This window comes from Lygodium microphyllum, chromosome 3, assembly GCF_053477565.2.
Source record: "Lygodium microphyllum isolate KBCC chromosome 3, Lygodium_microphyllum_v1.1.10, whole genome shotgun sequence".
Taxonomy (NCBI): Eukaryota; Viridiplantae; Streptophyta; class Polypodiopsida; order Schizaeales; family Lygodiaceae; genus Lygodium; species Lygodium microphyllum.
Genome location: NC_141137.1, coordinates 99,443,276 through 99,731,633, shown reverse-complemented (window position 1 = coordinate 99,731,633; position 288,358 = coordinate 99,443,276). Strand labels below are relative to the sequence as shown.

Genomic DNA, 288,358 nt, shown 5'->3' with positions numbered 1-288,358 from the left:
TCCCTGGGCCTCTTATTGCCCCATCCCAGCTTGCCGTGACCTTAGAAGTTAGTCTCTCATATTCTTCCAGCCACAAATTTGAATCTGCGTTCCTATTTCCCTGTTTCAGTCTGTTATACAGCAATAGAAAACCCTACTGTTTGCTCCAATATTTTGCTCCTATCCTTCCTAAATGTAAGAAAAATTATAAGAAAAATACCTACACTACTCCATCATGCTTTCGCAAGTCCAAAACAACAAAAACCTACTTGCTAAGGAGATTGAATATCTCTTCAAACTCCCTCACTTCCTACCTATCTACCTCAAGCACCGGTTCGGGGAAAACCCTACTTCAATGCTTGATTCGAAGTGCGCAAGCACTAAAGGCTTGAATCTGTTTGTCTTAGCAACGGAACCAAAATGTGGAAACTTTCGCTCAATTGCCAAGACCCTCGGACCGCTTATTGTTTCAAGCGTTCCAAGCCGAGCACTAATGACTACCTCTCACATAGCCGACACGCCATCCATATCTACGGGTGTAGTGAGCTTACCTCCATGCCGATCGACTTACCTCCTCTCCCACGCACTCCAGTAGCTCCACGATCCAAGTGCAAGCTTCAAGAAAGCTCCATGCTCCAAGCTCCATCGCCGTGAGCAAGACAAGAGAAGAGAAGAGAAGAGAAGAAGAGAGGAGAAGATGGAGAGCTTCTCCTCCCCGGTCCCTCACTCTCACACACTCACTCCCTCACACTCTCACACTCCCTCTCTCAAGCACAAGCTCAAGCAAGAAAGAAGAAGAAGAAGAAGAAGAGGAGGAGAGCCACTTTTGGCCACACACAAGAATGAGCTTCTCATTCACTTTTCAACTTTATATACAAAACCCTAAATCCCTTTTGGGTGGTCATCCCCTTATCCCCTTTTTTATATAGCTGGCCATGGCATAGGCCCTTTTTCCCATTGCCCTCCTATCTTCCTAGCTTCCTTCCTACCTCCCATCTACCTTTACAAATTGCACGGGTGAGAGCTCGACGCTCCTTAAATTAAATGATGATGCGTTTGCGCTCTTTTACAAGAGTATTGACTTGCGCTTTTTCTTGTGCGCCTTTCTCTCTTATTTAGGACTTTTCTGCGCTTCTTGTGTTTTTAGATTTTCCTTGTGCGCCTTTGCCTTTCGCTTCACTTTGCCTTGGCCTTTGTCTTTTGCTTTAGCTTTTCCAGATTTTCCACCTTGTTCGTCTACCGGTTAACACATTTATAAACCTATTTATCATGTATAGAAAGTACCCAAATGCCACAGAAAGGCATAATGGGACTATCAAATTTGATACTTGAAAATACCAAGACTACTAATAATGGTACTCAAAAGTATCAAGACTACCAATAATGGTATAATGAGACAAACAGTTAATGGTACTAAGAAAGTACAAAAAACTACTAATTTTGGTACCTTGGGATAGGAAAATGACCAATAAAGATAGTCTTGGATAGAAGTATGAAATGATTCCACATACAAAATAAGTGTTGAGAGCTAGGGAATGTGCTATCCAAATGCAGATTATGATGCTTAACTTAAGCCTATTCTACTTTATGTTTGTACAAATTCTATTCTATTTTTGTGTTCTCACTCTTTGCCTCTCTGTCTATCTCTATCACTATCATTGCAGCAGGTGTATCTCTTTATAGTAAGGCTAGCTTTATTTTGTGATTGCTAAGTGTAGATGGCCTTCTTAGGTGATGATGAAACATATCTTTCTTTTATAGTCCAAGCCTTGATGTTAGGTGCATCTCCTTGAATCTTGCAAGTAGGCATATCTTGTTTTGTAATTGTGCAATCCTCAAAGGTAGCTCTATTAGGTTGCAAATGACAACATAGATGCGTACCACTATTTTCTATCTCTTTAAATGCGAAACTCTTTTCTTTTCTTATTGAGACTTGGCAGACATTGAGAGAGTAGTTAGAGATAAAGTGATGCAAACAATTTCTTTGATAATGTGAATGTAAAGAAAGATAAACGATGCAAATAACAATGCAGCTTTTTATCATCGACATAGCAGTTAAGTGAAGTAGAAAGTTGGATGTCTTCATTGTGCAAGTCCATCCTCAATTGTCATAAAAATGTGCACATTGACTCTACCTTCGTAATGATCAAAAGTTCACCATCGAGTCAAACATAAATTATCTTGTAATGAATTTCTAGAAAACTCCCTCATGTCTTGGTCTAGTGGCACTAGTTTCCCATAAACGTGGTGCCATCTTCTATACAAAAATATGATGATGAAGTTTTGAGTGGCAATCATATACTTGTAGACAACAGAATCTAGCTGCACCTTGCAAGTGATTCCATCTTGTACCTTTGTATCCCAATTTTCATCCACAAACTTTAGGATACTATCTGCATCTAGGTGCTTCACTAAGAACATGGTTTTTGAGGTACAAACTTCAATGCTGGAGAAGAAGTCCATGAAAATGGCTACATGTATAAAAGTGGATAGTTTGCTTTGACTACTTGAAATGTTGAGCTTTATGAATTTTTGCGCCTCGTGAAATATTTTGCACCTATAACTCTCACTTATTCTAGAATTTGGTAATGGCCACTTTCTGCCCTTGAAACCTGGAAGGGGAAGGCTAGACAAGGCTCCCCATCGCCCACCACTAGAGGGAGGTGGTATGTAAAAATGGTCGTAAAAGAATATGCGCCTCTCAGCCAATGCTACTTTGGTCCTCCCCTTGTGAAGCTTTTTGCCAAATAGAGATGTGGATAACATCTAAAACATCTACCACACATTCCATTGTGGCTCTCACTCCTGGACGCTTGATGGATACAAGTTTGTTAACATCAAATGTTCTTGTTAGTTAGAAGGTGAATAAGAAACACCAATCTTCATTCATACTAGGAAGTATATGCAACCCAAATGCACCAACGATTGGGTCTATTGAGGGGGAGATTAGAGGTAGTGGGATCAAGGTGAAGCTCCTTATGCATGAAAACATGCTGTATATGCACTTCTTTGATTGTCTTCTTGGAGCCACCAAGCCTAAACTCCATTACCCTCCCCTTCCAACATGATAAAAAAGGGTTGGCTCTCAAAGATCTCTTTCACTTTCTTTGCTACATGATTATCCAACTTCCAGGCTTCATTATGGTCAAGGGAACCCACTTGTCTTGGTCATTGAGCATATTGAAAGTGACTATGGACTCAATGGAAGCACTAGGCCTTCTACACCAAGAAGACACCTCCATGGAGTAGGAAGATAGTTGGCAAAAACGTGCAGCTGAGTGGAGAAAAAACATTAAAAAAACTCCAAAGGGTACAGAATGGAGGTAAGAGAGAGGGAATGAGCATTGAGCACTTAAATATTTCAAATGAGAAGAGGCTTTTGCCACTTGTTTTCCCTTAGTAAGAGAAATGGTTGAAATATGACAACAAAAAATTACTATTAGAAAATGATAGTACTCTATTGTTGGAAAGCAAAAATTACTCTACTCATTTCTATAAAAGTGAAAATATAAAAAAGGCCAAATTTATTTTTTTAAAATACGAAAATGATGTTTTTTTTTTTTTTGGTCACGAAAGCCTTCTCCTCATTGATGGAGTGCACACTCTTTGTCTACATGCTAAAAGGCCAAAAAGTAACCTTAAACTCCCGCTAATGAAATATGCTTTCAAACCCTATTGCGAAGCACTTGAAGAACACTAGTGAAAATTGGCGAGAGAATCTAGATTTGAAAGTGCCCAATGAGACACTATAGAGGCATTTGAGAGTATAGAACATTGTTGTATTGTCATATCACATCTGAGTGAGCTCCTTAATGTCTTTTTTTTTTTTTGGATTAGTTCATCACTTGCACTTAGTAGCTGTAGCTACTCTTAATGTTAGTTCTTTTCTGGGGATCAACTTATCACTTGTACTTGGTAGCTATAGCTACCAAGTATGTGAGTGATGGTTCTTTTCTGGGGATCAACTTATCACTTGTACTATCACTTGTACTTGATAGTACTATTGTTTCCTGTACATAGTTTAATGATCACTATACATTGCCAAAAGTACTATCAATACCATTATCGTTGTATTGTTGATTACAATTGTATCTCATTTTCTCTTCCTCAACAAAATTTCCCAACAAATAGATACAAGCAATGCATGCACTCATATTGGGCCTCATAAGCATTTGATAACTACCCCCATGAATACTTATATCCACCCTGTTTGTTTTTACTAGGGTTAGGTGAGGGATAGGCATGCCCACTATACGCAAATCTCCTTTAAGCGTTAGAATATCACTTTTAGAATAAGTATTAGCACCTCACCATCAACACATATTATACACTACTAGAAGGTTTAGACACCCTACTATTAGGCACAAATCTATACACATTAGGATCATATCATTCACTAAGTTAAATAAAATATTCACATTGGTAAGCTAGGGTATTTTGACCTAGGATACTCCACTTAGGACATCCTTATATTCAAATCATTGGCTGCTCTTAGGCAACTAACTATAAGCTTAAATCTAGAAGGTCATAAACAATGACACTTTGGGATCCCATTTGATTACATTACACTTGGGCTAAAGTATACTCCCTTACCAAAGCTACTATCCAACTTGAGTTATCACAAAGTATTGATCCATCCCCGTAGGCACAACTATAGACTTGATCACACTAGAATTGTTAATTTAATTTGGTCACACCAGACCTAGATGTAGTGTACTATTTCCACACAATAAAAGTTAGTTGGTTAGTTTGAAAGTTAGTAAATTAATAAGTTAGTAAGATTACTAACTAAAGACTAATTAAAGTAAAAAACTAACTATGTTAATAATTAAGGATTTTTATTTAATTAAAAATATTTTATTTAGAAAAATCAAGGGTCGTAAATCCGATATTTTTCTTGAATTGACAAGGACTGTAGCCACCCTTCACGTAAGTTACAACGTGAACGAGACTTATGAGCTATATTAATCACTAGTATTAATGTGTATAGTTTGGATGGTTCAAAAATATTAGATTTTGGACAAAACTAGTATATTTTAGATATTTTAGATATTATCTTAAAAAAAGATATGGAGATTTCTAGAACTCGATGTCATTTAAAAGAAAAAACAAGTGATGTTTTAGTTAGTTTTGGAGATTTTATAAAAAGAAAAATAAAAAAAATGACTGGTGAAATCGCGGCGTTGCGATCAGTCATGTAGTAGACAACACCTCGAACAGAGAAAAAAAGGAGTGAACTGAGAGCTTTCTAACCAAGTTTCTTGGAGTTTTTACCCCCCTTTCAGAGCCAATGGAACCATCAGATTTATTATATGAGCATCAAATCACTGATATTTCCAAGATCCCCCTCCACAAAGAGCTCCTTTTCTCAGCCACAAGCCCTCTTCTCTAATTCACTATAAATATCAGGCATGGGGAGGCACAAGGAAGCATAAGGAGACCCTGAGAAGCTGCAAGAGAGAGGTAGAGAGAAGGATACCCCTCCAAGAGATTGTGAGAGAGATCTTGAGAGAGAGAGAGAGAGAGGAGTTACCCCGAGTGGGTACACAATTCTATATTGATCCTCAACTTAGCTATATTCTCTTACACTCTCCCATCTTGAATCTATTCTGCCTTCCTAATCTCTTGAGTCTACTTGCGGACGATGGCCCCCAAGTGAAGAATGTCACGTGCAGATGGCAATCCCATGACTAACAACGAAGCTTCAGATGAAGGCATCACCGTCAATCCAACTGCAGTTCCGATCGTAAGTAATGTATTTCCAAATTGATAGATGCTTGTTTTGATTCCCGTATGAGATACATTAGGCCCCATACTATGATGCACGAGTATAGGTCATCAAAAGGGATAAATTTTATCTCACGTATTCAAAAGATCGAGCTTGCAAAGTGCATGTATTAAGGAAAGTTAATTGCACCTAGTTGCATATGGCTTGTTTGTTGATAGAGCAATTACAAGGAGGAATCGATGAAGGGTTATGAATGGCATAATCATGACACTAAAAATTATGCATACAAGTGTTAAGTAAATTTTACATAGAATCACTCTTTGATCCCAAGGGGAAGAACATATATACGATGGTAATGCTATCGTGACTATTCTTGCATTGTTTGGCAAGAATACAATTGGTTTTTTGTTGGTTGATCAAATAACATCCTAAATGCTTTTACATTCAACTGGTTGTTAGTTGTTGTTTGGATGATTATTCCAAGTGCTTGTGATTTATGGTAAATGTATGGCAAGGGTCCGTGATGACAAGTTGCCATGGGAATAAAGGAATGTTTTCCTAGAAAATGATATTAGGGTTGAATGCCTTGTTTGTGCTTGATTCTTAAAGTATTTAATTAAGGAAGGATATTTTGCATGGGTGGATCACCTCCATGATTGCACATGGATTAACCCAAAGAGGGCACTGCTCGATTCATGGGCCGAAGGTTGAGTGGTGAAAAGGCCAACCGCGGGAATGATGTTTTGCTCCTAGACAACTTGTGGATCAATTGGAGCTTTGGACACCCCTTGCTAGGTTTAGAATGGAGTTGAAGACCTCTGTGGCCCCCAACGTCTGGGCATGTTGGGAGATCCTATTCTAGATAAAGGATTGAATTTGTGATGCCATGTGATTTGGACCAGTTACTTCTGCAGGGCAGAATAGATACTTGCGATGGACATAAGGGATACATAATTTCTCCTGTATGGGCGGGAGACAAAGATTAACTTGAAGATAAGTTAAGAAACTTGTTTGAACTTGTTTGTCAAAAGATTGCTTGCTCTATTTTCGTGTCTGTGGCTGTAAGTTATGCAAATGAACCCTGTTTCCTAAAAGGCTTAATTAATGAAGTCGATTTAAGTGTCACACATAAATGTGGTAGGACCTAATTAGAAAACTAAAGCTATTAAGGGACACGGGTGGGTGAAACCCTCGACGGGTCCATCTTACGGTAGGGTGGTCCTAGAGAACTAAGAGGCTTCTTACAAGATTTTACAGTCGTTCGACCTTTAGGTATTGTTAGGTTAGAACCCGATTCATGCCATTTTAGGGGACCGGAATGGGACTATGCCCTACAGGCAGAGAGGTTGAGCGACACATCCCTCTCGTTTCCCATTCTCTTTGAACCAAGTGTGACATGAGTCTGCTTTCGCTTGGGTATCTCTGCATAAAGTAGGATACCCAGGATCTGACGCTAGAATGCTGTTAGGAGACCTTGGCCACTAGGAGCCCAAATTTCAGGTCAATCCTAGTGGGTTCGGCCGTGAAGATTCTGTTGCGAGGCGGATTCGGGAAACCCTAGGCGATAAGACTCAAAACATTCCATGGGAGTGCCGGGCAATGACACTTAGATTCGTTTCTTAATAGACCACTAAAAGCGTGCCTAGATAGCCAATGGGCGGGCACCTTACATGTAGAGTCATATACATGTCAATCTATGGTTCTTAGGTACAATAAACCTAGAACTTCCCACATACCTAAACTTGGGCCTTAGATTGCAATATATTTACCTAATTTCACCCACTTAGATTATTAAGGCTTCGTACTAGATTGCATTCTCAATTCACACACACCCGAGTGTTGTTATGGATAGTAAATTTATTTTATTGATTATTCACTACAACATATAGGGCTTATATACTAATATTTCTAGTGGCGTTTTTAGTCTCTAGATAAATTATTCTTGTCTTCAGGCTAAAAACGTAGTTATTAGGATCACCATAGAACCATTGCTATTTGTGTTACTCTTAATAATGGTTATAGTAAAATAGCAATGCAAATAGCAATGGAAATAGAAATGGTTACAATAAAATTGGTGGTGCTAATAGTGATGACTTTAAGCAAAAAAGAAAAGGTGGCAAGGATGCATACAAGTGGCCTTGCTACCCTTCTAGGCACATGGGTTGAGAATAATACTCTTCCACATTGCATTTACAATCAATCATATAAGTAACTCTAAAAGACAGTATATCATGCTTTGATAGATTGTAAATACATTGCCAAAAACAAGTAATCCATTGATTGAATGTCCAAAAAAGTACAAGGATAACATGATTAACACAGAACTGTAGTGAGTGATAGGGTAGAATGACAATAGGGAAAAGTACCTATAAATAATACTCAATGTGAGTCTCTTACAATGAAGGAAAAAGGTATGTATCGAATGGTAGAGCCCAAATGGAAGCACACAAGCAAAAGCAAGGGTGAAGCAAGAGCTATAGTAGGCAGAGGAAAAGAGCAAGAGAGAGACAACATATGTGGGAACTCCAAGAGTTGTTGGGGTAAAGGCGCCTTCGCCGTGCCACCCCGTGTATTACTACACTGACAGTACCCACCACTACACACTGCAGGTGGCAGGCGGTCGTCACTGTCACACTTATTCTTTATTCTTTCAATGACTAGTGAATAAAGGAAGGCCCGGTCACACATTGTGTCTGTTGGAGTTCCCATTTGTCTCTCTCTCTCTTTTCTTGCTCTTGCTCTCCGCCATAGCTCGTGCGTGGTCTTTCGATCCTCTCATCCCTTTCAACTGGTATCAGAGCTTGGCTTCCGATTGCTCGAGCTCTTCTCAGTGCTTGCTTAGCTTCGCATCGACTCCCTTCTTGCATTGGATCTCCATCCCGGCAGCCATATCCGATCTCCCTGAGCTCCCATCACTCCCCGGCTTCTCGAGCACCTTCTTGGCCTATTGAGGCACCTTCAAGGGATTGGTACTGAGGTATTTGATCATTCTTTCAAGTTTTATTACAGTCTATAGGTTGCAAACAACAAGGGCAGCCATGGCTTCAAACCCTTGAAGCTTATTCCCCTCATATTGTGCCTTATACCTATCAAGGCTCAAAGAGGCTTGTCATAGGCCTTTGATAGGCCCTTCTTGAGCCCCCCATTACCCCCTTTCAGCCCACGTGGAGTAGCAGCAAGTTCAGCACCAACAGGGTAGATTGCACCATTTTTCCAGGCTGTTAGCACTCGTCTACTTCAGCTCCACACTTGGCCATTGCTTCTTGCTCTCTACCTTGATCAAGAAGGCTATTAGACTTCATGTTTGATGTCATTCAAGCTTTGGGCATTGGTCTTGATCATTCGGGGCTGATTTCTTTAGATTTGGGACTGTCATAAACTGTCATAACAGGTTAAAAACAGGGCAGCAACATTGGCATTAGCATTTGTTGCTTACACTCCATTCCGGTTGTGCTATTTGATGCCCGTATGCGGCCTACTTGATGCCCGAATGTCTTGGGAATGTATGCATTTGATTTGCCCATGATTTGGCATTGTTGTTGGGCTAGAAATTGACAGTTTTGGACTATTTAGAGCTGCTGTACATGAGTGGGCTGAAGCTCATTTGTCACATGTATTGCTTCTTTATCGATACCGGATGTATGCTATGTTTGGGGATTGACTTTGAACTCATGATCGTGATTCTGGAATGCTTTTGAGCATCACATTTGCTCCATTGTTATTGGTTTGTCATTGGCAGTTTGGTGGACTTGACTGGCATTTGGGCCGCTTATGCCTATTGTCTATACTTGAGGGATAAGCTCTATGCATTACATGCTTTGGTCCATGGTTGATGCCTCTTAGTTCGTCCATGCTTGACAGATATTTTGGAGCTCCGATTTGAATGTTTTGAGCACTTTCGACTCACAGGGGTATTGACTTTGGGTTGCTATTGGATGTATTGACTTGACAGAGATCTTGCCATTGGGATTATGTCTTGCTCAGTGGTTGCTACGACAGTTGCTTCATGTATGTCATGCTCTCTTGGATGCGTCTGATGCATTGAATTGGTCACTTGTCACTGGTACTTTGTCTTGGGTTGTTTGAGCTCTTTAGCTCGCCTGTATGTCGTTTGTGCCATGGGAGCATAGTGTATGCATGACTGACTTTGAGCAGTTCATGTCTTGGAGCAGCTTACGACTTTGAGCAGATGTTTTTTGAAACTTTGGGATTACCCTCCGACCTTTGGATGTTGCATTGATGTATGTCTTGGTCTCCAGATTGCTTATGAGCTAAGTCTCTTGCTTTGGATCCGCTTTCATTTTGGGCAGACACCTATTTGTGTCAGGTTTTGGTAGTTGCAGGTACATCTTACCTAGATTGTCTGGGGGTGTGCCTCTTATTGGCAGATACTATTTGACATGTCTCAGTGTTAAGCTCATGTATTTTCAATGTCATTTGGCTTTGCTTTGTCCTTTTCATGCCGGCTTTGGACCTAGCACTGTCTAGTTGACTTTGGATCCAATTTTGGGATAGTTTGCTCTCATTATTGCAGGTCTGCAATTTATTACAGCAAGCATTTATTGGTGGACTGAGCTATATTTTTCATGTTGAAATGTCCTGATTTGGTGTACTGTACCTCGTACTTGGGGGGCAGCAGCTTCTTAGTCAGTTTCCCAGTCATTTTGCCTTGGATTTAGTGGTTTTTTGGCTGTTTACAGCAGAAAACAACGAGCAGTTTTGAACTGTCTCTGCATTTACAACCTGCAATATGGCTTCGTCTTCGACTGATAATGCCATATTTAATATCACGAAGTTGGATGTTACCAACTATGGTTATTGGAAGAGCCAGATTTGGCAGGTCTTGGTGCAGAAGAACCATGTAAAGCCACTTCGATTGAGTGGGCAACAGCTTGCAGGTATGAGCAATGATGACTAGTTTGACTTGGATGCATACTGTAAGTCCACAATCATACTCTCTCTGACTAAGCAGGTTCATTACAATGTAGTGGATGCGGCACAGACCGCATGGCAGTTATGGGAAAAGATCAAGAATCTTTATGATAAGAAGAGCCCGGCTAGTCATATGTATTGGCTCAAGTAGCTCATGGATCTGCGCATGAAGGAGAATGCAACGATGTCTGCTCATTTGAGCCAGTTCCATGTGATCTTGAAGAATCTGACATCGCAGGGTATCACATTTTCCGATGAGGTGACCCCACTCTTTTTGCTTGGGACTCTTGGAGAGTCATGGGATATCTTTCGTACTGCCTTGTGTGCTCCTGCTATTGAGCCGAAATTGTCTGATGTAGAGAGTGCTCTTCTGCAGGAAGAGATCAACAGGAAGAACTTGGATGCCTCTCGTGTTTCTCATGCTTTGACAGTTAGAGGCAGGAATGACAGGAATGACCGTGGGAATGGCCGTGGCCATGACTCTTAGAAGGGTCGGTCCAAATCTCGTGGAAAGTCGCGTAGTAAGTAGCGTGGGCGCAACGCTAATGTCACTTGCCATCATTGTGGGAAAAAGAGCCATATTAGACCACAGTGTCATGAGTTGCGCAATGAGAAGCGCAAGGACAAGGGGAAGGATAAAGTGCAGGAAAAGTCTTCTGATCGTAGTATTGTATCTGCGAAGTCTAGTGTGAAGATCGAAGAGATCAATGTTACGCAGACTGAGGAGCCATCTGATGGTGATGAGTTTATCTTGGCAGCTAGTTCATCTGATAGATCACAGTTGACTGAGACTCCTAGCATATATGCACAGTGTTGGCTTTTGGATTCAGGCGTGTCTTTTCATGTGACGCCTTATTGTGAGTGGTTCCACTCCTACCGCACTGTATTAGGATCAGTCATGCTTGGAGATGACAGGTCTTTGGCTATTGTGGACAGTGGTGACATACAGTAGCAGTTTTCCACTGGCAGTTCTTTTGTGCTCAGGGATGTACGTCATGTACCTGCGCTTACGCACAGCCTTATGTCTGCAGGTCAGCTGGATGATGTAGGGTTTCACATTGGTTTTGGAGACTCTGCCTGGAAGATTACCAGAGGCAGACTTGTACTGGCCAAAGGTGCCAAGGCTGGCAGCCTCTATCCTCTTGTAGTGGATGGTCCTACAGTTGATCATGTTTTTTCAGTGGGTTCTATCCCACATGTATCACTTTGGCATGCCTGTTTGGGGCATATGTCTTTGAAGGGAATGAAAATGCTTTCTGGTTTGGAGTATCTTCCGCCTTTAGACTATGCATGTTTTGACTCGTGTGATCATTGTCTTGATGGTAAGCAGAATAGGTCTATGCATAAGAAATCGGGTAGGCCACTCATGAGTGAGCCCTTGGCTTTGGTGCATTCCGATGTTTGTGGGCCCATACCTTGTATGTCTATGGGTGGCGCGAAGTACTTTGTTACCTTCATTGACGATTTTTCTAGGAAAGTGTGGGCTTATCCCATAAAGCAGAAGTCTGATGTCTTGGCAGTCTTTCAGCGTTGGCTTGCTCTTGTTGAGAACCAGAATGGGTATAGGCTGAAATGCCTTAGGATTGACAATGGGGGAGAATATGTCTCATGTGCTTTTGAGCAGTTGTGTGATGACAGGGGTATTAAGCGTTAGTTGACCACCCCTTACACCCCACCCCAGAATGGTTTGGCCAAGCGCATGAACAAGACTATTCAGGAGCGTGTGTGCTCTATGCTTAGCCATGTAGGCCTACCACAGAGCTTTTGGGCTGAGGCAGTTAGTACGGCAGTGCATGTCATAAATCGATCGCCTTTTAGTGGTTTGGATTTCCAGGTTGCAGAGGAAGTTTGGGCTGGTAAGCCACCCTCTTATGCGCATCTCCGTGTCTTTGGATGTGAGGCATTCTGCCATGTGCCCAAGGACAAGAGGAGTAAGTTAGATCCAAAGAGCATTAAATGCATCTTTCTTAGCTATGGTGATTTAGGAGAGATGGGCTATCGCCTATGGGATCCGTAGGCGCAGAAAATAGTACGTAGCCATGATGTAGTTTTCCATGAACACAAAATGCATAAGAAGCCTAAGAAGGTGGTTGAGATCCGCAGAGTGATCTTTTAGGAGGAGCCTCGGGCTCCAGCACAACCAATAGTACAACCTGCATAGCAGTTCCTACACAGGGCTAGGGTGTTGGACAGGCAGTAGAGCCTGCGGTGAGACGGTCTACTAGAGATAGACGTCCACCTGATCGCTATGAGCCCTCTATGCAGTATGTCTTGTTGACGGATGTAGGAGAGCCTCTCACCTATGATGAGGCTATGTGCAGGGATGACAGTCACTCCTGGGAGAGGGCTATGCAGTCTGAGATGGGCTCCTTGCATAGGAATATGACTTGGGATCTTGTTGCCTTGCCTAAGGGAAAAAAGGCTTTGCCATGCAAATGGGTGTACAAGCTGAAAAGTATCCCTGGGCACCCCAAGCCGGCCTATAAGGCTAGACTTGTAGCTAAGGGTTTTAAGCAGGAGCATGGAGTTGACTTTGATGAGGTCTTCTCTCCTATCATCAAGATGACTACCCTATGCTTGGTCTTGTCCTTGGTCGCATAACTTGACTTGGATCTTTATCAGATGGATGTTAAGACTGCATTCTTGCATGGGGATTTGCATGATGAGATCTATATGGAGCAGCCTAAGGGCTTTGCAGAACATGGCAGGGAGCACCTAGTGTGCAAATTGAAGAAGAGTCTTTATGACTTGAAGCAGGCACCTAGGGAATGGTATCATAAGTTTGATGCCTTTATGCAGTCACAAGGCTACAACAGGAGTGCTATGGATCCGTGACTGTACACGAAGAAAGCCCGTGATGGCAGTTTACTGATTTTGGTTCTCTATGTTGATGACATGCTGATAGCAGGGAAAGCTCATGCAGAGCTTGATGCTCTAAAAGCTCAGCTCAAGAAGAGCTTTGAGATGAAGGATCTGGGACAGGCTTCACATATTCTTGGGATGCGCATTAAGCGTGATAGGCATCAGGGGCTTTTGTATCTCTCACAGCAGGAGTGCATCCATAAATTCCTTGAGCGCTTCCACATGCAGGATGTAAAGCCTGCGGGCTGTCCTTTGCCTTCTCATGTGAGGGTTTCACAGGCCGATTGTCCGTAGACAGATGAGCAGAGGGCCGAGATGGCCAAGATCCCTTATGCATCAGCAGTGGGCAGTCTCATGTATGCCATGATAGCCACTCGTCCAGATATTGCGCATGCAGTTGGTGTTGTGGCGCGTTATATGGCTACACCTAGCAAGAAGCATTGGGATGCCGTGAAAGGTATCATGAGGTACCTGAAGGGCACTGCAGATATGTCTATATGCTATGGTAGCCAGGATACAGGGGTCATGGGTTACACTGACTCCGACTATGTAGGACATGCAGATAGTAAGAAGTCCACTTTTGGCTATGTGTTCACTTATGCTGGAGGGGCTGTTTCTTGGATGTCCAAGGTGCAGAAGTGTACGGCTTTGTCTACCACTGAGACCGAGTATGTTGCAGCCCATTGAGGCTTGCAAGGAGGCTATCTGGCTAGCCGTCTTGTTTCTGACCTTGGGATTGATGCTGTTCCTACACTGCATTCGGATTCTATGAGTGCCATTCAGTTGGCTAAGAATCCGGTCTTCCATGAGAAGACGAAACATATTGAGGTGAGATATCACTTTATTCGGGGTATCATGGAAGACAGGTCTGTTGACCTTGTCAAGATTTCCACTGACATCAATCCTGCAGATCTGCTCACGAAAAGCCTCACTACTGAGCGCTTTGCCTTCCTTAGGAGATTGATGGGCATTGGATGAGATGTTGCCTTTCCTCATCCCTTATACCTATGTACATTTGTACTGTCTTTTCTTTTCTTTTCTCTCTCACTGGGACAGATTTGCCTTTAAGTGGGAGGTTCTTGGGGTAAAGGCGCCTCCGCCGTGCCACCCCATGTATTACTACACTAACAGTACCCGCCATTGCACACTGCAGGTGGCGGGTGCCCGTCACGTCACACTTATTCTTTATTCTTTCAGTGACTAGTGAATAAAGGAAGACCCGGTCACACATTGTGACTCTTGGAGTTCCCATTTGTCTCTCTCTCTCTTTTCTTGCTCTTGCTCTTCGCCATAGCTTGTGCATGGTCTTTCGATCCTCTCATCCCTTTCAAGAGTCACAATGTGTGATCAACCTTCCCTTATTCAATAGTCACTGGAAGAATAAAGAATAAAGAGCAAGAGCTATGGAAGATGGAGAAAAAGAGCAAGTAAGAGGCACCATATGTGGAAACTCCAATAGTCACAATGTGTGGCTAACCTTCCCTTATTCAATAGTCACTGAAAGAATAAAGAATAAAGTAATAGTGATGGGCACACACCACATGTAGTATATAGGTGTGTGGGTACAGTGTACAAAGAGTAAATATGGGTGGCTAGGCACAAGCACCTTTTCCTCCAACAACCTCCCACTTAAATTAAAATATGCCTTAGTAAGAAGCATAATAAAAAAAAGAAAAAATATATATACATAGAGTACAATAGAATGAGGAAAGACATCATCTCATCCTACGCCCATCAACCTCATAAGAAAGACATATCATTTCATTAGGAGACTTTTACTAAGTAGATCTACATGATTCCTATCTATCGACATCTTGATAAGATCAATGGACTTGTCCTTTACCACCTTTTTGATGAAGTAATTGTATACCTAAATATGCTTTGTCTTTGCATGGAAGATCACGGGCTAACTCAATGGCACTCATCAAATCTGAATGCAATGTAGGAGTCATACATATACCAAAATCTACAACCAAATGGCCTAACCATATTGCCTCCTTACAAGCCTCATTGGTTGCATCATGGCTATCCATGCATTTCTACACCTTGGATATCCAAGATATAGCATCTCCAGCATAGGTAAACACATATCCAAAGATAGACTTCCTATTGTCTATATGTCCTACATAATCGGAGCTAGTGTAGCATCTCCAGCATAGGTAAACCCATATCCAAAGATAGACATCCTATTGTCTATATGTTCTACATAGTTAGAGCTAGTGTAGCTTAGTGTAACCCATAACTCCTATATCCTAGATACCATAGTAAATATACATATCTATTGCACCTTTCATGTATCACATGATGCCCTTCATAGTGTCCCAATATTTCATGTCAAGTTAGCCATATATTATATCACAATTTCTACTGCAAATGCTATGGCAGGATAAGTGGCTATCATGGCATACATAAAATTGTTCACTATGGATATATATAAAATCTTGGACATCTCGGATCACTCATTATCTAACTATTAATAATTGGCTTGATTAACATTCACATAAGAAGGTAGAGATAGTCGATAGGCTTATCATTCTACATATGAAACTACTCAAATACTCTATGCTTGGCCATCTCGGCCCTCTCATCATCTGACTATAGATAATTGCCTTGACTAACCTTCACATAAGAAGGTAGAGATAGCCAATAGGCTTATCATTCTACATATGAATTTGCTCAAGTACTCTATGCATGTAATTCTTTTAAGACGAGTAAATAAGTCCCTTAGAGCAATTGTTGTAATGCATATACCAAGTATGTGTGAGATATGTCCCATGTTCTTCATTAGAAATCTCGTCTTGAGCTAAGTTTTTAAAGCATCCAACTCAACATGAGCACTCCCAACTATAAGCACATCATTAACATAAAGCATTAAGATAATAGGGCTACTATCATGGCCTTCTTTGTATATAAACATGAATCCATATCACTATTGGAATACCTTGCTCTACAAATGCATGAAAGCACAAACTTATAATGCCACCCCCTAGGTACTTGCTTAAGCCTATAAAGACTCTTCTTCAATTTTCACACTAGATATTCCCTTTCTTTCTCTACAAATCCCTTAGGTTACTACATATAAATGTCATCATGCAAGTCCCCATGTAAGAAAGCCATCTTAATATCCATTTGATAAAGATCCAAATCCAATCGAGTAACCAAGGCCAAGATTAAGCATAGGATATTCATATTGACTACAAGAGAAAAGACTTCATCGAAGTCAACACCATGCTTCTACTGAAAACACTTTGCAACCAATCGAGCCTGATATGTTGGCTTAGGATAATTAGAGGTACACTTCAACTTGTATATCCACTTGCATAACAATGCACAATTTTCATCACGTCAAGAAACTAAGTCCCATGTATAATTCTTTTATAGCAAATCAAACTTAGACTACATAGCCCTCTCCCAAGAATGAGAATCACCTTTGCACATAGCCTTCCCATAGGTAAGTGGCTCAAAAGAGCCTATTACCATGACATAATCCATAGAGGACCCATAGCAACTAGGAGAATGTGAAGTTCTAGAAGAGCACCTTAAAGCTAGTTGTGGAGTTGATTCTGGGATGTCTTATCTATCTAACAACATGATCTTGCACAATTATCGGCCATTATATCATTAATAAATATAATATATTGTCTCATTGGGGATGGTTGTATGGTAAAAGGAGGCTCCTCCTAAATAGTCACCTTGCATACCTCAACTACATGCTCATGTTGTTGATGCATCTTCTCCTCATGGGAAATCACATCATGGTTAGGAATAACCCTTTGAGCTTACATATCCCAAATGCAAAGCTTATCTCACACATCTGCATCCCCATATCCAAGAAAATGCATTTGACAAATTTTGGATCCAACTTGTTGCACTTGTCTTTGAAAATATGGCACAAAGCCTCATATCCAAAGATCCTCAAATGAGCATATGATAGAGGTTTCCTTGACCATACCTCCTTTGCAACTTAACAAGCAAGAGTAGTGCATGGGAATCTATTAATGAGATGCATAGTAGTAGTAACTATCTCAACCTAAACTATTGTGGTAAACCTACCTAACTAAGTATGCTATGGACTCTTTCTTGAATAGTCATGTTCATGCATTCTCCAATACTGTTCTAGGACAGGCTGTACAAGGTGGTCAATTGATGCTTAATACCTCATTCATTATTCATCCCCATTCTCCAATGTTACACATTTTAGTCTATACCTAGTCTGGTTCTCAACAAGAGAGAAAAAGCTATGAACTGTACCCAAAATATTTGATTTTTGTGTACTAGGATAAGCCTAGACCTTACGCGAATAATTATACATAAGTATCACAAAGTACTTCACACCACCAAATAATTGATAGCACATGGGACCACACACATTGGAATGCACAAGAGCCAAAGGCTCTCACCCATGTGCATAATGTCAGAGAGCATTACTGTCTACTTGCCATAAAGACAATGATCACCTGAGTCAAAATGCAAGTAATCAAGAGATGGACGAAATTCCAAATGAGTAAGTACTTTCATTCCTTTCAAAGACATGTGCCCAAGGCAATGATACCATAAAGATACATGTGGTAAACCAATCATAGCCAAGACATGATCAACAAACCTAGATACAAACAAAGGATAGAGGCTTCCAATCTTATCACCTTGAGCAAAAACAAGGTGACCTTTGGGTAATCTTTCATGTGGAATCACCAAAAGAGAAATGATATCCTACATCTGTTGAGTGTTGAAATGACTTGTTTTTTGGCTGATTTTTGTTGTTTTTGAGAGCTGAATGGTTGATTTTATGAGATGATTGATTGGTTTAGAAGTGGTTTGAGAGTGTTTTGGATGATATTAATTGTGTTTTGGAAGTTCATGATGTTTATTAGTGGTTCTGTGATGTTCTGATAGGTTCTGATTGGTTCTGTATACCTTCTGTATAGCTTCTGTTTTGTTCTGTTTTGTTCTGATTGTCTTCTGTAAGGAGGGATGGAGTATTGATTGATGAAGATTGAGATCTTGTGAAAGTTTATTGAATGGTTTGTGAGATTTTGGAATGGTTTGAGTATGAGTTATGTGGTTTTTTTGACCTTCTGTAGGTCTTCTGTAGAGCCTCTGTCTCTGTCTTTGTCTCTGTTCTGTTCTGTTCTGTTCTGTACTGTAGCTGTTCTGGTACTCTTCTGTGACTGTTCTGTATGCTTCTATATGTGTTCTGATGGATGAGAGTGTAGCTTGGGAAAGTTTTCTAGCCTTGGAAAGAGGTGAATATAAGTGCAAAAGAGCTGAAAGAAGTAGCTGCTGAAGACTCAAGTGAAGACTAGAGTGAAGTGACAGTAGTGAGCTATGAAAAGACACTGTAGTGGCTCTGGTGACTCTTCATATCAGACATACCTCTTGGGAGGGGTATCCACGACCTAAGAAGGATTATTGAGAGTGATTTTGAGAGATTGTAGTGAGGATATGATGTATTATTGATGGAGAGAGAGAGAGAGAGAGAGAGTCAGAGATAGCCAATTCTACTGAACAGAGTGATTGTATATGAGAGATTGAGAGAGAAGACTATGAAGATATTGAAGATGAATACTATGTGATGTATTTCCATTCAAAGATGGCGTATTCCTTTGCTTTCTTTGTTCTATTGATGGATTTTGTGAAGATATTGAAGAATATGGTTGATTCTATCAAATCCGTGGGAGATCTACATGATGATGCATGAAGATTTGTTGTGCCTAGTGTTCTTTTCTTCATTGTGATCATATGAAAACTAATAAACAAGCTTGTTGATGTTACAAGTAGATTTTCTTGCAAGAGAATTCCCTTTTCCTTGGTGTTCCTCTTGGGGCTCCATGTTTTTGGTGCGCAACTGGGGAAACTTGCCATCAACAAGCACCAGAAGAGGCTGAAAATGAAGGAAATGGTGTTGCCAAGAAGAGAAGAATTCAATGGATGTTTGTAAAGTTCCTTCTTCCACTGAAGAGTTGGAATTTCTCATAATTAAAGCCACTTTCCACAAGAATTTCATCCCACAATGGCGGAAACACATCACCATCATGATGCATGCTCTATGTGGTGGACAGTTTCCTCTTCCTGTTGAAGTAGCAGAAACTTGCATCTTGGTGGCAAACTGTTTGGGAACAAACTGAAGAGCAGAAACAGAGAGAATGACCATCAATGGAAGATTTGGCATTCATTGAGAAGTTTCCATACCTCATCAAGTGGGAGATTGTGAAGAAGCTTCAGGAGTCTTGGTCTATGGAGGTTCACAAAGACAAGAAGAAAAAGAGTTGGAATTTGTTCATGGATGCTCAATAGCAAGATACATGGGATGCTTGGTGCACTGATAACCTTCTGTTTGTTCAATTAGCAACCCACTGGAAGTTGGTAGAGAGAGTGTTTTTCACAACCTACACTGTTGAAACCATCAGAAGTTGGCATTATTATGATGATGGCACCACCACAATGCTTAGACGTATGCATTTTGACACCTTCAGAATCGAATACCTTCCTTTGTGTAGTGGCATGAAAGCAGAATTCAGAAACGTGGAAAAGGAAGAAGTAGAAGAAATGTTGGCAAGACAGTCCTCCAGAAACTGAAGCCTTCTGTTAACCCTCTGTGGAGCACTAACAACATAGTGGAGCCAACCCCCTGATGAATGACGCAATAAAGAGGCAAGCGTTAGAACGAGTCCAGAGGTACGTGAGAAGAGAAAAAGCAAAAATCAAGGCTGAGAACGAGCTCGCATTAGAAGCCGCCTTTGACGCCCTTGCGGAACTCTTTACAGAAGTCCCAATGGCACATCAAGCCCTTCCTCCTCCTACTAGAGGTCCACTTCCAAGCCAGATCCGTCCTGGAAATATTGATGACGGGCCAGCGAATGTAGTTCCATTGCCAGTTTTTAAGGGAGAGTACAATGAAGACCCCGATCTTCATGTAGTAGAGTTCATGGTAGCATGTGTGGCTAACAATGCCAGAACCCCTGAGCATTGGTTGGCAATATTTCCCGCCCCTTTCAAGGGCGTGGCGTTTCAGTGGTATGAGAGACAAGCAGCAGGAACTTTTGGCACATGGGACAAGCTGAAGTTGGCCTTCCTCACTAAATTCAGGCATGAAGGTTTTAAAGATCGGATGCGAGAGGAATTTATCAACCTTAGTTAGTCCTCTGGAGAAAGAGTGGAAGATTATGTCTCACGAATGGAATCCATCCTGAAGAGATGGACTAACCATAATCTAGATGATGGCATTCAGAAGGGGGTGTTTCTTAGAGGATTACAACCAGAAGTCCGTAAGTTTGTGGAGCTGCAAAGACCAGCCACACTACAAGCTGCAACAAAAGGTGCACGACTGTACGATGAAGTGGAAGCTAGATTGGCAATGAATCCAGGAAGAGGAGTCCTACCTCCTCTGATGCCAGGAATGATGTACTCACCAAATGCAGTCCCAGGGACTGTCCCCTACCCTTACCAAGAGATGCCCCTAGTATCACAGTACAGTGCACCAAATCCATAGTGGCCACAATCCATGCCTCAAATGATGGTTCAACCACAACAACAATGGTCCCAACCAATTTCCTCAATGCTAAATCAGCAGCAACAGTGGAATCCTACCAACTGGAGCCAACAGCCAACAGTTCAAACAGGAGCTCTGAATCAGAATCAGAACAGAGATCCCTCTGCACCAGCCCAACCTGTTTATGCAGTGATTACAGAGACTCCTCAAAACTCTCCTGCTAGTACCTTTGGAGGAGAAAGCTTGAAGGATTACTTATCCAACTCAGTTGCAAATATCAAAAAGGAGTTGATGGATGTGATTACAGAGCAGCTACAGACGCTGAAAGTGAATACCGCTAGCATATCCAATGTTGCAGGAGCAGGAAGAGATGTGATGCGGTCAAATACTTGGTGTGGTAAGTGTCATCAAGTAGGCCATTTAGCCACTGAATGTACACGAAAACCAACCATTCCTGGAGCCTTCTGTTCCTACTGTTTATGGAAGAACCATACAGAGGATATTTGCTCTCTGAAGGAGATGCATGATAGGAGAAGGAAGGAAGAAGACGCAAGATTTAACTTGTTGGAATCCAAAATGACAACACAGGATATTGGACCCAAGCCTAGAGAGTTTGGTCCTAATTTCGGTCCAAGAAGGTTTCCATCCCAAAGTTACAGAGGAAGACAGTCTGGCGGTGGTCAAAGATCAGAAGTGGAGTGTTACAGATGCGGAGAAAAGGGACACATCTCACCAAATTGTCCAAATCCCAGAAGGTTAGTGGATTACAAGTCCTTATGCAGTCGATGCAAAGGAGAAGGCCACACTGCAAAAGACCTATCCAAGCCCAGCCCCAGTGAAAAGCAGTGCTACTGATAGTCCGGCCAAGGCCCAAGAGCCTACCTCCAATTTGGTGGAATTGGAAGTTACTACTATCACACGTGCAAAGAAGAAGGAACCACCTATCCAGAAAGAAAATAATCCTCGTGCCAGAACAGTGAAGTTCAATCTTCCACCAGAAGAACAGCACAGAACAGAGCCTGACAGTGCCGTACAGATCCCTACAGTGCCACAGAGAGTTACAGAGACAGTTCCAGAGACAGGACCAGAGGTCCAGGAGATAGAAGAGGAGGAAGTGCCACAAGTGACAGAAGAAGTTCCCATGATGCCTCTGTTGGAAGAAAGAGGGAAAATGAAAATGGGTGTTGCCCCATTCCCTAACCGATTGGAGAAGCCAGTGGATCCTATTAATGAATACGATCTAGTTAGAGATCTAGATACCTTTAAACCAAACCTTACATTCCGACAATTATTGATGTTGTCTCCCAGTTGCCAAAAAAGGTTCAAAAGTATACTGACAAGAAGATGTGGCTTAAGGATTGCTCCTTCAACAGCAACAAAGTCCAATAAAGCTCCGGAGCGTGTAAAAGAAGTGGATGTGGCTAATGCCTTCCTAGATCCGGGTACTCCAGAGACTGGCGTGTGGATAGAAGGCTGCTTTATTGCAAATGCACTGATTGATGGAGGCTCATCAATAAACATTATGACGGATGTAACAATGAAGGATCTAGGCCTACAAGGTGTGCAACCAACCCAATGGCTCATCAGACTGGCAGATCAGAGCAGAATCAAGCCTTTGGGCATTCTCCCATATGTGAAGACTACAGTGGCTGGGAAAGATTATTGGCTAATCTATCTGGTGGTAAAGCCAAACTCTTATGGTACATCCTACCCTTTGTTACTGGGCAGACCATGGCTTTTTGAAGCCAGAGCAAGGACGGATTGGTTCAAAGGAACCTTGACCTTGGGTAGAGGACCCAATAAAGTGGTGCTGAAGCTATATGGTTCTCAAAAAGGACATGGATCCACCTCCTTGGAATTATCTTCTGACTCCCCTAATGAGGCTACAGATGGAACATCAGCAGACGAAGTTGCTGTCAAACAGATCCTTCCCAAGAAAACAGTGGCACGTTCCTTAAAAGTGGATACTGTAAGCCAACTTCCAAAAGATGCAAAGTCATTATTAATGGGAGAATACTTCCTGCCTGAACCAAGAACTATTTCCGAAATCACTTCTGACAGTGAGATAGAAGCATGGATGTGCTGCTCTCCCTATTACATGGCCATAGCAGAGCCAGAGACAGAGGCAGAAGATGAAACAAAGAACCTGTTCTTCTCTTACAGAGCTCCTACAGAGACAGAGACAGAGACAAAAGCAGAGACAGAGACAGAGACAGAAGCAGAAGCAAAGACAAAAGAGGATGGAGATGATATGGAAGAAGAAGGTTATGAAAGTGAACCAGAAGAATCTATCCCATCCGAAGCGAATATATATGAAGAAGAAGTTTCAGAAGCATCAGAAGCAGACAAGCTCATGCTATGGGACAGAATGGCAATGGTACCATTTGGTCTGGTAAATGGATCTTCTCATATGCAAAATCTTTATAAGACATGGGTTAAGAGGAACAAGCCGTCTTTCAGTAGTGGCTCATGCTGTCCTAACCCATCTTTGCCAAGAAAAGATGATGATGATGCACCGTGCCAACAAGCACCAGTCCCACAAACCTAACAGAAATCAGAGGGTCCCTGTTATGTGATGTTCTTGGATGTGTCATCAGAAGATGAGTCTTCAAGCCAAGAGGTAACTACTCTTGAAACCAAAATCGACACGACTCTAATCCCATTTCAACATCTCAAGGAGCATCCTAAGTCTCCACCAAGAGAAGAAGTTGGGTCTAGTGGGACATCAGAAGAGGACATCACTCCCTTGAAGGAGTCAGATCAGTATCCAGAAGCAGTCCGCGGGACCTTCATCCGTGAAGTAGAAGGTGAAAGGCAGTTAACTTTTGTGGATGCTGATGGCACTGAACGCCACTTGAAGGTGGGTAGTAGTCTCCCAGAAGAGGAGTTGTCAACCTTGTACAACTTATTGAAAGAAAATTTGGACGTGTTTGCATGGTCTTACAAAGACCTAAAGGGGATTGATCCCACAATATGTCAGCATCATATTGACTTGGAGCCTGATGCCAAGCCAGTATGGCAACGACATAGGCGAATGAACCTGAATTATTCCACATTGGTGAAAGCAGAGCTGTTGAAGCTTCTGGAAGCCGAGTTCATCTATCCAGTGGCAAATAATGAATGGGTTTCACCCATCGTGGTGGTACCCAAGAAGAATGGCAAATTGTGAATGTGTGTGGATTTCCGAAAGCTCAATTCCAAGACGAAGAAGGATCACTTTCCTATCCCTTTCACAGACCAACTGTTGGACATAGTGGCATGACATGAGCTTTATTCCCTTCTGGATGGATTCAGTGGATACAACCAAGTCCAAATCGCAGAAGAAGACCAATCCAAAACAACCTTCACCACAGAATGGGGGACCTACGCTTACCGAGTGATGCCATTTGGACTCTGCAATGCCCCTGCTACTTTCCAACAAGTCATGATGGCTGCATTCCAAAATCATCTGCACGACTTTATTGAGGTATATTTGGATGACTTCTGTGTCTATAGTTTGATCCGTGAACACTAGGGACATTTGGAACAATGCTTTGACCGATGCCGAGAGTATGGGATTTCCCTCAACCCCGACAAATGCATTTTTGGGGTCTCTTCTGGAGTTTTGCTGGGCCACATTGTCTCTGCACAAGGGATATCAACAGACCCTGCAAAGATCGAAAAGACCGCAGCTCTGACAGCACCCACCAACCTCAAACAGTTGAGGGGATTCCTAGGCCATGTGGGTTACTACAGAAGGTTCATAGCTCATTTTGCAACAAAGGCAATCTCCTTGCACAAACTTCTGAGGAAAGAGGCAGAGTTTACTTGGATGGAAGAATGTGACAAAGCCTTCCACACTCTGAAGCAGTGTCTGATTGAGGCACCCATTCTTCAACCTCCTGATTGGATGAAGGAGTTCCATGTACACACTGATGCATCTATTGAAGGCTTAGGCGCAGTCCTCTGCTAGAAGGGTTCCTCAAAGTTGGATCAACCGATCTATTACACAAGCCAAAAAGTCACTGATAGGGAACGGAACTATACAGTGACAGAGCTTGAGTGCTTGGCAATGGTGTTTGCCCTAGAGAAGTTCCGCCACTATCTCCTATCCATCCACTTTAAATTTTATGTGGATCATGAGGCCCTATCCTTCCTGATAAACAAAGCAGATGTGAAAGGACGAATGATGAGATGGCTCCTTTTATTCCAGGAGTTTGACTTTGAGGTAATTACCAAGCCTGATCGTTCCCATGTTTTGGCTGATCATCTGTCGCGTATCCCACAAACTGCAGACGAGGAGCAGGATGATCCAGACCTCCTTGATGCTTCCCTATTCTTGGTAGAAACTGTAACTCCCTGGTATGCATACATTGCCAATCTGCTAGCAACCCAACAGTACCCCTCCTGGTATCTCTAGTCGGGAAAGGAAGAAGCTTATGCTAGAATCAGCCCCCTACACCCTGTTAGGCGGTGCACTGTACAAGAAAGGCAAAGATGAAGTGCTCCGAAGATGTGTTGTAGGAGATGAGATTGGGATTGTTTTGAAGGCTTGCCATGATGAGCCATGTGGAGGTCACTTTGCAGGAGAAGCTACAGCCAGGAAGACTTTGCTAGCAGGTTACTGGTGGCCTACCATTCATAAAGATGCCTATGATTACTGTAAAAGATGTGATGCTTGTCAGAGAATGGGGAAACTGACAAAGACAAGTGCCATGCCACTGCAGCCTATTCTTCCCTTAAAGCCGTTTGAGAAGTGGGGCATCGACTTCGTAGGTCCAATCGATCCTCCCACCAGAAGGAAATAGAACCGATACGTCCTGGTATGTACGGATTATGTCACAAAGTGGTGTGAAGCTAAAGCCCTAAAGCGGGTGGAAGCCACGCAAGCTCGACGTAAGGCTTACCATGACAGCTTCATCAAGCACAAGGAGTTCAAAGAAGGTGATTTGGTCCTAGCCTATGATTCACGATTTGGCAAGTTTCCTGGCAAGCTCCAACAGCGGTGGATGGGCCCCTATAAGGTACTTGCCGTCAACCCTAATGGCTCTGTCCAAGTGCAGGACCGTTGATGCCTCTAATGATAATGATCCCTTTCTGATCAATGGATATCGCCTGAAGAAGTACTTCCCTCCTTGGGGATCTTGACAATTACGGTCACTTGATCCTTTCCCTCGTTGGCGCGGCACTGTACTTCTTATGATGCTACTTCTGATAGCCGTTCTTCAGTCACTCCTGATGAGATGGACGCAACCCTCTGTCCCCTCAACTCCACCTTCCAGCCTTGATCTCTTATCCTCTATTTTCCACCAGCGACAGTGGTGAGGTTGGTCTTGATATATGGTCTTTCTACCATTCCCTTGCTTATTTCGAAGAGAAAGAAAAGAAAAGAAAAGAAAAAAAAAAGAAAAAAAAAATATACATATCGGTCATGGGAGAAAAGGACTTAGGTCCCTGTCATGCCGACCTATTCTTCGAGAAAAGGTGGAAACACCCTCGGGAATAGGGGGAAAAAAAAGAAAAAAGAGAAAAAAAAGAAAAAAAAAGGAAAAACAAAACTGTTATGGGAGAAAAGGAAGCAATTCCCTGTCATAGCAGGCCTCGTTCCAAGAAAAGGTGGCACACACCCTTGGGCGCGAAGCTGGCTGTGGAAAAGGTGGCAATACCCAGCAGTCCAGAAGGTGGATTTATCAATTGATATTTCCAGGATCCAGTTCCGAAGCTACCTCTCTTGGTACGATGTGTCCTGGGTCTCTCTGCAACGCGTCTACCTGTCCTCTAGCAGATGACATGTCCTATCCAACACAACATTCGATTTGATGGCTACCTCCCTGGGTACGCCTCTTCAACAACTGACGACGCAATCTTCATCGACAAACAATCGAGTGATGTGAGCTTTCATCCTAACCGGATGGGGACGTGAGTATGGGTTACCCTCTGTAACTATCAACAGAGAGTGAGACAGAGGGTGGGCCGAGTGACCAGTCTTTTCCCTTCAAATCAAATGAGAGGTGAGAAGTGTGAATGAAGTGTTGCACGCACGGGATGGGCCTCTCAATGCACAAAGCACAATTTGTTTCTGTGCACTGCACTATAAGGCTCCTTGGCCTTCCTTCTCGCACTGTATGCTAGCACAGGGCGGGATGCACAGTTGCACCATTAAATGCGCACAAGGCATACAACATTTGCACAAGTAACTGTGAGGATTACATCAATGGATTTCAGGAAAAGGCTGCCCTTCTGTATCTATCAACCGAGCGTGAGACAGAGGGTGGGTTGAGTGTGACTGGAGTTTCTTCAATCAATTACCGAGATTTGAGATTGAGGGACGTTACGATACTTGGAGTAAGGTATGTTTCCGTTTCCTTATGCACCCATGGGACGGGTCTCTACTGTCATCACAGGACACATCACCCTGTTCTGTACACTGCACTGTAAGGCTCCCTTGCCTTCCTCCTTGCACTTATGCCATATGGGTTGGACGCACTAATGCACCATCAACTGTGCACCCTGGCATACTCCCTCTGCACCATTCCCCTGTTGATTCCTAAACCGGGTACGAGATATGGGTTTTAATCATTTTTCCTCGAGTGATATTAGTCATGGGGCGAGTGACAGTTCTTTCATTTCATTTGAGTGACTGTGAGTTGAGTGTAGTATCCCTCATCATCGACAACGAATTTCCTGCGATTCCTTCCATCAGCCACCTCCCTGGGTGCTGCCGCGTGGTCCCTGCTATGAAGGACGTGTGCTGTAAAGATGCCTTGGTACCTCCAGCAGCCGACAACGACACCGGATGTGCCATCGACAATCAACCGTGATCCTCAACAACATGGGCCAAGTTTCCTAACCCTACATCCTGTTTCTCAGTGATGATCATGCTTTAAGTGTGGGGACATTAGCGGATGGTTTGTTACGTGGTCCTAGGTCCCTGTTGCTCGGTTAATCCTATCCGTTAAGGTCTTAAGTGTGGGGACGTGTCCCTGCGCGTCTACATTGCATGCCCCTCTGCATATGCCTTAACTTGCTAATGCATCTATGCCATGCCTTGCTGTTACCCTGATGGGGTCCCTTCCCACCCGACCGTTCATGTTCCATCCACCTTTGGGGATGTTCCCTTGCAGTTCTCATTCATTCCTTGATTTTGAGGTCCTGCCATGTGAACGCATCCTACATTCACCAAAGTCCAAATCCAACCTTATAGCCATGTTCCTCCTTTTGAACTAACCATTTTTCCTTTTTACCTACCCTTGTTCCGGTGCACGGTTTTTGAGTTATTAATTTTTGAAGCATTTTACGCAAATTAGTCGGTTTTCCATATGAACGCGCTTTGCTTGCTTCGGAACCGTGCTCTGACATCATAGCCCTAAAAACCAATTTTCCTTTGACATTTTTCCTTTTTACTTCGAGTCATTCCGATACACGGTTTGTCCCATATTAATTTTTCGGTTTTTGAAGACTTTTTCGTGCATCTTTTTGATATTTTTCCATGTGAACCTTCCCTGTTTGCATTGGAATTCCAATTTGATTTGACAACCGTGTCCCCTGTGTCTTCCCCTACCTTTTTCCTTTTCCCTCCACCCTCTTTCGCCTTCTGGATTTTTTATTATTAATTTTTCAATGAGTTTTCGGGTGTATTTTTGGTGTCTTTTGCATGTGAACCCCTCCTACTTCCACCGAAACTGCGGTTTAACATGACAAACTTGTGCCGTTCCTTCCTGGGGACATTTTTCCTTCTTACTACATGTCATTCCGACGAACAGTTCATCCGATATTAATTTCTAATCCCATTTTTAGGTTTGTTTTTTGGGTTTTTTCCACGTGAACGCGTCTTATCTCTACCGAAACTATGTTTTGATGTGATAGGATTGTCGGGCACGTCTTTTTGCACATTTTTCCTTTTTCCTGCACCTCGTTCTGATGCAAGGATCTTCTGATATTAATTTTTAATTGCGTTTTTTGGTTCGTTTTTTGTGTTTTTTGCACGTGACTGCCCTTTACCCCTCCCGGAACCTCCATCGCATATTTTTCCTGTCTTCCTCCTGTCGTCCTGCCCACTTTTTATTTTTATGTCATTTTTTTTTGACATCCGGATTGGGAGTTATTAATTTTTCTTTATTTTTTTGAGTTTTTGCGCGCCCTGTCCTGCGCGTGAACGCGCCCATTTTTGATTTTACGCGTCTTAACGTGCCCGGGTTGCATCCCCGTGTCTCGTCCTTGTATCCGGTCACCTTTTCACTCTCGTCACGACAAATTTTTTTACCCCCGCCCCGCGCACACGCGCGAGACGGGGGGGGTACGCCTCTCCTTTATGGGACCCCCCGCCCATTTTCCCCCTTTGGGCCCCTGCCCATCTTCCTCCCCTACCCCCCTTCCCACCCCCTGGGCACCAGGCCCATGGACCCTTCATTAAATTAATCCCCCCTCACTGCACTTAAATTCCCCTTTTTAACGAACCGGTTTCATGGGATGGGTATGCGCCGTCGTTGGAATTATTTCCATGGTCCAACACTGGTTTATCAATGATGTAGTCTTGATATGTGTCGGATGTGGTATTGTTTTGGTTCCGCTTCTTTGTTAAGGTTAAGGGTACAGTGTGTAGTTTTTTCTTTTATTGCCTGATATGGGGTTCTGGGTGTTTGTCTGATGCATAGCATGAAGCTTTCTGTCGCATATGTCTAGAGGTCATGTCGAATTTTTTCTAGGCTGTGGTTTGCTTGGGGTTAGTTGGTCGCGTCACGTTTTATTGTTTTGGTTGTTCTCTTATCCTTGGATTTTTGTCTGTTGCTTTGCAGGCATTCTCCTTGATTGTCTGTGTTTGTGGTGTGTGTGTAACCATCTGAATGGCGCCTTCTCACGCTCCTCCCCCTATCAAGTACGTCCCATTAGTTAGTAGGGATTACTCTTCCCTCCTCACTTTTGAGCCTCTCACGAAGGCGGGACTTGCTGCTTTTGTGGCTACTTCCTTTCCATTGCTTCCCGAGGATCCGTCGTTATGTGATGAGTTTCTGGCCTCCTACAGCAAGAAGACAGGACTAATCCAGGGAATTTCTATGACTTTGACACCTCGAGGCCTAGGGAAGGCTCTGTCTCTTCCCTCCAAAGGTGAACCTTTTGTTACCACTCGTCAGCTTTTCTCTAATGAAGAGATTCTGAAGCTGTTGCAAAAGCAGACAAGGGAAATGCTGGATGTTAAGAAGGTGATCAACTCTTCAGGAGTTTCCTTTTCTATGATCACTGATCCTGTATGGAAGATGGTCTGTCAGGTTCTCCAGGACAGGTTTATGCCTGCCAAAATGCCATCCCAGTACTTGTCCAAAGAGCTTTTTACAGCTTCAAGGATGGTGTTGAAAGGAGTTGCTATTGATTGGAGCACTTACCTCCTCACTAAAATGGATCAACATTTCGTCAAAGTCACCAGGGGTGATGTTACCAATGTCACATATGGATCATATTTGTTTGCCTTCTTAACCTATTCAGGTTTACAGAAGAGTGTACCTCCACCTCCTCCATCAGATCCAGTACCTCCTCCTCCACCTTCAGATGAGTCAGAACCTATTGACATAGAGGATGATGATTCTCCGCCTCCCCTGGTCATCCAGCGGAAACGCTTGAAGCGGGTAGCGGATAAAGCTCCTTCCGTACTTCCTTCAGTGCCCATCCCTGCTACCTCTGGCAGTGAACTCCCTGGGTATCTCACTTGTAATAACTTGTTCAGAGCACATCGAGAAGGATCATTGGACATATCAGTTCCCTCACTGAACAATCTCGTCTCAGGAGATGCAATTCCTTTCCTCTGTAAAGACATTCAGAGTTCCATTGAATTGTTAGTGACAGCCTGTGTTCAACAGCTGTACGCGTCCTTTTATGAAGAACTCATGCAGTCTAAAGACCAGTTGCATAAGGCAACATCTAAGTTAGCTTCTGCTAAAGATACCCTAGCCGATTTGTTTAAGCAAATGGAACAACAAACCCAACTGGTTGCCACCCAAAGCGATGAGATCTCTTCTTTGAAGATCGAGTTACTAGAGGCTCAATCCCAGGTTACTAGCCTTTCAGAGGAGAAGGAGAGGATGTCCAGAGAAGCGCAGGAGTTCCAAACTCTCTTAGATGACAAACTTTCACCTTTACATACTACTAATGACACAGTGGCATCCCAAGCCTCCCAAATCCAGCAGTTGCAAGATCAACTGGCAAAGTCACGCTCTATTCCTCCAAGCCCTAATGTTCCCTTGATTCCTTCTCTTTCACAGCAAGACTTGGCTGCTCTTCAGAGATAGGCTACCTTGTGTCCTCTATTCCAAGATAAAGTGGAAAGATTGCAATCCAGAATGGACTTGTTATGGTCTACATTTGAGCAGTTTCAGGAATATGTTCCACCAGACCATTCTTTCTTTGTCCACTACCACTTACAGAAGTTGGTCTTCTACATGAAGCTTTCCACGATGGATTTACCTCTTCCAGAGGATGGATGGAGTGGGGCTTGGTCTGCTGAGTTGTTGACAGAGGTGGTCAGGATGGTGTTTGAAGATTCTGTCACGCCAGATACCATGTTGATGTCATACATGTATCTACGAGGAGACTTGTTAATTCCAGATGAGGTGGATATGGCATGGTATGTGGGGGATGTGGTCCTACAGGCTGTTTTGTATGTCAACCATTTGGAGTTGCACATAGTTGACATGTTCCAGAGTTACTCCTCCAAAGTGGCTGATTGTCATGATAATTCGTGGCATCCCATGATTGATTCTGTGGTCCTGAATCAAAGACAAAACATAGCTCCTACTTATGCCCAGAGTACTAATCAATTGAGGATGAATCTCTTAGCCTATCTTTCAAAACATAATCCGTTTGATGCTACCTTCTTTGCTGCCTATCATAGACGATCTCTCTTAGGACCTTCTATTCCTACCCTCCTATATTACCAACAAATGGCTCACCGATATGATCTATATCTTTCCCTTTCTCAATCTAATTCCACCACTATTTTACCCCTTCTTTTCCACCCTTCATCTTTCCCTCAAATTCCCATTTTTACATACTGTTCCTTTATTGAGGATAGGGTATTTTCCCCTTCTCCACCATATCCTTCTCCATCCATTCATGTACCCTCCACATTTCCTATTTATCAGTTAACACCCTTCCTTAGTGATTCCCTACCAATTTCTGCCACTCCTTCTTTAAACTTTTCTTCATTTTATGATTTTTCCTATCCCTCACTTCATCCACTTTTCCTTATTCCACTTCCCTCACCTAACACTTCTATATTTCAACCACCTTAGTTGGTTAGTGACTATGATGGGTTTGATAATCAGATTTCCAGAAGAAGGGGATGGAGCTCGAATGATTCTCTTACAGGACCTCAGATCAATTGGCCAGTAATTCCAGGAGAATGGACAGCTGCCAGTCAAGCTTATTAGAACTATGTTCATTTTGCTCAGCAGTATTCATAGTCTGCAGATCCTTCAGTGCGATTAATTGCTCACTTTGCTTGGTACTTGGCGTATATGCATAGGCACTCTCATAATGATTCCAAGCCTATTCCAAAGTTGTGCATGAATGTCAATGTGAGCATTGATTCCCAGCAGCTGGATATATTGTATTTTCATGCCCTTTGTTTGCCTAGCAGATACCTGGTCCTGTTGGAAAGGATGTGCTGTCTTCAGTTTTTTCAAAATCCTCCCAAAACCTTTGTAGATGAATCCTCCCAAAACCTTTGTAGATGAATCCTCCCAAAACCTTATGTAAAACGAACGTGGTGGTTTCATATTGGATTGGATTTTGTGTGCAAGCTACATTTTGGATAATTGTGGTGTTGAGGTCGTGGTTGGAGAGTTGAAGCTGATACAGAAGAAGAAGAAGAAACCTCTTATATCCTTTACAAATTTGTTGTGATTTTTAGTTTGATACGAAGTGTTAATGTATAAAGGGTTTTCCTTTCTTTGTATTTTTATATCAGAAACAGGTTATAAGTTGGGGTCGTGGTGAATGGATTCTTTTTGAAGAGATATTGCAGATCAAAGTTGAGCTTTTCCCTGAACTTGTATTCCCTTTTTCCTGGGTCGCGAGGACGCTTCCTTATTAAGTGTGGGGATATGTTGAGTGTTGAAATGACTTGTTTTTTGGCTGATTTTTGTTGTTTTTGAGAGCTGAATGGTTGATTTTATGAGATGATTGATTGGTTTAGAAGTGGTTTGAGAGTGTTTTGGATGATATTGATTGTGTTTTGGAAGTTCATGATGTTTATTAGTGGTTCTGTGATGTTCTGATAGATTCTGATTGGTTCTGTATACCTTCCATATAGCTTCTGTTTTGTTCTGTTTTGTTCTGATTGTCTTCTGTAAGGAGGGATGGAGTATTGATTGATGAAGATTGAGATCTTATGAAAGTTTATTGAATGGTTTGTGAGATTTTGGAATGGTTTGAGTATGAGTTATGTGGTTTTGTTGACCTTCTGTAACCTTCTGTAGGTCTTCTGTAGAGCCTCTGTCTCTGTCTCTGTTCTGTTCTATACTGTAGCTGTTCTGTATGCTTCTATATGTGTTCTGATGGATGAGAGTGTAGCTTGGGAAATTTTTCTAGCCTTGGAAAGAGGTGAATACAAGTGCAAAAGAGCTGAAAGAAGTAGCTGCTGAAGACTCAAGTGAAGACTAGAGTGAAGTGACAGTAGTGAGCTATGAAAAGACACTGTAGTGGCTCTGGTGACTCTTCATATCAGACATACCTCTTGGGAGGGGTATCCACGACCTAAGAAGGATTATTGAGAGTGATTTTGAGAGATTGTAGTGAGGATATGATATATTATTGATGGAGAGAGAGAGAGAGAGAGAGAGTCAGAGATAGCCAATTCTACTGAACAGAGTGATTGTATATGAGAGATTGAGAGAGAAGACAATGAAGATATTGAAGATGAATATTATGTGATGTATTTCCATTCAAAGATGGTGTATTCCTTTTCTTTCTTTGTTCTATTGATGGATTTTGTGAAGATATTGAAGAATATGGTTGATTCTATCAAATCCGTGGGAGATCTACATGATGATGCATGAAGATTTGTTGTGCTTGGTGTTCTTTTCTTCATTGTGATCATATGAAAACTAATAAACAAGCTTGTTGATGTTACAAGATAGATTTTCTTGCAAGAGAATTCCCTTTTCCTTGGTGTTCCTCTTGGGGCTCCAACATCATCCAATTATCTAGCAGAGAATAGGATTTTGGTCAAAGCTACTACATGATGTACATCATGCAAAACAAAAGAGCTGCTAGAAGTAAACTATATTCTAACATCCCCAATACTAATAATTTCCAATATAGTGTCATTTCCAAGTCTTATAGAACCACTAATGATGTGATAGGTATGAAACTAATCCTGATACAAGGTAACATGGAAAAAAGTCCATGAATCAAGTAGTCAATACTAAGAGTAAGTAGACAAAGCATCAATCAATTGAGTAGCATCAAGAGAAAAAGTAGCTAAGATATAGTCATAATCAGACTTAGTCTAAAAATACTCAATCTCGACTACATTTATCTCTTCAATCTTCATGTTGTACTTACTAGGGATAGTGCTACAATCATCAAACTTTGCATTATCCTACACTTACCCCTTGCCTTTCTCATTGCTCATATCATTGCACATTTTACGACACTATGGCCTAATATGATCCTATTGCCTACAATAATGACATGTCAAAGAGGACTTACATCCATCGGACTTACTATGAGATTACCCACAATACGTAGACTTTCCCCTATTAGTCGAGGGGTCTCCATCAAGGTCATTATTACCATTATCACCATTTGTTTCTCTAATAGTCAATGTATGAGAAATGCAGGCTACATCAATGTTCTTTTTGCTTACCTCTTCTATCAATAGAGCACTCTCTACATCATTATATTCAAAACCACCCTAAGGGAGATGAGCACACATAGCAATAAAAAAGGTGTGCCATGATTCATGCAATGTAACAAGCAAGAACAAAGGCTTGATATCATTTTCAAACAGAATATTCTACAATACAAGCTAGCTAAAAATGGCATGAAACTCATTCAAATAAGTAGACATAGCCATATCCTCCATACAATGGCCCACAAGCTTCTTCAGCCCCAATACAACTATGATGCATGACTTTGCTTATCATAAAGATCACAAATCTTTTTCCATAATGCATAAGCACTACCCTTAGTATCAATGAAATTGAAATACACCTGCTTTGAAAATGAAAAAATAATAGTGGATTTGCATATCTCATCAAGCTTTGCCCAATCCTTTGCATCATAAAGCTTGGGGTTTATGCCCTCTAACTTCAATGGTTTAGCCTACCTCTTCTACACTAAGACTTGCCATATCTGAATCTTCCAACATTGGAAGGAATTATGTGGGAGCTTTCGCTCAACCGCCAAGACCCACGGACCGCTTATTGTTTCAAGCGTTCCAAGCCGAGCACTAATGGCTACCTCTCACATAATCGACATGCCATCCATCCTACGAGTGTAGTGAGCTTACCCCCATGCCGTTCGAGTTACCTCCTCTCCCGCGCACTCCGGTAGCTCCACGATCCAAGTGCAAGCTTCAAGCAAGCTCCATCCTCAAGCTCCACGCTCCAAGCTCCATTGCCGTGAGCAAGACACGAGAAGAGAAGAGAAGAGAAGAAGAGAGGAGAAGATGGAGAGCTTCTCCTCCTCGGTCCCTCACCCTCACACACTCACTCCCTCATACTCTCATACTCCCTCTCTCAAGCAAAAGCTCAAGTAAGCAAGAAGAAGAAGAAGAAGAAGAAGAAGAAGAGAGCTACTTTTGGCCACACACAAGAATGAGCTTCTCATTCACTTTTCAACTTTATATACAAAACCCTAAATCCCTTTTGGGCGGTCATCCCCTTTTCCCCTTTTTTACATGGTCGGTCATAGCCTAGGCCCTTTTTCTCATTGTCCTTCTATCTTCCTAGCTTCCTTTCCACTGCCCGTCTACATTTACAAATTGCACGGGCGCTCCTTGAATTAAACCATGATGCGCTTGCGCTCTTTTACAAAAGTTTTGACTTGCGCTTTTCCTTGTGCGCTTTTCTCCCTTATTTAGGACTCTTCCCCTTGTGTGTCTTTGTCTTCCGTTTCTCTTTGCCTTGGCCTTTGTCTTTGTCTTCTGCTTTAGCTTTTCCGGATTTTCCACCTTTGTTTGTTTGAGGGTTAACATTACCCCCCTCCTAGACGAGTGCTAGTCCCATGGCACTCACCGTCGTAGGTAGCAGGCTGTAGCATGCACCGAAGACGTGGGTTACAAGGACGCCGATGGTTTGTGTGGAGAAGTATTGGTGGTGGTGTGGAAGAAGGTCCTGGGGGCCTGTTGGTGGCCAAGGTGGCTGGTGGAAGGTTGTTGGAGTTGATGGTAGGGCTATTCTGTGTTGGGGATTGCATTGATGGCCAGCACAAGTGTTGGTTTGTTGGGGATTCTGCACATGACGATTCTTTGCGGGCTTGTCGGATGGTAAGGGATAAGCATTCAAAGTTGGGTGTTGATGAAGAGCGAACGACACGTTCGTTGGAGTCTTCAACACCTGCAATTGAAAACCTCTCATGTGGTCTCTCCCTAAGGATAGTGGTAGTCTTCTCTATTGTGCACAAGACATAGTGCAATTAGTTTGGGAGACAGGTCGAACTCTAAGCAAGCCGAGAGTATTGTCCTGCACTTGAGGACCCAAACTGTGTATATACTTCGGTGCATGTATTATGTGAGTGCTTGTGCATACTTAGATATTACTTAGCTAGAAGACTGTCGGCCTGGTTCCTTGTATAGCAATGGGTCAATAAAGCAAGGGGCTAAGTTGATGGAAAAAATTTTCAATGAAGATGGGGAGTACACTTGAAGATTGCTTGAGACATCATTATGGTCTTGTCAAGGCAATGTAGCATAATTAAGCTTCTTGATGTCTTAGCTGTTGGTAGCTAGTGGCTACTTGTAGTGCTTGGAACGTATGGTGTACTTTTCCATTGTCTTTCAAGCCTTGCTTACCATTGTTGATTGTAATGGCATTGAGATGGAGTGTAAAAGAATTGTGCAAGTGGTTCAGGGTGACATGTCTAACCATAGGCGAGGTGAGCTCCCTAGGTATGTCCTGCCCTTAATGTGCCCTGAACAATTGTGGGGGACATACAAAGGGCTAGGGGATTAGGGATGGAGCCAGCCGACCAGGGTCACTGGACGTACCTAATTTGAGGACCCCTAGGTGCGGTGCTGTGATCGTGTGTGCTTTTTTTCTTTTTTTCTTTTTCTTTTTCTTTTTCTTTCTTTCTTTCATTTCATTTCATTTCATTTCTTTTTTTCTTTTTTTTAATGTGGGAAAAGTGAATACAATCAATGCCATACATTGAGATTGTTAGCCTTTCATTTGGATTGAGAAATGTTGGGATTCAAAGGCTATGAAGAATTGATATTACAGAGATGATTATGTTACCAGCCTTGATGCTAGAGGAACTTTTGTTGAGATAAAGAGATACACTTGAGATTTTGCAAACCTCTTTGTAACATGTGAGACATCTAACAATTGAGGTAGCACTTAGAGTGAGCTGTGCATGGACAAGGGCAGAGCATCGTGCGAATTGAATCCTGGATGATGAAGAGACGTTCGCCCTTGTTGAGAGCGTGGCTCTTGTCCGAACATAGAGTTTGGCCAAGAAGGAGGAGGTAATCTTTGGCCATGCTCAGTTGGCGATATGTGCTTTTTCTGCAGAGGTGTCCTTGGGTTCTCATCCAGTGGCGTTTTTGTAATGGCTTTTGTTTCTTGGTATTCCTGTCACTTCCTCCATAATGGTTCTTTGTGGGGTTGGTGGTCTTGTGGTGACTTGGATATAAAACGCTTCTAGACATTGACCTGTGTCATTCTGCATCAACTTGTCACTTCGTGAGAGTACATGCTCGCTTGCATTAAGTACATCGGACCAATGCAATCATGTTAAGACATAATTTTTCAGAATGCTATGATGCCTATCCCATTACTTGTTAAGGTCGCATACATTAACGATAGGTGAAGGAAGTGTATACAAGTGGGGATCTTGCCCCTTTACTCATCAAAAACAAAAAGTTATGGCATGATGACTTGCCAAGCTACTTGTACAACATAGGGGCTTAGTCGATAGGTACCAGGCGGGGTGAGTCCGATTGGCTAGGCGAACGGGGCGGTGCTAGTGCGGGGCTCCCGTGAGGCTGGGCAGGGAACATGTCGGCCGGGACATGAATGGTGTAGTCCCGGGCCGCTACCATTTCCAGAATGTCTTTAAACAATTCATTAAATTCTGCCCTATCCCTGGCCGCCTTGTCACTTCGTGGGCACCTGGTGCCCGAGCGTGCATTGGGGGACTGTGCAACTGGCGTTGCCACATTTTGTGTGCCTCCCAGAGCGTCCGCTCCCATGGCCCGCGGATTCGTTGGCCTTTGTCCAGGGAGGTGTCGCTTGGGGCCGCGTTTCTTGGCGTACCTTTGAAGAGTGGGCACGTAGCGCACTGGCGGAGAGGCGTGTGCGGCATGTTCCCATCGGCTGTCTGTAGAGAGCATCCTTGCAAGCTAGCTGCCCTTGGTGCTCCATGCTTTCCTTGTAGGGGGACCTGTAAGATGCGAATCAAGGATTAGGATTTGTTACATGATAAGGCCATTCATATGTAAGGGATTATAGTGCAGGTTATCAAGCGCATAGGACGAGAAGGGGAGGGGTGGGGCATACAGTGTTGTTGTAGAGGGATGGCCCCGTGATGTATGTTTAGCCTCCTGCCATTAGCAGATCTTGGTTCACGCCGAGTTACATCGACTGGCGGTCATGGATTTAGGCAGGGCTCCTCCTCGGAAGGATAGACCAGAAAAGGGGGAAAGGTGTATAGAAAGGGACGATACCCCATCTACACCATCATAGTCATTGGTCAAGGCTTCCTATGGCGGTAATGAGGGTTGCATGCCCTTCACTTAGAGGTGGGAATGGTCACAAGACTTTTAAAAGTGTGATGAGAGGAGGACCTGAGGAGCTCAGCCTGTCACACCCAACTCTTCTCCCTGCGCTTGACTATCATTGCTTGTGTGTGTTGATAGTATCTATACAAGGTGACACAAAAATCATTGCTTATATATACATCTATATATATACATATACGAATCCATGTCACCTCACGAGGATAGAAACCAATTGTAGAACTCAAGATTGTACTGGAGCGTGGCACACGCATCTAGTATTCGTGGCAGCTTACTCAATACCGATAGATATTTTGCCACATCGAGTAGCATGGAACCTTGTTCGAGTCTACTGGCAATATGTAACTCCTCCTCAGTGAGAACCTTATCAAACAGAGCGTTCTCTTGGCTAGTTCGAGCTAAGTCCATACCTCGAATGGCAGTCAGCAAGACTGTCATGATCTGAGCCCCTAGTTCGGCCACTACAACGCGGCATTCGCACCAATGCTGCTCAAATTGACTCTGGCCTGCTAACAGTTACTTTAGTTGCTCTATGTCTACGAGATTCGGTCGGCAGAGCACTTCATTGAACGTGATGGTTAAGCGCAGTTCGTCAGCCTCCTCGTCAGAGATGAGTCGCATGCGTTGATGTAGGAGCCTGTCGTAGTGCTCGTTAAGATGTTCTTGCTCTTCCCAGGATAGAGGAAAGGGCAAGTAATCTCCTAGCTGCTCCTTGGGGATTGTGCCCATGTCCGCAAGGACGTAGACGCGTGCGACCACTTTGAGCTTAGCATCGATCTCAGCTAGGCATTCTGCAATACTTCTATGCTCAATGAGGGCTTGCTCGGTTGCCATCTCATGCAAGGTTCTAGGAGTTTCCTTAGGCTTTAGCATAGCTAGGGGCTCAGGCCTAGATGAGCAAGATTGGTCAACGCTAGGATTGCTTATGCTCTTAGGGATTGTGTGTTTTTCCTGAGGTTTTGCTGCTATTTTGTCATGGTTCTTCTCGGATGTGACTAGTATAGATTTGTCACCCTGTTGTGACAGCGTTGTATCCACTCTTGATTGATCAATGTGAGTTCTATTGTCAGTGGATAGAGTGTTGCAAGCAACTGTTGGATGGCAACTGTTGCTTTGGTTTTTTAGAGCACACGGATATGTCTGAGGGTTCACCGCTATTAGGAGAGACATCAATGCCTTCATTGGTGGATGGACTTGATGCTTTATTCCCCAGCTCTCCCTCGTTCTTGGTCTCAACATTCTTGGGGTCTATAACCACCTGCAATTGCTGTTGTTTTTGTTGTTTTCTCCTTTGTTTCCTGCTCCGTGAAGGTGCATCTCTCGTCAATTCAGGATTCTGGACTGGGCCAACCGGTGATGTGCTCGGTTGGGCCTCAGCATTTCCCTTCTCTAGTGTGTCCTCATGGGACATAGCCGTGGCCTGCTGAATAGCCTTGCTAGGTTGTGAGAGCACAACTGCCTCCCTTTTTGGAGAGTCTAGCCCTTCAACAGACTCCCTTGTGTTTAACTCCTCTAGCCTAGGGTTTAGGCACTTTGGAAGCGCTGGAGTTGTCGAGGAAGTTGGTTGTGACACCTCCTCCACAGGTAAACTTCTAAGGACATGTTCCACAAGGGGCATTGTCACGGCCAAGGGCTGTGATTGTTGTGATCCCTGATTGGAAGTAGTAGCAACTGGTTTAGTGGCTGGCTACCCTTGATGGATTGCGGTGTCAAGTCCCTAGGGCGATCAGAAGTGGTTGTGTCTTTTGTTGGCCTTTGAGCACTCATCTGCGTAGATAGAACATGAGTTGATCTAGTCACATTAGGTGGCTCAGGCATATCCTTGGGTCGAGAGCTATAGATGGTGTCATGTCCCACCTCTTGGATGGTTGGAAGCTTAGATGGAGATAGAGATTGGAATTGAGCAGTCGCCCTTGACAACTGCTGTAGTGCTTCCTGTGTCTGTTTGGGAGAAAAGGGTGTAGGAGATCTAGGACTCATAGGTGGACGTGGCACTAGCTGAATGATTTTCTCAAGGCTATTAGACGATCGTGCCATTTGCTTTGTTGAGCAATTAGCCATCTCACAAGCAGCCTCTGGTGCCCCTTATCCTCTTGGGGAATCAAAGGCTCTTTGGGCACTAATGGCTTTTGTGCACGCTCAATGGCTACATATGACATCTGCTTATTAAGCATGCTAGGTTGAGGCTCTTTCTTTTGAACACTCATGTCTGCTTTCTTGCCTCGAGACCTAGAGTTTCTCTTAGATTTCCTCCTGTGCTTCGTTGCTTTTGATGCATTCTGGCCTTCAGTTGATGGAGGTGGTTTAGCAATGGATTTTGGTACCCAAATCCATCGATTACCTGCGTAGTACCCTTGAGCACGTAGCAACGCTTTGGATATCCATCGCGGCGTTGTGCTGACCCTCCATCGATGCTTGCGTCTATAAGGCTTGGGCTTCTTTTGGGGTCTTCTACGATATTTGTAAGTCCAAAGCCCATCCTTGGCATTGTCTCTTGACCTTCTTTTTTCAGGCCTGGTCTCACTCACTAGTTCTTGTTGTTCGACCTGTGATTGTGTCAGTTTTTCTAACAAGTCCTTGCTCTCGTTAGTAGGCTTGATTGTTATGTCAGCACCTTCCTTGCCTTTCCCTCGAGGCTTGATGAGGTCACCCTTGCTAAAGGTTGTGACTATCCTCACACCCGGTAGTGTCAGGTGTATTCTCTATGCTACATAGTCAGCCTCACATTTGGTCACTCTTTTGAAGGGTCTCCCTAGGAGGGTTTCTTTCCCGCAGCTAGCACTATTTGGAGGAACATGAAATAGGATAGGCACGCTTTCTGTCTCAATTGTTGCAAGGATTTTGTACTTCCCTATGAGTGCTTGTGGGTGTCCCCCATAAGCACTGAGAGTTGCACGAGTCAGTGTGAGCTCTGGTTGGCCTAGTAGGGTCCATGATTCATAGGTCAAGATGTTAAAATCTGCTCCTTCATCAATCAGAGCATCAATAGTATGCTCTCTTTTCGCGGTGAGTTTGACCCTGAGATAAGCAGGTGGTACTGTGTCTTCATCTTCCGGGTCTTAGCTTGTAAATTTAAGCATTCTGACAAATGCCCTTGAGTCCCCAACTGTACGACCAGATATGGATTCTCCACTGGTGCCTTGGATCGTCAGTGTAGTGCTATTTAAGGAGCATCTATCGTCAGGACTGTCATATCTAGTCATTCTCGCTATTGTAGCTTGATGTTGTTACTTTCCACTTTGACTAGATGCAGTCCGAATGCAACACATATGTGTTTTGGTAGTGTGGCCTTTTTGCCCTTATTGGCTAGATGGGCCCATTGAGGTTCTAGGGTCTCTGTTTGTCTCTATTCAGGTATGGGCTTTTGGCTGCTCTTTTGCAAGTGAGAATCCATGCTCATGTAGAGCCATTACTTCACTAGGGTCCAATTTGGAAGACCTATCACGGCGCGCGTTTTCTCTCCAACCTACTTGAGGGAGGTGCCCCCCTCTGCGGGGGTCCGGGGGGGCAGTCCCCCCAGCCCGCAGGGCCGTTACGGTAAACGCCATATGCAATTTGCAGGACCGTTTATAGCCAAATTTTGAACCACTTACTCTAAGTTTTAGCCTGGTAATGGATCCATGATAGGGTTTTGGCTCTATATGGTTTCTCGGTTAATTTCGCTGTCTTCACGTTAAAATTTGAGAAAATCTAAATTCGGCCCAACAGGTCCGAATAACAAGGGCCGAATGCCCGATTTGGACCGTCCGAGGGCCGAGTAGGAAGGGCCGAATGTCAAATTCGGCCAGTCCGAATCTGGATGTCCGAGGGCCGAGTGGGTCGAGCCAAGTGGGTCACTCGGACGGGCAGAATGAGTTTTTTGGCCGAGTCGGTCGGGCCGAGTGGGTCGCTCAAACGGGCCGAATGAGTTTTTTGGCCGAGTCGACCGGGCCGAGTGGGTCGCTCGGACGGGCCGAGTCAAGTGGTCCGAGTGGTAGTGGGCCGAGGGCCGATTCTGGGACTCGGCCCAGAATCGCCGTCACTTGGACACGCCGAGCGCGGCGCGTTTTTTTGCCGGCGTGATGATAAATCGCTCGAATCACATGATTCAGGTCACGGTTTGTCACACATATCTCCAGATCAAAGCTATGGATGGAGGGGAAGAGTTGTATATACCTGGAATAGCCAATAAACTCAACAATGCAAATCGACAAGCAAATCAAACCCTCTTTCCCTGTTTTGACAACAGAAACCCTAATGCTAATTTTCTTTGTTTTTCTTTATTTTCTCCTACTCTAATGCATCCAAATCACAAAGTAAATACCTATACTACTCCATCTCACAACATAAATCTCAAGAAAAACAACAAATCTACTTGCCAAGGAGATCGAATACCATCTTCGACCCCCTCACTTCCTACCTATCTCAAGCACCGGTTCGGGGAAACCCTTACTTTGATGCTCGATTCGAAGCGCGCAAGCGCTCAAGGCTTGAATCCGTTGATCCCGGCAACAGAACCAAAATGTGGGAGCTTTCGCTCAACTGCCGAGACCCTCGGACCGTTTATTGTTTCAAGCGTTCCAAGCCGAGCACTAATGGCTACCTCTCACATAGCCGACGCGCCATCCATATCTACGGGTGTAGTGAGCTTACCTCCATGCCGTTCGAGTTACCTCCTCTCCCGCGCACTCCGGTAGCTCCACGATCCAAGTGCAAGCTTCAAGCAAGCTCCATCCTCAAGCTCCACGCTCCAAGCTCCATTGCCGCAAACAAGAGAAGAGAAGAGAAGAGAAGAGAAGAAGAGAGGAGAAGATGGAGAGCTTCTCCTCCTCGGTTCCTCACCCTCACACACTCACTCCCTCACACTCTCACACTCCCTCTCTCAAGCACAAGCTCAAGCAAGCAAGAACAAGAAGAAGAAGAAGAAAAGGAGAGCTACTTTTGGCCACACACAAGAATGAGCTTCTCATTCACTTTTCAACTTTATATACAAAACCCTAAATCCCTTTTGGGCGGTCATCCCCATTTCCCCTTTTTTACATGGCCGGCCGTAGCCTAGGCCCTTTTTCCCATTGTCCTTCTATCTTCCTAGCTTCCTTTCCACCGCTCGTCTACATTTACAAATTGCACGGGTGAGAGCCCGGCGCTCCTTGAATTAAACCATGATGCGCTTGCGCTCTTTTACAAAAGTTTTGACTTGCGCTTTTCCTTGTGCGCTTTTCTCCCTTATTTAGGACTTTTCTCCTTGTGCGTCTTTGTCTTCCGTTTCTCTTTGCCTTGGCCTTTGTCTTTGTCTTCTGCTTTAGCTTTTCTGGATTTTCCACCTTCGTTCGTTTGAGGGTTAACAAATTACCATCAAGATTTTTAATATTATAAATAGATGCCCCAAAATAGATGCAAAAGGGTGGAAAAAAGAGCAAGAACAAATGTGGGTATAGTTGTCCACAAACTGTAATCAAAAGAGTCCAGAAACAAATTGTCTACTCTCCAAAAGAATGTTGAAAATCGTAATTACAACAATGCTAAATTAAATACAATAGTATATGTGAATCTAACTATGGGAAAATAGTGAAGGAAGGAAGCTCCCACTGCCAAGGATATCATGGTAGTAATTAAAATAGAAAGAATGCAATGGGAGTAAGTGAGCATAGACCACCGATACAAAGACTATAGAAGAACCCAATAGTAATGGTAGAGATCTTCCAAATGCATAACTGATTGAGCAAAAAGTAATGATGCTCAGTACAGAACCAATATTCATGTATACATCTACTGATAGAGGTAAGTGCTAGTGTCCAAAAGCATAGAGAATAAAATGAGCCCCACAAGTGGAGGTAACTATGTCCACTAGTATATACAAGAGAGCATATGCATGAACCAAGAGTCTTATTGTCTCAAAGATCCAGGCCAAGAGCAACTATAGAGATTTGCCAAATGCACAACTCATTGAGCAAAAAACAATGATGTTGAGTACATAACCTGGATATGCATGTATACATCACTAACAAACTGTTGACATAGGTAAGTGCCAATGTCCAAAGCATATTGAATCAAGTCATTCTAGAAGTGGAGGTAATTGTATCCACTAGCATATAGAAGAGAGCATATGCACGAACCAAGATTCCCATTGTCTCAAAGATCCAAGATCTGCCAAGTAAGTACAAGTATCTCCCATGTGAAGCAGATCCAAAATGCAAATTGAGCAAACAATGCTCAAGTTATATATATCAAAGCATCTGTGAATCTCAAGTGCATCACAAATATATTTGAGAGCATATCTATCCATGGAAGCTTTAATACCCATTAGCAAATAAGCATGGTAGCTCAAAGAAATCGACCAAAGATCCCAAGTACATCAAATATAGCTTAAATCTAAGTGCTAAAACATGTCATAATCATATCCGAGCTCATACACCAATGCTAGACATCACTGTAACATGTAGCATACCCAAAATACCATATAGACACAAGAGGTATTTAAAGCATGAAGCTTAATGTTGTATGCTTGCTACTCAAACTATTATTGCAGCAATGAACCCCTTCAAAACTGATCTAAATGAGCTCTATCCAAGATAAATAACCTATCAAACCATTGTCATACCATCCAAGCACCAAAAATAGCAACATCAAAGCATTAAACATGCACTCTGAAGCTTATTATTTGTTGTCCACAGGGCATATAGCAAATCTATGCCAAACAGTGAAGTAATGGCTGATCAAGAACATCTCAAAACAATTCTTGGGAGCATGCCAAAAATGTCCAAGTGGTAGCCAAGGTGTTTGCCAAGTGCCAGAAGCTCGAGGAGTTATAGAAGATATACATATTGCTAAAGATAGGGGTTGGACAGCCATGCAAAAATCATATTGTTGTTGATGGAACCTTTGTTGCTACTTCTTATCAACCATGGTTCAATGGTGCACTTCTCAAAGCTTAAATGATCCCTAGAAGGGCTTGAACAAGTCTACAGCAAGTTGGAAGAAGAATGAGCTCAACGCATACCTTGAAGGGCTAAAGTAATGGCTACCATAAAACAATGAATGAAGCTTTTTCATGGGCTGATCGGCAAAGCTCCTCATGCACAAGCTTTTTAATGGGTTGAAGCAATTCTCAATGAAGCTCCTCAAGTTCAAGCTTTAATACCAATTGAAAGGTAGAGCTTGAGCAAAAGCACACAAGCAAAAGCAAGAATGAATCAAGAGCTATGGTGGATAGAGCAAAAGAGAGAGAGAGACACCATATGTGGATTTAATAGTCATAATGTAAGACCGACCTTGCCTTATTTCAATAGTCACTAAAAGAACAAAGAATAAAGTGACAGTGCATCGCCATCTGTAATGTACAAGTGTGCGTGTATAGTGTATAGTCAGTAAATGTGGGCAGCTAAACACATACACCTTTAGCCCCAACAATGCATTATAACACCTAAAAATTTTCAACACTATCAAAAGAGACATGACATACCGAACCATTGCACACCTAGAACTTTTTAATAATTGCAATTAGACCATTCTTTCTATATATCTTATTTGGAGGCTTGTAGGATTGTGATTTATGATGGAATGTTATCGTAAAAAAGATAAATTTATATTGTTAGAATTAGGTTAGTACTAGAGCAACATAGAAAATAAGAAAGCCATCATAATAAATAGAGAACTTACAAAATCCTCCATATAGGTCCTATGGCCGCCACTCCCAAGCTAAAGCATGATTTGTATCCCTAGTCATGCCCTCCCCGCCTCCCATTGCTTTCACTAACCATTGCGGAGGGAAAGTGGCCTCTTCTTTGAGCTTTCTCCAGTCCTCTTGATCTAGAGATTTGGGATTCCATGCATTATCCTTTTTTGCCACGTACATCTAATTGTCTGTGGGATATGTAGGCATGCATACGCTCCATCACCTATCCTATAGAGAGATGATTAGTGGGCAGAAGATATTAGTAACTCCTAATGCAAGGATGCTATTTCATAGTCCTTGCTACTCTCTAGCATGTTTTTCCAAATATCTAATAAATAGTGTGGAAAGACCTACTGGCATAACACACACATACACACTATATGTCTCTTCCCCTCATCATTCATATACAAAATACCAATGGATATCTCCCCCAAGTATCCATAACCTGGTAGAGGGGAACATTGCATTTATATCTCCACAAGAACCACCAAAGCTATCCTTCCCAAAACCTTAATAAGAGCGAGGAGTACTAACGAGTTGCTATGAGGTCATAGCATTTGTATCTCCATAGCATCTTGTGAACCAATCCTGGTATGACAAGGAGAGAAAGTATCCACCTCTCCACAACATCCACCAAAGCTGCCATCTCTACCAATTGAGTGAGGCATACCTAAGCCGCCTCCCTCTACAATCAACCTAGAGTGTCAACTATGGCTATTGGAGATCAACCTAGAGTGTCAACTATGGCTATTGGAGATCAACATATCAAAGTATATCAAGGTAGAATGCAAGGATGTCAACCGAGACAACTCTACATCTACTCTATCTCTGAAACACACCATCTAATTTAGAGACATATATGTAAGAATCCCCTATAGCTCCTCATTTGTGAACAGTTAGCTCAAAATGCTTTGTAAACAAAATGTGGTAACTTGTACAATCAAAAAGAGACATTTTGGATTATCATTACATTTTTAACTTCACTAATACTAAAAGATACCCCACACACACACACACACACACACACACACACACACACACACACACACACACACACACACACACACACACACACACACACACACACACACACACACACACACACACACACACACACACACACACACACACACACACACACACATATTGGACAACTTCTATTGTTTCAAAAGTTGCAACTCGCTTCAATAACAATCTCTTACCTTGTTTCTCAATACTCCACTCTAACTAACCATGCATCCTCCTCTCTAACCCAAGAGAGCAAGAATGCAAGACTAGCTTCAAGCTATAGTGAAGCACGAATCTTACTTTGCCACATTGTAGTTTGAAAGCTTGAAGGCTTGAAGATGGTTCTAAGACCTAAATACCACAATTTGATGCTGTCACTTCTTTTGTATCCACCACTAAGCACACCAATAATTCAAAAAGCTAATAAGAAGAAAAAGAAAAGGAATAACAAAACGTAAAGCTTCACTCTCCCTCAATGCCTCATTCAGTACAACACTCACTTACTCACTCTCACTCACTCTCAACAATGAAAGCAAGATGATAGAACAAAATAAAAGAATAGAAAGCTTCAATAGTTGCACTAATAGAGTTTCCATAGAATGGATACACCAAAAGGGTAAATACAACTGAGGCCTTCTACCCTTATAGAGACAAAGATTAGGATTAGAGTTCGATCACTTCTTTGGGATGGCATGCCATTTACATTTTAGGGTTTGCACCCCTTATGCATTATTGCATTTTTGTGTTTTCTTTAGTTTTATTATCTTTTTGAGTTTGAGTTTTATGTTCCATTCTAGATTAACAAATCCAATATTTCAAATCTCAATCCAACAAATAAGTTCCTTCTAATTCAGCCTTCCTAAACTAGATGTATGGGTTTCAGAGTATGCAAGTCATGAGTATGAAAGTCGATATCCCATTGATCCCATCCATACTCATGGACAACCTCCTATTCTACGAATGGTAAGAGAGCAATAACCTCAATAGTTGCACCATCCTTGGTCCCGGAAATGGAATCAAAATGTTAGGCTAAATGCATAATAGTCAAGACATTGGACAAACTTCTATTATTTAGAAGTTGCAACTCGCTTTAATGACAATCTCTGACCTTGTCTCTCAACACTCTACTCTAACTAGGCATACATCCCTCTCTCTATCCCAAGCAAGCAATAACACAAGACTAGCTTTGAGGTGTAGTGAACTCACCAACTTACCTTCCCACATTATATTTGAAAGCTTGAAGGGTTGAAGATGGTTCCGCGATCCAAATAACATGATCTAATACTGTCACTCCTTTGTGTCCACCACTAAGCACACCAACAAGTCAAGAAGTTGATAGACAAGAAGAAGAAAATAAAAAAGACAATAAAGAGCTTCACCTTCCCTCAACTTCTCCCTCAACACACCCCTCACTCTGTCTCTCTCACTCACTCTCAACAATGGAGGCAAGATGATAGAATTGAAGAAGAATAGAAAGTTTCAATAGTTATACTGATAGAGCTTCCATAGCATGGATGCACCAAAAGAGTAAATACAACTAAGACCTCCAATCCTTATATAGACCAAGATTAGGGTTACAATTAGGTCATTTCTCTAGGATAGTGCTCTGTTCACATTTTATGATTTGCACTCCTTTTGCATTTTTGTGTTTCCATAACTATAATTTAGGGTTTGTACCCTCTTTTAGGCATCGTATCCACTTTGTGCGACTTAAAAATGTCAAAAGAGTATTTAACCACTTCTAGAGATACTCATTGCAATTATATGGGATATTGGAAGGCCGGTCATTTCTTGAAGAATGCTTTGTCTTTAACCTAAATAGATCTAGCCTATATCATTCTAGCCACAAATCCATGTGTGCAACCCTCATAATAGTTGTAAATGCAACAAATACAACTACTGGTAATAAATACAATGTGTATGGGACTGAGCTTGCCAATTCTTACAAAACAATATAGCCATGAATATAATATGTCAATGCAATATAAAAACAACACAAGTGCCCAAAAATAATACATTGAAGTACTCCAAATATACTAATCCACCATCAAATAAATCTTGCACTTTAGCTTTCACATTTGTTGTTAATGCCATCTCTTTCCCTTTTACCATCTCTCTCTCTCTCTCTCTCTCTCTCTCTCTCTCTCTCTCTCTCTCTCTCTCTCTCTCTCTCTCTCTCTCTCTCTCTCTCTCTCGACAGCTACGCGATTTGGAGGCCAGAGGAGAGATCACACATAGACAGGCGCAGAGACGCATGCACCGCTTGACCCGCCGTAAAAAGCGGGAATGGGAGGAGGAGAGATATTGGGATATATACCACCTTCTTATGAGCAAAGATTGTGCAAAGGCATGGAGGCAGATCAGAGAACCACGCTCACCCACACCGATACATGACCCTGCAGTATGGCATGGATACGCACAGAGTTTATATCATGTACCCGCACAACCGTTGATACCCACACCATGTACACCGAGACCAGGTATTTCATCCTTTTTCACCACTAGTATGGTGAAACATTCTATCTCACGGTTACAGCATGGCCGCGCTCGAGACCAGTTTGATCTTCAGGCAGAGCATATTATATATGGCAGAGACACATTGGCTCCACTCATTGCTCACCTCTTCAACCGTGCATTGTCTGAGGGGTTCCCTGACTCGTGGATAGAGCACACCATTGTACCTATCCACAAGTCAAGGGATCCTATGGATCCTAACACATATAGGACCATCATGATTGGGCCAGTTTTGTCCAAATTTTATGGCACGATGATGGAGGAGGAGCTCAGCATGCTGGCAGAGAGAGAGTGCATGCGCACACCCAGATAGGCAGGGTTTAGACGGGCATTTTCTACCATAGACCACATCTTCACTCTCCGTTGTCTGATCGACCAGACACGAGTGAAGAAACAGAGATTGTACTGTTGCTTTGTGGATTTCCGCAAAGCCTTTGACATGGTTCCGAGAGAGAGGCTTTTCAGACGCCTACTTGATCTGGGGGTGGATGATGACATGATGTGGGGTATTTATGCACTATATGAGCATGTTATTGGCAGAGTCAGATGTTTGGGAGGTATATCAGATCCCCTTGTGAGCACCATTGGTGTGAAGCAAGGATGCCCACTCTCACCGACTCTATTTGGGCTATACATTGATGAGATAGCATAGTTTATTCAACAGCGAGCCGATGGAGGTATAGATCTCAGTGGAGCCACAGTTCATATCTTACTATATGCAGATGACATTGTGTTGGTCTCAGACTCAGCTCAGGGATTACAGCAGCATTTATTAGCATTGGATGATTTTTGCATACAGAGAGGCATGACAGTGAACCTTGGTAAAACCAAGGTTCTTATATTCCATACATCAGCTCAGATACGCAGACAGAGTATTTTCATGGCAGCAGGAGGGAGTATTGAGGTCATTGGATCATATGTATATTTGGGAGTCACCTTTACAACAGCTTCAGGGACTTTCTCAATGACACAGGTAGCTCGTGACCACCTCACTAGAGGATACTTAGCATTGGCTCTTATGGAGCGATAGTGTCATCAGGCACATTTCCAGGAGCCCCGCACCAAGGGGTGGCTCTTTGATACTCTAGTCACTCCAGCACTAATGTATGGAGCAGCTATATGGGGGCCAGGCCTTGCCGATTATGTATGGACATTGATGGAGAGACCTCAGGTGATCATGATATCTAGATTGATTTGCAGCAAGGCCTCAGTCCCACATGACATTGTGCGAGCACAGCTTGCCACACCGCCCATGCTAGTCGAGGCATTATTTTAGACAGTCTGCTTCCTACACAGATTTCAGGATATGGACAGAGATCGCATTACATATAGAGCATATATGGCATCTCAGGAGATGGCTCGAGCGGGGGATACCACATCATGGTATGCACAGACTAGAGCTTGGTTTGACAGACATGGGCTGGACATTGATAGACTCCCACCTCTTCTATATGATACTCAGGCTCCCACTTACACCCTCTCTCTCTCTGAGAGGAACAGAGTCATCAGACAGGAGATATGGTATATTTATATACAGAGGACATGGGTCAGCCCTGCACAGCCACTGCCATCGAAGATGGCACATTATTATACACAGTTCTTGAGGATATCAAAGCAGGGATTCATAGAGATTCCGAGATATATGCATATCTATATACCACATCGATTGAGAGTTCTTATTGGATAGCTCAGGGTATCATCACATCAGCTTATGGTTGAGAGTGGCAGAGCCAGTGGCATCCCGCGGGAGGAGAGGATATGCCCCCTTTGCAGATCAGAGGTGGAGAGTGAGGATCATTTTGTTCTCAGATGCCCGGCATACTCAGAGTTGAGATCTAGATACACATTGAGCAGCTCACTTCAGGGATGTATGACTGATATGGATCAGAGATCATTTGGCCATTTTCTGGGAGAGGCAAGGCATATCAGAGAGCAGAGCACACAGCGGGTCCCAGTCAGAGAGGGGCCCACCCAAATGACTATTACACAGTTCTTTCAGACAGACAGAGTGAGAGCTACTGTACCAGCCTCCAGCCAGACCTCCGGGCTCACACTACAGTAGGCTGAGGACCAGCGTACTCGACGCCGCACGAGGATCCATGGGTTTCGGACCCCACAGCCACACCGACAGGAGATCCGGAGGATTCTTGATCTACATCGACAGCAAACTGAGATCCGACGACACTTGACACATTGGATCTCAGATCTCCAGTTTGCTCTTTCTCCACCGCCGATGTACCACATCCTGCATCTAGGAGGGATCACCTGCTATTAGCGACTTCGACGACTGCTACTACATCCCAGGATAGTATATCTCCCTGCATCTGTTACATATACACATCACACCACTTTATCACAGCCGACAGTTGTTCCCCTATCACAGCCGACATTTGTTCCCCTTTTGTAGCCATTATCTGGAGTACCAGAGCTACATACGCACATACACATACACGACACTTATCACACTCACAGCACCGTATTTTCAGTTTCCAGTTTTTAGCTTTTCATTCAGCACTTTTATTTTGGATAGCTGGACCTCATCAGTTGTATCACAGTTTGTCTCATAGGCCAGTTTTGGTCTTTAGAAGACGTTAATATAACTTTCTTTCTTTCTTTCTCTCTCTCTCTCTCTCTCTCTCTCTCTCTCTCTCTATCTCTTCCTCTCTTACCCTCTCTCTTAATCTTTCTCCCTCTCTTTCCCTCCCTCTTAATCTCTCTCATGTACTCTCTCCCTCTTTTACCCTCCATATCTGCCTCTTTAATCTCCTCTCCCCCCCCCTCTCTCTCTCTCCTTTCCTCCCTCCCTCTCCCTTATTACCCTCTCTCTTAATCTCTCTATTGCTCTTTCCCTCTCTTTTAATCTCTCTCTCTCTTACTCTCTTTCTCTTTTACCCTCTCTTACCCTCTCTTTTAATCTCCCTCCTATTTTCCTCCCTCTTAATCTCCCACTCTTTCCCTCTCTCTTAATCTCTCTCTTACCCTCTTCCTCTTTTACCCTATCTTCCTTTATCTCAACCTCTCACTTAATCTCCCTACCTCTCTTTCCCTCCCTCTTATCTCTATCTCTCAATTTCTCTCTCTTTTTTACCCTCTCTCCCTCTCTCTTACCCTCCCCCTTAATCTCCCTCCCTCTTAATGTCCCTCTCCCTGCCTCTCTCTCTCTCTCTATATATATATATATATGTATATATATATGTATATATATATATATATGTATATATATATATGTATATGTATATATATATATATATGTATATATATATATATATGTATATGTATATATATATATATATGTATATGTATATATATATATATGTATGTATATATATATATATATATATCTTAATATCCCTCCCTTCCTCCCCTCTCTCTCTCTGAATAACATCATACATATGCACAACATAATACACTTTGTAAGTATTTTCATCTCTCCCTTATCTCTCACTAATAATTATTGAACAAAGACACATATCTCTTCTCTCTATCAAATACTATTTTGTTTTTCTCTCTCCTTTTTCTCATGATAAGAAATACTTTTATCAAAGAATCTCTCTCTCTCTCTCTCTCTCTCTCCCTCTCTCCCTCTCTCTCTCTCTCTCTCTCTCTCTCTCTCTCTCTCTCTCTCTCTCTCTCTCATATCAAAAAACTATTTTTGTGTTTCTCTCTTTTTCTCTATGATTCTTAATGCTCCTCAAATGAAATTCCTAACACACATCCACACACACACATGAGCTCATGCACACGTGTACACATATTTTATTCAAGGAGTAAAATTACATCTATTGGCTTTCAAGACTTATATAACAACAATATGATATTGAATATGCATATAACTTTATTAACTCAATAATTATTGCAGGAGGTAAAAATGGCATTAGATGAAGGCTGAGAAACTTAATTAGCAAGGTTGAGAATAGAGACCATTCATGCACACACACATACAAAGAGAAAGCTTATTCACACATATGTACATATATAGAGAGAGAGAGAGAGACACACACACAGAGTGTGTGTATGCACACACCTCTGCGTCTGTGTGTGTGTGTACATGTATGAATGTGTATGAAACATAAAATGAGAGAGAGAGAGAGAGAGAGAGAGAGAGAGAGAGAGAGAGAGAGAGAGAGAGAGAGAGAGAGAGAGAGAGAGAGAGAGAGAGAGAGAGAGAGAGAGAGAGAGAGAGAGAGAGAGAGAGAGAGAGAGAGAGAGAAGGGGTGATGGCGATGACAATGGTGGGGGTGGTATTAGTGGTTGTGGTGGTGATAGTGGCAGTAACGGTAGTACTGACAATAGTGAAAAATGATGAATAAGTAGACTATGTGGAACAAAAGTAGGGGGTTTCCAAAAAAAGCTCAATCAAGAGATCGCTCCAAAAGCTCGCTTCTTGCCCTTCCCCACATACAACAACATTTCCTGGATTCATATAAACATTGTTTTACGTACAGGACTATCCTCCACAATTGCCACCCCTTAGAGGAAACTTGGAGACTTAGATCATAAGATAAAATTATTTATTGGAGTTCCCTATCCCTCCTACACAAGGTAGCTTATAGAAATACACTACATTATCTTATGGGGTCCGAAGTTCTTATCAACACTTATCAATAAGCTATTAAACACTCGATGACTCAGTTGTAATCTCTCATAGGTATATTTAATGGCTTCTTTTATGTAAAATTTCATACTGTAGTCCAATATCAACATGGGCATGTTAGTATTGTTATTGATGCAATTAGTCATAAACCACATGATAATTTTTCACTACATGATACACTTGGCTTTGATAAGATTAAGAATGCCTACTTAAATCACATTTCTATTATCAAAATGTAGACATTTGCCCCTCTCCGTGCCCCCCCCCCCCCCCCCCCCACACACACACACACACACACACACGATAATTACTTTGAACATGTATGGTAGCAATTTTAGAATGCAAATACCATTACTTTTAAGTTACATATATGTAAATGGGTTTTTGTATTACCAAAAGAAATTGTGTGTAACAACATCTTATAGAGCCATTGCTATGGAAGACATGCATGCAACTCCATACATGAGACATCAATAAATCTATTCTACATTAGTTACATCTAAAGGACATTTTTATTGTCTTGATTTGAAGCATGATGTTGCTAAGTATGTATCTAAATGCATTGTTTGTCAATCTATTGAATGTTGTCATGAAAAATCTCATGGTTTGCTTATGCCTTTATCTATTTCTAATGGATTATGGGAGTAAATTTCAATGGATTTCATAAACTGGTTACTTACTATATCATTCCATAATGAGATGGTTTGGATGATTGTTGATTGCTTTAGCAAACAAGCATATTCCATACCCTATAAAAAAACCCTATCTACACCTTAGGCTTTTAAACTACTAACATGCACGATCTTTCTTCATCACAGTTTTCCTAATGCTATCTTTATTGATCGAGATTGTCATCTTTACAATCTTTTTTGGGTTGCTCTCTTAAAAAAATTAAGCACAAAAATGAATTTTACATCTTCTTTCCACCCTAGGAGCAACAGCCAAACCAAAGTAACCAATAGCAGTAGGCTTGATCTTCTTAGGTTTTACACTATTAGCCATCCAACGTCTATCCTTTTAAGATTGAAATCCAAAACAACATTGAAATCTGTTTGAACAACATTCCAAAATTAAACTTGCTCCAATATATTATGGAACTTTTAAGATTGTTCACAAGATCAATGACAATGATTTTCATTTAGGACGCCCACCTCATTAGCAAATCCGTAATTTTATTCATATTAGTCTACTAAAACCCTTTAAAGGCAATTTCTCTATTCCTCCAATGGTGGTGGATGATCCACCACCGTTCGAGAGGAAGATACTAAAGTTTTAACTTGTGAGATCATTTTTGACCATAATAAACTACTGCTCATGCTAGTTATCATTTTTACTAATAAAGTATAAAAAAGTTAAAATTGGAACCAAATATCGATATTCCACATGACGCAGAATTTGAAATACATGTCACTTATATTATTGTGTTGATTTACTAGCTAAGATAGCATACGTTTTCATTGAAGTTATTATTAATTGTTATTTATTTATTTATTATTATTTTGTTGATTACTTGTCGAGTCACTTGAGGTAACACTTGCATGCGGTGGTTGGTTGATCACCCACACTATTGCTTTATCTTGTCAATTGAGGACAATTGTTTTTCTACCCCTGCAATGTTATGAATATTAATTTACTTGATTGATTATTGATTTAAAGTTACTTAATTTTATATCTTACATGGATTTTTATGTTCAACCAATTCATTACACAATCATGACTTACTGCGCATGTGAATGTATAGCATCAATCGCATTGTGTAAGGTGGATGTTGGGAAGATTAACGTGTTTTGTGTTGTTGGTGGACAAATACTTAGATTTGGAAGCTGAAGAAAGTCATGGAATTTATGAAGCACCAGATGGAGCACGAATAATTAGGCTCAATATAATAATATATTTGTTTCCTTAAAGCGCTAGATATTTTTATTGTATACTTCTAAGATTGGGCTTTTTAAAAAAACCCCAAGATATTGTATAGATTATTAGATATTGATTAGACCTTAGAGAGAGGGGAATCATTCATAAAAAGAAAATAAGGCATAGATGCAATATGTTGCTTTAGGTAGAAGATTAAAAAATTATAAATTATCAAAATTCTAGGTTTTTCAATGAACAAATTCTAGGTGAGTTAACCTTAACAACACCTCGGGGAAGTTATTCTCTGCATATCCTCTGCATCACATGCGTTCAAGGTCTATTTATAAATATCCTTATCTATGATTTTTTTTTGAATAAAACATAACCCTTTTCTATTCAATTTGTAAATAACCCTTTTATATTACATCCTTTTGTATGTAAAAAATGTAAAAAATTGATATTTTTAAAATACATTGTCTTGAACCCACGTGATGCACATATATAATCATGAGCAACTTACCCGAGAACAACACTTGCACTAAACTAGCCATGGGAAACCCACCAAGAAAATCTTGCTACTCATAAGTTTAAAAAAAATCAAAAATTGATAATGAGTCCACCTAAAGGAAGAGCCACACCACAAGCTATAAAATATAAAACTTCGAAGATTGGTAAAAACACAAAGCGCACACAAGCTTAATCAAACGACAAGGAGGTCAATGGCGACTAGCCTTCAATAGTCATATTCTAGTGGGAGAATCAAAATGAATTTTGTAGCAAATGAAAATATTTTACATCACATATTTCGAATCAAAGATTTTGAAGATGAGGACCTGTCTTTGATGGTGATCACATCACATATGGCTTTGTTTCCCATTGAGCCTTTATTCATTTCTATAAGCATACTACAACAATTGATCTATGTGACAAACATATTGTTTTCTACTAGTAGTATAAATCTATTCATAAACATTCCATGGATTTTTATGGACTTCTATAAAATCTATGTACATTCTTTCAAGATTTTACATATTTGTAAGATTATCTAGCCCAAATCATAAACATTAAATGCCTTTGAAAACACATTTTTTCATGTAGGATCCAAGATTTCATGTGCAAGCCTTGTTTCATATTTTTTCTTGAACAACACTCTATCTCTATTTGGTTTTATTTTCTTTTAAAACATGACATATGGTTACCTTTCTTCTCCCGCTTGTATGGATTGATCCTAATAAATTATACTAGCATAAATATCTTATGCCTACATAAGGTCTAATACTAGATTGGCGTAGTATAAGTCACAGTGTATGAAATGTATGAGCTACAATCACAACATCTATGAATGTAATATCATGATATTTGTAAGTACCTTCAAAGTAAGGTAATGGCAAGCATACATTTGATGTATAAGACTAGATTATATGAAGGGTATACTAACAAAGTCTCTTATAACAATACACACAAAAATATTTTAAAATGCCAGGTCTCACCATCACAATGCATATTGAAATAATTGTCGACATGGCTCCATTGGTGTAGGTGCCAAAAAAGTGTTGGAATGCGCACCATTATAAGCATCGATGTATGCCAAAGGTTGTACCGATGTGTATTTTGTCTCGTGCAAAAAATCATTTTGATGCATATATCAATGAGATGGGTGAAAAGAAATTTTTTCTCTAGCATGGAATTGGCCTAAGAAAGGCTAAATATTTTTTCTTTATGTCTTTTATCTTGTAAAGCATGGATTGCTATTCAAACCTATATAAACCCTAAAAGTAATACATATTGTAAAAGTTCAAATGAGGTACTGAGACTTTGTATAAAACAACAACAAATATTGTACTAAGCATTGAATGAAACCCGTATGAGAATATAAGTGATACAACAATAACAAATATAAATTTATAAATGAAAAAGAGTATGTCTATATACAAAGTATAAACTAAAGAGATCCCTAATCAGAGATCTCATCCTCTCATAATGCCTCCTCTACCCAATTTCCAACATGAAATAGACTTGAATTTATGATTTCTTAGATTTCCTCTTTATTTCTCTATCTCTATCTCTTGCTCCCTCTCTCCCTCTCCTCAAGCTCATTAGTAGCATCTTCCCCCATGTCTATGTTAGAATCTAATTCCATGAGGTTGTCTAATTATCCTCTCTAGGATAGCTCTTCACTTTGTCTTAGTCTATCTCAAATAGTCTCTTCACCTCTAACAATCTAGTACACTAATATGATATTCTCTTGCAAGAGAAAAAACATGAAAATTTATGCATACACTAAGAGAAGATCATCTTGCAAGAGAGGACCAACATCAACCATACCTACAGCGTAAGCTCAACAAGCTCTCTCAACAAGTAGACCGTGGTGTTGAGTCCTGTCTCACATGTAGTAGTCTTATCGAGTATCAAGCAAGGACTTGGAGGATGGAATTAATGCTAAAGTCAACTTCTTGGGTGAGCATGTCAAGCTTAGGCTTGAGTATATTGGGGTACATCTGATGCTTGGTATCATAGGTTTGCTTCTCAAACAAGAGGATTTTGTCTTAATGTATGCATATAGTATTGGGTTTTCTTCTCTTGAATGTGTACCTCCACTTGTAGCCTATCTTAACTCTTAAAAGAATAAGAGCTTTATCAATATCCCATTGTTGTGTTAGATGGATGGTGGCAATAGTATCCTCATGTTCTTTGGTGTGTGAGACTTCTATTCACCAAATCCTCTTTTTTGACTTTTTTGTTGCTACACGAATCGAGTAGGTGTGTTTAGGTGATCCTTGTGTTTAGGTGGATTAAAGGTATATATCCCAAAGATATGTGTACTTATGGGGGTTAATTAGGGTGCTATACTAGACAAGCCAAGTGCAGTCATGTCATTTATTATCTCTTGATTTTGCACATTGGCTTGTGCTTCTTGTGTTCACTTTTTTAGCTTGTCAATCATCTCAAGTTGCTACTCAAGGTTACTCTCCTACTTTAGTCCTATTTGTCTTATGTGTACTTACGGGGATTGATTAGGGTGCTATACTAGACAAGCCAAGTAATGTCATGTCATTTATTGTCTCTTGATTTTGCACATTGGCTTGTGCTTCTTGTGCTCACTTTTTCACCAGCTCTAGCTCCTATGGATGTTATGCAAATACATGCCCTGTATGTGATGTATGGGATGATGCATTCTTCTTCTTTTATGGGTTCTTCAATGTAATGTACAAGAGCATCATTGGGTGGTTGAGTAACGATAGGGCCTCATGGTGTTGGTATTCCCAAAAGATTGACTTTTGCTCTTTGAGCTACCAACTTTTTCTTGGATGAAGTAGACAACACCAATTGCTATGATCTTTGGTAATATGGACCCCAAGTTTTGTTGTTAATATCCAATATTTGCAAATGGAATTTGGTCGGGGAGAATTCTTGGAGCTTGATAGTGCACAGCCCCATGCCCTAAGCATCTATTAATTAGTGCACATTTAGGAAGGCCTATAGCATTCTGGTGGTGATTGCCACCTCCATAATGCACACATTGCACATTTTAGTGGTAGGGTTGTGGTTGCTTCATGACTTTTGCAAGCTTGGAGAGCTCGAGCTATTGCTTATTAGTTAGGAGATTTTGTGTCATGTTGAAATCAACATCACTCCCCATTGATATGGAATCTTAATGGATTGTCCTTTCTTATCTCTATTATCGCTTTGTTGTGGAGATTGTAGATTCCTATTGCCTCATCAAGGACACTATTAATGTTGGATTTGTTCAACATTAAGTTAGCAGCTAGTTCCATGTAAATTCTTTTATTTGATAGAAGATTTTCTAATGGTCTTGACATTGGGTCTTTCATCCATAGGGATCATTTTGTATAGGGGACCTTCGAATCATAATCTCTCATGCTATCTTCCTCTTGTTGCTCAAGATTCATTAGCTATACAATGAGGTTTTTCCACACCCAGCTTCTATGAAGAGGTCTTTCAAAGTGGATATTGAAAACTTTTCATTAGTATCCAACCTTGTGGACCGCATGTGCCCCTTTTCACCTGGGTAAGACGTGAAGACTTGTGTTTTCCTTGAGTCAAGAGTAAGGTTCTTTACTTGCTACTTTCGATTTGAAAAGTTAAGCACAATCAACTCTTGTTTCCAATGCCCTATGTATGTGTTCTTGTGCATAATCAAGGCTTTCTACTTTTAGAAATTCAAGTAGTTATTTGCACAACCAATGCCTTTTGGTGATATGTAAGTTGGCTCTAGGGAGTTTTGGTTAGTTCAAGTCACCACCACTTGTTTGTTCACTTGTATGGGTCTTGTGGTTTAGTCTCATGGAATTGTGTCCTAATGAGCCCTACTGATGTCAAATTTATGTGCGCCCTTGCTTCTACAACTAATGGAGTATGTAGACCTAAATGGAAGTGGATCAAATAGGTTGCAACCTTATTGCCTATAGCACGCACCTACAGTGTGACTTAGGTTATGTCAAGTGAGTTTGGATTAGGGGATTAGATGGGTGGAAGGGCTAATGATGATCCTACTACAACTTTAGTGGATGGTCGTATCCTAACTTGAGGCTACCTATGAGTGGTAGATAAGTAACCTGAAGGTGAGATGAAAGCCTACAAGGTGAACTTATGTTGTAAATGTTTAAGAGTGTGATTTACTACAATGACCATGAAGATGTTTTCTTAGCAAATGTGCAATCAATCCCAAGTATGGGCTTTCATAAGGAAATTCTACATGAATATAATGCATTTGAGAGTGCAGATGGAGCCAAGAAAGTGCTCTTATTAATGAGCAAGATGATGCATATGCTAATTGATACTAGTGCAAGTAGTCACATGACTAGCCATAAGGAGTTCTTTCAACAAATGGCTCCACATGAGGGCTCAAATAATATGATATATACAACAAATGAAAATTTTTGTGCCATCAAAGGAGTTGGCATAAGTTTGTTTACTATGCATAATGGTATTAGTTCATTATGCTAAAATGAAGGATCTTTCGTATACACCACCTCTAAAATAGAGTCTGTTAATTGTTGAAGAGATAATATGGAATGGATATATGCTTTATCAAAGACAAGGACAATAACTATAATGTTTCTATAAAGGATTCCGGAATCTATACAAGCTTGATGTTGCTTATGTACCTTCCCTTAGACAAGCTATGAATATAGAGGGAGAAAGTATACATTTAGTTTGCACATGCATATTGGATTCAACTCATTTTTAGAAATGTAAAGGAAAGGTATGGCTCAAGGACTATATCAAAACCTTCAAAAGGTTTAGAAAGTATGGAATCATGTGTTATGGTGAAGTCTCTTAGGTTGCTCTTTCAAAGATTTACTCAAGAACTACAAGAATCTATCCAACTCATTCATTTCTTCATACAACAAAATCAATATGTAGTCGTTTTGTGACATTCCTTGATGACTATAGTAGATATTTTTGTGTCTACTCATAAAAAATAGCCATTTTGTGAGATTTGTTGATGACTATAGTAGATAATTTTGGGACTAATCAAAGGCATTGACATACATAACCATTTTGTGATATTTTTTGATGACTATAGTAGACATTTTTTGGTTTAATTCATCAAAAGTAAAGCTAAAGTATTAAACAAGTTCAAGGATTTCAAGACTATGATTAAGAATGGTAAGAGGATCAGAACTCTTAGATCAGACAATGGGGGGAGAATATTTAAAATTCTTTTGGAAAATTTGTTATAATTTAGCCTTTTAAAATTGGCTTAAAAGTCCAAGCAATCAAGTATGTGCTTTGTAAATGGGGTGGTGGTGAACTAATAGTAGCAATGAGTGGTAAATTTATTCTGTTATCCATTCCATTGAAGTAGTTCATTCCTACTTTAAGGTCAATGCACATTTTAGGTTGCCTTGCCTAACTTACCTATTACATTTTGCTTCTAATACATGGTGATATGGGACATGAATTAAATGTACAAGGGAAAAGGCCAAATGGAGCAACTTTTAACTATGTGCCGTCTTTCTCACTAGTCCTCTCCTTTTTGTTTGTCTTAACGTTCTATTTCTTATATATATATATATATATATATATATATAGAGAGAGAGAGAGAGAGAGAGATCATGGTGACTGATGGTGCTACTATTATCTCATCATTAGTGTATTATTAATCATCCTCTCATCATAATTATTAGTGATGATTAATCATTCATGAATTTTCATACCCCCTTGGCTACTAGAAAAAGAAGTTGCTAGAGGGGTTAACAAGCTCTAAGCAACAACTCTAGAGTTTCCTTATGTGTATGAAAGAAAGAAAGTTCTAGATAAATAGATCTCTAATTTTACATTTTTTTAAAAATGACTCATTAGCACCTATCATACAAAAATGTTAGAGACTTTGATTCTAAGTTATGGGCTCATGCATATGTGTTGTCATGTTGGGAGGCAAGTAAATACTTTCCTACGTGGCACTAATGTGTCAACAAAGATTACTTTACCTTAGTTCAAAGGTGGTAGGCCCATAGATGAACTTATAGACCTTGATTTAACTTGTCGGCTTGTGCACATGTTAATGTGGTGAAAGGAAAGTTACCTTTTTCCTATGTGGCCTCTATCTATCCTAAGTAACTAGTTGAATTTAGGACACTTAGAACTTGATTGAAGAGAAGAAGAGATACATTTAAAATCGTGGCCATGTGCACGTGTTAATGTGGTGAAAGGCAACTTAATGTGGTGAAGTACTTACCATTGTAAGAGGAGTTATAAGTCTTGGGAAGATATTTGAGGTCAAAATTTCTCTATTTGTCCTAAGAAACTGGTAGAATAGAGGTAGCTAGCCTCTTCTCTTCAACTAGTTACTTAGGGCAGATAGAGGCCACACCAACAACAAAAGATCATGCTTATCTTTGAGGAGGTTCTCTCTTTGTGGTTTTCTCCTACAATGGAGGAGTGATTTTTTAATTGTTTATACAATAAGGGAGTGTTTTTCCTATCTACAACTACTAGCTCAATAATAGAGACTAAGGCTCACTGGCATGAGAAGGCAGCAACACAGAGCATTAGGAGGTAGCTCAAATTCTCAATCTAATGAAATGCAATCAAGAAAAAAAAAGGATGATAAGGGATGTAAAAGATCAACAGTAAAGACGATTGAATATAAAAGAAGAGCAAAAACTGATCCAAAAGTTAGTGGCTCTATGCTCTATGATGGAGGGGGGCTTTCTTAATCAACTTAGTTGTTTTTGAGTGGCATGCTCAAATAAAGGGCTTTTGTATGCTTCTTTTTCTTTAGATTTTGTATGCAAAGTCTGAGAAGAGCAAGAAAAGAATGTAACAACTATCTTGTTGTGAGTGAGTCACTTACAAACACTGTGTGATCGGTTAAGGAAGGCCTCCTCTATCATGGAGCACGGAGCCATCTAATTTTCAATAATTAAAAAATAATAATAGTCTTAATAGTGATGCACTTACACATCCATTAGTATCATTTCTTTACCTTTCCATCATCTCTTTCTATGCATTTGATTTTAGAATCAAAGAAGAAAAAATGTAAGCAAGAAATGACTAGTAGAATCAATTGCAACTTGATATAAAAGAGGAGTATCCGAAAAACCACCTAGAGTTAAGAGCTTTACTTACTTTTCAACACTCTAGTTATCTAATCTCCTTTGACATTTCAAAAAAGGACCATCGATTCCAACTTGACATCAAAGAGATCTCATAGGTCAATTAAATGTATATCCTTACGAAATCCCTAGTATTAGGGATGAACCAATCTCTTTTAATTCTCATAACAAGGTTACTAGTCCCCACTTAACATCAATTTAAGAGAAGTATCTTGACATCAAATAAAGAGAAGTATCTGATACCAACTAAATATATTCTTCTATGAAAGCCCTAGTTATGACTCTTTCATATTATAACAATTGATATGGAAAATTTCATTAATTGCAAGCAAGTGAAGAAATTAAAACTCTATAATTGTAAGCAAAGATATACTTGAATATTCACACAATTTATTCTTCAATAGGTATATGTACTAGATCATCCACTTCCTAAATGGCTTGTTCAATATCAACTTTTACTTTATCCTCATTCTCACTTCCAATTCCCTCTACTATGACCTCATGGGTTTGTTGTAAATTTTTCTTCATGGTGGACATATGTCATAGCATGATACACAATAATGAAATGATTGTTCCTGTTGGGGGTTAAAAGGTTGCTTGTACCTAACTGGCCACATTTACTTGTACTTACCGCTTGCACACCTTTATACTATAGGTGGTAGTTTCCCATCACTATCACTTTATTCTCTATTCATTGTGTCACAATAGAATAAGGGAAGGTAGGTCACACATAGTGTGATTGTTAGAGTTCCCACATACCATCTTGCTCTCTTTTTCTTGAACCTCTATAGCCCTTTCTTCTTTCTTGCTTCTACTTCTACTTTCACTCTTGCTCCACCTTTTAATTGGTATCAGATCGTGCATTCGAGGAGCTTCATCGACATTGGATTCAGTCCAAGAAGAGAGCTTGATGTACAACTTTCATGGCAATCCCATTTTAGTCCATTTTTAGGTATGCATTGGCTTTTCTACCTTTAAGACTTGTTTGAGGTTGGTTGAGGAGTTTCCCAAGGCTTAGTTGAGTCTTATTGAGTGCTTACTAAGCTTTGACGTAGCCATTCTATCCATTTTGAGTTGATATAGAGTATGTTGCAGAAGTTGTAAACAACTATGGTGGCATCTTGATAACACTTTTTCATTTTGACTATAACTTCTGTATATGATATCGGATTGAGGTATTCTATAGCTAAAAACAATGATAAGAAGGCCAAGATGGCTAGGATCCCGTATGCATTTGTACTAATTAGTCGCAAACCTATACACTTCATTAGACAGCTGCCCATCACTATCAATTTATTGCTGTAGATGTAGATGCACTTTGGTGTAGATAGTCTAAGGATACAGAGACTAATGCTCATGGACGTGCTTTGATAGATATGGTTAATGGTTTGCACATGCCAATATTGAATGGTATGAATTGTTTCCTCGATACTAAAGGATACACGTGCTACTCAGCTAGTGGAGGTTCCAGTGTGGTAGACTATGCAATGGTACACATGAATGATTTATGCATGATTAGAGAGTTTTGGTTAGGTGAAAAAAATCAAGAATCGGATCATATAGCTTTGGGCTTGACACTTGATATTTGCTAACATGTAGGACATGCTGGGGACATAGTAGGTACTGGTGCATTGCGTATTGATGTAGACAAGAAACAAGCATATGTTGGTCGCCTGGATAGTCTTATGAGCAATCTTACTAGGAGCACATGGGCTGATCTGAGAGATGCAATGTTAAATACAACTATAGAGGTTTTTGGGAAACCAAAGAGCAGCCACAAAAATGTCAAAGGATTGCCATGCAAGAAATGGTTTGATGATGAATGTAAGGCTGCACGTAGAAAGATGAAAATCCTCCCTAAGGGACAAGAACGAAGTGAGGCGGAAAAATGATATAATGCTCTCACACGTAAAAAGCGATGATGATATGTAGTGGCCAAAGAAAGTGAAGATGATAGGGAGTTCGAGAAATGTCCAAGGCAAGCATGGAGGAAATTGCAAACCAAACGGCCAAATGTTATGGTGGATTTTACGAATGCTGATATGCTATCATATGTTACAGAACTTTACATGCATAAAGGGGTACATCCCATCAAATGTGATGTATATACACAACCATTTAGTGCTCTATTTACTTTAAAAACATTGGATGCATCCCTCAACGAGATGGCTAATGGAAAAACATGTGATACTTTGTAGTTGAATGCAGAGATGTTGAAATGGACAACAAAGGAGACAAGACTGTTTATGTTGCATGTGATACATCATGCTTTTGCATATGGCTTTCCCCAAGAATGGTAGGAGAATTGGATACAACCATCGTATAAGGGAGGAGATTGCAATTTGCTCACTAAACTACCGCACGATTATGGCCAGTTCAGCCATGGCAAAGCTATTTAGCACTATCCTAGAAATGCAATTGAGTAAATGGGCAGAAAGTAATAGCGAATGAGCTTATGGACAAGTAGGTTTTTGCCCTGGTCATAACACCATAGACCATTTGGTTACTTTACGTGTGCTTATGAATGAGAGTCGACTTGAGGGAGCAACCTTGTATTGCTATTTTGTGGATTTTAAAGAGGCTTTTGACACCGTACCAAGAGTTGGCTTATGGCAACAAATGCAAGAATTAGGGGTCCCAAATGATCTATGCATGGGAATTTACAAGATATATCAGCGAGTGGTGTGCCGCCCCAGAGGTTGCAATGGGTTGTCGCAAGTATTTGAGAGTAATATGGGAGTCAAACAAGGTTGCCCGCTCTCCCCTACATTATTTGGTTTATGCATTGATAAGCTAGAGGAAATACTTCTCATGGCTATGAATGAAGAGGAAGCCAAAAGCCCGCACATTGGTATGTTTTCCATCTTACTCCTACTTTATGTAGATGATGTGGTTTTCTTTACGTATATTGGGGAACATATGCAGCAATTCATGGGGTTTCTTGAATAGTTTTGTCAAGATAGTGGTTTGACGATGAATGTATAAAAAACAAATCTAATGGCTGTGCGCGCCAAGCAATCAAAAACCCCACCAACAATACATTATGCAGGACAGTCTATAGAGGTAGTATCTACTTTCAAATACTTGGGGATTGAGATACCTGTAGACCACAGATGGCATACATGTGTGAAGCGGCGATTAGCAATAGGAAAAAGCAAGTATTATCACTTTGAAAACAATTGCAACCATACAGATACTAAATGTTGGAAAATTTGATGCATATGTTCTATAGATGGTATTATATGGAGTGGAAGTGTGTGGGGGGGGGGGGGGGGGGGGAGAGAGCATCATCTCATCTGCAGGGAATGACATTGAGAAGCTACAAAAAGCTTTTATTCGTAGACATTTGGGCATCAAAAGCACCACACCATATGTACTTATACTTTTGGAAACTAGCCGTCGATCGATTGAGGTACATGCTATGATCCGAGTACTAAGATATGCCACTCGAGTACGTCAAATGGATGACAGTAGACTCCCCAAACGGGCATGGGATGCTAGCACACACCTACGAAAAATGTGAAAAAGTAAAGAACTTTCAATAGGATGGGTGCTGGATATGCGAAAATGGTTTAAAGGGTGGGGAGTGGATAGATATCTAGATATGGCATTCGAAGATATGTGCATGGACACATTTCAATCAGACCTCTTATAAGCGTATCAAGAAAAACATTAGAAAAGGGAGCAAATGGCAAACTTGCTTATTACAGTATGCATATCTATCCTTCATGTTGGAAATCCTTCATGCAGGTAGAGGCACACACACAGCCATACATAGCCAACCCGCTCTCAGTGGTATTTAGATGGAGTATTGCACGACTTCGAACTCGATCACACACTTTATTGATCAAAACAGGTGCATGGAGTGGACAGGCAAGAGAGACGAGGTTATGCAAGTTGTGCGGATTACAAAGTGTAGAATCAGAGGAGCACATCATTATGACATGCCCAGTATATACACACATACGGGTTGACTTTGATATCCCTTTACAAGGGCCAATTCACCAGTTTTTGACCACTACTCCTATATTAAAGTTAGGGGCTCTCATCACTCACATGTTACGCTTTCGGGAGAACCACGTTGCATAGATTGTTCTTTCACTGTAGTTACCCCTTTCCTACCATGGGGGAGGAGAATCATTGTATATCCGGAAAGGTCCCATGGATCATAATTTGGCCTTCTGTGGACAATAATAAACTACTCTACTCTAATTTATTCTTTACATGACAATAGAATAAGGGAATGCAGGTCACACATAGTGGCTATTGGAGTTTCCACATACCATCTTACTCTCTCTTGCTTAAAACTTAATATATCTTACTTCTTTCTTGCTTCTGCTCATGCTTCCACTCTTGCTCCACCTTTCATTTCCAAGGTGCACAAGTTTAAAAAGTGATACACTAGGCTATTATCCTTGGACACCATTAATCTATTTATGCACTTTAACTAAAATCAAGCATACCAATTTTTCTCATAGTTAGCAGTCAATGTGGAAATAGGTAATACATGTATAGCTATATATTGAAGCTTAGGAGTTGTGCACTTTCCACCAAGTAGGGGCCAATGAACTCTTGTCACATCGTTCTATGAAGAATCCCCAACATCTCTACCCTATGTATTCATTGCAAGTATGCCTCCTTGCCTCGATCCCCTAACAAAAATTGGCTAGAGAGTTTTTTGAAATCTACCATAACCTCTTTGGTTTATGATTGTTGAAAGACGTGAACTTTGGATCTAGTTCAAACCTTACACCATGCAATGAAATATGCTTGTTTACCCAATGGAACTTTGCAATTTTTGTAATGGTTTCCTTCTTATGAGGTGTAAAATAAGTAAGCTTCCTTGTTTTTCTTAGTGCCTCATAAAAGTGATAGACTTAACATGTGGCAAAGTTTTCTTCGTCATTCATGTGTAGCAAGAGCACACATGGCTTCAACAAGTCAATTATCTTTTGAAATTTTTGCCAAAATGTATTGCTTTGTCAGCGATCCATTTTCTTGCACCTTCAACGTATTGAGGATTCTTGGTGAGCCAATTAAATCACAATCTTCTTGCAATGATCTCTTGAAGTGTGTTTTTCACCTTCTTCAATCTATCAAGGATGAGGTAAGTGTAGCAAATCGTACAGCACAAAAGGCCCTTAAAAATATGCTATTGTTTTTGAAACAATGCATATGTATTACTATTCTCTAATAAACTTCATGATATAATTAGCATTCTACAAGAAAAGTTGAATGGATGCCAACTTTTTCACATATTTTAATAATAAGCTAAGAATGTGAGTCCCAAAAGGAACCCAAGTAACCTCAAGATACTTGGCTATTGATGTGTTCATGTGCACTCTTATGGTTGGGAGAATTATTTGGCCTAATGACAATAACATCATTTTGAACCTCTCGATTATATAATGGACTTGTCAAACATATTTTTTGTGAAGTGAATAGTCTTTTCTTGAAGAGATGTATCAACGACCTCTAGAAAAATTGTGCATCTTGGACATTTAACGACTACATTAATTAATGGCTTGCATTGGTTATTTGTCCAAATATTCAATGTAATTCTATATCCATAAGAAGGCTTAGAATCAAATACTTCGCATTTTAGATGCATCTCTAGCTTTGTTTTGATTCTAAGTATGTAATGCACATTTTGTTATTGCCTAGGTAAAGTGAATCAAAATTTAACGGTGGATATGAAAGCATCTTGAAATATTGGGCTTCAAATGGCATTGATGAGAATATCACATATCACAAAAGCTTGTGTCCACTTTTGATATGATATCAAGTTATTTTCTTTTCACAAGTTGTTGCCAACCCTTCTTATAGTGAGCTCTATCCTATATAAGAGGAACTTGCACCACCTATATCTACCAAAGATGGGATAGATTGGGCTACTTCATGAGACAAAATTGTGCACTACCAACTTGAATGTGTAAAGCATCCATTGCCTCATCAATCTCCTCAACTTTAGAACTTGCTAACTTTGCTCTTTTGAGGTTGCTAGTGTTATCTTTTGGCATATAACTAAGCATCTTTATCCATTGGACAAATCCATTGCAAAGACCCTAGATTCAAATAGATATATTATTGATGCTCTATGAGGGAGATGAGAGAGGATATAGGATGGTTCAAAGACTATGAGGATACATGCTTTTCTTAAGAACAACTGGGATTTTGGCAGGTTCACTGTTAAGCCACATATGGGCACTAAAGACCTCCTAGATTATTTTGTTGTATATTCATTATTCTAAAAGTTCCTTACCAAGGTAATCTCTGGACTTGCCTTGGATACTTCATACCATAGGATTTACTAATAGACTTTTTGTTTCTTTGAGCACATAACTAAGCATCTTTATCCATTGGACAAATCCATTTCAAATAGATATATTATTGATGCTCTATGAGGGAGATGAGAGAGGATATAGGATGGTTCAAAGACAATGAGGAGACATGCTTTTCTTAGGAACTAGGATTTTGATAGGCTCACTGTTAAGCCACATATGGGCACTAAAGACCTCCTAGATTATTTTGTTGTATATTCATTGTTTTAAAAGTTCCTTACCAAGGTAATCTTTGTACTTGCCTTGGATACTTCATACCACAGTATTTACTAATAGACTTTTTGTTTCTTTGAGCACATAACTAAGCATATTTATCCATTGGACAAATCCAATGCAAAGACCCAAGATTCAAATAGATATATTATTGATGCTCTGTGAGGGAGATGAGAGAGGATATAGGATGGTTCAAAGACTATGAGGAGACATGCTTTTCTTAGGACTAGGATTTTGGTAGGTTCACTGTTAAGCCACATATGGGCACTAAAGACCTCCTATATTATTTTGTTGTATATTCATTGTTTTGAAAGTTCCTTACCAAGGTAATCTCTTCTTAGGAAGTAGGATTTTGGTAGGTTCACTATTAAGCCACATATGGGCACTAAAGACCTAGATTATTTTGTTGTATATTCATTGTTTTGAAAGTTCCTTACCAAGGTAATCTCTATACTTGCCTTGGATACTTCATACCACAAGATTTACTAAAAGACTTTTTGTTCCTTTGAGCACATAACTAAGCATCTTTATTCATTGGACAAATCCATTGCAAAGACCCTAGATTCAAATAGATATATTATTGATGCTTTGTGAGGGAGATGAGAGAGGATATAAGATGGTTCAAAGACTATGAGGAGACATGCTTTTCTTAAGAACTAGGATTTTGGTAGGTTCATTGCTAAGCCACATACGGGCACTAAAGACCTAGATTATTTTGTTGTATATTCATTGTTCTGAAAGTTCCTAACCAAGGTAATCTCTGTACTCGCCTTGGATACTTCATACCACAGGATTTACTAATAGACTTTGTGTTTCTTTGGGTAAAACAATAAAAAAGCACCCTGAACATCATGGATTTGTTGGACGTAAACTTGATTGTGAAACATATGAATGCTATCTACTAATAAACGGAAGCAGGAAACGTTAGTGTTGGAAAATGTGGTGCTCTGCTTTAATTCTATTTTTCATAACCGTAGCGTGTGTTTCAGTAGGTTTACATATACAATTATCAACAAATCCTATCTGGCAAAAGGATAGAATACACTACTGTCTTTTAAAAACACTTTGGATAAGGGGTTTCCTATTTCGAACATGCAGGGGCCTAAACTCGTGCGCTCCCGTGCCTAATTGCCTTGAAATTTTGCCTGCGGCTCTCTGCTGACATCACTGATTCGCTTTGAAGGATGTAAAACAAATATGCGTAACAATCGCTGCCATTCACCATGCTACCTAGGGCTGCCAAACATGGGTCGCATGTAAGCATTATCAAATCTCCTCCAAAAGTTGTGAACAGGTGAAGTGGGGGCATTTAGAAGGAGCTGCAGACTGCTTGGTCTTTCTGGGATACATCTATGGTGTTGACCACCATTACCCAAGAGTGGAACATTTGACAATGTATTATCAGATAAGTTCTCTGGTAGTACTGCTGTAGCTCTTAGATGATGAGGTAGTGCCCATTCCACTAGAGGCTTTGTTAACGATCCAAAGAACTGCGCAAATAGACACTTTTAGTAAAGCAGCATTTGGAAGATGACAGTTCCAACACTGTTCAACATTCTGTAGCTCCCACTTTGGAGGATTAAAAATCGCACCACTGTGCTGAATACCACAACAATGATGGTGCTTGTAATCGTAGTTGCATGGGCTTGGCTCCTAGTTGTTCCAGACACAGTAAACTGCACATGGAGACGTAGATTGTTTAATGCCAGGACATTAGGTTTTGGTGTATAGCTTGCAAAACAAGCTCTGTTGCGAAAAATAACATTGACAGTCTTACCCGGCTATAAGCAAGTGCAACAGACACTGAACCCCTCATCAACCCAGCCCACCACATAATTACCTGCACTTGCAAGCAGGCATCGTTACATTTACTTCCAAGAGTGCCAGTTCACATTCAAGTCTGTGCACCATTCGGCATTTGGATTTGGACATGATTAAATAATCAAAGACTTGAGGTTGTGCAAGGCTTACAAGCATGCATATTATAATCAGACTGACTTCCATTCCTTTGTTACAACCTATCTGGCAGCCCATTCGATTGCTTTATTTCTTAGCAGGACATCAGAGTACGTTTGTAGTGCCTGTGCATGCTGATGATTATACACTGCAGATGTGTATTTACAGCCAATAACGCTTAAGATAGTGCTGATATTTTCCGATGTATATAAACATGTATGTGGTGCCTGTACTCTGCATATGTCCAATTTTTAGCATACAGAAGGGTATCATTTTAATGAGAATCTCACAGGTTGAATAAACAAGGTGTGTCTTATGCAAAGACAAAATTTATTACAATGACAACTTACAAGATTGATCATAAGAGGAAGCCGAACACTGAAAGCTGCAAATAGTACTTCAGAAAGGGTGGTACCTGATGACGAAAGCTGATTCTTGTACTATGGGTACACTGAAACGCATTTGACAAGGCAGACAAGGGAAACACAAATGCTGCTCTTCCTAAAATAACTGAAAGAAGGAGAGCTGCTGAGAGTGAAATTGACACGGAAGCACTGCAAAAATCATTGCAGTCAGAGTTGATGTACACCAAGCATGAACATTTCTACCAGACATTAGAAACAGGTGTCGATAAACAGACAACTTGGGGCTAGTAATGTGAACAAAAATAGAAGATGCTCAGAATCTTGCTTAGGTGTCACTCATTGATTTGCTAAAACGTGTTACATTACTGGCTCTCAAGTGTACCACTACCTCCCAAAAATTTATTTTTTAAATTGCATAAAAGACACAAAATAAAAAATTAAATATTGGACTTATTCAATTCCTCTCGATTCCCCTACATGCTCACACATTCAAATTTCAAAAAAATTGCAAATTTGAAATCCCCTCGCAATATCTTTTCCTTAGGTGTTCTATAGTTGGTCCCCTTACCCTAACTAAATTTAGTCCCACACATTTCTTAATATTTCAACTCCGTAGCCTAGAATCCCCAAGATACGTAGAGAGAGCAACAATTGATCCCACATTGGCCTTTTAGAGATCCCAAATTTTAAGATCCCACATTGGCCTTTTAGAGACGTTAATATACTTTCTTTCTTTCTTTCTTTGTGTGTGTGTTTGTGCAAGTTGTCAATAGTTGTCAGGTTGTCAAAGTCCGTAGTACGTCGTCAGACAAGTCATTGGGCAATTCGGCTTAGGCGGTGTAGGATCTGCAGTCGTTCGTAGTCACGCTTGTCAAGAGCAAGTGTCCGGGCCTGAGTCCTGAGTGCACATCAACAATCGCTCACATCAATCGTTTATCACAACATTCGTCAGCAAGCATTCGTGTCGGGCCATTGGGTGTTCGTCAGCCTTCGCTTCTCTTTGACGTGGCAGCAGCTCGTTAGCCTTCTACCCTGCTCCCACCCTACAGAGCCTCGCTTGAATCCTGTCCTGCCCTACCCTGACTTCTGAACAACCTTTGCCCTACAATCTTGCCCTCGCCTCAACCCTGCCTTGTACGCCCATCCTTTGCTGGGATCCACTGCTCATGCCCTGACGCCATCATGCACTGCCTATTCCATTGTACAACCCCCAGAATAATAATACAAGCTTACAGCCAACTGGGCACTTGAAAACAACCTAAACTTGTTTGAAAAAGCCCAGCTCAACCATCATGGCATTCTGGTGATTGCTCTTAAATAGGTAGCAATGGAATCTCAAAGATACAATAGGGTTCCCCAAGAAAAGCGGGGCATCCCCAACATCTAGTAGCTGCACAAGAGGGGAGAAGAGCAAGAAATACTCGGTTATTTGGAGCAACATCAACAAGGTAATGGATTCTCACATGAAGGAAGGCCTAAAGGAGATCCAAGACGTGTGCAAAATACAGGATCATGATGTGGGAAATATCAATAGATGATGGCAGCAATGTGTAATGAGGCCATACAACAAATCAAGGAGGAGACGACTAAGGTGTAAGAATGGAAGAACGAAATATAGGAGGAGATTATAGCTTTTTTTTTTTGCAAGTAAAATGTGGCTGATTATATTACTCCAAAAAACTGATTACAACGGAGTGCTCATGTTCAACAAACTAGCTGGAGCTGATGCAAAGTCACAAAATGTATACAAGCCTCTCAAGGCAGTCTTGGGGGGATGGGGGCAAGAAGCCATGGAGGAGGGGTGTATCGCCATCTAGGGCTACTTGCGTGCATCATGAAGAACTGGTCTTGGCCGCCCCTAGTGCGCAGGAAGTGAAAACGGAGCTCCTGACGAGCTCGAGACTCATCTTGTACCTAGTCCCATCGGTCGCGGAGGGAGTGGATAATGGATGTCCAGAGCTCTGCCAAAGTCGCCTGTACTAAAAGGATCTCCCCGCCAAAAACCTCTTGATAGCATGCCTTCCAAATGTGCCATCCAGTAAGACTCCCTATGATCTCCCATACCTCAGAGCGGTTTGTTGTGGGCTCCAGTACTTGGCGGCTAGGTAAAGCCTCCAAGCCGACCATTGTGGAAGACCCAGCCTCAATGATGAAAATTGTGTCCTGCATCCCGGTCTCATACAAAAGGTGACGGCCTTGGCTGACTCTCTGTCAACAAAAAGCTCCCCACGAGATACAACCAAGGCTAGGTGCCAGACGGCGGAGAATGCGGCATGCTCCTCTCTACATGAGCTGTGCCACCTCACACGACCAAAGGCAGTGCTTTGGAGTTTCCAAAAGCTGTTATGGGTGGCGTTTACACCCTCCATCCTGCTGTATCTAGGCTAGCCAACTCTCCACTGCCAAATCTCTGTGTGCCAAAAGCCATAGGAAATACCATACCCTCCTCGGCCTCTAGCTGTTCCATAGGCGACGCCAGAAAGTCCGACGGAAGGCATCCGTGATGCTGTGCTCCGCCCAGTATTTGATACTTGAAGGTGCCCAGTCCATGTCCTCTTGCATCACTACATGTCTGCCAATCCTGGCTGTGTACTCCAAGAACCTCAGTGACTTCTTGGCAACTGCAGTGGCTGGCCATAGCCACTCTCTAGGGTCCCACTCCAACTCATCAAGTGACCTGCTCTCCCATATCCCGAGGTGCCACTCCCGAAACAGGAGGAGATTATATACTTCGCCCCTTGGAAGGTAGACATTGAGACCTCTCTCTAAGAGAAATAGGGTGATTGAAGAACTCTGGCAAGGTCACCGAATATTGAAACATGCTTGATCTCCTTAAGGAGGAGGACGAGGAAATCATTGAAGCGATGCCTAACAATGACTGAAATAGATGAGCTAAATGCACATATGACGAAGGAGATTAATACATGGGCAACTGTAAGCGGAAGTGGTTGAAAACTCCAAATGGATTGAAGTGGCAAAGAAGACGTCAATAAAGAAGGAAGATCTCATGAATGCACCACTTGAAGATGAGAAGAGAAGAAAAATTAGAGCTTGCACGTCTGGGTGGTTAGATGGAAAGAGGGAGACAATTCTCTAGACTTCATTGTGGAAAACACATGGCATGTAGGAAAGGATCTAGGAAAGGGCTGGCCCCTTATCATTAAATTTGCTGATTTGGAGTCACGACGAGCCTCTCTCTCAAAATTTGCTGATTTGGAGTCACAACAAGCCTTTCTCTCCAAAAGGAAGGCTCTCAAAGAAGAAAAAGTATACCTTGAGAATGATCTCACGACCAAGTAGCCCATTCTAGGGAGTGCATGCCGCAGATTATGGAGGCCCGCAAAGTAGGAAAATGGGCAGTATACAGAGACAAATACATCATTTTCACATATAAGTGTCAATGATTGGGCATAGCCTATGGAACACACTTCAAGTTTGACAGTGTGGAACTGTAATGGAGCCATGAGATAGACCTCACCAGAATGGTCCTATTTGCTAAACTTGCATTCCATCATTCCGTGTAGGTGTCTATCACAATGCTCTGCCAAGATCTATCTAGAATAGACAAGGGCTGCAATAAGCTTGTCATCTTTTGCCTATCATGTTTTACCTTCTGACATATAATGCACATTGTGACAAATTGCTACATATCATGCCTCAAAGCTTGCCAATTAAAAAAATGCTCCACTGCCTTGATTGTGGCATCAATACCTCTCTGACTTGCATACGAAGGAGCGTGACTTTCAATGATAACTCTAGGCCTCAACTGCTTTGTGACACAGTCATCTATGCATCATAAAAAACCCATCTCTAAGCACAAAGTGCTCATGCCTCTAGCCATTGGGAAGTTGATCATAAACATTAGCAAAGTTTGAATTAGTAGCATATTGCTCTTTCATGGCATCCAACTCAATGTGATAAACCTTGATGACGGCTGAAATTTATGGCTTATGTAATAGTGTAGAAATTATATGTCACAGTGGATAGAATCTGAGCAAGGAATAGAAAATACATAGAAAATATGAGAAGAGAAAAAATTGCTTTAATCTCAAATGAATTGATACAAAATGGCTTTGCCACCCTTGCATTTTCATTGTGAAGTTGAAAAAACTCTGACTGGGTGAAAGATGGATTAATGATGTCTTTGGAGAGGTCTTCCTTTTATAGCAGGAAGGTAATTTAGTCGGCATATCTAACCATATTATGAACCTTCCCTAATTGGCCAAGGAATATTCCCTTTATCGTCAACTTTTTACCATCTGGTCACATAGACTTCATCTGCCATACAAGTTAGGACCCAACCAATATCCATGCTCACATATGGCTTCTTCTCATAACGGGGGCCTTACAACTTAAAGCACTATGGATCATTGGTGGCACCTTATAAGGGTGGGCATTGAACATATCTAACAACCCCTCAATGTCCACTCCAGGTGAACTATATCCTTGAATCTTTAAAGATGAACTTGAAGTAGATTCTTTGTAAGAGCTTTGGTGAAGATATCTATAATATTCTCCTCCGTTGGACAGTAGAGTAGCTCTACAATTCCATTCTCAATCAAGTCACGCACATAGTAATATTGGATCTCAACGTGTTTGGTCCATGCATGAATAACTGGATTTGTAGCAATGGTGATGTAACTCTGATTGTCACATCTAAACATTGTTGGATCTTCATCTTGTACTTCCATATGCCATAGGATCCTCCTCAACCATATTGCTTCACCTGTAGCAAAGCAAGTTGCCTTATACTTTGCGTCGGTAGAAGACAATGCTAGAGTTGGTTGCTTCTTACTGATTCAAGAGAAGATTCTTGAACCTAAAGAGAGACAATATCCATAAACTGATTTCTTGGAATCAATGTCACCTACCCAATCTGAGTCGTAGTTCCCTATAAGAGCACTTTTGGAATTGTATATGATTCCATAGTCAAGAGTTTCTTTCAAGTATTTGAGCACCCACATCCCAGATTTCCATTGACTTTCTCCTCGTTTGTTTGAAAACCTGCTAAAAACACCAACAACCAGAATGATATCTGGCTTGGTGTTACACAAGTAGATGAGGTTGCCAATCAACCTCTTATATCTCACAATGTCTGCTAGTGTTGATGTATCCTCAATGGATAACTTAATATTGACCTCCATAGGTGTAGCTACCTCCTTATACTTGGTCATGCCAAATGCTTTTAAGATCTCCCATGCATACTTCTTTTAAGAAATGAAGACTTTGCTAGACTTCAGTTCCCAAACAACAGTGTACAAATTCAAGTCTATCATTTCAAACTCAAAGCTCAAAGCCTTTCGAGTCTGATGGATCATATCTTCATAGTCACCGATAATAAGAAGATCATCCATATATAGGATAATTACTATAAACTTTTCACCATCCATGCAAATATACAAGTTAGCATTTGAGGCACATCTTTTCAAATTCAAGCCTAAAAAGAATTTATCTTTCCACTGGTACCATGCTCTAGGGGCTTGTTTCAACCTATACAATGCCTTCTTTAGCTTACAAACTTTATTCTTAGAATAGGGGGCCTCAAACCTTGGTGGCTGAGGCACATATACCTTCTTGAGGTCTCCATTTAAGAATGTTGATTTAATATTCATTTGATAAACTAGCCACTTCTTATGAGCGGCCACTAGAAGTACTATGTAAATAGTGGTCATTCTAGCAGTTGGAGCAAATGATTCTTAAAAATAAAATCCTTCAATCTATAAAAATCCCTATGCAACTAATTTGGCTTTGTACTTTTCTAAGATTCCATCAGTCTTGTACTTTACCTTCTAGACCCACTTGGTACCAATAAATTTCCTCTTTTCTAGCGGATCCATTAGCTCCCAAGTATCATTTTTCATTATGCTATCATACTTAGCTTGCATATAGTTTGCATAGCTGCTGTCCATGCTGGATTGGCATGTGCTTCTTCCAAGTTAGCTAGCTCCTTTACTTCGCTCATAATCTCAACCATCAAGACAATATTGATTATGTGAGTAGGAACCTTTCATTGCTCCTCTATTCTCAAAACGCAATGGCTTTTCTAGTGGTCTGATTACAGGGACTACTTCGTTGGATGATAAAGTGGAAGAACTTATATTCTCCTCTTCCACTATATGTGGCTGCTCCTTGAACACCACATCACGGCTCGCTATGATATTCTTTGCCTCTTGGTTATAGAATTGTAAGCCTTTTGCTCATTACTATAACCCAATAAGATACATTTTGTGCTTTTTGGATTCAACTTGTTTCTCTTATCCTTTGGAACATGTGCATAACATTCACATCCAAAAGTTCTAAAATGTGAGACGATGGTTTTTTTTACCAGAATAGGTCTCATGAGGGATTTTTCTCTTAGGAGCCTTTGTGTAACTCTAATTGAGAATGTAGATTGTGGTATTAACAACTTCTGCCCAAAACTAGTTAGACAATCCCTTGCCCTTAAGCATGCATTTGCCATTTTTACAATAGTGCGATTTCAGCATTCAACGCCATTCTACTGAGTTGTATGAGGCGTCATCAATTGACGGTTAATCCCTTTGCTCTTGCAAAAGTCTTCAAACTCTTTTAAGTTGAGCTCACCACCACCGTCTGTTCTAAACTTCTTCACACTTTGCCCTGTTTCATTCTTAACAAGATTTAGCCATCCTTGAAACTTACCAAAAGCTTGAGCCTTATCACGAAGGAAGCACACCTACATCTTCCTACTGTGGTTTTAGCCATCCTTTAAACTTACCAAAAGCTTATCACGAAGGAAGCACATCCACATCTTTCTACTGTAGTCGCCAACGATCAACATAAAATGAGGTCCTTCCAAGGCATGTGTAGGCTCTTTATTGCACAAGTCAGTATGGACCAACTCTAGAGGAGACATCGCTCTATTATTTCTTTCTTGTGGTAATGCCTTTCTTTGCTGCTTGTCCATCATACAAGCTTCACACGGTTCCTTCATTTCAGTTACTGCAGGTAGGTGAGTAACCATACCTTGCTTATGCATCTCCTTTGGCACTGCAAAACCAATGTGACCAAATCTTTCATGCCAAAGTTTACGTGGCTATAAGCACACTTAGCTCATACCTGTTATTCCTTTTTTCTCCTTTGCAGACAACTTTGCCAGCACTCTCGATAATTTTTGTACTTGTCTTGTTCAACCTCACCTCATGGCCAAGATCAGTTATAGAAGCAATTGATAGTAGATTTCTCTTAATCTCTGGACCATACAACACATTTGAAAGTTTGCATAATTCCCAACCATTATAGTGATGGATTTTTGCAGAGGCTTTATAGAACTATATAGACCTTTCTTATTAGTCATGTGATGAGAGGTGCCACTATCCAATACCTGTGAGTCAATATTAGATATTTCTTGTGCCGAGGAATGCACTTCCTCAATGGTCGCCATGAATAACTCCAAATTTGCTTCAACCATATCGGCTGTCTCATTTCCTTTAGCCTTCACGGTGCCATTCTTTTCATTTGCCTTCTTGACACGACAATCTACAATTGCATATCATTTTTTCTTGCAATAGAAGCACTCTCCTTGAAACTTTTTCTTACCACCCTTCTTCTTCTTGTCACCATTGGTAGAGGAACCATATTTCCTTTCACATTGGTGAATAATGTAGCATTTTCACTGCTGGTGCCTTCTAAGGATTTAAGCCACAACTCCTCCTCCATTAGTAGTGTACAAAATTCCTCAAACGTTAAAGCTTGGGGTCTCACTTGAGTGTTTAGGGCAGTTACCAATCCATTAAACTCTGGTTGACAAATCAGAAGACACTTTTAAGCTAGCTTCTCACTGTCTTTTGTATCCGATTGCCAACCATATGGTTGTTAAAAGGCAGGAGAGAAAAGACAGCACTACCTGCAGCGCAACAGCCTGTGCCTCTTGCTCCAATTGGCAGTGCCCATCAAATCCGTTGCAAGCTCACCACTTGCAATGCCTCTAGTCGCCCTCTATGCTTGCAACCAGCGCTGCGCCCTAGTTCAATGCCGCTACTACCACCCTCAGCTCACCTGCCTGGTCCGCCTGTTAGTGCCACTTGTTATTACTGCTTCAACTCCGGTGCTTTTGCCTGAGCAGTCCATTTCTTCTCTTGGACGTGTCTTGGACACAATTATTGCAGAAATTTCTTGAGATTATGACCAGAAATTTGGGGTTTTTTGGTTAGTGAAGGCATCGGCATGTGTACTACAGGTTTAGTCTGAAATAGACTGCAGTTGTGCATTTTGGACAGCAAACATTTGGGGCTTTTGCATTTTTTGTGTTGTTGAGCATTGTTTGTGAATTGGACAGTGTGTACATTAGACCGTTTTGGCAGTGTGTGATCAGATTTGTCAATTACAACGTGGTGCTTGCTGTAATTTCTGGAAATTTTCAGATTTCCAGGTTGTTCCAGTTTTAACTTTTGCTCTTGTGATCTTTGAAACGGTGACATTTACCATGGGCAATTAGGGATAGAGTGATGTATTCACATATGCATCCAAGGAGGATAGATTGGATGGCAACAAAAATTCTCTATGGTCTTTCATGATGAAGAATGTGCTCATTTAGTTGTGAAGAAGTTCGTTTTGGAGTTATGGCTCTTGCAACACCTCCTACAGGAGGACATGGTCAAAGGTCCGCTCTAGCTCAGCCACTTCCCCAGAGATCAACAGCACAAAAGGCTTGGGACACACAGGATGCTCAAGCATTGCCATTGATTGCATTGGCAATTCAACGACTATAATTTCACACATACGGTTTGTAGTTTCTTCACAAGAAGCATGGCTTACACTTGAGCAGATGCTTGTTGGAAAAAATGAGACACGCATCTCTTTCTTGAAGAAAGATCTTGAGAATGTGAAAGGGCATCCCATCTAAAAATGCTCCGCAGACTTCTCGAAGTTTAGGTACTTCACAGAGCAGCAAGAAACAGGGGGGGCACGCAAGCCAAGAAGGGAAAGTGCCACTATTGCAAGAAGCTAGGTCATTACATCACAGAATGTAAGAAGCGCATTGCCAAGGAGGAGGAGGAGTCAAGAATGTCTAATTCTAATGCACCTTCTACTGCTACACAATCCCCGTCTTTTGTTGTAGACCTAGACTACTATTTTTACACTTGCAGTTATGACACTTTTTGGGCTAATACAGTATTTTTCTCTACTGAGGATGCTAGCACTTGGTTCTTTGACAGTGGTGCTTCTAGGCACATAACATCCCACAGGGATTTGTTTTCCTCTGTTATTGTAGCTCTTGTTGGTAAGTTTGTGCAGTGTGCCAACAATGCATCTTACCCTTCTAGAGGTATTGGGAAGATTGTCTTGATAGCCATTGATGGCTCTACTCTCCGTTTACAAGATGCATTATATGTGCCAAGCATAAAGAAGAATTTGTTGTCCATTTCTTCTTTGACAAAGTGTGGTATGCAGGCCACATTTGATGATGACAAATGTATGGTCAAGGATAAAGAATTCTTGACTTTGGTTTGACTGGCACGTTATGTCATGTACTCTATGCGTTAAATGCTTATTCGATTGATCAATTGGTCTATTTAGCATCTACTCTTACTCCTGCTATATCACACGTAGAGTTATGGTATGCTCGCATGGGGCATGTCAACTATGATAGTTTGATGCTTATACAACGTAAATAGATGCTAGATGGTTCACCTCTCTTGGAGAGAGCTTTTGAGCATATTTGTTAGGAATGCATTTTGGGGAAAATACATCGATTCTCATTTCCTCATAATGTTACTTTTAAGGCAACCACCAGATTACAGATTATGCATTCGGATGTATGTGGACCTATGCAGACAAAGTCATTGGGTGGATGTTATTGTTTCGTCACCTTCATTGATGACTTTACTTGTCTTTGTTGGGTCTACTCATTGGTGAAAAAGCCAAAGGTGTATGATGCATTTTTGGCTTTTGTTGCACTTGCTGAAAATCAATTCGGTTGCAAGATGAAGACTCTCCATTCGGATTGGCGGGGGGAATATATCTCTTCCATGTTCCATAATTTTTTGAAGAAGAAAGGCATTGTCCATTAGTATACTACTGCATATACTCCACAGCAGAATGGATTTGCAGAGAACAAGAATCGATTACTCATGGAGATGGCCAGATGTATGTTGAAAGCTAAGAGTTTACCATATGGTTTTTGGATGGAAGTAGTTATGTGTGCTTGCCATGTTTTGAACAAGTGCCCTATCAAGGCATTAAAGAATGTTATGCCGTTTGAGTCTTGGAACACTTGGAAACCTTCGTTTGGCCATTTTTGTACTTTTGGGTGTCTTGTGTATGCTCATATTCCCAAAGTACTAAGAAAGAAATTGGACAAGGCTATAAAATGCATTTTTGTAGGGTACAATAATGAGAGCAAAGGATATAGATTGTATGATCCTATTTCCAAGAAAGTATTTGTCAGTAGGGATGTGGTTTTTGATGAAAAATCAGATTTTTTTTTCCCTAAGAAAAGAGAACTCTATTAATAACACCTTGGAGAAAGCCCCCTAAGGTAAATACAAAGTACAAGAAACTCTGTGAAGAGTAACCAAGTACATCAAAGATACAATGGTTGTGTAAACAACCAATTTGGTGGGCTAAAGTGCCAGACCATTTGAGGGGTAGTATAAAAGAAGGTGTGTGAACCCCAAATCCATAGGAAAGCCTCTCTTTTCTTTCTCATCCTCTTAGAGCTACCCTACAACCTCTCCCATCTCCCATGGAGAGTGTGGACTATATCTCTATCCCAATCCTCAATAAAGACTCCCTAGTGGGTAAATCCCCAAGATCAATGACCTGGCTACATATCACAGTCCATATGTACCAAGCTATAATGCTGGAAATCAACTTCCATTTGTGGCAATGTCCCTGAGTCCACTGTGTCAGTGAGTAGTTTGGGGTAGGGATCCTGCTCAAATGCTGTTCAATGATGAGAAAAGAAATGCTCCCCTGAGTGTCCTCATAGTTGCATGCTGGACTTCTGTTTGTGACCCAAGCTACAGCCCCCCCATGTCACCACCATGGACTTTGCTGTACCATGGAATACTATCCTAAGAGCTCTCCTCCAAATCTCTTGGGCTCTCGGACAATCCCATAGGCAATACCTCCGTGTCTCCTTTGGCTCACCACATCGCGTGCATGCTACTGGGTCCTTGCCATATCCAAGCCAAGTACCAACTGCTAAACTCCTATGGGCTAGCATCCATAGAAAGAGAGATATCTTCTTGGGCCTGAAGCTGTCATGTAGCCGCCTCCAAAAGTCATATAGGAACTCATCTGAGACTCCCTCTCTATGCCAATGAGGGGTGGTTGCAGGCTGTGCTCTAATCTTGCTCATTTGTATCCTTCGTTCCAATCTAGTAGTGTAGCCAAAGAAGGGGATATCAGATGTCCTATCAGGAAGGGGTCCCTCCACACCCACTCTCCTGGATCCCACTGAAGTCTCTGTAGAGGCCTCCTCTAGTATGCCCAATATCTCCATCCATCTATAAGACAAGTGGTTGAGTCTGGGTCTATGTGCCATTTCCTTTCAAAGTGTGCCACTACTTTGATTCTCTGCCTGGAGCAGCCACACTGAGTGCTGTAAGGTCAAGGTCCTCTCGCTGGAGGCGGCCATCCTCCTCAACTGTGAAAGTGAATGCCCTGTCTCTGCTAGATGCAGTGACTACTAGAAGGATATCCCCTCTAGATAAAAGACCAATCCAAGTCCGAGAGGAAGCTGTTTTAGTTTGCCAATCTGGTGGAAAACCTTCCATCACAGCCTCAAACATAGCCCTGGCTCCCCTAAGACCATGTAATCTCTGCCTTTGGGTCTCATGTAGTAACTCCTAAAATGCAAACCACTCCCCCACTAATGTAGCGACCTGTAAAGAGAATCTCCCCCATGATAAGTATATCCACTGCCCAATGGTGTGGTCTGACTCTGATCTCAAATAATGATTAAAGAGAAGAGGCTGTCTCCTCTTCTCTTCAATAGTAGTCGCGTGGAGTTGGTGGAGTTGGAGATACAGATCTCCAAGCTCTAATAATGGCAGCTGCAAATCTGACCTCAAAGCTCCCTAAATCTCTGGTGCTGATCTCCTAAAATATCCAGTGAATGTTGGGTTGTCAAGTCCTCTAGCCTACCCATTAGAAGTTTCTTCCGAGTCTCCTCACCTGGAAGCAAACCCCTAACAATGAGGTTGACCAATAAGGCTTTGCTCTGACTATTTGGGTCTATGATCCCCAATCCTCCTCTGGATCTAGGCTGTATGATGACATCCCAAGCCACCTTTGCTTTGGCTGGACTCCCATCTCCTCTTGACCAAATGAAGTTTTTGATGAGGCATTTCACCTGGCTAATACACGACCTAGAGAATGCCCAACAAGAAGTGATGTATCACATGGTCGCTAGAAGAACTTGGTTGGCAACCACTACTCTTCTGCGCCAATGAGAGTCTCGCCGAGCTCCAATACAAAAGCTTTTGTTTGATGCTCAAAAGGAGGGGTGCCAGCTGCTGCTCTGAGGTAATGTCAATCCCCACATGGCATTTGAGATATCTCACAGCGGTCCCATGGGGAACCCATGTGAAATCCTCATGTGGTTGCCACTCTGGCTATCTAGTGTTGCATACCCAAAATCCATAGGATTTGTGCCAATTAATTAGTGCTCCTAATGCTCTGCAAAATGTCTCCATGACTGTTGCAAAGGCTGTAAAGTTGCCCTCATTCTCATCCAAGTAAACTGTTGTATCATCAGCAAAATCCACATCAAGAAGCTCCTCAAATTCAAGGATGGGTAGCCTGATGCCTCTGATACCTAGATCTGTCTCTCAAGAAGGAACTCATGGCCTCTTCTACAAATAGAAACAAGAACGGAAAAAGTGGACATTCCTGTCTAACTGATCTATGGATGCTGAATCTATCTCCTCTTTCCCCTCCAGTCACGACGTGGCTATGTGCTGAAGAATAGAGAGCCGCTACACCCTTGATCCACTGCTCTAGAAAGCCGTGGATGAGGAGGTTGAGGAGGTGTCCATGGCTGCGAAGCGAGGAGAGAGTACGGGCAAAGCAAGTTGAGATGTGGTAGGTAGGGCGATTGGTGTGAGCCCGAAAAATCAGAATTATCCCTTTCTAGTTTTGATACATATCAGGTTGCAAATGATGTGTTTGAAGTGCTGTTGCCCATTTCTTTTGGTAATACAACTGGAGCTTCGGTAAATGAACATAATGTTCAACCAGTTGCTCCATTGAGCATTGCAGATATTCAGCCTATGGCCGATTTGAATATTCAACAAGATGCTGAATTTGAGATTTAGTAGGAGCTTGTACACAATCACGAAGCTAGGCAGATGCCTAGATGGTACTTGCAGACTATGAACGATAGTCATTTTGATGCTCCTATTGTTGGTTGTACTAGAAGACAAGCTCGTTTGCATAATCATGCTAATACAATGGAGTTTGTTATGGCAGCACATACACTTGATGATGAGGAGCCTGAATGTTTTGAGGATGCACAACAAAGTATGCATTGGATGGCAACAATGCAAGCTGAATTTGATTCTATCATGAAGAATCAAACATGGGATATAGTTACATTGCTTGTTGGGAAGAAAGCCATTGGTACAAAGTGGGTCTATAAGCTGAAAAGAAATGCAGATGGATCCATTGATAAGTATAAAGCCAGACTTGTGGCCAAAAGCTATGTGCAAAAGAAGTGCATTCACTATGAGGAGATATTTACTCCTACATCCTATATGACTACCATTTGGTCTATGGTTGCTTTGGTTGCCCATCATGGTTGGATTGTGTACCAACTTGATATTAAGACTGCATTTTTACATGGGGACCTTCAAGAAGAAGTGTATGTATAGTAGCCCATTGGTTTTGTAGTTGAGGGATCCAAACAGTTGATATGTAAGTTGAAAAAGGCTTTGCATGGTTTAAAGTAAGCTCCATGAGCTTGGTATGCAAAAATTGATACCTTTTTACTTAGCTGAAGGTTAAGGCTCATTAGAGTCTACTCTTTATGTATGCAAAGAGGGGGGATCCTTGCTGGTCATATGTCTTTATCTAGATGATCTTCTGCTCACAAGGACATATGCTGATTAGATTTCAGCATTCAAGCAAAGTTTGCAGTAAACTTTTGAGATGTGAGACTTAGGGCCTTTGCACTACTATTTGGGCATTCCGTTCATTCATGATGCTAGAAGCATTGGATTGCCATAGTCCAGATATATTAGTAGAATTCTTGGGAGGTTTGGCTTACAGGATTCCAAGCTAGTTTGTACACCAACGGAGACTGGATTCAAGCTATCCTTGCCTGATGACAGTGATGTCACATTGGTAAGCTGTGAAGCGTGTTTTTCGCTACTTGAAAGGGACTTACATCCACCCCATTGTTTTTTCTTGTTTGCTCTTTTTCTAGGAGCAAACTAATCAACTGAAGAAACGTAAGTGGCTACAGAGAAATTCTCATGGTGAGATTTAGGGCTGTATGAAAGGCCAAATAAGAGGGCGGCAAGGAATCATAGTGGTAAAGATCAATTGTGCATCCAAATAATACTCATTTACATTCATTAGTTGCTTACACAAGTCTTGAATTTTATTAAGATGATCCTGCATGGAGTCACCTTCATACATCTCTTGTTGGTGGGTATGACTCACACCTACACTCACAGAGGAGCTCCGGTGATCTAGGATACAGTATTGGGGCACTTTTTATTCTCCTTACGAGATGTTTTTTCCCCCAAATTTATTATCTTTTATTTTATGTACCTTGGTTAACATAGTTTGGGTACTTATCGTGTTTTATACCTTTTTGGTGTGAATGCACATTGACAATCCTAAGGTTTAAGGATTGTACTTTGTACTTGCACTACTCTCTTTGATTATTGCATTGGGAGTCATGTCTTCACTCTCACACTCTCTTCACTATCAACTACATATTCTCAGTTGATCTTCCCCATCTCTCACATGTGGAGCTTGTACTTGTCGTCTAACATCATGGTCTTGGTCTACATTCATTAGTTGCTCACGCAAGTCCTGAATTTTAGTAAGATGATCTTGCATGGAGTCACCTTCATCCATCTCTTGTTGGGTATGACTCACACCTACACTCACAAAGGAGTGTCGGTGATTTGTGGTAGGATGCTGGGACACTTTTTACGCTCATTATGAGAGTTTTTTTTCCCCAGATTTATTTTCTTTTATTTTATGTGGCTTAGTTACATAGTTCGGGCACTTATCGTGTTTTATGCCTTTTCGGTGTGAACACACATTAACAATCCTAAGGTTTAGGGGTTGTGCTTTGTACTTGCACTACTCTCTTTGGTTATTGCATTGGAAGTGGTGTCTTCACTTTCACACTCTTCATTGTCAACTATGTACTCTTAGCTAAGCTTTGATCTTCCCCATCTCTCACATATGGAGTCAGTACCTGCTATCTAACATCATGGTCCTAGGCCATTGGAGCATTGGCTGCTCCAAGCTGTCTAGTTGGCTGTATAGTAATAGGAGGCTTCTCCTCAAATATCACCCTGTGTACCTCAACGACCTGCTCAGGCTACTTATGCATCTTCTCCTCATGAAAAACAACATCATGGTTGTGGATGACCTTCCAAGCCTGTGCATCCCATATGAAATAGCCCATCTCACCTATATCCCCATAACCAAGAAAGATGCATTTCACAGACTTAGGATCTAGCTTATTGCACTTGTCCTTGGGGACATGGTAGAAAGTCTCATAACCAAAGATATGCAAATGAGCATATGATGGATTTTTTCCAAACCATACCTTCCCTGAAACCTAATAGTCAAGAGTTGTGCATGGGAATCAATTAAGCAAATGTACGGCAGTAGTAACTTCCTCAGCCCAAAAGTGTTGCGGTAAGCTTGCCTAGCTAAGCATACAATGATTTCGCTCTTGAATCATCCTATTCTTATGCTCAGCCATACCTTTCTGGGGTGGGGTATACGAGGCGGTTGACTGACGCTTGATACTTCTCTCATCACAAAACTACTTAAAGGCTTTAGATACATAGTCATCCCCATTGTCAGATCGTAGGCATTTCAGTCTATACCCAAAGTGGATCTCAACAAAGGCAAGCCAACGTTGAAATGTAGTCAAGACTTCTGATTTTTGCTTTATGAGGTATGCCTAGGCCTTATACAAGTAATCATTAATAAAAATAACGAAATAATTCGCACCACCTAAAGATATTCAGGGCTTTTGTCCACAAACATCGGAATGAATAAGAGTTAGAGGCTCATCTATGTGCGCAATGCCAAACTTATGCAAATTACGAGTCTATCTTCCATAAAGACAATGATTACAAGAATCAAAATACTTATAGTCAAGGAGTGGAAGATACTGCAAATGGATAGGCATTTTCATTCCCTTTAACGACATATGCCCAAGGTGGCGATGCCATAACAATACATGTGGTAGTACAACCACTACCAAAATAGGTCGACAGACCCAGAAAAAAGTAAGGGATAAAGAGTGTTAAACTCGATACCTCGTGTCAGGATAAGATTTCCATGGGTAAGCTTCCATGAGGAATCACTAAAAGAGACAACATAACTTGCATAATCCAAGTCAAAGCCAGAACATGGCGTACATCATGCATAGTAAACATATTTCCTGAAGATAATTCTATCTAGACATCTCCAATACGAACAATATCCAAGGCCAGGTCATTTACCCAATCTGACAGATCCTGTCATAGTGGGATAGGAGTGGAACCACTCTTGATGAGAGGTGACATGAAATAAAGCCCCTGAATCAAACAACTAACATTGAGCATAGGTAGACGAGGCATTAGTCAACTGCGAAGCATCAAGAGAAAAAGCTGCAAGTATATAGTCATCACTAGAATCAGTCTTCATGACAGTAATCTCTTCAATCTTGACACTAGACTTGCTAGGGACAATGCTGTGATCATCATTCTTTTCTTACACTTTATCCTTTCCCTTTTCTTTGCACTTGTCATTACGCATTTTATGGCACTTTAGCTGAATATGACTCTACTTCCCACAATAGTGACAAGTCAATGCAGACTTACAGCCATGAGACTTATTGCGAGACTGTTCATGTGACTGAGAACAAGACTTATAAGAGTCTTTCCCACCATTATTGCCTTTGATTGTCAAAGCATGAGGCATCTATATTCTTTCTATTAACCTATTCATTCAAGATAACACCCTCTACATTCTGCAATTTCAGCCCATCATTAGGCCTGTTTGTATACGTAGTAGTATGGAATGTATCCCATGACTCAAGCAATGTAACCAGCAAGAATAAGGAAGGAAGATTGACCCTAAATTCAAGTCCCTGTGAAGATAAGTGACTGAAAATAGAATGAAACTCATTTAATTGGGTGGACATGGAGGTCCCTTTCTTCATACGAAGGTCCATGAGTTGATTCAACCCGTACATTTAAGAGGCAAGGGTTTGCTTATCATAGACATTATAAATCTTATTCCATAACTGCCAAGCAGTCTATATATTAGAGACAACATTATAGTAGACCTGGTTAGAGAGTGAAAAAATGAATATAGATTTATTTAACTCATCCAGTTCAGCCCAATCCTTTGCATCAAAATGTTCGGGCTTTATACCCTCATGTATCAATGGCTTAATCTACAATTTTTGCACTAGAACCTACTAGATTTGTCCTTTCCAATAGCTATAATTTGTGACATCCAACTTCTCAATGTTAAAGATAGCACTGTCATTTGACCCACTAGCAATAATGCAAGAGATGAAAGCACAATCCAAGACAAATAGATTATTGTAAATGACAGCAAAACAACCCCAAAATCACAACCAAGTCAAGAAAAAACTGCCAAAAGGATGAGCAAGAGAGAGAGAGAGACCATATGTGGGAACTCCAATAGTCACAATGTGTGACCGGCCTTCCCTTATTCAAATGTCACTAAAAGAATAAAAAATGAAGTGACGATGATGGGCGCCCACCACCTGCAGTGTACATGTGCGCACGTACTGTCAGTGTAATGAATATACAGGCAGTTAGGCATAGGTACCTTTACCCGCCAATAATAGAGTTTTGCACATTTCTAGCCATACCTGAATACATTGGACCTTGCACACCATGCATTGGTTGCTGCATACCATAGGGATTTGTGCCGTACATTCCCGTATACGGTCCCTATCCAACCATACCATGAAATTGTGCTTCCACCAAAATATCCTAGCTGTCCCATCATAGCATACATGCCAGCTGTCCAAAATCCATTGGACTGGCACTTCCATGATGGCCGTGAGTTTGCATTCTTTGCCCTTGCTATCCCGAAGATGTAGAAGATGACTTCTTCTTCTTGCCCTTACTGTCCTTCCTCGAAGTATTTAAAAATTGGAGAAACTCAGGATCCTTTGCTAATTCAGCAAAGAGATTTGCTACTATCCTCATCCAATTCTTGAATCAATCATCAAATTCTCTCTCTCTTCTCTCTCTCTTCTCTCTCTCTCTCAGACTCAGGGAGAGTACGAGTGCCTCGAGGTACAACAGACTCAGTGTCTAGCACGGTTGGTGTAAAGCAAGGCTGTCCCCTCTCTCCTTTGCTGTTTGGACTGTACAATGATGAGATTTCTAATTACATACAGAGATGGGGTGGTATGGGAGCCCGCTTGGCTAGGGTACTGATGCCAATTTCGTTATATGCAGACGATATGGTGCTTATCTCAAATTCACCCGAGGGACTACAACGACATCTAGATGCATTGCATGTGTTCTGTGAGGATAAAGGTCTCAAGGTTAATCTTGGAAAGACTAAAATTACAGTCTTTTAACATCTCGGTAGCTTGACTGACATGTTCAGAGCATCACTTTATGTATGATGGTCAGCCTGTAGAAATGGTTAGACAATATGTATACCTTGGGATGTCAAGTGAAAACTTTCAAAGCAAATAGTTGTAAGCTCTCATAGCCTATTCTTTCTTAGCATATGAACACCCTCTTATGATTACGGTGTCGTGACATTGCGTGTCTACCACTGCAAACCTGAGGGCGGAGTTTTCTGCCAAGATTTTGGACTCTTTAGCCAGCATCATTATGAGTTTAATTTCTGTTGTGTGTTTCTTTTGTGTTTGCATTTGCATGACGCACAAGCACATGTAGTTAGGCTAGGCACAAAAAACTTCAGTGCATTCGGTCATGTTTTATGGCATAAGAAGACATGAAGATCATTGCATTCCAAAAAAAGTGGTGTGGATCATAGGTAGCTAAATAGCATGGCCTCAATTGAGCTTGAGCAACAAGATGTGCAATTGTAAGAGTGTACAAACTAGTGTGATTAACCATCACATGTAATGTTTCTATTTCAATAGTAGACATGATCTTTAGTGCAAGTAGTACTAATATAGATAAGCTACTTATGAGGAGCCATAGGAGAATCAAGAGTTGCAAGCATCCATTGCATGTGTATGTCAATGTTTGATGTTGGAGCTTCAACATAAAGATTCAACCTTTTCTTAGATGCAACTTTAATTGTGTTGAAGGAGAAAGAGATCATTGCTAGAAACCAATTTTTTGTGTGGAGCATTGCTCGATTGATTGCAAAGCATGGACTCAAATTTGTAAATTGCACGACAAAGGGCCAGAGTTTTCATGGAAGGAAACTTCAGAGGCTAGGCTTGCACGGGCATATGCAGCTTTGGGTACCCTAGAGTGACAGTGTGCACACATACAGTTTCAAGAGCCTCGTACCAAATTGTGGCTTTTTGACACTTTAGTTATGCCCACACTACTCTATGGGGCAGCCATTTGGGGCCCAAGCCTTTATCATACTAGATGGATGCCACTTATGGACTATGATGGACCGGAAGCACAACATTATGATGGTTGGGAGCATATGGAAAGACCGCTGGTCATGATGATAGCACGTATGATAAGGGCAAAAGCCTCGGTACCACAAGAGATCATTCGAGCAGAATTGGGTGCTGCACCCATGGTAGTTGAGGCATTATTCCAAGCAATTACTTTCCTCCAGAGGATATGGCAGCTCCCTAATGATCGATACCCTAGACTAGCCCTCGAGTCTTCAAGACAGCTTGCAGCAAAGGGAGATAGACAGTGTTGGTATGTATAGATGAGCACGTGGCTGAACTTACATGGCATGAGTACAGACAGATTGCCACCGTTCGATTACAGCCTTGATTTCCCTACTTTGAGTCTTAGTCGTGCAGAGTTGAATAGTCTGATCAGAGCACATATCACTAAAGTGGAGACAGGAAGGACTTGGTCCAAGCCACCTTTCCCATTAGGCACGAAAATGGAACAATACCAATGCCAGTTCTTGCAACTCTCTCATGATGGTTTCATAGTGAGGCCGAGATACATGGATGCTCAAGTCTCCCATGGACTCCGAGTTGCTATTGGTTAGATTCGCACCTCATTGCATCAGTTGTTGATTGAGACAAGTCGATGGAGCCATATTGCAGCCAATGAGACAATGTGCGAGCTCTGTGGATGGGAGCTAGAAACAGAGGAGCACATTTGCAGATGTACTGTATACTATGATATCCGAGGCCGCTATCATTGCCTCTTTAAGGAGGGCTTTGGACCACTAAGACCAGTGATGGACTATGAGGACCAAAGATGTTTGGGTCTTTTCTTATTGGAGATCTAGTGGTGCAGAGTAGTATTGTTACGGGATAGGAGGCAACCCCAGCCTTATCCACCCCTCCAGAGAGCAATTACAGACTTTTTCAGTGTAGCTGAACCCCTAGCCGTTGCCACCCAAACACTACATCTCCTACTGATAGGAGTCATCGAGGGACATCATTAGGCAGTATCATAGTTGACAGAGCTACAGCATTATGTAAAGCACGACGCCCTGGAGTACCTACTCGACGACATAGGCATGCCCATATGTGTCACATTCACATCACAATTTCTCATTACAAATGTGGATTGGTGCGGTGACTCAGTCGGAGGTAGCTTGCAGAGTCTTGGTGGATCCCATAGAATGAGGAGGAGATACTCTACACTCTTTTAATCTTTTTAAACCTAGTTTTTTCAGCTTTTTCAGATTTTTCAGTTTTCCATACTTCTCATACCTCTCATCCCAATCCACCATGTAGACCTACACATTTATCTCTATCTCTTCTTCTCTAATGAGAGATGATGATACTAGTTGTATTGGTTATGGTCCCATAGGCCATTTTGGCCTTTTAGAGATGTTAATAGATCTTATCTTATCTTATCTATCTTATCTCTCACACACACACACACACGCACGCACACACACACACACACACACACACACACACACACACAAAAGAATGAAGAGCCTCTTTGTCCATCCACCCTACATTGTGCTTTGTTGTATGATGTATTATGTATACACTCCCATATGTCTTCTAGTAGCGCATTGTGCATGTTATGTATGAGGTTTTACCTTGTTATCCTCATGTATTCATCCTATTAACTCAAGTGACATTGCTATTTTAGCTCTAAACATGTGTTCTATTATCTATAATCCAAAATAACCAAGTTTTTGTTTTTTTTAACATACTAATATCGTACTATACCTTATAAAATCACAAGGTACCAATTAATACCATATATTATTATACCGTATCTGACAAGCTTGAGATGCCGGGACGCCTTAGCCATGTAGAGATACATCTCTCTCCTTAGAGGACAAACATCTCATTGATGGAGAGTTTCCTTTTTATACTTCTACTTTTAGATCATCGACATGTTTTCTTTTTATAAGACATTATTTAAATTTTCAGTCTTATAGGCATGTTTTTCATCTTTTCTCATTCCAGATGAGGAACACTTATCATTGAATATATTGCTTTGGTCTCATAGGCCACATTGGCCTTTTAGAGGCATTAATATACTCTTTCTTTCTCTCTCTTTCTCTTTTTGAGATTTGAGTGAAAGGAATACTCACATTGAGGTAAAAGAGGAGAGACTAAAAGAAGATTCTACATATATGAGTGGAAGAGACTCATTTCTTGCCTTGCAAATAAAGTTTGGCTAATTATATAATTTCAGAAAAAACCTGAGTACAAGGAAGTGCTCATGCTCAACAGACTAGCTGGAGCTGATCAGAGTCATAGATATATCAAGTATACAAGCCTCTCAGGGCGGCCTAATGGGGATGGGGGCAAGAAGCCGTGGAGGGGGGGGTGTATCGCCATCTGGGGCTGCCTGCTTGCATCATGAAAAACAGGTCCTGGCCGCCGCAAGTGCACATGAAATGACATCGGAGTTCCTTCCAAGCTCGAGACTTGCCCTGCTCTTGGTCCCATCGACCGCGGAGGGAGTGGATGATGGAGGTCTAGAGCTTTGCTAAAGTCGACTATACTGAAAGTCTCTTCTCACCAAAAACCTCCTGACACCGTGCCTTCCAGATAAGCCATCCAATAAGACTCCCAATGATCTCACATACCTCAGAGCGGTTTGCTGTGGGCTCTAGTATGTGGCAGATGGGTAGAGCCTCCAAGCCGACTACTATGCACGACCTAGCCTCAATAAGAAAGATTGTATCCTGCATCCCAGCCCCGTACAGAAGGTGATGACCTTGGCTGACTGCTAGCTAGCAGAAAGCTCCCCATGAGATACATCCAAGGTTGGGTGCTATGCGGGGGAGGATGCGGCATGCTTCTCTCCACACTAGCTGCGACGCCTCACAAGAACAAAGGCATTGCTTTGGAGTTTCCAAAAGTTGCTGTGTGCAGTATTTACATCCTCCATCCTTTTGCATCTAGGCTAACCAACTCCCTACCGCTAGGTCTCCATGTGCCACTAGCCATACGAAATACGATACCCTCCTTGGCCTCTAGCTATCCCATAGGTGGCACTAGAAAGTCCATCAGAAAGCATCCGTGATGTTGTGCTCTGCTCAATACCTGCTATGCGATGGCACCTAGTCTATGTCCTCTTGCATCAACCTGTGTTTGCCGATCCTAGCTGTGTACTCCAGGAACCTCGATGGCTTATTGGCAATTGCAATGGCCGGCCATAGCCACTCTCCTGGATCCCCACTCCATTTCATCAAGTGGTCTGCCCTCCCAAATCCAGAGGTGTCACTCTTGGAGCTCCTCCCAAAAAACATAGGGATCCAGACGCCAAGTCTTCCCCTGAAGGCCCACCACCCGAATCCTCCTCCACGCAAGAATAGCTATCCCCTCATCTTGCTGCCCTCTGTCAAGGGCCAAATGCTCCCCTCCTGAATGGTGAATAAAGTCCCATGTAGGGCGCCGCCTACTCTACCTACCACCTGTAGGGGGATACCAGTCGGTGAAAACTTAGCGGCCCATATCTCGCTGAGCTCTACCGTCTCTCGGACTGGGGGCCAAGCAACTCCTGAGGTATTGCTGCTCGCCCTCCCTTCTCCTCAATTCAACTCCTCTCTGGCAACTTGATGCCTGATGCAACACCTCGTCCACCAACTTGTACACCTCCCGCTAGGTCCTGATGGTGCGAGCCGGACCGGCCTCCCAACCAACCCACTGGATGTGAGCGCAATCGCCGATCTGTACCCCCTCCTGATCTCTGACTTGGGGGTTCCAAATCACCACCTGGCGGTCTATCTCCTTCTGGCAACCTGGGGGCCTCTGAATCAGGGCCTTATGGAGGACCTACCATACCTAAAGTAAGCTACGTAGAAAGGGGGATCTGGGGGGCGTGATCTGGGCCGTCGTGAAGATCTATCGCAAGGACGGTCGCCAATGCCCACCAAGCCTCGGTTTGCACTCACGGAGACTGTCTTGTAGTAGGACCTTCCAGGTTTGCCCTCCTGGTGTGAGACCGCAGACTACAAGCTTGCCCAAAAGGGCCATATCGTGATACTCTTGGTCAATGATCCCTAGCCCTCCCTCTGACCGATGCCGGATGATGGTCATCCACGCCACCTTGGCCCGAGAGTCCCTGAAACCGTCCGACCCGGCCTAGAGGAAATTCCACACTACGCGGTGAAGCTAAGAAACACAGGACGAGAAGCACCAACATGAGGCGATGTACCAAGTCATTGCTAGGAGGACTTGGTTGACCACCAGGGCTCAGCCCGCTAGGGAGAGGCGAGCAGTACTCCAATAGGTCAGCTTCCTCCGAATAGAGTCTAGGACTGGGAGAAACTACTGGGAGGGGTTGATGTCGAGTCCCACCTGGAACCATAGGTAGTGGACGGTCTGCCCTCTGCACACCTATCTAAATCCCAAGTAGACGCTCCACTCCGTACTAGAGTCCGGGTGTTTAAGGAAACCAAGCGACTTTCACAAATTGTTTTTCGCTCCTATTGCAGTAGAGAACACCTGGACCACTAGTCTCACTCTCTCCAAGATCAACTCATCGTCCTCTATGTAAAGTGCTGTATCATCTGAATACTCTGAGTCTAACAACTCCATCTCCTCTCTTAGGGAAAGTTGGAGGCCACCAGACCCACTTACACGTGATCTGAGGAAGAGAGACATTGCCTCTACAAAGAGTAGGAACAGATACGGGGCCAGTGGGCAGCCTTGCCATACCGATCTCTCCAGCCGAAGCTCCTCCCCTCTCTTGCCACCAATGAGAGCCCTGCCGGTAGCCGACCTGTAGAGTGCAGAGACCCCATGGATCCATGCCTGGGGGAAGGCCAATATCTCCATGGTGCCCTCCAAGAAGTCCCAGTCCACCCTATCATAGGCTTTCTCAAAATCCAGGAGTAGTATAGCCAAACCCTAACCACTATGCTGGGCCCACTCTGTCGCCTCAAAGAAGGTAAAGACATTGTCTACGATGCTCCTATCTTGGACAAAGCCTGTTTGTGTTCATGAATGATGTCTAGAAGCATGGAGCGGAGTTGCCTACCAATCATCTTTGCCATTGCCTTATAGGCAACTGGCAACAGGGTGATCGGTCTCCACTGGGATAGCTCCAACCAGTCTCCCCCTTTGGGGGGGAGATTGATAAGACCTGCCGATAGGTTCCCTTGCATCCAACCTGAATTGAAGATGTCCTAGGAAGCTAGCAATAAGGGGTCCTTCACTATCTCCCAGTAGGTGGTGAAGAAGGCCTTAGAGAGAATGGCCATTTCTGCCTATCCGGTGTGTGGAAAGCCTCCTCTAATTCCTTCTCTGTGAAGGGGTCTAAGAGGGAGTGTCCCATCTCCTCTGTGACGAGGGACGGGATGTGATCTAGACCTTCTGTTTGCAGCGCTGTCCTCTGACTGAGGCTGACTCTTGCTGGAAAAGGTGTCTATAGTAGTCAGTGGGAATCTCCATCAACGAGTTCTCCCATACTGATCCCGAATGCTGCGTATCTGCTCTCTTGAGGTGCGAGGATAATGTGCTTGAAAAAACTCCCTGCACATCGTGTCCCCCTTCCGCACCCAGAACGCTGTCCTCTAGGCCGGCGATGGTTGCTCGTGCGCGCACCTCCTGTGCGTGGAGGATGGGATCCCTTGGATGGGATCCCTTGGTGTCTCCTGTAATAATCTTTGCATGGCTGCTGCCCCACTCCCTAGTCCAAATCTACTCAATCTGTCTCTTCACCTCCTCCCCTTGTAGATCGATTCAGGAATCAGAAAAGATCGTGTACCTAGGGAAGATGCTGGGGGATTAAGTGTCAGGAGGACCGAGTAGTGATCAGACGAGTGGTAACAATAAATTGCCCTATTTGGCCTTCGCGAGAGCATCCCCAATCTCCCACATAGAACTTGTTCGACCGCTCCAACAAGACTCCGTCTAGCTGCTTGTATCTCCACGAAAAGTCCAACGACGTTTCTCTCCTGTGGAAAGCTGGGTCTCTCCAAGCATCACGAGCTCCTACTGCGAGTAGGAAGACCTCCCATGCCTCCTGCTCCTCCCCAACCATGCCCTGGTAGTTTCTACCTCTATCCTACTAGTCCTCTAAGGCCTCCAGGTTGTTGAAGTCTCCTCCAACAATCCAGGAGTCCACCTCTGGGAGTCCTACTGCAATCTCCACCCAAAACCTGCTACGTGCCCTGACCTCAGTGGGGGCATAGACATTGAGGACTTCGAGGCACGAGTCCCCAATATCCAACTTGACCCATCGAATCGTCCCTGCCACAATCGCCCCATGATCCCGTACGCAGGCGGTAAGGCTCGGGCCAATAGAGGTGCATATGCCTCCACTCCTGCCATGGGCACCGATGGGGTACTCCCAATTGGTGTGTGATCTACCTGGGGGAACCTTCCCTACCCGATGGGCCTCAGCGGGGGTGAGCTTGTGCTCTTGCAGAAGTATGATGTCTATCCATCCAGCAAGGGCCGGCTGCAACTTCTACCGAACAATCAACTTCCTTGAACCACGTGCCCCACCGTAGTGAAGACTATTTACATTCCACGATGCAAGGTGTAAGCTCATGGGGAAACCTGTGATTGACTGAATAGGTATCTGTTCGGTGTGGAAGCTGCTGATGAGGAAGAACTATGGGGCATGCGAGTACGCTTTGCTGCAGGCCTGGACGGCGAACTCTAGGCCCCCATGGTGGCCCTCGGGCGCGGACCATAGGGGTGATAGATGCTCCAAGTGGTACCACCAATGCATCTATCAGCCATGCTGAGAGTCGTGACTCTGTACAATGGTAGAAACGGGTCGCCTGTGCCAGGGGCCACTCGATCACATCCGTCGGAGCTCTCCACTGTGGAGGGGCTCAAAAGATAATGCTCAAGTGTGGGACCTCGGCACCAGCCCACCAATTAATGTCCATCATGCAACCTTGCCACTGCTATGCAAATAGTACTGGTCCTTCTCCCATCCACTGGGAGATGTGGTCGGCCACCTGACTCTTCACCTCCTCCTCTATCTGTGTCATCGTCCAATCCCCTGAGTGAGAGGACTGAAGGAAGAAGGGGTAGTTTGGTCCATCCGGCGGTGCTAGTAGATGGACCTTGCCCCTCCTTGACTTACATACCACGAAGATCCCCATCTCCAGAGGTAGTGGATACTCTCCACACTCTGCAACTCTCACGTAGGACTAAGGGCCACTACGGAAGAACTCTTGTGGTAACAACTGCGCCTATCTCGGGAAAGTGTGATGAGCGGCAAGGACAGATGAGCTGCTGGCTCTGTGGGGAGGGCAAGACTGTTGGTGCGAGGAGGATGTAGGCGTGTGTGGCTCATCACCTCCTATGGGAGAAGGGGGGGTGGGTCTGAGGGGGATCACCTGTACTGGGTGCGGATGAGGGGGGGTTCTCGGTAGGGGAGTGGTGGGGGGGAAGAAGATCGAGGGATGGTGGGATGGTTGGAGGTACGTGACGGGTGTAGGGGGGGTTGGTGGCCCTCGAAGGGGGGGGCTGTGGACTAGGGTAAGTGGGGGATCCATGGGAGGTGGGGGGGCAGGAGTGGGGGATGTGGCATCTCAAGTGAGGTAGTCTGTGGTGCGGGTGGTGGATGTGGGGGACTGTGGTCCTGCCGGGTGGGGCGGGCTGCGGAGTGCTTTGCCGGGGGGTGGTCGCTCGGCCCCTTGCTCCTTGGTGCTGTGGTTGTGTTTGAGGGGGTGGCTATGGGTCCCCTTGCCGTCTCCCTCTCTGTTGTCTCTAGACCCATGTGAAGCCATCAGCGTCCACCTATGGGCCTGTTGGCAGAGTCGCCTTGGCTCTGAAACGCATGCAATCTGTTGCCTAATGCCCAAAGTCATGGTAGTGTAGGCACTACCTTGGTTGCCCAGTCACAATGACCTGCTGCCTAAAGGAGTGACCTCTTGCCTCAATCTCTAAGAGCTTTGGTATACTCCTTGTGCCTTTCACGGCCACTCGTACCTTTTGGACTCCTACAGCTGTCACTGCATCCACGAAGGAGGTAGGAAGAACTGTGCCGAAGAGCTGTCCAAAGTCCTCTAGTAACTAGTGGTACACTACTGCCAGTCCGGGGAAAAGTAAGGTGACTGGATGTTTGAGAAATTTTTTATGGAGCGCAAATATCTCCATTGTGAAGCCGCTATACCAGGGAACCATGTAAATGACCCCCTCCGTGGAGGCATAGGGTGAGCTCTCCACTGACTCACAAGCTGCGTTTGCAGAGGTGAGTCGAACCATGAGGATCCCTTGGCCCATGAGGACTGCCTCCGCGATCTACGTTGTGCCAATGCACAGCGTGGAGTGGAGCCAATCCCGCAGCTGGGCCCTCGATAGGGAGTGTCCAACGACCTAACCAAAGATTGTTGTTTCCTTCAACTCCAGCTCTGTGGCACGGACGGCTAAGAGCTGTTCCTCAGAGAGGATGATGCGCAAGGTGTTTGATTGGGGGGCACTCGCAAAATGCGCCGGCGTCTAACCACAGGTTTCCATGGCGTGTCCCCGCTGAGGACCTACCTACCGCGTTGCTTTGCTACCGGCGTGGGGGAAGTTGTTGCAGAGGAAGGGAGCAACTTTGGGGGGGAGGGGGGGGGAATACAGATGGTGGGTCTGCCAGTCGGGACCGTGTGCTGTAGGGCAAAGGCGACAAGGGCAGCGCAGGGGGAGTTTTTAAAAGCCTACTTCAATATCTCAGCTTTGCAATCAACATAGCCAAAGCATCTTGGTTCTTTAAGCATCTACCTTCCTTCATCCAAGGTCCACCTATGGTAGGGCAGGTGTGCCACAAATCTGTAGGCGGGGGGAAAACAGGTTGAGTATAACTGTAGACACGGCGTAGGCCCCGGCGGGGGGGGGGGTGGGTGGGCGGCTGTTGTCAGAAAGGTGGAAGTGTAGGCAGGGGGGCGACAGGGCAGGCAGCAGATGGCGAGGATAGGGGGGCGACGGCCAGGGCAGGTGGCAGTGGGCAGGCGACGGCTAGGGAAGGCAGCAGATGGCGAGGACAAGGTGACGGCCAGGGCCAGGTAACGGACAGCAATTGGGCGAGGGTGGCGTGGAGAAACAGTCGGGGCGGGGGGTAGCACGCGACGGGACGGGCGGGAGACCAAGGAACTCATTTCTTGCTACTTGGGAATCTTGTAGTTTTTTCTAGCTCGAATTACATGGTTTGGTGTTATAGAATGCTTGATTGTTATTCATGGAGCCTTTTGCATTAGACATCCTTTTCAGAGCAGCTAGCCTAGGCTCCATGTATTTCCCATGTGCATTTATTTCTAATTCTTGTTATTCATTTAGCGACTTACTGTGTTTCTATGTTAATATTTTATGCTACTGTATTTGGAATTCACTTTTCCAAATAAAACCACTTCCCTCTGACACACATTTTGGCCTTAGTCTTCTAAGTGAATGGCGAAGATGAACAGCCTTTGGTGGATCACCTTTTAATATTTCTAAGGGATCAAAAGCAATGTGATAAGAGCTATGGAAAAGATAAAAATTTCTTTAGTAGATCATTGTGAGAAATATGAGACCTTGCTCCCATTGGCAAAGACAATGGTAACCCTCAGTCCAGATTCCAAAGCTTAGTGCCTGGCTCAGAAACAGGGAAGTGTGCTGCGCCATTATGAGATTGTCCACATTTATATCCTCCATCATATTGTCCAGTGAGGTCAGTTCAAGTAAGAGATGATTCAAGGTGATGGAGCACTAGGGAATTGTCTAAAAAACTCATAGCAAGCAGGATGTGAATTCTTCTGGAAGGAAAGGCTTGGAGGGGGACAGGGTGTGCAACCAACAAAAGATACAAAGAGGAAAATTGAGATGGTATTACAAGCAACTGCACAAGATAGAAACTTGACATGGCAGCTGCTATCAAGCTCCTGTACATGAACTTGACATAGCAGCTGCTATCAAGCTCCTACTTAGTCAACAAAAAGATATGAAGGGGTTTATTGAGATGATCTACCATGTTAAAATCCTATTACATACACCAACTGTCAGCAGGGATGACCAAATTTCATTTAATGCCAAAATTCTCTGTGAGAAGGAGAAACATGCTATTGCATCTTGAGATCGTAACCCCAACTTTTTATTGCTCCATAGAACCTAATAACATACAGGCTGATGTAAAATTTTGGTGGGAGGGCCTTTCTTTTCATCTGTGCTACTTTACTCATGATTTAAAGGCATACTTCAAAAACCAAGATTATTCTGAATATCTAGAGAAATTCAAAATTTATTATGTCATGCTTATGGAAGACATCAGTAGATTTGCAGTATGATTACTTCAACATGGAAATAAGAAATCTAGATTGAACTAGTACTCACCCAACATTTGTCGCTTTCCATTTTTCCTTGTCCAAGGCATCCATACCAACGTACAGGAATATGAATGTTTCTGCAACAAATGACATGGTTGCAAAAGCATGCCTGCAGAGAGAATTATCGTTTTATGTTCAAGAACATCTTTTTCTGCAAGCATTTTGGTATTTACATGAGAAATTTTTATCTAACAGCTAACCAAAATTTCAGCATGCAATCATTTGCAACTAGGAAACAAGTACAATTTTCACACACATGGGACTCCAAAACCTTTTGATATCTGCTTTGAAATTTTCTTAGTATAGTGTCTCTACATCATTTATTGGCTCCCATATACTTTCTTAGCAACATCCCTTTCTCCCTATGGAAATGTACCCTTGAAAATTAAGAATGACTAAGATATAACACAATTTGAACGATCAAATTAGATCTTTCACCCGGTTTAGTCGATGACCTTCTTGATAAAAAAACAAGTGCATTATCTACATAGAGCTCCTAGTCTTAGTTCTTGTGCATGCACCATGGGAACCAAACCTTGTGATCTGATTTATACAAAATAAAAACTACTTTAACTTAGCTCAGTCAGTTTGCACCATTACAAGAAAAAACAAGCTAAAAACAGCATGCTTATTCTGCATTGGAACACTATTTTTTCAAGTGTGGATGGGTGGAGCATATGAGAGACCCCTTGTAAAATAGTCGGCATGTGAAATACCAAGAACTTACAAATTCTCTTATCAAAAAATCAGGTGAGATTCATAAATGAGGAGAAGAGAGAGTTTGCATGGCTAAAAGAAGAGGACTAGTCGAGCCATCATGCAACTATAATGTATTTAAAACAGTTACCTTCTTTCATGAACTGGTGCTGTTTAACATGAGAAAGTTGTTCTAAGAAGAGAATTCCCATTTGGATTCTTTGGCAAAAAGGGAAATTTCTCTTAATAATTGGAATACTTTTTAGATGTTTCAAATGTTCTTCTCTAGTGTGACTATAGACAAGGATATTGTCAAGAAAGAGTATAACAAAGAGACCCAAGTAAGATCGTAAAACACTATTCATTTCCTTTTCCCAAAGAAAAGTGAAAATTCTATTAACACAGTTCAGAACAAACTGTCCCAAGGCAAAGAAACAAATACAAAGCAGCCCTGTAAGGGACTTCCATATCAAAAATTATATAACAAGGGGAATTATGTTACAAAGCTTGAGTGAATAGCCAGTCGGGAGGTCTATAATGCAGTCTGGAAGAGGAAAAAGGTGCTAGAATCCCATGTCCTGAGAAAAGCATCTCTCCTCTTTGTCATACTCTCCAAACTGCCCTGTATTCTCTCCCATCTCCCACTGAGAGTATGCACAATCTCTGTCCAGATTTTGCAGTCTCTGTAGTAGATATGCCCAAAAAGCCAATACCCTGGCTACATCTAGCTGTCCATATGTACTAAGCAATAATGCTAGCTATGAGTATCCCCCACATAGCAATCACAGAATCTATTGTGCCATGGAACACCATCCTAAGGGCTCTCCTCCAGACCTCCTGATCCCATGGGTAATATTGAAGTCTTTGTAGTGACCTCTTCCTATATGCCCAGTGTCTCCATCCATCTTCCATACCAGTTTGATGGTTTGGATCTAAGTACCAAGTCCTATCACAGTGAGTCACAACTCTAATTCTTTGTCGAGAGCATCATGTGAACTCTAATTGATCCAGATCCTCGCGCCTAAGTTTGCCATCCATCCCTACTGAAAAAGTAAACTCTCTCTCTCCACTAGTGGCTACAACTGTAAGAAGGATCTCCCCTCTAGTAAAGATCCCTATCCATGTCTAATTTGTCACTGTGTCATTCCTCCATTCGAGGGATACCACCTCCTTGATGCTCTTCATTATGACTTTGGCCCGTCTAATACCTCAAAATTTCTATTTTGTATATGGGCCAACAGCTTTAGAAAGGCAAACCACTCCCCCACTATAGAAGCTACCTGTGCAAAGAACCTCCCCCAAGATAGGAGAGTCCTCTCTCCATGTAAGATTAGGAAGAGATCGAAGCTCAGCTGAGTGGAGTAGATAGTGTAGAGTGTGAGAGCATGACACCCAATGCAATAGTTTGAAGTATGAGGTGCAAGTACAAAGTACAACCCTTAAACCTTAGGGTTGTTAGAGGGTGTTCACACCCAAACTGTGTGAAATACGATAGGTGCCTAAAACTGTGTAATCGGCGCATAAAATAAAAGGAATAAATCTGGGGGAAAAAACCTCTCGTACGGAGAATAAAAAGTGCCCCAGTGTCCTATCGAAGATCACTGACACTCCTCTGTGAGAGTAGACATGAGTCAAACAAACCCCCCTGCAGTGAAGAGTGATCAAGATACAAGGGTCATCCAACAAAGAAGATCAAATTTAAAGGATTGAGAAATGCTTCAAATTTGTCACGAGGAAGAGCTTTGGTGAAGATGTCTGCCACATTATTGGTGGTAGGACAATAGACAAGGCTGATAGCACCTGCATGTAGCCTCTCTCTGCCAAAGTGATAATGGATCTCAATGTGTTTTGTGCGTGCATGAAACACTGGGTTCCGTGCCATTGCAATGGCACTTAGACTGTCAGTGAACAAAGGAGTACAAGTCACTGTCATCATGCAATGACAACTTCAGTCCAGGTTCCATTGGTGTACAACCTAGCTTACAATCCTGTAAGCCAAACCTCCTAAGAAGATTACCAATGTATCTCGACTGTGACAATCCAATGCCTCTAGCATCATGAATGAACTGAATGCCCAAGAAATAGTGCAAAGGCCCCAAATCTAGCATCTCAAAAGTTTGCTGCAAATTTTGTTTGAATGCTGAAATCTGATCAGCATATGTCCCTATAAGTAAAAGATCATCAACATATATATAGACATATGACCAGCAAGGATCCCCCCTCTCAAGGGTAGACTGTGATGAGCCGTTTATGAACCCTTGGCTGAGTAAAAATGCATCAATCTTTGCATACCAAGCTCGAGGAGCTTGTTTCAAACCATATAAAGCCGTTTTCAGCTTATAGACCAAGTGTTCGAATCCCTCAACTGTAAAACCAATGGGCTGTTGTACTTACACTTCTTCTTGAAGTTCCCCATGTAAAAATGCCGTCTTTAAATCTAGCTAATGCATAGTCCATCCATAATGGGCAGCCAAAGCAACCATAGACCTAATGATAGTCATCTAGGAGGTAGGAGCAAATGTCTCCTCATAGTCGATGCCTTTCTTCTGTGCGTAGTCCTTGGCCACAAGCCTGGCATTATATTTGTCAATGGATCCATCTGCATTCCTTTTTAGCTTATAGACCCATTTTGTACCAATGGCTTACTTCCCAATAGGCAAAGACACTAAATCCCATGTTTGATTCTTTATGATGGAATCAAACAAGTATCCTAGTCTCTTGGCTTGAGGCAAACTCTACACGAGAAGCTCTCGACCGACATGCTGCTGCCCCCGCACCTGCCATCGCAACCGTTGAACCCCCTTCCCTTGCTGATTGGCGTCGCTCGCCCCCCCATCCCTCATGCTTGGCGTCGCCGTGACATAGAGCAGGAGCTAAAATAAACAATAAATGTTGTAGGACATTCCCCGTTCAGGGCTCAGCTTCGGGACTGGCTTCACTCCACAATGCGCATCAGCACGGCGTAGATCATGGAGGCGATTCTCATGGGGCAAGGGATCTCCATGATACGACTCATCTCGGAAGACGCAACCCACGAGTTAGTGGCTAGTTCACCCTATGCCTCCACGAAGGGGGTCATTTATATGGTCCCTTGGTACAGTGGTTTCACAGTGGAAGCATTCGTGCTCCACAACAGTTTCCTTAGACACCCGGTCACCCTACACTTCCCCAAACTAGCGATAGAGTATCGCCAGCTAGAAGGCTTTGGACGGCTCTTCGGCACTGTCCTTTCCGCCTCTTTTGCGGACACAATGACATCCACAAGAGTCCCAAAGGTATGGGTGGCAATAAAAAAGACAAAGAACATATCACAGTTTCTAGAGATTGAGGCGAGCGCACACTCCTTTAGCCAGCAGGTTATTGTGATGGGGCAGCTCGGGTAGTGCCTGCGTTGCCATGACTTTGGGCATTTGGCAATAGAGTGCACGCGCTTTGGAGCCAAGGCAGCTTCGCCAATAGGCCTACAGTTGGACGCGGACGGCTTGACATGGGTCTAGAGACGATAGAGAGGGAGATGGTGGGGGGGCTGTTGCCAACCCCTTAAGACATAGCCATGGCAGTAGGGAGTAGAAGGGCCAGCGTCGCCCCCCCGACAGAACACCATGTGGTCCCCCCTCCCTGGTAGAACACCACGTGGCCTCAGACTTCTAGTGAGAGGAGACAGAGCGGTTAGACTCAAAGTATGCAGATGATACAACACTCTACGTAGAGGACAATGAGTTGATGCTAGAGAGAGTAAGACAGACTCTCGAAGTGTTCTGTACTGCAACGGGAGCGAAAATCAACTAGCGAAATTCGGTTGGTTTCCTTATAGACCCGGACTCTAGCATGAAGTGGGTTGTTCACTTGGGTTTAGATGGGTGTGCAGAGGGTAGACCGTTCGTTACCTAGGGTTCCAGGTTAGACTCGACATCACTCCCGCCCAGCGGTTTCTCCTAGTCCTTGACTCTATTCGGAGGAAGCTGACCTACTGGAGTACCGCCCGCCTTTCCCTAGCAAGAGCTGATGCAAGGTCATAAATACATCATGTATACAAGCCTCTCAAGGCGGTCTGGGGGGGATGGGGGCAAGAAGCCATTTGGGGGGGGGGGGTGTATCGCCAACTAAGGCTGCCTGCCTGCATCATGAAAAACAGGTCCTGACCACGGAGCTCCTGACGAGCCCTGGACTCACCTTGCACCTGATCCCATCGGCCACGGAGGGAGTGGATGATGGAGGTCCAGAGCTCTGCTAAGGTCGCCTGTACTGATAGTCTCTCTCCGCTGCAGGCCTCCTCACACCGCGCCTTCGAGATATGCCATCTAGTAAGGCTCCCTATGATCTCCCATACCTCCCAGCGGTCTATAGTGGGCTCCAATACTTGTCGGATGGGTAGAGCCTCCAAACCGACCACTGCACACGACCTTGCCTCAATAATGAAAATCGTGTCTTGTATCCCAACCTCATACAGAAGGTAATGGCCCTGGCTAACTGCCTGCAAGCAGAAGGCTTCCCATGAGATACATCCAAGGTTGGGTGCCATACGGCGAAGGATGCGGCAAGCTCCTCTTCACGCGAGCTGCGCCTCCTCACATAACCAAAGGCAATGCTTTGGGGTTTCCAGAGGCTGCTGTGTGCAATGCTTATAACCTCCCTCCTCATCTGGGCAAGCCAACTTCCCACCACCAAGCCTCCATGTGCCACCAACCATAAGCTCTTCCCAGAAGACATAAGCTCTTCCTCCATGTGCCACCAACCATAAGCTCTTTCCCTGAAGGCCCACCACCCAAATCCTTCTCCACAAGAGGGTGGCTATCCCCTCATCCTGCTGCCCTTTGTCAAGGGCCAGATGTCCCCCCTCATGCACTGCAAAGAAAGTCCCGTGTGAGGCATCGCCCACTCTTCCTGCACCTGTAGTGGGATGCCTGTTGGTGAGAACCTAGCTGCCTATACCTCCCTAGGCTCTATCGGCTCTCGTATCGGGGGAGCGAGCCACTCCAGAGGTATTGCTGCGTCTATCTTCCTTCCTCAACTCCACTCCCCTCTGATAGCTTGATGCTCTTTCCAGCACCTCCTCTTTCGCCATCCTGTACACCTCCCGCTATGTCCTAATGCTACAAGCTAGGCCGGCCTTCCAACCAAGCCATTGGATGTGGGTATGCTCGCCGATTTGTGCTCCTTCCCGATCTTTGACTTGGGGGTTCCTGATCACCGGCTGACGGTCTATCTCCTCCTAGCAGCCTAGGGGGCTCTGTAGGAAAGGTGATCTGGAATCCCCAAGCCTGTGGAGTAGGCTATGTAGGAAAGGTGATCTAGGGGGGTGATCTAGGCTGACATGAAAATCCATCTCAAGGACGGCCTCCACTCACCACCAAGCCTCGGTCTACAGTCCTGAAAGACCTCCTGCAATCCAGGTCTGCCCGCCTGGTGTGAGGCCGCGGACAACTAGCTTGCCCAAGAGGGCCATACTCTGATATTCTGGGTCTATGATTCCAAGCCCTCCCACTGACCGATGCCATATGATGGTCACCCACGCCACCTTGGCTTGGGAGTCCCTAGAACCATCTGACCTTCACCAGAGGAAATTCTGCACTAGGCGGCAGAGCTGCGCTACGCAAGATGAGGAGAAGCACCAACACGAGGCGATGTACCAGGCCGTCGCTAGAAGTACCTGGTTGACCACTACGCCTCGGCCGGCTAGTGAGAGGCGAGCTGTGCTCCAGTAGGTCAGTTTCCTCCGAATAGAATCAAGGACAAGAAGAAACTGCTGGGCAGGAGTGATGTTGAGTCCCACCTGGAACCCAAGATACCGGACAGTCTGCCCTTTGCTCACCCCATCTAAATCCTGGGTGGACGCCCCACTCCGTGCAAGAGTCCGGGTTTGTGAGGAAACCAACTGACTTTCGCCAGTTGATTTTTTCTCCCACTGCTGAACAGAACACGTCAAGAGCTAGCCTCACTCCCTCCAGCATCAACTCATCGTTCTCTATGTAGAGTGCTGTGTCATCTGCATACTATGACTCTAACAACTCAGTCTCCTCTCTCACTGGAAGTCGGAGGCCGCGTAGTCTGCTCACACTGACCTGAGGAAGTGAGACATCGCCTTTGCAAAGAGTAGAAGCAGGTATGGGGCCAGGAGGCAGCCCTGTCGAACCGATCTGTAAAGGGCGGAGACCCTGCGAATCCAAACCTGAGGAAATCCTAACCTAACCATGGTGCCGTCTAGGAGATCCCACTCCACCCTATCATAAGCTTTCTCGAAATCTAGGAGTAATACGGCCAGTCTCTGCCCACTCAGTCGCCTCAAAGAAGGTAAATACATTGTCTAGGATGCTCCTATCCTGGACAAAGCTTGTCTGTGTGTCATGGATGATGTCTTGAAGCACGGGGCGTAGTCGCCTACCAATCATCTTTGGTAGTGCCTTATAGGCCACTGACAACAAGGTGATCGGTCTCCATTGGGAAAGCTCCAGCCGGGTCTCTCCCCTTTGGGGAGAAGGTTGATAAGACCTACCGAGAGACTCTCAGGCATCTGTTCTGAAGTGAAAATCTCCTGGAAAGCCAACAATAGGAGGTCCTTCACCACTTCCCAGTAGGTAGTGAAGAAGGCCTTAGATAGACCATCCACCCTCGAGCATTTCTGCCCATCCTGTGTGTGGAAAGCCTCCTCAAGTTCCTTCTCTGTGAAGGGGGCTAGGAGGGAGCGTTCCATCTTCTTTGTGACGAGGGATGGAATGTGATCCCAGATCTGCTGTCTACACCTCTGTCCTCTAGCTGAGGCTCTCTCCTGCTGGAAGTGGCGCGTATAGTAGTCGGTGGCAATCTCCATCACCTCGTCTAGGCTAGAAAGAGTCCTCCCATACTAATCCCGAAGGCTGCATATATGCTCTCCTGTGGTGTGAGGCTGGTACACCTGGAAGAACTCCTTGCACATCATGTCCCCCTTCCGCGCCCAGAAAGCTACTGAGGTTCGGAAAGAGAATTATGAGTGCCGCCAACAATGGCTGTTCGCATGTGCACCTCTTGCGCGTGGAGGGTGGGATCCCCTGTGCCTCCTATAACAGTCTCTGCGTGGCTACAAGATCCCCTCAGAGTGCTCTCTCCTTCTCCCAGCTCTGCTGCCTGGCCTGTATGGCTGCCTCTTGGCAGATTCTTCTCGACTCGGCTAGGACCTCTGCAACCTCCTCTACTATCTTGTCCCTCCCGCCCCACTCTCTAGTCCAAATCTGCTCTATCTGTCTCGTCACCTCCTCCCTCCTATAGATCGAGTCAGGGATCCAACAGGAGCGTGCCTCTAAGGCGGATGCCGGGGGATCAAGTGTCAGAAGGACCGGGCAATGATCGAATAACATGGTGCCTGCCAACTGCTCAATCTAGCCTCCACAAGAGCCTCCCCACTCTCCCACATAGAACCTGTCCAACCGCTCCAACAAGACTCCTCCAAGCTGGCTGTATCCCCAAGAGAAATCCAACGACCTCTCTCTCCTGTGGAAAGCAGGGTCTCTCTAGGCGTCACGTGCTCCTACTGCCAGCAGAAAGACCTCCCATGCCTCCTGCTCCTCCCGAGCCATGCCCTGGTAGTTTTTGCCTCTACCCTACTGGTCCTCCAAAGTCTCCAGGTTATTGAAGTCTCCTCCAAAAATCCAGGAGTGCACCTCTAGGAGTCCATCCGCGATCTTCACCCAGAACCTACTGCATGTCCTAACCTCCGTAGGGGCATAGACATTGAGGACTCCAAGGCACGACTCCCCAATATCCAGTTTGATCTAAAGAACCCTCCCTGCTACTATCGTCCCATGGTCTCATACACAGGTAGTGAGACTCGGGCCAATAGAGGTACATACGCATCCGCTCTTGCCGCGGGCACCTATAGCGTACTCCCAGTAGGTGTGCGAGCTGCTTGGAAGTACCTTCCCTACCCGCTGGGCCTAGGTGGGGGTGAGCTTGTGCTCCTCTAGAAGTAAGATGTCGATCCGTTCGGCAAGGGTAGGCTGCAGCTCTTGCCAAACAATCAACTTCCTGGAACCATGTGTCCCACTGTAGTGGAGACTATTCACATTCCAAGATGCAAGGTGTCGGCTCATGGGGAAACTTGTGACTGACGGCACAGGCATCTGTTCTGTGTGGAGGCAGCTGATGAGGAGGAGAAACTATGAGGCATGCAAGTACGCTTTGCCGCTAGTTTGGACGGTGAACTCCAGTCCCCCATGGTGGCCCTTGGCCGGACCATAGGGGTGATAGATGCTCCAGGTGGTACTATCAATGCATCTATCAGCCATGCTGAGAGTCGTGACTCTGTACACTGGTAGAATCGGGCCACCTGTGCCAGAGGCCACTCCATCACATCCTTTGGAGATCTCCACTGAGAAGGGACTCGAAAGATGATTCTCAAGTGAGGGACCTCGGCGCCAGCCGACCAGTTAATGTCCATCATGCAGCTAGGCCACTGCTGTGCATACTAGTCCTTCTTCTCCCATCCACTGGGAGATGTGGTCCGCCACTTGCCTCTTTAACTTCTCCTCTACCTATGTAGTTGTCCACTCCCCTGAGTGAGAGGAGTGAAGAAAAAAGGCATAGTTTGGTCCATCCGGTGGTGCTAGTAGATGGATCTTGCCCCTCCTTGACTTATGAACCACGAAGAGCCCCACCTCTAGCGGCAGTGGGAACTCTCCGCACTCCGCAACTCTCAAGTAGGACCATGGGCCACTGTGAAAGAACTCCTGTGGCAGCAACTGTGCCTGTGTCGGGAAAGTGTGATGGGCGGCAGGGGCAGATGAGCTGGTAGTTGTATGGGAGGGGGGAGACTGCTGGTGCGAGAAGGATGTAGGCGTGTGCGGCTCATCACCACCTGTGGGAGAAAGGGGAGTGGGTCTGGGGGAGGTTGCCTAAACCGGGTGCGGGTCAGGTGGAGTGCTCGGTAGAGGAGATGGTGGGAGGGAGGAAGATCGAGTGATGGTGGGATGGACAGCTGTGTATGGCGGGTTGGGGGGGGGGGGGGGGTGGGTGGGGGCTGTGGGACCTCAAGAAAGATAGTTTGTGGCGCAAGTGGTGGGTGTGGGTGGCTGCGGTCCTGCTGGGTGGGGGGCACAGGGGGGGTTGTGGCATGCTCTGCTGAGGGGGCGTCGCATGCCCACCTGCTCCCTGCTGTCGAGGCTGGGTCTAAGAAGCTGGCTGCGCCCCCCTGCCGTCTCCCTCTATGTCGTCTCTGGATCCATGTGAAGTCGTCAGCATCTACCTGCGGGCCTGTCAGTGGAGTCGCCTTGGCACCGAAGCGCGTACAAACTGCTACATGATGCCCAAAGTCGTGGCAACACAGGCACTGCCCTGGTTGCCCTATCACAATGACTTGCTGCCTAAAGGAGTGCCCGCCCGCCTCAATCTCTAAGGACTGTGGGACATTCTTTACCTCTTTCACTGCCACCCGTACCTTTGGGACTCCTGCTGCTGTCACTGCATCCGTGAAAGATGCGGGAAGGACAGTGCTGAAGAGACGTCCAAAATCTTCCGGGTACCGAAGAAACCTATTATGGATTGCAAATGCCTCCACAATAAAGCCAGTGTACCAAGGGACCATGTTTATGACCCCCTTCATGGACGCATACGATGAATTGGCAAGTAACTCGCGAGCTGCGTCTGTCAAACTGAGTCGGACCATGAAAATCCCTTGGCCCAGTAGGACCGCCTCCATGATCTGCGCTGTGCCGATGCGTAGCATGGAGTGAAGCCAATTCCGAAGCTCGGCCCTGGCTGGAGAATGTCCTACTACCTGACCATAAATTGTTGTTTCCTTTAGCTCCAGCTCCTTAGCTCCGATGGCTAAGAGCTGCTCTTCAGAGAGGACGGCGCGCAAGGTGTTTGACTGGGTGGCACTCGCTGAGTGCGCCGGTGTCTGACCAAAGGTTTCCATTGCGTGTCCCTTCTGCGAGAACAACCAATCACGTCGCGGTGCTACTTGGTGGGGTTGGGGGGGGGGGGGGGGGGGGGGCGGAGCTCAGCGTGTCGAGCGCTGATAGCGCGCTTGGTCTGGGGGGTGCCATATTGATGTTGACTAGATAGTAGGGAGCTTTAACTTTTTGACAAGGGCAATTAATTTATAAATTATGAATGGGTGAATCCTATCATGATTCTAACCCTATGGACTCTAACAAATCCATGGTAAGTCCAAGAATGTATTATCTTTATAAATGGTGGCAAATTTAATTGACTCCTCAAGGTCTAGGTGTACTCGACTTCACTTCCTGTGTACAGCCCTTATCCAACCATATAACAAATCCCCTAGTTTTTGGAAAGTCATGAATCCTTTCCAACTTCAATATTATTTTGTGGTACTCCATGACATATGCCAAAAAGGGTCCACTCCTTTGCATGACCTTGTACCCATCCTCCCAATTCGTTTCCATTTCATTTTCCATAAGTAACTATTTCAAAAAGACTGATTCAACTTGAACCCAATTTTCAAGAACTGCATTGGGCCCTTTTAAGGTCCTCCACCAGTGACCAGACCTAAATATAAACAAGCCTTCGACACATGATATTCTGGTTGGGTGTTTTTAAGTTTATGCGAATCTGCCATCTTTTAGGAAGGTGATTATTGTATGTTTATTCCTGTCCTTTTCTTCACCAATGAATTTGGAGGTTTTATATATTTAGGCACATAATTATTTCTTAAACTTGGTGGTTGAGATTGTTTGGATAGACACTCTGATGAAATCACTATTGGATCAGGATTAACACCACCCACGTCTTTCGACGTAGTTGGTGTGTCAGACCGTAGTGCTGTGGATCTCATATCCTGAATTTCTTGTTTTCCCTTTCCATTTTTGCCATTTCCATAGTACGAGTTAGTTTTGATTTTAGGGTATCAAACGTCTCCTTGAAAACCTGCATCCGTATTACCATGCTATCGTCAAGAGCCATGAGAAATTCAAATTGATCGAGAGTGGCATCCCACTGTTCCTCAACCCCTTCAATTTCTAATTTCAGGATTTCAGGATTGGTCATGGGCAGTCGGTCATGGGCAGCATCCTTTGTAATTTGCTTAGCCCTTCCCCTTCTTGCATTGTTATCGTCCTTTTATATTTACTTCAGTAGAATCGTAAAGATAGTGATAACTAATTGCTCAAAGCGTGCTGGCAGTTTCAATAATTCACATTATGAATTCACCAAATCACACCTCTTGGATAATGTTCATAGAAGATTTTACTTTAGCCTTTGTCCATATTTCTTTTGATCTACTATCCACTCCAAAAATTAATGTCTAAAGACTTAATGGATTGTGTAAAACTTGAAGAGTGAAGAAGTGTGCTCTGCTACTTTCCGATACCAAAAATCAGTAAATTTATGATCAAAATTGCTAGAGTCCTTACATTTTACAGATGAGAACAACCAAGCTAGTCGAATTTAAACATAGGGTCAATCGTTTAACATTTGGCTGCTGTTCACATAGTTGTGGCTGCTGTTTTACACAGTCATGGATCCTGCCAGCAAGTTGTGGATACTGCCAGCAGGTCATTTATCATAAATGGGTCAATTTCTGCTGGTCAATGCTGCCTAGACTGTGCTTGAACAATTTTGCTACTGTCCCAATACTGAACTACTCTAATTCTGATGAAGGTCTCTGTAATTTCCGAAAACATTCTGTAAGAATTAGGGTTTCAGCACCAACAAGCTTTAGGGTGCATAATCAAGAGGAAAGAGAGAGAAGATGCAGCCAATGCAGTCTGGAGAAGAGTCAAAGAAGAGAACCACAGGTCCAAGAGGGGAGAGCTTCCCTGATTGCAACTATGGTTGTGCCTGCCACTTCACCCTTAGTTCAATGGCCCTAAGCCCTGTTTGCACATTGATTGGCTTAAAACTGTAACCAGTGGTCAAAGCCCATGTTCACACAAAACATGTGTTCTTAATTAGTTAAACCCCCTGAAGCCCATACATTTTTTTGTTTTAAATAAAGTGTGGCTAATTATATTACTTCAGAAAAACCTTGAATACAAAGAAGTGCTCCTGCTCAACAGACTAGCTAGAGCTGATCCAGAGTCACAGAAATATCAAATATACAGGCCTCTCAGGACAGTCTAAGTGGGATTGGGGGGGTGGGGGGCGGGGGGGTTGTTGTATCCCCATTTGGGGCTGCTTGTCTGCATAAAAAAAACAAGTCCTGACAGTGCCAAGTGTGCATGACATGAAGACGGAGCTCCTGACGAAGCTCGAGACTCACCCTACACCTGGTCCCTTCAGCCGCGAAGGGAGTGGATGATGGGGGTCGAGAGCTCTGCCAAAGTCGCCTGTACAGAAAGTTTCTCTCCTCCAAAAACCTCCTGACATCACGCCTTCCAGATATGCCATCTAGTGAGACTCCCTACGATCTCCCATACCTCAGAGTGGTCTGCTGTGGGCTCTAGTACCTGGCAGATGGGTAGAGCATCCAAGCTGACTACTACGCACGACCTAGCCTCAATAAGGAAGATCGTGTCCTGCATCCTAGCCTCATATAGAAGGTGACGACCTTGGCTGACTACCTTCCAGCAGAAAGCTCCCCATGAGATACATCCAAGGTTGGGTGATATGCAGCAGAGGATGCAGAGCATGCTCCTCTCCACACTAGCTGTGCCACCCCACACGACCAAAGGAAATCTTTGGGGTTTCCACAAGCTGCTATGTGCAACGTTTACATCCTTCATCCTTCTGCATCTGGGCTGACCAACTCCCTACCGCCAGGCCTCCATGTGCCACCCGCCATACGAAATACGATACCCTCCTCGGCCTCCAACGTCCCATAGGTGGCACCAAAAGGTTCGTTGGAAAGCATCCGTGATGTTGTGCTCTGCCCAGTACATGCTACGCGATGGCGCCCAGTCCATGTCCTCCTGCATTAGCATGTGTCTGCCAATCCTGGCTGTGTACTTTAGGAACCTCGGTGGCTTCTTGGCGACCGCAGTGACCGGCCATAGCCACTCCCTGGGATCCCACTCTAGCTCATCAAGTGGTCTGCCCTCCCAAATCCAGAGGCGCCACTCCGGGAGCTCCTAGAAAATATAGGGGTCGAATCGCCATGTCTTCTCCTGAAGGCCCACCACCCGAATCCTCCTCCACAAAAAGATAGCTATCCCCCAATCCTCCTGCCCTCTGTCAAGGGCCAGATGCTCCCGTCTTGAACGGTGAAGAAAGTCCCATGTGGGGTGCCACCCACTCTACCTGCCACCTGTAGGGGGATACGAGTCGGTGAAAACTTAACGGCCCATACCTCCAGGAGCTCTACCCGCTCTCGTACCAAGGGGCCACACCACTCCTGAGGTATTGTTGCGTCAATCTCCCTTCTCCTCAACTCGACTCCTCTCTAGCAACCTGATGCCCACTGCAGCACCTCATCGTCCACCAACCTATACACCTCCCGCCAAGTTCTAATATTGCGAGCCAGGCCAACCTCCCAACCAGCCCACTGGATCTGGGGCCACTCATCGATCTGTACCCCCTCCTAATCTCTGACCTAGGGGTTCCGAATCACTGGTTGATGGTCCATCTCCTCCTGGCAACCTGGGGGGCTCTCAATTAGGGCCTTACAAAGGCCGTGCCACACACGAAGTAAACTACGTAGGAAGGGGGCGTGATTTGGGCCGTCGTGAAGATCCATCTCAAGGATGGTCTCCAATCCCTGCCAAGCCTTAGTTTGCACTCCTGGAGACCCTTGTGCAGTAAGACCTTCCAGGTCTGCCCTCCTGATGTGACACCGCGGACTACAAGCTTGCCCAAAAGGGCCATACTGTGATACTCAGGGTCAATGATCCCAAGCCCTCCCTCTGACCGATGCCAAATGATGGTTGTCCATGCCACCTTGGCCTGAGAGTTCTTGGAACCGTCTGACCCGGCCTAGAGGAAATTCCGCACTAGGCGATGAAACTGAGCAACACACAACAAGAAGCACCAACATGGGGCGATGTACCAAGCCGTTGCTAGGAGGACCTGGTTGACCACCTAGCTCGGCCTGCTAGGGAGAGGCGACGAGTACTCCAATAGGTCAGCTTCCTTCGACTAGAGTCCAGGACTAGGAGAAATTGCTGGGCGGGGGTGATGTCGAGTCCCACCTCGAACCCTAGCTAGCAGATGGTCTGCCCTCTGCACACCACTCTAAACCCCAAGTGGACGCCCCACTCCGTACTAGAGTCCGAGTCTATAAGGGAACCAACCGACTTTCGCCAATTGATTTTCGCTCCTACTATAGGAGAGAACACCTCGAGCACTAGTCTCACTCTCTCCAACATCAACTCATCGTCCTCTATGTAAAGTGCAGAGTGCAGAGACCCCATGGATCCATGCCTTGGGGAAGCCTAACCTCTCCATGGTGCCCTCCAAGAAGTCCTAGTCCACCCTATCATAGGCTTTCGCAAAATCTAGGAGTAGTACAGCCAATCCCTGACCACTGTGCGCTGGGCCCACTCTGTTGCCTCTCAAAGAAGGTAAAGACATTGTCAAGGATGCTCCTATTCTAGACAAAGCTTGTCTCTGTCTCATGAATGATGTCTGGAAGCATGAGGCGGAGTCGCCTACCAATCATCTTTGCCAGTGCCTTATAGGCAATTGGCAATAGGGTAATCGGTCTCCACTAGGATAGCTCCTACCGATCTCCCCCTTTGGGGAGGAGACTGATAAGACCTGCCGATAAATTCCCTGGCATCCGACTTGAACTGAAAATCTCCTAGAAAGCCAGCAGTAAGGGGTCCTTCACTACCGACCAGAAGGTGGTGAAGAAGGCCTTAGAGAGGCCATCCTCTCCCGGGCATTTCTGCCCGTCCTATGTGTGGAAAACCTCCTCTAATACTTTCTCTGTGAAGGGGGCTAGGAGGGAGTCTCCCATCTCCTCTGTGATCAGGGATGGGATGTGATCCCACACCTGCTGTTTGCAACGTTGTTCTCTGGCTGAAGCAATCTCCTGCTGGAAAAGGTGTCTGTAGTAGTCGGTGGAAGTCTCCATCACCTTGTCTGGGCTAGAGCGAATCCTCTCATACTGATCCCAAAGGCTGCGTATATGCTCTCCTGAGGTGAAGGGATGGTGTGCCTGAAAGAACTGCATGTACATTGTGTCCCCCTTCCGTGCCCAGAAGGCTACTGAAGTATGGAATGAGAACTCTGAGCGCCTATCCTCTAGGCCGATGATGGTTGCTCGTGTGCGCACCTCCTGTGCGTGAAGGATGAGATCCCCTGGTGTCTCCTGTAATAATCTCTATGTGGCTGCTAGGTCCCATCGGAGTACTCTCTCCTCCTCCCAACACTGCTGCCTAGCCTGTAGGGCTGCCTCCTGCCAGATACTGCTCAACTCGGCTAGGACCTCTGCTCCATTCCCTAGTCCAAATTTGCTCAATCTGTCTCTTCATCTCCTCTCTCCTGTAGATCAAGTTAGGGATCCGACAGAATCGTATACCTAGGGAAGATGCTGGGGGATCAAGTGTCCGGAGGACCCGGCAGTGATCACCCCATGGTGGCACTCAAGTGGGACCATGGGGTGATGGATGCACTTGGTGGTACCACGAGGGCATCTATCAGCGAGGCTGAAAGGTGGGACTTTGTACACTGATAGAACCGGCGGGCTGCCTGTGCCAGGGGCCACTCGATCACATCCATTGGAGCTCTTCACAGCGGAGGGGCTCGAAAGATAATGCTCAAATGTGGGACCTTGGCCCCAGCCCACCAATTAATGTCCATCATGCATCCTGGCCATTGCTAGGAAAAAAGTGCTAGTCCTCCTTCTCCCATCCACTGGGAGATGTGGTCTTCCACCTGGCTCTTCACCTCCTCTATCTGTGTCATTGTCTAGTGTCCTGTATGAGTGGTCTGAAGGAAGAAAGCATAGTTTGGTCCATCAGTGGTGCTAGTAGATGGACCTTGCTGCTCCTCGACTTGCGTACCACGAAGATTCGCACCTCCAAAGGTAATGGGAACTCTCCATGCTCTACAATCTCGGGTAAGACCACAACCCACTATGAAAAAACTCCTGTGGTAGTAACTGCGCCTGTCTTGAGAAATTGTGATGGGCAGCCTAACTGGATGAGATGGTGGCTCTGTGGGGAGGGCTAGGCTGCCGGTGAGAGGAGGATGTCGACGTATGGGGCTCCTCACCTCTTGTGGGGGCGGGGGGTGATGGGTAGGAGGGGGATCCCCTATACTGGGTGGGTATCAAGGGGGCTGGTCAACGGGGGTGATGGTGGGGAGAGGGAGGATTTAGGGATGGTGGGGTGATCAAAGACACAGGGCGGATGTGGGGGGGGGACCGGTGGCCCTTGGGGGGGGGGGGGAGGGTGTGTGGCTGTGGGCTAGGGTCGGGGAGGGAACCGTGGGGAGGGAGCGGGGGGAAGGGTGAGGGGGATGTGGACCCTCGGGTGAGGAGGTCTATAACACCTCCGTGGGTGGTGGATGTGTAGGCCTATGCTCCTGCCGGGTGGGGCAAGGAGGAGGGGGCCGTGCGGTGTTCTGCCAGCGGGTGACGCTCGCTCTCCTGCTCCCTGTTGGCATGGCTGTGTTTGCAGAGCTAACTGCGCTCCCCCCCCCCCCCCCCCCCGGCTGTCTCCCTCTCTGACGTCTTTGGACCCATGTAAAACTGTCCGCATTCACCTGTGGACCTGTTGGGAAAGTCGCCTTGGCTCCAAAGCGCGTGCAATCTGCTGCTTGATGCCCAAAGTCATGGCAACATAGGCACTCCCCTGGCTGCCTAGTCACAATAACCTGCTCCCTAAAGGAGTATCCTTGTGCCTCGATCTCTAGAAACTGTGGTATATTCTTTGTCTCTTTCACTGCCACCCGTACCTTTGGGACTCCTGCGGCTATCATTGCGTCTGCAAAATAGGCGGGAAGGATAGTGTTGAAGAATCGTCCAAAGTCTTCCACTAGCTCGCAATACTCTATCGCCAATCTGGGGAAGAGTAGGGTAACCGGGTGTCTAAGGAAACTGTTGGGGAGTGCGAATGCTTCCACTATGAAGCCATTGTACCAAGGGACCGTGTAGATAACCCCCTTCGTAGAAGCATAGGGTGAGCTAGCTGGTAGCTCACGGGCTGCGTCTGCTGAGGTGAGTCGTACCATGAAGATCCCTCGACCCACGAGAACTGCCTCCATGATCTGTGCTGTGCCGATGCGCAAAGTGGAGTGAAGCTAGTCCCGAAGCTGGGCCCTAGATGGGGAATGTCCTACTATCTGACCAAAGATTGCTGCTTCTTTTAGCTCCAACTTTGTGACACAACGGCTAAGAGCTATTCGTCAGAGAGAATGACACGCAACGTGTTTGATTGGGGGGCACTTGCAGAATGCATCGGTGTCTGACCAGAGATTTCCATTGTGCGTCCCTGCTAAGAATCTACCAATCACTCTGTTGTGATGCCGAAGGGAGGAGTGTTGCTGCAAATGGAGGGAGCAACAAGGGGGGGAGGGGTGCTGTTTTCTGAGTGGTGGAGGGGGTGCAGGACTCTGCGTATGGCTGGCTCCCTACGGGGCCACCCGCCGCAAGGTCAGGGAGGTGGGGACAGCGTGGAGGGGAAACGGGGGGGGGGGGGGGGGGGAGGGGAACAACGCGCCAAGAGAGGGTGGGGCGCAGCGCGATGGCGAGCAGTGTTGGAGGAGGGGGGTGCGATGTCAGGTAGGTTGGAGGGGGACGCAATGTCAGGCATGTTGGAGCAGGGGGCCGCGATGGCAAGCAGGCAGATGCGGGGGAGTTGGGGGGGGGACGCTATGGTAGCCAGGAGGGGGGGGCGTGATGGTGTGCCGGGCGGGGGCAGAGTAGGCACAAAGGCGGGTAGAAGCGTTGGCGGAGGGGGCACGATGGCAGGCAGGCGGGGGGGGAGGGGGGGACGTGATGGTGGCTAGAAGGAGGGGAAAGCACAATGGCGTGACAGGAGGGGGGGAAGATGAGGTGTGATGGCGGGTAGCAACGTATTGGCAAAGAGCTGGTCTCCTCCTGGTTAGCAATTTTCTAGGTGAGATTGTACATGGCTTGCAAGTTTAGCAAATACTTTCTTGTTAGTATATGATGCTTATTGGCATACAAGTTACTACAAAAACACTATTAACTATCACTATTAGCTAGACTATAGGAGACTGTTAACTAGCACATAGTGGCTTTAAATGGAAGAAAATTGACATGATAGTACACATCTCAATTAAAGATATTCTATCTTAGATATAATACTTTACATGTGTACATGATTGGCCAAAACGACTACATTTCAGCCTTGATTTTCTCAACTACTAAACTCCCTTCAATAGTGTAGACTTCTAGAGCTAATCATATCCAACCGTTAAATTTTGCTAATGTAAAAAGAGAAAATTCTTGCTAGATCACTCTCCACACTCTGACCATTGGGATTAAGAAGATTCTCATTCTATGCTGAAATATAAGTTCTCCAGCCTTAGCTACCTACCTTTCCTGCATTTCAGGGACTGCAAAACATACCTAATTCAGCCAACAAATCTAGAAAAATCTTACTGTTGGATCGAGTTGCTGTTTTCTATAAAGTTGTTCCTCTACTCATGATCTACGCCTTGACCATTGGGATCATCAAGATCTTACTTCAGCTGATATTGAATTACTATTTGCTAATCTTCAATTTTCACGCACGACAGTATGCCACATTCATTGCAATTTTCACGCACGACAGTATGCCACATTCATTGCTATATATATTGAGCTAGTCTCAATGCATTGCAAGAGGGATTGTACGTGAGGGAAAGAGAGTAAGAAAGTGTGAGCACACCTAATTCACATCTCTTATTGTCACTGGAATGAGAAATGAACTTAATGATTTAAGTAAACTTCATGAAGATTTTCATTTAAAAATGAAATTTAATTTTGGTACCCCTAGCTCTTCGTATGGAACCATTGCAACAATAGTGAAGGATTTGCCAACAGAGCATGTGGTTGACAAGTGTCTAGGCCATGTGGAACATGGCCAAGGCTAAAGGAACAAGATGCAAGGTGAAACTTTCATTAAATTGGAAGTTTGCAACTTAGAATTGAGTTACATTGAAAGTTTTGCCAAATTAGTAGCTCACTTAGGGCACTTAAGTTATTAAGCAGGCCTTGAGTTGAAGTTTTGCCCAATGAGCAGCTCACTCATAATTAATGACTAAGTCATTAATTATCCCTTAATAAAAAATGTGATATGATTAAGAAGTAGATGGTTAGTGGAAGAAGCTCCTACCGTCGCGGTGCGCTGCTCCCCTACCCCCGCCATCGAACTAGCGCACCCCGCCTATTGTCCCGTGGCACGCTACTCCCCTACCTAGTTCCCTCCTCCCCCGTGGTGAGCCTACCCCCTGTGGAGCACTGCTCCTGAGCATCGCCCCCCCCCCCCCCCCCCTGCACTACCCCGCCTCATCCACTCCCCCTCACCAGTCTCCCCCGCTTGACCCCTGCCCTGCCCTCCCGCTGCTGCTTGGCGCCAGCTAATCCCCCCACCTCCTCTGCCTGAACCCCCCACCTTATCCGCCTGATTCCGCCTTTTGCTTTGCAGTCCCGGCCCCATCCGACAAACCCACCACCTGCGCTATGCCTGTGGCGAGCCGGCCTTCAGTGGTGTCCAACACCTCCCCCACTGTCAGAAAAAAGCATTTCCCCCCACCTCGCCATCGTATTGCCCCCCTCCTCCCCTCCAATTTCTCCCTTCTTCCCCCCCCGCCCCCAAGTAGCACAACAACATGATTGGTAGGTTCTCAGCAAGGATGTGCAATGTAAACCTCTGGTCAAACACCGTTGCATTCTGCGAGTGCCCCATAGTCAAACACCTTGCGCATCTTCCTCTTTGAGGAACAGCTATTAGCAGTCCGTGCCACAAAGTTGGAGCTGAAAGAAACAACGATCTTTCGTCAAGTCGTAGAGCACTCCCCATCTAGGGCAACTTTGGGATTGGCTTCACTCCAGCGCATTGGCACAACGCAGATCGCAGAGGCAATTCTCATGGATCAAGGGAGCTTCATAGTTTGACTCACCTCTGTAGATGCAGTCCGTGCGCTAGTGGATAGCTCACCCTATGCTTCCACAAAGGGGACCATCTACATGATTCCCTCGTACAATGGCTTCACAGTGGAGGCATTCACGCTCCAAAAGAGGTTTCTTAGACATCCGGTCATCTTACTCTTCCCCGGACTGGCTGTAGAGTATTGCTAGTTAGCGGAGGACTTTGCACAACTCTTCATCATAGTTCTTCCCGCCTCCTTTATAGACGCATTGACAGCCGCATGAGTCCCAAAGCTACGGGTGGCAGTGAAAGATACAAAGAATATACCAAACTTTCTGGAGATTGAGGCAGGCAGACATTGTTTCTTCAGACAGCAGGTTATTGTGACTGGGCAGCCAGAGCAAGGCCTGCATTGCCATGACTTTGGGTATCAGGTAGCAGATTGCATGTGCTTCGGAGCCAAGGCAGCTCCGCCAACAGGCCTGTAGGTGGACACTGGATCCTCTGATACCTCAAATTCTCTATCTATGTATATAGACAAGTAGCTCCACAAAGGCAAACCATGCCCCCACTATAGAAGCTACATGTGCAGAGAACCTCTCCCAAGATACGAGGCTCCTCTCTTCAATGGTGTGGTTGACGCCCCACTCCGTGCTAGAGTTCGGGTCTGTGAGAAAACCAACTGACTTCGGCCAGTTGACTTTTGCTCCCGCTGCAGAACATAACACCTCAACAACCAGCCTCACTCTCTCTAGCATCAACTCGTCGTCTTCTATGTAGAGCGATGTATCATCTGCATACTCTGAGTCTAGCAACTCGGTCTCCTCTCTTACTAGAAGTCAGAGGCCGCGTAATCCGCTCACACATGACTTGAGGAAGTGAGACATCACCTCTGCAAAGAGAAGGAACAGGTATGGGGCCAGGGGGCAGCCCTGTCGGACCGATCTCTCCAGCTAAAACTCCTCCCCTCTCCTACCACCTATGAGAACCCTACTAGTGGCCGATCTGTAAAGTGCGGAGACCCCGCGAATCCAAGCCTGGGGGAAACCCAACCTCACCATGGTGCCCTCTACAAAATCCGAGCCCACCCTATCATAAGCTTTCTCGAAATCCAAGAGTAGTACGGCCAGTCTCTGGCCACTGTGCTGGGCCTACTCTGTCACCTCAAAGAAGGTGAATACATTGTCCAGGATGCTCCTATCCTAGACAAAGCCTATTTGTGTGTCATGGATGATGTCTGGAAGCACGGGGTGTAGTCGCCTACCAATCATCTTTGCCAGTGCCTTATGGGCCACTGACAATAAGATGATCGGTCTCCACTGGGAAAGCTCCAACCGGTCTCCCTCTTTGGAGAGAGGACTAATGAGGCCTGCCGAAAGACTCCCTGGCATCTGTCCTGAAGTGAAAATCTCTTGAAAGGCCATCAATAGGGGGTCCTTCATCACTTCCCAGAAGGTAGTGAAAAAAGCCTTAGAGAGGCCATCCTCTCCTGGGCATTTCTGCCCGTCCTGTGTATGGAACGCCTCCTCTAGTTCCTTCTCTGTGAAGGGGGACTAAGAGGGAGCATCCGATCTCCTCTGTGACGAGGGACGGTATGAAATCCCAGACCTGCTGTCTACATTGCTGTCCTCTAGCTGAGGCTGTCTCCTACTGGAAGAGGCGACTGTAGTAGTCGGTGGCAATCTCCATCACCTCGTCTGGGCTAGAACGGGTTCTCCCATACTAATCTTGGAGGTTGCGTATCTGCTCTCCTGGGGTGCGAGGCTAGTGCACCTGGAAAAACTCCCTGCACATCGTGTCTCCCTTCCGCACCCAGAAAGCTGCTGAGATGTGGAAAGAGAACTCTGAGCGCCTGTCCTCTAAGCCAGCAATCGCTGCTCGTACGCGCACCTCCTGTGCGTGGAGAATGGGATCCCCTGGTGTCTCCTGTAATAATCTCTACATTGCTGCCATGTCTCGCCGGTGTACTCTCTCCTCCTCCCAGCTCTGCTGTCTGGCCTGTATGGCTACCTCTTGGCAGATTCTGCTTGGCTCAACCAGGACCTCTGCAACCTCCTCTGCGATCTGGTCCCTCATGCCCCACTCTCTGGTCCAAATCTACTCTATCTGTCTCGTCACCTCCTCCCTCCTATAGATTGAGTCAGGGATCCGACAAGATCGTGTATCTAGGGCACATACTGGGGGATCTAGTGTCAGGAGAACCGGGCAATGATCGGACAACGTGGTGCCCGCCAACTGACCAATCTGGCCTCCCCGAGAGCCTCCCCACTCTCTCATATAAAACCTGTCCAACCGCTCCAGCAGGACTCCACCTAGCCGCCTGTATCCCTAAGAGAAGTCCAGTGACCTCTCCTCCTGTGGAAGGCAGGGTCTCTCCAGGCATCGCGTGCTCCTACTGCCAGTAGAAAGACCTCCCAAGCCTCTTACTCCTCCCCGGCCATGCCCTGGTAGTTTCTCCCTCAGCCCTGCTGGTCCTCCAAAGCCTCCAGGTTGTTGAAGTCTCCTCCAACAATCCAGGAGTCCACCTCTGGGAGTCCTTCCGCTATCTCCACCCAGAACTTGCTGTGTGCCCTAACCTCCATAGAGGCATAGATATTAAGGAATCCAAGGCACGAGTCCCCAATATCAAATCTGATCCATAGCACCCTCCTTGCCACTATCGTCCTGTGGTCTCGTACACAAGCGGTAAGACTTGGACCAATAGAGGTGCATACGCCTCCACTCCTATCGTGGGCACCTATGGCGTGCTCCCAATAAGTGTGCGAGCTGCCTGGGAGTACCTTCCCTACCCGCTGGGCCTGGGTGGGGGTGAGCTTGTGCTCTTGTAGAAGTTAGATGTCGATCCGTCCGGCAAGGGCAGGTCCTGGAACCACATGCCCCATTGTAGTGGAGGCCATTCACATTCTAGGATGCAAGGTGTAAGCTCATGGGGAAACCTGTGACTAACCGAACAGGCATCTGTTCGGTGTGGAGGCTACTAATGAAGAGGAGAAACTATGAGGCATGCAAGTATGCTTTGCCGCCGGTCTAGACGGCAAACTCCAATCCCCCATGGTGGCCCCCCTCGGCCGGACCATAGGGGTGATAGATGTTCCAGGTGGCACTATCAATGCATCTATCAGCCATGCTGAGAGTCGGGACTCTGTGCATTGGTAGAAACGGGCCACCTGTGCTAGGGGCCACTCGATCACATCCCTCGAAGCTCTCCACTATGGAGGGGCTCGAAAGATAACGCTTAGGTGAGGAACCTTGGCACCAATCTACCAGTTAATATCCATCATGCAACCAAGCCACTGTTGTGCAAACAATGCTTGTCCTTCATCTCCCTTTCACTGGGAGATGTGGTCCGCCACCTGACTCTTCAACTCTTCCTCTATCTGTGTCGTCGTCCACTCCCGAGAGTGAGAGGACTGAAGAAAAAAGGTGTAGTTTGGTCCATCAGGTGGTGCTAGTAGATGGGCCTTGCCCCTCCTTGACTTATGAACCACAAAGATCCCCACCTCTAGAGATAGTGGGAACTCTCTGCGCTCCGCAACTCTCAAGTAGGACCATGGGCCACTGCGGAAGAACTCCTGTGGTGACAGGTGTGTCTATCTCAGGAAAGTGTAACCGGCGGCATGGGTGGATGAGCTGGTGGATGTATATGGGAGGGGGAGGACTGTTGGTGCGAGGAGGATGTAGGCGTGTGTGGCTCATCCCCTCCTGTGGGAAGAGGGGGGTGGGTCTGGGGGGGATCACCTCAACCACGTACGGATCAGGGGGGGTGCTCGGTACCCGGGGGGGCGGGGGGGGGGGGGGGGGGGGAGGGGAGGGAGGAGAGGGGGAGCATGGGATGTGGGGAGAGGTGGGTGTGGGGGCTGTGGAAACTCGGGAGCGGGAGTCTATGGCGCAGGTAGTGGATGTAGGGGGCTACGGTCCTGCCGGGTGGGGCGGGCAGGCAGGGGCTGTGCAGTGCTCTGCCGAGGGGGCGTCACTCGCCCACCTGCTCCCTGCTGCTAAGGCTGGGTTTGAGACGCGAGCTGCGCCCCCCCTTCCCGTCTCCCTCTGTGTCATCTCTAGATCCGTGTGAAGCTGTCAATGTCCATCTGCGGGCCTATTGGTGGAGCCACCTTGGCTCCGAAACACGTGCAACCTACTGCCTGATGCCCAAAGTCGTGGCAGCGCAAGCACTGTCGTGGCTGCTCCATCACAATGACCCACTGCCTGAAGGAGTGCCCGCCCGCCTCAATCTCTAGGAACTGTGGGATATTCTTGACCTCTTTCACTGCCACCCATACCTTTGGGACTCCTGCAGCTGTCACTGCATCTGCGAAGGACACGGGAAGGATAGTGCCGAAGAGCCGTCCAAAGTCTTCCACCAACTGGCGATACTCTATCGTAAGGCTGGGGAAAAGAAGGGTGATCGGGTGCCGAAGAAACCTGTTGTGGAGTGCAAATGCATCCACAGTAAAGCCATTGTACCAATAGACCATGTATATGACTCCCTTCGTGGATGCATATGGTGAACTGGCAAGCAACTCGCGAGCTACGTCTGCCAAGCTGAGCCTGACCATGAAAATCCCTTGGCCCAATAGAACCACCTCAACGATCTGCACTGTGCCGATGCACAGTGTGGAGTGAAGCTAGTCCGGAAGCTACGCCCTGGCTGGGGAATCTCCTACTACCTGACCATAAATCGTTGTTTCCTTTAGCTCCAGCTCCTTAGCTCGGACGGCTAGGAGCTGCTCCTTAGAGAGGACGATACGCAAGGTTTTTGACTAGGGGGCACTCTCTGAGTGCGTCGGCGTCTGACCAGAGGTTTCCATTGCGCAACCCTTCTGAGAAAAACTACCAATCGCGTCGCGGTGCTGCCTGAGGGGGAAGAGTTGCTGCAGGAGAGGGAGCAACTGGAGGGTGGGGGGAAACAATGGCGAGGGGGAGGGGGGGTGTGTTGGACCCCGTGGACTGAACCAAGGTAGCGGACGAAGGCAGCGCACCGGGGGGAGGGGCCAGCAGGGCAGGGCGTGGGTATGGCGGAGACAACAGGGCGAGCAGAGGGGCGAGGGGTGAAACGGCGGGTCGTGGACGGAGACTGGGTGGCCAAGTCTGTTGGAGCAATGGAATGGCAGGTTGCGGGCAGAGAGTGGTAGCCGAGTCTGTCGGGGGCGGGGGGAAGGACGGATAGGTGGGACAGGCTATCGGGGGGGGGGGGGCAAGCTGTCGTAGCGGGCGAATGTTGTGGGGCGCACAAGCTGTTGTAGCAGCGAACTGTTGTGGCGGGCTGCCGATGGGGGGCGAAATGTCGTGGCGAACTGTCGTAGCGAAATGGGCTGTCGTGGCGGGCTGCCGATGGGGGGTGAAATGTCGTGGGGGGGCGCGAGCTGCCGTAGCAGGTGCTGGTGATGGCGCGACGACGTGAACAGACGTGACCCGGGGGGGGGGGGGGGGGGGGCAGCTCGCGACGTGACGGGCGTTGAGCTTTTTTTCTGTTCCCAAGCTTTATGCCTTGGATATACTGAAATAGCCAATGTGCACTGGGATGCCACGATCCTCCATAGCAAGATGGTCTCTAATCTCCATAATAGTAGCTTCTTCCATAGCTCCTTTTAGAGAAAAAGGCCCTCACAATGAGCTTTACCATCAGTGCTCTACTCTGACTATCTAGGTCAATAACCCCCAAACCACCCTTGGATCTAGGCTTGATGATAACATCCCAAGCTACCTTGGCCCTCACAGGCCACTATCTCCACCTGACCAAATGAGATTCCTGATGCGTCGCTTTCACTTGGAAAATGTATGACATAGAGAAGGCCTAACAAGAAGTTATGTACCCCATGGTGGCTAATAGAATCTGATTTGCAACTACCACCCTACCTACTAGTGATTGTCTTGCTATGCTCCAATATAGTAGATTTTTCTTATCCTACATAATAAGCATGTCAAGTGCTGCCCTGAAGAAATAACAATGCCTACATGACAGCCTGGGTATCTCAAAAAAGTGCCAGGGGAGATCCAAGTGAAATTCTCATGTGGTTTCTAGTCTATTTGCATATCACAAACCCAAAGTCCATAGGATTTGTGCCAATTAATAAGAGCTCTTGAAGCTCTGCAAAAGACCTACATTGCAGCTACAAATGCCCTAAAAATCTCCTCATCCCCATCTAGGTAAACAAATGTGTCATATGCAAACTGTACATCTAGCAACTCCTCAAACTCTAGAATGGGAAGTCTCATGCCTTGAATACCTGAATTCCTGTCCCTGAGGAAGGAGCTCATAGCCTCTAAAACAAATAAGAAAAGAAGAAGTGCAAGGGGGCATCCCTATCTCACTGACCTCTAAATACTAAATCTGGAACCTCAGGTTCCACCAATAAGGATCTGGCTGTGAGCTAATGAATATAGAGCTAAAGTACCTCTAATCCGCTGCTCTGGGAAACCCATTCTCAACATTGTTCCCTCTAGAAACTCCCAATCAACTCTATCATAGGCCTTCCCCAAATCAAGAAGAAAAACAATGAGATTTTTTCCCCTGGATTGTCCAAGAGCTATGGATTCCTAGAAGGTGAAAATATTATCAAGGATGGTGCACTCCTGAATAAAACTAGTCTGGGTAGGGTGAATGAGGTTTGGCATCAAGGTAGAGTGCCTGAGGCTGATCATTTTGGGTAGAATTTCATCTACTGCTCAAAGCAAAGTGATTGGTCTCCACTAGGTGATCTCCACGCCATCTGCAATGGCCTTTGGAATGAGGTGAATCAATCCCTTTGACATCCTTTTTCGCATATCTCCAAATACAATGATATCCTAAAATTCAGCTAAAAGTCTTGTGCTGATCACATCTCAATAGCTCAAGAAGAAAGTCTTGTCCGATCCATCATCCCCTGGGAAGTTCTTTGATGGTAGTGCTAGCAAGGCCTCAGAAATATCCTCCTCTAAGAATGGGGCCATCAAATGTATCCTTATGCTCTCTATGATCACTCTCCTAGTATTCTGCCACACAATCTCTCTATCCCGTTCTAATCCTAGAGGCTTCATCGTTGTGCCCAACAAAGCAATATCTGGCCTCCTTCATAGCATCTATTTCCACTTTGGCTGCAAAGATCCTCTCTGCTACCCACCTTCATAGCATCTATTTCCACTTTGGCTGTATAGATCCCCTCTGCCACCCACCTACATCCTGGTTGACTTTCATTCTCCCTTTGAAGTACTGCCAATGAGACTCTAGCAGCCGTCTCTTTCTTTAAGAGTTCCTTACCTCTTGCTCCTAGCCTTCTCCTTGAGAAAGGACCTCATCTCCTGCAAACTTTCATCGAAGTCTCTACTGCCTTGGCCACTGAAAATGACTTCACCCTCCAAATCTTAGTGATATCCTCCCTCTATTCCTCATCGTAATACAAGTGTAAAGGAATTCTGATGCTCTGGTAGCCGTTCCTATGGCTTCCTCCATAAAGACCAACTATACCGGTGCATGATCTAATAAAGTGGCTCCTTGAACAATACCGACTAGACCCCCTTCACAAGCCCAGTCATCTATATAAAATCTGTCGAACTAGGAGATCCTAGCACCAGTTGTCCTATCTCTTCTGGAGAACTACAAAGAACGTGTAAATCTGCCAAAGTCTGCCATGAACCAAGGGTCCTGTACTCTAATTTGGAAGATAAAATACTCCCAAGTTGTCTACTTTTCTCCTTTGATCTGCATATCGGGATCAGACATCGCTAGTTTGGACCGCTATGATGAAAGCAGCTGAAGACGACAAGAGTTGATCAGTGCTCAAATCATGTAGCATATTCCTTTATTCTTGGATGGACATCTACTTCATATTGTTCTGTGCCAACCCACCAAGGGATACCAAGTTGTTCTTAGGCAATGATTTTCCATTTGGGTGGAAGTGGTGAACTTCTCTTCGCATCTTCGGCCCCTGGTTTACAAGCCTTGGTTTATGAACTAACATGGGAAACATTTGTTAGGAATTGTTTTAGGTGTGGCTAGTTGGGTCACCTCATCTCAAAATGCAACCACAATCTTGAGACACTATCACATTGACTAGATTCTAAGCCAAATGTGCCTATGCAAGTGCATGAGCCTCAAGTTGTCTCTGTTGCACACTTTGTCTCCTCCTAGGCCTCTTGGGAAGCACATGAAAGTAGATTTGCATAATCCTAGGCCTGAAGGGGATCCATGTCTTACCTTTCAAGAGCAAGACCCAAAGGAAGACCCTTGGATATCTGTGGTAAAGTGCCATGTGTGCCACGAATCCTTTTTGGCTCCAATGCATCCATCCCCAACCAATGTTAAAATTTTCAGCAGCTAGGCCATGGATTTTATTCCAAGCCTCAATCATCTTGGATGCAACGACCGGATGGGACCAATAAAAGTACTTTGAATTCTGGTTTGCAGTGAGATGCTTGGGGAAGATTGCTTACTTCAAGGCATGCTCTTTGTAATCAGCAGCAGCAATATCCTTCTTCGACAATAGTTGTTGGTATACAGAGGGTAGACCTTGTGGATGTCATGTGAAGTGAGATGGATAGGTTCCAAGCAAGCAAGTCTAAAACTGCAAAAGGGAAAGCAGCAAGCAATAGATTGTACTCACCTACACATTATGAAGCTAGCATTATGGAACATAAAGGGTGTCTCATTCGGTACTAAACAATATAGAATGTGCACGACTATTTTTTGTGATAATTGGGATCTGATAATTAGGATATATTTTATGCAATGAAACACAAGCAATGCTCAATGGCTCGTGCCACCTATGCATATAGGGATTATACTATTTTCGTTAGTGATCATGCTCATAGGTCTGGGGTTATGTTGGCCTTTTTTTTCCCTCATTGAAGCCATCATTATTTCATCAAGAAATCTGAGGCAAATTCTTGATAGTGGAGATTATGTATTAGGATAAGGTTCTATTGCTAGTGGGGTGTGTATGGCCTGTGTGGGGTTTGTGATAGGTAATTTCAATTATTGCGACCATTGAGCACAACCACCTTGTCTCATTTTGCAGTAGATGGTCCCAACCCAAGGCCTAGATGCTTTGGCAGCTTCCTCACTGAAATGAGATATCTTGTCTTGACTCTAGTCTCTTGGACCTAGATTTACATACCCTTCTCTTCAACATCTTGATATTTCGGCTAGATTGGACTAGATGTATGTTTGCTGGCGTGACTCTTTCCTTCCACCACTGCTTAATATGTGGTTGGAGACACAGTTGGTTCCAATTGGTGGATGCTTTCAAGGCCCTTTTGGGCAGTTTTCCTGTGCAACTCAATCAATCTTTTTTGGTACACAATCATTACCAGCCTTCCTTCTTAGAGAGGGTGGTAATGACTTGATTAATCAACAAATAAAGCAAGCATACAATTCATATAAACTGAAAATGAAAATGTTACTACTTAATCTGGGACAATGGACAACCTATTGCCCCAATATTGGTGCCACTTGCAATATTTCTTTATCTTCAATTGCAATTTAGATAGAATACAATGAGATTCCCTGAATCTCCTCACTTTCCAATTGCCTCTTGCTATGATAAATGACCAAGAAGCCTTCAAGCCAATTTGCCCCTCGGTTTGCTTGGGGATTGACCTTCAATTATGCTCCTTCGGTGACAAATTCAGCCCCAAATGTTTGCTAGCTGAAAGGCCACTTGAATCACTTGGAATTACCCCAATTTTGGTGACTGAAATTCAAGTCTCTAGGTCTTCAATTTTTAAGCACATTTCCCAAGGTGACTGTCAAACCCTAATTTCTACTGTAAATTAGGATTTACAACAAAGATTGGTCACAAAATCTCCACCTCCAATGGCTGATTTTACATGAAATTTCTGACAAAGGATGAGAATAGAGTGGAGGATGAGAGAGAATACTGAAGCGAGAGAAACTCAGACTTTTATCGCAAGAAAATGAAACAAATCAACTACTACCCTATTTAGACAAACATAAAAGCTATCTCCACTAATGGAACACCCTGAGCATGATGTTGCTTGGCTGAAACAATCCTCAAAATGCTATCACCTACTGATGCACTTTCTTCTGGGCATGTCATCAACTCCTAGAGGGTCTCCTACTAGCTGAAAATGGCTTGTCAATTGTTGCAACAACAATGCTAGCGCTCTCTCTCTTTTTTTTTCCGTAAAAGGTAATTGTATTAATTACGAAAAAAAGTACAAGTTTAAATGATTACACGATACACGATGGTTCTACGCCATCGTGTGCAAAAACTCTCTCTCTCGCTACAAGAAGTAAATGACCAAAGAGTTACAAAAAGTCATGGCAAAGACGCAGTGGAAATTGCCATATGCCAGGGAAGTAAGTCCTCCCGAGGGAGCAAGTCGGAGAGCCGAATAAGATCTATCTGCCAGAGTAAGAGACCCTTAAGCCTAGCAATATGCCCCTGAACATTAGAGGCGGAATCAAAAATAAAAGCATTCCGAATGGTCCAGTTATGCCAACAGCCCCAATATCTAAGAAAGTGAAACAAGATCTTCATATGTGGCTGTGTCGGTGTGGGGTATTTGGGCTGCACAAAAACCCAATCAAACGGGCGTAGTGAGAGACCGACCACCGCTCGCCAAACTGCTGACAAGAAGGACCAGATTTTCTTAGCGAGAGGGCAATAAATAAATCGATGACAAGCCGATTCCACACTGGTGGTGGAAAAGAAACAATTGCCGTTGGAGATGCGACACTTGGAAAGGGCTGAAGCAAGCGGAAGACCACCAATCATTACCCTCCAAAGAAAGACCTTATATTTGAAAGGTATCTTGTTCAACCAGGCCTCCATCACCGTTACCCTCCACCATGACCGGGATTTACACAATCCCCATAGAGTATTAGCTTTAGTAACCAGCCATTGATGATCTTTAATCAGAAGATGATACACCTGGTTAGTTGAAGCCTTTTCCAAATTCAGCCGGCCTGCAAGGTCCAAGTCCTGCCAGGGACGATCCGAAGCAAGGGAAGGAAAGGGTTGTCTGCTCTAGAGCATCATTAAAAGCTGTCCCCATAAATCCCTGTATCCACGAGGGATCCTAAAAAGTCTCCTGGCTGTACGAAACGCTATCAACACATTGCGACTGGCAAGGGTGGCATCTGCAACCGAAGTCAAGCCCAAACGTGCCATGCGATTAGTCTAAGCTCATGTTTGCCTTCCCAAGAAAGTAACAGCAAGACTGCCAACAATTCCAGTTGGAAGGAGTTAGTAGCTAAGCAGTCCTCTGCTGGATGCCACTGAGCCTTCCGGAGGACCAATCTCCAGGAACATACCAAATGGGCAAGCAGAGATAATGAAGGACTAGAAAACCGAGAGTCTGCATTAAGAACATGCCACCAAGAACCCCGAATTCGGGTATTACTATGCAGAAGCCCGTGATCCTCAAGAAAAAAACGGGCTATAACAACCTACGGGTGATGATCCAAGCACATGGCGCGAAAAAGAGACCAACGGAAAGCCAGCATATGAGTTTTGGTATCTAAGATAGCCCCACCACCCATGCGTTTTGGGGTACATGCATGCGACCAAGAAATCCATGAAATGCCTGCATGCAAGGAATCCTTCTTCCATAACATGAAACGAATATATTGAGTAAGATCATTCAATGTAGTAGTAGTCGAAGGCAGCAATGGCAAGAAATATGTGAGCATTGGCAACATAATTGTCTGAGCCACTTTGAGGCGAACATGGAAGGGCCAAGCCTGTGACTTCCAATACAAAAATTTCACCGCCACTTTCTGTGAAATCCACTCTAGTAGCTGCTTTGGCGGAACATCAACACCCAAAGGGTACCCAAGATGCCTGACAATGGAACCACGGGGAACAACCATTCCCTGCCAGTCCAATGACTGCAAATCCGACTCCGTACAGCTGAGAATAGCTGATTTCAAAGCATTGATGCAAAGACCAGAGGCCTGACCAAAGAGAGCCCAAACATCTAATGCTTTACGAAGATTATCCTTGTCCACATGCAGAATCATAAAGCTGTCATCAGCCAAGCATTGACTAATGAAGTGCTGTCCAGAAGGAAGAGACAATCCAGCCAACTGAGAAGAAGCTGCCAGATGAGATAACATCGAAAGAACTGCATGAGTCGCAAGGGCAAAAAAGAGAGGACTCAAAGGGCAACCCTGTCTCACAGAGCGGGCAAGGACAAAAGGCTCGGTAACACCTCCATTCAGCATGACTCGCGAAGAAGCCGCAGCACTAATAGTGTAGATCAGACGAGACATCCGAGCACCAAAGCCCATAGTAGACATAAGTTCTGCAATGAAAGACCAGTCCAGATAATCAAAAGCCTTTTCCAGGTCCAATTGAATCAGTACCACCTCCTGATTAGAATGCCTTACATAGTCAATAGCCAGTTGCGCATTTAATACATTGTGCAGAATGTTGCGGCCCTTAATGAAACCATATTGGAGAGGATGCACCAGGGCAGGAAGATGCTTATGGAGCCGATTCGCCATTAGTTTGGAAAAGATTTTATACATAGAACCCATCAAAGAAATTGGGCGCCAATGTTTCAACATAGACAGTGAAGGAACTTTTGGAAGCAGTTTAATAAGTCCTTTCCATGAGGAAGGCATGAACCCCGTTTCCCACACCTGCTGAAACATAGCCGTCAATGGTTTCGCCAGTTGGGTAGCAAAGACCTCAAAGAACTCATTGGTGAGACCATCCCAGCCACGACTTTTATCCTTGGGCAAGTGTAACAAAACATCCATAACCTCCGCCTCAGAAATATCTATCTCCAAAGTAGCTTACATGTCCTGTGGAACCTGATTGCAGACCAGATCATAGAAAACTGAGCGGACATGAGTAATGTGATTTGAAGGTGGAGAAGTGGAACTAAGAAGGTCGAGGAAATAATTCCTACACATATTCACAATAGTCTGCGGATCAATGACCATTTGACCTGCTGCATCCTGGAGTCTAGTCATATTCTCTCGAGCAAGAGAGGCATGGAGAGCTCGAAAGAACTTATGAGTCTAACAAGCACTGTCTTGCAAATTCTCCGTCAGATTTTGCAATTTGGCCTGTTGACAAGATTTCAACTGAAACTCTTTAAGAAGAGCAGCCAAACGCATCTCCAGTGACAACAAAAATACATCATCTAGAGTGTCCACCAGCAGAGAACGAACCAAAGCCAGTAAGTCCTCCGCTCTCTGTCGACGCCGCCGACAAAGAGAGGCATGATGGATCCCATACTGCCGAGCAACCCGCTGCACATTAGAGAGCAATCGTTCAAACGAAGCATTGCCCTCAAAAGAGAAGTCCAATAAGAATCTATCAATCGATTGCTATATATAGCCCTGAAAGATTGAATGCTTCAAATTAGACGAGTTGAAACGCAAAGGGAGTCTATCCAAAAATTTCTTAAAAGGTGCAATGGGTTGTGTAAGCATCTCAAGCTGTAGAGGGAAATGGGCTGACAAGGCATATTGCTGCAACACTTTCATTTCGAGCATCTCAGGAAGAAAATCATCCGTCTGCATGATGTACATGCAGTCCAACCGCGACCATGTAGTCGCATATTGCGCAGAGTGGAAAGTAAACCCTATAGAAGAAGGGTGTAGCCAAGACCAAAGGTCTTGCTTAAGAACGTCACGAGCCAACACATTCCACACACGACTTTCCAAAGCGTCCATTACCGAATGCTCTGATGTGGACTATGAAGAATCAACACATATATTAAAATCCCCCATCAAAAAACCCCTTCTGCCAAGTGACAAGGAGGTCTGCAAAGTATTCCAAAGATCCCGGCGGGATAAAGGATCATTCGAAGCATAGAGGCCAAGTAACCATAAGATCTCTCCTTCAAATACAATTTCAATGATCACAAAACGGCCATGTACATCATTTTTAATAAGAACAGGTTGATATTTTTCATGTACAATCATAAGCACCCCAGAATAATTCATGGCATGTGTCCTTGCATAAAACAAACGAAACCCATGGCAATCCACAACTTTTCCTGCTTCACCATGACTCTTGTGCTCAACAGCACACAGGACATCCCACTGCTTCTCATGCAATACATTCCACATGGCATGTTGCTTATGGTGAGAACAAATGTCTCGCACATTTCACGTGGCTATCTTCATGTGTATTCAAAAAGAAAATCAGGTACGAGGCACAGCTTGCCGCGATTTAACATTTTCTACTAGAATGTCAAGGACTCCCTCATCCAAAAAATCAGCTAACACAACAAAAGAGTTCTGACGGCCAGATTTGGAGGTGGACGGTATATCTGCTCTCTTGGGGCTGAAACGGGGATAATGACGATCCCATGGGGTAATCACGTTACCTCTAGTATCAAAAGCCAACTTAGAAGGTGGACGCTTTGGACCGTCCATATATACTTTCCTGGTAGGCTGATGACGGGGAGCAGAGGAAGCCATAGCAGAAGCAGTGTGCTCTGAAGACAACTTTTCTTTCCTGCACATATAAGTGCGCTTGGAATCTTGTGAGGCAGTAGGCACAGTATCCGCCATGCCAGCATGAAACCTTTTACCTTTTTTTGCATGTACATCAACCCATTCATTGCCATGGGAATCCAAACCCGAAACCTGTTGTTTACCTTTATCCAAAACTTTAGGTGGTTGGGTTGCATCCTGCAATGGAGCATCAAGCACCATATCATCCATGGGCAGCACAACATGCTTAGTATCTGAAGTCGGTTGCTTCTCTGGGCATTCAGCCATAAAATGCCCCAATTTGCCACACGAAAAGCAGTGCCCTGCGAAGTTACCCCATTTCAAACAAAAGTGCAAAGGATGCATGACAGAGCAATTAAGACGTAACCAAGCAGGCCTTTTCCTAGCAGTGTCCCATAACATACACAAACGGTTACGATTCATGGCCCTGAGGCTCAGGGGGACTAGAACAATGCCCACCACGACCATGGCATCTTTTAACAGGGGCCAATAGACAGCCGGACAATTTTCCACTTCAACCCACACCGGGCATTCACGTTGAAGCAAGCGCTGAAAATCTGCCATTGGGCGCCATGGCACAACATGGACCAAATGGCGATCAAAGAACAATGGCATTTTAAACAGGAGATCAGCACGATGCTTCTCAGATTTCAACAGCACCTCATAAAAGCCCCGAGGCCCAACAAAAATCTCTTCAACACACTCCCCTTGTAGCAGACTGTGCAGCCACTGGCGAATACGGGACAGCACTGGGATCCTACCAATGAAGAAGAGTATAACAACACGTTCATAAAATACTGAAAATGAGCACAAGACACTTTCCGGGTCAACAGTGGCTTCCAAAACATCTTCAGTTCCAGAGTCAGAAAACGCTTCCTGATTATGTTGCACATAGTCGCCAAGCAGAGTGTTGGCAAACTCCAACAGATGCTCCCAGTTAACATCCTGAGAGTCCACAGAATCCGAGGCAACTTGCGCATAAGAACGATCCTGATGATCCATTGTCTCATCTGAAGTATGCTTGGTGCGTTTGCCCATAGGCTGGAAGTCAGGACCAGGGGGCATCTCCTCTATGCAAGGAACCATATCTTCGGGTTCCTCTGTATCAGAATCCGGACCAAGAGCTGCCACCGTTTGGTCTATACAAGCCATATCCAGACTAGCCATGTTGTATCACTACGTGTACCGGTCAGCGGTCGAGCCAGGAGCTCACGGGAAGCAGAAACGGTACAGGCCTTTCTCTCTCTCTCTCTTGGGCAAAACGGACCCTGGACTGACTGAGGAAGGGGCTCAGGCAGTGTACTAGCAGGAACAGATGCCCACAGGGCAGAGAGGGGACATCCCCGGCAGGGAACACGAGGCCTCTTTCCCGTGCTCGCTCAGGCTCTCGCTCCCGCTGTTCGCTGAAATTTGTTGCTCTCTCTCTCTCTCTCTCTCTCTCTCTCTCTCTCTCTCTCTCTTTCTCTTGTTCCCCTTTTGTAGCCATTATCTGGAGTACCAGAGCTACATACGCACATACACATACACGACACTTATCACACTCACAGCACCGTATTTTCAGTTTCCAGTTTTTAGCTTTTCATTCAGCACTTTTATTTTGGATAGCTGGACCTCATTAGTTGTATCACAGTTTGTCTCATAGGCCAGCTTTGGTCTTTAGAAGACGTTAATATAACTTTCTTTCTTTCTTTATCTCTCTCTCTCTCTCTCTCTCTCTCTCTCTCTCTCTCTCTCTCTCTCTTCGTGAAGATAATTGAATTAAGTAGTAAATATTTACATCAAACCATCAGGTCAACATTAAAAATAACAGACATGATGTCACAACTCTATAGAAACAGAATTTGTACCCTTTTTCATTAATTTGTCTATATAATGATTTATTAAATTTTTTTCCTTTGCACTAATTAGATATAAAGAAAAGTGCATTGGAGCTGGCCACTGATGAGTGGTCACAGGTTATGGTGGACCCACGCGGTGGGTTAGAGAAAAGATAGTTCACACTTCCACCTATATGGCCCGATTGGGCTTCTGTAACCAGAACTCACGCATATCAGGGTTAGACTCACACACAAAAAGGATTGATGCCTTGAAGTGTGGGCTAGATCCGCCAGAACAGACAGTTACAATCAACAAGATGGCATGATCATGAAGTGCTTGTACAATGTGCATGTGTGGGCTGAAAGCTTGAAATGCACATTTCTTTGCATAGGAAAGTCATATGAAGATTCTGATACCGTTTTTGCGATGTACACGGAAAAAACTTTCATATGACACCCATATTGGGGGGTCCCTAAATTTTAGGAGCCTCGGATTAGCCTAAAAATGCTAGTCCTAAAAAATAGAGATGTCATTCTAAAAATAGTAAATTCTGTACTCTGACAGTCCTTACTAAATTTGGTTGTTTCTATTCTTGACAGTATTCAGCCCCAAAAAGGAAGGCCATAGAGAAGAGACAAGTGTCAAGACACTTGTCACACAAGTTTCCAAGTATCCCACCACTTGTCACATCTCATGACATGTGACTGGACACTTGTCTTGTGCTACTCCACTTTCCCCTTTTGTACTAGCTCCTTCCTTTCCTATAAATAAGAGCTCGTTTTTCTTCATTCAGCATCATTTTTCTTTGCTGTAAACTCATGTACAGCACCCACAGATAGCCAGAAACTGGCCCCATCCATCCCCATCATCATCCCCCACTTCTCCATTATCAAATTCCTCCATATTCCCTCTTCTATCACTGTTGTTTTATAGGACAGCAAGCCTGTAAATTCATTACAGCACCTCCTTTTCGAGCTCTTCTTTCCATTTTAGCAACAAGAAGCAAGCCCTATCCATGTACAGCTGATCAACGATGGAGAAAGGCTGATTTCCCCTCTTTCTTCTCTTACACTGTAAAGAAATCAGTTCTTATCATTGCATAATAGATAATGCATGTGTGTTTGTACATCTTTGCATGATCTTGTGAGAGTGAGAATTACTTCTTCTCACTCTCAGGTTGATTGTAACTGAGCTCTTCCCTAAGGGACTTGGGTTGAGTAGAAATACATTCCTTTGGGGGCTGGGGGGGTTGCCCATCTTCAACCCTCAATTTTGTCTCTATTACTTTTACATTTTCATGGCTATAATTTTGTGAGTAATTTTCATTTTCAGCTTTAAGTGTTTATTCTCTTTTATATTAAATCTCGAAAACAAGCGAATATCATAATTGTTAAGCATACTACGTTGTTCGGGCATTTACAGTGGTATCAGAGCTTTGGCTCGGTCCTCACCCCAACATTAGTAGTGCTTACAATTATAAGTTTGTTTGTTTTCAGCCCTTGCATTGAGTGCTTGAGCATATTTTTCTTAGAGTCTCAATGGATCAGTGGAGTGCTATCCTTCAAGCCATTCAAAGTCTTAGAGAGGAGAATCAGCAAATTTGTAAGCAACTTCTCAAACTAGAAAAAGTTGAGAATCCCAAAGAATTCAAGGAAAGAAACCCATCTGCTTCAAGGAGACAAAGCCATACCAATGAAAGGATCTGATCGAGAAGTCCAACTACTTCTAAGAGGCAGTCCCATTCTACTTCAAGACAAAGAAAGAGATCGCGTCGAAGCTCATCCTCTTCTTCAAAGTCGTCTGGCGCCTACTCTGATGGACCCTCTTCTAGTGACGAAGAGTCACACCCTTCTCATGGAAGACCTCATCATCGTCAAAGGCGTCGACATTCTTCACCCTTGTCTCCATCTTCATCCCCATCAAGCACTTCATCATCTTCAACCTCAAGATCCGGGCATGGACGAAGGCATAAAAAGAAGAAGAAGACTAAGTCACTATCTCAACTTGAAAAGAAGATCAAGTTCAATATGTATGATGGTTCTCGAAATCCTGATATTCTTCTGAAGTTTATTCGTCAATTTCAAATTTTGTATGGTCGTGACAAGTATAAAGAAAAAGAAAAGATTAAGTTTGCAGCTTTACATTTGACCGACTTAGCCCATACTTGGTGGACGGGGTTGGAATATGATCATGCTGCCCCAAAATCATGGCGGTCCCTTGTTCGCATGATACAAAGCCAATTTCTTCCTATTCATTCAAAAGAGATGTAAAAATGAAATGGGATCGGCTTTGGCAAAGAAAAAAATGAGTCACTTGGTGACTATACCAATAGATTTTGGGAGCTACTTTTGAAGGTCCAACATTTCAAGAAGATCAACAGTTCGGAAAAGCTTAGGAAGTTTCAAGGAGGTTTGCATTTTAAACTTCGCACTGCTCTTAATCATTATCATTGTTCTAGTCTCAGGGAACTCATTGACCATGCTGAGACATAGGAAATGGAGCACAATGGCAATAAATCATTCCAAAAGAAAGATAAGAAGAGAGTAGCTGATGATGAGGAGTATTCAGCCCCAAATGAAGGACAAAAACAGTGGCAAAAGCAGTCATCAAATCAAAAGAAGATGAAGCCCTATGCACTTCCTAATGCTCCTCAATTTCGCTCCAATCTATACCCACAAGCAAAGCAACTTTCTGAAGAAGAAAAGCAGCTCTTCATGAAAGAAGGGAAGTGCTTTAAATGTGGACAAACAGGCCACATAGCGAAGCAATGTCCAAACAAAGGACAAAGCAAGGTTTCTGACAACAAGCCTAAGTCGCCAGTGAAAATCAATGCTATCAGTGATGTAGTTGCAAACACAACTCACACTCTAGAGATGTGCAAATTATTAAAAGCTTGGGGACAGTTGCAAGGTAAGCAAGCACTATTTTAATAGATCTTGGGACGAATGAAAATATAATTTCCTTGCAATTAGCTAAAGAGCTTGGATTAAAGAATGAAGAGATGGACACTCCGGCAGAAGTTCGCCAAGCTTTAAATGCCGATGAAGGTGACACAGTGAAGACTGTGACACCCTACATTGGCAAGCTCAAGTTTCAAATTCAAGGCTACAGTGACGAAGATACCTTCTGTATCAGAGACCTTGATGGTTGCGATGTGATTCTTGGCATGCCCTCGAATCATAGAGTAGATTCAACTATCTTCTCTCAGAAAAAGAAGGTAGAACTCACCAACAAAGGCAAGAAGTACGAGATCCAAGCTGGAGTTTTTGGAGACACCATACCTATGGTAAACCATATGCAAGTCTCTAGAGCAATTAAGGATTGTGTTCAATGTTGTTTGCTTTATCTCACTGATTTAAAAGATAATATGAATGCTGAAAACCAAGAGCGACTTCAGCTCTTGGAAAAGTATAAAGATTGTTTTTCGGAAGATCTTCCTTATCAGCTTCCCCCAGAAAGGCCAGAAGACCATCATATTGATATTATTCTGGGCAGTTCTCCTCCTAATATAGCACCATACCGTGTGAGCCGTCCTCAACAAGAAGAAATCAGAAAGCAAGTCGAAGACCTACTCAGCCGTGAGCTAATTAGGCCAAGTAGCTCACCATTTTGTTCACCGGTTCTTCTTGTTCAAAAGAAAGATAGCACATTCAGGATGTGCATTGATTTTCGAGCCCTCAACAAAATCACTATAAACGCCCCGAACAACGTAGTATGCTTAACAATTATGATACTCGCTTGTTTTCGAGATTTAATATAAAAGAGAATGAACACTTAAAGCTGAAAATGAAAATTACTCACAAAATTACAGCCATGAAAATGTAAAAGTAATGGAGACAAGATTGAGGGTTGAAGATGGGCAAACCCCCCCCCCCCCCCCCACTCTATAGAAATAGAATTTGTATCCTTTTTCATTAATTTGTCTATATAATGATTTATTAAATTTGTTTCCTTTGCACTAATTAGATATAAAGAAAAGTGCATTGGAGCTGGCCACTGATGAGTGGTCACAGGTTATGGTGGACCCACGCGGTGGGTTAGAGAAAAGATAGTTCACATTTCCACCTATATAGTCCGATTGGGCGTCTCTGACCAGAACTCACGCATATCAGGGTTAGACTCGCACACAAAAAGGATTGATGCCTTGAAGTGTGGGCTAGATCCGCCAGAACAGACAGTTACAATCAACAAGATGGCATGATCATGAAATGCTTCTACAATGTGCATGTGTGGGCTGAAAGCTTGAAATGCACATTTCTTTGCATAGGAAAGTCACATGAAGATTCTGATACCGTTTTTGCGATGTACACGGAAAAAACTTTCATATGATACCCATATTGGGGGGTCCCTAAATTTTAAGAGCCTCGGATTAGCCTAAAAATGCTAGTCCTAAAAAATAGGGATGTCATTCTAAAAATAGTAAATTCTGTACTCTGACAGTACTTACTAAATTTGGTTGCTTCTATTCTTGACAGTATTCAGCCCCAAAAAGGAAGGCCATAGAGAAGAGACAAGTGTCAAGATACTTGTCACACAAGTTTCCAAGTGTCCCACCACTTGTCACATCTCATGACATGTGACTGGACACTTGTCTTGTGCTACTCCACTTTCCGCTTTTGTAATAGCTCCTCCCTTTCCTATAAATAAGAGCTCGTTTTTCTTCATTCAGCATCATTTTTCTTTGCTGTAAACTCATGTACAACACCCACAGATAGCCAGAAACTGGCCCCATCCATCCCCATCATCATCTCCCACTTCTCCATTATCAAATTCCTCCATATTCCCTCTTCTACCATTGCTGTTTTATAGGACAGCAAGCCTGTAAATTCATTACAGCACCTCCTTCTCGAGCTCTTTTTTCCATTTTAGCAACAAGAAGCAAGCCCTATCCATGTACGGCTGATCAACGATGGAGAAAGGCTGTTTTTCCCTCTTTCTTCTCTTATACTGTAAAGAAATCAGTTCTTATCATTGCATAATAGATAATGCATGTGTGTTTGTACATCTTTGCATGATCTTGTGAGAGTGAGAATTACTTCTTCTCACTCTCAGGTTGATTGTAACTGAGCTCTTCCCTAAGGAACCCCAGTTTACTTTTGATGGAGAGCCAGTGGAGATGGTTAGGCAGTATGTCTATTTAGGGGTCACATTGAAGGGACCACAGTTCTCTTGGAGAGAGACATCAGAGGCTCGTTTGGCAAAAGCATATGCAGCCTTAGGTGCATTGGAGAGGCAATGTGCTCATATACAATTTCATGAGCTGCGCAGCAAACTATGGATTTTTAACACCCTGGTTACACCCACACTCCTATATGGGGCAGCTATTTGGGGTCCAAGTCTCTTTCACACGAGGAGACAGCCTTTGGGAGACCAGGATGGACCAGAGAAGGAATACTATGACGGATGGGAGCATATGGAAAGACCACTGATCATGATGATCTCACGTATGATACGAGCGAAGAGCTCGACCACACATGAGATTATCAGAGATGAGTTGGGAGCATCACCCATGGTGGCTGAGGCCTTGGTCCAGGCAGTGACTTTCATACATAGACTATGGGAGCTCCCCCAAGATAGATACCCACGGCTAGCCCTGGCCTCTTCTAGACAACTAGCAGCAGACGGTGACAAACACTATTGGTATGCTCAGATGAGTACATGGATGAGTCTACATGGGCTGCAGATTGACAGACTACCCCCCTTTGACTCTAGCCTGGATTGCCCTACACTTGACCTAAGTTGATCAGAGCTAAACCATGTGATCACAGCAGACATACTGAAGTTAGATACGGAGAAGACCTGGATCCGACCCCCCTTCCCCCATGGCACAAGGATGGCACACTACCAGTCCCACTTCCTTCAGGTATCTGAGGATGGTTTCATCACCTAACCCAATTACACGGACACACAGCTGCCTCATGGACTACGCACAGTTATTGGTCACATCCGCACCTCATCCCACCACCTGAGGATTGAGACAGGCAGATGGGAGGGTATACAGACAGAAGAACGCATATGCCCACTATGCGACAGAGAGCCAGAGACAAAGGAACACTACATCTGCCGATGCACTGTATATTATGACATACGAGGTAGATATCACTGTCTGTTTCGAGAGGGTTTCGGACCCCTGAGACGGATCATGCAGTTTGAGGATCAGAGATGCTTGGGATTTTTCCTCTTGGAGCTCCAGAGGCGCAGAGCAACAATTCTACGGAGTAGGAGGCCCCCACAGCTCGGCTCACATAGACAGAGAGCAGTCACTGACTTTTTCACTGATACACAACAGAGTATGGCAGATACCACTACTACTGCCACACAGCCTACAGGAGTACATCATCATTGGACCTCATCTTCTGTAGGTGTCCCTTTGGATAGAGCAGTGGCACTTAGCCGGTCTAGGCGCCCATGTCCACCCGGACGAAGGCCTAGACATCCACACCACAGACAAATTAAAGCCATCATTGAGCGCCACAGGAGACAGATGCCGAGACGCCTCAGCCATGCAGAGATACACCTCCCTAGAGAACCGACATATCATTGATGGAGAGTTTTCCTTTCTCTACTCTCACTTTCAGATCACTGACATGTTTCCCTTTTATAGGACACTATTCCATTTCCTTTTCAGTCTTATAGGCATGTTTTTCATCTTTTTCTCGTTCCAGATGAGAAACACACCATCATTGTATGTACTGCTTTGGTCTCATATGCCACATTGGCCTTTTAGAGACGTTAATATACTCTCTCTCTCTCTCTCTCTCTCTCTCTCTCTCTCTGTGTAGACCGTTGAACCTCAGGACCTCAGGGCCACAGCACCAATCTATACTGTGCTGTTCAGTTTAAACAGACCTTTTACAATCTCAGACACACTCAGTGTGCTGTCTTACCCGGGATTAGAGCAGGTCTTCACACCTCGCTGTCAGACACTGAGCAGGGTGCCTCAGGTATGTCAGATTAGGGCGAGGAGGATTGACAGTGGTGCTGGGACAGAGTGCATGCTGGACAGAAGGCAGACTTAGCATCATGGGCAGGAGACGCAGTGACTGTGGGAACAGGCAGTGTGCGGGGCAGGAGCCGAAACGACAGACGCATCCGTCTCTCTCTCTCTCTCTCTCTCTCTCTCTCTCTCTCTCTCTGTGTGTGTGTTGCAAAAGCAGAGTGCCACAGTAAGGAAGGATGCACGTCCTCTCTCTCTCTCTCTCTCTCTCTCTGTGTGCACAAGGCTTGTAAGAGAGAGTTCAGTTTATGCAGGATGGCCTAGAGTCATCTTGCATCTTCCAATCATGTAATCTTGTATTTTATTCATAATTAATACAAGCACCTATTATGGGAGAGAGAGAGAGAGAGAGGAGAGTCTGTGAAGAAAGGAGAGAGATCTAAATTGATGGCGTCCGCTGTGGCTTCTGCGTTAATGACTGTTCGCGCTGCCTCTGAGGGGGCCTGAGGGCCTGCATGCCTGTGTTCTCCCACCCTGATTCAGTGTGCAGGGCGGCGCAATCACTGGATGAGAGTGAGAGAACCAGAGGAGGGTGTCGCGCACTGTCCTCCCTCCCCCCCCCCCCCTTTCAGACCAACACAGGGTCATGCTTGCCCTGCCCGCACATCAAGACCTTCCCCTGCAGCTTCAGATTTCGCTGGTCAACCTGCAGATTCGCCTGATGCCTGCTCCTCCTCCCTTTCTGCGGCACCCAACTGAAAGACAGAAACGGACCGTCCACTGTTACTGCACCTATGAAGACAGTTTTCATGCAGGGGGCTTGAAGGAGTCAGTCCCAGCTCAGATTTGACTTCGCCAGTTAGGGTTCTGAAAGACATTTGTGATCAACATCTGATTTTGCTATGACAAATCTGCAGGTGTCTAATGGTATCGATATGGCCTTCCTCGATCAGCATATAGGGCAAGGGAATGACAAAGATCTGGCAGACTCAGATGGTGATTTGTTGGCTGAAGACCTTGGGCCGTTGCTGGACGGGGATGAGATGGGCAAGCGTCATAGGTTGTTGGTTGAAGAACCGGTCTTAGGCCCCCCAAATTTTCCTCAGCCAGAGGTTCATGTTTCTTGCTCACAGTCTGATGGGTCTCTTCAGTTCATGCTGGCCACTGCAAATCATCTTATGTTGGATTATGTCCATGTTAATGAGGGTAAAGCTAACTCTTTACTAGATGGGGATCATGTAGTTGCACTCATGGGAACTAACCTGGTCTTATAGTAGATTGTTGGTTTCCATGAGAGGGCAGCCATCTTTTACTTTACTGGAAGGACTCCCTTGATCACTAGAATTCGGGCTTGGCTGCAGTCCATGCTTGTCAATATTGAACAATGCCAAGATGATGCTTCAGGGCATATGCAGGCCCCTCTTGTTGAAGAGATTTATGATGGAGTGAGGGGGTTTTTTGAGGTTCTTTTTCGTTCCACGGAAGTACGGGCTCTTATTATGCAACACATTCCTTTATTTATGGATGGGCATCTAGTTCATATGGCCCCTTGGAGGGCAATGGCCAAGTTTCAGGAGGTGCTGAGACAGGCATGCCCAATTTGGTGGAGGTGGTTGATTTTCCTGCACATCTTTGGAGACTCCTCCCTCTGGTTTTGAGAACCCTCGGTGAGGTTTTCGTGGAACCTCGGCTGGCTTCCCGCAATAGAAATAGGGCATTTATGCTTTGGGACACACAGCGAAACCTCACCCGACAAAAATTCATTTTGAGGTTCCAGGGTTGCAAACGTTGGTGTATGAGTTGAAATAGGGTACTTTTGCTGGACACTATTTCAGATGTGGCCGATTGGGCCATTTCATTTCAAAATGCGACAAAAATCCTGAGGTACTACAACACTGTGGATTCTGACATGGATATGCAAGACCACCACCCTCATTAGATGCTTCACCAGCCAGTAGTTAATCCTAAGGAGCTTTCCTAACATGGTCATGATGATGGCAAGAAGGATGTTTCCCAGGTTGGTGTGGGGCGTGCTTCACTTGCGGTTGGGCAGAATTTGTCTCCTCAAGAGGATTCTTGGGTCACTATTGTCTGACGTAATGCCAAACAAGATTCTTGTTTGACTCGTGCCCATCCACCACTGCCCCCAATCACTCAGACCTTTCAAGATAGAGGTAGGGGGTTTATATGAAACCTCAATCTTAGCTTGCATCGGCAATGGAAGATAAAAGGACTTCTAATTCTACTTCGCGCTTTTATGCACGTGGGAGGCTTGTGCCTCCCTGGGATATTTTCCATTCACAGAAACAACAATTTCCTAGCCGTGCTTTGATTGCTGGTTTACAACGGGCAGATCTTGTACATGTTATCTGAAGTGAAATGGAGAGATTCCAGGCAACTAAAGCTATTGATGTAAAAGGGAACGGGAAAGCACTGGTTTAGTAGTTTTTCTCATTTGTGATTGATCATGAGAATTGCTTTGTGGAATGTGAAAGGTATTTCTTCGGACAGCAAGCAATATCGATTGTGGAAAGTTGTGTTAACTAGAAATTGGGATGTTTTTTGTACTGTGGAGCACAAACAGCACGCTTTGGCTAGATCTTACGTATACAAGGATTATGCAGTCTTTTTTAGTGTCGATCTCCACATAAATCTGGAGTTATGTTGGCTGTCAAATCTTCCCTGCAACCATCATTGGTTTCTCCAGACCCTCGCGGCCAATTTGTGTTTTTGGAAATAATTTATAAGGGAGAGGTTTTGTGGCTCGTGGGCGTGTATGCTTCTATTGCACAGGAATGTCGTCAACTTTGGGATGATATGCACTGCCTTGCCATGGCTCGTCAAGGCTTTGTCATGGGTGATTTTAATGCATATGTATCTCGGGATCAGGTAACTTCTCCGCATTCGGTTATGGATGGTCTTGAGTGACACACTTGGGATGCTCTCGCAGCAGCGTCTTTGAAACAAGACATCTGGTCCTAGATGTATCCATCATAACCCGGATATACTTATCATTCTTTTTAGCATCCAAATACTTGGGCCAAACTGGATAGGATCTACATTTGCCAAAGTGATTCCTTTCTTCCTACAGTCATTGACATGTGGGTGGAATGACAACATGTCTTGTCAGATCATTATCCTTTGGTCTTGGAAATGAGCCACAGATTTGTTCATGCATTTAAGGCTCTTCTTGCTCATTTGCCTCTTCGTTTTAATCAATCTTTTCTGTAGCAAAATCAGTTTTTGAAAGGTGTTCAGCAACTGATCACTTCTTTTAGCTCGAGGGTCCTATCTCGAGGGATGGAAGAATGGGTTGTTTAAAGGGATAATGCACGAGTGTTACCTTGACAATATGGTATTCAGCATGCTTCCTCTGTATGAGCTGAATTGCAGCATGCCCAATCTTTATTGGCCCATTCCTTGTCTCTGTGTCAGTCAGGGATTTCCAATGATGACTTGCTCACATACATTGAATGGTTGAAAGGCAGGGTTCAATCTCTTCAGGAAGAGGAATATGCAAAATACAAATTGCTGGCCAAAGCCAAAGCTTTATACGATAATAACTGTCAATCTCATCAATTCTTTGCTCGTCTACACCAAAAACATACATGGGAAAATATAGTGCATTTAATGGATGGGCAAGATGTTATGGTTACTGATCCTGCCTCCATCATTTAGATGAGTGTAGACTTTTATAGGTCCTTGTTGGGTCCGCAGGAGATTCTTTCCAATGCTATTTATTCACTTTGCTTGCAGATATATTTGCGACTTGGTCATCGATTCTTTGCTCGTCTGCACTAAAAACATACATGGGAAAATATAGTGCATTTAATGGATGGGCAAGGTGTTATGGTTACTGATCCTGCCTCCATCATTCAGATGAGTGTAGACTTTTATAGGTCCTTGTTGGGTCTGCAGGAGATTCTTTCCAATGCTATTTATTCGCTTTGCTTGCAGATATATTTGCGACTTGGTTAGTAATCAAATCAAACCAAAATGGGTGAATTTAATGGAGGTTGATATTTCAGAAGATGAAGTGGAAGAAGTGCTGTCCCACTTGCCTCGAAGGAAAAGTCCTAGCTGGGATGGACTTCCTAATGAGCTGTTTTCAGCCGATGTGGAATTGCTTAAGGACCCATTAACTCGCCTGCGTCAACAAGTGTGGAATTCTGGTATGATGCCTTTATATTGGAAGATTGTTGTCATTAGGTTGTTGCCCATGGTTCCCTCTCCAACCTCTTTGAAACAATGGAGACCCATTTCCATTATGGGGTCTTTATATAAAATTTTCTTGAAAATCATTGCCAATAGATTGCAGAAAGTATTTCCGCACTTGGTTCATCCATGTTAATATGGTTTCTTTAAAGGTCGGAATATACTGCACAATATTTTGAATGTTCAACTGGGAATTGACTATGCCAAAGCTTCATGCCAGTAGGTTGTTATGCTTCAGCTGGATACTGAGAAGGCATTTGATCATGTTAGCTGGTCATTTTTGCGGCAATTAATGTCTACAATGGGATTCGGTCTGCGTATGATTTCTCTAGTTGATACCATTAGTCAGGGTGTTGTGGCTCATATTGCACTTAATGGAGGGATCACGGAGGAAATTGCCTTATCTCGGTCTCTTGGGCAAGGCTGTCCTCTCAGCCCTTTGTTGTTTGCTTTAGTCACTCACCCAATGCTCTCATTGTTGGATAAGTTGGTTGATCAAGGCCAGATAGTTGCCTTATCTCTTCCCTATAGTGCCCAACTTGTAGGTCAAATCTTTGGCAAATGATTCTTTTATGTTCCTCAAGGTTGATTGCACTAATGTTAATCGGGCAATGGTGGCGTGGAATCTTTTTGCCTTGGCATCAGGCCTTCATATTAATACTCAAAAATCTACTCTACTCTCCTGTGTACGGAGAATGATCTGCAAGCCTTGGGCTAGAATGGAATTGTGATCCCAAGGGAAATATAAATAGACACTTGGGATATCCTATTGGTGTGGAGGTAGCTCCCCGTGCCTTGTTGGATTGGATGGCCTCCTGGATTCATGATAGGTTCATGTACTGGAAATCTCAAAGCTGGCCTCTACATGTCAGACTAAAAGTTGCTCAATGCATTATGATCAGTATGATTTCTTTTTTCTACCATTGCTTTCTTGGACTAAGAAGTCCCTTTTGGAATTGGTTTGGCCTATCAGATTCATGTTGTGGAGAAAGAAAGGCAATCGTTTGGGATAGATGTGGATTTCGTGGCAGCATGTGACTACTCCAAAAAGGATGGGGGGTGCAGCTTTTTTGGATGTTAACTTGCATATGGCTGCTTTGAGGCTAAACCCTTTTGCAGGCTCTATGTATACAAAGTCATCCTTGGTCAGATATTGCAAAATCTTTCATAGAAAAGACAGGCATCTCTCATGGTAGCATGGTTATTTACGCTTCCTGGTGGCATGTGCTTAATTCCACGAGGCCTATTAAGGTCTCCCAGTCTTTTCTCCTTTCTCATTTGATTGCTTCCTAGCATGAGATGCTATGTCTTGCAGTTTGGTGCCCTCTTGATATTCGTAAGGAGGAGAATTTGCTACAAGGAGAAGTATTGGCTTTCTCCAGGTTGTTGGATTGACCGCATAAAGATTTGCAACGAGACAAGTTTAATCGGATGGCTCGGTTGGGGTTCCAGACAGTCTTTGATGGTGTTATTCCTGGGTAGCCCCGTCTTTATACTTTCAAGCGTGTTCATCAGCACTTTCAGGTGCCTCGCGGATATAGTGACATTTGGTTAATCATACAGGACAGACATCAGAGGTTCTCTCCTTTGCCTGAATTACAGCCATTGTATCTATGGCATGATTGGATGTTTGTGCTTCTTGATGATTTTGAGAAAAGGTCAGCTAATCAGATATATCATCAGATGGTGGAAGCCAAGAGATGGGTCACTGGAAAAGTTAATAAATTATGGCATCTTCAGAGGTTCGCTCCCTTGCCTGCATTATAGTCATTGCAACCATGGCATGATTGGATGTTTGTGCTTCCTGATGATTTCGAGAAAAGGTCAGCTAATCAGATATATCATCAGATGGTGGAAGCCAAGAGATGGGTCACTAGAAAAGTTAATAAATTATGGCATCTTCAGAGGCTCGCTCCCTTGCCTGCATTACAACCATTGCAACCATGGCATGATTGGATGTTTGTGCTTCTTGATGATTTCGAGAAGAGGTCAGCTAATCAGATATATCATGAGATGGTAAGGCCAAGAAATGGGTCACTGGGAAGGTTAATAAATTATGGCATCTTCAGGATAGCAAAAAGAAGTGGCAAGAAAGATTTATCTAGCTTTGGAAGTCTAAGGTTCCGTATCAAGGTAAAGTGTTTATGTGGAGGCTGCTTATTGGGGATCTTCCAACTGGGGATGTGCTCTGTGCCTGAAAGATCTCTGCTGTCATTGTGTATTCTGCACTACATGTGATGAGACATTGCTTCATCTCTTTGTCTCTTGGCCTGTTGCTCGACAGATCTGGAGTTTTATTTCCTGCGTGTGCTCCTCGACGACTCAGTACTGCATAGCAGCTCGTTCGTGGATCATGGGAAATATGTCCTCCATGTCTTCTTTGCATTCAGATTATTCCAACCTTTTCCATTTCCTTAGGTGGACAGCCCTGTGGCATATTTGGTGCACTCGTAATGCCTTTATTTTTTATTCAATATCTGGCATCCATGGTCATGTGGCCCGTGTTCATGGTTTAGTGCAACGGCAAATCTCTTCCTTTTTTTCTTGCAAGTAAAATGTGGCTGATTATATTACTCAAAAACCTGATTACAACAGAGTGCTCATGCTCGACAAACTAGCTGGAGCTAGTGCAAAGTCATAAATACATTATGTGTACAAGCCTCTCAAGGCAGTTTGGGGTTGGGGGGGGGGGAGTGTGGGGGTGTGTGGGGGGGGCGGGGGGATTATCGCCATCTAGGGCTACCTGCCTACATCATAAAGAACAGATCCTGGCTGCCCCAGCTACGCATGAAGTGAATACAGAACTCCTGACGAGCTCAAGACGCGCCCTGCACCTGCTGGTCCCATTGGCTGCGGAGAGAGTGGATGATGGAGGTCTAGAGCTCTACCAAAGTCACTTGTACTGAAAGGTTCTCCCCGCCAGAAACCTCCTGGTAGCGCATCTTTCAGATGTGCCATCAAGTAAAACTCCTTATGATCTCGTTGGGTTCTAGTACACCTGCCCAATGGGTAAAGCCTCCAAGCCGACCATTGTGCACGACCCAACCTCAATGATGAAGATGTACCTCTTCACACAAGGTACGCAGTGGTTTGCTTGGAGGCAAAGAATGCGGCATGCTCCTCTCCACACAAGCTCCGCCACCTCGCAAGACCAAAGGCAGTGCTTTGGAGTTTCTAGAAAGCTATAGTGTGCAGCGTTTACACCCTCCATCCTTCTGCATCTGGACTAGCCAACTCCCTACCGCCAGGCCTCCATGTGCCAAAAGCCATAAGAAATACGATACCCTCCTTGGCCTCTAACTCTTCCATAGGCGGCGCCAGAAAGTTTGCTGACGGAAGGCATCTGTGATGCTATGCTCTGCCCAATATCTACTACGTGAAGACGCCCAGCCCATGTCCTCTTGCATCAATACGTGTCTGTCAATCCTGGCTGTGTACTCCAAGAACCTTGGTGGCTTCTTGGCGACCGCAATGGCTAGCCATAGCCACACTCCAAGGTCCCACTCGAGCTCATCGAGTGGCATGATCTCCCATATCCAAAGGCACCACTCCCAGAACTCCTCCCAGAACACATAAGGGTCCAGACGCCACGTCTTTCCATGAAGACCAACCACACGAATTCTCCACGGAAGGACAACAATCTCCTCATCGTGCTGCCCTCTATCAAGGACCAAACACCCCCCCCCCCCCCCTCCTGCACGGTGAAGAAAGTCCCATATGGAGCGCCGTCCACTCTACCTGCCACTTGTAGGGGGATACCTGTTGGCGAAAATCTAGTGGCCCATACCTCGGCAGGCTCTACCGGCTCTCATATCGGGGTGTCAAGCCACTCTTGAGGTATCACTAGGTCAATCTCCCTTCTCCTCAACTCAACTCCTCTCTAACAACCTTATGCCTGCTACAACACCTCCTGATCCACCATCCTGTACACCTCCTGCCATGTCTTGATGGTACGAGTAAGGCCGGCCTCCCAACCAGCCCATTGGATGTGGGGGCACTCGCCAATTTGTATCCCATCCTGATCTTTGACCTGGGGGTTCTAGATCACCAAATAGCAGTCTATCTCCTCCTAGTAGCAACCTGGGGGCCTCTAAATTAGGACCTTGCAGAGGCCCTGCCACACATGAAGTAGGCTGCAGAGGAAGGAGGATCTGGGGGGCGTGATCTGGGCCGTTGTGAAGATCCATCTCAAGGACGGGCCGCCTCCAGTCACTACCAAGCCTCGGTCTACAATCCTGGAGACCCTCCTACAGTAGGACCTTCCAAGTCAGCCATCCTGGTGTGAGACCGTCGACTACTAGCTTGCCCAAAAGAGCCAGGCTCTAATACTCTAGGTCTATGATCGCAAGTCCTCCCTCTGACCAATGCTAGATGATGGTCGCCCACGCCACCTTGGCCTGAGAGTCCCTAAAACTGTTTGACCTGCCAGCCCATAGAAAATTCCGCACTAGGCGGCAAAGCTGAACTACACAGAACGAGGAAAAGCACCAACAGGAGGCGATGTACCAAGCCGTCGCTAGGAGGACCTAGTTGACCACTAGCGCTTAGCCCGCTAAGGAAAGGTGGGCAATACTCTAGTAGGTCAGCTTCCACCTAATAGAGTCGAGAACTGGAAGAAACTATTGGGCAAGAGTGATGTCGAGTCCCACTTGGACCCCTAGGTAAAGGACGGTCTGCCCTCTACATACCCATCTGAATCCAAAGTGGACACCTCACTTTGTCTTAGAGTCCGGGTCCATAAGAAAACCAACCGACTTTTGCCAATTGATTTTCGCTCTCGCTGCAATGCAAAACACCTCGAGAGCTAGTCTCACTCTCTCAAGTATCAACTCATTGTCCTCTATGTAGAGTGTTGCATCATCTGCATACTCTGAGTCTAACAGCTCCGTCTCCTCTCTCACTCGAAGTCGGAGGCCACGTAGCCCGCTCACACGTAACTTGAGGAAGTAAGACATCGCCTCTGCAAAGAGTAGGAATAGATACGGGGCCAGAGAACAACCCTGCTGGACTGATCTCTCCAGCCGAAACTCCTCCCCCCTCCTGCCACCTATGAGAACCTTGCTCCTAGCCGTTCTGTAAAGTGTAGAGACCCTGCAGATCCATGCCTAGGGAAAGCCCAACCTCACCATGGTGCCCTTTAACAAGTACTAGTCAACCCTGTCATAGGCTTTCTCAAAGTCCAGGAGTAGTACACCCAATCCCTAACCACTGTGCTAGGCCCACTCAGTTGCCTCAAAGAAGGTAAAGACATTATCTAGGATGCTCCTATCCTGGACAAAACCTATCTGTGTGTCATGAATGATATCTTGTCACAACTCTATAGAAACAGAATTTGTATCCTTTTTCATTAATTTATCTATATAATGATTTATTAAATTTATTTCCTTTGCACTGATTAGATATAAAGAAAAGTGCATTGGAGCTGGCCACTGATGAGTGGTCACAGGTTATGGTGGACCCACACGGTGGGTTAGAGAAAAGATAGTTCACACTTCCACCTATATGACCCGATTGGGCGCCTGTGACTAGAACTCACGCATATCAGGGTTAGACTCGCACACAGAAAGGATTGATGCCTTGAAGTGTGGGCTAGATCCACCAGAACAGACAGTTACAATCAACAAGATGGCATGATCATGAAATGCTTGTATAATGTGCATGTGTGGGCTGAAAGCTTGAAATGCACATTTCTTTGCATAGGAAAGTCACATGAAGATTCGGATACCATTTTTTGCGATGTACACGGAAAAAGCTTTCATATGATACCCATATTGGGGGGGTCCCTAAATTCTAGGAGATCCCTAAATTTTAGGAGCCTCGAATTAGCCTAAAAATGCTAGTCCTAAAAAATAGGGATGTCATTCTAAAAATAGTAAGTTCTGTACTCTGACTGTGCTTACTAAATTTGGTTGTTTCTATTCTTGACAGTATTCAACCCAAAAAGGAAGGCCATAAAGAAGAGACAAGTGTCAAGACACTTGTCACACAAGTTTCCAAGTGTCCCACCACTTGTCACATCTCATGACATGTGGCTGGACACTTGTCTTGTGCTACTCCACTTTCCCCTTTTGTACTAGCTCTCCCCTCTCCTATAAATAAGAGCTCGTTTTTCTTCATTGAGCATCATTTTTCTTTGCTGTAAACTTATGTACAGCACCCACAGATAGCCAGAAACTGGCCCCATCCATCCCCATCATCATCCCCCACTTCTCCATTATCAAATTCCTCCATATTCCCTCTTCTATCACTGCTGTTTTACAAGACAGCAAGCCTGTAAATTCATTACAGCACCTCCTTCTTGAACTCTTTCTTCCATTTTAGCTACAAGAAGCAAGCTCTATCCATGTACTGCTGATCAACGATGGAGAAAGGCTGAATTCCCCTTTTTCTTCTCTCATACTGTAAAGAAATCAGTTCTTATCATTGCATAATAGATAATGCATGTGTGTTTGTACATCTTTGCATGATCTTGTGAGAGTGAGAATTACTTCTTCTCACTCTCAGGTTGATTGTAACTGAGCTCTTCCCTAAGGGACTTGGGTTGAGCAGAAATACATTCCTTCGGGGGGGGTTGCCCATCTTCAACCCTCAATCTTGTCTCCATTACTTTTACATTTTTATGGCTGTAATTTTGTGAGTAATTTTCATTTTCAGCTTTAAGTGTTCATTCTCTTTTCTATTAAATCTCGAAAACAAGCAAATATCATAATTGTTAAGCATACTACGTTGTTCGGGGCGTTTACATATCTGGCAGCACGGGGCGAAGTCGCCTACCAATCATCTTGGCCAGTGCCTTATAGGCCACTGACAACAGGGTGATCGGTCTCCATTGGGATAGCTCCAACCAGTCTCCCCCTTTGGGGAGGAGACTCATAAGACCTGCTAATAGACTCCCTGGCATCCGTCCAGAGCTGAAAATCTTCTAAAAGGCTAGCAATAGTGGGTCCTTCACCACCTCCTAGTAGGTAGTGAAGAAGGTCTTAGAAAGACAATCCTCTCGCAGGCATTTCTGCCCATCCTGTGCATGGAAAGCCTCCTCTAGTTCTTTCTTTGTGAAGGGGGCTAGGAGGAAGCATCCCATCTCCTCTGTGACGAGGGATGGGATGTGGTCCCAAACCTATTGTCTACATCACTGTCCTCTAGCTGAGATTGTCTCTCCTGTTGGAAAAGGTGTTTGTAGTGGTCACCGGCAATCTCCATCACCTCATCTGGGCTAGATCGAATCCTCCCCTGCTGATCCTGGAGGCTGCGTATCTGGTCTCCTGAGGTGCAAGGCTCATGCACCTAGGAAAACTTCCTACAGATCATGTCCCCCTTCCGAGCCCAAAAGGCTGCTGAGGTGCCTAAGGAAAACTCCGAGCGCTTATCCTCAAGGCCGGTGAGGACTGTCCATGCGCGCACCTCTTCTGCATGAAGAGTGGGATCCCCTAATCCCCCCTAGAGTAGTCTCTGCGTAGCTACTAGGTCTCACTGGAGTGCTCTCTCCTCCTCCCAGCTCTGCTTCCTAGCCTTTAGGGCTGCCTTCTAGTAGATATTGCTCGACTTGGCTAGGACCTCGGCAATCTCCTCTGCGATCCGGTCCCTCCTATCCCACTCCCTAGTCTAGGGCTGCTCAATCTGTCACTTCACCTCCTCCCTCCTCTAGATCGAGTCAGGGATCCGACAGAATTGTGTGTCTAGGGAAGAGACTAGGGCATCAAGTATCAAGAGAACCGGGCAGTGATTAGACAAAGTGGTGGCAACAAACTTCCCTACCTAGCCTCCACGAGAGCACCCCCAATCTCCCACCTAAAACCTGTCCAACCGCTGTAGCAAAACTCCACCCAGCCACCCCTGTATCCCCAAGAGAACTCCAACGATCTCTCCCTCCTATGAAAAGCTAGGTCTCTCCAAGCATCATGTGCTCCTACTGCGAGAAGCAAGACCTCCCATACCTCCTGTTCCTCCCCATCTATCCCCTGGTAGTTTCTGCCTTTGCCTTGCTGGTTCTCTAAGGCCTCCAGGTTGTTGAAGTCTCCTCCAACAATCTAGGACTCCACCTCTGGGACTCCAGCTGCGATCTCCTAGAACCTGTTGCATGCCCTAACCTCAGTAGTAGGGGCATAGACATTGAGGAATCCAAGGCATGAGTCCCCAATATCCAATCTAATCTGTAGAACCCCCCTGCCACAATCGTCTGCCGTGGTCACATACACAGGCAATGAGGCTCAGGCCAATAGAGGTGCATACACCTCCACTCTTGCCGTGGGCACCGATTGCGTACTCCCAATAAGTGTGTGAACTGTCTGGGAGTACCTTCCCTACCCGATAATCCTGGGCGGGAGTAAGCTTGTGCTCTTGTAGAAGTAAGATGTCTATCTGTTCGGCAAGGACAGGTTGCAACTCCTGCGGCTGAGCAATCAACTTCATGGAACACCATGCCCCACTGTAGTGGAGGCTGTTCACATTCCAAGATGCAAGATGTAAACTCATAGGGAAACCTGTGACTGATTGAATAGGCATCTGTGTTCGGTGGGGAAGCTGTTGATAAAGAAGAAGAGCTATGGGGCATGCAGATACTCTTTGCTGCAAGCCTGGACGGTGAACTCCATTCCCCCATGGTGGCTGTCGAGTGCGGACCATGGGGGTGATAGATATCCCTAGTGGCACCACCGGGGACTAAGAGATGTGACTCTATACACTGGTAGAAACGAGTCACTTGTGCTGCCAAGGGCCACTCGATCACATCCATCAGGTCTCTCCACTATGGAGGAGCTCGAAAGATAATGCTCAGATGTGGGACCTCGGCACCAGCCCACCAGCTAATGTCCATCATGCAACCTGGCCACTGCTGGGAAAAGAGTGCTAGTCCTCCTTCTCCCATCCACTAGGAGATGTGGTCAGCCACCTGACTCTTCACCTCCTCTATCTGTGTCATCGTCGAGTCTACTGTATGAGAGGTTTGAAGGAAGAAAGCATAGTTTGGTCCATCCGGTGGTGCTAGTAAATGGACTTTGCCGCTCCTTGACTAGTGTACCATGAAGATCCCCACCTTCAAAGGTAGTGGGACCTCTCTATGCTTTGCAACTCTCAAGTAGGACCACGGACCACTGCAAAAGAACTGTGGTAGCAGCTGCGCTTGTCTCGGGAAAGTGTGATAGGCGGCAAGGATAGATGAGTTGGTGGCTCTGTGGCAGGGGTGGGGGGCTAGGCTACTAGTGAGTGGAGGATGTCGGCATATGGGGCTCCTCACCTCCTGTGCGGAGGGAAGGAATGGGTTTGCAGGGGGGGTCACTTGTACTGGGTGGGGATCAAGGGGACTCATCGGCAGGGGAGATGGTGGGAAGGGGGAAGATCGAGGGATGGTGGGGTGGTCGGAGGCATGAGGCGGGTGGCTTTGGAGGGGGAGGGCTATGGGCTAGGGTCGAAGGGGGAACCGTGGGGAGGAGGGGAGGGGTGTGGGTGTGGGCACTCCAGTGAGGTAGCCTGTGACGCCTCCATAGGTGGTGGATATGGAGGCCTATGGTCCTGTCGAGTGCAACCGGGGGGGGGGGGACTGCAAGGGGCCGGGGCTGTCCCTGCTATCGTGGCTGTGTCTAAGGGGTTGTTGACTGAGGCCCCCTTCCTGTCTCCCTCTCTGTCGTCCTCTGGACCCGTGTAAAACCGTCAACGTCCATCTGTAGGCCTGTCGGCGAAGCCGCCTTGGCTCCAAAGCACATGCAATCTATTGCCTGATGCCCAAATTCATGGCAGCGCAAGCACTGCCTTGGCTGCCCAGTCACAATAACCTACTGCCTAAAAGAGTGCCCGCTTGTCTCAATCTCCAGAAACTGTGGTATATTCTTGTATCTTTCACTGCCACCCGTACTTTTGGAACTCCAACCGATGTCACTGTGTCCGTGAAGGAGGTGGAAGGATTGTGCGGAAGAGCCGTCCAAAGTCCTCCACTAAAACTAGCGATACTCTATCGCCAATCCAGGAAAAAGTAAGGTGACCAGATATGTAAGAAACCTGTTATGAAGGGCGAATGCCTTCACTGTGAAGCCACTCTACTAGGGAACCAAGTAGATAAACCCCTTCATGGAAGCATAGGGTGACCTATCCACTAGCTCACAGGCTACGTCTGCCAAGGTGAGTTGTACCATGAAGGTCCCTTGACCCATGAGAACCACCTCCGCGATCTATGCTATGCCAATGCGCAGCGTGGAGTGAAGCCAATCCTGAAGCTAGGCCCTAGATGGGGAGTGTACAACGACCTGACCAAAGATAGTTGTTTCTTTTAGCTCCAGCTATGTGGCTTGGACAACTAAGAGCTGTTTCTCTCAAAGAGGACGATGCGCAAGGTGTTTGACTGGGGGGCACTCACAAAATGCACCGGCGTCTGACCAAAGGTTTCCATTGCATGTCCTTGCTGAGAACCTACCAATCACACTGTTGTGCTATCGGGGGGGGAGGGGGAGTTCCTGCAGAGGGAGGGAGCAATTGAAGGGCAAGAGGAGGAGGAGCGATGGTCGGGAGGGAAAAAATGTTGTTTTCTGATAGTGGGGGAGGTGTTGGACCCCACTCAAGGCTGGCTAGCCTGATGTAAATATCTCCATACATTAATATACTCTTGTTCACGAAAAAAAAGAGACAGGTTGCTCTTATCAAGTTAGATTTGGAGAAGGCCTCTAATGACTTAGAATGGTCTGTTTTGGCAAAGCTTATGCAAACCATGGGTTTTGGGCCACATATGTCTCAGCTAATATACACTATTAACAACAATGCCTCTTCATGCATCATGTTGAATGGTGGCATTACTCAACCCTTTCCCTTGGCAAGATTGGTCCAACAAGGATGTTCTCTCTGAGCTTTATTTTGTGCCTCTAATACCCATCTGCTTCTCACTATGATGTCTCAACCTATTGAGACTGGGCAGTTTGCTAGTTTGACCCTTCCTTTCAATCGTGAATCAACATTTTATTGGACAACCGCTGGCCAATGACATGTTTATGATATTGAAAGCTGACAGGGACAACCTCAGTAAGGCATTGGAAGTCTCGGATTAGTTTAGCCATGCTTTGGGCCTTCATATTAATGCCACCAAATCATCATTGATCAGCTGGGATGAATCAAATTTGTAGGCATTGGGGTGGCAGGAGGAAGAAGTTCCACACGGTCATATTGCCTTGCATTTGAGCTACCCTTTGGGTGTGGATGTACAGCCTAAACAACTGCTACAATGGATTTCTTAGGAGTTGGACGCAAAGTTTCTCTATTGGAAATCTCAAGCCTACTAGCCTCTGCCTTAAAGTGGCACAAGCTATCATACTGCCCCTGCTTACTTATTATTTTCCTCTTTTACCTTGGCCTAGGAGTACCCTGCATGACCTTACCTAGCATATCCATTTCATGCTATGGATAAAAGATTCAGTGCATGCTGGTATTTCTTGGATTTTCTAGAGCCATGTCTATGCTCCAAAGAACATGGGTCGAGGGGCTGTCTTGGAGATTGAGACTCACATGGTTGCTCTTCGCTGGTCACTCTTCCACACCATGTGTGAAGGTCATCAGCCTTGGGCCTCTATTTCTTGCATTTTTTTGGAAGACCGAGAAGTTGTGATTTGTGGGACATGATCTCCAAGCTTCTGCAAGATTGCGACCCCTTCCCACTCTTGATTTGGATCACCCTTGGCAAGATTAGAGGCTTGTGGATCAGTTGCATCTAGATTGTGCTTCACTCTATCGATTGCATCTAGCCAAGGACAATGTTGTTTGGGACTGACACAAAAGCAGGGAATGGTGGAAATCAGCTGTTATGGAAGGATGCCTTAATAGGGCCCCGTTAAAATGTAAAGTTTTTGTTTGGAAGAATGCTGATAGGTGGCCTAACCCTCACCTCTTCCCTCCCCAAGTGCCGTATTTCCAATGGTAACCTGCTTCTTCTTTTGTACTACTAGCATGGAATCCTCGTCATAGATTCATCTCCTATCCATTGGCCAAAAAGTTCTGGTCCATATTGTCTAACATTTGGAGGGCTACAGTGGAACTTTCCCTTTATCCATCAGACTGGGTCTTCGGTAAGGCCAAATATACTATCTAGCACAGCCGCATATGAAAATATTGTTTCACTTTATTATATTTTGGAGCTGTTGGTACAATTGGGTCACCTAGAATGCTTTCATCTTTGATTTTGCCTCACGGGTTCAAAGTCATCTTGCTAGACTGAAAGATCTTCTTCATTGGCAGTTGGATCTTGTTCCGCATGCTGGTCTTCTCCCTAAAGAGGATTTAGCTCGTTGGCATACGATAATCTCTTCTGCTCGACTGCCATGATTCTTATACTTTTCATGTGATTGCTAATATATTTTGCCATTACGAAAAAAGAGAGAACAATAAATAAAAATGAATAGTAAAGAAAGCTTAAAAACTATAGAGCTAACAACTGACAGAAAACCCTAGCTAGTACAATCAAGAGTGGTAAAGCCTAATGTACATGGACCAAGACTAGTAATACCATGGAGGTAAATGGGGCCTACCTCTAGCCCCTAAGCAATGATCTCATATATCCTCATACACATATTTCGTCATGCACCTATGTTGGGTTCTAGGGTGTCTAGATCAGCCAAGCTGGACCACTCAATCAATCATTGTTCCTTGTGTAGGTGCAAGCTGTTGAAGTCTCCTTAATGCTCCTCCTAGATGTAGACTGATACTGGGATTACTTTGAAGCGCCCTAGGCCTCCCTCCTAAATAAACCTATAAGCTGCCCTTGGATAGGCCCTTCGTGTCATGGGGCTCCGATCTTGAGGAGTCTCTCTCTAAGCCATCGTCTCTCAATGAGAAAGAGGCCCAGACATTCCTGATCAGTGTAATCAATGCCTCTCAATAGTGGCCCAAACTCATCTCTACACAAATGATAAAAGCAGACCTGAATCTCATATTATGCTTAGGAATAGCAAATGTAGTGCTCCTTTATCTCTAGCTCTAGATGACATATGTGACATACACACTCCTTTGAGGGTACCGGGGGTGGGGGGCATGTGTTTCCTACCTCAAGAAAATTGCAATCCTGCTACTCGTTTTCAGTTGATAAATATCTAGGAACATCATACTAAGGAAGCATCTTTAAGTAACTAGGATTACAATATGGTGGACAAGAAAAAGAACCAGGTTTCCTTAAAACCAAATGTATATATTACACTTCAGGTTCATCTTTTGAGATGCTTTATTTCATTGCACAAAATACATGTTCCCTCTTCTACAAACAATAGCAATCCAACAAGGAATTCAAATTCTCATATCATGGCAAATTGATGTTTTAGAAATTTTTGATGTGAACAAAAGGGTTTTTCTCATATCAATACCTTGTGGTTGTTTGAGAGCTCTCTGTGACATTGTGCCATGTATAGTGAGACATTACAATACCGCAGAAGAATAACGTAAGTATTCCACTCAAATCACATAACTGTAAATACATTACCAAAATGAGTTTGATACACAATCTTAAAGAGTGAGCCTAAAAGAGTCAAATATTTGACCATGAATATTGCATTTGATTGCTCAAAAATACCTCTGACAACATATATGAAAGGTAGGGCATTAGTATCATGATTGAAACTTCTCGATCGGTTGAATGCCTGGAGCACATTTGGCAGAGATTACCTCAATTCGAAAATAAGATTAAAACTGGTTGCTTGATTTCACTTTAGCAAACCTTATTAATACACTTCTATTTCAAAGATTGTTAATGTAGTTCTATTTCAAGGCTTTTCATATACTTGTTGTTTTTACTCTACCTTGTACTAGTTGTTTATACAACTTAGTGTGTCTTCTTGTTATCTCTACTTAATAATTGTTAATAGCTACTAGCATGTATTCCAAGAGAGAAATAAGGCACAATGTGATAAGGTTGTTTTCAAACATTTTGAAGGTTAAACAATATGGCATAAAAAATAACAAGTTCTTTCATTTTCACATTCAAATTATGTTACATTGTTTTTTCTTGAGTACAAATGCACATCGTTTTAGCTTAGAAAAAGAAGAAAATTATCAATAAAACCTTCAAGAACATCCCCCTGAGGTAGAATACAAAGTACAAACAACCCTGAGGAGAATAGCTAAGTACAATATAAATAGAATGGTTGTGTGGATAGCCAATATAATGCTAGACCATCTGAGGGGCTGTATGAAAAAGGGGTTCAAGGTTGAAGGTCCATAAGAAGGAATCTCTCATCCTCATCCTCTCACATTCACCCTGCTCTCCCATTTCCTCTAGAGAGTATGGATAATCTTTGTCCAAATCCTTGAGAGAGTCTTTGTAGTGGAGACAACCAAGAGATCTATAGAATGGCTACACCTTGCATTACAAATGTACCAAGCAATAATGCTAGCATATCCCTTGGTCCATTGTGGCCATAGTCAACATAAATGTTTTGTCTTGTTCCGTGCTTTGATGTTTTGTCTCCACCACCAAGCATATCAATGGAGTAGTTAGGGACCGCATCATAGGCTGAGATCATGTGCAAATCTTGAGATCAGCTATACATCCTACAGTTTCCACCACAGTTTCTGTAAATAGTTTTGTTAGTTTAGGTTTTCCTTTCCTTTCTACTGATGGGATAACACTAGACATTGTTCTACTCTAGCATAGTCCCATCGTACAATTACTCTTAGCATTGTTTCATAGGCCACTTACTTATTTTATTGTTATCTTCACATTATTGATGAGATGACATTTGACATGGATGTACTCTGGATTTTGTCTCAGAGGCCACATCGGCTTTATGTAGACGTTAATATATCTTTCTTTCTTTATTTCTCCCATTAAATTTCGTTGGCTACCTCGAGGTTTCAAGGTTTCATAAAATATTATTTGTTACAATTAGACTTACTAGATAGTCATAATATCAAAGAAAGAAATAGATCCATAAAATGAAAATTTTCATTCCATCTAGATCCTAGAGTCAAAGTTTACAGCCTAAAACAAAAACATTCATTTCACTTACTTAGAAATTAGCATTCACAAATCCAAATCACAATGTACAAGCTACAACATAATATAAAATGCAAAGTAAAAGTGAAAATTGATGTTCATGAGTGGAATCCTTCTGGAGAATCCAATGGGAGAGGCATTTGTCACTCAAGCTGAAGGCCCAACATAGAGGAGGAAGTGAACGAGGAATATGTGGAGGAGGTGGAGGAGGATAAGAAGGAAGAGAAAGAGCTGAGGGGGTGGAGGAAGAGGTGGAACAAGAGGAGATGGAAGACAAGGAGCAGAAGAGATGCACGAGAAGGTAATGGTGTGCACAAGGAGGGTGGGAAGAAAAAGAAAAATAGCTTACATGTTCTCTTTTTAAAGAAAGCATTATTTTCTTTTCACTTGCTCACCACATTTCATAGATGCCCCTAGGACTTTGCCATATCCAAGCCATGTACCAACAACTACTAAGCTCCTCTGAGCTGCAACCTACAAGCCATTGAAAGAGGCATATCTTCCTAGGCCTCAAGAAATCATTTACACTCCTTCAAAAGTCCAATATGAAATGATCTATGGTACTCTATATATGCCAATGGGTAGTGGATGTTGATTATGATCTGATCCTACTTAATTAGATAATAGTGTAGCCAAAGGCGGCCATATGACATCCTATCAAGGCATAAAACAACTCTCCTAGATCCCACTATAATGTTTGAATGGATCTCCATTGATAGCCCAATGTCTCCATCCATCTATCAAGCATATGGCTAGGTTTAAGTCAAAGCACCATGCATCACTACTTTGATCCTCTATCTAACGCATTGTGTGAGCCCTACCTAATCCAAGTTGTCACTCTAAAGTTACTACTATGAAAGTGAATAACTAATTGAATGCCACTAAGGAGGATGTCCCCTTTTGAGAAGAGATCAATCAGGGTCATGAGAAGTATAGTATCTATCCTCAACTCAAAATGCCCTCCCTCTCTCACAGTCTCTATTAAAGTTGTGGTGCCCCTAAGGCCTTCTAGTCTTTGCCTTAGGATTTCCTATGATAGCTCCTAAACTGCAAATCAATCTCAAACCAAGTCAACAACGTATATAGAGATCCTTCCCCAAGATAAGTCCTCTATCCAAGAGTGACTCGACTTTGATCACAAATAGTGATTGAGGAGAACAGGTAGTCTCCCCTTCTCTTCAATCATAGTTAGTGATAGCTAGTGGAGATCAACTGAAATAGATCTCCATGCTCTAACAATAGAAACTGCAAATTTGACCTCAAACCTGCTCCCCAAGTAAGGGTTTGATTTCTCAAAAGATCCAGTGCATACCAAGCCACCATAATTTTCAGTCAAAACTATATGCTAATGGATTCTTTGATTATATTTAAGTTTAGTTGGATCAATCTTTTAGGGCTCCAGCTTTTATAGCCATGTAGAGGCCATCCTCGAGATTTCCAATACATAAATTTTTCATGAATGCGTGAAGACATCCAATCAAGCAAAGCCTAAGGAGCCACATCCACCGCAATGGAATATCATTAGTGTCTAGTGGTTTCTTCTCACAAAACAATCCCACCCTGCTAACCCAAAGCATGCAAATCTTTTTCTATGCAAATGATGAGAATGGACTTCTGTGCATTAATGTAAGCCCCAAGGCTAAACCAAACAGTCTCCAAATGGCCATTGCTCTATCAAAATTACACTTCTTTCCTTGAGAAATATAAAGGAATATCCTACAAGGACTATCCCAATGACTTAGACTAACTAGGGAGAGCCAAACCTATAATTTCACCATTATTCGCCGGCTTATCCAATAGGGAGACATTCGATGAGTCATCACAACAAAGCACTAAGGGGACATCCCTCACAAAGGGATAGGGTGAGAGTGAGCTTTTCAATTACCCCTCTCGAGTATTATACCGGAAAGACCTCAAAGGGATAGTGCAAGTAATGAAAAGAGACGATGATGCACGATATTTATGGATTAGGATACATGCAAGAAGACCACGGGATATATTCATTGCAATATGCTACTTTCCTCCTGCAAATTCTACCTATGCCACACGAGATGGATCTCCCTTTAATGTACTCTATGAGGATATCATGAGATTTGCTAGCATTGGGGATATATTATTAGTAGGAGATTTCAATGCACGCACTAGAGATAAACAGAGTGACTTTTATGTGCATGATAATGCCATGTTCAAAGAGATCGACATAGATGAAATAGGCCTACACAGGAGAGCCCAGGATAAAGAAGTGAGTACCTATGGGACACACCTATTGACTTTGGGAAGTGCACATAGACTAGCCATCTTTAATGGTCTGCCACAATGCCCAGAATCCAACAATTTGACATGTTGGAATCAAAAAGAAAGGGCAAGTACTGTGGACTACTTGATAGGTTCACCAGCATTGATACCAAACATCCAAAACTTTAAGATATCTAAGAAACCAAATTGCATAGCAGCAGATCATGCTAGTTTGACATTCATGCTCTCTTGTCTACATATGAAACATGAAACGCCATGCCTCCGTAAACATCCCAAATACTACTTTACAGAAGACACCTCACACATCTACAGTGGTTCTCTGCAGACCAGTTCACATACATTGCACTTGAGTAGAACGTTGGAAGAATGTACAAGGGATTTAGTAGAGGCCATACATGGATTAGCCATGTATGCATTCCCACACACCTTGCCCCGATGTAGACCCACACGATCTACTGCTCCCCAAAATAGTTGGTATGATGATGAATGTAGAGTTACCCAAGCTCGCTTACAGAGAGAAGTGGAGCTAGGCACTCAGACACATCACCAAGCAAATGCGTTCTTCAAATGCCTTTTGTAGAAGAAGAAACGAGATTACTTAGCAAAAGCAGATGCAGAGATATATCAGCTATTTTTGGGGCGGGATAGCAAGAGCGCATAGAAGATGTTTCATGTAAGACAACCCCCCATATAGATTACATCACCAGATGTCTGGCTTGACTATGGGAGACAGCTGTATGACCTACCAAGGCAGCCACCTATGCAGCCCCCACAAGCTTGTAGGCCAACACAATGGTCATTCTTCACATGGAAAACGGTTAGGGATGCTATTTATAGATTATAAAATGGAAGAGAACAGGATGAGGATGGACTAGTAGCAGAACATTTCTCACATGCTTGTGACATATTAGCAACCATATTAGCACATATGTTCAATAGAACAGTATGTGAAGGTTTCCCTATGAGTTGGTCAGACAATACTATAATTCCGCTATTTAAAAGTGGTGATCCCCTGATTCCTAGCAACTACAGGACTATCATGATCGGCCATACTTTGGCCAAAATATACGGATCTATATTGGAGCATGAACTCAGCGAGGGGGCTGAAATGCAAGGCAAGAGAGCACAAGGACAGGCAAGTTTCAGATGAGGATATACCATGCTAGACCATATTCTCACACTTAGAGCCATTATTGAGGAGGGTCGACAAGCCCAAGACAAGAGGATCTATTGTTGCTTTGTAGACTTTTGCAAAGCTTTTGATACAATGCCTCACACACGCATCATGTAGAGATTGCAGGACAATGGAGTACCAAAGGGTATATGATCGGGTGTCTATGCATTATATGAGGCAGTGACAGGTCATGTACGAGCACCTAGGGGGACTATCACAGAGGATTGACAATACCATAGGAGTGAAACAAGGATGTCCACTTTCACCCACATTGTTTGGTCTATACATAGATGAAGTGTCTCATTACATAGACTGAGGAGGAGCTGGAGCCAACCTAGCAGGGGTGCTAATACCGATATTACTGTATGCAAATGATATTGTTCTCATTTCACAGGAGGGATTGCAATGCCATCTAGATGCTTTGCACATCTTCTGTAGAGATAAAGACCTCACAGTGAACCTTGGGAAGACCAAAACCATGGCTTTCAATACTTCAGCAGCACGAGTGACTAGATTTATGTACCAGTTCGCATTTGGAGGAGACATACTGGAGCATGTGAGGGAATATGTCTATTTGGGAGTTACCTTCTCTGGCCCACGTTTTTCGTTGAGAGGGGCATCAAAAGCACGTTTGGCACGTGGATACGCAGCACTAGGGGCACTCGAGAGTCGATGTGCTCACCTACAGTTCCAGGAGCCCCGCACCAAACTCTGGTTGTTTGACACCCTAGTTACACCTACATTACTATATGGAGCAAAGGTATGGGGTTGCAGCTTGTACCACAAGTGTCTTAGCCCACTCACTGATCAAATTGGAGTAGAGAGGGATTATTATGATGGTTGGGATAGCATGGAAAGGCCACCGATCATGATGATAGCACGCATGATTAGGAGTAAGCCCTTCATCCCACACCCCATTGTCAGAGCAGAGCTAGGGGCAATATCTATAGTTACGGAGGCACTCTTCAGGGCAGTGACCTTTTGGCACAGACTATGGGAAATTCCATGCCATAGATACTCTAGATTGGCACCAACCTCATCTAGAAAACTAGCAACAAGAGGTGAGAAAAACTGTTGGTTTTCACAGATGGCTATTTGGATGAGCCTACATGGTTTGGATATTGACCGTCTTCCACCTTTGGATTATAGACGTGACTGCCCTACACTTTCTCTTAGCCAATCAGAGTTGAACCAGGTGATTAGAGCGGATATCTTCAGGATTGAGACAGCAAGGACATGGATCCATACACCACTAACTCTAGGATTGAGGATGGAGTTCTACTGGAGTCATTTGTTGTGTCTCTCCGATGATGGTTTCACTATTCGGCCAGCATATATGGACACCCATCTCTCCCATAGCGTACAGGTTGCTATCTAACAGATTTGCACCTCCTCACATAGGCTTCAGATGGAGACAAGCAGATGGACAAATACCCTAGCAGAGGATAGGACTTGCCAGCTTTGTGGTCGAGAGCCTGAGACGGAGCACTACATATGCAGATACACAATATACTATGACATACAAGGACGGTACCACTGCCTCTTCCGTGATGGACTTGTACCCCTTTGTCACGTCATGGAGTACCAGGACCAGAGATGCCTAAGTCTTTTCCTCCTAGAGCTGGAGAGGCGCCGAACTGCACTACTGCAAGATAGGAGGCTAGCTCACCCAGAGGGACACACACAAAGAAAAGTGACAGACTACTACAAAGCCGACCCTACTGACACTACCATCCTAGCAGAGACAGAGCCACCCCGCCAGACACCTTACACGCCACACCGTGGAGTCACATTGGATAAAGCCATTTCCCTTCATTGAGCACCACAACCCTGTCTACCAGGACCACATCCGAGGAGGCCACACCACAGTCGGATTAGAGCCATTATCACAAGACACCGAAGACTCATCACCAAGAATATCAGTGAAGCAACTAGGGACCGCATCATAGCTGAGATCATGTGCAGATCTTGAGATTAGCTACAGCCCATAGTCTCCACCACACTTTTGTACATGGTTCTATCAGATCTAGTTATCCTTTCCTTTCCATTTCTTTTCTATCGATGGAACAACACTACACATGGTTCAACCCTAGTATAGTCCCATCATATAGTTATTTTCAGTATTGTTTCATAGGCCACCCACTTATCTGATGAGATGACATTAGACATGGATGTACTCTGGATTTTGTCTCATAGGGCACATTGGCCTTATGTAGATGTTAATATAGCTTTCTTTCTTTCTTTCTTTCTTTCTTTCTTTCTCTCTCTAGACTCATCAAACAATAGCCCTTGAAATTATTATCAAGTAATGCATAAACCTAGTTCCACACCAACATGAAATAGAGATGATGGTACTTCCTCTAACAAATCTATTGAGTCAAAAGAGCCCAAATAAAAACACCACCACTCTCTCTGGAGGTATCAAACAATAGCCCTTGAAATTATCATTGAGTAATACTCCAATCTATACAAGTGTTAAAACAAAGAATAGTGTAAAATAATAAAAAAGATGTTGATCTTGTAATTTTTCACTAGCAAATAAAACCTTTATTGTGATCATTAAAATTGAAAAACAAGACCTTAAATTTAGCTTCAACTTCAACTATGCACAGATACCTGCTGAAGGACAACTTCTTGATCATAAAGGCACTAAGTAAACCCACCTGCAAGGGAGATGAAAGAATGTTCATTTGCATGTCTTCTTGTGCATAAGTCATTGAATGAAATGAAATTTGTATGGCATATGAATGAGAAAATAAACATTATGTTGATTGAAAAAACCATCTCAATACTAATTCCAAGAGACCATGTTACCCTTCCATTTTCTAATTTACCATCTTCTTGAAATAAAGTGACACTATGCTTAACCATATGAGCGAGACAACTTTTAGCTCATAAATAAAGGCAAACTTTACAAGCATACATGGAGGAGTTTAGGGGAGTTTAGTGAGATCCACTACTATGTCCCCAAGTTATGAGAGGGATAGAGAGACAGTATGGCAAAGCATCAGAGATAGGATGAGATTTTAGGGAGTTTACAAGCTACACAATATTACAAAGCTTTACTTGAATCCACTACTAGGCCCTGAGGTTATGAGATGGATAGAGAGATAGTATGGCAAAGCACAAAAACAGTGATCACAAACAAGATGAGCAAATACTTGATGGCCCTTTTTACAAAGGACGACGTGCAAAAGGCGCTTTTGGCATTGCCCTTAGGTAGATGTCCAAGAGAAGATGGACTGGATAAGTCCTTTTTTTTGAGCTATTGGGATTTCATTAGTGTAGGCCTCATCTTAGCTTTCCACGAGATCATGGCATCATGGGTCATGCTAGAGAGACATTTCAAGGGATCGATACACCTCATTCCTAAAAGAAGTGGTGGAGATAGATTGGAGATCACACAGTGGAGACTGATTACTTTGCTTGGAACTGCCTATAAGATCCTTGCAAAAGCAATCAGTCTCAGATTAGCCCCATTGATGCTAGACATCATTCACCCCACATAGACAAATTTTTTCAAGAGCGCATCATCTTGGACATCTTCACTTTCTAGGAGTCCATTGCTTTGGCTCAATCTAAGCATCACAACCTTATTGTGCTACTTCTCGAATTTGTGAAGGCATACAACCGTGTCGATTGGGAGTTCTTAGTGGGTTAGGGGAATAGCAGCTCTTTACTCCTCAGCTCATAGTCACTAGAAAGCTAGAGTAGTGACCACATGAGGATTTCACGTGGGTTCCCCACAGGATCACAATGAGATATCTTGGATGCCATGTGGGGATTGATATTACCTCTTCTCTCAGCAAAGACAGAAGCTTCTTTATTGAAGCTTAGCGAGACTCTTACTAGCAGGGAGAGTAACTTCCTATTGGGCATTCTCCAAGTCATGCATCGTCCAAGTGAAGTGCCTTATTAGGAACTTCATTTGGTCCGGAGGTGGTCCGAAGGAGACAAGAGCCTGGCCATGGCAAAGGTTGCTTTGGGTGTCATCATACACCCTAGATCCAAGGGAGGGTTGGGGATCATAGACCCAAATAGCAAGAGCAAAGCCTTGATGGTTGGCTAAGCTCATTGTTAGGGGTTTACTTCCAAGGGAGGAGCCTTGAAAGAAACTTCTGATAGGGAGGCTACATGCTATGGCACCTGCACACAAAGGACTATGGCAGCCTAGCATCCATTGGATTTTTTAGGAGATTAGAACCAAGGACCTAGGGAGGAGCTTTGAGGTCAAATTCGGAGCTGCTATTATGAGAGCGTGGATATCTGGTACTATCACAATATCCCCAACTATCTCCCACTGCAGGCGGAAGAAAAGATAAGGCTGCCTCTTCTCTTCAATCACCTCTTGAGATTAGAATCCAGCCACACACTTGGATAGAGGACATACTTATCACGAGGGAGATCTTCTTTACAAGTTGTTGTATCAATGGGAGATTGGTTTGCATTCTAGGAGCTACCACAAGGAGTTCCACCAGATTGGTGGACAGATACAAACACCTCTCAGACTTGGATCAATCTCTTCTCTAGCGGAGACATTCTTCTAGCAGTCTTTGCAACTAGCAAAGATAGGACATTTACTTTTATGGTTGAGGAGGATGGCTGTCTCCAACGAGAGGACCTTGACCATGAAACATTCATTGGATGCTCCAAATAGAGGATCATAGTAGTGGCTCACTTCGAGAGGAAGTGGCACATTGACCCATACCAACCACCTGTCTCGATGATGGATGGAGATATTGGGCTTACCAAAGGAGACCTCTATAGAAATTACATTGGGATCCAGGAGAGTGGGTGTGGAGGAATAGACCTTGCAATGTGCCCTTCTTTGGCTACACTACCAGGTTGGGGAGGAGAATACAGATGAGCAAGATCAAAGCACACCTAGCAACCTCCCCCCATTGGCACAGAGAGGGAATCACAGAGGAGTTCCTAGGTGACTTTTGGAGGAGGCTACATGCTAGCTTCAAGCCTAGGAAGATCTCTCTCTTCCTATGGCTTGTAGCTCATAGGAGCTTAGCAGTTGGCACGTGGCTTGGATATACCAGGGACCCAGTAGCATCCCCTTGAACATCCTCATGGCCTAGCATGTGGCCATGAGGATGTTCAAGGGAGATGCTCTTTTCTCATCATTGGATAGAATCTGAGCAGGATTCTCACTCCAAATTACTCACAAGCATAGTGGACCCAAGGACATTGCCATAGATGGGACTTGATTGCCAATATCATAGCCTGGTATATTTGGACCACAAGATGCAGCCACGCTATCGACCTTCTCAATGTATCCACAGCTGCAGATACTCTATCAAGGATCTGGACAAAGATCATTCACACTCTTCATGGGAGATGGGAGAGGATGCAGGGCAACTCTGAGAGGATGAGGAAGAGAAGAGAGGCTTTTCTATGGACATGGGATTCAAGCGCTTTCTTTCACATTGTCCCTCGTATGGTTTGGCTTTACAGCCCATCGGATTGGTTGTTTACACAACCATCGTATTTGCGATGTACTTAGTTACTCTTCTTGGGAAAAAAAAAAGAAATATGCAACATCATGCCTAACTATGTGATACAGAGAGGGACCTTATGTGTTTTTTATTGTCACAATCATGCATGCTCGGTAAATCCTATATTAACGTGGACATTCCTTATACCATCTAGTAGAAGAAGGGGTCATGCTAAAATCGCTCCTTTGATTTCTATTGGATTTTACAAAAGATACCACTCTCCTTTACCCAAAGATGGCACCCATCTAGTACTCAAATTGTCTTGGGAAGAGAATTCAAATGGCTAGATTCAATGGCACCTACAATTTTAAATATTGTTGATTTCATAGCTTATTTACACCATTCTAACTCCATATATAGCGATAGCTCCCTGCCAACACACTGCTGCCCACCATCTCACGCCACCACATCGCCCACCCCCCTGCCTGCCTGCCATCACGCCCTCCCCCAATGCCTCTCTCCGCCAGTCACGCCCCCTCCCCCAGCGTTCCCGCTCGTCTTTCGCGCCTACACTCCCCCCGCTCGACATGCCATCACGCCTCCTCCCCTAGCCGTCATAGCGTCTCCCCCCGCCTAACTGCCTTCGTGCCCCCTCCTCCAGCCTGCCTGACGTCGCATCCTCTACCTCCAACTTGGCCTCCATCGTACGGCGCCCCAACCTCTCCAAATGCACTGCCCCCCCTCCCTGCACAACTCCTCCGCCACACTATCCTCGACTTCCTCGCCTGGCAACCCCACACAGTTGGCCACCCGCATGTCCTCATAGGGAGCCAGCCATACGTGGAGTCTAGCACCCCTCCACCGTCTGGAAAACACCCCCCCCCCCCATTGCTCCCTCCATCTGCAGCAACACTCCCCCCGCTGGCATCACAGCAAAGTGTTTGGTAGGTTCTCAGCAAGGATACAAAATGGAAACCTCTAGTCAGATGCCAGACCCCGTGAATCCAAGCCTCGGGGAAACCCAACCTCACAATGATGCCCTCTAGGAAATCCCAATCCACCCTATCATAAGCTTTCTCGAAATCCAAGAGTAGTACGGCCAGTCTCTGCCCACTATACTGAGCCCACTCTGTCGCCTCAAAGAAGGTGAATACATTGTCGAGGATGCTCATATCCTGGACAAAGCATGTCTGTGTGTCATGGATAATGTCTAGAAGCACGGGGCATAGTCACCTACCAATCATCTTTGCTAGTGCCTTATAGGCCATTGACAATAAGGTGATCAATCTCCACTGGGAAAGCTCCAACCTGTCTCCCCCTTTGGGAAGAAGACTGATAAGGCCTGTCGAGAGACTCCCTGGCATTTGTCCTGAAGTTAAAATCTCCTGGAATGCCATCAGTAGGGGGTCCTTCACCACCTCCCAATAGGTAGTGAAGAAAGCCTTCGAGAGGCCATCCTGGGTATTTCTGCCCGTCTTGTGTATGGAAGGCCTCCTCAAGTTCCTTCTCTGTGAAGGGGGCGAGGAGGGAGCATCCCATCTCCTCTGTGACAAGGGACGGAATGTGATCCCATCTCCTTTGTGACGAGTCCTCCCATACTAATCTTCAAGGCTGCGTATCTGCTCTCCTGAGGTACGAGGCTAGTGCACTTGGAAAAACTCCCTGCACATCATGTCTCCTTTCTACGCGCCCGGAGAGTAGCTGAGGTGCAGAAAGAGAACTCTGAGTGCCTGTCCTCAAGGCCAACAATGGCAGCTCACATGCGCACCTCCTGTGCCTAGAGGGTGGGATCCCCTGGTGCCTCCTATAATAATCTCTGTGTGGCTACAAGGTCCCACCGAATTCCTCTCTCCTCGTCCCAACTTTGTTGCTTGGCCTGTATGGTTGCCTCTTGGCAGATATTGCTCGCCCTTGGCTAGGACCACTCCAACATCCTCTGCGATCCGGTCCCTCCTGTCCCACTCCCTAGTCCAAATCTGCTCAATTTGTCTCATCACCTTCTCCCTCCTTTAGATCGTGTCCGGGATCCCACTGGATCATGTGTCAAGGGCAGATGCTGGAGGATCAAGTGTCAAGAGAACAATGCAATGATCGGACAGCGTGGTGCCTTGCCCAATCTTGCCTCCGCGAGATCATCCCCACTCTCCCACATAAAACCTGTTGAACCGCTCTAGCAAGACACCACCTAGCTCTCTGTATCCCCAAGAGAAATCCAGTGACCTCTCCCTCCTGTGGAAGGCAGGATCTCTCCAGGCAATGCACGCTCCTACTGCTAGTAGGAAGACCTCCCATGCCTCCTGCTCCTTCCCGGTCATGCCCTGGTAGCTTCGGCCTCTGCCCTGCTGGTCCTCTAAAGCCTTCAGGTTGTTGAAGTCTCCTCCAACAATCCAAGAGTCCACCTCTAGGAGTCCATCCGCGATCTCCACCCAGAACCTACTACGTGCCCTAACCTCAGTAAGGACATAGACATTAAGGTCTCCAAGGAATGAGTCCCCAATATCCAATCTAATCCATAGAACCCTCCCTCCCACTATCTTCCCGCGGTCTCATACACAGGCAGTGAGACTCGGGCCAATAGAGGTGCATACGCCTCCGCTCCTACCGTGGGCACCGATGGCGTGCTCCCAGTAAGTGTGGGAGCTGCCTGGGAGTACATTTCCTACCCTCTGAGCTTGGGTGGGCATGAGCTTATGCTCCTGTAGAAGTAAGATGTCGATCTGTCCGCCAAGGGTAGGCTGCAGCTCCTGCCGAACAATCAACTTCCTTGAACCGTGTGCCCCACTATAGTGGAGGCTATTCACATTATAGGATGCAAGGTGTAAACTCATGAGTGAAACTTGTGACTAGCCGACTGTTCGGCGTGGAAGCTACAAATGAAGAAGAGGAGCTATGAGGCATGCAGATACGCTTTGCTACCGGCCTCGATGGTGAGCTCCATTCCCCCATGGTAGCCCTCGATCAGACCATGGGGGTGATGGATACGCCTGGTGGTACCACCAAGGCATCAATCAACCAAGCTGAGAGGCAAGACTCCGTACACTGATAGAAACGGGCAGCCTGTGCCAGGGACCACTCAATCACATCTATTGGCGCTCTTCACTTGGGGGGGGAGGGGGGGGGGGGGGGGGTGTGTGTGTGTGTGTTTGTTTTTCGAAAGATAATGCTCAGATGAGGGACCTCTGCCCCTGCCCACCAGTTGATGTCCATCATATAGCCCGCGGCCACTGCTGGGAGAAATGTGTCAATCCATCTTCTCCCATCCACTAGAAAATGTGGTGTGCCACCTGGCTCCTCACCTCCTCCTCTATGTGAGTCATCGTCCCACCTCCGGGGGGGGGTGCTCGCTCTCCAACACCCTGCCGTGGCTGTGTCTAAGGAGCTCCCTGAGGCCCCCCCTATCATCTCGTTCTCTGTCGTCTCTGTACTCGTGTGAAACCGTCTACATCCACCTGTGGGCTTATCGATGGATCCGCCCTAGCACTGAAGCGCATGCACTCTGCTTCCTGGTGCCCAAAGTCATGGCAGCGTAGGCACTACCCTGGTTGCCCAGTCACAATGACCTACTGCCTAAAGGAGTGTCCGACGCCTGCCTCAATCTATAGGAACTATGAGATATTCTTGACCTCTTTCACTGCCAACCGTACCTTTGGGACTCCTACAGCTATTAGTGAGTCCGCGAAAGACGCGGGAAGGACACTGCCGAAGAGCCGTCCAAAGTCTTCCACCAATTGGCGATACTCTATCGCCAGGCCGAGAAAGAGAAGGGTGACCGGGTGCCGAAGAAACCTATTGTGGAGTGCAAATGCCTCCACAATGAAGCCCCTATAGCAAGGGACCATGTATATGACCCCCTTTGTGGACGCATATGGTGAGCTGGCAAGTAACTCACAAGCTGCGTCTGCTGAGCTGAGCCGAACCATGAAGATCCCTTGGCCCATTAGAACCACCTCCACAATCTGCGTGCTGATGCGCAGCGTGGAGTGATGCCAATCCCAAAGCTGGGCCTTGGCTAGAGAATATCCTACTACCTAACCATAAATCATTGTTTCCTTTAGCTTCAGCTCTTTAGCCCGGACCGCTAAGAGTTACTCCTCAAAGAGGACAACGCGCAAGGTGTTTGACTGGGGGGACACTCGTTGAGTGTGCCAACATATGACCAAAGGTTTCCATTGCGCGTCCCTTCTGAAAAACTATTGATAACGTTGCGGTGCTATGTGAGGGGGGAAAGTTGCTACAGATGGAGGGAGCAACTTGAAAGGGGGGAGGGCGATGTTGTTTTTGGCGATGGGGGAGGTGTTGGACACCGCGGATGGTCGGGTTACGACGGGGACAGCGCGGAGAGTGACTGGTTTGCCGGATGGAGCCAAGATCGCAGGTCGGAGGCAGCCCGCTGCTTGGGAGGGGGTCTAGCGCAGGGGGGTGGCTTGGCGGGGGGAGCAACGCCGCGAGGGAGGGAGATGGTTGTGGAGGTTTTGCGGGGGGGGGGGGGGATGGGAGTGGGAGTAAAAAGGGGGTGCAGTGTGATGGTCCAACCCTCAGAGACCCACTCGGGGCCCTCTCGGGACCCCGTCTAGGCCCCGGGGCAGCACTAGACCCTTCCGGTAACTTTTGCATTTTGACCCCTCAACGCGTCACAGGGCACCTCAACACATCACGGAACGCGACATGGAACATAACACGACGCGAGTTTTGCCAAAGGGCCCATCTTGGGAGCTGCAAGTCATATTCATAGATAGAAAGCATTTACAAGCTTGCACGGGCTCAGTAAGGGACCATGTCACGGTGGGTGGGTGGAGCTATCAACGCGCTGCAACACGACAACAACACCATGGGTGAGGGAGCTACAAGGGTACTCCCTCATACACACCTCCCCTTGAAAGAACTCGATGACCACATCGAGTGGGGGAGGCACAACTTACTGGCCTTTTTGAAAATGGCAAGTTGACTCGGACTCATATTTATCGTCGGGGGTCTTAACACGCCTCACTATCAAGGCGGCCAATGTCTACCTGCTAGGTGCCATGCTCACTGACTCTATTTACAACTGTGAAACATGGACTTTTCATACTTCTTGCAATCCACCCACGGACTCAATTTACAACTGTGGAGTAGAATGGGACTTGGGCAGAATTGTGAAAGAGACTTTATCGTGCACATCAACCCATCCACCTCCTGACCAAATTTACAAGCACAGAATGGAGAGTAACCCAGTCAAAGACACGTTGTGCACCCATGCTCCAACTTGGGCCAAGCAGCTTGAGTGCGCAGAACTGCCTGTGGACTAAGGGCTCAACAAGCAGCTTTCACTCTGAATGCCAAGCCCAGAATGCAAGGGTCCAGGCAATGACACCTTGCGGGAGAAGGCCCTCTTCGGCCACATCTTGCAATCCGTTGCCGATGAAGAAAGTGTAAGAGGTGCATTTTGCCTTGAACACACCTCCCCTTAAAAAGAGCTAGACCTCCGTCATCCGAGTCTTCAGTGATGCGCACCCTTTCTTTCTAGCTTTTCTCTTTGTGCCCTTGGAGGCATGAATCTGACTTGAAGCTCCTTTTGAAGAGGACCACCCGACCTGCTGGGATACAGCATGCCGTTTGGCCCTTCGAATGAGGTCCATTTCACTCGCGTCTAGAATCCTTCCCTGCGTGGCAGCGCACATCTTGGAATGGGCTTTGGGAAGCTTGAAATGGATTTGGGGAAGTCTTCTGTTGGACTGGACTACGAGGGGAGCACAAAGGTTGTTTGGAATCCTTCCCCACGTTGTAGCATACTCCTTGAAACTGATTCGTGGAAGCTTGAAGTAGATTTGGGGAAGTCTTCCATTGGACTGAGCTGCACGAGGAGCACGTGTGCCAAGAGAGAACCGCAGGACACGCCCAGAAGGTGCATGTCGCTTAGCCTGCCGCGCGAGATTCGAGTCTGCCGCATCAAATGCCCCCACCCTCTTTGAAGCACGCCCCCGTAAAAGGATAGGATGAGAGCACAGGCTCAGTAAGGGACCATGTCACAGTGGGTGGGTGGAGCTATCAATGCGCTGCGACACGACGCCAACACCGTGGGTGAGGGAGCCACAAGGGTACTCCCTCATACGGGGGGGAGGGGGCACGATGGTAGCAGGTAGACGGGGCAGGCGTGAGTAGTCGTGGCGGGGGGTGATCAGTCGGGGGCGGGGCCGCGTCAGACGGGGCGAGGGCGAGCAAACGGGCGTGGACGAGCAGGGGGCAAGAAGTCTGGGGCGGGCGCGAGCTGTTGGGGTGGCGGGCAACAGTGCGACGTGACGGAACAGAGCTTGAAGAGCTCTGCGTCTCTAATATCAACCTTGTCTACCTATTGTCCTACCGACAACAATGTAGCAAAAATCTTCACCGAAGCTTTTCCTCCTGACAAATTTGAAGTATTTCGCAATGCTTTAAATTAGATCTCTTTTGGTGGTTGATCCTTGTATGCTTATCACTTTTCACTCCAAGGGGGTTTGTTGGGTTTGACTCACACCTACGCTCACATAGGAGTGTCACTGATCTGCAGTAGGACACTAAGGCACTTTTTACTCCTCATAAGAGAGGTTTTTTCCCCTAGTTACAATATTCTCTATTTGTGTGTTTATGATACATAGTTCGGTCACTTACCATACTTTCGGATGTGAACACACCTTAAGGAACTTACACAACCATAAGGTCTAAGGGTTGTACTTTGTACTTGTCTTACATACTTGTGAATGAATCGTGTGTCAAACTATGTCTACACTCTCACTCTCTCTCTATTGTTCACACTAGATACTCAGCTTGGAGCTACCATCTCCATCTTCAACAAGTTGATCAAAAGGGATGTGTCCAAAAGATTTCTTGTTGTTGAGACTTGGAATGCTAAAGTACTAGGGATATTTGGCGTGTATGCTTCAAATCATGTTTCTTTGTCATGCATTATGGCAACAGTTGTGCTTGTGTCTTTCTCTTGGAAGACCATGCCTTATTTTTATATGTGTGTTGACACAAGTTGATGGATGCACCTAAATGTTTGGAAAGGAATGCTTTTGCATCAATGATATTGAAACAAGATCTGTGGTCTTGGTTGTTTCCTCGTGATGGGTATTACACCTTTCATTCGGCACAACAATTGGATGCCTAGAGTAATTTGGATCACATATATATTATGCATAGTGATTCCTTTCTACCAAAGGTTTTCAAAATCAAGGTTTTGCAACACTAGATACTTTCTTATCATTTCATGGTGGCATTTGAGATGCTTAAACACCCTGTTCATCTTTTCGTGTTTTTTGAGCAAAGTGCCACTACATAATTCCCCTTTCCTTCGGCATGAATATTTGATGGATACATGAGATAGTTATTGCATCATTTCTTAATATATCCGTCATCTAACGGGGGGCTTCCTCCTTTGATAAGTTGGTCTCTGATGTGCAAATAATTTCTCAACATAACCAAGATAGAGGGATCCAAGATATTGGGTGTGGAGGGACCCTCTCCTTGAGAGACCAACATAACCATTATTGGCTACATTACTAGATTGGGGCGAAGAATACAAATGAGTGGTATTGGATCACAGGCAACAGACACCTCCCATTGGCACACAGAGGGAATCTTAGATGAGTTCCTGCAGAACTTTTGGAGGTGACTACATGATGGCAGCGTCAGGCCTAGGAAGATAACTCTCTTTCTCTTCTAGCCCATAGGATTTTAGTAGTTGGCACTTGGCTTAGATATGTTAGGGACCCACTAGCATGTGTGCAATGAGGTGAGCCAAAGGAGACACAAAGACATGGCTGGTGGGACTACCTCAAACCCCAAGAAGTTTGGAGGAGAGCTCTCGGGATAGTATTCCATGGCACAATAGAATCCATGGTGGCGACATGGGAGGCTGTACCTGGGGTGGCACACAGAGATCCAACATGCAGCTATGAGGACGTTCAGGGGAGCACTCTTTTTCTCATCATTGGATAGCATCCAAGCACGATGCCTACCCCAAACTACTCACAAACACAGTGGACTTAGGGACATTGCCATAGATGGGAGCTGATTTCCAGCATTATCGCTTGATTCATATGGACTGCAAGATGTAGCCAGGTCATTGATCTGCAAGATATATTCAATGACGTGTCTTTACCAAGGATTTAGAAAGGAATATTCCACACTCTCTGTGGGAGATGGGAGAGGATGCAGGGCAACTCTGAGAGGATGAGGAAGAAAAGAGAGGCTTTCCTGCAGATTTCATGTGCAGACACCTTCCATACTACCCCTCAGATGGTTTGGCATTTTTGCCCACCAGATTGGTTGTTCACACAACTGTTGTATTTTTTATGTACATAGTTAATGTTCACAGAGTTCCGTGTACATTGTATTTACCTTGGGGGGGTTTCTCTGAGGTGTTCCTAATAGAATTCGCTTTTTTTCGAAAAAAGAAAACTACAAGCTTTATAACACTTGGATTACATCTATGATGCAGACATGGCAAAGCAGCTGATGCATGGATGACCTTTAGAATCTGGGAAAGAAGGCTGAAAGTGAGTTGGGAGACTACAGTTTCATATAAATACAATGTTTTCTTGTGACAAATAGTGACAAGAAATCTCCCCTCAGACACTGAAAATGATGCAAGCACATCTCTGTCCGCTTTATAAGAGAGAAAATAATCTTATTGAGCATTTATTTGGCGATTGGTTAAGGGTCAAACCCTTTTCAAAGAAGTTGATGCAGATCACATAGACTTTTGAGTTTCCATGGTGACATCTCATGGAAACAAGCCTTGTTTGGTGACAGTGGAAACATGAATAAAGAGTCACTCATGGATGGAGCCATCCTCAGAGCTTTTGTGATTAAAAGGGTGTCGGATGTAAGGAAATGACATGTTTTTTGGTAACAGGTCTAGTTTTAGTCCAATTATAAATTAGAATTTTGTATCACAGCTTAGCAAGTTAATGCAGTATGCAGGAGGGAAATGCCTTCTTGTAATTTTGGCAAGGAACTCAAAGCTTCTGCCAACTATATTCCCTCAAGGGGAGATGTACACACTTAGATTTTATATCTTCTATCTATCTTTGCATTGTTTTTAGAAAAGAAGGAAAGTATCTTTGGCTATACATAAGTGTTTAATGGTCTTTACCCACTATCTTTACTTATCATGCTTAGATTAGTCTACTAAAAAACACCCATCACGTCACAAGCTCCCCCCCCCCGGCTCCGTCTGATCACGCCCGCCCCCCAGATCGATCGTGCCCCCCCCGCTCCGTCTGATCGCTTCCTCCCGCTCCGTCTGATTGCGCCCGCCCCTAGATCACTCACGCCATCATCAGCGGCCGTTTCATCATGCTGAGTCCCCCCCGCCCCGACGGTTCGTGACTGTCTACCCCACCCCACCTGGCCGTTTCCCCCCCACCTGTCCGCCCCACCTGGCTGTTTCACAATTGTCCCCCCGCCCCAACAGTTCGCCCCCCCCCCCCCCACACACACACACACTGCCTCCATCCACAATCTCAGCTCCGTCCGCCGTGTACAACACCCCCCCGCCCCACTGCCAAAAACAGCAGCCCCCCCCCCCCCCCCCTCGCCATTGATCCCCCCACCCTCCAGTTGTTCCCTCTATCTGCAGCAACTTCCCCCCCTCAGGTAGCACCGCGGCGTGATTGATAGTTCTCTTAGAAGGGACGCACAATGGAAACCTCTGGTCAGATGCCGACACACTCAATGAGTGCCCCCCAGTCAAACACCTTGCACGTCGTCCTCTCTGAGGAGCAGCCTCTTTGCTCTTTCTCAAGGTCAGCTATGACATTCTCAACCGGCCTACCATGATGCTCCATCTTGGTTTGTAAATCATATCGATTGATCATCTACTGGATATTGACAGGAAACTCTCCCAAGTCGAGCTGGTCATTTTAATGATTAGAGCTTGGTCCTGAGCCTCTTGGTCCACTAGGTTATCAATCAAATTCATCAACTTAGGTATGGTTGAGTTCCTAATCGTGTTGTCGGTCTTCTCGCTCTCCAAGAGGCTTGCTTTTGATACTTAGTAGCCTTGGTCGCACTTTAAGTTCCTTATTAGTTCAGCCAGTTCTCAAATTTAAGTGCACTTAAGTGTTCATGGGGTGCTTCTTACCCCATGAGCTTACACCTCTCAAGGCAGTTTGGGGGGGATGGGGGGAATGGGGGCAAGAAGCCATGGAGGGGGGTGTATCGCCATCTAGGGCTGCTTGCTTGCATCATAAAGAACATGTCCTAGCCGCCCCAAGTGCACAAAAGTGAAAACGGAGCTCCTAACGAGCTCGAGACTCACCCTGCACTTGGTCCCAGGCCACGGAGGGAGTGGATGATGGAGGCTCAAAGCTCTACCAAAGTCACCTGTACTGAAAGGCACTCCCTGACAGCATTCCTTCTAGATGTGCCATTCTTTAAGACTCCCCATGATCTCCCATACCTCTGAGCGATCTGTTGTGGGCTCCAATACTTGGCGGCTGGGTAAAGCGTCCAAGCCGACCACTATGCAAGACCCAGCCTCAATGATGAAAATCATGTCCTGCATCCTCGCCTCATACAAAATGCGACGGCCTTGGTTGATTGCCTACGAGCAAAAAGCCCCCCACGAGATGCATCCAAGATTGGGTGCCACACAGTGGAGAATACGGCAAGATCCTCTCCACATGAGTTGTGCCACCTCGCAAGACCAAAGGCAATGCTTTGGGGTTTCCATGTGCTGCTATGTACAACACTTACACCCTCCACCCTGCTGCATCTAGGCCAGCCAACTCCCAACCGCCAAACCTCCATGTGCCAAAAGCCATAGGAAATACTACACTCTCCTCAACCTCCAACTATCCCATAGGCGGTGCCAGAAAGTTCGATGAAAGGCATCCGTGATGCTCTGCTTCACCCAGTATTTGCTACGCCAAGGCGCCCAATCCATGTCCTCCTGCATCAATACATATCTACCAATCCTAGCTATGTACTCCAAGAACTTCAGTGGCTTCTTGGGGACCGCAGTGGCTGGCCATAGCCACTCTCCTCTAGGGTCCCACTCTAGCTCATCAAGTGGCCTGCTCTCCCATATCCAGAGGCACCACTCTCGGAACTCCTTCCAAAGCACATAAGGGTCCCGATGCCAGGTCTTCCCCTAGAGATCAACCACACGAACCCTCCTCCAAGGAAGGATAACAATCTCCAAACGCCCCCCATCCTGCACAATGAAGAAAATCCCGTAGGGGGCGCCGCCCACTCTACCTCTCACCTATATAGGGGGATACCTACTGGTGAGAATCTAGCGGCCCATACCTCACCAAGCTCCACTAGCTCTCGAATCAGGGGTCAAGCCACTCCTAAGGAATCGCTGAGTCAAACTCCCTTCACCTCACCTTAGCCCCTTGCTAACAACTTGATAACGCTGCAACACCTCTTGATCCACCATCTTGTACACCTCCTGCCATGTCCTGATAGTACAAGCAAAGCCAGTCTCCCATCTGGCTCACTAGATGTGGGGGTGCTCGCCAATCTATATCCCCCGTCCCGATCTCTGACCTAGGGGTCCCAGACCATTAGCTGGCGGTCTATCTCTGCCAGGCATCCTGGGGGCCTTTGAATTAGGACCTTACGGAGGCCCTGCCACACACGAAGTAGGCTGTGGAAGAAGAAACATCTGGTGGCGTAATCTAGGCAATCATGAAGATCCATCTCAAGGATGGCCTCCAATCATCACCAAGTCTCGGTCTGCAATCCTGGAGACCCTCCTGCAAAAAGACCTTCCAAGTCTGCCCTCCTAGTGTGAGCCCACAGACTACTAGCTTGCCCAAAAGGGCCAGGCTCTTGAACTCTGGGTCTATGATCCCAATCCCTCCCTCAGACCGATGCCAAATGATGGTCGCCCATGCCACCTTGGCTCGAGAATCCCTGGAACCTTCTAAGCCATCCCAAAGAAAATTCCGCACCAGGCAGTGAAGATGAACTACGCAAGACGAGGAGAAACACCAACACGAGGCAATGTACCAAGTTGTCGCTAGGAGGACCTGGTTGACCACCAAGGTTCGGCCCGCTAAGGAGAGGTGGACAGTACTCTAGTAGGTCAGCTTCCGCCTGATAGAGTCGAGAACTAGAAGAAACTGCTGGGCAGGAGTGATGTCGTACCCCACCTGGAACGTTAGGTATCAGATGATTTGTCCCCTACTCACCCATCTGAACCCCAAGTGGACGCTCCACTCCGTGCTAGAGTTGGGGCCTGTAAGAAAACCAACCAACTTTCACTAGTTGATTTTCACTCTAGCTGGAGTGCAAAATGACTCTAGAGCTAGTCTCACTCTCTCCAACATTAGCTCATCAGCAGCTCCGTCTCCTCCCTCACCAAAAGTCGAAGGCCACGTAGCCTAATCACACATGACCGGAGGAAGTAGGACATCTCCTCTACAAAGAGTAAGACCAAGAGGACAGCCCTACCGAACAGATCCCTCCAGCCGAAACTTCTCCCCCTTCCTACCACCTATGAGAACCTTGCTAGTGGCCGATCTGTAAAGTGCAGAAACCCCACAGATCCATGCCTGGGGGAAGCCCAACCTCACCATAGCGCCCTCTAAGAATTCCCAGTATCATAGGCTTTCTCAAAGTCCAATAGAAGTACATCCAATCCCTGACCACAGTGGTGGGTCCACTCGGTCGCCTCGAAGAAGGTGAAAACATTGTCTAGGATACTCCTATCGTGGACAAAACATGTATGTGTGTCATGAATGATCTCTGGAAGCACGGGGCGGAGTCGCCTACCAATAATCTTAGCCAGTGCCTTATAGGCCACTAACAACAAGGTGATCAGTCTTCACAGGTATAGCTCCAACCGGTCTCCCCCTTTGGGGAGGAGAGTGATAAGACCTGCCGATAGACTCCCTGGCATCCGTCCTGAGCTGAAGATCTCTTGAAAGGCCAACAGTATGAGGTCCTTCACCACCTCCCAGTAGGTAGTGAAGAAGGCCTTAGAAAGACCATCCTCTCCCGAGCATTCCTACACATCTTGTGCATGGAAAGCCTCTGCTAATTCCTTCTCTGTGAAGGGGTCTAGGAGGGAGCGTCCCATCTCCTCTGTGACGAGGGACCGAATGTCGTCCCAAACCTACTGTCTACAATGTTGTCCTCTAAAGCTGAGACTGCTTTCTGCTGAAAAAGGTGTCTATAGTAGTCAGTAGCAATCTCCATCGTCTCATCTGGGCTAGAGCGAATCCTCACATACTGATCACGAAGGCTGCAAATCTGATCTCCTAAGGTGCAAGGTTGATGCACCTGAAAAAACTCCCTGCATATCGTGTCCCCCTTCCGTGCCCAAAAAGCTGCTTAGGTATGGAAGGAAAACTCTGAGCATCTGTCCTTGAGCCCGGCGAGGGCTGCTCGTACACGCAACTCCTATGCATGGAGAGTGGGATCCCTTGGTGCCTCCTAGAGTAGTCTCTCATGGCTGCTAGGTCTCGTCGGAGTGTTCTCTCCTCCTCCCAGCTTTGCTGCCTGGCCTGTAGGGATCCTGCTCGACTCGGCTAGGACCTCTGCAACCTCCTCTGCCATCCAGCCCCTCCTGTCCCACTCCCTAGTACAGAGCTACTCAATCTACTCCTCACCTCTTCCCTCCTGTAGATCGAGTCAGGGATGCAGCAGGATCGTGTGTTGTCAAGCGCTGAAACTAGAGCATCAAGTGTAAGGAGAACCGGGCAGTGATCCAACAAGGTGGTGTCAGCCAAGTGGTGCCAACCAACTGCCCTACCTGGCCTCCCCGAGCGCCACTCTCCCATGTAGAACCTGTCCAGCCGCTCCAAAAGAGCTCCGCCTAGCCGCCTGTATCCCTAAGAGAAGTCCAGCGACCTCTCCCTCTCCTGTGGAAAGCTAGGTCTCACCAAGCATCACATGCTTCTACGGCGAGGAGGAAGACCTCCCATGCCTCCTGCTCCTCCCCTACCATACCCTGGTAATCTCTCCCTTTACCCTGCTGGTTCTCTAAGGCCTGCAGATTGTTGAAGTCTCCTCTAACAATCCAAGATTCCACCTATGGGAGTCCTCTTGCGGTCTCCACCCAAAACCTGCTTCGTGCCCTAACCTCAATAGGAGCATAAACATTGAGGACTCCAAGGCACGAGTCCCCTATATCAAGACTGATCCATAGGACCCTCCCTACCACAATCGTCCCGTCATCTTGTACACAGGTGGTGAGGCTCAGGCCAATAGAGATGCATATGCCTCCACTCCTGTCGTGGGCAACGATAGAGTACTCCCAGTAGGTGTGTGAGCTTCCTACAAATACCTTCCCTACCCGATGGGCCTGGGCAAGGGTGAGCTTGTGCTCCTACAGAAGTAAGATGTCGATCCGTTCGGCAAGGACAAGCTGCAACTCCTGCCAAACAATCAGCTTCCTGGAGCCAAGTGCCCCATTGTAGTGGAGGCTATTCACATTCCAAGATGCTAGATGTAAACTCATAGTAGGGAAGCCTGTGACTAACCGAATAGAGTCCTGTTCGGTGTGGAAGCTATAGGGAAGCCTGTGACTAACCGAATAGGCATCTGTTCGGTGATGAAGAAGAAGAGCTATGGGGCATGCGAATGTGCTTTGCCACACGCCCGGAATGTGAACTCCATTCCCCCATGGTGGCTCTTGGGCGAGGACCAAGAGAGTAATAGATGCTCCAAGCAGTACCACTAGGGCATTTATCAACTAGGCTGAGAGGCGTGACTCTATACACTAGTAGAAGCGGGTAGCCTGTGCAAGGGGCCACATGATCACATCCATTGGTGCTCTCCACTGTGGAGGGGATCGAAAAATAATACTCAAATCTGGGACCTCAGCTCCAGCCCACCAGTGAATGTCCATCATGCACCCTAACCACTGTGGAGGGGATCGAAAAATAATGCTCAAATATGGGACCTCAGATCCACTGTGGAGGGGATCGAAAAATAATGCTCAAATCTGGAACCTCAGCTCCAACCCACCAGCGAATGTCCATCATGCACCCTAACCACTGCTAGGAAAAGAGTGCTAGTCCTCCTCTCATCCACTGGGAGATGTGGTCTGCAACCTGGCCCTTCACCTCCTCCTCTATCTGTGTCATCATCCAGTCTCCTAAATGAGAGGTCTGAAGGAAGAAAGCATAGTTTGGTCCATCCGGTTGTGCTAGTAAATGGACCTTGCCGCTCCTTGACTTGCGGACCATAAAGATCCTCACCTCTAGAGGTAGTGGAAACTCTCCCTGCTCTGCAACTCTCAAGTAGGACCACGGACCACTGCGAAAGACCTCCTGTGGAAGCAGTTGGGCCTATCTCGGGAAAGTGTGACAAGCAACAGGGTTAGATGACCTAGTGGCTATGTGGGAAGAGGGTTAGATGACCTAGTGGGGAGAGGGGGGCTAGGCTGCTGGTGAGGGGAAGATATAGGCATATGAGGCTCTTCACCTCCTGTGGGAAAGGGGAAAGGGGAAAGGGGGAGGAGGGGGGAGGGGTTTCACTTGTACTGGGTGAGGATCAAGGGGAGTGATCGGCGGAGGAAATGGTGGGGAGAAGGAAGATCGAGGGATGGTGGGGTGACCGGAGGTAGGACGCGGGTGTTGGGGGGGTGGGGGGGTGTGGGTGGCCCTGGAAGAGGGAGGCTATGGGCTAGGGTCGGGGGGGATCCATGAGGAGGGGGTGGGTGTGGGGGCCCAAAGTCATGGCATCACAAGCACTACTCTGGCTGCCTAGTCACAATAACCTGTTGCCTAAAGAAGTGTCCGCCTGCCTCAATCTCCAAAAACTTTGGTATGTTTTTTGTATCTTTCACAGCTGCCCGTACCTTTGGGACTCCTGTGGTTGTCATTGCATCAAAGGAGGAGGCAGGAAGAAATGTGCCGAAGAGCCGTCCAAAGTCCACTAACTAACAATACTCTACCTCCAGTCCAAGGAATAGTAGGGTGACCAAGTGTCTAAGAAACCTATTATGGAGCGCGAATTCCTCCACTATGAAGCCACTATACCAAGGAACCATATAGATGACCCCCTTCGTGGAGGCACAAGGTGAGCTATCCACTAGCTCACGGGCTGCGTCTGTAGAGGTGAGTCAAACCATGAAGATCTGTTGACCCATGAGAATTACCTCCACGATCTATGCTGTGCCAATGCGCACCGTGGAGTGAAGCCAATCCGGAAGCTAGGCCCTGAATGGAGAGTTCCTACGACCTAACCAAAGATTGTTGTTTTTTCAATTCCAGCTCTGTGGCACGGATGGCTAAGAGTTGTTCCTCTCAAAGAGGACAATGTGCAAGGTGTTTAACTGGGGGGCACTCGCAGAATGCACCAATGTCTGACGAGAGGTTTCCATTGCGCATCCGTAGGCGGGGGGGGGGGGGGGGGGGGGGGTTCGAGGGAGATCGAGTGGGAGCTTGGAGCCAAGGAGAGGTTGTGTGGAAGGTGGGGGTTGGTGGCGAGGAGGGGGCAGCTTTCGGTTTTCCGGCAGGTGAAGGGGTGCAGCTTGCTGCAGAGAGCAGGCGAAGGACAGGATCAGCGCGGGGGACCCTGTAGGACGGGGGTTGCAGGGGCGAGGGAGTCGGGGCTAGCACGGGAGCTAGCAGCAGCAAGGGCGGCACGATGGCGTCAGGGGGGGTGACGGCAGGCGGGGGTGCGATTGCGGCAGACGCGGATCACAGGGTGAGGGAGGCGGGGCAGCGCGGGGGGCAACGGCAGTGGGGCTGACAGCAAGCGGGGGCTGCAATGGTGGCAAGCCATGGCTGACGGCAGGCAGGGGGTGCAATGGCCGCAACAGCAGCGTGACGGGAGGGGACCTGGTCATAGGTTACTGTCTAAACAGCATGTTTATTGTTTTGAAAGGGCAGTCTAAGGACATGTATAAAGAATTAAAACAACACATAGATTATTTGACTATTAATGATCTAAAAACTAAGCAGTAGCATGAGTTTTGCTTACAGAGATTCCCAGAACTGTGCTTGTGAGAAAAAGGTATAAGAATTTTCCCAATAGAGAGAAAATCATCGTGAAATCTATCTCAAATAGATCAAGATCCTTTATTGCATTGAAAAGTACAACCGAGGACGCATCATTTATGACACCTTCGCCAAACACCAAGCTGTACAACAGAGGTGTCTCATCTTGTTGTAGAACCTGTAGTTGTTGTTGGTAATGTTGACCTGTTAGACTACTTGGTATTGAGTTGGATTTCAAACTTTTTACAAGGTAACATACAACTTACCTGCCAAGTAGAAACAGAATCTGTTGCAGAAAATATAACTCCGAGTGCTGGTTAAAAATGGAAGTGGACAAACAATTACAAACTCTGAATCTAGACCATTCAGGCAGGAAACAACATAAATGTAGGGAACAGATAGTAAGTATTCGTCATTTGGACAGGAAGAAAAGAATGAAAAACACCATAAAACAAGGTGGGAGAAAAGAAATTATTACCCATCAGATCCATAGATGACAAAGGTAGTCCCATATTTGGAAATGTTAAATAGCACCCTGCATGATACCAAAGAAGAAAATACCTCTGTATTTGAAAGTCAAACATTTTAAGGCGATGAGAACCTGATAATATTCCTTTCATGTGCTCACCAACTGTTATCACAAAGAAAAACATGCACTTACCAACTGTTATCACAAAGAAAGAGATTACAACTCCAGTTACACCAAAAAGCATGATAGCTACAAAGTTCTGAAAGAAATGTTTCTTCTTCACCTGGAATCTGTGTACACAGTCAAATAATAATAATGGAATTGCTGAGAAAAGAAAGTACAACACCCCTATTATGCAAATTTATGATGCACTTGTCAACAATCATCATTTACTTGACCATAACATCTGAATAAACATAATGCTGGCTCAACAAAATCAAATAGAAGAGACGTTACTGACCTTGTAGTTAAAGATGTCTACATAGATTGTACGCATCAAACATCATCAGAATGACACATGGATTAGATAACATCAAAATTACACCATATTGACAAGTTTCATAGTCACTAAAGGGAATTCAAGTTGATCTTAAACTTAAGAAAGGTAGTATAAGAAGCCCTTTTTTATCATTCTTGCCTTCTCTTGTGAGGTGTTGTAACATCTCCACCATGGGGAGGCTAAGGTATCCACTGGTGTCTTCTGATGAGCGATAACAGCTCAAACCTGTCATTTCATTAATAAGGATGATACCATTGTATCCTTGGAGAATTGGAATGTTCCGACTCCCCCCTCCCCGCCCCCCCCCCCCCCAAAACAAAAGGAAAACACGCACCCACGCACGGGGGGGCGCACAGTCTGGTGCTGGTCCCCTTTGATCTCATAGTACACAGTATAACGGCACATATAGTGCTGCTCTGACTCTACCTCAATCCTACATAGGTGGTAGTTGTGGGGAAAATGTGATCCTCATATGCTTTTCCCTCATATCTCCCTATCTCCATCCACAATCTGGTGCAACAAAGTGCAGATCCAACCACTTGCACGTCTGAAGTTATGTCAGAGGTGTGTTTCCATGTATGGTAACTTTAAGGGCACCATAAATCCATTGGAGAGGGGGTCCTCCGAGAGCAGGCAGGCCCACCAGAGGGGGGAGGGGAAGGGGGTTGTGTCAGATGGTGGTGGTCTAATGAGTTGTAGCAATGAAAAAGATTGTAAACACTCTCAATCTAGAAGGTTCTAGAGTTGTCATCCCCCTATCTCCAAAGAGGTTTCTCTGTGTCACTTAAACCTAGATATTTATTGGATTTGGTTGGTTGGGATGGGTGGTGGTGGTCTAATGTTAGTTGCAACAATAAAGAAGGTTGTAAGCACTCTCAATCTAGAAGAGTCTAGAGTTTTCATCCCCCTATCTCCAAAGAGATCTCTCTATGTCACTTAAACCTAGACATCTATGGATGGATTTTGTCGGTTGGGGTGGGTGGTGATGGTCTAATGTCACGTGCAACGCTGAAGAAGGTTGTAAGCACTCTCAATCTAGAAGAGTCTAGAATTTTCATCCCCCTATCTCCAAAGAGATCTCTCTATGTCACTTAAACCTAGACATTTGTGATCCTTGTAATTCCATGATTCATAGATCCAAAGCCTTCCAGGGGGTGATCTAATGTCAGTTGTAGCGATGAAGATTGTAAGCATTGTCAATATAGAAGGGTCTAGAGTGGTCATCCCCCTATCACCAAAGAGCTCTCTCTCTCTCACTTGAACTTGACATTTATTGGGTTTTGTTGGTTGGGATGGGTGGTGGTGATCTAATGTCAGTTGTAGTAGTGATGTAGAAGGTTGTAACCACTCTCAATCTAGAAGGGTCTAGAGTTGCCATCCCCTATCTCCAAAGAGATCTCTCTATGTCACTTAAACCTAGATATTTGTCGTCCTCGTAGTCCATGAATCATAGATCCAAAGCCTTCCGAGGGGTACTGTCAGCTGTGGCAATGAAGAAGATTGTAAGCACTCTCAATCAAGTCATCCCCCTATCTCCAAAAAGATCTCTTTGTGTCACTTAACCTAGAAATTTATTGGGTTTTGTTGGTTGGGGTGGGTGGTGTTGCTATAATGTTAGTTGTAGCGATGAAGAAGGTTGTAATCACTCTCAATCTAGATAAGGGTCTAGAGTTGTCGTCCTCCTATCTCCAAAGAGATCTGTCTATGTCACTTAAACCTAGACATTTGTGGTCGTTGAGTCCATGAATCAATTGTCAAAAGATAGGCCAATAGATAGACTAAATTCTACGGAAGTGCCTAAGAAGCTCAGTTGAGGGATTTTGGCATTGTATGAGAGGGTTGTTAGTAGAGTGTAGATACCCGAAGGCCTTTCAACACCTGTCCACCCCACAATTGGGTTGCCCTCTCTTCAACACTATTTTGCCTATACATTGATAGGATTGTTGATCATATCTCTCAGGGAGGAGATAAAGGAGCTCCAATAGCTAGCACTTGGATACCTCTCCTACTATATACAAACAACATTGTATTGATAGCTAGCACTTCACAAGGACTAGAAGACATTTGAATGCACTACACTCCTATGCACTGGATAGTGGGCTCTCAATGAACCTTGGTAAAATCAAGGTTATGCTGTTTAATACTGCACCATAGTGGATCGAGAGATCAGCACCTAAGTTCACATATGGACAAAAGGATTTGGAGTATGTGGATTCTTATACATACCTGGGAGTTTTATTCATAGGTCCCACTTTCTCTATGAGAGAGGTAGCAGAAACTAGACTAATACGACAACACACAGCACTAGGTGGCCCAAAGAGAATGTGCTCACATATACAATTCTAGAAATCTGCACTAAGCTATGCCTCTTTGATACATTGGCCATATCTACATTACTCTATGGAGTACAGGTATGGGGGCTTAATCTTGATCACTGTAGCAAATCAGGTTGCACTTATGATGGATGGACGTCAATTGAGACCCTTGTATCAACGATCTCCAGGATGATCAAATGTAAGGCCTCGGTCCCACATGACATTATAAAAGCTGAGTTGGCGGCCACATCAATTGTAGTAGAGCCCCTCACTAGATCACTCACATAGATACACAACTTAACGGAATCTACCCAAACATAGATATGCCCAACTGACTCTTGAGTCCTCCCAAAAACTTTCCAGAGAGGGTGATAATTCATGTTGGTATACACAGATGTCAACCTAGTTTGAGCTACATGGCTTTGGCATGGACAAACTACCCCCTTCTAGTACTCCCACGACGAACCATCTCTTACCTTGAGCTGTTCAAAGATTGGCAAGGTCATTGAGATGGACCTCACCCAGCTAAACATGAGGAGGACATGGCTGGCACTAGTGCAGGAGCTAGGGACGAAGATTGATTTCTACGGAGAGCATCTTCTCCATACTACAGATGATGGATTTCTTACCCACCCAAGGTATATGGACACCTACCTCTCACATGGTATCAGATGTGCTATTATTGACCAGTTGCACACCTCTCCACATCAATTAGAAATTGAGATTAGCAAATACACATGCCAAATATGCCAACTAGAGCCAAAGACAATGGAGCACTACATTTGCCATTGCCCAACATACTATGAGATTCAAGGCCATTTCCACTCTATACCCCCATGAGATTGTGTCATCACCTAGAGTTCTCTCTTTTTTTTTAAATACCTTTTAGCTTTCTCCTACTATTCATTTACCCTTACATTTACTATTCTTCTCTGATGTTACCTCTAATGTTACCGCCACTACAATTAATGGGTAATAGAATTATCTAGGCCAAAATCTTTCCACCAAGTACGACCTCATCCCTATCAAGTACAACTTGTTACAATTTTTACCTTTGACGCCCACAGATATCTCAAGGTCCTTGGCTCATCATTGTGAAATAACTAGCTTTCACACCACATGTGCACCTCAGATTTGCACATTTGATTAAACACTTAATCAAATGGTAAGCAAAGCAACTATGGCGGTTCCACCCTCTACCTCACGCACGAAAGACCTCCGTAGTCGACTTGCTCTAGTGCCTCCATTCTATGTTGCACGTTCATACCACTAGCATTCGTTGCTCCCTCCGTCTGCAGCATAGTACGGGGCAGTTTTGGAATTAGGGGAAACGGAAACGGAAAAAACCGGAGTTTCAAAGTTTCGGCCAAATTTTGGAAACGGGGAAACGGCGTTTAGGATTGTACACTAAAAAAAATACAGTAATATGTGGGTATATAAATATATCAATGCCTACAACAACATGTATCCAAATTTCATACAAAACTTTGAGTCTTTATGTCATATGATTGAAATCATGATTCATTACACATTTCACGAGTCACGAGTCACAACTCACAAGTGAAGATTGAGGAGTCAAGACTAAGGACTCAATGGTTGAAACTTGAAACTTAAGATAGCTTAACACAATTAAGACTCAATTTTCAAAACTCAAGGCAACAAAATGAATTAGAATTTATGACTCATGAATAATCTATGATCTAAAGAGCAGTGAAGACTGACATCATGAACAATGGAACAAGAATCAAAATGCATAATAAGTGGGATCAAGATACAATGATAGTAACTATGTCATGTGAATAATCTGTCAAAGCTCCAAAGTCCAGTGAGGATATAAGTATCAATATCAATGAACAACTGGCAACTCTATTCTGGACTTCGCACTGCTAAATTGACTCCTGTATATCAGGAGTTATGACTCATGACTCATCCGGACTCTAAGGATCTGTGCACCATCTCCTCGTCCGACTCAGAGGACCCTGATCGAGAAGTTGATGAAGCAGCCTCAGTCTCATCCTTAGACTCTAGCTCTAACTCTGCCTGTGATGCACGACAACGTGTGGCCCTCACTCTAACCCTCCTCTATGCACGAGTCTCATGCACCGGTGCCAATAGCTCCTCATAGAGCATGGAGTAGATACATAGTGACAGGAAACGGCCGGAACGGCCCCCCGGCCCGTGGAATCGCCGTCCCCGGCACGAATCCGTCGTGGACCACCTTTCAAATTGGTGGAACATTCCTTGTCCCGTTTCAAACTGGGAACGCGGCACGTGGCACCACTTACCTGCAGCCGGTCGCCCGCTGACCCCGCCTGGATGATCTGCAACCGCGTCCTGCTCCCGCTCCAAATCGCCTGCACCCAATGCCGCTGCTCGCGCTCCAGATCGCCTACGCCCCCCGCGTTCCGTGCTGCGCTACAGGCTGTGTCAATCCCAGCCGCCAGGGCCCAGCAGCCATCCCTTGTCTCCTCCCATCTCCAACCTCTTCCTTCTTCTTCTTTCTCTTCTTTCTCTTCCTTCTCTTCTTCCTTCTACCTTCTCTTCACTTCTCCCTTCTCTTCTTCCTTCTTCCTTGAACCTTCTCCCTTCTCTTCCTTCTTCTCCTCTTCTCTTGAGTCTTCCTTCTTCTCCAAGTTCAAGTTCTCCTCTTTTCTTCTTCTTCTCCCTTCTCTCCTTTTCCCTTCTCTCTTGACTCTTGAGTGAGTCTTGACTCTTGAGCCTTCTCCCTTCTCTCGAGCCTTCAATTTTCAACCTTCAATTTTTCCTTCTCTCGACTCTTCAGCCTTCAATTTTCAGCCTAAAATGGCTTCATCTTCCCACCCTGCTTGTCGGGTTGGTGGTCAAGGAAGAAGGTCCAATGATTAGTCATGGTGGGAAGAAGTAAATGCTGACCGCACATTGAGTGGTGGAGGATCTCGACCATGGACTTGCAAGCTTTGCCCATACAAGCGAACTAGTGGAGCAAACAAGGTAATCCATTGAGCCGAGCATTTGTATTTCGAATTTTTATTGATTTTAATTTTTCAAAGTTACTTAAATATTAGAATATGGAATACCAATTGCCACTTATTCCATTTTAATATTTATGCATAATCAGGTCCGAGCTCATCTCCTACATGAGCCAAATTCAGAGGTACAGTTTTGTCCAAATGTGACCTTGGAGAAGCAAAGGGAGCTTCGTGACGTGTAGCAGGTCAACAAGCTTATCTTACATCTAGACCACGACTTGTTGCAGTTGACCCTACAACTTTTGTGACACCATCTCCATCAGATGTATCTAGAGCAGCGTCAGTATCAAGAAGTGCTATCTCCACACCTACTGCAGGCATTGCATCGGCCATGTCATCAACAACGCCACATGTTGCACGTAGTCAAAGCACACTTGATGCTAGTTGGGATCCCAAGAAGAAGGAAGAGATGGATACATCCATGGCATGCTTTTTTTTTATCATGACCACATTCAATTTCGTACAGCCAGGTCAGAGTATTTTATATTGATGTGCAAGAAGATTGGTGAGTATGGCCCTTCATATGTACCTCCATCAACAGAGACCTTACGCACCACTTTGCTCGACAAGGAAAAGCGCCTTGTTGAGCAAGCAGCAGTGACTAGAAAGAGCATGTGGGCTAAAAATGGATTTTCCTTGATTGCTGATGGTTGGAGTGATATACGCAAGCGATCCATTCATGGTATGGTTTCTTATTCTCATGGGGAAATGTATTTCATAATTTCACATGATGCATCGGGGATAGGAAAGTCAACAGATGTACTTACAGCAGAGTGGGTTACAGGTGTTGAGCTTATTGGCCCAGAGCATGTTGTGGGATTTGTTGCAGATGGAGAGCCCGCAAATAGGGCAGCAGGTGCTATTATCCAAGGATATTATCCGCATATCACAGTTTCATATTGTATGGCTCATTGCTTGAACAACCTACTAAAGGATATTGGTAACCTGTCATGGATTGCACCTGTCACAGAGCAAGGAGCTCAAATGGTTAGCTTTGTTTTGAATCACTGCCATCACTTCTCTTTCGGTCGAAGAAGACACTTTTAAAATACTCTGATACCAGATTTGCCTTTAACTTCTTGATGCTAGGCAGGTTAAGAGAATGCAGTCGTGCCTTGAGGAAGTTATTTCTTAGTGATGAATTTACCTCATCAACATTGGCAGATACTCCTATAGGTATCTTATGTTTGGAGAAAGCAAATAACTCCACTTTTTGGGATGATATAAAGTGGATAGATGCTATGGTATCACCTACTGTACATTTATTGAGGGTTATGGATACTAACTATGTAACCTTGCATTGGCAAGATATATGAGGCTATGGATAGGCTGAATGAAAAGTTGCAGGAGTTGGCACCAAATGATGAGGCGTATGAGGAGATATGCCATTTAGTTGTGATGAGGTGGAACTCCTATAGCTAACCCATACATGTAACTGCATTTGTTGTGGATCCTGAGTTCCAGGGCAAGGGTCAGGAGAATGACACTGAGGTTATGGATGCATGGAGACTTATATTGTCTCGTCTAGTTCCTAATCATAGCACTAGACGAAAGAAACTTTCATGTTATAGGACCTTTCAGGGTTATTTTAGTTGTCGGGATGCACAGGAGGATCACTGTAAGATTGGGGCAGCTTTGTGGTGGGAGGACTATGGTTCGGATGGTCCTGAGTTGCAGCAACTAGCCATCCGTATTTTGAGTCAGTCAATTAACTCCTCTTGTTTGGAGCAATTGTGGAGTACATACGCTCACATTGCGTCAATGAAGAGGAACCGTCTTGGTGTGGAGAGGGCAAACGATCTAGTATTCGTTAGTGCTAATTTGAGAATGTTATGTAACAGTATGACAACAAAGCTCGATCCATTCACAAAGTGGGAGATGCAGCAAGAAGAGGAGACACATCCTGATGTTGAGGGAGATGCAGCAATTCATGGTACACATGATGATGAGGCTGGCACTTCAGGAGTAGCTAGAGCAGCCTTAGATCATGATCATGATCTTTGATTTAGTTTACTTATCATGAGTCTCATGATACATGACACATTTACATTGTATATGATATTATGATCATTGATGACAGTGTGACACTTGGGTTGTTGACAGTTGTGCCATGCCGATATTATATTTGTACTTGTCTTGCAATCTTGCAGTTGTCCTCTAGGCTATTTTGGCATGCCACATTTTGCTTCAGTCTAGAGATTAGACTTTATATTTGTAGTCTTTTTTGGGGCAATGAGCATGTTCTTTCAAAGATTAGACTTCAATTTCATATTTATAATCTTTTAAGTTTTTTGGCAATGGGACCATAGACATGTTCTTTTAACTTAGACTTTAAAGTTTAGTTCATTGTTCATTGTTTTATCATTTTTGGCATATGTATTATGGATTTTATTATTTATAATTGAATAGCTTACCTCTTGAGCCTTGTAAGTTGCAATTCAATTTCTAATGAGTAGTTTTAGAATGATGTATGATATCTTAAAGTTAAAACTTAAAATGATTTGTCCTTGTGGATTATATACCTTGGTTTTAAGTTTTAACACTCCAGAGTCCACATGGATTATGAGTGAAATATTAATTTTTTTTCATGAATTTTAATTTTTTAAATGCCGTTCCGGTTCCCTAGGTTTGTCGTTCCCGTCCCCGTCCCCGTTCCCCGTTTCATGTTTCTATGAGTAGATATCCCGCTCCTCCTATGGTATCTGCGGAATGTCACCCACCTTCTCTATATCAATCTTGTCAACATTCACCTGTAAAGGTGAACGAGACAAAGATATATCATATGAGAGGAGATTCAATATGTTTAATGTTCATACATATCACAATTTACAATCCAACTTCCAAGAAAATTAGCAATGTCAAGTGTCAAGGACTCAAGGTTAAAAAGTTAATTATACATAATACTAATCATTACCAATTTACCTGTGAAGGCTCAGGGGACAGAGCGGTCCTCCCAAGAAACTGGAGATTGCAATGGTAAAACACCAAACGATCTAGCTGAGTAGTTGTGAGCTTGTTTCTCTTTTTGGTGTGGAAGAGGGCCCATGTGCTCCAGTTCCTCTCAGCAAGCCCTAAACTACAATCTTGTGAGAGGACCCGAATAGCAATGAGTTTCTATTCAAATTTAAGAGATTGAGGTTAAGTAATTGGCAATTGCTAATATGCATGCCACAAAATCAACATTTGAGTGGACAATAGATTATAGAAATTGTTACCTAGGTTGTATAATGCATTCAATAATTAAGATTCAAAGTATAAAAGTCACCAGTCACATACCAAAGTAGAAGCACAATTGCCGTATTTCTCCCACCAAGAGATAGGTTGAAGCTATGTCTCTCGAAGCCTAGCTATGGGTCGGCCAAAAGGAAGAGAGTGATTGCGGAATGCCAGTAAATCATCCTCTACTCTTCTCATCATATCCATATCATCCCCTATGAGGCGCCTCATGTACTCCATAAAGCCCTCCTCTGACTCCTCGCTAGTGTACTGCTTCTCGCTACGCCAAAGGTGATGCAAGATATGTGCGACAACATGGATTGGTTTATGGAACCAATCCCATCGTGCATTCCACACTGCACGAATCTCATCAACCCTATAGATAAAATAAGTTAAAAACTTAGAAGTTAGAATAATGATCAATCATTAAGGAGTCATTAATACCAAATAATTACATGTGTAAAAGTTAAACAAAAACTTACTTGTCTTGAGACAAAAAGCTGTTGCGAAGCAAGGCCTCACCAATTTTATCCATATACTCGTATAGAAGCCCCAAAGTACTCCCCTCCATATCAGTCATACGCAATACAGTGTAAATAGGAGTGAGACTTTTCATCAATGCCTCTGCCTCAACCCACCAACTCTCATTTAAAAAATTGCACCTAAAAAAAAGAGCCTTTGGAGACTCTCTCTCACTCCATGTGAGCCATTCCTGGCATGTAATGGTCTATATCAAATTTGAACGAACCTGTATCAACCTCTCCAATATAATAAGCATATAAGAAAATCTAATGATGGAGGGTTTCAATAGCTCAAGTGTGCTATTGGCTCGAAATATGCTTGTGACGGATGGCCTCTTCTTCACAAATCTTACTATGCTTGTTGCCGTCTTGAAAATATCATCCACCCAAGATATTTGCCCAACATCTTCGATAACCAAGTCAAGGCAATGAGATGTACATGGAGTCCATACTATGCTAGGAAACTCCTCCTCAAGCATACGTCTCATAGACACACAATTGCTTCCATTATCTGTCACCACCTACATCACATTTTGGACTCCTATGTCCATGATGACCTATTGCATGTGCTCCCAAATGAAAGCTCATGTGATGGTAAGACTTGAGGCAGAGGCATTGATGGCCTTAATGAACATGGTGCCTTTACATGAAGACACCAAAACATTGTAAACATTCCTTCGACGCATATCTAACCATCCATCGCATAATATTGTGCATCCATATTTCACCCATGTCTCCTTTAAGGGCTCCAATTGAGCCTCTATGAATGCTTTATCCTTTCGAAGCTCCCATGTGTATAATGCAACTGCGGATGAACCTTCCCACTCACACCCTATGCGGCTTATTACCCTAATTGTATTCTTCCATTGATGTGTACTGGCCACATTGAAAGGGATAGCACACCGAATAAATAAGCGTATGAGTTCCCTAGTTGCCTCCACAATTGCCTCCTCCTGAAGTCCTGCATGGACACTTGCATCATGCAAGGAGCCCTTTTGCCCACCACCACTAAAAGATGGAAACGCAGTCTTTTTGGACTTGGACCCAATATGGATATGGATGTACTTCTTTTTTATGGGCCACTGACACCTCCGATTTGGCTAGCACCACTAGGCCCACTAGCCTCTCTTTTCCCCACTTGTGCTTCATTAGCCCAATGTGGTGTTGATTCATCCTCTTCTTGCTCAATACCCATACGCTTTCGGCGCTTAAGATGGAGACTTACTATTACTTCTGCCGGCACATTTGTGCAAGGCCCGATGTCTTTCTTCGGAATGCAAGCCAAGTGGTCTTTCATGCGCGTTACATTCCCTAATTTCTCCAATCCACAATAGTTACACCGCCACTTCTTTGATCTGCTGGAGCCCTCGTATCCCTTGATTCAAGTGACGTGCTTCCAATATGGGTTCGGCACCATGATATGATTAGCCTTTAGGAGTTAGGACCTAGATGATGGATTAAAGGAGGAGAAGATTCGAGAAGAAGAAGAAGAAGAAGAAGGAGAAGAAGAAAGAAGAAAAAGAAGAAGAAGAAGTCTCAAGGAGAAGGAGAAGAAGAAGAGCTTAGAGGAAGAAGAAGAGGAAGATAAAGGGAAAGAGAAAGAGGAAGAGGAAGAGGAGGCGGGAACTGGAGGGCCGAGGCAAGAGCTGCAGGTCCGAGGAGGAGGAGGCGAGAGCTGCTCGTGTCCCGCACATGCGAGTCCAAAGTCGGGAAGGAGAACGAGTTTCGGCGCTGGATAACCACCTGAAACGGGCCGCAGGACCACCAAAACGGCAATCCCCCGTTTCCATCCCAGTCCAAAATGACCGGTCCGTTCCGGACGTGCCGAAACACCGTTTCGGGGTACACTGGTCTGCAGCAGCATTCCCCCCAGTATCACAGCAACTACATTGGTAGCCCCCAGCAGTGATGCACAATGGAAACCTCTGAACAGACACCGGAGCATTCTATGAGTGCCCCCCACTCAAACGCCTTGCGCATCGTTCTCTCTGAGAAACAACTCCTTTCCGTCCGTGCCATAGAGCTAGAACGAAAAGAAACAGCAATCTATGGACAAGTCATAGGACACACTCCAGGGCCCAGCTTCGGGATTGGCTCCACTCCACGCTACACATTGGCACAGCCTAGATTGAAGAGGCAAATCTCATGGATCAAAGGATCTTCATGGTTCGACTCACCTCCATGGATACAGCCCGCGAGCTGGTGGATAGCTCACCTTATGTCTACGCAAAGGGGGTCATTTACATGGTTCCTTGGTATAGTGGCTTCACAGTGGAGGAGTTCGCACTCCTCGACAATAGGTTTCCTAGACACTCGGTCACCCTTCTATTCCCGGGACCAGCGATAGAGTACTATCAATTAGTGGAGGACTTTGGACAGCTTTTCGGCACAGTTTTTCCTCCCTCATTCGCGGATGCAGTGATGACACAGCCGCAAGAGTCCCGAAGGTACGCGTGGCTGCAAAAGATACAAAGAACATACCCAAGTTTATTGAGATTGACACAGGCAGATACTCTTTCAGGTAGCAGGTTATTGTGATAGGGCAGCCTGGCCAGTGCATGCGATGCCATGACTTTGGGCATCAGGCAGCAGACTGCACACATTTCGGAGCCAAGGCGGCTAGCTAACAAAACCACAGGTACATGCTGACGGTTTCACACGGGTCCAACAACGACAGAGAGAGAGAAGATAGGGGCGGCCTGAGCCAACCCCTCAGACACAGCAACGGAAGCAGAGACCATGAGGGCGGGCAGCAGGCCCCCGTCAAAACACCCCGTAGCAACCCCCCTCCCCCCCAACTTGTCCGACCCAACAAGATCACAATCCACCCCCACCACCCACTAAGGCGTCTCAGTCCCCCCCCAAACTCCGGATCCCCCAACCCCCATGTCTTCCTCTCTCCCCTCATGGATCCCCCCCGACCCTATCCCACAGCCTCCCCCTTACGGAGCCAATTGCCCCCCCCTCACACCCGCCTCATACGTCCGATCATCCCACCACCCCTTACTCATCCTCTTCTCCACCTTCTCCCCCGCCGATCAGTCTCCTCCGATCCTCACCCAGTACATGTGTCCCCTCCCCTATCCATTCCCCCCTTACATGCCCACATTCTCTCCTCACCAGCAGCCCAGCCCCCCCCCCCCCCCCCCCACATAGCCACCATCTCATCTGGTCCAACCGCATGTCACACCTTCCCTCGACAAGTGCAATTGCTCCCCCAGGAGTTTTTCCGCAGTGGTCCGTGGTCTTATTTAAGAGTTGTGGAGCACAGAGAGTTTCCACTACCTCTGGAGGTGGGGATCTTCGTGGTCCCCAAGTCAAGGAGAGGCAAGGTCCATTTACTTGCACCACCGGATGGACCATACTATGCTTTCTTCTTTCAGACCTCTCATTCAAGAGACTGGTGATAACACTGATAGAGGAGGAAGTGACGGACTAGGCTACAGACCAGATCTCCTAGTGGATGGGAAAAGAAGGGCTACACTTTTTTTCCAGCAATGACCAGGGTGCATGATGGACATTAACTGGTGGGCTGGAGCCGAGGTCCCATATTTGAGCATTATTTTTTGAGCCCCTCCACATTGGAGTTCACCGATGGATGTGATCGAGTGGCCCCTCGCACAGGCTGCCCGCTTCTACCAATGTACAGAGTCAAGAAAATGGAGTTCACCGTCCAAGCCTGCGGCTAAGCGCATTCACATATCCCATAGCTCTTTCTCTTCATCAACAACTTCCACACCAAACAGATGTTTGTTTGGCCAGTCACAGGTTTCCCCATGAGTATACACCTAGCATCCTGAAACGTGAATAGCCTCCGCTACAGTGGGGCACGTGGTTCTAGGAAATTGATTGTTCGGCAGAAGCTACAGCCTGCTCTTGCCGGACGAAATGACATCTTACTTCTGCAGGAACACAAGCTCACCCCCTCCCAAGCCCATCGAGTGAGTAGGGAAGATACTTTGAGGCAGCTCACACACCTACTGGGAGTACTCCATTGGTGCCCACAGCAGGAGTGGAGACGTATGTACCTCTATTGGCCTGAGCCTCACCGCCTGTGTACGAGACCACAGGACGATTGTGGCAAGGAGGGTTTTATGGATCAAACTGGATATAGGGAACTTGTGCCTTGGAGTCCTCAATGTTTATGCTCCTGCTCAAGTTAGGGCACGCAGCACGTTCTGGGTGGAGATCGCAGCAGGACTCCCAGAGGTGGACTCTTGGATTGTTGGAGGAGACTTCAACAACCTAGAGGACTTAGAGGACCAGCAAGGCAAAGGCAGAGATTACCAAGGTATGGTAGGGAAGGAGCAGGAGGCATAGGAGGTCTTCCTCCTCGTAGTGGAAGCACATGATGCTTGGCCAGACCCAGCTTTCCACAAGAGGGAGAGGTCGCTAGACTTCTCTTGGGGATACAAGTGGCTGGGCAGAGCTCTTCTGGAGCGGCTGGATAGGTTCTATGTGGGAGAGTGGGGATGCTCTCGCGGAGGCCACGTAGGGCAGTTGGTTGGCACCACCCTGTCTGATCACTGCCTGATTCTCCTCACTCTTGATGCTCCCGCTTCAGCCCATGGCACATGATCCTGTCAGATCCCCAACTCGATCTACAGGAGGGAGGAGGTGAGGAGGCAGATTCAGCAGCTCTAAACTAGAGAGTAGGCTAGGGGGGACCAGATCGCAAGGGAGGTTGCAAAGGCCTTAGCCAACTCAAGCAAGACCTGCCAAGAGGCAACCCTACAGGCCAGGCAATAGAGTTGGGAGGAGGAGACAGCACTCCAGCGAGACCTAGCAGCCACACAGAGACTACTCCAGGAGGCACTAGGGGATCCCACTCACCACATGCAGAAGATGCACGCACGAGCCGGCCTTGAGGACAAGCGCTCCGAGTTCTTCCGTATCTTAGCAGGCTTTTGGGCGCGAAAGGGGGACACGATGTGCAGGGAATTTTTTCAAATGCATGAGCCTCACACATCAAGATACTAGATTCACAGCCTCTATGATCAGTACGGGAGCATTAGGTCTAGCCCAGATGAGGTGTTGGAGATTGCCACTAACTTCTACAGGCACCTGTTTCAGCAAGAGGTAGTCTCAACCAGAGTATAGCATGTAGACAGTAGGCCTGGATTGCATTCCGCCCCTGGTCACAAAGGACATGGGACGCTCCCTCCTAGACCCTTCATAGAGAAGGAGCTAGCTGAGGCCTTCAATGCAAAGGACGGCAAAAATGCCCAAGAGAGGATGGCCTTTCTAAGGCCTTCTTCACTACCTACTAGGAGGTGGTGAAGGACCCCCTACTACTAGCCTTTCAGGAGATTTTTGGCTCAAGACAGATGCCAAGGAGTTTATCCACAGGTCTTGTAGTCTCCTCCCCAAAGGGGGAGATCAGTTGAAGCTATCCTAGTGGACACCGATCACCTTGTTGTCAGTGGCCTATAAGGCCCTGACTAAGATGATTGGGAGTCAACTCTGCCTCATGCTTCCAGACATCGTTCATGACACTCGGACAGGTTTTGTCTAGGATAGAAGCATCCTAGACAATGTTTTCACTTTTTCGAGGCGACCGAGTGGGCTCAACACAGTGGTCAAGGATTGGCAGTACTCCTCCTGGACTTCGAGAAGGCATATGATAGGGTTGACTAGGACTTCTTAGAGGGCACTATGGCGAGATTGGGTTTCCCTCATGCATAGATCTGCAGGGTTTCGGCACTTTACAGATCGGCCACTAGTAGGGTTCTCATTGGTGGCAGTAGGGGGGAGGAGTTTCGGCTAGAGAGATTTGTCCAGCAAGGCTGCCCTCTTACCCCATATCTGTTCCTACTCATTGCGGAGGCAAGGTCCTATTTCCTCCGCTCACGCAAGTGAGCGGGCTATGTGGCCTGCAACTTCTAGTGAGGGAGGAGACTGAGCTGCTGGACTCACAATATGCAGATGATACCGCCCTTTATGTACAAGATGATGAGTTGATGTTGGAGAGAGTGAGATTAGCTCTAGAGGTATTTTGCAATGCAGCTAGAGCAAAAATCAACTGGCAAAAGTCAGCCTAGCAAAAGTCAGTTGGTTTTCTTACAAATCCGGACTCCAACACAGAGTGGGCTGTCCACCTTAGGTTCAGATAAGTGAGCAGGAGATAGACCGTTCAATATCTAGGGTTGGAGGTGGGGCTCGACATCACTCCTACCCAGCAATTTCTCCTAATTCTTGACTCTATTAGACGGTAGCTAACCTACTGGAGCACTATCCTCTTTTCTTTAGCGGGCCGAGCCCTAGTGGTCAACAACCAAATCCTCCTACTGACGGCTTGGCACATCGCCTCTTAGTGGTGTTTCTCCTCATCTTATGTGATTCAGCTTCGCCGCCTAGTGCGGAATTTTCTCTCGGCTGGCTCAGACGGTTCTAGGGACTCCTGGGCCAAGGTGGCGTCGGCAACCATCATCCGGCATCCATGAGGGAGGGCTTGGAATCATTGACCTAGAGTTCTAGAGCTTGGTCCTTATGGGTAAGCTAGTGGTCCGTGGTCTCACACCAGGTGGGCAGACCTGGAAGGTCCTTTTGCAAGAGGGTCTCCAGGAGTATAGACCAAGGCTTGGTGAGGGTTGGAGGCCATCCTTGAGATGGATCTTCACGACTGCCCAGATCACGCCACCCAGATCGTCCTTCCTCCGCAATTTTCTTCGAGTGTGGCAGGGCCTTCGCAAGGCCCTAGTTCAGAGACCCCCAACATGCCAGGAAGAGATAGACCGCCAGCCAGTGGTCTGGGACCACCAGGTCAGAGATCAGGACAGGATACAGATAGGTGAAAGATCCCACATCCAGTGGGCTGGCTGGGAGGCTGGCCCTGCTCATACTATCAAGACGTGGAGGAAGGTGTATAGGATGGCGGATCAAGAGGGGTTGCAGCGGGCATCAAGATGTCAACAAGGTGCTGAGTTGAGGAGAGAGATTGACTCAGTGATCCCTCAAGAGTGGCTAGATCCCCGATTTCCAAAATCCGGTGGAGCCTGGGGAGGTGTGGGCTGCTAGATTCTCACCAGAAAGTATCCCCTTACAAGTGTTAAGTAGAGTGGGTGGTACCCCCTACGGGACTTTCTTTACCGTGCAGGATGGGGGGCGACTGGCTCTTGATAGAGGACAACAAGATGAGGAGATTGCTGTCCTTTCCTAGAGGAGGATCCATGTGGTTGAACTCCAGGGGAAGGCTGGGCGACTACACCCTTATGTGCCCTAGGAGGAGTTTGGGAAGTGGCACCTTTGGATATGGGAGAGTAGGCCACTTGATGAGTTGGAGTGGAATCCTGGAGAGTGGCTATGGCCGGCCACTGCAGTTGCCAAGAAGCCTCTGAGACTCTTGAAGCACACAACCAAGATTGGTAGACATGTACTGATGTAGGAAGACATGGATTGGGCACCTTCACGCAGCAAATACTGGACAGAGCATAGCATCACAAATGCCTTTCGTCAAAACTTCTGGCGTCGCTTGTGAGACAACTAGATGCCGAGGAGGGCGTCGTATTTCCATTGGCTTTTAGCACATGGGCGTCTAGCTGTTGGGAGTTGGTTGGCCCAGATGCAATAGGATGGAGGTTGTAAACACTGCGCACAGCAGCAGTTGGAAACCCCAAAGCACTGTCTATGGTCTTGCGAGGCGGCATAGCTTGTGTGGAGGGGAGCCTACCACATTCTCCGCCGTATGGAACCCAACCTTGGACGTATCTCGTGGGGGGCCTTTTGCTGGCAAGCAATCAACCAGGGCCGTCACTTCTTGTATGAGGCCGGGATGCAAGACACGATTTTTCTCATCCAGGCTAGGTCTTGTGCAGTGGTTGGCTTGGAGGCTTCACCCATCCACCAAGTATTGGAGCCCATAGCAGAGCGCTCAAAGGTATGGGAGATCATAGGCAGTCTTACAGGATGGCACATTTGAAAAGCACGCTGTCAAGTGGTTTTTGGAGGGGACTACCTTTCAATATATGCGACTTTGGCAGAGCTTTGGACCTCCATCATTGACTCCCTCCATGGCTGGTGGGACTAGGTGCAGGGCAAGTCTCAAGCCCGTCAGGAACTCCATTTTCACTTTCTGCGCACTTGGGGAGGCCATGACCTGTTCTTCATGATGCAAGCGGGAAACCCCAGATGGCAATACACCCCCCCCACCATGGCTTCGTGCCCCCATCTCCCCGCCTTGAGAGGCTTGTATATATGATGGATTTGTGATTTGCATCAGCTCCAGCTAGTTTGTTGAGCATGTGCACTTCGTTTTATTCAACCTTCTGAGTAATATAATTAGCCACACTTTACTTACAAAAAAAATAGTAAAAAAAGCATCAAATGTGACACTTGCTAAGCTTCCCAAAATAGAAAACACAGCTTGCATACTATGGGATACACACAAAACTCATCCCACCTAAGTACGTTTTCAAGCCCCTCAATCATAGGTCTTTGTTTATAAATTAAAGGAACATTTGTTGGGCATTTTTTTCGATATGGCCGATTGGGTTGCCTCATCCAATGGATTCTGAGGTCAATATGCCTATTCAATTGCACGAGCCTCAACTTGTCTCAACAACAGAACATATCTCCTCTTTGATAAAATGAAAAAATGGATTTGCCTAACCCTAGGCCTAAGGGTGAGCTCTTTCTTACCACATAGGAACAGAACACAAAGGAGGCTCCTTGGGCATCTATGGTGAAGCACCATGCGTGTCAAGAATCCCATTTGGCTCTGTATCCACCCCCAACAAATGTTTCTTGGACTTTTCAATAGCAAGGCAAAGGATTGTGGTTCAAGTCTCAGTTGTCTCAAATCCACAAGTAGTTGTGGCCAATAAAATTACTTCAAATTCTACTTTGTAGTTAGATGCTCATGAAAGATTTCTTACTTCAAGGGATGCTCTTCATAATCAATAGTAATAATATCCTTCTTGGACGATAGTTGCTCATATGCAGAGTGAGAACCTTGTGGATGTCATTCGAAATGAGATGGAGAGATTCCAAGCATGCTGCAAAGTGAAAGCACTACAGCAATTGTTTTTACTTAGCTACATATTATGATGTTAGCATTTGTAACTTCCTAAGCTTTTGAAAGCTACTAATCTTCTTGAAATGTTCGACCTTCAAAAGTAGCTCATAAAATCTGCTCGTGTAGTCACCAACTGGCTCGTTTTTTCTTTTCCAAGATGATCCCATTCCATTTTTACATCTCTTTTGAAATGAATAGGAAGAAATTGGTTTTACATCATGGCACATGCAAATAAAGAACCGCCACAATTTTGGGACAGCATGATCCTATTGCAACCCCATTCACCAAGTATGGGCTAAGTTGGTCAAATGTAGAGCTACAAACTTAATCTTTTCTTTTTCTTTATACTTAACATGATCATATAAGATTTGAAATTTAAGAACAAAATTTAGACAAAGATCAAGATTTCATGAACCATCACATACTAAATTTGATCTTCTCTTCAAGTTGTGATTATGACCTAGTCTTCTTCTTCTTATGCCTTCGCCTATGTCTAGATCTTGAGATTGAAGATGATGAAGTGGTTCATAGGAATGAAGATGGAGACGAAACATAGTGACTTCGTCTTTTTCTTCTTATGCCTTGTTCTATGACTGGATCCTAAGGTTGAAGATGTGAAGTGATTAATGAAATGAAGATGGAGATGAGGGTGAAGAATGTTGATGCCTTTGTCGATGGTGAGGTCTTTCATGAGAAGGGTGTGACTCTTCATTACTTGTTAAAGGTCCATCAAGAAAGGCACCAGATGACTTTCCAAAAGAGGATAGGCTTCGATGCTATCTCTTTCTTTGTCTTGAAGTAGAGACGGACCTTTCATTTGTTTCACTACATCTCCTAGAAGTAGTTGGGCTTCTTCATCGGATCCTTTAATTACTATGGCTTTGTCTCCTTGAAGAAAATGGGCTTCTTTTCTTGAATTCTCTCGGTTTCTCAACTCTTTTTACTTTTAGAAGTTGCTCACACATATGCTGATTTTTCTCTTTAAGGCTTTGAATGGATTGAAGAATAGTACTCAACTCTTCAATTAAGATGCTAAGGAAAATATGCTCAAGGCACAAATCCTATGGATTTTGGATTTGTGATACTCAGTAGATAGATTGAAAACCACACGAGAATTTCACTTGGGTGCCTCATGACACTTCTGTGAGATACCTAGGCTGCCATATAGGCCTTGATATTTCTTCAGAGCAGCAGCTAGCACCCGTATACCCCCCCGCGACATGGCACACCCTCCCTCCTCAGAAAACCCCGCTCCAACAACCCCCCCGCACAACATGGCACACCCTCCCTCCTCGGAAAACCCTGCTCCACCGAACCCCCCCACAACCTGGCACACCCTCCGCTCCCAAAAAACCTCGCATCGTGCGGAGGGGGTATCACGTGAAAGCGAGGCAGAGGGAGGGACCGTGCACGACGTACACAAAGACAATCGCGACGAGGAGAGGAGGCATCACATCATGGCAAGGCGAGGGGGTTTGTTAGCCACCATGTGGTATATAACTTCTTGTTGGGCCTTCTCTAGGTCATGCATTGGCCAAGTGAAGCAATTCATTAGGAATTTCAATTGGCTAGGTGGAGATGGTAGTCTTTTGCTTTCTAAGGTAGCTTAAGATGTTATCATCTAACCTAGATCCAGGGGAAATTTAGGGGTTATTGACCCGGATAGTCAAAGTAGAGCACTTATGGTAAAGCTCGTTGTGAGGGGCCTTCCTCCATGCAAGGAGCCATGGAAGAAGCTATACTCTTATGGAGATTAGAGACCATTGCTCCTACTCATGGAGGACTATGGCAACCTAGCACTGATTGGCTATTTCAGCATATCCAAGCTACAGAGCTTGGGAACAAGTTTGAGATTAGATTTGCTACATCTATTATATGGGCATGGAGATAAATATTTACAAGACTTCATCAGATTGACCCAACAAGTATTGAAGAGAAGTTGAGGCAGCCAGTTCTTTTTAATCAACTACTCAAGACAGAGAGAGGCCACACCATTGGAGAGAGGACCCTCTATATTGGGGAGGATCTCTACACAGGTAGCTTCTACAATGCTAGAGTGGTTTTCCTTTCTGGGAATGCCAACCCATATACAGAGACAAACTTCGAGGTGGTATTGTGGGAACCAGTCATAATGAAGAGGATGAGGGAGGTGGTACCCCTTGAATGGAGGAATGACATGGTGATAGATCAGACATGGATAGGGCTCTTTACCAAAGCATGAGGGAGGTGGTACCCCTTGAATGGAGGAATGGATAGGGCTCTTTACTAGAGGAGAGATAGTGTATTTACTTTTTCAATAGAGAAGGATGGCAGACAAGGCGAAAGAATCCGATGCTCTCGACAAAGGATTGGAGTCAACATGTATGGAAGATGGATGAAGACATTGGGCATATAAGAGGAGCCCACTACAAAGAATTTGGTAGGATCCTGGGGAGTGGGTATGGAGAGATCCCACACATAAGTTTAGCGGTTGGTAAATGGCTTCGCTATGGTAGAGACTCTATTCCTCGCACTAGATGTGGGGAGCATGAGGAGAATCAAAGGCATTGCATATGGGATTGCCCATGGTCTTAGGAGTTTTGAAGGAGAGCCCTTAGGATGGTGTTTCATGGCACTACAAATCCTATGATTAAAATGTGGGGGACTGTTGCATGGGTCACTAACAGAGGCCTAGCTTGTGGGTTTGAGGATGTGCAAGGGTGTCAAGCTTATCTCATATCAAGGTAGCTTGTGAGCAAAACTTTCATGGCACATTTCCCACAGACAATATGGACTCAAGGGCATTCTCACAGATAAGAATTCATAGCTAGCATTATTGCTTGGTACACATGGACAGCCACATGTAGCCAAGCTATTGATTTTTTGGACATATCTACTGCAAAGACTCTCTCCATGATCTGGACAGAGATTATGCATAGCCTTCATGGGAGATAGAAGAGAATACACAACAGTTCAAAGCCTATGAAAAAGAGGAGAGTTACTTTTCTCAGGACATGGAATTCTAGCACTTTTTTCCTCTTCCACACCCACATGGTCTCCCATTATAGACCTCCCGACTGGCTATTCACTCAAGCTTTGTAATAGATTTCCCCTTGTTACATAATTCTTGATATGAAAGCCCCTTACAGGGATGCTTTGTACTTGGTTTTTAGGCTTGGGACACTTTGTTCTAAGGTGTCTTAATAGATTTTTTACTTTTCTCTGAAAAAAATACAAAAACACACACACACACACACACACACACACACATGCAAAACTATGTACAATGGTTATTAATCATCAATTGAAATATGATCGGAGTCCCAGAGAATCTTAGGATGGGTTTTTCAATCAAGACATCTTGGACCTGCAGCTTTTCTTTGGAGGCTAGGATCCATTCAAGAGAGTCCATGTAGTGCAATATAACTATCTCATTAGGATTCTGGTGGAGAGAACTAATCATGAACCCATGCGAAATGCTGCAATGTCAATGCCAACCTTTCACCTACAACCTTTCACAATATAACTCTAAGACTTGTAAGACCTCAAATCTAGCTCCATCTGGACATATGTAACCTAGATTGTGGTGTAAACGCCGAAACATGATACTCAATGTGTGTGTGTGTGTGTGTGTGTGTGTGTGTGTGTGTGTGTTTTTTCAACCACTCAATACAAGGGCTGAAAACAAACAAACATATAATTATGAGGGAGTGAGGATCGAGTAAATCACTAATACCACTCCCAACACCCCGAACAAGGTAGTACGCTCAATAATTATAATAATCTCTTACTGCCAAGATTAGACCATTTGTAAAAATACAAAGAACGAATACGTGAAAATGAATATGGCAATTATTTAGAAAATTGCAACCATAAGCACTTAAAGGAAATGCATATAGATTGAGGTTTAAAGATCGGCAGTCCCCCCTCACTCTCGAAAGGAGTGTGTTTCTACTCATCCCAAGTCCCTTGTAATTGACACACACTCTAATCTTTCCTTTTTTCTTCATTACAATGTCTATGGGTGACACCCAGTTTGTGTGCTCAATTTTGTAGATGAATCCCACTCTCATTATCTTTTCAATCTCTTCCTTGACTGCATGAGCGTGTTTTGAATTCATAGGATACGGTCGTTGCTTGACCAGTGTTGCGTCGAGCGACATGGGTATCTACCTCCTTAATCTCTTCTAAGGACCAAGCAAATACATCCATATACTCTTGCAAGAGAGCAACAAGATTTTTCTCCTGTTCCTCCGTTGACAATGAAGACAGATCCCCCTTCCTGGGCTAGGTTCACCTCCTTGACTTCTGTGATACATTTGCATTGCGGCCAATTGTTGACTTCTGTGATACACTCGTATGGCCACATTCTGACAATAGTGTCAAAAGATGTCCTTGAGACTTTCTTACATAGAGTATAGCTTGTAGTTACACATAAGAAACAAAAACAACCCATAATTTACCAAGATTACAGAAGAGGATCACAAGGTAAGCTTCAGCCCTTGAATTCCTTGCTATGGGCGGCAAAGGATAATCCAAGATAATACCAATATCCTCCCAAAGAGTATCTACAATGTCCTTTCAAGGCAAGAGTGTTTTGATGCAACAATTACAAGTGAAAGTAGAGTATGCCCTTTTCATAAACCAAGAGGATAGAAATGAAGCATTAGTGTGACAAGATTCAGCCCACAAAGAGAGTAATGGGCTGCATAAAACAGTCCAAATCAAAGCTTTATGTTTCCCAAGATCTCTTCTTATTAGAAAACAGAGTCTATTTCAAGAGGTAGGTACATAAGTCAGTGCCCTTCTCCTTTTTCTTCACAAATGCAAGTGCCTCTGGAACCGTATAAGAGATGCTTTGTAAAACAAAAATTCGGTCCATTAAAGAGCATTCTTGGACCTTTCAGTTCAGCCCACAAGTCTTGATAATAAAGATCAAGAAGTGGAACAAGAGGCTCACTTCAAAGGAGAGAGTTGCTACTCCATAGATATAGACACAAACAATATTCAAAGCTTCCTTCTTTCTTCTTCCATGAGCATGTCAATGGCAAAACGGACGCAACCTTGAGCCTGGATCTTGATGGAGGAGTTGTTTCCTACGCGGGCCTACTCGGCTACAAGGGCTCGGGTATGGAAGATGTGCTCTATAGGAGTCATATGATATGTAGCTCCACTGTCCACAATCCAAACAGATACCGATGTGCTCGGCTTTGAAAAGTGGGCCTCTACGGTGACCTCATCGAGAGACAACTCACAGATGTGGACAAGACTCGCATCGGATGTCTCTAACTACGGAGATGACGTGAGCCTTTGTAGACCAATCAAACAAGCCCTCTGGAGTTGAGAACATTGTCAACTGAGATGGCTGACCGGTGGTAGTAGTGTGGATCCGACCTTTCCATTGCCCCGTGCCATCACCTTGCCTCCTCTTATGGGGATTGCCTGACTGAGGATCGGGGGTCTCTGACTTGGGTTTTGGTGTTCTGCCTCTTGCCTTTGATCGACACTCGTCGTCAAAATGGCCAGCCTTTTGAAAATGTTGACGATACCTATTCTTCTTAGGTATATTCTGCCACCCGAGTTTGAGTTGAGACTGGGAGTTTCCTTGTGCTTCCCTTCTTGTGTAGAGATTTTGGATCAAATCCTAAGTTTCTCTCAAAGAACTCGGCTCTGATACCATGTGAAGAAATACCCTAACACATAAACACAAATAACACCGTACGACAAACACCAACTGATATAAGAACACGGTTAGGGTTAGGGCAACTCAAAAACAATGAACACAGAGAATAAATGAAGTGATATGATTATTGAATATATAATGCTCATGCAACAAACACATTGTGTAGTGAATGAATACTGTATCTCGAACTCCTATATCTCAAGGATCGAGGCAAGGTTAATGAGCTAGAGAGTGTATCGTACTCCGAACGGATCCCGAATCGCAGCAAGCCAGTCTTCGGATGTCGAACACCAGCAATTGCAGCTAAGGAAGGCTGAATCTCATGCAAACGGCAGTGCAGGAGAGAGAAAGACTAAAAACGCAAGTAAGAAATAAAGAAAGAAAGATCTATTAACGTCTCTAAAAGGCTAGAGTGGCCTATGAGACCATAACCAATATAACTGGTATCATCATCTCTCATCAGATAAGAAGAGATAAAATTTATGTGTAAGTTTACATGGTATATTGAAATGAGATGTATGGAAACTGAAAAAGTTGAAAAAAAAAAACTAAGTTTAAAAAGATCAAGAGTGTAGGATATCTCCCCCTCATTCTATGGAATCCACCAAGACTCTGCAAGCTACCTTCGACTGAGTCACCGCGCCAATCTGCCTCTATAACGAGTAATCGTGATGCGAATGTGGCGCATATGGGCACGCCTATATTGCCAAGTAGATACTCTAGGGTGTCATACTCTGCATAGCATTGTAGCTCTGTCAACTGTAATGCCTCATGATACTGTATCACGGCAATGCCTATCAATAGGAGATGTAGTGTCTAGGGTGGTCGCGGCTAGGGGTTTAGCTACGCTGAAGTAGTCTATAACTACTCTCTGGAGGGGTGGATGATGCTAGGGTTGCCTCCTATCCTGTAACAATAATGCTCTGTGTCATTGAAGCTCCAGCAAGAAAAGGCCTAAACATCTTTGGTCCTCATAGTCCATCACCCGTCTTAGTGTTCCAAAGCCCTCCTTAAAGAGTCAATGATAGCGGCCTCGGATATCATAGTATACAGTACATCTACAAATGTAGTGCTCATCCGTCTCTGGCTCCCATCCACAAAGCTGGCACATCCTCTCATCGGCTGCAATATGGCTCCATCGACCTATCTCAATCATCAGTTGATGCGATGAGGTGCGGATCTGACCAATAGCAACTCGCAGTCCGTGGGACAATCGAGCATCCATGTATTTAGGCCTAACTATGAAACTGTCATGAGAAAGCTGTAAGAAGTTACTTTGGTATTGTGCCGTTTCCGTGCCTAATGGGAAAGGGGGCTTGGACCAAGTCCTTTCTATCTCCACTTTAGTGATGTCTCTGCCCTGATCACACTATTCAGCTCTACACAACTAAGGCTCAAAGTAGGGCAGTCAAGGCTATAATCAAACGGTGGTAGTCTATCTATACTCATGCTATGTAAATTCAGCCGCGTGCTCATGTGTGCATACCAACACCTCTATCTCGCTATGTTGCAAGCTGTCTTGAAGACTCCATCGCTAGTCAGATATTGGTCTTTAGAGAGCTGCCATATCTTCTAAAGGAAAGTAATTGCTTGGAATAATGCCTCAACTACCATGAGTGCAGTGCCTAATTCTACCCGGATGATCTCCTGTGGTACTGAGACTTTTCCCCTTATCTGTAACAATTCCGATCTCTAAACCGCACTCCTCACGAGAACCTCCTCTTCCTAAAAATCCAAAAGAATAATTTTTAGAATTATGGTTAAAAAAATTTATTCCCCCTTTCCCCCAGCCGACTGTCGTGCTGGAGGAGAGGGGAATAGCACGGGTGAGCAAGCTCCTTGCTGGAGCTTGCAGAAGGGAGAAGGCCATGCATTATGGCCACGTGGGGGCGGGAAGGATCCCCTCCCCTCAGCTATAAAAGCCTGTGGGAGGGGAGTAGGAAGAAAAGGAGCCGACACACTGCTGATGCTGCCGTTGAGAAAGGGCGTAAGGGTGGCCGTGAAGGAGGAGGGAACTTCGCGCTGCAGTCTAGAGCCCCCGCATGAAGCCGCATACACCGTCCCAAGTCGCTGATTCGGTCTGCCTCCTAGCCGCCATCATTTCTCCAATAATCATCCCCTTTGTTTTTCCCACGTGGTTACTGAAACCCCAGAAGCTTCCAAGAAGCTTCTTGGAAGCTTCTAAGGGGAGGAGCTAAGCCCCCTTTCATGTGGCTTCCTTAAAGCCTTCCTTTAGAAGGTCTTTTACACCCCTTGCTTTTCCCCCCCTTTTTCCAATCCATTAAAGTCCATTTAGTACCCCCCTTTTTCCTGTGGGGTCCCATCCGAGCTCGTAAAAGGCCATTAAGCCTTTCCCCCCCCCTTGCGTTCTTACACAAGGTTCATTTTAACCTCGGGGTACCTTAGAATCCCCTTTCTATTGGCCTTCGCAAAACACCCTTCTTTTCCCCTTTTTTTTTTCATTTCACCCAAGGCCCTTTAAAAGCTTATTTAACCCGGGAGTCAAGGCCTTCTTCCCCCCTTTTGGATTCCCCACAAGTTTCCAATAGCCCGAGTTCTAAAACCCTTCCCGTGGGCCTTGTTATTGCCCTCTCTAGTGGGTTTAAAAGCCCATTTACTCCAAGAAATAACCCCTTTTCCCCCTTAGGTTCCCACAAGTTCCCATTAGCCGAGTTTAAGGAGGAAACCTATAAAGCCTTCTAAAGCCGACTCCGAAAGACGGTGCAAGCAGTCACAAAGGGAGTTTCGCGTTCGAAGGAGACGGCAAACATCATAAACCTACGTCCAAGGCGAAAAGGCTGAATTCGGGATGGCTCCTAAGAAAGCACAAGGCGCAACCGCAGGAGGATCGTCTCCTAACATCCATGTGGACATTTCACCACAAGTCCAGGTTCTTCTTCCTAAATTTGATTAACGTCGTAATATTTCAATTATGCATGGATCATTTGAGGAATGAGGATGCATGTTTTTTCGATTGAAAATACTTTGGCTAATAACTCACAATTGAGGGATTCGGTCATTCGTATTTTTCAATAAAACGAACAAAATAAAGTGAGCATAAGATTTCTATGCATTTCTAGCAAGTGGTTTTTATGCATTGCAAAGTAATGAAATTAGATTAATTAATGCTCATCTTTACAAAACGGAATTATGATAGTACACTTCGATTAAGCATGGAAGAAATAAACCGCATATCGCATTATTGAACTTTTTTTTTTCGAAATGATTCTTAGAGAAAGTTGCTAGCAACCGTAGGAAATTGCTAGGGCTGCATGAAGAAGATTTAACTCTAGGCAAGTGGCCTAAAAAACTCAAATCAACGAAAGGTTGTGTAAGCTCAGCATACGACAAATTCATTCGGAAACAAAAGTAGAAAAAGGCTGCATGTTTAAACATAAAATCCTAAAGCTTAGTAGCATGAATCTTGTTTGCATGTTATAGGATGATCAATTGGAATTATGCTATAACTTAACCTATGCTTTGATCTTAACCCAAAAAGTTAGGGTTTGTAAATCAACTTGTACGTAGGCAATGAATCATGTGGTTACGGAAATGGTAGCGTAATTATCTTCAAGATTAGACAAGTTAAATTGGTTTAAACCTAAACACCTAAAAACCGCGAGAGACTCATTTAGGAAGGGTTAATTCAATGCAACATATCCCAAAGAGCTAACTAGGATTTGACACGTTGAGGACGTGACCTAGTTGCTCGTATTGCCAAAGCTGAAACTCCTATACCCTAAAGACTTGCCCACATTCACGGAATGTAGGGACATTGGGACATGCTTGCGAGAAGTGATCTAGGGTTTTTCCTAAGGATCTCTCAATAAAAAGATGAAACTCGGTTTGAACTTGGAACCCTAGGACCAACAATGTCGGCCTAGTGCAATCAAGAACGGATTGTTATATCTAATCATGAATTCGTGAGTATAAGACTCCATTCGATGGGTAAATAGTCCCATAGTTTTGATGCGACACTTGGCAACAAGTTGCAAAGTTTCATGATCTTGTGATTTGATCACAAGGGAATGACAAATTCCTCAAGATGAGATTGGAAAATTCTTACGCAAGTTTATCTTGCAAGAGGATAAATAATCATCTGATATAGTACCTTTCTTGGGTAAAGTGACCAAGATACGGGGATTAGATATTTGCTTGGAAGCAAAAAACCAATCAGTAAATTGAAATAACATATTTACTACTAATAGAACTTAAGGTTTTGGTTAAGTTGGGTTAATAGGGTACGGCCCTAACCCAAGGATATAAGAGTTAACAGACAAACCCTTGGGGATCTTGCCAAGTCACAATTGATCCCGGATCAAGTGCTGGATGCATTCGGAAAGAAGGATTCACTCCTTAGTAGTTGACCAAATAACGACCAATGGAAATGATTGTGCTTGTAACAGTTTTAAGAGCACTGTTTTGCTTTGTTTGCTCAAAGAATTAAAGGATAAATGGATATCTAATGCTTCAGGTTGAAGGCCTGAAGGGAGAGGCAGTTTCAGTTACCCCCGACTGCCTGCCTGACCCTAACCAAGGGGGTTGTTAACCGCGCCGGGAAGGTGAACCAAACCCGCCGCGAGAGGTCTCTCCGTTGAGCGCTACTTGGAGCAGGAGGACGTTTGGGTGCCAGAGGGGGCTCTGGCCATAAATCCCTCGCTTTCCAGGCCCTGCACAAGAGGCCAACGTGACTCAGGATTGGATCTCAAGGCCCGCATACTAGTCTACGGGCAAAATCTTGAATTAATAATCCCTGTGGATTGTTGGATAGCCTTCGGGCGGATTATGGATAAGCCTACAGGCTGGATGCTATAAATGTATTCCAAAGATAAATATGATAAGCTATTGAAAAGGAACTTGTTTGACATTGCTTTTCTATGTCAAGTGCTATGATTACGTGAAAGAATCAGTGCCTAACGGGCTAATTAAGGAAGCTGATTGTTGCATGTCCAACTAAATGTGGTAGGTAATTAGATAACTAAAAACAACTTGAGAAAAGTGCGGTGGATGTGGCCATGGGTCCGTCCTACAGATAGGTGGTCCCGGTTGGCTGGGAACTTTTCTCAATCATGATGGACAGCAAGAAGATCGTTCAAAGGACATGAACAACAAGGGTGCTGACCTAGAATCTAAGTTATAATAATCCCGGTTTACGCTGTTTTAGGGGAACGGAATGGAACTATGTCTTATGGCAGAGAGGTTGAGCCTTGCATCCCTCTCGTTTTCCATTCTCCTTGAACCAAGTGCAGCGTGAATCCGCTTCAGACCTGGCGTTTCTGCGTAAAGTAGTTCGCTCGGGTTCGACGCTAGTTGCCGTTTAGGAAATGACCAATAGGAAAAACCCTAATTCAAGTCGGTCCTAAGTGGGAACAGCCAGAGTACTTCCGCTACGTGGCAGACGCGGAAAGTCCTAGATCGCAAACCTGTAACATTCCATGGGAGTGCCGAGCGGAGCTTTCTAGACATTCTTTCCAATGGACTGCTAAGACGTGTCCTGAAGACAACAGGTGGACACATTACATTATCATACGTGCTATCATCATGACTAGCGGTCTTTCCATGTGATCCCGGCCATCTGTTGTGCTTCCGGTCCATCATAGTCCATAAGTAGCATCCTCTAGTATGATAAAGGCTTGGGCCCCAAATGGCTGACCCATAGAGTAGTGTGGGCTTAACTAAAGTATCAAAAAGCCACAATTTGGTACGAGGCTCTTGAAACTGTATGTGTGCACGCTGCCGCTCTAGAGTACCCAAAGCTGCATATGCCCGTGCAAGCCTAGCCTCTGAAGTCTACTTCCATGAAAACTGTGGCCCCTTGAAAGTGACCCTGAGGTATACATATTGTCTAACCATTTCCACAGGCTGGCCATCATACATAAAGTAATGCTCTGAGCATGTCACCCAAGCTACTGAGGTGTTAAAGACCATGATTTTAGTCTTTCCAAGATTAGCCTTGAGACCTTTATCTTCACAAAACACATGCAATGCATCCAAATGCCGTTGTAGTCTCTCTGGTGAATTGGAGATAAGTACCATATCATCAGCATATAGCAAAATTGGTATTAGCACCCCAGCCAACCCATACCACCCCATCTCTACATGTAATCGGAAATCTCATCAATGTATACTCCAAACAGCAAAGGAGGGAGGGAACAACCTTGTGTTACGCCCACCGTACTAGAGACTGAGTATGTTGTGCCTCTAGGCACTCGTACTCTCCCTGTCACAATTTCATACACCATTACATATCCTCTGGGACCCCAATGGCTCGCAATCTTTGCATGAGTCTTGCACATGGCACAATATCAAAGGCTTTGCGGAGGTCCACAAAACAACAGTAGATTCTTTTGCCTCCGTGATTGTCCCTCCTCAATCAAGGCCCTTAGTGTGAATATATGGTCTAGCACACTGTATCCGTAGCGGAAATCAACTTGTCCTGTGTAGACTGTATTTTCTTTGTTTCAGCCCACCAACAAAACTCATGCTCCACAATAGAGGCATATATCTTTGCTAGCATATGGCCAATCATAATAGTGCGGTAGTTCTTAGCGACCAATGGATCTCCACTCTTAAAAATCGGCACTATTGTGTGGTCACACCAACTTACTGGAAACCCCTTACATACGGCTCTATTGAAGAGATTCACCAAGATAGGGACCAATGCATAACATGCATGTGCAAAACGCTCTGCCACAAGGCCATCTTGATCATGTGCTCTCCCATTCTTCAACCTCCAAATGGCATATTTCACCATCTTTTCCGTAAAGAAACTGCACTGTGTTGGCCTAGAGTTTGATGGTCAGGGCATTTTCTCTTGTGATGGAACATTGTATAGTGTCCTAGCATGTTCATGCCAAACCATAGGCAATGTCAACTGGATTGGGGTTTGTCTCCCGTGAAATTTCCTCCATGCCCACTTGTTGTCCCTGCTCAAAAAGAGTTGATACATCTCTGACTCTAGTTTGACTAAATAATCTCTCTTCTTTTTTCGCACGAGACGACGAAAGACATTCCCTGCCTGCTTATGTGTGCATGTCCCTAGTGTAATATCCCTCCGTAGGTAGGTCCTAGTCTGTTTGCACTCATCATTCTACCAAGTATTTTGAGGGGAAGTACAATTGCGTATTGCAGTAGGGCTCATCTTACATGGGAATGCCTCTGAAGCTACAGCATGTAAAACCTTCGCTAGAGATCTAGTGGCAGCTTCCAATGGTTCATGTTGGTCTAGTTGACTTAAGCCATCTCGTACAACATCACTATAGATGTGCGACGTTTGCTCTAGAAATTCATAATGCGGGAATGTGTATGACTGTGTGCATGTTTCTTGTCTCTGACTACATGCTAGAGTAAATTTTAAGATCGCATGGTTGGCCGCTATACTAATCGGCTTATCAAATATCTTGAAATCCTTAATTTTTGGAATTAACATTGGCGAGCCCATTACATAGTCCACCACACTAGCCCCTTTTTTGTAGTTCCAACAAGTGAAATTATCCACTCCCGGCCATCTTAATAGGCCATTGAATATAGCCAATCCATGAGCACTTCCCAAAGCTAGCAGATGGGTTCCATATGCTGTCAACGCCTTAGCTTGAGATGTCTTGGCAAGCCCAATTTCTTAAACATTTCATGTTCAGTATCATAAAAGGCAAACTACTCACTTCCTGTTCGACCATTAAAGTTTCCCATTAGTAGTATGTCCCCAATATTTGCATATCTCGTAATATCTTCATGTAGTACTTTAAATGGTGATCCCTCCCCAATAGCAAATGTTGAAGAGGCAGGTGGGAAGTAGCATACCGCAACATATAGATCCCTCAGGTGCCCTATCCTTAGCCTTATCCACATGTATCTAGCATGCACATCTCGTGACACCACGTGAATCATGTCTTGGAGGTTCTCACAATAAAGAATAGCCACCCCTCCTGACCCCCTGGTTCCTCTTGGTCTACGGGGTTAAGGCTTGTATACGCTCTCCCATTTGTATCCCACAACATCTGGTAATCTAGAATTTGTACACTAATGTGTCTCTGTATGCATAGCCATATCTATCCCATGAAAAGTGGCCTCAAAATAACCTGCATTGAGTCTCATTAAACCATTACAATTCCAAAGGAACATCTTCAACATCTCATAGGCCTTGTATCGTCATCCATTCTGCTATGATTACTCTGCCATCTCTATACACAGCATACTTGCCTTCTTTACGTGCCTCCAGCACTTTTGGCATGCAAGCCCTTCTGTGCTCTAGCTGTGCGGGTGTGAGATCCTCATCAAGGTAAATCTTTTCACCCTTCAAAGCCTTTCTTTTTTATAAGAAGGCCCTTTTGCTATCCATGTCCCCAAATTTCAGCATGAGGATTTGACCTCTTTGGCCATTTGGATCACCTATCCTCCAAGCATCCATAATGCATGTCTCGTCTGCACCCATCTTAGCACAAAGTGTTTTAGTGTCCTCTTGGGGGTTTCCTTTTTTAGTCCACCCCACCACACGTACACACAATGCACGGAGCTTCCTCTTTGCTTCCTCCTCTAGTGTTGCATTCATCATTTCTACTTTGTTCTAAGGCACCCCTTTGTTTATTCTGACTACCTCGATCCATTGTGCATTTTCATTCACTGTTTGCTGAACATTTTCTACTTTCTTTTGAGCTCCCTCTACCACATTCACCCATGTGTGCATGTCTTTTTTTAAACTTTCTACCTCTTTCTTTAATTCTGGTGCATCTGGCATTGTTGTTTGTGCATCCATCATTGACTTGTATGTCACTAATTCATTCTTACATGACTCTAACTGCCTTTTGAGTTCGGCAATCTCCATGTCCTTGGCTGCTATGCGTGCATTTGTATCAGATTTCAATGCATCCATATCTGCTTTCCAAGCGTCCCTTACCTTGTTCTAGTTATCTATCATATCCATTTGCAAGTCAGTCTTGATTTCTTTATATTTTGCATCATCCCAACCATTAAAGCATGATTTCCTATTTGCTTCTACAGCATCACTTAGTTCTTTCCTTAATGTCTCATGCAATTTTCCATATACATCTTTTTGTTGTGTCCATGTCATTCATGACTTTTTGTTGCATGTTGCCACACCCCCTCATGCACGCTTTCAGGTTTGCATCCAATTTATCATTCAATTCCTTTCCCCATGTTTCATGCATCGCATTCATGTCACTTGTTACCTTATCAAACATCGGCATAGCTATTACTGCAATCTTAGCTCTTATGAGGGCTTTCATATCATCCAAACCATTTGTTGCAGTCAGCCTTTGCATCTTTGTCCATCGCTTGGCACTTGTGGAAGTGGCATTTTCATGAGCTCTCCTTTTTTTTTGTCTATAGTAGAACTTTTCCTCCTTAGTGGGGGTCTTGTACCACCCTTCTGATGCAATCCCTCTTGTGGTTGGCCCGATTGGTTGTGTATCAAGTTCGGTCTCATGTCCGTTGGTTTCTTTGTCAGTAGTCTCTGCCATCTCACAATTTAGGACAGCCACTCAGTGTGCTTGCATTGACCTTGCAGACCCTTCTTAGATAACTCCCAATACACAGTGACTTCCAGGGCAGCTAGAGTCTCCCTATGCAGAGACGTGACTGTGTAGGACAGTGACTATTTCTCTGCGCAGAGACATGCCCCTATAGAGCAACGCCTTCGCGTCAGCACTCACGTCAGTGTCATCAGAGCTCCCATACTGCACGTCAACACCCGCCTCATGCCTACGTCCATTCAGGCAGTCATCACGTCAGCATCCTCACACTAGCGTCCAATCGGGCAAAGAGAGAGCAACACCCACTGAGATCAAAGTCCACATCAGTCACAACAAGCGTCAAGTGTCAAGCGTCATTCACGTCAGCGTCATTCGCATCACAGCATCTCGTCATGCATCAGGCGTCAGCTGTTGTAGATAGCAATGGCCAGCTTGGAACGCGATGTCCTCCGCGACCGGGGTGTGGGCAGTAAGTTGAAATACTTGAAATCTACAAAAAAGAGATTAAGACGGAATGGAGGACAGCATACCTATTTATAGAAAGTTTGGGCCCTCCCAAGTGGATTTGTGCTTATGGGATACAAACACTCTTTAAGAGCACATTTCTTTTTAAATAAACAAGGTCTCTTTCTTAATTAAGCATGTTTTGGAGATGTTTAAGTGAAGCTAATGCATTTTTAGCTCGACAAATGCATGTTTAGCAACAAAAATCCTCATATCCATTAACATCAATTTTCATGCATTAACACTTAATTTTGGTATTCATTGACACTCCCAATAAGGCTTTATTATAGTTATTGGCACTTATTCAGATTGTTGGACGAAGGCACCAAAACCCCCTATAATTAGGATATGTTATGGGTATTATGGTCACTCCTCACCTCTAACCCCATGTCACAACACAACAACAAAAAAGTTTGCATCATTTCTACTATTTAATCGTTTATTAAATTTGTTTACTTTGCACTTACTAGATATAAAGAAAAGTACATTAGAGCTGGCCACTAATTAGTGATCACAGGTTATGCTGGACCCACATATAGTGGGCTAAAGAAAAGATAGTACACACTTTCACCTATATGACCCAATTGGGCACCTATAATTGGAACTCAAGCATATCATAGTCAAGCTTGCAGATAGAAAGGATTAATGCCTTTAAGTGTGGGCTAAATCCACCAAAACAAATATTTACAATCAATAACATGGCATGATCATGAAATATTTGTACAATGTGCATGTGTAAGCTAAAAGTTTAAAATGCACATATCTTTGTATAGAAAACTTAGATGAAAATTTCAGCATTGTTTTTATAATGTACTTGTAAAGAGCTTTTACATAATACCATTTTTTTGTGGATTTTGTAGGGTAGGTTTGGGGAGAGAAGGTGAGAGAGAATGTGTGGACGAATTTTAGGGGATCTCTAAATTTGATGAGGTTCCTAAATTTTATGAGACCCAAATTGGTCAAAAAAAGCTAGAAAAAATAGGGATAACATTCTAAAAATATTAAGTTTTGTGTTCTATCTCAATGCTTACTAACTATGATTTTTGCTATTCTTGATAGTACTTAGCTCAGAAAGGAAGGCCATAGAGAAGAGTGTAACCGGCTTGTTCACTGGGAAGGGCGGTAGTGTACAACCAAAATATATAAATGCTTTCACCCAATTTACAGTCGTCCACTTTACCTGAACTTAAAGACACAGAATCAAGAAGACATATAGGAAGCTAGAATGCTCTTGTTGCCACACAGACACCCTGTTGGCCCCTAAGTTAGGCGCCCCTTGTGGTATTTCTTTATTTTTAAAAAGAGAGAGAGTACAATGGGCTGTCTTTCACCTATTCAAGGTGAAATTTGGCAGCATAACAGTACAATTACTGACCCAAAACAAGCAGACCAGGAGGGGAAACTCTGCCCAAGTCTGAAACTTCTAGTTGGAGTGCTGAATTGACCATTTCAGCCTGCTGTATTTACTGGTTCAGACCTGTTCTGACACCTGTTTACAACTCATAGTGTTCCCTGTACTGTTCAGCCCACTGTAATTACTGGTTCAGACCTGTTCTGAAACCTGTTTTCAGTTCATTCTGCTCCCTGCACTGTCCTGCATCATCTGGGCCAAGTGCCCCTTCATTCTGACATCAATTGGGCTCTGAAATACCCTCTGAACAGTCCAGAATCAGTTCTGGTTTAGTGTTGTTTCAGGCACTTGCTCGGTGAGGTTACCACCCTCACTTGTCCTTGCTGGGAACTGCAAACAACTGCTCCTATTCCTGGAGAAAAGAGGCTCTTGCCTCATGCATAAACAGCATATTCCACACAGCTGTACCTGAATCAGAAGAAAGGCCCTTGATTTTGCAGCATAACCATACTGTCAGGGAGAGAGAGAGAGAGAGAGAGAGAGTAGGAAGCAAGCTCAAGCCTCTGTGCATCATAGACAAGGTAGACCAGCTCTCAAGAGCTCTCCATCTGCAGCAATCCATCTCCCTTTCACAAAATGAGTCCCCCCATGCATTGAAACTCGTTTTTGTGCTGCCCTCTATCTCTCTTTTGGGAATTTATGCCCAAATTGTGACACATGGCATACATGTAACAATTTTCCTGTTTAAACCTTTCAGTCTAAAGTTCTCCATCCTCGGTTCAAAATTTGACCTCGGCACAGGCCAGAAGATTAATCCTCCTACAAAAACGAAGATAATGACGCGAACAGATTCTGGGGTCCAAAAATAGTAACTCCCTAAATTTTAGGAGTTGCTTCCATTGCATCCCCACTAGTCTTCTAACCATCTTTGCAGACTATGGCTACATCCAAATCTGTAATGTAGCTCAACTGAAAGTGAATTTCCACTGATGACCCCACATGGACTAATCTTTTGAAGATTTGTCCATCGTCACTTTGGACTGGTCTCTTCCAGACTAGTTCTTCAACACACTTGTCCATATACACTTTCACAAGTCTCTTCCAGGCTTGTCAATCTACAGTGCCATCAATCTCTTCCAGACTTGTACTGGACCTTAACTGTCCAGTCTTGACTCACTAGACATTCCTGTCTGTTTCACATACTGGCCATGCAACTCAGGCGTTTAGATTTCAAGAGGGATCCTTCCAAAAAGAAAAACCAAATAAAATATGTAATAAAGAAATCAACAAAAAGGTAATAGTTGTCACAGTCTTGTGACAGAAGAGACAAGTGTCACAACACTTGTCACACAAGCTTTCAATTGTCTGACCACTTGTCACACCTCATGCCATGTGGTTGTGGACACTTGCCTTATGCTACTCCACTTTCCCTTTTTGCACTAGCTCTCCTCTTTCTCTTATAAACAAAGATCATTTTTTCTCATTCTACATCATTTCTCTTGGCTATAAAGTCTTATACAACAACCAAAGATAGCCTAAACTTAGGCTTATTCATGTATATCATCATCCTCCACTCCTCCATCATCAAATACCTCCATATTTTATCTTCTTTCACTACTGTTTTTCATGACATCGGACCTGTAAATTCATTACAGTCCCTCGTTACAAGCTCTTCTTCCATTTTAAAAGCAAAAACTAAGCCATATCGAGAAATTATTGTTCACCAAAGGGTGGAGAAGGCTGATTTTTTCTCTTTCTATTCTCATATTGTAAAGATAACAGTTGTTTTAATTACATAGTAAGTGATACATGTGTCAGAGATCATAGCCTGTCCTAACTTGGAGGGCAGTACCAGCAGCAGCAGTCGGACCAGCAGCAGTCGGACTGCCACGTGGCAGTCCGACTGCCTGCAGCTGATTTATTCCTGGCTGTGCCCTATTTCTGGCGCCCCAGTTCGTGGCTGTTTTCGACTATTTACAGTCGACGTTTCCAGCAGTCTGTCCATTCTTCTCTGTCGCAGATTACAGACCGGTGCCGTGCAGATTTCTGTCTCTGTTCACAGATTTCAAACAGCAGACAGTGCAGACTGCAACAGACTTCGAGGTGGACAGCAGGTCGCATCGTCGAGGTGGAGACACGCAGTCCAGCGCACTACGCCCGTGTATATCTTTGTATTCAGCATTCTTTATACAGCAGATCTTCATTGTCCACTGTCTCTTTCTCTCCCTTCTCTCTCTGCGTTCTCTCTCTCTCAGTCCTACGCTTCCGCACCGCTGCACTCTGACATGGTATCAGAGCAGTGTTTGAGGGCTGACTGAGCGCAGAATCAACCTGAAGAGGAGTTTCCATCGCGAAACAAATTTGTGTTTTTTGCGTTTAAGGGCAGACAGGAGGGCTGCGCCTTGGAACAAGGCTGAAACGAGTGTGGGCGCACAGGAAAGGAGTACAGGTGGTGGATTTGCTGCTGTTTACTGCTGTTTGACGCGGAGGAAGTTTGAGTTTTCAACCTAAAAGTGCAGGTTTTGCTTTTTCATCGCCTCCGGCGGGTGAAGAAGCTTCGGGACGCGGAAGAGCCTTAGCAGGCTGAGTTTACCCAGTCAGAGGGGGCTGCTTTTGCATTTGAGAAGGCATTGCAGGTGAAGATGTCTACAGAGATGGACTTGGAGTTCCAGGCGATTATGGACCGGAAGGTGCCTGTCCTACCGGCTCTTCCTACAGATCAGAAGCTCGACGGCGACAACTACCGCATTTGGCGCGTTATGATGTTGGCCATCCTTGAGTCCTATGATTTGGCGGAGTTGGTCCAGGAAGATATTGACCGGCCTTCAGTAAGAGATGAGTCCAAACTCTCTTCCGATGCTCGTGCGGAGTTGGCCAGGGCCCAGTCTCATTGGGACAAACTGAATGCCAAGATTCGATCCTTTCTCTTTCTATCATGCACTACAGCCGTGATCGCTCACATCGAGCACTTGACGGTGGCTCGTGAGATATGGCTGGAGCTTGATCAAATGTACAATCGGATGACCCTGATGAAGAGGGTTTCTTTGGAGGTACAGATGCGGACCTTGTCCGTCAATAAGTCTTCTTCGCTAAGGGAACACATTAACAAGCTAAGGCAGCTACAGATGCAGGTTCAGAATGCGGGGAAGTCGATTTCCTCCGAAGACATGGCGATCACACTCTTGTCCCTGTTGCCGCCACGATTCGATACATTTTACTCTGCCCTTATTGCTTCGGGGCGAGAGTCTACTCTTCGGTGGGAAGAGTTAGTTCCTATGGTCTTGGACCAAGAGGAACAGTTAAAGGGACAGAATGCTTCCAAGACGGAGGCGTTGACAGGTCAAGCCTCTCAGAAGAAGGGGAAGGACCAAAAGAAGAAGAAGGGGGATAACAAGTCCAAGAAGGACAAGGAGAAGGACAAGGACAAAGACTCCACATGTCATATTTGTGGAAAGACTGGCCATTGGAAGAAGGATTGCCCTGACAAAGACTCGAAGGACACCAAGAAGAAGGAAACCAAGGATTCTGGAGCGGTGGCTGCACCCTCATCAGCCGCATTTCTACATTTAGTTGTCATTGAGGACGCTTCACCGAATGCTTCTGATGCTGCGATGGCGGCTCCCCAAGCTCGAGAGTGGATTGTTGACAGTGGTGCCTCACGGCACATGACTCCTTTATCAGATGGTGTTGCCCAACTACGACCTTCGCGTGGGCAGGTTCTCATTGGAGACAGCTCTTCAGTTTCTATTGTAGGTCGGGGTAAGATGCAGCTTATTCCGGATGGACGAGGTGGCACCCATACCTCAGAGGTTTTGCATGTACCAGGATTAGGGTACCATCTCCTTTCAGTTCATAAGATTTGCTCCCTTGGTATTCTGGTGGAATTTGACAGTTCTACTGTGCGAGTCCTTGATCGTGAATCGAGGAAGGTTCTATCATCTGGATATGAGGAGAACGGCATTTACAAACTGAAGTCTTCCACTGCCCTCTCTTCTCTTCTTCTTACCTCACAGTCACAGTCTGAGTTATGGCATGCTCGGTTTGGTCACCTGAACTATGACTATCTTCGGAGGGCGTCACGTGGACAGCTTGTTCGAGGGTTGCCGGATATAGTGGTGAGCCAGCAGCCATGTGTCTCCTGCATACGGGGGAAGCAGCATAGAGATGCCATTCCCCACACCGCTTCGCGGCGGTCTACTTCACCGATGGAGTTAGTATCTACGGATCTATGTGGCCCTATGAGGAATGAGTCCCTGCGTGGGAGCTCGTACTTCATGCTGATCGTGGATGACTACAGCAGGATGACATGGGCCTACTTTTTGGCACTAAAGTCAGAAGCTTTCTCGCACTTCAAGGATTGGCTTCTCTTTGAGGAGAACCGATCAGGCCGGAAGTTGAAGACCTTGCGATCCGACAAGGGAGGTGAATTTGTGTCTAATGATTTTGCTCGGTTTTGTGCAGATAGAGGAATTCACCAGGAGTTTGCCAATACCAATACTCCTCAAGAAAATGGTATTCTAGAACGGAAGAACCGCAGTGTGATTGAGATGGCGCGCACCATGATGGAGCACCGACAGACCCCTCAGGTTCTGTGGGCCGAGGCTGTGGCTACTGCAGTCCACATTCTTAATCGATCCCCTACTTCGGCCGTGGAAGGGATGACTCCATTTGAGGCTTATTTTGGGACGAAGCCAGATGTTTCTTACTTTCGAGTCTTTGGGTGTGATGCCTATGTTCACATTCCCAAGGCTCGCCGTGATAAATTTGAAGCGGCTTCCCGAAAACAGGTATTTGTTGGCTACAGCTCCCAGTCCCAAGGCTACCGACTGTATGATCCCGTCAAGCGGGATGTATATACTAGCCGTGATGTGCGGTTTGTGGAGGTTCCGGCTTCTTCAACGGGTGAGGAGCACCGCGTTCTTGGAGATCCAGGGGAGAGTTTGGCTCCTTCTACAGTTCCACTGGAGCCTGTGCCGTTTGATTATGATTCTGTTTCTGACACAGAGTCTACTGTTCCACCGGATCCTTCTGCGGAGTTACCACCGGTGGACATTCCTGAGTCTTCTACTGATGGAGAACGACGAGGGGAGGTTCGGCCTCCTCCTCGTTGGGCCCGTGACACACTCCGTGATTCAGGGATCGAGGGGGTTCCTGAGGAGTGGGGACCGCAGGATGGTCCGCGGCGGTCACGGAGGCACCAGGCGCATTCTTCGGAGCTTGTTTGCTCCAATTATTGTTTGATGTCCCGTGTTATGCGGGATCGAGAGCCCACCTCCGTGAAGGAGGCTTTACAGTCCGCCCCATGGAAGAAAGCTATGGAAGCTGAGTTGGAGGCTATTGAGAGGAATGGCACTTGGTCACTTGTGCCACGCCCCCCGAAGAAGAAGGTGATTGGAGTCAAGTGGGTCTTCAAGACCAAATATCTCAGTGATGGTACTTTGGATAAGCACAAGGCTCGCCTTGTTGCTAAGGGTTTTTCCAACGCCCAGGGATTGACTGTCATGACACCTTTGCCCCCACCACTCGTATGGCAACCATTAGAGCTGTTCTTGCTTTGGCTGGCCATAGGAGATGGCCTGTTTATCAGTTGGATGTGAAGTCGGCCTTCCTGAATGGTGATTTGAAGGAGGAGATCTACGTTGAGCAGCCTCCTGGCTTTGGTTCTTCAGATGGGAAAGTCTACAGGTTGAAGAAGGCCCTGTATGGTCTCAAGCAGGCCCCGCGAGCTTGGAACGAGAAGATTGATTCGTTCCTCCAGACTCAGTTGGGATATCGGCGGTCCAAGGCCGATCCGCAGCTGTATGTTCACACTTCCGAGGATGGTTGTGTGCTGTTTGTATTATATGTTGATGATTTGATTGTCACAGGTGATGATGCACAGCAGGTCCAGGAGACAAAGTCAGCTTTACATCGGACGTTCGAGATGACGGATTTGGGGCTACATTTCTTTTTAGGCCATGAGATTTATCAGTCTCAGAGGGGGATCTTTCTCTCCCAACAGAGATATGTACAGGAGCTCTTGGTGACTTTTGAGATGGAAGATTGTCGGGCCCTCTCTACTCCTATGGATCCGAACTGGAAGGCCACTTCCCATTCAGCTTCTCCTTTGGCGGATGCGTCCCGCTATCGACAGTTGATAGGGTCCTTGATTTGGCTTCTCAACACGAGGGTTGATCTATGTTTTGCTGTTGGGCTCTTGGCAGGGTTCATGAGTGAACCTAAGACGGTGCATTGGCAGGCTGCTCAGAGGATACTTCGGTATCTGAGGGGGACGTCTGATTTGGGGATTCATTACCCCGCAAGGATAGATGGGCCAGATCTTGTACTTGCACGTTGGAGCGACTCGGATTGGGCCGGTGACGTGGACCACAGGCGGTCTACAACAGGTTACTGCTTTACTTTGGGTGCAGGTGTTATTTCATGGAGTAGCAAGAAGCAGCCCACGGTAGCCCTTTCGTCTACTGAGGCGGAGTATCGGTCCGCGTCTTCCACCACATGCGAGGTTGTGTGGCTTCGGAGATTGTTGGAGGAGCTTGGGTGCCCCCAGACTCGTCCTACATTGCTGCGATGTGACAATGAAAGTTGCATTGCCTTGGCAAGGAATCCTGTTTTTCATGCCCGGACGAAGCACATTGAGATTCAGTACCACTTCATCCGAGAAAAGCTTCTGGATGAGACCATCACTGTGGAGTATTGCAAGACGGAGGACAATCTTGCGGATTTGTTTACGAAGGCGCTTCCTCAGGCTCTACTTCGGCAACATTCCAGATCCCTCAGGCTTCTGCCCTGTCCAGGCTCTGAGAGGGGGTGTCAGAGATCATAGCCTGTCCTGTCTTGGAGGGCAGTACCAGCAGCAGCAATCAGACCAGCAGCAGTCGGACTGTGCAGTCGGACTGCCACGTGGCAGTCCGACTGCCTGCAGCTGATTTATTCCTGGCTGCGCCCTATTTCTGGCGCCCCAGTTCGTGGCTGTTTTCGACTATTTATAGTCAACGTTTCCAGCAGTCTGTCCATTCTTCTCTGTCGCAGATTACAGACCGGTGCCGTGCAGATTTCTGTCTCTGTTCACAGATTTCAGACAGCAGACAGTGCAGACTGCAGCAGACTTCGAGGTGGACAGCAGGTCGCATCGTCGAGGTGGAGACACGCAGTCCAGCGCACTCCGCCCGTGTATATCTTTGTATTCAGCATTCTTTATACAGCAGATCTTCATTGTCCACTGTCTCTTTCTCTCCCTTCTCTCTCTACGTTCTCTCTCTCTCAGTCCTACGTTTCCGCACCGCTGCACTCTGACAACATGTGCATATGTACATCTTTACATGATCTTGTGAGAGAAAGAACTACTCCTCACTCTATGGTTGATTGTAACTGAGCTCTTTTTTAAAGGACTTAAGTTCAATAAAAATACATTGTTTTTTCTCTATTCCTTGAAATATTAAGTTTCAAAATAAGGTAAATGAAAATCATTATCACTAAATGGAGTGGTGTTGGTGGTGTTTCTTCTCTATTCCTTGAAATATTAAGTCTCAAAAACTAACTAATATTATAATTGTTGAGCATACTATATTGTTCGAAATGTTTACAACCCATAATTTTTCTAAGTCACACGTTCTCATTCTTCATTACATGAGATCATCTCTCCCTCTTCCTCAACTGGATGAAAATCTTTATCCATTAGGCTATATCTAAGCCCTAATCTAACCAGTCTGCTGTTCAGGTCATCAAGCCATCCAAGCGATCTATTCTAGATACTCATGCTACTATGTTCTACTGTTGAATGGGCTGCCTAATACACACGGTTCATCCAATAGAAGTTGAGTCATCTTCAGCTACTGTGCTTGTTGTTTGGAGCTGGTTACTTCATTTTGGAGGCTACAATTGCTGCATTTTCAAGCATTCTTTTCTCCCACAATAGGGCAAGCAATTTCATTTTGCCTTTAGCTGACATCATTTGGAGAGATTCCATCATGAATAACTTAACATTTTGACCATCTATAGCAAGCTTGATCATCAATCATCCTTGTCTACATGTTAGAGGTCACGTTTATCAATATTCTGCCTCTCGAAGTTGACATCCACCATCTACATTTGCGCTTCATCATCAAATTGTAGTTGTCTTCATCCGAAGCATTCATCGTCATCCTTATTGATACCTCTTTGTCCTCATCCTTAGTGAAGGCAAATAAAGGCTGCCAGATTCTAGACTCTTCTTCCTTTCACTATGTCATCTGAGAGGTATCATTATCTTCTTCTTTCTCCCATTATAGGTTTGACACACTATTGCTATGGCTTCTTTACCAAAGGAGGGAGCACAAACCACTAGGTGCACCTACTACAGCAAGTTAAGACACTTCATCCAAGCTTCTTGTCATCAACATTTACCCCTATGCCCCCACAATATATGTGTCTATCCCTTGGCACTCCTTGTGCCAGCTTGCCATTCTAGATGACCACAATCGTTTTGCATCAGCTATTAAGAGTCTACACTCAAAGCAATAAGGCACATATGGCATTTACTAAACCCTTTCAAGTAGAAGAGACTCTTAAGACCTCATAAGGTGATAAGCCCTCCTATAGACCACTACAATGAGCTACAATGGTTTCCGCCACCTACTTTCGAGTTCAATGGATTCCATGCCCCTCAACTTCACAATCCACTCCATCAAGAGAGAACAATTGTTCACCACCACCTTCAACTCCACAATTCACTCCATTTAGTGACAATGATTGTTCACCACCACCTTCAATACCCCTCCCTCCCTTTTCTATTAGATCTATGATATTCTCTCTCATCCCTCTTCCAATCAATTTCAAAATGCCACCTCTAGGAGTTGTTAGGCCCTTTCATCACAGCCTCGAAACCTTTCTTCAATACTCACAATGGTCAGTCCTTCATCCAACATTCAAAAGTCATGCTTCATGAGTTTCTAGATTTTGAGGGGATCTCCTTCCTCTCACTTCAAAGGAGGCTTCAAAGGGGGTCACTCTCCATTCAAGCGTTCATTGGAGGATTTTGTTTTGCTCCCTACATATCGAGGCCATCCATGTACCCATGGCCTTTTCTTTCTTCTCTCTCGATATCGAAGTCTACAATTTCCAAGTTCTAACTAGACCAAAGGCTTCGACTTTCAACAAATCCCCACTTGGGCTAACAATTAGTTGTCTTGCATTTACACTTAAATCTTGGTCTTCAAAAAATAGCCCCAAAAAGGCTTTATTTGTATTCATCGATACTTATTTCACAAGGTAGTATAAAATGCACTGCAATCCCCTATATCACGGGCATTATGGTCACTTCTCAACTCTCCCCTACTCCTTCTCAGTCACCCATTCTCATTCTTCATCAAATCAGTTTGCCTCTCCCTCTTACTCAGCTGTTGGCGATCTTTTCTTCAATCATGCTGTGTTTCTGCAATGATCCAGCTTCCCTACTATTCGTGTGATCAGACCATCCAAGCAACCTATCGTAGGTGCTCCACCTATGATTTATTCATCAATAGGTTACCCAGCAGTCAAGTCATCTTTAGCTGCTGTATTGCTGTTTGGAGCTGGTGACTCCATTTTGAAGGCTACAATTACTGCGCTTTTCAGCTTTCTTTTCTCCCACCATAGATGGCTGTATTCTGCCTTCAGCTACCATCATTTGGAGAGATTCCATCAACAGAAAATTTGCATTTTGACCATCTATAGCAGGCTTGATCATCAGCCATTGTAAGGCTCATAGTCCTACTACACAACTCAATAGAAGATGAGAGAATCCAAGAAAGGTGGAAGAGATCCTCAAATCTAAGTTACAATTTAATATCCTAAATCTTCGTTACAATGTACTAGATATTTGTACAAGTATTGGCTTTGAGACCCCAAGCTTGAACCAACACTCTTAATCCACAAAGTCACCTAGTTGTGCTATCCAAGACAGCGCTTCACTCTATTTCAATCTACCTCAATTAATCTTCGTCTCAATCAACTAAATAGTTTGGAGAGGTGCAAGATTCACAAAGTCCAAGTTAGGTAGAGACAGGTGATGATTTGTGTCATCCGATTTCGCATATTGGAAAAGTTCCTTTATCGTTGCATGATGGTCAGACAAAGTGTTTGTCAAATGTGTTACATATGCCATCTATCACAAAGATTTTAGTATTTATTGGTCAAATGGTAGAACAAGGGTTGCAAGTTAGATTTAGTGCAAAGAGTTGTTTTGTTGAAGTCTTTAATAATAAGTATAGGTTGATTGCAAAAGTAAGTAGAGTTGGCCGCATGTTTACCTTGGATGCTAGAATTCCTGCTATAAATGTTGTTGTGTATGCTAAAGGCAAAAGTGTGGTTGCAAACACTAAAATATGTCACAAAATTCAAATGTATAGAACATGCAAATCTGCAAAGGCTGAAATTAATGCAATCCAAAGGGTTGGTTACAAGTTTGCCCATTTGGAAAACAAGCAAGACAACTGTTTTCACATGACAAAGGTGTAAGCAAGAATATACGTGACGTTGTGCATATAGACGTTTGGGAGCCAATCCAAAATGTATCTCTTGGTGGCAGTAAGTATTCTGTTACATTCACTGATAATTGCTCTAGAAAACGCTGGGTATATTATGAAGGAAAAGAGTAAAGTGTTTGAGCACTTCAAAACTTTCAAGGCTATTATTGAAACAAAAACAAGCATTTATATAAATATGGTAGATAATTAGAAAATGAAAGAATACCTATCTCAAAAGAAAAGTGGGAAGGAAAAACCCTCGATGTGGGTTTGTTGGGTAGCCTTGATTAGCCAAGAGCCTTCTTCAAACTTGTGTTAGTTATTAGAAAATCACACATTGATTCAATTAGGGAATTAAGTAGAATCCCAACTTCATGTCATTTTAGGGGACTAAAGTGAGACTATGTCTCATGGGTAGAGGGGTTGACGTGTTGCACTCCCCTTCATTTCTCACTCTCTTTGAACCAAGTGTGATATGGGTCTACTTCAGTTTGAGTGGATTTTTGCAAATCAAGCACTCAAAGACCGATGCTAGAAGATTGCTAGGCGACCTTAGCTTATGTAGAGACCTAGAGTCGATCCTTATGGGTTTATGACTAGAACCTTTCCCTACAAGGTAGACTCAAGAAATTCTGAGCAATAAACTCCATGGTATTCCAAGGATTCTGGCATGGCATTTCTTAGAAGTATCTCTTAATGGACCACTAAAATTTATACCATTGAAGGCTCTTCAGTTAGGCATGTCACACAAATAATACAACATGGCATAATTGAACATGGAAACACCTCAGGAGATAATCCTCCCAAGATAGGTTTACACAACTCTTGGCCATCTAGGGCACAGAGTTGGAGCTAAAAGAAACAGCGATCTTTGGTCCAAGTCGTTGGGCACTCCCCATCGAGGGCCCAACTGCGGGATTGGCTCCACTCCACGCTGTGCATTGGTACAACGCAAATCAGGGAGGCAGTTCTCATGGGCCGAGGGATCTTCATGGTTCGACTCACCTCTACGGATGCAGCCCATGAGTTAGTGAAAAGCTCACCTTATGCCTCCACGAAGGGGGTCATCTACATGGTTCCCTGGTATAGCAGCTTCACAGTGGAGTCATTTGTGCTCCACAATAGTTTTCTCAGACACCCAGTCACTGTACTTTTCCCCGAACTGGCAGTAGAGTACCGCCAATTAGTGGAGGACTTTGGACGACTCTTTGACATAGTTCTTCCTGCTTCCTTCACAGATGCAGTGACAGCTACAGGAGTCCCAAAGGTACGGGTGGCCATAAAAGACACAAAAAGCATACCAAAGTTCCTAGATATTGAGACTGGAGGTCACTCCTTTAGGCAACAGGTCATTGTGACTGGGCAACCAGGGCAGTGTCTGCGCTACCACGACTTTGGACATCAAGCGACAAATTGTACGCGTTTCGGGGCCAAGGCGGCTCCGTCGATAGGCCCACAGGTGGACGCTCACGGCTTCACACAGGTCTAGAGACGACAAAGAGAGGCAACAGGGGGGCTGCAAACAGCTCCTCAGACCCAGCCTCGTCAACACGGAGTAGGAGGGCAAGCGACACCCCCTCGACAAAGCACTCCACAGTCCCCCCCCTCCCCGCCCCACCCGACAGGACCACAGTCCCCCACGTCCATCTTCTGCACCACAAACCACCTCACTTGAGATCCCACAGCCCCACACCCCTTCCCCTCCGTTTCCCATGTCCCCCCCACTAACTCTGGCCCACAACCCCCCCTGCGAGGGCCATCAGCCCCTCCCCACACCCGATACATACCTCCAACCATCCCTCCATCCCCCGACCCCCCTCTTTCCCACCACCACCTCCCCTGCCGAGCACCCCCCGAGATCTGCACCCGGTTCAGGTAATCCCCCCCCAGACCCACCCCCCCTCCTCCCACAGGTGGTGATGAGCCACACACGCCTACATCCTCCTCGTGCCAGTAGTGCTCTCCCTCCCACACAGCCACCAGCTCATCCGCCCCTGCCGCCCATCACACTTTCTCGAGACAGGCTCAGCTACTGCCACAAGAGTTCTTCCGTAGTGGCCCATGGTCCTACCTAAGAGTTGCAGAGCACGGAGAGTTTCCACTACCTCTTGAGGTGGGGATCTTCATGATTCATAAGTCAAGGAGGGGAAAGGTCCATCTACTAGCACCATCAAATGGACCAAACTACGCTTTTTTCCTTCACTCCTCTTACTTAGAGGATTGGACGACGACACAAATAGAGGAGGAGCTAAAGAGTCAGGTAGCGAACCACACCTCCTAGTGGATGGGAGAAGAAGGATTAGCACTATTCACACAGTAGTGGCTTGGTTGCATGATGGACATCAACAACTGGGTTGGTGCCGAGGTCCCACACTTGAGGATTATTTTTCAAGCCTCTCCACAATGGAGAGCTCCGCGGGATGTGATCGAGTGGACCCTGGCACAAGCGGCCCGTTTCTACCAATGTACAGAGTCACAACTCTCAGCTTGGCTGATAGATGCATTGATAGTACCACTTGGAGCATCTATCACCCCTATGGTCCCCCGGCCAAGGGCCACCATGGGGGACTGGAGTTCATCGTCCAAACTGGCGGCAAAACGTACTTGTATGCCCCATAGTTCTTCCTCTTCATCAGCAGCCTCAACACCGAACAGATGCCTGTTCGGTCAGTCACAGGTTTCCCCATGAGCCTACACCTTGCATCCTGGAATGTGAAGTCTCCATTACAGTGGGGCACGTGGATCCAGGAAGTAGATTGTTCAGCAAGAGTTGCAACATGCCCTTGCTGGACGGATCGACATCTTACTTCTAATGGAGCACAAGCTCACTCCCACCCAGGCTTAGCAGGTAGGGAAGTTACTCCCGGGCAGCTCACACACTTACTGGGAGCATGCCATAGGTGCCCACGGCAAGAGTGTAGGCGTATGCACATCTATTGGCCCGAATCTCACCGCCTGTGTACGAGACCACGCGACGATAGTGGCAGGAAGGGTTCTATGGATCAAACTGGATATTGGGGACTCGTGCCTAGTCCTCAATGTCTATGCACCTACAGAGGTTAGGGCATGCATCAGGTTCTAGGTGGAGATCGCGGATGGACTCCCAGAGGTGGACTCCTGGATCATTGGAGGAGACTTCAACAACCTGGAGACTTTGAAGGACCAGCAGGGCAGAGGCAGAAACTACCAGGGCATGGCTAGGGAGGAGCACGAGGCATGGGAGGTCTTTCTACTGGCAGTAGGAGCACGCGATGCCTGGAGAGACCCTACCTTTCACAAGAGGAAAAGGTCACTGGACTTCTCTTGGGGATACAGGCGGCTAGATGGAGTCCTGCTCGAGCGGTTGGACAGGTTTTATGTGGGAGAGTGGGGAGGCTCTCATGGAGGCCAGATTGAGCAGTTGGCAGGCACCACGTTGTCCAATCATTGCCTGGTTCTCCTGACACTTGATACCCCAGCATCTGCCCTAGACACACGATCTTTTCGGATCCCTGACTCGATCTATAGGAGGGAGGAGGTGACGAGACAGGTAGAGCATGTTTGGACCAGAGAGTGGGACAGGAGGGATCGGATTGCAGAGGAGGTTGCAAAGGTCCTAGCCGAGTCGAGTAAAATCTACCAAGAAGCAGCCATACAGGCCAAGCAACAGAGTTGGGAGGAGGAGAGAGCACTCCGGTGGGACCTTGCAGCCACACAGAGATTATTACAGGAGACACTAAGGGATCCCACCCTCCACGCATAAGAGATGCACACGCAAGCAGCCATGGCTGGCCTAGAGGACAGGCACTCGGAGTTCTCTTTCCGCACCTCAGCAACTTTCTAGGCGCGAAAGGGACGTGCAAGGATTTCTTCCAGGTGCACCAGCCTCACACCGTAGGAGAGCAAATACGCAGCCTTCAAGATCAATATGGGAGGACTCGTTCTAGCCCAGACGATGTGATGGAGATTACCATCGACTATTACACGCGCCTTTTCCAGCAGGAGACAGCCTTAGCTAGAGGACAGAGATGTTGACAACAGGTATGGGATCACATCCTGTCCCTCGTCACAGAGGAGATGGGACGCTCCCTCCTAGCCCCCTTCACAGAGAAGGAACTAGAGGAGGATTTCCATACACAGGATGGGCAGAAATGCCCGGAAGAGAATGGCCTCTCTAAGGCCTTTTTCACTACCTACTGGGAAGTGGTGAAGGACCCCCTACTACTGATGGCCTTCAAGGAGATTTTCACTTCAGGACAGATGCCAAGGAGTCTTTTGGCAAGCCTTATCGATCTTCTCCCCAAAGGGAGAGACCGGTTGGAGCTTTCCTAGTGGAGACCAGTCACCTTATTGTTAGTGGCCTATAAGGCACTGGCAAACACGATTGGTAGGCGACTATGCCCCATGCTTCCAGACATCATTCATGATACACAGACAGGCTTTGTCCAAGATGGGAGCATCCTAGACAATGTATTCACCTTCTTTGAGGCAACAGAGTGGGCTCAGCATAGTGAACATAGACTGGTCATACTACTCTTGGATTTCGAGAAAGCTTATGATAGGGTGGACTAGGATTTCCTAGAGGGCACCATGGTGAGGTTGGGTTTCCCATAGGTTTGGATTCGCGAGGTCTCCACACTTTACAAGTCAGCCACCAGCAGGGTTTTCATAGGTGGAAGGCGAGGGGGAGTTTCGACTGGAGAGATCGGTTTGACAAGGCTGCCCCCTGGCCCCATACCTATTTCTACTCTTTGCAGAGGCGATGTCCCACTTCCTCAGGTCACGTGTGAGCGGATTACGCCGCCTCCGGCTTCCAGTGAGAGAGGAGACTGAGTTGTTAGACTCAGAGTATGCAGATGATACAGCTCTCTACATAGAGGACGATGAGTTGATATTGAAGAGAGTAATGCTGGCTCTTGATGTGTTCTCTTTTGCAGTGGGGGCGAAAATCAACTGGTGAAAGTCGGTTGGTTTCCTCACAGACCCAGACTCTAGCACGAAGTGGGGCGTCCACCTGGGATTTAGATGGGTAAGCAGAGGCAGACCATCCGGTACCTAGGGTTCTAGGTGGGACTCGACATCACTCCTGCCCAGCAGTTTCTTCCTATCCTTGATTCTATTCGGAGGAAACTGACCTACTGGAGCACAATTGGCCTCTCACTAACCGGCCGAGCCCTGGTAGTTAACCAGGTCCTCCTAGCGATGGCCTGGTACATCGCCTTGTGTTGTGCTTCTCCTTATCCTGCATACTACAACTTCGCCACCTAGTGCGGAACTTCCTTTGGTCAAGGTCAGATAGCTCCAGAGATTCCAGGGCCAAGGTGACGTGGGCAATCATCATACGGCATCAGTAAGAGGGAGGGCTTGGGATCATAGACCCAAAGTATAAGAGTAAGGCCCTCTTGGGCAAGCCAATTGTCCGCACCTCACACAAGGCGAGCAGACCTGGAAGGTCTTATTGCAGGAGGGTCTTCAGGACTATAGACCGAGGCTTGGCGGTGAGTAGACGCCATCCTTGAGATGGATCTTCACATCAGCCCAGATCACCCCCCCCAAATCACCTTTCCTACGCAGCTTACTCCGCGTGTGGCAGGGCCTCTGTAAGACCCTAATCCAGAGCCCCCCAAGCTGCCAGGAGGAGATAGACCGTCACCTGGTGATCTGGAACCCCCAAGTCAAAGATCGGGAAGGAGCACAGATTCGCAAGCGCCCCCACATCTAGTTGACTGGTTGGGAGGCGGGCCCATCAGGACATGGCGGAAAGTGTACAGGATGGTGGACGAGGAGGTGTTGCAGCAAGTATCAGGCTTCCAAAGAGGAGTGGAGTTGAGGAGAAGGGAGATAGACGCAGCAGTGCCTCTGGAGTGGCTTACTCCCCCAATACAAGAGCCGATAGAGCCCGGGGAGTTATGGGCCGCTAGGTTTTCACCAGCAGGCATCCCCTTACAAGTGGTAGGTAGAGTGGGCAGTGCCCCGTAGGGGACTTTCTTCACAATTCCAGGAGGAGGATAGCCGCCCTTTCGTGAAGGAGGATTCGGGTGGTGGGCCTTCAAGGGAAAACATGGCGACTGGACCCCTATGTTTTTTGGATGAAGCTCAAGGAGTGGCGCCTTTGGATCTGGGAGGGCAGACCACTTGATGAGCTGGAGTGAGATCTAGGAGAGTGGCTATGGCCGGCCACTGCGGTCGCTAAGAAGCCACCCAGGTTCCTGGAGTACACTACTAGGATTGGCAGACACGTACTCATGCAGGAGGATATGGATTGGGCGCCGTCACACAGCAGGCACTAGGCGGAGCACAGCATCACGAAGCCTTTCCGACGGACCTTCTGGCACCTCCTATGGGATAGCTGGAGGCCGAGAAGGGTATCGTACTTCTTATGGCTGGTGGCACATGGAGGCTTGGCAGTGGAAAGTTGGCTTGCCCAAATGCAAGAGGGAGGTTGCAAACGCTGCACACAGCAGCCTTTGGAAACCCCAAAGCATTGCCTTTGGTCGTGTGAGGAGGTACAGTTCGTGTGAAGAGAAGCATGCCGCATCCTTCGTTGTATATCACCCAGCCTTGGATGTATATCATAGGGAGCTTTTTGCTGGAAGGCAGTCAGCCAAGGTCGTCACCTTCTGTATGAGGCCGGGATGCAGAGCACAATATTCATTATCGAGGCAGGGTCATGCACAGTGGTCGGTTTGGAGGCTCTACCCATCCGCCAAATACTAGAGCCCACAGCAGACCGCTTGGAGGTATGGGAGATCATAGGGAGTCTTACTGGCTGGCATATCTAGAAGGCGCGATGTCAAGAGGCTTTCGGTGGAGAGAGACTTTCAGCACAGGTGACCTTAGTAGAGCTCTAGACCTCCATCATCCACTCCCTCCGCGGCCGATGGGATCAAGTGCAGGGCAAGTCTAGGGCTCATCAGGAACTCCGTTGTCATTTCATGCGCACTTGGGGCAGCCAGGACTTGTTTTTGGTGATGCAGGCAGGCAGCCCCATATGGCGATACACCCCTCCTCCATGGCTTCTTACCCCCATCCCCCCCAGACCCCCTTGAGAGGCTTGTATACATTATGTATTTGTGACTTTGCATTTGCTCCAGCTAGTCTGCTGAGCATGACCACTCCGTTGTAATCAGTCTTTTGAGTAATATAATCAGCCACATTTTATTTGCAAAAAAAAGCAAAAATTTATACGCATATATATCCCACAACAAAATGGAGTTGCAAAAAGGAAAAACAAACACGTTGTAAGAGTTGCACAGACATTGATGATTGAAAAGAATATGCCCAAGCATTTTTTGTCTCAAGTTGTTTATACTGCTATCTACCCCCGCCACAAAAGATTCCTTATCTAAGAGCTCACACCCGTCATGTCACATTATTGCCCCCTGCCCCGATTGATCGTGCCCGCTCGACAGCTCGGCCCCCACACTGATTCCCCCCCGCCCTGACTGCTTGTGCCCGCCCCAACTGCCCACGCTTGCCCCCAACTGTTCGCCCCCACCCCAACTGATTGCCCCGCCCCAACTGCTTGCTCCCGCCCTGTCAGCCCCGCTGCCATTGCGCACCCTTCCCCCCGCCCATTGCCCTGGGACACACTGCCCCCCGCCATCTCCTTCCCCCACAGCGCTGCCCCTCCCCCTCCGCCCTGTTGTCCCCCCCCCCTCGCCATCGTCCCCCCAACCCTCCAGTTGTTCCCTCCATCTGTCTGCAGCAACTTCCCCCCTTAGGTACCACCGTGACGTGATTGGTAGTTTTTTAGAAGGGACGCGCAATGGAAACCATTGGTCAATCGCCGACGCATTCATCGAGTGCCCCCCGGTCAAACACCTTGCATGTCGTCCTCTCTGAAGAGCAGCTCTTAGCCGTCCGAGCTAAAGAGCTGGAGCTAAAGAAAACAGCGATTTATGGTCAGATAGTACGACATTCCCCAGCCAGGGCCCAATTTCGGGATTGGCTTCACTCCACACTGCGCATCAGCACAACGCAAATTGTGGAGGCGGTTCTAATGGGCCAAGGGATCTTCATGGTTCGGCTCAGTTCAGTAAACGCAGCTTGTGAGTTACTTGCCAGTTCACCATATGCATCCACAAAGGGGATCATATACATGGTCCCTTAATACAGTGGCTTCACTGTGGAGGCATTTGCACTCCACAACACGTTTCTTCGGCACCCAATCACCCTTCTCTTTGCCGGCCTGGCGATAGAGTATAGCCAGTTGGTGGAAGACTTTGGACGGCTCTTCGGCACTGTCCTTCCTACATCCTTCACGGACGCAGTGACAGCCGCAGGAGTCCCAAAGGTACAGGTGGCAGTGAAAGAGGTCAAGAATACAGTTCCTAGAGATTGAGGCAAGCAAACACTCCTTTAGGCAGCAACTCATTGTGACTGGGCAGTCAAGGCAGTGCCTATGCTGCCATGACTTTGGGCACCAAGCAACAATGCACGCGCTTTGATGCTAGGGCGGCTCCGCCGACAGGCCCACAGGTGGATGCGGACGATTTCACATGAGTACAGAGACGACAAAGAGGGAGACGGCAAGGGGGACCGCAGGGAGCTCCTTAGACACAGCCACGGCAGGGTGATAGAGAGCGAGCGTCCCCCCCGGCAGAGCACCACGCGACCCCCCCCCCCCCTCGCCCTGCCCAACAAGTCCATAGATCTTCACATCCACCCTCCACAGAGGCGTCTCAGGCCGCCTCACCACCCGAGGGCCCACAACCCCCACCCCCCCTCCCCACGGCCCCTCCCCCGACCCTAGCATACACCCCCTCTCCCTTAGAGGCACGGGCTCCCCCCTCCCACGCCCGCCAGGCGCCTCCGACCCCCCTACCGTCTCTCGATCCTCACCCCCCCCCCCAACCATCACCCCCATCGGCCTGCGTCCCCCCCTCCCCCCCCCCCCCCCCCCCCGATCCCCACCCAATTCAAGTGACCCCTCCCCCACCCATCCCCACTCCTCCCACAAGAGATGAGGAACCCCAAACGCCAACATTCTCCACCCATCAACTCTCTAGCCCCTCCTCCCTCCCTCACACAGCCACCAGTTCATCTGTCCATGCCGCACGCCACACTTACCCGAGACAAGCACAGCTACTAGTGCAGGAGTTTTCTCGCAGTGGGCCGTGGTCTTATTTGAGAGTTGCGGAGCGGAGTTTTCCCACTACCCCTAGAGGTGGAAATCTTTGTGGTATGCAAGGCTAGAAGCGGCAAGATCCATCTACTAGTACCACCGGATGGACCAAGCTACGCCTTCTTTTGTCAGACCTCTCCAACAAGAGGCTGGACGACGACTCACGTAGAGGAGGAGGTGAAGAGCCAGATGGCAGACCACATCTCCCAGTGGATGGGAGAAGAGGGATTGACACTTTTCTCCCAGCAGCTGCCGAGATGCATGATGGACATCAACTGGTGGGCAGGGGTCGAGGTCCCTCATTTGAGCATTATCTTTCGAGTCCCCCTCGCAATGGAGAGAGCCAGTAGATGTGATTGAGTAGCCCCTAGCACAAGCGGCCTGTTTCTACCAATGTACAGAGTCTCACCTCTCAACTTGGTTGATTGATGCCTTGGTGGTACCACCAGGCGCATCCATCACCCCCATGGTCCAACCGAGGGCTACCATGGGGGAATGGAGTTCACCATCCAGACCGGCAGCGAAGCACATCCACATGCCTCGTAGCTCCTCACCTTCGTCTGCAACTTCCACGCCAAACAAGTCACATGTTTTCCCATGAGCTTACACCTTGCATCTTGGAACGTGAATAGCCTCCACTATAGTGGGGCACATGGTTTCAGGAAGTTGATTGTTCGGCAGGAGCTACAACCTACCCTTGCCAGTCGGATCGACATCTTACTTCGATAGGAGCACAAGCTCATTCCCACCCAGGCTCAAAGGGTAGGGAAGGTACTCCCGGGCATCTCGCACACTTACTGGGAGCACGCCATTGGTGCCCATGGCAGGAGCAAAGGCGTATGCACCTCTATTGGCCCGAGTCTCACTGCCTGTGTACGAGACCACGGGACGATAGTGGCCCCTACTGAGGTTAGGGCACGCAACACGTTCTGGGCGGAGATCGTGGATGGACTCCCAGAGGTGGATTCTTGGATCGTTGGAGGAGACTTCAACAACCTGGAGGCTTTACAGGACCAGCAAGGCAAAGGCAGAAACTACCAGGGCATGATTGGGGAGGAGCAGGAGACATGGGAGGTCTTCCTACTGGCAGTAGGAGCTCGTGATGCCTGGAGAGATCCTGCCTTCCACAGGAAGGAGAGGTCACTGGATTTCTCTTGGGGATACAGGTGGCTAGGTGGTGTCTTGCTGGAGCGGTTGGACAGGTTTTATATGGGAGAGTGGGGATGCTCTCGCGGAGGCCAAATTGGGCAACGGGCACCACGCTGTTCGATCATTACCCGGTTCTTCTGACACTTGATCCTCTAGCATCTACCCTTGATACACGATCCTGTCGGATCCCGGACTCAATCTACAGGAGGGAGAAGATGACAAGACAGATTGAGCAGATTTGGACCAGGAAGTGGGGCAAGAGGGACTGGATCGCAGAGGAGGTTGCAGAGGTCCTAGCAGTATCTACCAAGAGGTAGCCATACAAGCTAGGCAACAGAGTTGGGAGGAGGAGAGAGCACTTCGGCGAGACCTTGCGACCACTACAGAAGATAATTTGGGTGATGATAAGAGTATCCAATTAGTGGCTACCCCATCCTCTAATGCGATGCCGGCATTGGAATTGCTAATGTCAAGGGCCTTTTGAAACAAAAGTTTGTAATGATGGATTTGGGTGAGCTAAGATACTTCCTTGGTACTAAAGTGATCAAATGTGTTAATGGTATATTGCTCTCCCAAAGACAATATGGCTTTGATATATTATCCAAGTGTTGTACAATGGCATATAAGCCTCTTTTAGTGCCATTGGAGCAAAGTTAACTATTGATATTGGGGATGAGATAGAAGACCCTACTATGTTCAAAAAGATAGTAGGAAGTTTCATCTATATAACAATTGTAAGGCTTGACTTATGCTATTGGACTTATGGGTCAGTTTATACAGGTACCTAGGAAGCCTCATTTGGATGCAGTCAAACGCATATTGACGTATGTGAGTCTACCTTGTATTATGGATTTTTTTATGAGACAAGTAAGGATGTACAAGTTTTTTGGAAGAACTTGGCAATCTATGACAACTTCCATGGTTATCTAAACAAGATAGCAAATGATTTTCTCCAATTTCTCACGATAAAAATTTGAATTTCCTCTCCTCTCAATATTCTCTCTTCATCCAACCTATTCCCATTCTCTTTTTTACAACAAAAATTAGGATTTAACAGTCATCTGGGGAAGCATGCTCAAAACGAAGACCTAGAGACTTGAATTTCAATCACTGAAATCGATGCAATTTCAAGAGATTCAAGTGGCCTGCATGAGGACATGTATTTTTGAAACCTCACTTAACATGTGGATTAATTTTTAATCACATGATTAAGTAAATGTTACACATGTGAGGTGCACCTGCTAGGGTTAGAGTAAATTTACGAGCCCGGGACCCAAGAAAATCACAGGATGTCAAAGGCAAAAGTTGTTATAAGTTATGTTGCACAAGTACTTGGTGGTATCTGGTGTCAATTGTTGGCCTAGGTCATTCATTTGGACATAAGTGTTAGTTGGTGACACTAGAGATGTGGCATTTAATGGTACCTAACGCTGATCTAATGGTCAAATATGGCACAAAAGACTCGGGAATGGAAGATGCCTAGCCAATTAAATTATTGGCCAATCATATTATTTTTCTAAGCAAACCGAAATAATTATTAGATTAATTTTCAGTAATTAAAGGCTGAAAATTAATATTTAATTATGGATAATGTTGGAAAAACCATTTGGGAAGACTGCCACTTGGCAAACCTGCCAATAGAGGTTGGTAAAAGGCTGAAGAAGAGGAAAAACGAGATCATTCTTGCTGTAGCAAATGTGGAAGAGCTGTGAGCAACCATGGCCAACCTATTTTCAGCCATTGCAGCCAGCCACTAGTGAGTTTTGAGGAGGCGATTGCAGATTCAAACCCTCCACAGCTGGGTGATTGCATCCAGATATAAGGTGATAGCTGATTTGGATATCTCGGCTGTAGGCGACAGCACTTAATGCTGTTGTGGCAGGGCAGCAGCTGCATTTGACTGATGTTCAGTCATTCTTCGCGACAAAACTCTGAATTTTCTCTCTCTACAGCTTTCTCTCTCATCTCCCAATCATTTCATAGCCTTGCTTTGAAGATCTCAGCACTTGGACATCTCCTCCTCCTTCAACCCACTCCCATGAGAGCCACCAACTGTTGGACATCTCTGCCCTTGACCATTTTGTACACATTCATTCATTCAATTGTCTTCTTTCTTGTGTTTTATGTTTCTACATTAGTGCATGACTTCTATGTGTTTCGATCATGGTCATATGCTCAATGTTTTCTTTTGCAAACCCTAGTTGATCTCCACACATCATGGTCTTGGCTTCATTCTTTCAGGTCAAGAGATACATATTTTTCTCTTTAGCACTCAAATGCCTAGGCACATTTGATAGAATTTATATTTGTTAAGGTGACTTTTTCTTGCCAAAAGTGTTGAATATGTGGGTGGAAAGCCAGCATGTACTTTTAGATCACTATCGTGTTGTACTAAAAATGTTGCATCCGCATGTTGATGCCTTTAAAGCCTTGGTCGGTGCTCACCCTTGTGCCGGAATAGTTCTTTCTTGCAATATGATCATTTTTTTGAATATATGGATCATTTAGATGATTTGTTTGATTGTTGTGTATGTTTTGATGGCATGCAAGCATGGGTTCATGACAAAGGTCATACAATTCCCCAATAATATAGGATGCATCATGCTTCAATTATTACCAGAGCTAAATTGCAATATTTGCTTTTTTTTTTCAGAGAAAAGTAAAAATCCTATTAAGAATCCTCAAAACAAAGTATCCCAAGGCAAAAAGTGAATACAATGCAGCCCTGTAATGAAATTTCCATATCAAGAAATATGTAACAAGAGGAAGTTTATTACAAAGCTTAAATGAATATCTTGTCGGAAAAAGGAAAAAAGTGAGAAAATCCCATGTCCTAAGAAAAGCATTTCTGCTCTCATAAGACTCCGAGCTGTCTTATATTCTCTCCCATCTCCCATGAAGAGTATGCATAATCTCTATCCACATCTTGAAGAGATTCTCTGTAGTAGATATATCCAAAAAATCAATTTCTAGCTACATTTGGATATCTATACGTACCAAACAATAATGCTAGCTATGAGCTCCCATCTACAACAATGCCTCTAAGTCCACATTGCTTGTGAAAAACCTAGCATGATAGTTGAAACCAGCCTTCCTGTTAACAATCAGAGATAGAGACAAGAGTGAAGAAGCAAAAGTCAGAGCAGAGTGCTCTCTCGCTTTTTTATCATTCCACACACTACTTAGTGAATGTACTACCTAAGGTCACAAAGGACCATTCACACCAAAGCAGTTAAGTCCTAAGCACCGACTTATTTAATGTCCGCATAGTGTGGTACAGCTGGACAACTTAAGTGTCGGGTATGGTCATACCAAAGATAGTAGATCGAGCTTGAAGTCTTAACACTCCCCCTCAAGCTCAAGACAGCATCTGCACACCAGCAGCTGTCTAAAAACACTGAACTTATCTTTACCCAAGGACTTGGTAAAGATATCCGCAACCTGCTCATCAGTCTTTACATGCATGAGATCAACTCGTCCTGCAAGAACCATCTCTCTGATGGAGAGATAGTGTACCTCTATGTGTTTCATTCTGGCATGATATACTGGATTCATGGCCAAGAGTACACTACTCAGATTATCGCATAGTAACTTCACTGGAGCATCTACCTGTATGTCCAAATCAGCCATAAGCTTGAGCAGCCATGAAATCTCACATGCTACCAATGCAGCACCCCTGTACTCTGCCTCAGTACTAGACAATGCAACCGTTGGTTGCTTCTTGCTGCTCCAGCTGATAATGCCACTTCCAACGCCAAAAGCATAACCACTCGTAGATCTGCAATCATATGAGCATCCTGCCGCATCTGTGTATCCAACCAGTTTCAAAGGCTTATCTCTCACATAGAACAGCCCATAATCTACAATGGACTCAACATATCTCATAATCCGCCTAACAACATCCAAATGTGGCTTCCTGGGCTTCTACATAAACTGACTTATGAGCCCAACAGCATAGCTCAAGTCAGGCCTAGTGATGGTCAAGTAAATCAGACTGCCAACCATCTGCCTATACATAGTCACATCCTCTACTTTAGCTCCAGTGCTCATGTCTAGCTTGACATTCTGATCAAGAGGTATATCCAATGGTTTGCATTCAACCATGCCATACTTCTTCAGCATTTCCATGGCATAGTGCTTCTGCATCAGCCATAAACCATTTTCAGCTGGAACTACCTCAATGCCCAAGAAATACTTCAGTTCTCCTAGGTCCTTCATGTCAAATTCAGATTTCAGTATCTTCATTACATGTTGTATGCCCAAGTCATCATCACTAGTGATTATCAAATCATCAACATATATGACCAGCACTACCAAGCCACTGTCAGTCTTCTTTGTAAATAGGCTGTGATCAGCCCTACCAACAGCAAATCCCAATCTCTGCAAGTAGTTACTGATCCTAGCATGCCAAGCTCTCGGAGCCTGCTTCAGCCCGTACAATGCCTTTTTCAGCCTGCATACATAATGCTGAAAATCAGGGTGAGCATACCCTTCCAGCTGAACCATATAGACATCCTCTGCTAAGTCACCATTAAGAAAGGCATTCTTCACGTCCATCTGCTGCAATTTCCAGCCTCTAGCAGGAGCCAAAGCAATCACGGTGCGTATGGTTGCCATCTTGGCAACCGGGCTGAATGTTTCCTCATAATCAAGTCCATACTGTTGGGCATACCCCTTAGCAACCAGCCTGGCTTTGTACCTTTCCACACTGCCATCCGACTTGCATTTGATTTTGTAGACCCATTTGCAGCCAATGGTTTTTTTCCCTTCAGGCAGTGGCACAAGATCCCATGTCTTATTTTCAGCCAAGGCATTCATTTCTTCGTCCATAGCTGCACATCAGTTCTCATCTTTCACTACTTCAGCATATGTACCTGGTTCTTTGATCTCCATCACTTTTGTCACGTAAGCATAATGCTTTGCAGAGTAGCCACTGTATGTCAACCTGTCAACAGGGTATCTGACCCTCTGTGATCGTCTAGGCTGTGGTGCACTGCTCGATTCCCCTCTCTCATGAGGCAGAATGTACCTGCTTTGCCTTGTGCTAGGCGTATAGACAATCGGAATACCAAGTTCACTGTCTAAAGTGTCAGCAAACTCATATCCAGAAGTCATTCTACCAGGTGTCATCATACCAGATGCATCCTGAGTAGCTTTCTCTTTTCCTTTGTTGTCCAAGACATCATATCTCCCCCTCACTGACATACTGGTGTTAGTGGACGGTGAGCTCCTCAATCTCCCTGTCCATGGGGATACTGCCTGACCACTAGGACCTGTCATAGCAGTGCTCTGCTGCGAATCAACTGTAGATACATGAATAGAAGGCATATCCGATGGCACTGCAGCCGGTGATACATACCAAGAGCCCATCTCATCAAAGATAACATCCCTACTCACCAAAGTCTCCCTGGTAGAGGGATCATAGCATTTGTATGCCTTCTTCTCTTGCGAATATCCAATGAAAACACACTTATACGCTTTTGGATCCAACTTCTTCCTTTTCTCATCTGCAATGTGCACATAAGCAAGACAGCCAAAGATTTTCATGTGACTTACATCCGGCTTATAGCCATACAGCCTCTCAAACGGTGTCATCTCATGAATACCTGCAGTGGGAGTCCGATTCAAGATATACATGGCTGTCTGACAACCTCAACCCAATAATAGAGCGGCATCTTCTTCTCATTCATCATGGCACGAGTAGCTTCCATCAAGACCCTGTTTTTTCTTTCAGCTACCCCATTTTGTTGAGAAGAGTAGCTGCAGGTAAGCTGCCTATGTATGCCATTTTCAGCCAGAAAGTTGTCAAACTTATTTGACACATACTCCCTACCGCTATCTGATCTCAAGCAAGAGATAGAGCAGGCGAATTCCTTTTCAACCTGCTTTTTAAACTGTTGAAAAACAGCAAACACCTCATCCTTTGTCTTCAGAATGTAAACCCAAGTATAGCGACTGTAATCATCAATGAATGTCACATAATACTTCGAGCCTCCCATAGATGCATTATGGGCTAGCTCCCAAACATCAAAGTAAACTAACTGCAACGGACGTATACTCTGCCTTACATGCCTGACAAATGGCAACCTTGACTGCTTACCAAACTGGCAAGCATCGCATACATGACCAATATCTGAATATTGGAACTTGGGTAAACCGGTAACAAGCTGTTTTTTCTGCATAAGTTGCAGCCTTTGCAAAATCACATGCCCCGCTCTCTTGTGCCAAATTTCCAAATCTCTGATAGTGCCAAAACCATGGGCAAACATAGCTGAATTCAGCTCTGGCAAGGTAGCATCAAGAGTAAACATTCTGCCATTCCTGTGACCGCGAGCTATCAACTTGCATCCATTGCCAAACTCTTCAATAAAGCAGCCATGTTTATTGAATTTAACTTGCAAGTTCTGCTCCGACCGACAGACAATAAGTTCTTCATAATCGACGAAACATGCAATACATCATGCAAATTTTTCTTTTTGCCATCATGAACCACAAGAGGCACTTTGCCTTTATGCTCAATGCTATGCTGCGTGTCATCACCTGTACAGACATAGCCATGTTTTTCAGCCACCATATCAGTAAACCAATCACCGTGAGAGGTCATGTGGTTCGATGCCCCTGAATCAATGTACCAAACTACATCATCAGTGCATTTTTCAGCAGCCCTGTCTTTCACATACTGCATGGCAAACAGTCTATCACCTGAGAAATCATCTCCCTGACTAGACGTAGCAAAATGTCCATGTTGTTTGCCCTTCTGATTGCCTTGCTTCTTCCAGCAGTCCTTGGCAATATGCCCATACTTCCCGCAGTAGTGACAATCCTTATCCCTATTGGGATTGTCAGATGGGCGCTGCTGCTGCCAGGAGCCTCTGCCTCTAGGGCTAGATCTCCCGCGACCTCTAAATTTTCCACCACCTCTTGCATTCGATACCTGCTGGTTGCTATTGCCATAGGATGCATTTTGCTGGTCTCCTCTGCCAGATCCATAGCCTCTACTTCGGCTGCCACGGCCGCGCTGATTCGAATAAAAACAACATCCTTATTTTTAGAACTGCTTGACCCTGTAGCCAAGCCAAGTTTAACCTCCTCATGTATAAGCAATGCAATTAAAATCAGGCATTTCAACCCTCACAGACACAGAAGTGTCAAAAGACTTATACTCAGGCTCCAATCCATTCAAAGTCACAGCAACCATGTCTTCATCTTCAACCTGTGAACCAACAGATGACAACTTATCTGCAATGGTCTTAACCTCCGTGACATAATCCTGTATAGATCTGCTCTTTCTCTCCATGTTGTTGAACTTCTACTTCAACTGTATCTTTCTGGCACTTGTGGTTGTGCCATAGTACTTGACCAAAATGTCCCATGCATTCTTAGGAGAGCTGCAGTTCATTATCTACATTACCATAGCATCTGATATACATAGAGACAGCCAGTGCAACACCCTACGAGCTCTTTATGTCCAAGCTCGGTGTAGTCGTCTCTGATCAGCCGTAGGTCGCTCTGGGAGCTCAGGTTCAGCTTCTGCTCCAGTCACCAACTCCCAGTAGCCTTTCCCTATTAAGAAGTTCTCCATGAGAAACTTCCATATGGCATAATTGTTACTACCAAGCTTTTCCCCCACTATCTGGGTTATGTTGTCAGTCCTTTCTGCATTAGCCATATTGTACCAGACAATATCTAGTCACTGCCTGACTTCTTGCAAGCCAACAAGTCACTCTGACCAACTTCAGTCCTTGACTGTTTATGACAGTTTTCTGCAACTGTTCTCTGCAAAAAACCAGGGTATTTCAGCCCTTTACAACCTCAAAAACATCCACAAACATGTGGTATAACCCATAGGTACATCAGTCGATACATAGACTTTGCAGGTACTGTAACTATGTGTCATGCAAGCTTATTGCAGTAAAGAGAATACGCAATCTGAAACCTGCAATTTTTCAGTGACCAGCAGTGAATTTACTGTCAAAAACTACTTTAAAACATGTCATAGATGCTCCAAACTTTCCCAGACATTTGCTAGTATATGTAAACAACTAGACATAGTCATACGGGCACAAAACAGTGCATATCCAGCAAGTACAAGTGACATAAATATGCTCACAGATTGTATACAGCCAATAAACTGTCAAACCAAGATGTATTTCAGCCCAAGAGATCCTCAAGCCACTTCATACATATGCCACTGTGTGTAGGGATCAATACATAACCATACGGGCATTCGCAGACTCTCTGTCTTCAAAAAGTAATGTCAAAAAGTACATGGACTGTTTATGACCAGCCAATACACTGTCAAAGCATTTGTTCTCTAATTCAGATTTCAGTTTTTAAGAGCCTTCAATGCTCATCTCAATGCTCATAGCATTCAATAATCATATCCCGTACCATACGACTCCCTGTAGATAACAAAAGGCATGTATTTCTTCAAGTCAATGAGTGTATGTTGATGACAGTTTTATGACAATTTTCAGCCTGTCATAAAATTTCAGATCTGAATATTTTATCAGTAAAATACAACCCAAATGCATCAAACTCAGTACATATGCTTCCCGAATGAACCCTCACTTCAGCAGTGTGAGATGGAAGGATCGAGATGCAGCTGAGTGTTCAGTAGACAGTGTGAGCGTGAGAGAGACAGAGTGAAGCACGACACCCAAGAGAATAGACTGAAAGAGTGTAACCAGAAAGTACAAAGTACAACCCTTAAACCTTAGGGTTGTAGGGGGTGTTCACACCCGACACACACTAAGTGCCCATAAGTGTGTAACATAAGCACATAAGCACATACGACAATAAGACTATAATTCTGGGGGAAAAAACCTCTCCTACCAAGAGTAAAAAGTGCCCCAGTGTCCTACTGATCACCGACACTCCCATATGAGCGTAGGCGTAAGTGAGGCGTGAGTCAAATACCCAACAAACCCCCCTGGAGTGAAGAGTGATCAAGATTACAAGGATCATCCACCACCAAAGGATATCAAATTTAAAGCATCGCGAAATGCTTCAAATTTGTCACGAGGAAGAGCTTTGGTGAAGATGCCTACCACATTACTGGTGGTAGGACAATAGACAAGGCTGATATCACCTGCATGTAGCCTCTGTCTAACAAAGTGACAAGGCTGATGCATATACCTGCTCAAAGCTGAAACTGCAAACTGTATGTCCGGCCTAGTGTTGCATAGGTAAATAAGACATCCAACTGTAGGAGCATATGTATGTATATCAAACAAATCACTGTCATCATGTAATGACAGTTTCAGTCCAGGTTCCATGGGGGTACAAACTAGCTTGCAATCCTGTAAGCCAAACTTCTCAAGAAGCTGCCCAATATACCTTGACTGTGATAGCCCAATACCTCGAGCATCATGTATGAACTGGATGCCCAAGTAGTAATGCAAAACTCCCAAGTCAGACATGTCAAAAGTTTGTTGCAAATTTTGTTTGAATGCTGAAATCTGATCAGCATGTGTTCCAGTGAGCAAAAGGTCATCAACATAAAGACATATAATCAGCATAGATTCCCTTTCTTTACATACATAAAGAGTAGGCTCAGATGAGCTGTTTAGAAACCCCTGACCAAGCAAGAAAGCATCTATTTTTGCATACCAAGCTCTAGGAGCTTGTTTCAAACCATATAGTGCCTTTTTGAGCTTGCATACCAAATGTTCTGAGCCTTCAACTGCAAAACCAATGGGCTGTTGTACATAAACTTCCTCCTGAAGTTCCCCATGTAAAAATGCAGTCTTGATATCTAGCTGATGCACTGTCCAATCATAATGTGCAGCCAAAGCAATCATAGACCTGATGGTCGTCATACAGAAAGTAGGAGCAAATGTCTCCTCATAGTCAATGCCCTTTTTTCTGTGCGTAGCCTTTAGCTACAAGCCGTGCCTTGTATTTATCAATGGATCCATCTGCTTTCCTTTTCAGTTTGTAGACCCATTTCGTTCCAATGGCTTTCTTCCCAAATGGCAAGGACACCAAATCCCAAGTTTGATTCTTAGTAATAGAATCTAATTCAACTTGCATTGCTGCAATCCAATGCACACTGTGTTGTGCATCCTCATAACATTCAAGCTCTTCATTATCAAAAGTACTTGCTGCCATAACAAACTCCATGGTATGTGCTGAATCATGCAAATGAGTTTGCCTTCTAGTACGACCAGCCATGGGTGCATCCGAAGGACTATCTTGCATAGTCTACAAATACCATCTAGGTAACTGTCTAGCTTCCTGACTGTGTGCAAGCTCTTGCTGAATTTCAGTTTCAGCATTATGCTGAATATTCCGATCAGCCAATGGCTGAATTTCTGCACTTTCCATAGGAGCAGCTGGCTGAACATTAGGTTCATTTTCTGAAGCTCCAGCTGAATCACCAAAAGTAATGGGCAGCAGCCCTTCAAAAACATCACGGGCAGCCTAATATGTGTCCAAACCAGCCAAGGATAATTCTGATTTTTCATCAAAAACAGCATCCCTGCTGACAAAAACCTTCTTTGTAACGGGATCATAGAGTCTGTAGCCTTTGCTCTCATTGCTATAACCCATAAAAATGCACTTAACAGCCTTGTTGTAAAAACCTTCTTTGTAACGGGATCATAGAGTCTGTAGCCTTTGCTCTCATTGCTATATCCCATAAAAATGCACTTAACAGCCTTGTTGTCCAACTTTTTTCTAAGTACCTGTGGAATATGGGCATAGACAAGACATCCAAAGGTACGAAAGTGACCAACAGAAGGTTCACGGCTGTTCCAAGTCTCAAAAGGTGTGATGGTCTTCAAGGCTTTGGTAGGGCATATGTTCAAAATATGGCAAGCACACATGACTGCTTCCATCCAAAAACTATGAGGCAAGCTCTTTGCCTTCAGCATACATCTGGCCATCTCCATGAGTGACCGATTCTTCCTCTCTGCTACCCCATTCTGCTGTGGAGTATAGGCAGTAGTGTACTGATGGACTATGCCTTTCTGCTGCAAAAAAAAATTCAGCATAGAGGACATGTATTTCCCCCCTCGGTCCGAACGGAGAGTCTTAATCTTGCATCCAGATTGATTTTCAACAAGTGCACTGAAAGCCAAAAATGCATCATACACTTCTGACTTCTTTTTCAAACAGTAGGCCCAGCAAAAACGTGTAAAGTCATCAATGAATGTCACAAAATAATAACAACCACCCAATGACATGGTTTGCATAGGCCCACAAACATCTGAATGCACCAACTGCAATCTGGTTTTTGCTCCGAAAGCAACATCATGGGGAAATGAGAAACGATGCATTTTCCCCAAACGATGCATTTTCCCCAAAATGCATTCCTTGCATAAGTGCTCAGGAGGTCTCTCCAAGAGAGGTAAGCCATCCAGCATCTAAGTATGCTGCAAAAGCATCAAGCTGCCAAAGTTTACATGCCCCAAACGAGCATGCCATAACTCCGCCTATATCATAGCAGGAGTAAGAGTGGATGTCAAGTATGCCGTCTGATCTACTGAAAAAGCATCCAACTCATATAAACCATGACACAAAGATCCTGTCAAGACCAAAGTCATGCGTTCTTTATCTCTAACCATGCAACGATCATCATCAAATGTGACCTGCAAACCACAACGTGCCAGAGAAGAAATAAAAAGCAAATTCTTCTTGATTCCAGGCACAAACAAAGCATCCTGCAAGCCGAGAATAGAGCCATCAATGGCTGTGAGCTGAATCTCCCCAATACCACGGACAGGGTATGATGCATTATTGGCACACTGTACAGATTTCCCAACGGGAGGTGCACTAACTGAAGCAAACAAATCTTTGCGAGATGTAATATGTCTAGAAGCACCACTATCAAAGAACCAAGTGTAAGCATCCTCTGTAGAGCGAAGTGCTCTATCGGTCCAAGAGATGTCATAACTGCAAGTATAAAAACAATAGTCCCTGTCCACAACAAAGGACGCGGACTCACTAGCAGTGGAAGGAGTAGTAGAAAAAGACATTACTGACTCCTTCTTCTTCTCTTTGGCAATGCACTTCCTGCACTCAGTGATCTTACAATAATGACATTTTCCTTTTTTAGCTTGTGTCCCCCTTGTGTTTGATTCTGCGATGTGCCCGAAGTGCCAGAACTCTGTGGAGCATTTTTCACCTTGTTGTTTTTGCCTTTCTGTCTTGCCACAAAAGCCTGCTCAGAGACTATAGCATCCACACCACTATTTTTTCTTGTTTGCTCCTCCTCTAGAAGCAAACTAACCAGCTGAATAAAAGTAAGTGGGTGCTCGGCAATCCTCATGGTGAGGTTCAATGCAGTATGAAAAGACTAAGTACGAAGGAGATAAGGAATTCAAGGTGATGGATATCAATTGTGCATCCGAAAAGTACTCATCTACATTCATGAGCTGCTCCCTCAAGTCCTGAATCTTATTCAAGTGATCTTGCATAGAATCACCCTCATTTATCATCAAAGTCTCTAACTCTTTCTTCAAGAAAGAGATCCGAGTCTCATTCTTTCTTGCAAACATATGCTCCAAAGCCAACCATGCATCTCGTGAAGAAGATGTTGAACGAATGTGAGTGATGATGGACAGCTGAACTGCCAGAGCAATCAGCGACAAGGCCTGTGCATCACGTGTATCCCAAGCTTTTTGAGCTGCAGTTCTTGGAGGAAGTGGCTGAGGTGGAGCGGGCTGAGGTCCCCGTTGTCCACGTGCTCCTTGAGGAGGAGGAGTAACGGGAGCTACAACTCCCGGTCGAGTTTCCTCTCCACTGACATAATCCCATAAATTCTTGGCCACTAATACATTCTTCATCATGAATGACCATAGCGAGTAATTGTTTATGTCCAATCTGTCTTCCTTGGATACATACGTAAATACATCACCTCCCTGATTTGCCATGATGACAAATTTCCAAAGACAAATGAGCAATGTCAAAGCAGTAAGGACTGAAAATCTGCAAATTTCCAGAAATTGCAGCAAGCACACTTCTGCAATTAATGTGCAAGGGAGTACTCTGTCAAAAACTGTCTTTTAATGCACGCTTCCCAAGGTGCAAACAGTGCTCAGCAACACTGTTATATCAAAATCCCCAAAATTTTTGCCAAAATTTCTGTCAAAACAGTCTTTCTGTGACTGTAACAGTAGTTCATATGCAACTGTCCTCAAAATACATAAAAGCCCCAAAATTTCTGATGAACAAGTCCAAAAATTTGCATCAAATTTAGCCCACACTTGTATCCTGTATGCGATGCCTGCTGCGTATGAACCTCCTCTGCCAGAAATTGATTATGGAATAAAGGGATAAAATTTTTGTTAAAAAATACCTGACGTGGTCAGGGCGGACGCCGGTCAAACGACAGTTGCTGACGTGGATTGCAGGCGGACGTCGAATGTCAGGTCGCTGGTCAGACGGGGCAGTCGGGCGGGCTGTTTGGAGAGGACGAACACGACGGCAGGTTGTTGACGTGCCACAGGCAGGCGGCGTGCCACAGACAGGCGGCGCTGTAGACAAGTGGCGCTAGAGACAGGTGGCATGCCACAGGCAGACGAGCTGGAGGTAGGCAACGCCCAGGCCAGCTGGCGACTGCACAGGTAGGTGAGGGTGACGAGCTACAGGTCTTGCCTGACGAACAGGAGCTGTCGAGCAGGACGGGTGGACCTGACGAACAGGAGTAGGCAGACGAGCTGCGCTGTCGGCTAGAGCTGAAGGCCTGGAGCAGAACTGAGAACTGGCGGGGGCTGCAGACAGTGGGAGCTTCAGTCTGCAGACTGCAGACTACTCTGATACCAAATGTGAGATGGAAGAATCGAGGTGCAGCTGAGTGTTCAGTAGACTGTGAGAGTGAGAGAGACAGAGTGAAGCACGACACCTAAGAGAATAGACTGAAAAAGTGTAACCAGAAAGTACAAAGTACAACCCTTAAACCTTAGGGTTGTAGAGGGTGTTCACACCCGACACACACTAAGTGCCCATAAGTGTGTAACATAAGCACATAAGCACATACGACAATAAGACGATAAGTCTGGGGGAAAAAACCTCTCCTACCGAGAGTAAAAAGTGTCCCAATGTCCTACTGATCACCGACACTCCCATATGAGCATAGGCGTAAGTGAGGCGTGAGTCAAATACCCAACAAGTAGAGCTCAAAATGCTCATCAAATGGCTTCAATGCTTCAAAGAGTGATCAATGTATGCTGCCCTGTTTCAGTTTACAGCAAACTGTCTCAATTTCAGATCTGTACTTCAGTATTCCAGCTCATTTATCAACTCCAGACCAAGCATTGACATGTCAGATCATTAATATGTCTTCCCAAGCAAGCATACAAGCTCTGGATCACTCAAGTAGTGATTTATGTCTTCAGTAGCAGCAAGACAGCCTTCATTTACAGCAAGCGCAAACACGCCATCAGCACGACAGTTTACAGCAGCAAGTCGTCTCTTTCTACATGCTCAACCAAGTCTCCTGAAGGCTCTAATCAAGCCTTAAAGCACTGCCATGAACCATAGAACCCAAAATGGCAAAATGCATACCTTCACAGATACAATGGCAGCCTGCACAATGACAGCCTGCTTCTCTTCAACCACTGCCCTGAGTCTTCAGACTGCAGGTCTTTCTCACAGCTTCATGCCTTCAAGAGCCCATCCATGATGGCTCTAATACCATGTTAACAATCAGAGATAGAGGCAAGAGTGAAGAAGCAACAATCAGAGCAGAGTACTCTCTCGCTTTTTTATCATTCCACACACTACGTAGTGAATGTACAACCTAAGGTCACAAAGGACCATTCACACCAAAGCAGTTAAGTCCTAAGCACCGACTTATTTAATGTCCGCATAGTGTGGTACAGCTAGACAACTTAAGTGTCGGGTATGGTCATACCAAAGATAGTAGATCGAGCTTGAAGTCTTAACACTTCCTTCTCAAATAGGGTGGTAATACCTGATCAAGCACTTAATTACAACAAATAATAAAGAGCATAAATTGAAATGCACACTTTACCTTAACAATCTTGGACATTGGATACCCTATTGGCCTCAAAACTAACGTTCCTTAGGGTATTTCTTTAACTTAAATTGCTAACATAGTTACTAGATACGAGAGATACAATACAGTACAATATGATAAAATATGGTACTAAATGGTACCTTAAGATTTTATAAGGTACGTACGATATTAGTATGAAAAAAATAACTTGATTATTTTGGACTAAAGATAATAAATAGATGTTTCAAGTCTAAATAGCAATGCTATTAGAGTATATAAGATCATTACTTAAGGGTATCATGCCAAAACCTCATGCTGCATATGTGCAACATGCGCCACTATTACCTGCACTCACAACTATATAGATGGGAGTGGAGAACTGTAGGCTTGAGAGAGAGAAAGTTGAGAGAGAGAGAGAGAGAGAGAGATGAGAGGCTTTAGAGAAAAAGAGGGTGTGAGAGGCTTGAGAGAGAGAGAAAGAGAAAGTGAGAGATAAGAAAGAAAGAAAGAAGGAAAAATAAAAAAAGAAAATTGTAGACTTGAAGGAGATTGGCCAAAAAGTGCCTATTTTTTCATACTAAATCAAAAGGAATACATATCAGTGTGTTGAGATTCCACAATCTTCTTTGCTGATCCCAAAGCCCCTTGCTGTACAATCAATCAACAAGCAATCTGAGCCAATTTCCCCCTTGATTTTCACCTAACACTAGCACAAATTCAACACACAACTAGCCAAATGTTGATCTAATTTACAATGGATGAGTTAGCATCTGAAATCCCTAACAATCCCTTGAATTTTAGGTGCTGATTTCAGCGTACAATGCTCTTGACTGATAGCATGGGTCTTAAGGTGGCTGGTAAACCCTAGTTTCTACAGAAATTTAGGGTTTACAGCAGAATTCTCCCTGCTATCCACCCAATTTGGCTGAGATCTACTAAGAATGGCTGAGAAATGATGAGAATGATTGACTGAGAGCAAGAGAAGGTAAGAGAATGCTAGAGAGAGCGAGAGAGAGAAGTCAGAGTTTTCTTGTCGGAAAACTGCTATGGCTCTGTTGCCTGTTGTGATTAATTGTTGTTTCCAGCAGCCTCTAGTGCCATAAATGCTGTCATCCGCTGCTCTTGACCTTCCTGCAGCAGTTGGCTGCCTCTAGCAGGTGTCTACAGTCTCAAACTCTGATCAGCAACAGCTCTCTCCCACACACAGCTAGCATACTCCTTGAATAAGCCTCTTCACCAGCCTCAAAAATGTTTTTCTCAGTTGCATGGGTATTTTTGCCAAGTGGCAGCCTTCTAAACCCATTTTCCAGCAATTTCCAGCCATTGAATTAATTTTCAAGATTAATTTATTCTGAAAATTGAATCCAATCCTTCTAACCCTACCCAAAATTAAATGTCCCCATCCATAAATAAATTGGCTAGGCCATTTGCAACTTAGAGTGGTCCCCCACCTCAATTGACCCTTAGACTAGCATTAATTAATTAATTAATGTTAGTCCCTAGTGTCACCACTAACACTTACTGTCCTAGGCTCAAAATCGACAACAACCAAAGCTCAGTTGGTATAACTTATCACAACTTTTGCCTTTGACATCCACTGACTCCTCGGGGTCCTCGGTCATCAACCATGAAATAATTGGCATGTGCATCCCATGTGCTTTACAACCTTGCACATTTGATTATTAAATTAATTAAATGTTACTAGCAAGATTAAAGCATCTTAAAAATTTCATGTCCCCATGATAATAGTGCTACTCACAAGTTGCCCTGAAATAGGATAGGCACGACACCCCTACACACCCTCATATCCACAAGTTGGACCTCTATTTATGACCCAAGTAATTGTCCCCAGGTAGCATCATAGAGTCTATAGTGCCATGAAATACCATCCTAAGGACTCTCCTCCAAACCACCTAAGCCATTGGGAAATCCCACATGCATTGCCACTGAGTCTTCTTATACTTCCCACATCTAGCACAAGGGGCACACTACCATAGCAACATTTGCAATCTTTGTTAGTGGGTGCTCTTAATTTGTAGTAGGCTCGTGATTCCTCAAATGACTTAGACATGTACAAGTAATGATTTTCCTATAGTGTGCAATTTGTACAGCATCCTTCGGATGCTATCCATCTCCACTTGCATGATTGCAAGCTATTGTTTTGTATTGTTGTTGATGTCCAACAACCTGTTAAAAGTGTCTATTCCTTGCCCTTACAGTTCTAGAATTTTTTGCCCCATGGCCTCAAGAATCATAGTTGAGACATTGAAATCAGTAACATGTTGAAAAGACATTGAAATCGGCAGCATGCTGAAAACTATCAATGTTGGCCTAGAAGTTGTCTAAGGCTCTTCCCAAATTCTTGGCTCTTTCCATTGTATTGGGTACTATCAAGGCAACCATGAGGGCAAGCAGGAGACAGAGGAGTCATGCATATTCAGAGGATCCATCCCCCCCCCCCCCCCCCCCCTTCCCTTTTTCTTACATGCAATAGTAGAGCTCATAAAAGAGAAGGCATGACAAGATGCATGCCAAGAGGCAATGGAGACAAGCTTGGACAAGGTTAACAAAGATTATTTTCCCACTGCAAGGCCAAAACACTCTAGACAGGGTGTATGGAGACTCGAGAGCCGATGGATCCATTGCACTAAGCCCTCCATAGGCAGGTTAGGTGGCTACATAGTACTACACAGCCTTGCTAGGATCTACGAATAAACCCCGAGCTATGAGAGGGACACAAAGAATAGTATGGCAGAACACTAGGAGGGTGGTCACAAATATGATGAGTAGACATTTGATGGCCCTTTCTACAAAGGAGGAGCTAGCGAAGGCAGCTTTGGCATTACCCTCAAGCAAGTGTGTCCAAGAGAAGATGGACTAGATAAGTCCTCCTTCATGAGCTATTGGGATCTCCTCAAAGTAGGCCTCATCTCAAATTTCCAAGAGATTATGCCATCAATGGTAATACCCAAGATACGTTCCGAGGAAATGATTCACATCATTCCCAAGGGAAGTGAAGGTTGATTGGAGATCACACACAGTGAAGGCCAATCACTTTGTTTGGAACTACCTACAAGATACTTCCGAAGTCTTAGACTAGCTCCATTAATAACAAACATTACCCACCCCACCTAGACTAGCTTTGTTTGAGAGCACAGCATTTTGGACAACATCTTCACTTTTGGGAATCCACCGCTCTTGCTCGCTCTAGAGCCAAGACCTTATTGTGCTCCTTCTCGACCTCAAGAAGGCATACAACCATGTGGTTTGAGAGTTCTTGGAGGGCATGATGCTAAGGATGGGACTCCTACAGCTGTGGATTAGAGGAGGAGCAACTCTCTATTCCTGGGCATTAACTAAGAGATGACCAATGGGGCCAAAGGAGAAAGATTCAGCATCTAGAGATTGGTGAGACGGGGTTTTCCATTACCCCCCTTCTAGTTTCTATTTGCAGTAGAGACCACGAGCTCCTCCTTGATAGAAAAATCCATAGGTATCGAAGGCATCAAATTACCCATCCTTGAGTTTGAGGAGCTTCTGGATGTGGAATCTATTAATGAACAGTAGTTTATTTAGATGGGGAGGATGAAAGTAACTTTAGGGCCTTTGCAACAACCATGGACATTCTTGCTAAGTAGTAGGTGCCTTAATTAGTTGGCACAAGTCCTATGGATTTTGGGTATGCAACACTAGGCAGACGAAATGGTGACCGCATGAGGATTTCACCCATATTATCCCCAAGACTACAATGAGATATCAGGGATGCCATGTGGAGATTGACATTACCTCTCAGAGCATCATTTACAACCTCTTCTTCTAGCATTAGACAAAAGCCCTTGTATTGGAGCTTGGCGAGGCTTTCATTAGCAAGGAGAATAGTGGTCACTGTTAGCAGAGTATTTGTCAGCTCATGTGTGAGTCTGAGCTTGATCTCGGCTAGGCATTTTTATTAGGTATTTTAGGTATTTTTCTGGTGTGGCATTTTATGCCAGTGGAGCATTTTATGCACCAGTCGGCCAGCATTAATGTTGTCCGACCAGCATTTATTGCTCCCCACTTTTCAGCCTATTTATACTCAGTGGCTCCTCCTCAGTCATCATCATCTTCACCATCTGCAGACTCTGTGGAGAGAGGAGCCAGAGCCAGAGCCAGTGCCAGTGCCCACGTAGCCAGTGACTCACTGTTATATGCGACTATCTCGTGTTCAGATATATGGATTTCATTTCCCGTGCATACATCTGAGTTCTCATCTGTATCGTGTTCTTTCTTTTCTCTTTTTGTCTTGTGTTTCAGCAGTTTATTTCAGCACATGTTTATGCTTCCACCACTGCTCCACTTCTGACATGGTATCAGAGCTCAGGATCTATGCTCCTGCTGTGTTTTCTTGCTGATTTCAGGACTGTTTTGTACCCCTGCTGATCAGGCGACTGCTGTCGCAGCCAGGAGACCTGTTTTGGGGCTGTTTCAGCCTTCGATTTCTGCAGTTTTGCCATCGCCTGCTGCCTATGCACCCTCTGCTGCCTGCTTTTCCATCAACAGCTGCTGGCGACAGTTTTCTACCTGTTTTTCTGCAGTTTACAGCCTGCGTTTTGCTGATTCAGCATCTCTCGTGGCTGGGTGACTGTTAATTCAGGCCGTTTTTGCTGTTTTTGGCAGTTTTTTGACTGATTTTTGACTTTCTGCAGCAGATTTTGTCTTCTATTGATCAGATTTTGGGTTATATTGCATGTAAACTCTCATTTTCTGCAGTCTGGCTGTGTTTCCTCTCTAAATTCCATCTCTTCTCTACTTCTCTTCTTATCCTCTCCATATGGCTCCTCCGTGCACTTCCACTGATGATAAGTTACATAGACCTGATTATCTCACATGGAGTGCTGTCATGAAAGCTTGGTTTGTGCAGAAGCGGTTATGGTACATCGTCTGTGGAGCTCTTCCTCGCCCTCTCCGTCCTTTTCCTCTTCCTGAAGACTTTGATGAGGACAACCATGAGGAGCGGTGCTCACATGGGACTCGGACGATGCCCGTGCTTAGTCGGCGTTGCTTCGGTGTATTTCTAAAGTGGTCTTACCGGCGGTTACCTCCTGTAGGACATCTCCTGAAGTATGGCAGAAGTTGCAGCAGATGTACGAGGCACCTTCCACCATGCGGGCAGTCACACTTTATGGCCAGCTCCAGCAAATGAAGTTTGAGCCGAAAGATACTATTCAATCTTTTCTTCTTCGTGTTACGCAGGTACAGGACCAGCTTCGGCACATGCAGTCTGCTCTTCCCGAGGCGCATCTCGTCGGGACGATCCTCTACAAGCTCCCTCCGGAGTTTGATGGAGTGGCCAATGCTTTGCGGGCGCAGACATCATCGACTCCTGTCAATTTTACACATATGACCTCGATGCTTCTTAAGCATGAGACATCCTTGAGATTACAGGGGCGGCTTCTGGCACATTATGGAGGCGAGGCTTATGTAGCTTCAGAGAGGGGTAACGGGAAGAAGAAGTCGAAGGCCCACTGTTACCACTATGGCAAGAAGGGACATTTGCGGAAGGACTGCAAGACGTTAGCGGCTTCCAGGAAGAAGGAGCAGAAGACGAAGCGGGATGTTGACTCTACCGATGGGTCCTCTCCTTCATCAGACTCCGACTCAGATCCTCCGACCACGGTGAAGTCCAAGGCGCGGAAGGGATCCTCTTCTTAGGATCGTGGAAAGGGCTTCGTGGCCCCTTCCTCCGCTGCTTTCTAGTGGTGGTGATGAGGTCATCCCTCACGACTCTCTTATGCCAGAGAGGGAGTGTGAGCGGGTGTTCAGATGGGGCAGCCGCACCTCATCTATACTTTTCTACAGGTGCACAGGTTCCAGAGAGGGACGTCCCTGACGCATCGACTTCAGTCTGGCGGAATCAAATCCTGGAGCTGGGATCGACATCCAGGTTCACGATGAGCTGGTTATCTGACAGAGAGCGGGAGGCTTTCGCCTGGAGCTCACATGAGGGGATACTTTGGCGGTCTGGCCAAAGGCGGGGAATCCATGGTCACCTATGTTCAGGGGCATTTTTGACAGGATGGTCTTGTATGCTACTGCGAGATATTGGTGACAGACACAGAGACATGCTATGATCTTCTCTATTTTCAGGTGTTTGGTACGATCGACATCGACATCAGGTTCTCTCCGAGGCACCTTGGTGGTGGCTTGATCACCCACTGCTTGGATATCCATGGTTCTACTTGGTGGTTCTGATCCCTTTTCATTATACTATTGTATTGTCTCAGATCACCCATGATCTGAGAGAGGGCGTTAGCAGAGTATTTGTCAGCTCATGTGTGAGTCTGAGCTTGATCTGGGCTGGGCATTTTTATTAGGTATTTTAGGTATTTTTCTGGTGTGGCATTTTATGCCAGTGGAGCATTTTACGCACCAGTCGGCCAGCATTAATGCTGTCCAACCAGCATTTATTGCTCCCCACTTTTCAACCTATTTATACTCAGTGGCTCCTCCTCAGTCATCATCATCTTCACCATCTGCAAACTCTGTGGAGAGAGAAGCCAGAGCCAGTGCCAGTGCCCACGCAACCAGTGACTCACTGTTGTATGCGACTGTCTCGTGTTCAGATATATGGATTCCATTTTCCGTGCATACATCTGAGTTCTCTCATCTGTATCGTGTTCTTTTCTTTTCTCTTTTTGTCTTGTGTTTCAGCAGTTTATTTCAGCACATGTTTATGCTTTCACCGCTGCTCCACTTCTGACAGTCACCTACTAGTTCCTTCTTGCAACCATATGGTACATCGCTTCCTATTGGGCATTTTCAAGGTCTTGCATTGGCCAGTTGAAGCACCTTATCATGAACTTTATTTAGTCGAGAGGATATGGGAGCCTAACTAGAGGAAAGGTAGCTTGGGATATCATCACATAGCCGAGATCTAGAGGCAACTTGGGATTATAGACCCAGATTGCTGGAGGAAAGCCCTAATAGTTAAGCTCATTGTCAAGGGTCTTCTTCTAGATCAGGAGCCTTGAAAGAAGCTTCTGATAGGGAGGCTTCAATCTATCACACCTACACATGGAGAACCATAGCAACCCAACATTCATTGGTTTTTTCACAAGATTAAGATTGGAGATTAAGGAGGAGCTTTGTGGTCAAATTTGCAACTTCTACAGCATGGAGATCCGTTTCATCCAACCTTTTTCAACTACCATCGACCACAACCAAAAAGAAGAGAAGGTAGCCCCTTCCCTTCAATCACTATTTGAGATCACAATTGGGCCATACTCTTGGACAAAGGACTTACCTATCTTGGGGGAGAAGCTCTATACAAGTTGTTGCCTCAATGCGAGATTGGTTCACGTTGAAAGAGCTGCAAGAGATTCAAAGGAAAAAACTACAAGGTCTCAGGGGAGCCATGGCTATGATTGAGACCGTGACAAAGGACATACCTCCTAGGTGGCAGATAGATACAAACACTACTGAGACCTAGGTTGGTCTCTTTTCTAGAGGGGACATCCTTCTAGAGGCAAGGACCTAGTGGCATACACAAGATGGTGAGCCAGAGGAGACACAAAGACGTTGCCTATGGTACTATCCCAAGGCTCATGAGGTACAAAGAAGAGCCCTCAAAATGGCACGACCAAGACCATGGTGACAATCTAGGAGAGATGTAGCTTGAGTTGTAGACAAAGGCCTAGCATGTGGCTATGAGACGTTCAAGGGAGCCTATCTTTCCTTATTATTGCACAACATTTGAGTAGGATCCCCACTTGAGACTGCTCATTGACATAGTGGACCCACAGTCACTATTATAGATGGGAGTTGATTGCTAGTACTATAGCTTGATACATTTGGATTGTGTGATACAACCATGCTATGGAGCTTCAAGATGTATCTATACCAGAGACTCTTTCCAACATTGGGATAAAGATCATCCATCCTTCCCTCCAGAGATGAAAGAGAATGCAAGGAATCTCTAAGAAGAAGAGGAGGAGGAGGAGGAGGAGGAGGAGGAGCAGCAGCAGTAGCAGCAGCAGCAGCAGCCGCCTCCTTCTTGTGGACCTAGGACTCTAATGTAGTTGGACACTATTTTTAGAGTTCCTTGTACTTTGTATTTTACCTTAAGGGATTTTTCCCCAAGGTGTTATCAATAGAATTCTCCTTTATCAAAAGAAAAATGGAACATGCTAGAGAGAATATTGTGTGGTTACAAACTTTTCATAGGAAATTGGCCTTGCTTGATTTTTGACATGTGCATGAAATATTGCAAGTCTATATTGGATTCTCCTAAAATTATTTTGATTCTATCCTTCGTGCACATCAACATGTTCTTAAGTCAATTAGGGGTTGAGTGACTTCTAAATGGGCAACTTCTTTGGATGCTAATATTTCTGAAGATGAGATGGAATATGCCTTGTTACAAATTCCTCGAAGAAAAAGTCTGGGATGGGATGGACTGCCAAATGAGCTCTCTTTTGCTTTTGTTAATAAATTCAACTCTCCTCTCACTATTTTGTGCCAACAAGTTTGATAAGCATGGCAGATGCCAGCTGATTGTCACACTTTTTAGATGATGTGGGTGCTATCATTTTCTCATTGTCTCATTTGGTTGATCACATGACCTAGTATATAGGAAAAGCCCAAAACAAAGAAAATAGTACATTTCACTACATACTATATTGGCACTTATGTTTGAAATTCTAAAGATCCAAGACTATTTGTCAAGGAAGAAGGATGGCTCTCTCCATATTATTGGAGCGACTTGGAAAAGCAAAGATATTCACAAAGATTGATTTTCGTGGGACTTATAATGTTGTGAGAATAAGAGAAGGTGATGAATAGAAGATACCTCTTTGCACAAGGTATCGCCACTTTGAATATGTTGTCATGCCAATTGGTCTCACAAATGCTCTAGTGGTTCCAACGTCTAATGAATGATATTTTTCATGAGTACCTAATATAAAATGACTTTGTGGTAATATATTTAGATGATATTTTAATATTTTCCAAGAATCAAAAAGAGCATGAGCATATATGTCACACAGACGATCGGCCACACGCAAGCCACTCAAGAGTGGCGCCTCAAAGCCCGAGTAGCTAGATGCAGATGATTGGCGGAGACTTAGGAAGGAGGCTACAGATTCTCCAAGATGTTGGAGATAGGAGCGCGAGGTAACAAGGGCATGACTGAGGCAGGGGTAGTCCATCATCTTGGGAGTGGCGGCCATAGGACTTATCTAAAGGACTTTGTAAGTTTTTCTTTTGTTGTTCTCCCTTTCTTTTTTGCAATATTGCTTGTATTGACAATCATATTTCTAACAATTATATTTTGTTTTCTTTGCAGTATTCCATTACAAACCGCGATTCCACCGGCCTAGAGACTTGATACTAGAGAGCGTCTATATTCCATAAACACAAACCCTAATTGGGAGGACCCAAACTTTCTATTAATAGGCATGCTACCCTCCACTCAACCACAATCTTGTCTTTGCAACTTATAAGTGTCTTATCTCAGCTGTCCACACCCCCTATGCAGAGAGGACATCTCAGCCCAGCTGCTGGCCATGCAGCCCATCACTTTCTACTTATTGGCACCTGATTTCCAACCCTCCTGGGTGTAGGCAACTGCTGTTTGCTGCCTCCCAGCCTTCGTGTGCAGCATGCAACCTGATCTACACTGCTGATTTTTCCGTTTGTACCTGCCAGCCTGTCCATGTCATCAGCAGACTGCATTTACTGATGTACGACCAAATTTCAAAAGCAGCTTGCACTTTCACTACCAGCCCCGCTACGTCAGCATTCTGCTGTGTTTTGTTTGGATATATTATTGCTCAAAATGGAATCTCAATGAACAAGAAGAAGGCGAAAACTATTCTTGAATGGGAAAATCTAAGATCACTTCGAGATATACAATGCTTATTGGGATTCCCAAACTTTTACCAAATCTTCATTAAGGATTATTCTAAGATCACCATGCCACTCACTCAATTAACAAGAAATGATAAATTAATGTGGAGCTCTAATGTGGAGAAGGCTTTTCGCATCTTGGATTGTGATAGGAGAACTTAAAATGAAAGAGAGTAATCAATTCCTATGACTACCCTGCACTTGAGCAGAATGCTGAGTGTGGGATGCATTGTCAGGTTCATCTTTAAAGCGAAAAATATGGTCCATTGGCAGGATATACACATCATTTGCAGTAAAACATCAGTGCTTTCACCATTCTTAAAGGAATATGACTATGCTGAAATGATTTGTTATGGCCTTGAAGCCATTGCAACCATGCTAGCATGTTCTTTTGATTCATTATCCTGATAATGGGACTGTTGGATCAGCCAGGAAGGCATTCAAGGGTTGTTTGAGGCATATATCTGTACTCTTAATTGGGCCTTTTGAGTCTTGTTAATCAAGTACACACTGATGAAAGGCTTAGCGAGTCAGAATGGCCCCAAAAGCTGGTTCATTTGTGGAATGTGAGAGTTTATTGCAATCCTTACAGAATTTAGCTCAGTCTGGTCATTCAAGTTGAGACACACTCAGATGATTGTCTAATGATGCAGCAATGGCTATAAGTTATGGCTGTTCTCGACTCCTCTAATATGCAATATCCACCTGATACATTGTGTGTTGCAATCAAGTGCTTGTACTCTCAATGTGATAGACATTCAACATCATTTTGGTTGTTCCGTCATGGATCCATGGTCTATTTTCACATAGACCATGGATCCATGACGGCCTAATTATTGCAATAGTGTTGGATATGTAACCTAGTCATAAATTTGGAGCAATGGCCTAATTATTGCAATAGTGTTGGGATATGTAACCTAGTCATAAATTTGGACCAATGGCCTAATTATTGCAATAGTGTTGGATATGTAAACATACCAGACTATTTTGAGATGCAAGGCAGACTTAAATTCTGCATTTTATACACACACAACACAACAACATTTGCTATAATTATTTTGATCATTAGTTCATTTTGTATGTTCGATATACAGACACACGCACACACACATATACACCCAAATTTATTGCAGATGCCACACACGATACAACAGACAGACTAAAACATAATCAGAGGTGATATGGTAGCATACCCGGCATTGAAAATAATTGGCGGGAGAACATAGTAGAAGAACAGGTCTTCATTAAATTGTAAAGTGTGTGAACTTTGTCCATTGCTGGTAACGAAGACAATCACACCAGTAAAAAGTCCCTAAATAAAGATGAACTGTGAGCGTTTTAATCACACACAAGAAAGGCCAAATTCAAATAATCATGTGTACGTTGAAAGCAAACAGGTTAACTCTTCTCACGGCAAGCACAAAGTCTTCTCTCCAACCAAATATGTAATCAAGATACACCAGAATCTATGAGGAAGAGTATAAAGAATCACAAAGTCTTCATCCTACCAAATAAGTAATCAAGATATGACCTACAATGTATGAGGAATCAAAATAGACTATAATGCATGATGCTGACTACAGTTTATGAGTAATCCAAAGTCTTCATCCTACCAAACAAGTAATCAAGTTAGATGCTGACTACAATGTATGGGAAGAATGTAAAGAGCTAAAATGAATTGCTGAGAACTTCAATCTCAGTTCTTAAAATCTTGAATATCATGCTTTTGACTGTAGAAGAATGAAAACTTACGATCGATAGAGATACAATAGATTGATTGGCCCATCTAGATGTGTGTAGGAGGTGCCCTACCAGCATGCATAGGAGAAGGAGAGTGGTTGTAATGCATATGGCTGCCACGAGGCTCTGATTCTCTGCGATGATCATAATGGTCTTAATGAGCCGGGACCGTTGGTGCAGGGAATGAGAAGCGTTGGGATTGAGGGAGGACTCCGTTCATGTCTCGAGGATCAAGGTAAGGTAAGCTGAGTAAGATAGATACAGGGAAGGGTAGGGAAGGGAAGGGAAGGGAAGCGTTTATGTTGCTAGAGGGGAGGTATGGAAAACACAAAGGCACAGCTACAGCAGCTTCATATTGTTGCAAAGCACTCGAGGTGATGTGCTCTGTGTGTGCGTCTGTCCGTGTGAATTTAAAAGCAAAGAAATAATGCACGTGTGTGTGTGTGTGTGTGTGTGTGAGAAAAGACGACAGGCCGATTAATGTTTTAGCAATGCTCAAACATGCTATCTAGAGGTTTCTGTCGCGCTGGCTTGGATTAAGCAAGCAGCCGTGACACTACAAAAGAACAGCAATCGTCGTCAAGGTAAGTCGTACCTAAGGATGGCAGTTGTTCTCTGATGTTTGCGTATGTATACATATATATATATACAGCCTTGCATGGGAATTAGCAATCATCCACGTCTCCCTTACCCTTTTCTTTAAATAATGAGACATTATATTAGTTTTGGTAATAAGATGGAAAAGGAATACATCTGCCATTTTGGCGATGCGACTAGCAATTACCCATGCTCAAAAACCTATGAAAGACTTTAACTTGACTTTCTCTTTCTATAGCTAGACGTCTCCCTTAGCCTTCCCCAAGGTTCATTGAAAAATCAAGGTTTAATATTGTAAATTTTTCATTTTTTAACAATTTCAAGAAGAAGGTTTAAAACTTAGACTTTACAAAATGTGCAGCTATAAAACTTGCAAATGCTTCTAAATTGATTCAAAAATCCCACTAAAATTTTTAGTTAAAGGTTTTTGCATCCGTTATTCAAAAAGGTCTTTCATGACCACTGGCCTTCCCAAATCCCCAATAAATAGTGAGGCCTATTCAACCCAAAAGTGTGTGTCAATGTCTCTCAAGTCCTTGTCTCACAAGTAAAAGCATAGGTTTCTCATTTTCCTCCGAACTGTGTCCATACAAATTTGTAAGTGGTGCAACAGTTGCAATCTTAGTTGTCATGTCCATCTATGTAACATTTGCTTGAATCTTGTAACAAACTAGGTGGTGTTGCTCGTGCATGCATTTGGTTGGTGGAAAGAGTGCTAGGCTAGCATTGCTTAAATGTAGTATTTCCAATGTATTTGTGGGGTATTTGTAACCTCATACCTTTCTAAAACCCCTCTCACCACCACTCTTTTGTGAACAAATATTTGCAAGGGTAGCAAGATAAAGAGCCCCTAACAATAAGAACACCAATTTCATTATGGTCCATATCCAATAATGTCACACCTTAAGAACACCAATTGCATTATGGTCCATATCCAATGATGTCACACCTTAAGGTGACTAGTGGAAACCAAGAGAAAACATCCATGAATCAATCATAATTCAATTTGTGAGAGGAAGTGGTTTAATTTATTGGTCATATTCATGTCCCAAGGCAACCATTTTTTGTAAATGTACACTATCACATGGGTTAACCCTAAGATACCTTTACTTCAACTAACCTACAAATACACAAGAGATGCATATATAAACGATCTTCTACATATGGGCTAGTTAAATTCAAGGTAGAAAAAGTGCAAACACAATTGCCTTTTAGTTTTAAAGAGACATTGTTAACATTGGGGGCACTATAATTACCTCAAATATATTTATAGCAAGGTTTTAATATATTGGCTTGAGCACATGTGATAGACGTAGTTATTTAGAAGCCCTAGGTTTCATGCCACATTATTTTGGGCTCATGAGTGAGCTTTGAGACCATCTTCACTTCTACACATTTGATTCAGACCAAACTTATGTTACTATTGAGCAATTTTTATCTCCTCATTACTATCTTCTTACTAGATTTTAAATTGTTATTTTCCCTTAATTTTCCAAATCCATCCCTCCTATAGGATGCACATGCCACCTTACTCTCATGCATTCCTTCTTCTCTTTCTCAACTTGATTCGCTAGCTCGACCTAGGATAAGGGGCCCAAGGTGAGGTGCCCTTTATAGGATAAAATCATGCACATAACGTGCCCCTTGCTTTATGTCCACTAAATGATACTTTTGTGGCAGAGTAACTTGTTACATTTCCATGTCTATAGTGTGTTCTTTGTACAGTAAAAAAAGGTTACAAGTAGTGGTTCAAATTGTTGGATTGAAGGCGATAATCCTATCTCTATTTCATCTTTCAGTGGGATGGCAATCATGAATCGGATGCAAAATATCCTAGTCATGTTGAAAAAGAAGGCTCCTACTCTAAGTTGATCAATGAATAGATTTTCAAGCAATTATTGCCTTCACAAAAAATGTCACGCCTTCAAAACAATAGTGACTGTTATAGGAAGGATGCCACTTTGACACTAGCTCAGTAAAATGATAGGACATAAGAACATGTAATTGTTAGGATTATCCTTCATGTTTACCTTTATCAAATGCAACTAATCTTCCAATTATTTTGCATGATATACATGAAAAATAATCTTACACATTGTGAGGCTATTAGATTAACCCTAGTTTGATAGTCTTATATGTATGTGTGATGTAATTATTACTTTGCAATGCAAATCATGTATGTGGATATTACTACTAGATCATGTATGTCAAAATAATTGTTATACAAAGCTCCAACGTGTCTTTAAGCACAAACCTTTGTTCACGAAGGCGTTACACAAACTCTTCCTTCACCAAAAAAACAAAGAAAGGTAGTAAAACTATCGTAGAAAAGCTCAACTCAAAGTAATGTAAGGATTTTTGACACAATAGTTTCATCCCTTGCTAAGGTGAACTTGGAGATATACATGTGGAATCTATAGCATGCATTTGAAATTGAAATAAACCATCATCTTTTTTATAAGTGTCTTAAGCAAAAATAGGAGATTCTTGTGATGCATGTGACATGAGAATAAATCATGTCTTAGCCAAGACCTTCATTCATAAGAAAGGGTGGAGTTGTGCATGATGAGAACCTCGGTCATAATGACCAAGAAATGTGTCCCATTTACAAGTACAATAGACTATTGACAAGAAACACATTCATCTTCTTTAGGGTGATATGAGGCCTACATATTTTTCTTAAATGTTCCAAACATTATAGCTATACCTCACAATATCTCACATGAATGTTAACTCAAAACTAGATAAGTCCCTCTCAATAAACATAAGTCATTGCAATTACATATGCATAAAATGTCTCTCCAACATTCGCATTTCCTTTATTAAGGCTAAAAAAGTGCATCATTTTCTTTCCTAAGTAGAGCAACATGCATCCATGTTTACATTATGCCCATTATTTATTGGACTCAAATCGACCTTTTGCAACTTTAGCATCAATTACACATGGTCAACTTATTAGTATATAAGTGAAAATATTACGCTTAATCTTTTTTTTTTGTAGGGGTGTTATCTTGTCCACGAAATTATATCCAACCTTTTTTCTATAAATTAATCAAAAGGAAAAGGCATGATAAAGATACCTTCAGAGAATTGTTATAGATGCTTCTTATGAAAATTCATTACATATGTTCCATTTAATGGTTTATAACTCAAAATACTTACTTTCCTCTTTCAAGTAATGGTCAACATAATAATTCAAGGCAACTCCTTGACTAGAAATGTAATCTTATCACACCACACAATACAACAAAGGAGCCTAATTTAGACCCCTTATTTTTTTATAAGTGCTAAATATCTTCTAGTGCTATGCAACATTTAGCATGTCAATACATTCTTTTCTTATTTGAAAATATGGTCATCATAAACAAAGCACTATCATATGATAGACCATAAGCTCTTTACAACAATAACTTAATAAGGACCTATGACAATAACTTGACAAGGACCTTTCATGTGAATTTGACATGAGATTAACAAAAAGTTTACATGTGAGAGCTTACATGGATCTACATGAATTTAGTAATTAAATGCATCTACAACTACTAGTAATTCCATCTAGCATTATTATTAAGTTTGATAATCAAAAGTTTTCATCATCAATAACATCTTGTAGGAGAACACATGTTTTTATCAAGTACTATGTTTTGTTTCGTAATCATTTGGCATACTATCTCTATGAAAATGTCTTAAAGTGAAGTCCAAAACTAGTTGATGGTGCCACACACTAAATGTGGATTCCATATATTATATGAGTTACATTCTTCCTTTTCATAACTAGTTGATGGTGACACACACTGAATGTGGGTTCCATATAGTATATGAGTTACATTCTTCCTTTTCATGGCATTATCCCTACATCTTCTATGGCACTGGCATGTGCCTTAACGTAATGAGAATGATTCAAGAAGTTCACTTCTTATTATATTTGTTATCTATTTTAACACTATGTGTGAGAGCTGGTTGTGCAAATTGTAATACATTTTGATGATATATCAAATAACTCCATTCAATTTAGTTTGGATTAAGTCAAATTAACCTAAATGGCATGCATATATTATTAAAAAGGATTTTTCAAAATCCTTAAAAGGGGAAAGGGTGGCCAAATTTTGGCAGAAACCCTAATTCTAATCTTGATGTATATAGACCAAAAAGTGAAAAAGAGCTCATTCTTCTCTACGCCAACTTCTAGGATCTGCCTTTCTTCACTCATTATTTCTCCACTGCTATTTTGAGAGAGAGAGAGAGAGAGAGAGAGAGAGAGAGAGAGAGAGAGAGAGAGAGAGAGAGAGAGAGAGAGAGAGAGAGAGAGAGAGAGAGAGAGAGAGAGAGAGAGAGAGAGAGAGAGAGAGAGAGAGAGAGAGAGAGAGAGAGAGAGAGAGAGAGTGTGTGTGTGTGTGTGTGTGTGTGAATGATTTTGAGTTGGAGGGTAAGTGACTAGGTGACAGATAGTTAATCAAAGTTAGTCGAACTCTTGAATGAATGAGTATCATACATGTCCCTGTGGAAAATCGGAGTGGAAGCATGAGAGTGCACACAGGAGGGAGAGAGAGAGAGAGCTCAAGTACAAGAAGAAGATCTTGCTTAGTGAGTTGTTCACACGTACAAGTGGTACACTCTCCTCTACTGTGAGAGTGGCCTTTAGGCAGTTTATTTAGCCTCTGTAGAAGCTAGGGTTAGGGTTTCCCCCTACTCCCCTATCTTCCAATTCATTTACACCTAGCTACCCTTATCCCCTCCAATATAAGGAGAGTTCACATGCTTACATTCTCAACACCCCCTCAATGCCAGGTGGCATTGGATAAAGCATGATAGGATGCCCCCCCCTTAATCCATAATGAGATGCCTTTGTAAATCAGGCTACAAAAGATGGTTATAGGTAGAAAGTTTACAAGACTCAAAAGAGTCGATCTTCAGTGGATTGGGAGGCAAAGTTAGCCTCCAATCCCTTAGGTGGTTTGGAACACTACTGGAAGACTTATTGGTGATATGCCCAGTCTTTTTGCGTTTATTGTACTTCATTTTTTTGGAATACTTCTTCCAGCAATTACTTACAATATGTCCCTTTTTATGACCAAAGGAGCACTTTGTAGAAACTGTATGGACTAACACTTGCTCACGGGAAGTAAATGCTGAAGTGCCTTCGTTATTGTTCCTCTTCTCTTCATCCAGGCATGACTTGATGGTACTTGCCAAAGTTGGGTTCAGGATATTAGTAAGGGTAGTAACAAAGGTTGGAAAGACCTTCTTTACAGACTTCAGAAGGATGGCAAAGGCATCTTCATCATGAATTGGTGCTTGAACGGAGGCCAGCTGTGCTATGAGCCCCTTCATATGTGAAATAAACTTACTTAGATCTTCTCCTTGTGTATACTCCAAGCTAAAAAATTCAATCTTTAGAAAAATCTTGTAGTTCTTCCTTGTAGCACCATAGAGCCTTTCAAGCTCATCCCACTTCTCCTTGGCAGTGGAAAGTTGGTCAATATGATGAATTAAGGATTCATCCAAATGAAGCATGATGATGGCATGAGCTCTTTCATCGTCTTCTACATCAAGGGGATTTGATGGATCAATAACTTTGGTCCCTTTTATGAAGGGCCAGTAGCCTCGTTCTATCATTTTATATTTTACGAGGACTTGCCAGGGATGGAAATCTTTTCCATTAAACTTGCGGATTTGAGGCCTTACATCTGCATAGGCCATGGCCATTGTAGGAAGGTCTTACCTATTGCCTTAGGCAATAGCAGTGTCTAATCCTTTATAGGTGGCCAAGTACGAACCAAATAACGAAATTGATAGCCCTATAAATGATAACCAACTTTAAAGCTGTAAGGATGAAAAGGGTTGAAAATCATACATATGTAATATCTTAAGGTAAGATTTTGGTGGTCCTGTCCTTCGAACAACCCTTGATTTAAGTTTTACTATTTTTCCTAGGTTTCAGTGAGCTGAACTTTGACTTGACTTCTGGCTCCTCCCCACCTTGTGGTTTAGTGTATGAACATTTGGTTGGGCAAGGTCGATTAATGACTTCGACACTTGGTGAAGAGTTTGAGGAGATCTCAATCACATCAATATTCATGTTTCAACATAAGGCAATAGTACTAATGTCACTAAATGCCTTTTCAGTGCTTAGAAGCACTCATCTCAAGATTGAGATATTTAGGTATTTACCTTGTCAAGCTTAGTGAGATACTTGACTCATTACCAATGTTGAGAGCAGGCTTCTCAGTGAAATTTTGATGTCCTTCGAGTGTTGAAACTATTCAAAAATCGGGAATACACTTTATAGCCTATGCTTCAATTAAAATCATTGTTAGTGATTGAAAAAAGTGGAAAATAGGAAGCTTGAAGCTTCTTGGCTATGGCTGCCAGAAAACCCATAGTTAGGGTTTTGGTCACAACGGCCAATAGAGGAGGAATTAGTTCAAAACCTCTTAGAGGGAGATTGCCACTAGGGGGGCCTAACAAAGCCCCATGGTAGTTGCCAGCATTACGCCTTCATCAGCATGCACAACAGCCCGAGATGTGTCACCTGCAAATTTGCGCTAGTTTCGGGAAAAATGCAATGCTACCCTCCACATCACCTAATCCCCACCTTTAATGTGCCACACTGAAGTGCCCTGAGTGGAGGAGAAGTTCTCCAGAAGGAATCAAGAGCTGAAATGCTCTCCTTTGCTCTCTCCAAGTCCTACAACAGAGGTGGGTCAAGCTGGCTATGGTGGAAAGGAAGGTAAATGAGAGGGCAAAGGTTCTTCTTGTGCACTTAGGTGTGTAAAGAGGCGGAGGGAAGCTGAAGGATTAGAGATGGCTCTCATAACATGTGGAAAATCAGAGTGGAAGCATGAGAGTGTGTATGAGAGAGAGAGAGAGAGAGAGAGAGAGAGAGAGAGAGAGAGAGAGAGAGAGAGAGAGCTCAAGTACAATAAGAAGAACTTGCTTAGTGAGTTGTTCATAGGTACAACTGGTACACCTCCTCCATTGCGAAAGTGACCTTTAGGCAGTTTATATAGCCTCTGTAGAAGTTAGGGTTAGGGTTTTCCCCTACTCCAGTGTGGGAGCTTTCGCTCAACCGCCAAGTCCCACGGACCGCTTATTGTTTCAAGCATTCCAAGCCAAGCACTAATGGCTACCTCTCACATAGCCGACGCGCTATCCATATCTACGGGTGTAGTGAGCTTACCTCCATGCCGTTCGAGTTACCTCCTCTCCCGCGCACTCCGGTAGCTCCATGATCCAAGTGCAAGCTTCAAGCAAGCTCCATCCTCAAGCTCCACGCTCCAAGCTCCATCACTGCGAGCAAGAGAAGAGAAGAGAAGAGAAGAGAAGAGAAGAAGATGGAGAGCTTCTCCACCCCGCGGTCCCTCACACACTCACTCCCTCACACTCTCACACTCCCTCACCCTCACACACTCACTCCCTCACACTCTCACACTCCCTCTCTCAAGCACAAGCTCAAGCAAGCGAGAACAAGAACAACAAGAAGAAGAGGAGAGCCACTTTTTGCCACACACAAGAATGAGCTTCTCATTCACTTTTCAAATTTATATACAAAACCCTAAATCCCTTTTGGGCGGTCATCCCCTTATCCCCTTTTTTACATGGCCGACCGTGGCCTAGGCCCTTTTTTCCATTTTCCTTCTATCTTCCTAGCTTTCTTTCCACTGCCCATCTACATGTACAATTTGCATGGGTGAGAGCCCCCGGCGCTCCTTGAATTAAACCGCGGTGTGCTTGTGCTCTTTTACACAAGTTTTGTCTTGCGCTTTTCCTTGTGCACCTTTGTCTTCCGTTTCTCTTTGCCTTGGTCTTTGTCTTTGTCTTCTGTTTTAGCTTTCCGGATTTTCCACTGCCTGGCCCTCTTTTGCAAGATTCCAGGGTACGCCTTTGTATTTTAAAATGCACATTTCCCCTTTTGCATTTGCCTTGGACTTTTTAGGTTACCCTTGCACTTTTGGCCTTTTCTCCTCTTCTTTCTTCAGTCGAGCTACCTTTTTTCCGCCTTTGCCCTACATCTTTTTTATTTTCTTTTGCTTTCTTCGTGTTGGGGTTAACATTACCCCCCTCCTAGACGGGTTCCAGTCCCATGGCACTCACCGTCGTAGATAGCATGCGGAGCTTGCACCAAAGACGTGGGTGGAAGGGACTATTGTAGCTTGCCTTGGAGGAGTTCTGATGTTGGTGCAGATGAAGCTCGTTGGTGGCACTTTGCTATTCTGATTGGCTGGTGATATGATTGTTGTAGGTGGCGATAGGGCTACTCTTTGTTGGGAATGGTCACTCATAGCTGGCACAGGTGTTGGTGTTCTTGGGATGCTCAAGGTGGATTCTGCTTGTGATGATTCTCTGGTGGTCTTACATGATGAAGTAAAGGACAAGAGTTCAGAGTTGAGTGTTGATGTAGAGGCAACGACGCTTTCGTTGGAGTCTTTAATACCTGCAATTGGAAAACCTCTCATGTGGTTTCTCCCTGCTACTCTTCTTTATCGTGCACAAGACATATTTTGATTAGTTTGGGAGATAGGTCGAAGTCTAAGCAAGCTTGGAGTATTGTCATGCACTTGATGACCCAAACCGGGTATAGGTTATAGTGTGAATATTAAGTGAGTACACGTGCGTATTTAGGTATTACTTAGTTAGAAGACTGTCGGCCTAGTTCCTTGTATAGCAATGGGTCAGTGAAGCAAGGGGCTAAGTTGATGGAAAAATTTATCGATGAAGATGGGGAGTACACTTGAAGATTGCTTGAGACATCATTATGGTCTTGTCAAGGCATTGTAGCATAATTGAGCTCCTTGATGTCTTAGCTTTTGGTAGCTAGTGGCTACTTGTAGTGCTTGAAAAGTATGGTGTATTTTTCCATTGTCTTTCATGCCTTGCTTACCACTGTTGATTTTAATGGCATTGAGATGGAGTGCAAAAGAATTGTGCAAGTGGTTCAAGGTGACAGGTCTAACCATAGGCGAGACGAGCTCCCTAGGTATGTCCTGCCCTTAATGTGCCCTGAACAATTGTGGGGGATGTACAAAGGGGTAGGGGATTAGGGATGAAGCCAACTGACCAAGGTCACTGGATGTACCGAATTTGAGGACCCCTAGGTGCAGTGCTGTGATCGTGTGTGCTTTTTTTCTTTTTTCTTTTTTCTTTTTTCCTTTTCTTTTCTTGTCTTTTCTTTCTTTCTTTCTCTTTTTTTTTTTGGTGGAAAAAAATGAATACAATCAATGCCATACATTGAGGCTGTTAGCCTTTCATTTGGATTGAGAAATGTTGGGATCCAAAGGCTATGAAGAATGGATATTACAGAGATGATTGTGTCACCAGCCTTGATGCTAGAGGAACTATTGTCGAGATGAAGAGATACACTAGAGATTTGCAAACCTCTTTGTAACATGTGAGACTTCGAACAATTGAGGTAGCACTCGAAGTGAGCTGCACATGGACAAGGGCAGAGCATCTTGCGAATTGAATCCTGGATGATGAAGAGACGTTCGCCCTTGTTGAGAGCGTGGCTCCTGCCCAAACATAGAGTTTGGCCAAGAAGGAGGAGGTAATCGATGATTATGCTTCGGCCATGCTCAGTTGCAATATGTGCTTTTTGCAGAGGTGTCCTTGGTGTAAAATATTACACGGCGCAGCGAACAAAATCTGAGAAAGAGATAGAGAGTACACAACAGATAAGAGGAGAATCAGTAAATTCTTTAACTCCAAACAACTGATACAAAGATGGCTCTGTCCACCCGTGCGCTTCCATTGTGTGAAGCTTAGATGGCGATCTAGACAGAAGATAGGTGAAGAGCTTAAGGCTAGCTGGAACAACAACTCTGACTGGGTGAAAGATAAGTGAGTGATGGCTGCGAAGGGGTTTAGCTTTTATAGCCCACGAAGGTCGTTAGGTCGGCCTGCTGACCGACCTACCATATGAGCCTCCACTAGTCGGCCAGAGAATATTCCAAGGAATATTCCCTTTACCATCGGGCCGGGGGCGCTGCCCCCGGACCCCAGCCAGGGGCCCCCCGGACCCCACAATAGGGGCCCCTTTTAACTCCCTTACCACGCAACTCAATGCAATGTGCCTCGAGTTGCTACCAGCTTAACCACTCCGTCTAACTCAAAGATTAGACCCACAACAGTCACCTTTTTGCCATCCGGTCACATAGACCTCATCTGATATACAAGTCAGGACTCAACCAATGTCCGGGCTCACATTTGGCTTCTCCTCATAATGGGGGCCTTACAACTTTGAGCACCATGGATCATTGGTAGCACCTAATGAGGGTGGGGCATTGATCATATCTAGCACCCCCCCTCAATGTCTACCCGTAGGTGAACTATCTCCTTAGCCCAATGCCGAGTCTCTGAAGATGAACTTGAAGCAAATCCTTTGTAAGTGCTTTGGTGAAGATATCTGCTCCATTCTCCTCTGTTGGACAGTAGACTAATTCCACTATCCCATCCTCCATCAAATCACGCACATAGTGATACTGGATCTCTATATGTTTGGTGCGTGCATGAAACACTGGATTTTTGGCAATGGCGATGCAACTCTGATTGTCACATCTCAGTACAGTTGGTTCTTCATCCTGCACTCCCATATGCCAAAGAATCCTTCTCAACCATACGGCCTCACATGCAGCAAAACAAGCTGCCTTGTACTCTGCTTCGGTAGAAGACAATGCCACTATTGGTTGCTTCTTACTAATCCAAGAGAAAATTCCTGAACCCAAAGAGAAACAATAACCAGAAACTGACTTCCTGGAATCAATGTCTCCTGCCCAATCTGAGTCACAGTTCCCCACAAGAGAAGTTCCGAAACTGTATGTGATACCATAGTCAAGAGTTTTCTTCAAGTATCTGAGCACCCGCATCCCAGCCTTCCAATGACTCTCATGAGGTTTGTTTGAGAACCTGCTCAAAACACCAACAGCAAAACTGATATCTGGTCTGGTGTTACACAAGTAGATCAGACTGCTGACCAACCTCCTATACCTCCCAATGTCTGCTAGTGCTGATGTATCCTCGACGGATAACTTTGCATTCACTTCCATAGGTGTAGCTATCTCCTTGCACTCGGTCATGCCAAATGCCTTCAAGATCTCCCATGCATACTTCTTCTGAGAGATGAAGATCTTTCCTGGCTCTTGCCAGACTTCAATCCCCAAACAATAGTGCAGCAAGCCCAAGTCTGTCATTTCAAACTCAGAACTCAAAGCCTGTCGAGTTTGGTTGATCATATCTTCATAGTCACCTGTAATAAGAAGGTTGTCCACATATAGGACAATCACTACAGACTTTTTACCATCCCTGTAAACATACAAGTTAGCATCTGAGGCACATCTTTTGAAGTTTAGGTTTAAAAAGAACCTATCTATCCGCTGGTACCATGCTCTGGGGGCTTGTTTCAGCCCATACAATGCCTTCTTCAGTTTACACACTTTGTTCTCAGAATGGGGGGCCTCAAACCCTGGTGGCTGAGCCACGTACACCTCCTCCTTGAGGTCACCATTTAAGAACGCTGACTTAACATCCATTTGGTACACTGGCCACTTCTTATGGGCAGCCACTACAAGTACCGTGCGAATAGTGGTCATTCTGGCAGTTGGGGCAAATGACTCTTGAAAATCAAACCCTTCAACTTGTGAAAATCCTTGGGCAACCAGTCTAGCTTTGTACTTTTCTAAGGTACCATCAGCCTTGTACTTTACCTTCCAGATCCGCTTGGTGCCAATAACCTTCCGCTTTGCTGGTCGATCCACTAGCTCCCAAGTGTCATTCTTCATTATGCTATCATACTCCGCCTGCATAGCAGCCTTCCATGATGGATCTGCAAGTGCTTCTTCTAAGTCAGTTGGCTCCTTTACTTCTCTCATAATCTCAACCATCAAGGCCATATTGACTATGTGAGCAGAAGCCCTCCTGTGCTCCTCTATTCTCTGAGACCTCCTTGGTCCGTCTGCCTTCTCCTCAACAGATGCAGGCATAGGATTATTGTGGTCATAGAGCTGCTTCACCCAGCGCGGCAATGGCTTTTCCGGTGGGGTGATGTCAGGTTGGTGAACTTTTTCCTCATCATCTGAAGATGATGCTTCCTCCTCCTTAAGGATAGGGATAGCTCTCGGGACAGGTTCATAGTGGACTACTTCTTCGCTTGATGATAAAGTGGAAGAACTTGCCTTCTCCTCCTCCACTGTATGCGGCTCCTCCTTGAACACCACATCACAGCTCGCGATGATCTTCTTTGCCTCTTGGTCATATAATTTGTAAGCCTTCTGCTCATCACTATAACCCAAGAAGATACATTTTCTGCTTTTTGGTTGTAACTTGTTTCTCTTCTCATCTGGAACATGTGCATAACATTCACATCCAAAAATTCTGAAATTAAGACAGATGGTTTCTTACCAGTGTAAGCCTCATGAGGTGTTTTTCCCTTGAGAGCCTTTGTATAGCTCCGATTTAGAATGTAGACTGCAGTATTAACAGCTTCAGCCCAAAAATGGTTAGACAATCCCTTGCCCTTTAGCATGCATCTTGCCATCTCCACAATGGTGCGATTCTTGTGTTCCACAACACCGTTCTGCTGAGGT

The 288,358-nt window shown here is 44.7% G+C and overlaps 1 protein-coding gene and 1 pseudogene across 6 annotated transcripts; both read right to left on the bottom strand.

Annotated features, from left to right (window-relative positions):
• Positions 1 to 71,570: 71,570 nt before the first annotated feature.
• On the bottom strand, positions 71,571 to 275,615 carry LOC148038666 (sodium/hydrogen exchanger 1-like). Of its 6 annotated transcripts, none has more exons than XM_087674205.1 (14): positions 275,196 to 275,613; positions 274,637 to 274,755; positions 192,473 to 192,570; positions 192,290 to 192,346; positions 192,078 to 192,124; positions 191,795 to 191,989; positions 172,062 to 172,108; positions 164,594 to 164,660; positions 164,388 to 164,488; positions 103,075 to 103,176; positions 73,058 to 73,196; positions 72,464 to 72,526; positions 72,279 to 72,362; positions 71,571 to 72,176 (listed from the first exon to the last, which is right to left on the bottom strand). In XM_087674205.1, exons 1-14 carry the CDS (start codon positions 275,328 to 275,330, stop codon positions 71,913 to 71,915), a joined length of 1,518 nt encoding a protein of 505 aa, XP_087530331.1. In that variant the 5' UTR covers positions 275,331 to 275,613; the 3' UTR covers positions 71,571 to 71,912. The 6 variants fall into 6 exon arrangements, 4 of the variants coding, with proteins under 4 accessions (XP_087530331.1, XP_087530332.1, XP_087530333.1 ...); XR_015690107.1 differs by lacking the exon at positions 71,571 to 72,176 and adding an exon at positions 72,658 to 72,767 and having other exon boundaries at positions 72,306 to 72,362; positions 275,196 to 275,615; XM_087674206.1 differs by lacking the exon at positions 191,795 to 191,989.
• On the bottom strand, positions 200,796 to 202,096 carry LOC148038667 (uncharacterized; annotated as a pseudogene).
• Positions 275,616 to 288,358: the final 12,743 nt, after the last annotated feature.

Bases quoted from the DNA above. Each gene is read 5' to 3' on its own strand.
- LOC148038666 (XM_087674205.1), bottom strand. From the start codon at position 275,330: ATGATCATCGCAGAGAATCAGAGCCTCGTGGCAGCCATATGCATTACA. The intron at 191,990-192,077 runs GTAAGTTGTATG...CAACAACTACAG, and splicing joins ATTCTGTTTCTACTTGGCAG to GTTCTACAACAAGATGAGAC. The intron at 72,177-72,278 runs GTGCGATTTTTA...CTATTTGCGCAG, and splicing joins TTGTGGTATTCAGCACAGTG to TTCTTTGGATCGTTAACAAA.